Source organism: Triturus cristatus, chromosome 2_1 (genome assembly GCF_964204655.1).
Source record: "Triturus cristatus chromosome 2_1, aTriCri1.1, whole genome shotgun sequence".
Classification (NCBI taxonomy): Eukaryota; Metazoa; Chordata; class Amphibia; order Caudata; family Salamandridae; genus Triturus; species Triturus cristatus.
In genome coordinates this window covers 460,462,295-460,750,652 of record NC_140581.1, presented here as the reverse complement: position 1 = coordinate 460,750,652, position 288,358 = coordinate 460,462,295, and the positions used below count along the sequence as shown (strand labels likewise).

Genomic DNA, 288,358 nt, shown 5'->3' with positions numbered 1-288,358 from the left:
AAGCCTGGCAGCAAATGCCTTTTTGGCCTTGTGGGGTGCCTGTGGGAACCCTCCAAGAAGTCTAGGGGCTCAGGCTCAGCCTCCTTCCTTCTGTTTGCACGGGTCGCCCTGGAGAGGTGGTAGACCCCATGGCCGAGAATGGCCTGGGAGGTGGGCTGTGCAGCCCCCCTCCTTTTTAAAAAAAAAAAGAAAGACCCCAGGGGGAGGTGGTGTACCCGGGACCTGAGGGAGTCTGTGCAGCCCGCCTAGTTAATTTATTTATGGCCCCGGGGAGGTGGTGGGACCCGGGCTTGTGGTGGCCCCAGGGGCTCGGTAGGGTCCGAGCACCCATCTGCAATATTAAAATTAAGTTCAAGGGAGGTGGTGACCCCCGGGGCATAATTAAGCCGAAGGAGAGGGGCCCATGCACCCCCTCTTTTCTTAAAAAAAATCCTGCATCCTCCCGGGACATGGCCCTCCCGGGGGCTATAATGAAGATGAGCTCCAGAGACCACACTTTTTAAAAAACATTTTTGAGGGACTCAGCTAAATCCATGTCCAAAGATGACTGCCAACACTTCCTGGTTGAAGTGTTGGCAGCCAATCAGATTTCAGCACAGGGACTGTCGGCTCCTCAGAGGATCCGCATTCCTATATATTTGTTTTTTCATATCTCAAAAACTACTGAACGGATTTACACCAAACAAAAAGGGCTTCTTCCTGACCAAGAGCTATCTTTCTGCCAAATTTGGTGTGATTCAGTCTAGTGGTTCAGGCTGTAGTAGTGTCTCAAAATCTCTGTGGAAATGAACATTGGAAAAACACTTTTTTGAACCCCCCCCCCCCGCCATTTTTCTTGGCCCCTGCTTGATAGATCTTCCAGAAACATTCACTGGCACACTTTTGTTGGGGAAAATTTCATGACGATTCATCACCTGGCACCAAAGATATAGGCAAGTAAAAAAAATGCTTTTCCTATGGAAACATTGGTCCTCGCTATAACTATAACTATATATATATATATATCTATATATACATATATAGATATATATATATATATATATATATTCACTTAAAAAACCATAGGTTTCACACATGTTATAGTTAGCTGGACATTTCACTCGTAAAAAAACAATGAAATTCCCCCGTTATAGTTAGTGCCGGCAACTATAACTCACGCGACCGCAATTCTCTGCTGATGACGTCAGATATTACATCACTGATGACATATGTGTCTTTCTGAAAAATAAATAATAGGAATATATGTATAGCTAAAGATTATTGGAAGAAGACATGGGTAAATAAGTGTCTAAATACAGTGATGTAATATCTGACGTCATCAGCAGAGGATTGCGGTCGCGTGAGTTATAGTTGCCAGCACTAACTATAACGGGAGAATTTCATTGGATTTTTACGAGTGAAATGTCCAGCTAACTATAACATGTGTGAAACCTTTGGTTTTTTAAGTGAATATATATATATATATATATATATATATATATATATATATATATATATATATTCACTGAAAAAACCATAGGTTTCAGGGGTGTTATAGTTAGCTGGACTTTTCACTTGTATAAAACCATTGAAATTCCCCCGTTATAGTTAGTTCAGCTAACTATAACTCGCGCGCCCGCAATGCACTGCTGATGATGTCACATATTACATCACTCATGACATGGTCAGTGACATCACTCATGACATCACTGATGACATCTCAAATGACATCACTGATGACATCACTGATGACATCATCCAGGGAATGTGTGTTTTTCTGAAAATTAAATATGTTTTATATATGTATATCTCAAGGTCGATGGAAGAATAAATGGGTATATAAGTGTCTAAATGGATGATTTGTTTTTGAAAAATTGATTGTGTAATTGACTGATTAAGTGTATCATAGTGAATACATGGCTTAGTGAGTAATGTTTAAATATGTAAATATCTGTATCAGTCTCTCACTTTGTGTATAAGTGGCTGCATGGGTTGGTGAGTAGCTACATGGGTGTCTATATAGGTTATTAGTTGGTTTTTTGAGTATCAGTCTGAGTGTCTGCATGGTTCGGTGGGGGGTATTACGTAGTTCATAGGTGCATGAATGAGTGACTCACTGTTTGTATGTGTTGAACACAGCATGTGTGCAGGACTGTATGGGTGGATGAGTGTGTGTATGGGTGTGTTAGTGAGTGAATGACTGTCTCAATAGTGTCTTTATGAGTAACTACATATGTTTTAAACTAGTATATGTGTTTATTGGTGTATATATGTGAGTATATGTGAGAGTGAGAGATTGAAAGAGTTCCTGTATGAATAATTATGTGTTTCTATAAGTGATTGTTTAAAAGACTAAGTATGTGTAAGTTTCCGTAGAAGTAAGTGTGGTGGTGTGTGTATAACTGTATATGCAAGTAAATGTATGTTTGATTCTTTATTAGCATGAGTGACTATGTGTGTGAGTAACTCTATGGATGAGTGGCATTGTGTAACAGGATGTATAGGTGTATGAGTACATATGATGAGTGAGTACATGTATGAGTGACTGTATAGGACTGTTGGTGAATGAGTGGATGTGTATGTGGATCTTAGAATTACTGAAGAGGTTGTTGTAACTGGTATTGGTATGTCCATTGTTTTGAACATTTTAGTCTCTATTTTTGAATGTGTGTATCAAAGGTTATATTAGGGTGAGAGGAGGTCTGCCACTCTATCACAAGGATGATGTCATCAGTGATGTCATCAGTGATGTCATTTGAGATGTCATCAGTGATGTCATGAGTGATGTCACTGACCATGTCATGAGTGATGTAATATATGACGTCATCAGCAGTGCATTGCGGGCGCGCGAGTTATAGTTAGCTGAACTAACTATAACGGGGGAATTTCAATGGTTTTGTACAAGTGAAAAGTCCAGCTAACTATAACACCCCTGAAACCTATGGTTTTTTCAGTGAATTTCTGAGGTTTTTTAAATGCTAATTCCTAACTATAATGTGCCTGAAACCTATGGTTTTTTCTGTGAATTTCAAAGGTTTTTTAAATGCTAATTTCTAACTATGCCTACAGAGATAGGACATGTGAAGAAAGAAGAAAAAATGCACAGAAAGAAACAAAAGAAGTGCAGAAAGAAGCAACAGAAGTCTTCAAATACGAAGATAAGTGCAGGAAGAAGGATAACGTGCAGAAAGAACAAAAAGAAGAGCAGAAAGAAGCCTTGTTGCAAAATCATCCTGTACCCTCAACTTTTTCAGACGGATACTGGTGGTAACTGAGTCTGACTAACCAGTCCTAGAGCCAGTGCTATGTTAAAAGACACTTAGAATACAGTGAAAACACCTACACACACTAGGTAACATTATGCGTTGGGGTCCCCCTGTGATTAGCATGACCTCCTCTGTAAGCCCCTAGTATAAAATAGGGCATAGGGATTAAAACTACCTCTTAAAACAGGCCACAGGGCGTTTTTGCACACGTTAACTCAGGCCCCGTCCCCTCCCTTCACCACTGTGTAAACACGCCCTGTGTCCATTTTTAGTTGGGAGATTAAGTTCATTTGAATCATGAGGGTCCCTAGGGTCCAACTAGCCTACTAGGTACCTCCAGTAAGTGCCACAGAGCTGCGTTGCAGAGAGGTGTAAAAAGTGGCACGGCCTGGACCGCCTCCTTGCAATGCAGCTCAGTGGCGCTTACTGGAAGCATTTGGTGGGCTAGTTAGCCCCCAGGGGCCCTCAGTATTGAAGGGAAATTATATCCCCAATTTAAAACGTGCCATAGTGCGTGTTTGCACACGTCACCTCAGGCCCCGTCCCCTCCCTTCACCACTGTGTAAACGCGCCCTGTGGCTGTTCTAAGTTGAGAGATTAAGTCCCCTTGAATCCTAAGGGTCCCTAGGGTCAAACTAGACTACTAGGTACCTCCAGTAAGCAACACAGAGCTGCGTTGCAGAGAGGTGTAAAAAGGGGCTTGGCCTCAGAACACCTGTCTGCAGCGCAGCTCCCTGGCGCATACTGGAGATGCCTGTTGGGGGCGCGTTTGCAGAGTGCTGCACGGAGGGGGCATGGCCTCCGGCACGATGCCAGTCTTTTATTTATTTTAATTTTTTAAGAAGGGGGGCTGTGTGGTTCCCCTTCTTATTCTAATTTATTGGCCCTGATGACCCCATCCCCCAGGGCCTGTCTCCTAATTATATTTTTTTGACCCCAATCCCCAGGGCCGGCCACTGTTTTTTATTATTTTTAAAAAATATATATTTATAGACACACCTAGGACATGCTGGACAAACTGTGTGTACCTATCACCATGACGATTTGCGTGATATTCATTAAAAGGCGACTATGCATGCAATGAATCCACGTGGAATGTATTTACACCACTAGTGAAGCTCTGACATGTCTGATGCCCTACCGTGCCTAATCTCGGTAGACACCCTTGTCGTTTATTTATACAAACATGGGTAGCTATTGACGGGCACATTTAATACACATGCACACCAAGCCATTCAAAGGGGATTCGACAAAAATTCGACCAAAACTATGCAAGAAACCCCCCTCACGGTTAATAAAACACACATCCACTGCCGGATGTGTAATACTTTTTATTTTACTCTCTGGAAAGGGGACGAACATCACTTGAGAGTCACAGCGCGCTCCTGACAGAGCCCAATGCTGTGTTACACCTACCATTGCCTGCCGAGTGCCACATACCTCTGTGTTGTATTCCACTAGCTAGTGCATATGCTATGACACTCTCTAGCCCATGTGCACTGTAACACCACCCCGTGAATATGTCATGCCACACTTGTCTTCGCACGGGTTATATTGCCCCATCTAACGTGCCTTCCTCGATGCCTATGTTATAACGCACAGTGCTATGCCATACATATTACAATCTGGGATCCATATCTTTGTCACAGTGCATATGCAACGTTACACTCCCCAGCACATATTTTATATTACAACTTTAGAGACTAGTTAGGTTACACAACACTGCCCTGTGCATATTACACTCCAAGGCGCATATCGCATAGCACGCGCTAGTGCCTGTGCTATCTCGCGCTCTCCAATGAATCTGTCATTGCGCACAATGTATTGCATATTATATTCCACGCCCCGGTTCATCTTATATCACACTTTTTGGTGCATAGTTTATACCATATACTATATCTGGTTTTCATTTTCAATCGTGCTCTCAGGACTATGTTCTATATAACACTGTGTTCACCTACCCTTTTCACGGGCATTACATTTTGCGATAGGGGGTGGAGGGTCAGGGGGTGTTTCTGCCAAGTGAGCCCGGAGTCACAGTCACAAACGTCCTCTTCTTCCTGAATAAAAGTGAGATTATGCTGCATACTTGTTCATATTTTAAGTAGTTCGCACAGACACAATGTTTTAAAAACAATAAAGTTCCTAATACCCGCCTTCTCTGAACAGTTAGCTTGCTGCCCCATCCCCCTCCTCCCTATCCTCTGTTGTGTGAATCCATGGACTAGCCTCCTCCCTCCTGCCATGCATGGTCTGATGTGCTGCCACTGCCCTCAATTTAGTATGATGTACCAGTCCACTCCTCCCGCCCTCCATTGCCCAATTCTATGCCCCATCATTGACCTCCTGCTTAAACTCTGTGCTTAGCTTGCTGCCCCTATTCTCCTTCCCCCTGCCCTCCGATGTCTTTGTGCATGCCCCTGCTCCATCATTTTTGCCCACCATGTCCCATGGACCTGCCACTCCTATCTACTCTGAGTGTTCTGTTGAGCTGCCACTCCCCTCCCACCTGCCTAGCATTGTCAGATGACTGTAACCTGTCCCTGCCACCTCCACCCTGCCTGTCCACATGCCATGCCCCTATCCTCTTCCTCCTGTCCTACATGGTCCATTGTACTGCCACACCCTTCTGCACTCCCTGGTCTGTTGTGCTGCAACTGCTCCTCCTGCCTGCCCCGTGTGGTCTGTTGTGAGGTCCCTTCCCCTGAACTTTCTTGTCTGTGCACAGGTCCTGACCCTCCCTTCTATCCTCCATCGTCCTTTGTGCATGCCCCTGCACCCTCCTTCTTGCCCATCATAGCCATTGTGCTGCCACTAACCCTCTCACTTGCCATGCATGGTCTTCTGTGCTGCTATGGCCCCTCCCACCTTCCCTGTGTGGTCAGTTAGCTGCCCCTGACCCCCTCCCACCTTCCCTCCATGGTCTGTGTGTATGCCATCACAGTCTCACTGTTGCTCTGTTTTTTTCAGTGAATAAATATATATATATATATATTATATATATAAAAGTATTTCTTATTTTGCCAATAGCTTGACACAACTTCATGAATTTTTTTTTAAAAATCCCCTTTTTGGTTTAGCTGCAGTGTGAAAAGTTTCAGGGTGATCAAGCGGTGGCTGAGCAAAAAGCCACCGCTTGATCACCCTGAAACTTTTCACACTGCAGCTAAACCAAAAAGGAGATTTTTAAAAAAAACTTTGGCCTTAACTTATATATATAAGTTAAGGCCAAAGTTTCCATAAGAAAAGCGATTTTACCCCTTTTTGCTCAGCCACTGCTTGATCACCCTGAAACTTTTCACACTGCAGCTAAACCAAAAAGGGGATTTTTAAAAATTCATGAAGTTGTGTCAAGCTATTGGCAAAATAAGAAATACTTTTATATATATAATATATATATATATATATATACATATATATATATATATTTATTCACTGAAAAAAAACATAGGTTTCAGGGACGTTATAGTTAGCTGGACTTTTCACTCGTACAAAACCATTGAGATTCCCGCGTTATAGTTAGTTCAGCTAACTATAACTCGCGCGCCCGCAATGCACTGCTGATGACGTCACATATTACATCACTCATGACATGGTCAGTGACATCACTCATGACATCACTGATGACATTTCAAATGACATCACTGATGACATCACTGAAGACATCATCCAGCGAATGTGTGTTTTTCTGAAAATTACATATGTTTTAATTTATATATGTATATCTCAAGGTCGATTGAAGAATAAATGCGTATGTAAGTGTCTAAATGGATGATTTGTTTTTGAAAAATGTATTGTATAACTGACTGATTAAGTGTATCTTAGTGAATCCATGGCTTAGTGAGTAATGTTTAAATATGTAAATATCTGTATCAGTCTCTCACTTTGTGTATAAGTGGCTGCATGGGTTGGTGAGTAGCTACATGAGTGTCTATATAGGTTATTAGTTGGTTTTTTGAGTATCAGTATGAGTGTCTGAGTGTCTGTATTGTTTGGTGGGGGGTATTACATAGTGCATAGGTGCATGAATGAGTGACTCACTGTTTGGATGTGTTGAAGACAGCATGTGTGCAGGACTGTATGGGTGTATGAGTGTGTGCATGTGTGTGTTGATGAGTGAATGACTGTCTCAATAGTGTCTTTATGAGTAACTACATATGTTTTAAACTAGTATATGTGACTATTGGTGTATATAAGTGAGTATATGTGAGAGTGAGAGATTGAAAGAGTTCCTGTATGAATAAGTATGTGTTTCTATAAGTGATTGTTTAAAACACTAAGTATGTGTAAGTTTCTGTAGAAGTAAGTGTGGTGGTGTGTGTATAACTGTATATGCAAGTAAATGGATGTTTCATTCTTTATTAGCATGAGTGACTATGTGTGTGAGTAACTCTATGGATGAGTGGCGTTGTGTAACAGGATGTATAGGTGTATGAGTACATATGATGAGTGAGTACATGTATGAGTGACTGTATAGGACTGTTGGTGAATCAGTGGATGTGTATGTGGTTCTTAGAATTACTGAATAGGTTGTTGTAACTGATATTGGTATGTCCATTGTTTTGAAAATTTTAGTTTCTATTTTTGAATGTGTGTATCAAAGGTTATATTAGGGGGAGAGGAGGTCTGCCACTCTATCACAAGGATGATGTCATCAGTGATGTCATTTGAGATGTCATGAGTAATGTCATGAGTGATGTCACGAGTGATGTCACTGACCATGTCATGAGTGATGTAATATGTGACGTCATCAGCAGTGCATTGCGGGCGCGCGAGTTATAGTTAGCTGAACTAACTATAACGGGGGAATTTCAATGGTTTTGTACGAGTGAAAAGTCCAGCTAACTATAACGCCCCTGAAACCTATGGTTTTTTTCAGTGAATTTATAAGGTTTTTTAAATGCTAATTCCTAACTATTACGTGCCTGAAACCTATGGTTTTTTCAGTGAATTTCAAAGGTTTTTTAAATGCTAATTTCTAACTATGCCTACAGAGATAGGACGTGTGAAGAAAGAAGAAAAAACGCACAGAAAGAAAAAAAAGAAATGCAGAAAGAAGCAACAGAAGTCCTCAAAGACGAAGAAAAGTACAGGAAGAAGGATAACGTGCAGAAAGAACAAACAGAAGAGCAGAAAGAAGCCTTGTTGCAAAATCATCCTGTACCCTCAACTTTTTCAGACGGATACTGGTGGTAACTGAGTCTGACTAACCAGTCCTAGAGCCAGTGTTATGTTAAAAGACACTCAGAATACAGTGAAAACACCTACATACACTAGGGAACACTAGGCGTTGGGTCCCCCTGTGATCAGCATGACCTCCTCTGTAAGCCCCTAGTATATAATAGGGCAGGGGATTAAAACTACCTCTTAAAACGTGCCACAGGGCGTGTTTGCACACTTCACCTCAGGCCCCGTCCCCTCACTTCCCCACAGTGTAAACACGCCCTGTGGCCGTTTTAAGTTGGCTAGATTAAGTCCCCTTGAATCCTGAGAGTCCCTAGGGTCCAACTAGACCACTAGGTACCTCCAGTAAGCGCCACAGAGCTGCGTTACAGAGAGATGTAAAAAGGGGCATGGCCTAGACCACCTCTCTGCAACGCAGCGCAGTGGTGCTTACTGGAAGCACCTGGTGGGCTAGTTAGCCCCCAGGGTCCCTCAGAATTGAAGGGGATTTATTTCCCAACTTAAAATGCGCCACAGGGCTTGTTTGCACACGTTAACTCAGGCCCCGTCCCCTCCCTTCACCACTGTGTAAACACGCCCTGTGGCTTTTTTTAGTTGGGAGATTAAGTCCCCTTGAATCCTGAGGATCCCTAGGGGCAAAATAGCCCACTAGGTACGACCAGTAAGCGCCATTGCAGAGAGGTGTAAAAAGGGGCACGGCCTGCACCAACTCTCTGCAAAGCAGAGCAGTGGCGCTTACTGGAAGCACCTGGTGGGCTAGTTGGCCCCCAGGGTCCCTCAGGATTGAAAGGGAATTATTTCCCCAACTTAAAACGCGCCACAGGGCGTGTTTGCACACGTCACCTCAGGCCCCGTCCCCTCGCTTCACCACTGTGTAAACGCGCCCTGTGGCCGTTCTAAGTTGAGAGATTATGTCACATTGAATCCTAAGGGTCCCTAGGGTCAAACTAGCCCACTAGGTACCTCCAGTAAGCGCCACAGAGCTGCGTTGCATAGAGGTGTAAAAAGGGGCGTGGCCTCAGAACACCTTTCTGCAACGCAGCTCCCTGGCGCATACTGGAGAAAGCTGTTGGGCTAGTTGGCCCTCAGGACCCTCAGTATTGAAGGGGAATTAATTCCCCAACTTACAACTGGCCAGGGCGTGCGTTTGCAGAGTGCTGCAAGGAGGGGGCGTGGCCTCCGGCGCGATGCCGGTCTTTTATTTATTTTGCTTTTTTAAGAAGGAGTGCTAGGTGGCTTCCCTTCTTTTTCTAATTTATTGGCCCTGGGGACCCCATACCCCAGGGCCTGCAACCTAATTTTTTTTGTTGAAAAAAATAAATTTGGCCCTCCTAAGGCCTTAATCGGCCCCGGGGACCCCAACCCCCGGGTCATGGCCTTTTTTAAAAAAAATTCTTTAGGAGGGGGCTGCGTTGCCCCCCTCCTCAGGCCACTTATGGCCCCGGGGACCCCATCCCCCGGGGCCGGCCTTTGCTTTTTATTATTTTAAAAATATATTTATTTATAGAAAAACCTAGGACATGCTGGACAAACCGTATGTACCCATCACCATGACGATTTGCGTGATATTCATTAAAAGGTGACTATGCATAGAATGTATTTACACCGCTTGTGAAGCTCTGACGTGTCTGACGCCCTACCGTGCCTAATCCCGGCGCCCCCGCCGGTGGGTACTCTCCAAGTAGACACCCTTGTTGTTTATTTATACAAACATGGGTAGCTATTGACGGGCACATTTAATATACACGCACACCAAGCCATTCAAAGGGGATTCGACAAAAATTCGACCAAACTATGCAAGAAACCCCCCTCACGGTTAAAAAAACACACATCCACCGCCGGATGAGTAATACTTTTTATTTTACTCTCTGGAAAGGAGACGAACCTCGCTTGAGAGTCACAGCGTGCTCCTGGCTGAGCCCAATGCTGTGTTACACCCACCAGTGCCCGCCGAGTGCCTCACACCTCTGTGTTGTATTCCACCAGCTAGTGCGTATGCTATGACACTCTCTAGCCCATGTGCACTGTAACACCACCCCGTGAATATGTCATGCCACACTTGCCTTCGCACGGGTTATATTGCCCCATCTAACGTGCCTTCCTCGATGCCTATGTTATAACGCACAGCGCTATGACATACATATTACAATCTGGGATCCATATCTTTGTCACAGTGCATATGCAACGCTACACTCCCCAGCACATATTTTATATTACAACTTTAGAGACTAGTTAGGTTACACAACACTGCCCTGTGCATATTACACTCCAAGGCGCATATCGCATAGCACGCGCTAGTGCCTGTGCTATCTCGCGCTCTACAATGAATCTGTCATTGCGCACAATGTATTGCATATTATATTCCACGCCCCGGTTCATCTTATATCACACTTTTTGGTGCATAGTTTATACCATATACTATATCTGGTTTTCATTTTCAATCGTGCTCTGAGGACTATGTTCTATATAACACTTCGTCCACCTACCCTTTTCACGGGCATTACATTTTGCGATGGGGGTGGAGGGTCAGGGGGTGTTTCTGCCAAGTGAGCCCGGAGTCACAGTCACAAACGTCCTCTTGTACCTGAATAAAAGTGAGATTATGCTGCATACTTGTTCATATTTTAAGTAGTTCGCACAGACACACATTTTAAAAACCATAAAGTTCCTAATACCCACCTTCTCTGAACACTTAGCTTGCTGCTCCATCCACCTCCTCCCTATCCTCTGTTGTCTGAATCCATGGACTAGCCTCCTCCCTCCTGCCATGCATGGTCTGATGTGCTGCCACTGCCCTCAATTTAGTATGATGTACCAGTCCACTCCTCCCGCCCTCCATTGCCCAATTCTATGCCCCATCATTGACCTCCTGCTTAAACTCTGTGCTTAGCTTGCTGCCCCTATTCTCCTTCCCCCTGCCCTCCGATGTCTTTGTGCATGCCCCTGCTCCATCATTTTTGCCCACCATGTCCCATGGACCTGCCACTCCTATCTACTCTGAGTGTTCTGTTAAGCTGCCACTCCCCTCCCACCTGCCTAGCATTGTCAGATGACTGTAACCTGTCCCTGCCACCTCCACCCTGCCTGTCCACATGCCATGCCCCTATCCTCTTCCTCCTGTCCTACATGGTCCATTGTACTGCCACACCCTTCTGCCCTCCCTGGTCTGTTGTGCTGCAACTGCTCCTCCTGCCTGCCCCGTGTGGTCTGTTGTGAGGTCCCTTCCCCTGAACTTTCTTGTCTGTGCACAGGTCCTGACCCTCCCTTCTATCCTCCATCGTCCTTTGTGCATGCCCCTGCACCCTCCTTCTTGCCCATCATAGCCATTGTGCTGCCACTAACCCTCTCACTTGCCATGCATGGTCTTCTGTGCTGCTATGGCCCCTCCCACCTTCCCTGTGTGGTCAGCTAGCTGCCCCTGACCCCTTCCCACCTTCATGTTCTGTATGTATGCCATCATAGTCTCATTGTTGCTCTCCATGGTGTGTCTTGTTTCTAGTGCCCATCCTGCCTGACCTCCATGGTCATCTTGCTGCTCCTGCCCTGCCCCCTTGCCCCCAGCCCTCTGTTTCCATGTGCAGACCCCTATTCCCTCCCTCCTGGCTTGTCTGTTCCATTGTAATGCCCCTGATCCGTCCCTCCTTCCCTTTATGGTCTGTTATGCTGCAGCTTTCTCTCCTGTCTGTCCATTATGGTCAGCTAGCTACCATTGCCTCTTTCCCCTCTGTTCTCTGTTGTCCATGTGCATGGTCCTGTCCCCTCCCTATTGCTTTCTATGGATTATGCGATGTGTGGTGTATTGTGCTGCTGCAAACCCTGGTGCCTGCCCTGTAGGGTCAGTTTGGTGCACCTCTCCATGTCCCTCATGTCCTCTGTTATCCGAGTCCATGTCCCTACCCCAATTCCTCCTGCCTACCATGATCCAATGTACCATACTTGTGAACATTTTGAACTTGGTAAGAGGGAGATTTTGAAAAAAAACTGGGGTATTGATTTTTCCCCTTTGAGTTACATTGAAAAAGAGGAGATTGTAGATAGGAGACAGATCCTTTAAGCTTAAAAACATTGGACGTTTCCTGGCTGAAACGGGTCTGTTGGCATGTATGGTTGTACTATCACTGCCTCTTCCTTCTGCCCACAATGGTCTATTATATTGCCACAGCCTCTCTTGCCAGTCCTGGATTGGTGGTTTGTTGCCCCTGCCCCCCTTTCCACTGCCCTCCATAGTCTGTTGTGCTGCCACTGCCATTCCTGCCTGCCCAGTATGGTCAAATTGTTGCATCTGCACTCTCCTACCTGCCTTCAATTTTCAGAGTCCGTGCCCTAATTTTTCTTTCTGCAGCACTAATCATACTTTCTATGGCAAAATGAACCCCCTCATTTTGTTCCTTTTTAAATTAAATGTTTTAAGAGTTACCACTTTATTCCAACCAAGATGGCTTCAGGTGTGCCATGCGTTTGTCATAAGTAGGACTGTTAGCGCTCTAGTTGTTCTTTATAACACTCTGGGAAGCTGCAGTAGAACACAAAGGAATCAACTGACAGTCTCTGCCCTTGTTGGATGTACATGTTTTACTGAGAATGTCAGACTTCATTCTCACATGACTGAGAAAGATAATGTGAATTTACAGAAAATATGCTCTCAGTTTAGCTTATAGATCACTTTCCAAACCTCTGTGGGAAAAGCATGAGAAAATAGTTTTCTCTCAAACATGATTCATGATATCACAGCAGAAGGCTTTTTCACATGGTAAAATCACCTTAGAACACACCACGATTCCTAAAATGAGTATGGTACCATCAACAAATGATTTATAATGTAACTAAAGTCTTAAAACCTTCTATTAACTGCAATGCTTTTTAATGAGGTGCTATCATGTATATTGGTTCCAAGATGGCTGCCAACACTTCTTGGATGAAGTGCTGACAGCCAATCAGATCTCACGATGAGATGTGTGGTTAGGCTCCGCCCAGATATATATGTGATTTTACTTTGGATTTTCTCAGGAACTACTGAACGGATTTACACCATTTAAGCAAAAGGCACGAGTCTGGACTGAGGACTACCTCTTTGCCAAATTTGGTGTAATTCCGTTCAGCACTTTGGGCTGTAGCTGCGTCAACAGGTCCTATGGGAAAATGCATGGGGAAAACGTGTTTTGGGATCCCCCTTTTTTCTCGGCCCCCGCTTGACGAATCACCGTGAAATTTTCAGGATAGGAGCGGACCGGAGCTGGCCAAAAGTTTGGAAAAGTTCGCGAAGATTCATCAATCGACGCCAACGTTATTCCAAATAGAATGTTGCGGATTTCCTATGGAAAATAGGTCCTAACTATAACTATATTCACTTAAAAAACCATAGGTTTCACACATGTTATAGTTAGGTGGATATTTCATAGGCCTGGGCAAAAATTTTGTTCCGTTCGCGGAAATTGCGATAATTTGACATTTTCGCGTTCCGCGGTAAGCGCGAAAATGTCAAAATTTCCGCATTCCGAAGCTTAGCGATAATTTGGTTCTTACTCACGCTGTAAAATAATACATTCTCGCGCGCGCGCGATCGCCTTACCTGAATCCCTGCGTTCGCCGACAAGTTTTCTTGATCCGGTCGCGTTCTCCATGAGATGTTGTATTGTTTTTAGCCATTTGCGCTGTCTCACGACAGTTCCCGCCCGCAGTGACGTCATGCGTCACTCGATCACGTCTTTCTACTCGCGATCATGCACTGCGAGACAACTGAAAACAAGATGGCTGCGCCCGCGAGCAACCGCATGGGTAAGTTGGCGAGCCGCAACCATGCAGAAAATCTCGCGAACATGCGGGAAAAAAACTTCCGCATCTTCGCGATATTTTTAACATTTTCGCGATAATTTGCGAAAGTGGATTTCGCAAATTCCGCCCACCCCTAATATATGAACACAAACTCCGGTCTCGTTTCACAGATCGGAAGCTGACACAGGGGCTCGAACTCCATTCAAATTTAAAAGGCTTTCTTTATTCATATTTGGTAACGTGTTTCGCCTGCTTCCGCAGGCTTGTTCACACAACAAACGTCATTACATTGGCAACCACTTAAAAAACACAAGCTCCCGATCACATGGTCCATTATCATCATTACAATGGAAAACAGACTCCATTCCAGTACGTGATCAAAACAAATATTGCCAAACTTTCTTGTCAGATGTCTCAAAAATAATTATTAAATTCATTTCATGCCTCAACATGTTCTTGGTGAATTTATAAGTATATATATAGAGATTTTGTAACGTCCTATTTCCAAGATACTAAGAAGTCAGACACTTCCATAATCTCCTTCACAGTTCCCACTTGCATTTCTTTCATGCTAACATGATTTTCCCAAAAACTTGATTACTGGGCAAGTGCCCAATTCTAACAATTTCAGTACATTGTATCACAGGGCATCCTCCTGTCTTGAAGCAAAGTGGGACAATATGTCTTTTCATCCAAACAAGGTCGCTGGCGATTTAACAATCACCTTTTATCAGATCGCACCCTTATTTCAGAAGCGACTTCTTTCATTAATGAATTTTTTGTGCTTAATAATTCTTTAGATACCTCAATTCACAATAATTGGAATGCATTTAAAGCATCATTTAGAGCCTTCACTATTGTTTACTCTTCCAAGAAAAAAAGCTATTAAATGCTAAATATAAATAAACCCTACTACAAATTAAAACTTTGGAACATAAATATTTTTCGTCCAAATCCTTCTCATCATTACAAGAGTTAGTTAAAGCTAAAGCTACCCTGAACGAAATTGCCACTGTGGATGCTTGTAATATCCTTCTTAAGGTTAAATCAAAATTTCACGGAAGCCAAAACAAAGCAGGGAAAATGTTAGCAAATTATTTAAAAATTAAATCAGAACGTAAGAACATCGGCCCTATCCACTCTGAAACGACCAATAAACTCCTTTCATCTGATTCTGACATTATAGACACATTTCAATCGTATTACAATCTGTTACATACAGAAAATACTAATCACTCTGAAGGAGATTTTGTATCTTTCTTCCAAGATATTCCCAAACCTAAATCTCTCCCAGATATCTTCTCACCACTGGAGGAGGATATTTCTCTTCAGGAAATATCCAATGCTTTCAATTCCTTGAAAAAATCTAAGGCTCCGGGTCCTGATGGCTTTTCCGTTGAACTATTTTTAACCTTTTCTTCAATTTGTGCCCCTAAATTATTATAACTTTTTAATTAATTCCTATCCAATTCTAAGGCCTGTGGCTCTTTTTTAGAAGCTCTTATCATTGTCATCCCTAAACCAGACAAAGATTCCTCTTTTTGCAATTTTTTTTACCCCATATCACTAATCAATTATGATTGTAAAAGTTTTGCTAAGATTTTGGCATCCCGCTTGGAGAAAGTTATTCCTTTTCTTATTAACCCAGATCAGGTTGGTTTTTTCAAAGGACAATTGGCTTCTGATAATGCCAGTGGGCCCGATTCACAGAACTAACTTAAGACAAATTCCTAAACTTACTACCATTTTGGTATTCACAGAAGGCACTTACTCATTTTGGTATTCACAGAAGGCACTTACTCATTTCGGTATTCACAGAAGTTAGGAGTCCTAAGTTTAGGACTCCTAAATGCCTTCTGTGAATACCGAAAGTCTTAAAATTAGGATTTTTCTCAGTTTAGTAGTAGTATAGTTAGGACTCCTAACTTTAGGACTCCTAAATGCCTTCTGTGAATACCGAAAGTCTTAAAATTAGGATTTTTCTCAATTTAGTAGTCCTAAGTTTAGGACTCCTAACTTTAGGACTCCTAAAGGCCTTCTGTGAATACCGAAAGCCTTAAAATTAGGATTTTTCTCAGTTTAGTAGTTGTAAAGTTAGGAGTCCTAACCTTAGGACTCCTAAACTGAGGAAAATCCTAATTTTAAGGCTTTCGGTATTCACAGAAGGCATTTAGGAGTCCTAAAGTTAGGAGTCCTAAATTTAGGACTACTAAATTGAGAAAAATCCTAATTTTAAGACTTTCGGTATTCAAGGAAGGCATTTAGGAGTCCTAAAGTTAGGAGTCCTAACTATACTACTACTAAACTGAGAAAAAACCTAATTTTAAGACTTTCGGTATTCACAGAAGGCATTTAGGAGTCCTAAAGTTAGGAGTCCTAAACTTAGGACTACTAAATTGAGAAAAATCCTAATTTTAAGACTTTCGGTATTCACAGAAGGCATTTAGGAGCCCTAAAGTTAGGAGTCCTAACTATACTACTACTAAACTGAGAAAAAACATAATTTTAAGACTTTCGGTATTCACAGAAGGCATTTAGGAGTCCTAAAGTTAGGTGTCCTAACTATACTACTACTAAACTTAGGACTCCTAACTTCTGTGAATACCGAAATGAGTAAGTGCCTTCTGTGAATACCAAAATGAGTAAGTGCCTTCTGTGAATACCAAAATGGTAGTAAGTTTAGGATTTTGTCTTAAGTTAGTTCTGTGAATCGGGCCCAGAATGTTTTCCAATATTCTCACCCTTGGTGGAAAATATCCCTTTCCCTTAGCCGCCTTATCTTTGGATGCTGAAAAAGCTTTTGATCGAATAAGTTGGGAATTCATGATACACACTTTACAATGGTTTGGATTTGGTCCAAAGTTTATTTCATATGTCAAACTATTGTACACTGATCCCAAAGCATGTGTTCTTGTTAATGGTCTCTTCTCCCCATATGTTCGTCTGCAAAGAGGTACACTCCAGGGGTGCCCCCTTTCCCCATTACTTTTTCTGTTATGCTTAGAACTCTTCCTTGAACGTATTAGAAATAACCTCCATATTACTGGTTTTACACTGAAATCCCATCAAATTAAACTTTCTGCATATGCAGACGATATCCTTATCTATATGTCCAATTCTATTTCCTCACTACCCACTTTTTACCAGAAATTTCATCATTCTCTAAAGTCTCAGGTTATAAACTACATTTCTCCAAGACTGAGATCTTACCTTTAAACTCATTATGTTATTGACATATGTTTGATTCAACCAACTTTACATGGTGCTCTCAAAAAATTTAATATTTAGGAACATGGTTCTCCTCTAACAATCATGATACATTATCCCACAATTTTACTGCTCTAAAACTTAAAATTACCAATTTGTTGACCTCTTGGTCTCCTTTATTTTTTATCTTGGTGGGGCAGACTAGATACGATAAAATGATAATTGTTCCCCAGGTATTATTCACACTTTCAATGTTACCATTCAAAATCCCCAATTATTATTTTACACAGATTAATTCTATATGTACTAAATTTCTATGGCATAATAAGCGTGCACAAATTGCCCTATCCAAATTAATTTGTCCCAAAACCAAGGGCGGTGTTCGATTTCCTGATTATAAACTATATCATAATGCTTTTTTGATTCGTCAATTTTATGCTATGTCTAAAGATTATCAAGATTTTCCTAGCCCATCTTGGGTTTCTGTTAAATGTTCACTGCTAAATGATTTTTCTTTACAGGATGTTGTATCCATGACCAACCAATTGTACTTTTATCTCTAAATATCCAATTTTGAAATATTCTGAATACCTGTTACATACACTTTTCTTTAAGGATTTTGACAGCTATCGATCTTTCCTAGCCTCCTCAATATGGTTTAATAAATACATCAAATTTCGTTACAAGTCATTTTACTACAAATATTGGAAAGAAAAGGGCCTTTTTTATGTTAATCAATTGATAGTTAATAATTTGATTTTGCCCTTCCATCAATTACAAGAAAAATGTAATCTCCCTGCTTCATGTATTCAACAATATAACATTTTAGTTCCAGCACTCCAGAATTGTTTGCAAAACTTCATATCTCAACCAGTTCCAGTTTCATTCACACCTGATACACCCCTGAACCAAGTTTCTTCTGACACAATTCCAAGTGCTTCCTTTATATATAAAACTCTAGCTGTATCTACATGCACACGTAATAGATCTAATATTGAGCTAGACTGGGAACAGGATCTATCCCAAACATTGTCTATTCCTCATTGGGAAAAATTGTGGCGAAAACTTTTCAAGACATCCAAAGTTGTCAATATCACACAATCCCTATACTTTATTTATAATGGATTTGTGATAACTCCCCTCCTTCTTCATAAGTTCAATCAATCTGTCTCACCATCTTGTTGGTCTTACTGCTGAAGGATCTTTGATACACTTACTTTACTATTTTCCCAAGGTTCATGCTTTTTGGAAAGCTGTTTGGTCAAAATGTCTTTCAATTTTTTCTTATGGAGTTCAATTTAATATCCTCAATATATTTTTAGTTACTCTGTCTCCCGATTATGACCAAATTTCCTCCAAATCTATTTTATTTGATTTATTTATTGCTGTTGCTTTTAAGGTTATATTGACATGTTGGAAAAACAATTCTAAATTATCCTTTTTACTCTGGTGGAATTTAATATGTGATGAACATAGAATTGCTACGGTATCCCATGCTTCAATCCATTTTAAGATTAAATTTGATCTATTATGGCTACCGTTCACTACATTTCTATCAGTGCACCCATCTTCCCTATAACTTCCTCTTCCCTAAAAATAGACCTCTTCCACCCTTTTGTGCCAGTAAGATATTGTTGTCCCACCTACAAGTATTAACAATCCTGCTAACATTTCAGGTCCTCTTACACTCACTGTCCAGGAACTAGTATTGTCCCATCCCCCTTTTTCTATCAAAGAAGTTGAATATGCAATCAGTACCATCAGGCCCCAAAAAGCAGCTGGTCCTGATGGTATTCCAGGGGATTTATTGCGCTCAGACATCCCAAAATGGGGTAAACTAATCTATGTCTTACTCAACGCAATCAGTAGGGGTGCACCTATTCCCGCATCTTGGAAGGGGGCGGAGGTTGTGCCTGTCTTCAAGAAGGGGGCCAGGGACGTCCCATCCAATTATAGACCGATTAGTTTGCTCGATATATCCCAAAAGGTGGTGGGTAAAGTGCTGCTGGTTAGACTGCTCCAATGGATTAGTGAAAACAATATCCTTTCCGACCTCCAGGCTGGCTTTAGAGTGGGTACTGGCACAATTGAGCAAGCTTTTAGGCTGCTTTTAGTTTACTCCAAGGTGGTGGTTCTGGCCAAGGGCAGTCTCTATCTCGCATTCATAGACCTGAAGACTGCCTTTGACTTAGTACCCAGAGTGACCCTTTGGAGAGTTTTCACTGACATGGGGGTACCCCACTATATACTGGTGTTAATTATAAGGATGCACGAAAATACCTTTGCCCAGATTAGATGGGGTAGAGAGGGTGAAAAAACTGCTAGAATCCCGGTAGAGCGAGGTGTCCGTCAGGGCTGTGTGTTGGCTCCCACTCTCTTTCTCTTTACGTTAACGGAGTGGTTGAGCATTTATTGAAAGATCCTTCTGATGCACCATCCCTGGCGGGCAAAAGTATTCCCACCCTCCTCTTCGCGGATGATACGCTCTTACTCTCCAAATCACCAATGGGCCTCCAAAAACTGTTAAATAATTTTCAGTCTTTTTGCGCAGAACGGGGCCTGATAATTAATGTTGATAAAACGAAATACCTAGTAATGAACCCACCCAAGAAAATTGTGCGTCCCCCGAGGCTGAATGCCGTACCCTTGGAGAGGGTAGACGAGTTCGACTATCTTGGGATTCGTCTGTCACATAATATGCTATGGGCCCCTCATCTGTGCAAAATGCTGTTAGCCCATAAAAGGGTTGCAGGAGCTCTCCTGAGGGAGCAGCGCTTATGCGCATTTAGACCCATAGCCCCTGTTCTTGAAATATATACAGCAAGGGGAGTGAGCTCTGCACTTTACGGGGCCGAACTGTGGGGCTCGTGTAACTCTAACGAGTTGTTAAGATCAGAGAGAAAGTTCTGCAGGGCTATTATGTCACTCCCCCAGGGTACCCCCATGACCCCATTGATGCTTGACTTAGGTTGCCGGCCCATTGATGAGCTGGCGAAATTTCGACCATTATTACTATGGGCTCGGTTGTGGAGAGTCCCAGAATTAGCTAATTATGCTAAAGGCCTCTCCGAAGTAATGTCACTACCCGGATGGCATAAGATCAAATGGCTGAGAGCTATGAAAACCCTCCTTTGCAATCTGGGACTGAGTTCAGCATGGGAAAGCAGGTCTTCCCCACCAAAAGCGACACTTAAAATATTATATTGGAACTGGATTGCAGCTCAAAAGAACTCTAACTGTACACTGGGCAGACTCACGGAGGACTTCCTGAGCTATAAAGACTCGCCTTTCCGGGAATTATATCTGGACATTATAGAGAGACCATTTGATAGGACCCTTTATTTCAAATTTAGGACTGGGACTCTTCCACTCCATGCTTTTACATCTGGATGGAAACCCCCTGCACAGACGACAGATCTTTGCCCCTTTTGTACATCCAGGCGTGAGACTGTGGCACACTTTCTATTTGAATGCCAAATATACGTACACCCGAGGAGAAGATGGCTCAAACATTTGTGCCGTTCCTTAGGCACCAGACAGCATGCGGCGGCGTTACGTATTTTAAAGTCTGACTCTCGTTCATTGTACGCCTGTGCACTTTCAAAATTTTTATCTTGGGCATGGCGCATTAGAATCAATAGGCTTAAACTAACTGTTTAATCTGCCTCTTAAATTCTATTTATGAAACTGCTTTCTTTTATTGTATATATGGTTTTTAAGACTAAAAATGAACTGAAATTTTTTATTGTAATGCTTTTATGATAATTTTTTTATCGAAATAAAGCCTTTGATTGATTGATTGATTGATTGATATAACTTCCTCTTTTATATTTAGTATCTTCTTTTTCTTTTTTTCTTCTCTTTATCTCCTTCTCTTTCTATCTCTTTCTCTTTCCTGTTTCTCCCCCTCTTTCTTTTTAAAATTAAAATCCACTACTATAGTATACTCTCTCCTATTTTCACAAGTACACAGTATTTTAGTACAAAGTTCAGCTCTATAATTATTATGTTTTCTCTATTAGTAGTTTTAGGAGTGTTAATACAAGTACATGTACTCTTCTGCTTTCATATATTTATCTCACTCTTTATAGATTGTATTACTGTACAATTTGTGTTCATATTGTTCATCTGAATGAAATATTATATTTGTATTTCTATGTTCTTTATCTTAAATAAAAATTATTTAACAAAAAAAAAAGGAATGCCAAGGAGAGAGGATGTTTCTGATCGTGTCCTGCTTTGATTTACTGCTAATGCTCAGCCTAGTTTGCTATTATCATCTTTTCCACCTATAGCCACGCGCTGCTGACATGCAGAATTGGTTTGCGATGATTAAAAATCGGCACGGACACGCTAAAAAAAGTGGCCCACATTGCCTTTCCGCAAAACACTGTGTCGGCAAAATTTTATTTAAAAAGAAAAAGGGGGGTGGGTTTTGATAAAAAATGCACGGACTAGTTTACACTGGTGAAACACACATGAAAACAAGTGAGGCCACTTCTGCTCAGGCCCCTTGCCCCCGCTCAATATCCATATATTAATGGGCCGGCCCAGCGAGAGAAAGGGAGTGACACCTCTGCTATTGATAAAAGGGAGGTAATGGACGCCCATCTACCTCCAGAAAGGCCACTCAGGCACCCAATGGGCCGCTGGCGGCATCGAACAAAGCAGAAACCACCAAATCGGCCCCCGGCTGCTCAAAAAAGCAGCCCACAGCTGGAATTCGGATACCGGCCCCTCGCGCATTGCCCGAGTGCCCACATTACCAATCCGACGCTGCTGACAAGTGTTCTTTCTGTAATGCATCAAATTGCACGTACCAGCCAAATGGCAGCAGTTGTAGGAGACAAAGTGTAAGAAGTTAAAATAATGAGTTGAAGACAGTGGAAGAATATTGGTTAACTATGTTTGTGGCCTGTGTGGTTGACAAGAGGGCTCCTAATACTTTCATCTCAAAGACTTGTTGAAAAATGTTGTTTCCAAATGCCAATGCGAGGGTGTTTCTCTCCTTTCCTGTCATAATTCCTTCTCACATATTTACCTACTTATAAATTAAAAAGTTTGGCAACTTTATTTATGAAGAAGAACGTTGAAGACCTGGTAGGTTTTCTATATAAAATGCTAATATACTGTTGTTGATTTATGAGATCTTCTGCTTGAAAATATGAAGAAATTAAAATATCTAAATTTCAGCATGGACGTGCGTGTGCAAAGGCACTATTTCCCACTCCCTTTTATAAATAATTCTCGGGGGAGTCCTCCCTGTGAGCCACATTTATGGTTGGGCTCGCTTGTTTCACTCATTTCCGGTACTACACTCATCTGCAACGTTTACGCCGCAACACTTTCACATTTCACCAGCCGCCACTGGCTAGAAGTATTAGTAGTATCTTGCAAATTTACTAACAAAAGGAAGCAGCAGCAGGGCTTTACGATGCAGAGCTTTGGGGGTTGCAATTTTACACCTATTGCATGTGGCTGAGAACATCTTTGTAATAACTTCGCTGAGGCTGGGGCCAGGCACCCCCTAATGAATATATATAAAATCCTTGGAAGATGCAGCCCCTGGTGGCGGATGTGGTGGGAACACCTGGTTGTTTCATGTAAAGAATATTCTGAAAGAACTGCAGTTGGGTTTCCTATGGTCTGATCTGAACAGACCTAGTGGCTCGAGATATCACTGTCTGCACCCCACCTTTCCAATTAAAAGATAAGAAGGCATGGGTTTATTACACTTGTATCTTACCTGCTGCCACAATAATTTTCAGATCGATTCTGTTACAAAAACGAAGCTGGTTGGTGACCTGCCATAAGCACTTCAAGGGGGTTGGAACTTGCGCAGAATCACGGGAAGTTACAGAAAAACTCCATGAGATTCTGCAGAGTTCTGCTAACAAGTGCAAAATGTACATCAAACTGTTTGCGCAATGAAGAAAATGGAGAAACATTCTTTAAACACAGACCCCCAGTGTCTCAAAAATGTGCAAACCTATTCCCTTTGAAAAAACTGAAAAGGGTAATGCAAAATAGGACCCTACTGAAACTCCAAGCCACCCACAATCAAATAAAAAAAATAACGAAAAACTCCAAAAGGCAAACAAAATACAGGTGGATGCCCTCCATCAAATAACAAAAATCCAAAAGTTCATTGACTTACTTGATTTTTCAAGGAAAAATACTTACAATACAATGGGAAATATATGCAGTGGGGATTGCAGACAAAGAGTGTGATATTTTCCCTTCAAATCCAAATGAAAAGAGACCGAGGGACAACAAATCAGAGGGAGTGGTCTTCTAGATAGGAGGAGGAGGATGGAATCTCTGTGGCACTTCCTGTGTTTAGAGCTAACAAAATGACCTGAACAGTCCTTTCGGGTACAGTACCTACTAAAAAAACTACTTTGGCGCTGATTTTGCTGCTGTTCGAGTGAAAAATCTACTCGGGAAGCAGAACTCTGACCACTCTGACCACGGACTGGTCCCTTTATTTCGGTTTTTACACGGTATGCTTTATATGTTGGTGAGCACTATTTTCTTTCATGCTCTTCCCCTATTCCACCCACGGCATCGGAGCACCCACCCACCCACTTTGTTCTAAATTGTAATATATTTTATTCAAATCACAGCGTGATTAATTATTTAATATGCCGCACGGTCCGCATTCACTTTAGCGGCCCCACCTATTTAATTATTTAATTACCAGCGCGGGCCGCTTTCATTTTATCGGCCAAACTACAAATTTTGAAATCACTTTTTTTTTAAACTTTGGGTGAAAGCACCATACGCACTTTCACTATAATGGTGGCCACGCCCCCTTTGTTTAAACGCTGCTGACAGTAACCTGAATATGCGAGCAGCGTATAAAAAAGGGGCATGCCACCATTAGAGTGGTCTCGCATTTGCAAAAGTTTGGTCTCTTGGCATTAAAAACAACAATGCCTTTTATATATGTGTTCCTTTTAAAAACACATAAATAAAAGGCATTGACCAATAGTTTAAACACTCGCAAATGCAAGACCTATTGCATTGAAAATGCTTGTTATACTCCCGAAAGAGTGTCATTCAAAGTGAAACAGATAAGACAGTAAACTGCATTTAATCACACTGAAAACATGGAAACTAACATCACACACGAGCAATCTTAAAATTTGGAACTTATAACTCATGGCACGGTATGACAAGTCTTCTCATAAACGGACAGAAAGGTATCCTCGTACCAGTTCAGGTGAGGCAGTGCAGGGAGGAATTTGGGAAGAGGCTGGGCCAAAGTAATTAAGCAGCAGGCCTGGAAGGCAGTGCAGGCATGCGGGGAGCACATAGGCATGAGAGCACTGAGAAAAGCTGGGTACACTGCCTGTTTGCTCCAAGGCCTCGCCTTGCTCCGCTTCCTCCAAGCATGGCTCTTGATCAGTCTGCCTGTTGCCAGTCTGTGCATGCCTGCAGAAACAAACAACTCAGCAGCATCTGTACACTTCCCCGGCTCAAGTCCTGAAAAAAGAAGTGGGGAGGCAGGATGCAAGTGACATCGCGGCGTGTGACATCACGGCGCATGACATCACGGCACATGACATCACGGCGCATGACATCACACGTGGCATCACAGGAATTGACATCATAGAAAGTGGCATCACAAGCCCCGACTTTACAGGAAGTGGCATCAGATCTCCAAGCCCTCACATATATGTTTAGCAGGTCTATCAAGTGTACGTTTGAGCGCATTGCAAGGATAATAGCACAGTGAGCTATGGAAGATGATATGTGACTTCTACACCTTGCAATCCCCCAGTTTTATGTAACACATCCTGTACATTCATTTACAAACTTATATAATTTATTGTATATGTAATATGCACATGGTGATGGAAAGCGCTCTGACACCCTGCATTGGAACGAGTAGGGCTGTACAAGAATAAATAGTGAGACTTAAATTATTTCAATGCCTCCCCAAGGGAAGTAAGCTCTATATAAATGCAATGTGCTTTGTGTAAATACTGGAAAAGACCAACACATCTGATATTCTTACAGTACATGCATATCTACTAAACAGGGACTGAACAAAGTGAAAAGCTGCCTATCTTAAGTATGTGTGATGTGCTAACAAGGTGTGAGCCTTTATTTTCCCTTGCTTCATTTGCATCAGGTGTGAGTGAGGCTCCTGACTGCTACCAGCCAAAAGCCTCGAACAAAAGGAGGCCTGATGACCCCTCAAATCCGGCCTTTATTATGGGCCCAGCAGGAGTCTTAAATAAGAAAGCCCTCTCCCCACCTGCACATTGTTGACTGTTGCAGAAGGAAAGCAGAAAACGTGCAGGCGCCGCTGAAAGTGTCCCAGTGTTTGGAAATTCTGTTTATGAGGCTAACGGTCCTCAGAATTTGGGTCTTTAATCCAACATGGGCATGATCAGATGGAGCCGTTTCATGTTGCCTATGTAACTACCAATGGGAATCTTGGCTCCATTTACTGTGTTGTTGTCCGAAACTCATCAACGAACGACAGAGGCTTCTTCGCCCCATCTTAAGAGCCCAAGGCATCAGAACTTGCAAGGAGGCACAGATCGGTGCTTCTCGGAAACAAAAACATACCATCTTGCAAGAGTGGCAACATTTATTTTTCAGACTGGACAAGCTCTAGACGCTATAGAGCAAAAAAGGTCTGTCCTCAAGCTCTCAAAATCAGAGTTGATAAACGCGCCAACAAATGGCTTCCGCAAACACCAATGGGCAAAGTGCTCTGCCTGGAACCCAGCCGCATCAAAATTAAGTACCAGAATAGAAAGCTGAAAGGTACCTGCAACATAAGATTGACTGTTGGAATGTTTTTTTTTTAATTTCACAGGAGGCACCGGGAGGGGGGTGGAAAGGGTGGGTGGGGTTCTAATTTTAGCTTTTTACTGTAAGGATTTTAATTAATCGAACGGTTTAATAATAAATCAATCAATCAATCTTCCTATTGCTCTCCCCGGTCTCTGGCAGGCAAAAAAACAGCAGCGTTACAGGTTTGCAATCGTTAAATCACTTAGTACATCTTGCCCTATATGCATAAGGATGTTCGAAAAATATGGAAAGCTTGAAAGCATTCTTGTGATTGTGGTTATTCTTGTCCTTCTTTCAGAAGAGATCTTTACCTTTTGTCTCTTTTTTTGTATGCTCCTTGTTTCTACAATAACCTACTATTTTAAACCGTATTACAGGAACTGTATTATGACTGGTTAAATTACACTTTACAGAACACATCCCCGGTATATTTATACTGCTAAGCAAATAAACCTGAGAGCCAGCAATAGATATAAATTTCAGGCAAATCATGATTACAAGTCACAGTTAATTTATTAATTCCTCTCACTAGTACAGTGGCGTAGACCATATTTAGTCCCCAGATCTGCTTTGCACCGATGCCACAATAACATTTTATAAATCCATATATAGACACAGACATGAAGAAATGTTAACGACAGATATGGACACATATTACATGTACCTCCTCATTCTAGAACAACACTATAGAATCTAATTAGTTAACGTTACAAGCGCTTCAATTGCCAAGGTGTTAATTTTGCACCACCGGGGTTAACAGGAAAACAGAACCTTTTAATTCCAGGGGTACCGAATTATTGGAGATTCTGTGTTGAACCCTTAGAATTCCATGTGACGTGTGAAATTATTGGGAGGGGCGATCCGCAATTCCCTGTCATAGTCTTCTATTAATTTTATATTCTCTCTAGCGTTTTTCCTGAGACATTCCGACTGCTACCTGCAGCTAGAGTCCCATGGCCAATATCTATATTGGTCAGCGATGGTACCGATGGAGCTGGTCACTTGCATTCCAAGCCCTATGGGGATTCTGGGAAACTCAAAGGAAGGCCTAGCCTCTAAGTCTCTCTTTGCTGAGATACCACTATATTATGAAAGTGTTACATACATAAATAGGTATTGAAGACAGCTACAGCTAGAGACCTCTGGTACTCATTTCCCTGACTCTCAACAGCCCTTAGATTCTCTTTAGTCTACTGACTGGTCTTTGCTCTCACAAAATGGCTAGCCTGGAGTTTTGTGTCTGCATTTGCAATATGATAATATTACCTGTCGAAGTCCAGAGTGGCATGCATAATTATCAAGTACAAGAGAATTCCACTCCCTGAACAATTTATCGGCTTCTTTTGCTATACACAGTCTTGCAATAATTCCAGACTTGTAAAGCGCGACCTCTCACCCCTAGGGGTACCCAGGCACTGGGGGCCGTCAGAGAGATTAAGTGAGCTATTGCCCAGAGTCACATGATGTAGAGCTGAACAGCCGCCGGCGCTCCAACCATGAGCCCCACGTTCCAGAGTCAGCCAGTCTGGCCGATGCGCCACACCTCACCTCTGCCACAACTGAAGAGCTTCATATTTAAAACGATGACTATAAAAGGCCAAAGCTAATGTCAGTGCTCGCTCTGAATGGTGATTGAACAAGATAAAACTGTGCTACATTGATTAAAACCACTCTCTTTTTATATAGTGGAAAGCATTTTACATATTTAGTTTTGCCTTTATGCGTAAACACAGATATCGAAATGTTATCATCCAAAATTCTCTTTTAGTTCTGTATGTTAAGGTGGATAATACTTGAAATAGGCATGCTGTATCCTTAAAAATGTGTGAGACATTAAAGCATTTTAATGATAATTGGAGCGGCTTTTTAAGGCACATCTTCTATCCCATGTAATTGATTTATACAATAATGCCCAGAAATCTTTAGATTTCGTCTATTATGGAGACTCGTTCACATTTCTATCTGGTCGCCTCCACATGCGGGCACTCTATACGTGCATGTGCTATCACAGACCAGGCTTACAATACTTGAAATCCAGTGGAAGCCCTGGCACGAGGAGGACTGATGCAGTCCAGAGTTGGTCCAAGATGTCATCTCGTCCATAGCTGTGGATCCACCTGAAGCTAATGGGTCAGTCATACTGGGACAGCACAGTGATGCTTTCTGCACCCGAGGAATTCGAAACAAATTAGGATTATCACTGGCATGTGATTGTAATATATGGGTCGGTGAGGCAGGTTCTACCCGTGGTGGTCAGGAGTACATGTCAGTCTTTAATGGTCATGACAAGCTGGTATTTGGGGAACAATATTATGAATTTACTAAAAATGAAAAGCCTGGGGACAAAAAAGATTATTTTCAAAAACACAATTTTATTTGAGGGAATAGAGTTTCTTTTTCCAAATTAAATAAATGATATTTTGGGGAACAAAATATGTTTTATTTCAGAATGTGTCACCTGATGATTATAGTCAAAGCAATTGCTTTGCCATTAAACTTTAAAAACAAAGTTGAGTGATAGTGTATAATAAGTTGGGGTCTCTAATTGCTGATTTTATTTGCTTTGTGCCTCAGGGAACTTGCTGCTAATGCTGTTATTTAATGACTCTTGCGGAGGAAAATTATCAGCTGTATGTATTTTGAGCAATAGCCTTACTGTATGTGCCTGTGAATTCTGTCTCACCCGAGTGAGATCTCCTATCTTCTAACTGAGATCATGGGATCGGTGTAAATGTAATGTTCTCACCATGTTCACTTCAAGAAAACTTCTTAGTAACACCATATGACTGAAAATCTACTTGTCAAGAATGGAATGAAAAAAGGAATTGGTGTGGAGGGATGAAGTAAATAATTATGTTATATATATCATGATAATGCACATAAGACTATGTCGGATTGCATAGACAGTTTATTGTAATTTGCTCTAAAATGTACGGCCCTTCAGCAAATGTTTCGTGAAAATGCAATATAAGTAAGTATGAGTTTGATTCTGATTTTTCATGAAAGAAGGAGAAGATTGCTGTGGCGGGTAGTTTATGTCCAAATTATAGATTTTAAAATGTAATTCTGACAAAGATGGCTTCTCCAAGAAAAACATGTTCTGGGGCTATTGATAAAGCAAATCAAAATGCAATCACCAGATCTGTGCATTGACGCACCCTATAGAATGCGAAAGCTTTTCAAGAGCATCTGTGAACAGACAAAAAGAATAAACTGAATAACGAAATTAACTAACGCTCTCATAAATTGACTGAGGCGCACATTAATGAGAACACACACTGAACGTCTGCCTTTGTACCTGCTATAAATAACAGGTGTTACTTTTACCATGCTTACGTAGTTCTCATTTTACTGACCTCGGATGGATGGGAGACTGGGGTGGCCTGAAGGTCACATCACCTGTCTTCAGGTGAATGCTAACTCACTAAACCAACTGCCCGGATATTATACTCTGGGCGCTGCTAACAGCAACATCAAAGGTTCATTATATCAGCCGAAACAGATCAGATAACAGTTTATCATAACTCAGTGGCCCCCTTTAGATACCGCTACTAATGATAGAAGATGAGAAAAAGAATGAAAGAGAAAATATCATAGCATTATAGTTTAACTTTCTCAAAATATGTGTGTCATGCAAATTACTCTTGGGCAATGGCCTGAGTGAAGAGTGTACGGGTGCTATGTCCTTATATACAAAAGTTAAGACACATATCTGCTCAATGCTCATCCACATAAAAACTGTAATCAATGCTGGCCCTCCATTTCAATAGTCACACAGAGTACCTGCTCAATGTACTCTGTGGGGAGGGGGTGATGGTCTGCATGAAAAATAAGGTGTGCCTGGGGTTAATAAATCATGCAAGATGCCTGTCAAATGTATTGAGTAGTAATCTGCTTGATATTTGAAACCAAACCAGTCTCCTTCATGAAAGAATGACATGGAAAAACAAAAAATATGTGAAATGCACAAAAAATAATGCTCAATATTTATGTCCCATTATGTGTGTGTAAAAAATCTCTTGAGCCTACAATAAAGTTGATATTATTAAATGGGTAGACTAAACAAATTGAGCTGGGTCATCTGAGAAAAAATATAGGAACCTTAGAGACATGAAATGTAGTGGGAAACATAGATCAGAAAAAAGTGACTAAAATGTGGGAGCTTCATGCAAGTATACACAGTTGTCATGTGGTCACATTTAGGCAGGGCAGTAGCACCACCAGTTTACATGATCACATTTTAACTTGACATTTTTTCTTGAACGGTGATGATATTTGACACACTTTTGCCTGCGTGCTTGTACGGATATTGCTCCAAGAAATACCTTTGCTTACCATTGCACATCTTCATAGGCACATAATCAGAAGCCTTGAACATTCTGTAGGAAAGCTAAAGTTCACTGCTAAAAATCTTGTTGTTTAATATTGTTAGTTCGGCAACAGCTTTGTCAGGGTAGAATCAATAATGGCAGCCTGATTGAGACTTTGGCCTGGCAACATGGATGATGTTTAATATATATACAACATCACTCCTTTGTTTAGTTATTTTGCATTTTGCTGGCATTTCGAGGTGGGTCCATGCTGGAATTCCAGTCCAGCTTATTCCCGTTTACCTCCTGAGAGGGATGAAGCCCAGCTCTCCACCAAGACAGGCTTCCTGATGATGCTTGCCCACATCTAAAAGATACAGTGCATTCCTGTCCTTTTCCCCTGTGCTGGCGTACAATGGGCTGCCATGCGCCAAGGCAGGCATCCTTACGCCATGGTGCAAGGTTTTCTGCATTGTAGGCATGATTGTTTTGAGCAGAAAGGGACACCTTCCTGCACAAAAACAATCACAAGAGGTGTTTTCCTCTTTCTATGTGTGCTGCAGAATGCAGCCCACATAGAAAAAGGAAAGACTAGTGGAAATAAAGGTATTTCTTCTCCTTACACCTCCCTTACTCCTCCCCTGGGAAGGCATAGGAATCTGATGCATTCCCAGGTTTACGAAACCTTGTAAATCTGGGACTGCGTTAGGTTCCATGGATGTTGCGTGGGAACACTCACAGTAACACCCATGGAACTCCCCTTTCACACAGAGTAATGAGTGAAAGGGGGCCATATTTACAAGGCCATGAAACGCCACCCAAGGTGGCTTTACATGGCCTTGTAAATATGGAGAGGCACACTGCACCCCCGGTGCATCAAAATAAGTGATGCACCGGTGGTGCAATGGGCTTGTAAATAAGCCCCTGAGTGTCCCTAGTCAATTATATGAATTGCAACTCACAATGGAAAGGCATATGAAGCATACCATACATTTTCTCTTTTGGGAGGACTTGTGATTTGTCTAAGCCATCCTCTTGGCTGAAAAGGATTGGCCACCGGAGATTGTTATGGATTACCCGAAAGGGGAAAGGGTAATTTTATCTGCCTTCTCCAACCTCGTCCCCAATGCAGGTAAACATTCATACGCTAAGGAGTGGGCATTAGCGCAAGCTCCGGAGTTAATCCGCAACCATGGGGGTTAGGATGATGGATCCTCTTATCACATCATACCTTTGAGGTCCTCCCCACAACCACAAAGACAATACCCCATTAAACATGAGGCTGAAAAACAAGTTAGAGAAATACTCACACAACTTGAATACCAAGGTGTAATAGAAAGTTGCACCGCCCCCATGAATAACCCCTTGTTTGCAGTAATGAAACTAGATCATTCATATTGGTTAGTGTTAGATTACGTACACTTGAACACTGTTACACGCACATTCGCTGTACAAAACACACACAGCACGGCACTAATGAACAATTTAGTGTTAAAGAAATACAAAACCAATTTGGACATCTCTAATGGATTTTTCTGCCAAAATATTGCACCTAAAAGCAGGTACTTGACCGCATTTAGCACCCTAGGTTCTCAGAAGCAGTTCTGTTGATTGCCCCACAGGTATAAGAATAGTCCCTGGCTGTTTTCAGTCCAGGTAACGGAACTTTCACAAGATTTTGATGACCAGTCATTTTCCTATGTTGATAACATATACTTGACGGATGATGACCTTTCAACACACTTGAGTAGAGTAGATCGCATAGATTTGGGATTTGCTCACATGGGCTACAAATTTAATTTAAAAAAATCAAAAATTGTCTATCTCAGTGCCTTGCTCTTAAGGTACGATTTATTAAGTGAAGGCAGAAGCCTTGCAACACATTTCTTAGGGAAGAGCGCTCATCTCCAACCACCAAACACACTGAAAAAACTCCAATCAATATTGGGTTTCATAAATTTTTGGCAGAACTTACATTCCAGATTATGCAGAACGGGTAAAGCCGTTCTAGGACTTGATTCAGCCAGACTTTTCAAGTTCATATTGAACACCTGAACACACACAAATTATACGTTCACTACAAGCAGGGATGCCAGCTTCAAAACATTTACACACACGTGTGAACACAACAAACCTGGTGATCTGTTTAATTGCTGGTACATGAAGGTACACCTATGTCACATTCAACAAAGGAGACACAGTACCTATTGCATATAAATCGCCTTTATATACAAATGCAGAAATGCGTTTTGCACCAAACAAGAAATACTGATGGCTATACAGACTGCTGTAGTGAAAGAAGGATCAGTGGCTAAGGGAAAACAAATAATTGTTGTGACTTCCATCCCAGCCTTAGAGGCTGTGACTAAGGCCAGCGTTCCAAATGGGAACGTTTTACATCCAATGATGGATACAATGGCCAACTCACAGACTGCAACCCATGTAGATTACATGTTTGACTCTAGACTACAAACACAAACCTATCTGTAATATTAACATGAATATCCTCTGGCCAATGAAATCATGCCTCTAGACCAGTATGATAATATCATCCATACTGATGGTTCTGCTCAGCCTGCCATGGGAACAAAGCATCAATACTCTGCCATGTGCGCAGCAGTAAATGGTAGAATGCAGAATGGAGAATTCCACCCTCAGAAGACCTACACGCTGTCACTTGGTGATTGCACATTGCAGATGGCTGAACTGAAAGCTCGCATTCTGGCACTTGAGAATATGGATCCCAGATTCCCAACACTGATAGTGTGTGATTCGTATTATTGTGTCCAGTCTTACAATGAGTACTTACACTAGTGGAGCCAGAATTAATTCAGAGATTCCAAAGGGTACAGTATAAAGTGCAAACTGCTCTGGGTACAGATGGACAAACTAAAAACATGTTTGCCACATTGAGTCATCAGTGTGTAGGAAAACACGTTGTAGGGTATACCATGGCTGATGACGCAAAAAAAGCAACAGTGCAAATTGCTGCAGTTGCTGTATTTACTCATTCTAGTACAAGGATAGATGGAGACGTCATAACGGCTATCAACGCTGCACGACATGGCACCCACTTTCTGAAAGGCTTCCCAACTAAATACTCCTACCAGTTATGTGCGCAAAACACACCATTTGTTCAGATTCCTGGAGTCGGGGACAGAGTAATGCCAAATTCAGATAATAGGTTATGGTTAATCCTAGCAGCACACAAGGGTCTAGCATCTGCTCATACAGAGGTGGCAGCTACAATTTCACTATTACAGCCACACTACTGGTGGCCAGGCCTATACAAACAGACCAAGTGCTATGACCTTAAATGCAACATCTGCCAGCAGATGAAGGGTTCCACCATTCTGTGCCCACCACAGACACCTCTATTACGCTCAGACAAGCCTCTGGATTGTGTCTATTTGGACCACAGCGGACCCTTACAAACAGATGGGTCTTACAAATACTTCTTGGTGGCAGTGGATTCCTGCTCTTGATTCCTATGGGTATGGCCACAGTGATTGGCTGATGGCCCAACTATTATAAAAGACTTGCAAGTCTTCATCGGGACATATGCAGTGGCCACATTCTATTCGGGCCAGGGTCCAGCGTTCGCCTCCTAGGCTTACAGAGACACCAAAGGAAGATTGGGTGTGACTGTGCAGTATTCCTCACCCTATCATCCTGAGGGAAACGCGGTAGTGGAGACAGAGAACAGAGACTTAAAGCAGTCTTTAACAGCAAGGGTATTAGGTTCAGGTTGCAGTTGGGTTCACCACCTGTATGGGGCGCAGAGAGCCCTCAAAAATTAGCCTAGAAAATCCCTGAGTGGTCAAACTCCCTATGAGATTCTGTGTGGGGTTAAGATGTGGATTCCAGACTTTGGCAGCCCCAGTACAGTTGAGACAGAAACACTTTTTGAAATCAGTGAACTTTTGGATGTCTTACAGGAACTCAGCAACTTCCGGGAAGCTCAGAGCAACGTCCAGCAGAAACGTTCCACCACTGGTGAAGTGAAGGAAGCACCAGCATCTCTGGTTGGATTCCAAAGATCAATGATCTGGTCTGGGAGAACATCGTGGACAAGAAGGAATGCGGGCCATCCTACAGAGCGCCTGTACCTGTCCTGGCAGTTGAAGGTGCCAGAACTGTACTTTTACCTGCCATTGTTGGCAGCAAAACCAAGATATTTGTGTCAAGAGATCTCATCAAACCACATAATATGGCCAGTTATACATAGTAGGCCAAAAGGGTTCCTGGGTAGTTACCTGTCTCCTCTCACTACCGTACAGAAGGTGGAAGCTTTGACCAACGATGAAGCTTCTTCTCCCGGGCTGGGGACAGATAACACCAAAGTATCACGTATTTGTTACATCAACAAATTCCATACAATCATTGTGTATGGAAACACAGAATTAAATTCTGCAAACAAACAAAGATGGTGCTACCGCAACGTACCACCATTAGAGCCATCCACCACTTCTACGCAGCTTCACAAGCTACCAAACCATGTGCAAACAGCTTCTGGCTACTGTATTAACTTTGATGACATTTCTTCTGAGTCATCATACCCTGATCCACAACTACGTCCACAAAGGGGCTTACATTGGAATACATAGGACATAAAAGCAATGCGCATATAGAAGTCATTAAAGCTCTGTACATAGAAGAGGTATACAAGCATTGCACAGAGAATAAAACTGCACAATATAAAGATTGAACCAAGAGACTGGGTGACTTAATGAATGAGTGAGTGAAAAAATCAGCAACTGAGTGAGTAGATTTGGATTGAAGTACATTTTAACAACAGGGCTCAATGCTCATGCAAACAATGATGACGTCACTCACTAGCTTTTAATTACAGACAAATAAGTCAAGTTAAAATTTCTTTCTTCCATTCATGTATTTCTCTATTTATTTGTTCCTCGGCTATGAATTACCTTAAAACATGAAAAGAAAAGAGGTGTTTGCCAAAACAGAAACAAGTTGGTTTAATTAAAGGCAGCTGCCAGAGAGCATTGACAGAGTAGCGTCTGAAGAACTTCTCTCATTGTACAGAGGTTTTGTCAACCATTTCTACCTTCATGAGGTAAAATAAACTGATCTGGTTTCTTGGCCTAGTCATAAACAACAAGTACAACCATCTGATAAGGGGGACACAGGTGGCTCTTGACCTCTGGGAGAGCTGATGTGGGCCAGTGGGTTTGTGTCCAGATGTCCGGCATGGGGAGTGTGTGATCAATACATGTGGTGTGTATTCTGTGTTCTGATTGGCTGAGTGTGCCTCACCTTTTGGGCTTCTATCTTTGTAATATTTTGGGAATTATTTTTTTCACGAAACCAATCATAAATATGGATAAATACAGATAAAGTTGACAAAAAATAAATATGGATAAATACATACGGAAATGTCAAAAAAATAAATACCATAAAACCGGGAGCCCTAATCATGATCAGGGCTTTCCCTGGGTCTGCATTTGTCTTTGGGCTAAGTGAAACCCCACCTTTGACCTGTCAATCGGTAGGCTCTGGTTTGGGTTGCAGGGCCTGTCTGACCATGTATATCAGACTCAGGGTTGATGGCGAGGTCACCGTGGGTGAATCCTACAGCAATGATATGAGTTTGTTAAAATTTGTACAATTACCATGGCATTCATTGATATCAGTTTTTCCAACATCCTCAGTATTGTGCATACAGTTGTAACAGTGTACATTGATATTGTCTTGTTATGCGTGCATAGATTATGGCATACAATGACATTGTTTCTACTGGTATCGACATTATTATGCACATTTTATGGCTTACATCGACATTGCGTTTATTGGTTTTGCCGAGGTCAAGTCTGTATATATCATGGTTTGTAATGACATTGTAGTCACGGATATTAACATATTTAAAGGTGGTTTATGAAGAACTATAATCCGCAGAGCCACTTCATAAGGCACATTGGACTCAGTGTCCAATTTGCACAAGTAAGTGATCACTAAACAGAGACCTTTGCACATTTTTCCAACTGATGAACTTATTATTGTTAGCTAAAGATGCACACTTGTTCTTTCAGGCGTATTTACATGCAACATATTTTTGGGGGAGTGTGTCAAATAATAATTCACCCCAAGTGAGAAATGTCAGAAAGAAATGAAAAGAATATATACGCAAATGGTAAATTACTGCAGAAGTACTTGGAAGCAAGCCAATGAAAATTTATCTAGTCACAAGAAATGATTACAGGTGCATCTTAAAGTGTGACGGCACAGTGCTCATTTGTTCTGAATCAGCGAGAATGACAAAAAGATGACAAAGAATTGATAGTTTTGGCTGTAACAGGCAATTTTGTAAAGGTGTATTTGAATTTATATTTGCACTTACGGTTTATCCTAGTATAATATCTAATCCAAAACTCCATTCCAAATCTCCATTTCAGTCGACATTTTGACTCCAAGGATCAACTTTGAAAGGGGCTTCTTTAGAACTGCGGTCAAAAGACATTTGACTGTAGCTCCCTACAAGCAAAAAGTGGTTATGGTCAATAACATGGCAAACGTAATGCATTTGGTAGGACAATAACAGGACACATTACTTAACTACCTAGTCAAAGTGAGTACCTCTGAGGAAATGACAGGTGCATTTATGTTACCAAATATATTGAATGATAAAAAAAGAGATATACAACACACTTTATTCATGTAAGTGATCAAGGCAAAGGTCCGTAGAAATCAATGACCACTCTAAATGACTATTGTCAGTGGCGACTGTAAATAACTTTGAAAAAATAGTGACCTAGCTATGTAGCAAGTATCTCATGAGCGATGGCAAACCACAAATATGAGGAAACTTACCCAGGCATGGCTATAGCAGTGCAAATGTTACTGCTACAACATGGAGTAGTTTATCCATTAGATGTTCTGCATGTAAAAACTGATGCAGATCATTATATATAGAGTCCAGAGTTAAAAAGGTATGGAGAAGTAGCTGTCAAGAGATGTGTGTAAGTCATCAGCAGATATAACATTCTGTCTAGAGATGAAAGCAACAAACACTGGAGACACAGGTCTAAAATACAAAAAAAATCCATGATTGTGATCTGCTGATATGTACGTCAAAAAAAGGGCATTTTTTTTTAATGCTGCCACAACAGTTTTGTATTCATCATTATACACAGTGAAATATTTGGGAGAGACCGACATCTAAATGAGAAAGGCATTCGCAATGAACCACCTCCAAACAGGAATGTTTTGAGTTATGGTTTTGTACTGGTCTAGATATAATTGTGCTTAACGTCATCTATGAAAAGCGTCACCAGATCATCCTGTTCCCATTACTACATCCTTGACCTGGCAGAAAAAAAAATCTTTCTGGAATTTAAAGTAATTCTTGGTAAGTACAGTTTCAGTTAAAGAGAACATAATACCTTAGGATCCAGATGTACGACCGGTTTTTGCGGTCGCAAAGTGGTTTTGGTCCCTGACCACTGCCTGCCCTTAAAAAATGAAACTTGAAAGTTTAATTTTTCTTTTCTAAATGCTTCTCGTTTTCCTTTAAGGAAAAAGGGTTGCATTTGAAAAAAAAAATGCTTTATTTTAAAGCAGTCCCAGCAGGCCACCATCCCTGGGAGTGCTAGCCATTCCACAAATTGCGACTGCCTCATTAATATTCATGAGGCATGCAATTTGCGACCCAACTGGGAATCGCAAACAGTGTCTCAGACACTGTTGTACATAGCATTTTGCAACTCGCAAATTGCGACTACCAATTTGCGAGTTCCAAAATGCTATGGTCGTACATCTGGCCCTTAGTTTCTACCTGAACAGGGCAAGAGTGTGTACTAAGGACATTATTTATGACCTTTAATGCTGCATCCTACATTTGTATACAGCAATTGTATTTCTAGGGGGATCAACAATTCTTTTGAACTGTCGAAGGGGGGGGGGGTCAAGTTTATTAATAACATCCATACTATCGCTCACCTACGTTACAGTACAGGGGACAAAGCAATGAAGAAATCCATTAATTAATAAAATGGTTCTTAAATAGAAACATAGCCTGAAACAATTGTTTGTGTAGTTTAGGTAAAGTGCAGATTGTAGGGATCCCAGGGTCTTTTTCAGTCAGAAAAGCACACTCATTTTTACTCAAGAAGCCTGGCCCAAGTGCATCATCTATACGGTTGGTAATAAGGAGATACGTACAGGTGTAGGATCACCACAATTTGACAGTGTTCACTCACTGAAAGCTGTCTAAATGTTTGATGGTATTTACTACCCTGATATATCTTCCGGATGCTAATTCATTGCAGATTTATTGTGACACTAGTGTGTTGTTGAGCCTGCATGACCTGGTACACCAAACAATGTTACAATAAACAGGTGAAGTAGGAGGTGTGAAGACTGGTTCCTTCATCAGAGGAGCCAATAGGGGTGGGCAGTAGGTCCAGTAAACATCCGAAACAAAAAAGAGCTGCTGATGAAGGCGTAATTAAGGATCACAAAGATCGTGCTTTGCAGCTGGTAGTATGGGAAAGACACAGTTGGTGATTGGTTGTGAGGACTGGAAAATTATTAGTGCAGGGTATCTAAAAGGAGCTGCAATAAAAGGCAGACATCGTTATGCAATTTGTGTTCCTGCCTGGCATAGTGCCTGTACACATAGGAGCATTTAGAGCCCTTAACGCTGAATAGCTACTCTGCAAAGCAACCGAAACAGTCCCAGTCACCACAGATGGAGCAGAATTTTCAATGAACCCTTTCAGTACATTCAAGATACACTGCACATGAATTAGAACATATTAACTCTAGAATGAAGTCAACTATGGCACAATGCGAACATCACAAACACTTGCAGTAAATGTAGGAAATGAATGCCCAAATTGGTGCAAACATGCTGTGGCTTTTTAAGGACATTTATTCCCACCATAAAATAATGGTGAAACAAAACCCAACTTGGACAGTAACTCCAAAGTGTGGCAAGTGTGCATTTGTGCATGTGGAAATCTGCTATACAAGTGCTTGCAAACTTGTTTTCTCCACTGGGAAATCCCTTTTTCTGCATTCCGAATAATGATTAGGTTATTCCATTCTCATTTTAACCATGGGTAGGAGCTTTCGCATGCCAATGTCTGGAGAAAATCTCTAATTCTATACAAGCTGGAAATGTGTCTCTTAAATGTTTGTGAATGTCCTATTACTTACCGGTAATCTTCATTACTCCTGGTCCCGTTGTCCTCGTCCCATTCCTGAACAAAGTGGAGATGACCATCTCCGTGGCAGAAAAAAAGAACAGGAGCATGCTGGGGTACCCAACCCACTCCCTCCCACTGGGAGTACATAAGCGGCACCAGCACATCAGCACACCATGCATCTGGATCGGACAGATAGCAAGGACACACAGGATTTGCTGGATGGGCTGCTTTTTGCCCAGCTTAAGCAACATCTCAGCCTCCCTACACACCAGGCTAGACATGTTCTTGACCCCATTTGCACCAATTTTCCAATTCTAGAGGTGGGGACCAGTCCGGTTACTTGGTCGGATCATTACATAACCTATTTCTCTTGGGAAGTGGCTAGGGCTGAGCCCTCGGCATATCCAAGCTATAAATCACCTTTTGGGAAAATTTACCCGACTGTACTCAACACAGTGCTGGAAGCTTCTAAACCAAGACTGGTTGGAGAGCTCAACATTCAGGTGGCGAAGTTCTCTAGCTGGGTCTCATTGGCAGTGGCGATGGTGGCCCCTCCCCGTTCGAGTAGACTGGCTAGAGAATCACCGTCTCAACCCTGGTTTAACTCTATGCTGAAAGGCCTGATACAAGATTGTAAAATCCTTGAACGGATATGGTGGAGGGGTGGATATTGCTTAGCGGATAGGAGGAGGCTTAGAGATAAGCAGAAGTTCTACTATGCTTCGATTACGCAGGCTAAAGGGCAATTCTACTCAACCCGTATCGAATCTGCCAACAATAACGCTAGGGAAATCTATGCGATTGTCCAGAGTTTTATGTCTCCTGTGGCCCAAGCTAGTGTAATGCCCTCATCTCCCTCTTGGTGTGACACTCTTTCTCGATCTTTTAGAGATAAGATCCTAGGAATTCAAGCAACCTTTACTCCTCGGATAGCCCACGTAGAAGATGCTCTGGTAGGCCCTTTAGGAGGCACTGGATGCCTACTGTCTGAATTTAGGCCAGTCGCCCCTCAAGAATGTCTTAAAATTCTTAAGGGTTTAAAATCAGGCTCTCCATCTTACCCGTGTCCAGCCAGGACGTTGGCAGCGGTCGCTGAGGCTGTCAATGTAGAAGTGACCGCCATAATTAATCTTTCCCTGTAGGAAGCGGGTGTTCCCCTGTCATGGAAGGAGGTTAAGATTCGGCCTCTTCTTAAAAAGCAATCGTTAGACCCCCTTTGCCCAGGGAACTATCGGCCTATTTCTCTCCTCCCTGCATTAGCAAAGATATGTGTAAATGTTGTAAATAAACAGCTGACCGACTTTGTGGAGAAGGACGCTCTTTTGCATCCAGCACAGTCTGGGTTCCGGTCGTCACATAGCACTGAAACAGTGCTGGTCGAGGTGGCAGAGGCTATATGGGACTGCCTGGATGCGGCCGGAAGGGTGGCGCTCATCTTGCTTGACCTCTCGGCCGCATTCGATACGGTTCCTCATCCATTGCTTCTGTCTCGTCTGGCCAGGATTGGGCTGTCAGGTGCTGTGTGGTAATGGTTCCACTCTTTTTTGGAAGCTCGAAATGAGCAGATCTGGATGCCACCCATTTCCTCCTCCCCTCAGGGTGTTTCAACGGGTGTCCCGCAGGGGTCTGCCCTTAGCCCCCTTCCATTTAACATCTATATGACTCCTCTGATTTATTTAGCAGAGGAGTTGGGGGCTAAGGTGATGGCATATGCGGATGACACCCAGCTGCTCTTCACCTGGGAGAAAGGGGTGGGCTCTGAATCTCAGGCCCAACATTGCCTAGCCTCAGTCTTCAACTGGATGGCAGATGCACAGCTCAAATGCAACAAAAGGAAATCGGAGATTCTGCTATTTGGCACGTTTCCTCCGAATTTCCGAGAGCAGCTCTGGCCTCCTGACTACCCATCTCCGACCTCCTCCGGATAATCGGCAAAAAACCTTGGGGTCTGGTTTGATGAACAGCTTTCTTTTGTGGATCACATTAAGAAGCTGGCTGGTGGCTGCTTCGGCCTGCTCAAATCTTTTAGAAGCTTCTTTCCCCTTCTGCCAGCAGCAGCGAGACAAACAATTCCATGTGCACTGATTATGTCTCGGCTGGACTATGCCAATGCCCTCTTTTCTGGCATTCTGGGCTATCTATTGAAGAAGCTACAGGAACACCGCAGCCAGACTACTGTCGGGGCTGTCAGCCAGGGACAGTGTACAGAACCAGCTTCGTCTATATCACTGGCTACCAGTAGCAGCCAGAGTGAGATTTAAATTGCTGATTATGGCCCATCGTGCTCTCCATGGATGCAGGCCTCTTTACTTACAGAGGCGGGTGTCTTTTTATGCGCCTGCGTGCACCCTGCACTCCGCATCTCTATACCTTGCCCAAGTCCCACGCTTTAAGCGGCAGAGGATAGGGGGTGGCTCCTTTTCAGTGAAGGCAACTACTGCTTGGAATGCTCTTCCGCTGGCTCTGCGTACTATTCAGGATCCAGTGGCTTTAAAAAAAACTGAAAACTCATTTTTTTATCCGAAGTCTAATATGGCACCCCACTAGACTCGCGCCGGGACACTCTCGAGTAGCTGTGCGCGCAATACATTTATTTAACATAACATAACATAACATGCAGCCTGAAAATACCAAGCCAACATCTGGAAGGCCGGCAGCCAGGGAGTGAGGGAGGGGCGTAAGGAATGGGACCAAGACAACAGGACCAGGAGTCATGAAGATTACCGTTAAGTAATAAGATATTACCCCCAGGTCTCTCCTGTCCTCGTCCCATTCCTGAACAAAGTGGAGAATACCAAAGCAGACAACCCGGCCTTCCGGACTCCTACCAATGCCAGGGGCACCAGACCGAAAAACTGCACCCCGCAGCAGCAAAAGGAGCCCACAAGAAAGGAGAAAAATGCAGGCAGGAGTAAACAACCAACCACGCCCCCCAACCAAGCGGACATAGCCGAGACCCCAAAACCAGCAGGAGACGACCAGCAAAAAAACACAAGAACCCCCCAGGCAAGCCAGAAGGAGGCCCCACATACAGAGCCAAGCCCCAAGGGAACAACCAGAGGGGCCAAAACACAGCCCCACCACCCTGAATGACCAAAAGGAGCCCAGGAGAAGTGGAAGCGCCCCAACGGAACAACTGAGCCAGGAAGGGCAACCGACCAAGGAGAAACTGCCAAGGGCAAAGCCAACATCCCCAGGCACCACCAGACAGCCACCCAACCAGGGACCAAACAGGCCAACTCAGGCCAATGGCCAAGAGCAGAGGAGAACAGGCTGCACAGGGCGGCAGGGCCAAAGGCCCAGGAAGGAATACAGCAGAGGCAAGACAGAGAGTGAACTCCCCCCCAAAACAGGGAAGAAGGCGACCCACAGGCACAGGAACCCACAAAGGACCACACCAAAAAGCGAGGTGAAGGAAGATAAAACCGAAGAGGCACGTCAAAGCAAGAGAGCAAAGAAAGACGCGACCAACCACAGGACCTACACCAGGGGAAGCCACCAGCAGAGCCGCAAAGACCAAAAGGGGCAGAACCGGACAAGAAAACAGGCACCGACCCAGAGGAACAGCCAGGAAGTTAAGGGGGCAGGGAACCCAAGCAAGCCCCCCACCCAGCCGACAACAGCAGCAACAGGGAACCCGGAGGCACAGAAACACACAGAAGGCCCAGGCCACAGGGCAGGAACGACCAGCGGCCAACCCCAGCCGAGACACCGAAGAGCCGCAGGAACAAAAAGGCTCCCTCACCGGGAGAAGAACCTGGGGCAGAGGAACAGGCCAAGCGGCCAGGCCCGAGAAACACCCCCAAAGCAGGAGACACCGGGACACGAAACCCAGCAACCCGCCCAACGGAGGCCAGGGAGAGCAAAGAAGCACAACCCGAAGCAGACCCGGACATAACCAGGGCACAACCAAGAAAGACAACAACAGGGGCCGAACACAGAACCGGGGAATCCAAACCCCAGAACCGGCACCAACCAAGAGCCGAGCCACCCGCCAGGAGGACAAAGGAGGACACCAAGGAACCACCGAAGGCGAACCGCAAGAGGAGCTGCAGAAGGGCAAAACAGGAAAGACCTACAAGGAGGCCAACCATCCAACCCCGCAGGCAACCCACAAATGCCCAAGAAGCCAGCCGGAGAAACTGGCAGGCCAGCCAGCCAGGAGGCTCCCAACACGGCGCCACCAGGACTCGGAAGGAGAGGCAAAAAAAAAAACAACCAAGAAGGGGCACAGGAAAAGGCACAGCAGCCAACCACAGGCAGGCCACCCAGAGAAGCTGCAGGAAGACAGGGAGGGAGTCCAGCAGCCCACACAACGGCCCCAGCGCAAAAGTCAGCCGCAAAGGAGTGACACAGGAAAGGAAAGAAGACCACTCCAGGACCGAGAACACCAGGGCCAGAACCACCAGGCACCAAGAGTCCGAAAGAAAGCCAAAAGCCCAAGAGAAGGAGCGGCCAGGAAAGGACCCACGCAGGGACCAAAAGAGGACTCCAAAGCAACCAAGGGCCCCACAGAACAAAGCCCGACACATCCAAGCCGAGAGGCGCACCAGTGACCCACACGCACAAGTGAACGGGAGGCCAAACACAGGGACGGCAAGGGCAAACCCAACAGAGGCAGAACCCAGGTCCCAAAGCACACCGGAACAACCCAGGCATCAGAAACCGAAGGAGAGGAGCCCGGAGAAGCCAAAGGCACACCACCCACCACGGGTGCGGGACCAGGCTCAAACAAGAGGAGAACGAACACCCCAGAGCCAACAAGAGAGCAAGGGCCACAGACACCACAGGCTGAAAGCAGCCCGCACGGGAGCGAGAAAACAACACAGACCCAACGAAAGGTCCCCAAAGGGGAAAGGCCAGAGCCCCAGACCCGAGGCAAAGCCAACCACAACCCCAAGGCGGAAAGAGAGAAGCGGGAAGCCACAAAGCGGCCCACACACGAAGGGAGGCCGACACCCAACACCCACAAGGCAGGGAAAGTGCACAGCAGACAGGGTGGGGCACAAGAGCAGAGCACCCGAGGAACAAGAGCCACCCAAGGCAGAGGCCAAGGAAGACCAACAACACCCAGCCACCACAGGAGGCAAAGGGAGCAGCAGGCAAGAAGAAAAGCCCAAAGCGCACCAAGACACCAAGAGAAACACAAGAGGGGAGAAGGAAACCACAACCGGAAACCAAACCCCAGCAGGCAACACATCTCGGCAGCAGGCGAGACGCAAACCCAGCCAACTCCAGCCAGACCCCACCAGGGGCATAACCAGTACCGCCCCGGAGCCAACAGCCCAACAAGGCCAAGGGCCCACCAGGACAGGGGGAGGGTACAACAGCCCCCCACCCACCCACAGAAAACAAGGGGGATGACCCAGCGAACCCACAGAAGGGCAAGAAGAAACCAGACACCCCAAGCACGGGCCAAGCAAAAGCACCCAGAAGGATGCAATGAGCGCCCAACAGCGAAAACCGCCGACAGACACGCACCAGGCCAGAACCCACAGAAGGGAAGGAAACAACGGGCGGAAGGACAGTAGGCAGCCGAAGGAAGCCCAAGAAGAGCAAGGCACCAGGACCCGAAAAAAGGCAAAAACGCCCGATAAACAGCCAGGGATGACCAGAGCAGGCCACAGCAACAGGCAAACCCAGGCGAACCCCAAACCAGGCACCAACCAGGGCTGAACAGGGAGAACAGAAGCCGCAGGGCAGGACAGCTGGAGGCCCAGAGGACAGAGCAAAGAGGCCACAAGAAGAAGCCAACAATCCCCGGGATAGACCGCACCAAAGCAAGCCACGGCCCAGCAAGCAGACACCACACCAGGAACGAACCAGGGCCGACCCGCCGAACCACAGCGCGGGCAGCAGGAGGAACAGAAGCCACGGCCGCAGGCCAGCACAGCAGGAGAGCACAGCAATCAAGAAACCACCAGGTGGCACGCACCAGGGGACAGGCCAACAACATTCCCACAGAGACCGACTCCCAGCCCAGACACCAACCAGCAACAAGCGCCGAGCAAGCGAAAAGCCAGAAGGCCTGGGAACACACATGGAGGAAGCCCCCTGAAGGACCCGTCCCAGGCAGAAACCGCAAAAAAAGGCAGCGACACAGGGGAAACCACGGCACAAGACTGGACCCACAAGGAAGGCAGGGGAGCCGAAGTCGCAGGCTGCTGAAGATGCTGAAGGGCTGCGAGGACCCTGGGAGCAAGGGGCAGCAGAGGCAGAGAACCAGGCCGGAGACAACAAGGGCCCCAGACCTAGACAGCACTCGGACCCACGCCTCACGCAACCAGCAAAGCACAGAGGGCCAGTACGCAGGAAAAGGAGCCTGAAAAGAGAAGCCCCAACAGGAATCCACCAGCACCGGAAAAGACCTGAGGACAACAGGAACCAACAGCACCTGAAAGAAAGCAAGGAACCCACAAGGCAAGGCCACAGGGAGACCAGCCGTTACCAGCGCAATTTTGTAGAGCGCATGCATTGCATGTGTGAGGCCACGGGTTCAAACCCGGGCATCTCCCGGAGGCTCAGCCGCTTATCTTGGCATCCTGCCATCATCCCAAACATCGGAAGAGGGCATGTGGAAGACACACCACTCCAGGGCCACAAGCAGACCCCATGCAAAGCGCCATAACATCAGTGAGAAAAAAACTGAACCGCTACGTGGTACTCACCAACGGGGCAGGAAGAGTGCACCACAAGCCCACTGCCCCCCAGGCGCCTAGCAGGAAACCAGCGCCGAGCGGAGAAGCCAGCCGAAAACGGCCTCCGAAGCCACAGCAAGGATAAATTGGTTCATGCCATCACATGGCCCTCTAAGGAAAGACATGACCGATCAGTAACTGCCCTGTGGGGCCTTCCACCTGTGATAGGCCATTTTAAAGGTCAAAACTGCAATGTCTGTGACCTCACATGTAACACCAAAGTTTTTGTCACCCCAGACCGCACATACCCACTTAAACAATTTTCCAACTGTCGTACCAACAATGTTATTTATGCGATCCGCTGCCCCTGTAATTTACTCTACATAGGTCAGACTACACAAATGATTAAGCAGCGTATCTCACAACAGAAGAGCCGCATTAGGTGTAATGTCACTACCGCACCACTGGTAGCACACTATAGAGAATGCAACCACTCAGAGAATGACATGACATGGCAAGTCATAGACCGCCCACTACTACCCATCCGCGGTGGTAACCTTCAACTTCTACTCAACAAATGCGAATGTAGATGGATCATTCGCTGCAATTCTGTGTCACAGGGTCTGAATTCCCTTGATGAGTGGAACACAGTTATTATCTACTCATAGAAACTGCTTCCTTTTTTCAACTAGCCCAGCAATCCCGGCTCGTTATTACACTCTTCTATACATGATTACATTCCTTCTGTGTGCTGTCTCTCTCTCCCCCTGTTTCCCTCTCCCCCCCACCCCTCGCTCCTCCTCAGCAAACGTTATGCACCACTGGTACATTGTTACTCCTTTTTGTGCAATTTTTATTCCTATGTTTTAAACCAGTACGACATTGTAATTTGCTCCCTTCTATCTCCAAATCATGTACAATATTGCTGTTTTTCCATGTGAATACGTGTTGCACTTTCCCAAATTGTATTGTTTTATTCACTTTGATCTCTCCCATAATTGTACAATTCATAAGATGTATTGACAGGAGATCTTGTAATTCTAATGTCCTTTCTACTTTTCTTCCATCGGCCATCTTTCTAGGGCTGTTCATACCTTCCTCCATCCCCCCGGGGTACCGACTCCGCCATTACACTCTCTAGTTGTGGCTCCGTTCTCGTACTTGACCTGCCCACTCGACACGTGACACTGACTTCCCTTAGTTTAGCCGACTTTTCCACGCCACACGCCAGAGACACTTCACTCGTCTACTCGGCTTCTTGACACCAAACCCATCCCGGCTTTCCCTCCCCGGAAATCATTCACCGGATGTGATTCTCCATACCACGGACCTAACCCCTCCGGTAAGCTTAATTCTGCTCCTGCACTCGTCTAGCAGCGGTAACTCTTACCGCCCGATCACTGGCACTTCGCCTCTCTCCCACCCCCTTCCCGATACCTAAATGCAGGTATCTAACGGAGCCCATTTTTGTCTTTTCAGAGCGCTGTCAACAACGCTACTAACAACTGCCAATAATCCTCCTTTATTGGTAAGCACTCATCACCAGCACCTCGATTGTTTTTTCCCCCCGTTACTCGGGTACACAGATAACCCTTGCCCTCCTCCTTTTGAGCCGTTCCACAGTAATTCTTCTCCTGACGCACAGACGCCTCTGCTTCCCTATGATTGAGTCAGCGTGAAATTTCCTCCCTTCACGTCACCAGGTAACCCTTCTCCCACATTCTTGTATATAGCATTCACTCCTCCGGGTCTCACTATTTATTTTCCCTCCTTTTTCTTCTTATAGAAGTACCTATTGATTCATGTGTAACCTTAGTCCTGATGATGACCTCAAGTTAACGAGGTCGAAACGCCGTCGACTCTACAACGCCAATTGCGGCATTGAAACGGGTCATGCTCTAATCATGAAATAATGTTTGTAATGATTAACATTTTGTACATATTTTGTTTGACCCCCATTGTTCATTTTCCTGCGCCGCCTTACGTTGCTCCCTCACACTTATGTCACTGCGCAGTTTTACTCAACACTACAACCCCAGTGCTCACATGGTTGTTATGGTTACTGTAATTTAATTGTGCTATGTGCTTCTATCTACAAATAACAACCTTTACCCTCTCCTTGGTCTCCCTTGTTTTTTCCTGTTCGCTATGATTAATTCCAATTCCTAACGGTCCCTTTACATGATTGACCAGTTGAGACGTTGTCTTTTTGCTACTATACTTGCCCGGTCTCAACTGGAATAACGGGTTCACTCCTGTTTTTGTTTTCCCAGGGGAGTTAACATTAGCACAGCAACTTAATTTACAGTGAAACCAATTGGACTCCACAAGAACAACAAAGAGGATGGTGTCCAAATCATGAAGCTTTAATAGCAGATTAATCAAAGTTACAAACTTTAGACATTTAATACATTAATTTATCAAGTTATCTTGTATGGTACACTGTTTATTCAATTTGAAGCTATATATAGAGTAGATAGCACTGCAATTCATCACACGGTAAAGGATGCAGAACACAGTCAGTATCGGTTCCATAAAGGAGCTTCAGTATTCTAAATAAAGTACCAAGAATAGCAAGGGGAAATCTAAGCAGAAGGTGTCAGTTTTGAATGTACCAAATAAAAGGTCATGTGGAAAAGCAGAATGTTCAAGAGACAAGCTCAAGAACCAAAGGTAGGAGTATCAGAAGAGTTAGGGAATGGTCTTCCCACAGCTACATCAGGTCAAGATCTGCTAAGCTATTTCCAACACACAATTAAAAGACACATTGCATTCTCTTCAGAACAACTTCCCTCTGACTCCCCATCCTTGGAGCCAATCAGGTTTTGCCATCTTCTGGGAGCAGGTAGACTCCCTACATTAAAACACAACAAAACACCTCGCTCTGGAAAGAAAAGAAAGAGAAAAGTTTAGAACAGAATAAGCTGCTGGACTTGAATTAATGAGAGGTAAGGAACGGGTTCCCCTGCAGGGTGAACTCCTCACACTACGCTTTACAACAAGTGTATTTGTCTCTGGCATATCATTACACTTGTGAAACTACGGCCTGTTTTTATGACTGACCGATGGGCCATTAACCATAAGCCTTTGACTACATACATACTATGGCATTTGAGGCGTCCTGCACCCCTTCTCCCCGTGTTTCTAGGACGTATCTCGGTAATTGGGGCCACTGATTATGAGCCTGTGGTTAACCTACTCACCCATGAACCACATGACTGGGGCATATAAATACATGGACTGCATTTGAATAACACTGGGAAGTGGCTCTTTTTAACATTTGAGACAGAGAGGCTTGCACGCCCGTGATGCTGGATCCTGTTGTGGTTACATTCTCACTCTGCCCCCTGTGCCCTGTTACCTAATAATCATTCATTATTGCAATATTGCATGAACAAGTATTACATATAATGTGGGTTGCATCTTCAGCACTGGGCTACCAAATGTAAAGGGTTTGGATGTTTAGTCCAACAGGCCCCAGCCAGCGACCTCCAAGAGGAATCTGCACCTTAGCGCTTTTTATACCAGGGCCTTACATATTCTCATAACATCTTTATTACCTTGTGGCTACTTACCTTTCAACATGTATTTTGGTCTGAAATACCTGGATGTTTTAACCTTTTCTTCTTTTTGTTTGTTTCCTTTTACGCTCTCCTATAAAAGATGTGTAGGATAGAGAGTACCCTGAGCTCAATGCCAGGGCCTGAGTTGAGGCACCACGCCCGACGATCGCAGACAAGACTCACTCTAAGTTACAATATAGATGAGCCTAATTTTATATATGAAGTACTTATCTGTTCCTGTTGAATTGCACTCAACGATGTTTATAGGTTTTGCTTTATGGGTGTTAAGAATAGGGGCGCTACACTCTACTGTGTTTGTAGAAATGGTGGCTTTCTTCCACCATGGGCTGGTTTCAGAATTATAATCTAGCCACTATCCTGTACATATGTATTTACACATGTTTTCTTACAGGTAACCGCCAGTGGACCCCTCCCTTGGATTCTCAAAGGACCACTCAAGTGTTTTACATTACTACGCATAATGTATCATTTGTTTTGAGCACAGTTTGAAGCAGAAGCACTATCACTACAGGTCCTGATGAAGGCCGCAACACCTCATCCGAGGGTCATTTGCTGAAACATGCTGACCTATCTTGGTGACACACCCCAGCAGGTTTAATTTTTCCTGCAGTCTCTTGCTTTTTAAACCTGACCCAAGGATGCATGAATAAAGGTATTTTCGCTCCCTGGAGGCAGTTTTAAGTGTCACATTATTTCCTTTTTACGCTCTGCTTGCCTCACCACCCCGGGCTCCTCAAAGGGTATTTATCATACCTCTCAAAACATACATTGCGCTCCTCCCTCTCAGTGAGGGGTTTATATCCCACATCGTGACTAGGTATCATGGCGCATGGAGGTTCCTGATGATGAAGCATACCACCTATGGTGTGTGAGGAAAATTGTTATATACAAGGAATACTCCAGCTCAGCTAGGTTTTCTGTTCTAAACTTTTATCTTGCTGTTCTGTCTAGTCCCAGGTGTTTTGTTGTGTTTCATACTACTTTTTGGTGGAGTTAACTCCTGCTGGCCTCTAAACCTCCTATGGTCCTCCTCTTGTGATTTGGTTAGACTCCCTACATTCCCATCGTCAAAAGAAATGGTCACACAGATGCACGGCCTTGAAAATAGCAGAAGTCTGGTCCACCTGGTACAGACTTACACACTCTGTATTAATTTCTAAGTAACCGAGAGGATGTGGTCCGTCGGCTGCGCTGCCATCTCTGGTGCAGGAAACCAGGGTTCGAGCCTCGAGGTCGCGTCCACATCCTGTGATTCTGGGCAAATCACTTAATCTCCCCGTGCCTGAATGTGTAATGTAAATACGGTGCTCATGTACAGCGCTCCAGTACCTTCGGGTCGAGTTCGCGCTATATAAATATGCAACAAGAAAAGCAAACAATAAGCTATTCTCCTAAATCCACAACCAAAGGAAAGAAATGATTAAGGAGCACTACATTTCTGCTGCTCCAATTCTAAAGGGATTGTATGTAATTTGATTATTTTTCTAAAATGAGATAACTTTAAGATGGATTGGAAAAAGCATAAATTGTTACCCAGTTAAAAAATGTTGTCTATCACTCTAGCAAGCCGCCTTCTCTCTTGACAGTGATTACAGCAGAGCATTCACTTTAGGAGTGGCATACACCAATCTGTACCAGCTTTCCGATAAACAAAAACACAATTGCATTCACCTCAGCAATGCAATAAGGCAGACAGTCACACAGCGACAGAGAAAGACAGTAATTAATACTTGAAAATAAGGATGTTCTGAAGGCTGCGGCGGTGATTGATAATAAATGAAATAATTACCATGATGCTCGCAAGTGGGTACATCCAGTTCCCTCCGTCATTCTTTCCCCAGCGCTATAATGACAGTGAATCAATGTTTACATGTAGGGTCTGCAGTTCAGAGGAAACGAGGGTAGCAGGGAAATATGAAACATGAAATGAGGGGCACTCACAACAAGAAAGCGACAATCAACGAACCAGCGAGACAGCGACAATAACAACTGTTGCATTGACTTATTTGTGCCGCTCTCTGATGATTCCCTGACTGAAACAATTGAAACCCTCTATGTGCAGTACTTGCGGGCACCTGTACCTCAAATAGTTGATCAAATACCTCAGGACGCCTGCTGCTCAGAGCTGACGGTGGCATCACTAGGGGGAGGCCAGTGGGGCCCTGCGGCCCAGCTGCATTCCTTGTGCCTCGCGCCTCCTGGGACCTGCCCCTGTGTGTCCCATCACCACAGGCGTTCAATGTCCATCAACACAACCCCTTAAAAAGAAAGCAGGACTCTGGCTTTGCGCTGAGCCCGCAGGAGGTGAGTCTCTGTGGTTTCCTTCCATCACCCTCGCAGGGTGGGACTGGCTATTCGGACAGACAGGCAGTGGCAGATGAGACAGATTAAATGGGCAGGTATGTAGGCCCTGTTATGTTGCTGCACTCCAGGGCAGCAACATGCAGGTAAAGTGAGCACTGTCGTGTTACTGGTGAGCTAACGGGGATAACTAGGCCTATACCAACATGAGGGCCGGAGACTCGAGGCAGTGTGAATATGGCTATGCTGCTCGGTGGTCTCTCTCTGAAGCCACGCGCGAGGGCAGCCTCTTTTATTAACACTGTCCCACGGGGTGTGGAATGAACCAACTTTGCATCAGCCCAGGGGTCACAGCACTATACAACCCCAGCTGCACTGGCTTCTTCATTACGCCTGGTGGACGTCATCAAAAAGGGTAACATTACATTCCTCCCAAAAATACAAAAATAGCCAGTTTTGGGCGAAACTCTGGTTTCCGTATCAACTGGAGCAAATCGACAATCTATGTACTTCAAGCCCCCCCCTCCCTAGAGACTGCATGATACAGGTGGCGGCTGAGGGATTCCGGTACCTAGGCATCTATATCACTACCAATCCCAGGCTCAGATACCAGGAGAACTTGATCCCCCCCCTGCGGCGGCTACGCCGGGATGTTGAGGTCTGGAAGAAGCTCCCCCTATCCCTGCTTGGGAGGGCTGCACTGTTTAAGATGATGGTCTTGCCCCGCTTCTTATATGCTCTTCAGAATTATCCAGAGGTGGTACCACGGGCCTTCTTTCAAGAAGTCGAGACCCTACAGAGGGAACTGTTATGGGATGGCAGGCCGCGGATAGCACTTGGTAAGCTCACGCTCGGCTGGTATGACGGAGGCATCGCACTCCCGACATAAAAAAGTACTACTGGGCGGCACAATTGGCCGCTATTAATCAATGCCAATACGGGAGTGGGGATGACCCGGCGTACAGTATGGATAGGTGGTTACTGCCCGGTGGTGACTTCACACGAGCCCTTTACTCTAAACCAACTAGGTTCACGCTTACCGGGCCTACGAAGCACGCGGTGCAGCTGTGGCACATAGTCACCAAAGCGTTAGGATGGGCCAACAAGCTCACTATGGCCACCCCTCTCTGGGATGCTGAACAGCTGGGAACATTGGGGCACACAAAAGGCTTCGACAAGTGGGATCTAATAGGTATTTCGCACATCAGAGACCTCTGGGAGAGGGCGGGAGTGATTCCCTTCTCGACACTACAGCAGACATACGAACTGGCCGACTCGGAACGCTTCCGATATGCCTAGATTAAGCACTCACTGCAGGCTAATATCCCCGCTGGTACGGCATTGCCTGAGTCATCCCCGCTCGAGGACCGGCTGCTTGACGGGCACCTACCCGATAAATCTATATCGCTCACATACAAGAAGCTCATTAACAACACCCCTGATCCCCTCACCGCGCTACGGGAGAAATGGGTGCGAGATGGCTTCGAAATGGACGATGAGGACTGGCAGGTGGCAGTCTCGTCGCCAAGGGAAGTAGCCATATCCGCCGAACTCTGCTTAGTCCAACTAAAAATCCTGCACAGGGCATATCTCTCAGAGACACACTTACTGATGATGGGCAGAAGCGCTGATGGGCACTGTAGGAGGCGGTGTGGGATGGAAGGCGGATTCATGCACATTCTGTGGGAATGCCCGCTAATTCAATGTTACTGGGGGAAAGTCTTGAATTGCATGAGCGGGGTCTGGGGTATTCCACTGCGGCCCGAGGCCAAGAGATGCCTATTGAACGTCTGGGAGCCCACAGATCTAGATGTGAGGGGGAGACAGTGGGCCACATTAGGGCAGATGATTGCTAAACGTAACATAGCACAGGCATGGGGGGCCACCACAACACCCAAGCTGAAAAAGTGGAAGGAGGACATGGACTGGTGTATGTTGAGGGAGAAAACGGTCTATGTGGCGCGGGGATGCCCTCAAAAATGGATCGCATTGTGGACTAAATGGAATGAGTATCGAGGTGAACTATGTGAGCCCCCGATGGTCCCAGCACCCGAAGAGCATTGTATGATATAATTACCATTGCATGGACAGGTGTAAACTCACGGAGAAGCCAGGGAAATATGTGTCAGCCTCTAAGCCTTGTGTACCTTTGTGCCGTATGAAGCAATTATCTGTAAACATGACCGAGTTGTTTAATTTCAATAAACAGAATTTTCAAAAAACAAATACAAAAATAAACATAGGAGTATCTGTAACAACATGAAAACTGTAAAAACACAAATTGACCATTCGTAGGAAAGTCCCGAGCATCAGAAGAATCGCACATGGCCAACATACCTGGGATCAGGAATTTGCCTCTCACCGTGAACCCTACAGCTTATCAGATACTGTGATCTTTAGTCTGGTCGGGAGCGGGGGATTGCTGCGGAGGTTGTACCTGAGTCGAGAATCACGGCTAAGTTGGAGATCGCCCGCACTGTTGACAGGAGTCTCTCAGGAGCTAATGACTGCAGCAGGACTTTGGAAACTCAGATCCACACTCTCCGCTGATCCACTCTCCAGGTGTTCACCCCAGCCCAATCGTCGAGCCCATTGCTTCCAACAAGAGAGTCTTCCCCACTCGGAGCACTGCCTCGGCAGGGATGAAACTTTTTGAAAGCTGAAATGTTAGAGTTTTCTGGAGACATTTATCCTGGATGGTGGCACAAAAAAGGTCTTCTGTGAATAATGGTTAGTCACGTACCACATATATTCCTCAGCTTCATCAGTGTCGTCTTCCTCATCAGCAGTGGGTGCCTGAGGGTGCCTGGACAAATAGTCTGCTGTGTTGTTAGACCCAGGGCGGTAGTCTACTTGGCAGTTGTACTTTTGCAGCTGAAGCATCCACTTCTCTATTGTTGGGAGTGGCTTGGATGCAGTTCCCATGAATAGTGGAATCAATTGCTTATGATCGGTGGTGACCAGGAAAGGCTTCTGATACACATATAGGTGGAAATGGCAGCATCCCCAATGGATAGCAATGGCCTCTTTCTCCATTTGAGAATACATTTGTTCAGTGTTAGTCAGGGATCTAATAGCAAAGGCTACGGGGCCCAGTCATCCTCATCAGTGGATCTCGGCATCAGAATGGCCCCTAATCCTCGAGGGCCAGCATCCAAGGCTCTCATTGTGTTTTGCCTCATGTCAAAGTAATTCAATGTGGTGGAAGATGACAAGGCATCTTTTGTGGCTTGAAATGCAGCTCTAGCTCAGACCCCCATAACCATGGGAAAGATCCTTTGATTAACTTTCAGAGAGATTGCTTCAGAGTTGACCATGCCTAAGAAGCTGCGCATTTCTGTCACTGTGGCAGGCGCTGGTGCATCCTTGATGTCCTGCACCTTCTCTGGGTCTGGGGCAACTCCCTCCGATGAGAAGACGTAGCCATAAAAAGTAGTCTTTGCTGCAAGAACTCACACTTGTTGCGATGCAGGGTGAGACTAGAGTCCTGAAGTCGCTGCAATACCTTCCTTAACCATGAGTTATGCTCTGGCACGGACTTGGCATGAATTAAAATGCAATTGCTGACATGTACGGCTACAGGGAGGTCCACGATAAGCTCTTTAATTACATTTTGAAACACTTCAGCAGCACTGGCCTCTCCAAAACTCAAACGCTTGTAGCGCCCGAGTTCCACATGTGTTGAAAATGTTGTAATGTAACGGGACTCCTCAGCAAGAACCAGCAGGTGATACCCTGAGCAAAGATCTAGTTTGGAGAACCAGCAGGCTCCACTGAGCTTGCCAATTAAGTCATCAATTGGATTAAGGTGCCATTCTCTTTTTATGGCAACATTCAGTAGTTGCATGTCTACACATATTCTCACCTCTCCAGGTTGTTTGGGTTTCCCTGGACGACAATGGCGGTACCCATGAAGTAGTCCTTTTCACCTTCTTGATGATTACTGTGTCCTCCAGCTTATTTAGTTCCTTTTCCACAAGAGGGCTCAGATTGAAAGCAATGTGCCTGTGTCAGGCAGCTACCGGCTGCAATGACGGATCTATATGCAGATAGATTTCTTTGTCTCTCAGGCACCCAATACCTTCAAATACCTCTGGAAATTCATCCAGAATATAATTTATGGCTTCCTGATGTATCCCAAATGCAAATGTTATGATGCCCAGAGCCTCGGCTGCTCTGCATCCCAGAAGCATGCCATGACCTTCTATGGTAACATACATTTGGGCTTCTATTGATTGAGAATCGTATGTTATGGTTGTCCCGAATTTCCCTCGCATCACAAGAGGTTTCTCCTGACTGTCTGCAAAGACTTTGATCGTGGCTGGAAGTAGCTGTGGGGGTGACTTCATGGCTCCATAGGCTTCCGCCGCCATTACGTTGATCGTCGCACTTGTGCCTATCACCGCAGTGGATGGGTAGTCTCCAAGCCATATTTGGCATTGTGGTACGCGCCTTGTAGTTTGAGAAGCTGTGCCAATGGCAAAAAACGAGTGGACCGTGTGTTCCTCTCTCTCATCATCACCCATGTCACCTCTGGTGTCAAATTGACAGTGGTGCGCGACATTCTCCCTTTTCCCAAGCGGGAAACCTTCATGTAATGATTACGTTTTCTGCACTTCTTGCACGTTGCTGGACACTCAAAGATCGATGAGTGGGTCCACCACAGTATCCACATGTTCGGGTCCTCGTCTCCCTTCTCCTGCCTTGTTGTGCTGTAAGGGTCGGGGTTATTATGTTGACTGTTTCAGTTTTGATAGGTTTCTGTAATGCTGCTTCCATGTGCACAGCACGAGCTCTGGATAGTTCTTTGGTCCGGCCTAGTGTCAGGACGTCAGCTAGAGATTTGCCTGGGTCCTCCAAGGTCTTCTCACGTAGCTTAGCGGAGGCAAACGCTTGGATTATTTGCTCTCTTATTTCCTCATTCTCATCATTGAAACCACATGTACTGGCTAACTCCTTCAGATGCGCATAGAAGACATCAATGGATTATTCCGCCTGCTACTGTCTCACCTGCGCGAAATACACATTTTTCATAGTTCTGGTTTGCCATTGGTTCGAAATGCGCTGTTAAGGCTGCTATGAGGGTGAGGTGCATCTTCGGCGGCACTTCATTGATTGATTTGGATATTTTATAAATGAAGTAACATTGCCCGTTTCTGAGCATTATCCATCTTTGTTGCTCCAAAGAAGAGTATTACTCTCTCCACCGACTCTTTCCACTTAGGTGCCTGCGCTGATGGGGCACCTTCCACTATGAAAGATTCCACTGCCGGAATGTTTGCCATTATGGGTGTGGTGATGGTTAGACAGATGTGGTCTTTCTCCCTGTGTCTCACCTTGTTTTCTTTCTCCAGTTATCCTCAGCCTGGGTGCGGGGCTGTTGATAGATGAGTGTACTTTGTATGATGTTAGTCGATGTTATCAGTGCAGTACTCCTTTGAGAGCAAAATGTGCTATATTTGACCTAATCCCCTCTTCATGAATATTATATTTGACCATAAGGTTCCACTTGTGTCTATATTTTTTTTTTCAACTTGTGTAATACTGAGCATAAACGTCCTGCTCCCAACAGGGTTGACTTGCCCACCTGTAGATTTTCTTTTCTTTAGTCGTTCTCACCACCGAGGCCCAAGTACAGCTCGTCTCTTCTCTGACATTAACTTTGCTCTTTTTTGCAGTTTAGTTATCACGTTAAAAGGGTGCAACCCTGGCAATTTTAGAGCTGTTGCATACATGCATACATACCTACACACATATGGGTTCACCAGCATGCCCTATGTGACACCTCCCTCAAGTCCGTAATTTTTGAAGGACATAAGTTTGCATTGTAGCAATCATAGGTTTGTTTTTACCATTATTAACATCAGCTTATAAGTCAGAAAAGGGCCAATGAATAAAAAGCCAGGGCTCCCTAAAGGTGCTAGACATGTTATTGGTCACCTGGCGGTGGTGGACACTTATTCCTTCCCTGGCGCCGGTGGCTGCTTCTCGTGCTGATGTCTTGTGACTCAGTGAGCGGGCTGCGCTTCTACCTTCCTGCTGCACCTTGATGCCAAACAATATTGAATAGTTCCTCAGCATTTGAGATGGATATATAGACATTTGTTAGATAGAGCGAATGTTCACTTTCCAAGGAGCCCCTTGGAAAGGGGAGGACCCCGGGGATTTAGCCCACTTTGCAAATGCATTGAAAGGTCTCTGTCAAAGGGCTCAAGATAGAGAAAATACTGAGGGCGTGGGAATGAAAAAGTGAAAGAGAAAGGGGAAGGGACAGACAAGTGAAAGGTCGAGAGTTACGATAGAGAGAGTGAGGTGAGAAGATTTCACAGAAATTAAACAAATGGAGCTACATTGAAAAATTATATATGACTGCAAATAGAAAATACATTGATGTAGAGGAAAAGAACTAAAGGAGGAATGAAATAAAGAAGAGAAAGCAAATAGTGAAAGAGAGAAAGAGGAAGTAGTGGAATAATTAATAATTGGGAAGAAAAATAAAGGGGATAGGTAAATACATAGAAAAAATATGTACTAAAGATACATAACAAATGAACTGAAACAAGGAAAAGATAAACAGAAATTGTAGAAACATTCAGGCTGACTGCAATGGAGCGCAGGTCAGATACGGGGACCAAGTTAGGCCTGCTGAGCAAAGTACCTTAAATGCTGGATGTAGATCATTGCGAGAGTCTGCGACGAGAATGCGTTGTGCAGCGGTGGTTTTGATGCAGCTGCAAGGCAGAAATGCAATGTCCTGCATTGTCAGTGTGGATGCCGTCAATGAGGGCTTGCATTGTGAAGTCCTTCGTTGAGTATGTGTCGTGCAGTGGTGGTTCCTAGTAGATGCAGTACTGCGATGTGAGGTCCTGTGTACGGTATGAACCACGCAGCAGTGGTTCTGATGCAGAGCTGCAAGGAAATGTGTTGCGCTGTGTTGATTCTGCCCACAGGACCACAGCTGGGCTGGCAGAGCACCGTCAGGCATACTTCAAAGGGTCCAGGATAGGATGGCACTACTTGAGAGTTAGGACTCACAGCAAACAGAGTCCAGATATTCAGTTCAAGGTCGCTGGAGCTTTTTCTGTCCCGGGTGCTCTGATCATGAGTCCAGCCAACTAGCTCTTGGAGTCACTCTGGTGGTCCTGGATTCAAGATGAGGGTTCAGTCCTTCTTGTTCAAGCAGAATCGCAGCAGGCAGCAGGACAGCAGTGTAGCAGGGCATCAGAGTAGCAGTCCTTCTTGCAGCAAGCAACATAGCAGTCCTGAGTCTTCCACAGGTCCAGAGGTGTACTGAAGAGTTAGGTCTGAGGTTCTAATATTTATTCCTGGTGCCAGCTTTGACGTAGGAGAAGGTTCTGAATGTTTCCACCCCCAAGGTGTTCTAATTTCCCGCCTCCCTGCCAATTTCGCTGAACCTGTCTGGGGGAACCCCTTATGAGTGTGCTCAGGCAGAGACTTTCTGATGTGCAAGTGTGGTAGGTGATGGCTCCTCCCTCCTATCAAGCCAGAGATGGCCCATCCTGCCAACACCTATCCCCCTTTGGCTCACGATCTGTGAGCAATACACAAAGAACAACTGTCTGCTACACCTATTCATTTGACCCAGGATACAGACTGCTGGCACCAAATGGTTAGGACAGGAAAATGCCAACTTTCTAAAAGTAGCATTTGCAGAATTGTGACTTAAAATCTGACTTAACTTTTAAATAGTGTTTTAATTGCAATTCATTAGACACCAAACCCAACATTCCTTCTTGCTCCCAATTGCAAGTTAGCACTTATTAAATATAATAAAGTAAACCAATATTATCCTATAGTAGAGGCAGACCTTTCAGCAATGAATATGAATTTTAGATATGTAAAACTTAAAAGTACATGTCCAACATTTTATAAACACTGCACCCTGCCCTCTGTGCTCTTTAGGGCCTACCCTATTGGTGACAAGACCTGGCAAAAGGTTTCTTATGCCAGTTCGAAACAGCACTTTAAATCTGTACACACAGGCTGCTGCAATGGTAGGCCGGAGATATGTGAAAAAAGATGACCTAATTGGGTGGCACAATTAGTGCTGCAGGGCCACTAGTAGCATTTAATTTAGAAGCCCTGGAAACATGTAGTAGCACTTTACAAGAGACTTACAAGCAAAATCAATGGGCCAATTGAGTGTAAGCCAATTTTACTATGTTTAAAGGAAAGAACACAAGAACATTAGCACTGGTTAACAGGGGTAAAGTGTACAATCCTAAATCCTGCAAAAATGAGGTAAGCAAAAACAGGAGGATGAAAGGCAAACAGTTAGTGGAAACCACACCAAAGGTGTCAGGTCCAATGAAAAGGATAGCAAGGCTGAATAAGAGAAAGAAGAATGACAGGAACAGACTGAGAGGGTGGTCATGACAGTATGTCCAGGAGGCAGAACAAGGGAGATGAAAGTAGTATAAGGTGAATAATGAGGTAGGAGGTGTAACAGGAGGAGTGGAGGGATGGGAAGGGAAGGGAAAAAGCGTTTTATCTGTGAACAACTGTCATCCACCCCTCAAACATTTCTACAAATCCCACTATCAATGCAATCACTTGCTTGATTCTCTTTCTGACACCTGGATTGATTGATGATGTGGGCAATAGAATAAGCTATGTTGTCAAAGGCACTGTTGTGTGGTCATACCTCAAACCAAAGCCCCTCATATGTTTGTCAACTTCGCACAATTCTTGATTTTGAGAATATTTGACCCAGGGACATCACAGGTGAAGTTTGCCCCCTGAGGCTGAATATGCAATATCATGGAGAAGATTGGTTTCTGACTTCTGAAAATGTTGCCATATTTAATTATGCCAATTTATTTTCCATAAAATAGAAAGAAGTTCAAGGGGCACAGCTCAATAAGAGGAACAAGGAGAAAAACCTAGCTGAGCTCAAATGTTGAGCTCATCACAGGAGGAAGGCCACTCAAGTTATCAAATGGCCTGGTATAAAAAAAATCACCTCTTCACAGAGAATTCGCAATTTCTGTGCCACTGCCAATCAGCCTGTGGGAGAATAGCTGTGTGCATACACTTGACTCCCTTAGTCTAGTAAGCAGTCACGCATACACAAGGAGGTGATAGAGGCACTCTGTGACATAAGCTGATATATTTAATTATCCAATTGTCCAGTTAGAGATACATCTATGCAAAACAAAACTTTCATTTGGAAATAGACAAGTAGGTCAGTTATATTTACGTGGCACACAGAAGGCCATAGGGCATTAATGTCTTCTGGGGGTATGAATAGACAAAAGCACTTAAATGACCTTAAAACATCATTGGTGGCCCCTCAGCTGAATAATCACTGATCCCTAAGCTAACTAGACTTTTTGACACCATCTGCATCACAGGTAGGGTGTATGGCTCTATGCATAATACATAAACAAGGCAAAGCCAGAGATCAATGTGCAGCATATAGAGCACACTCACTCATCAACTCAGATTTAAAATATATATATCTGCAGGTACTTGCAAACAGACAGAAGGGTTGAATGCTTTTTCTGATTGACCCAGACTAGTCAAGGTTCATGAGGAGTCATCAGCCATTTGCATCAGAACCTAAGAGCACTAATCTGATAATTGACTTCTGGTGGGAGTGATGAGTAATCCCTTCAAACCTCCATTTAACAACAAACTTCCTAATGAGTAATTTATGAACTGTTCATGGGGTTGGGAAGAAAGAGAGAGATACAATGGGTGGCGTGGTCTTGGCTGGTGTCTAATGGAATCATTAGTTCTCCACAGAGGGCATAGGTAAATCAGACTTCTTGACTGCTCTTTTCAATAGGGCATGATAGCAAGCAATGCCACTGGGGTTGTGGGGAGGAATGTGGGATGTGGATGGGAAGGTGAGGGGAGACCTTAAACAACAAGAGTGAGAATGCTGAATTTGCCATTGTTAACACAAGCTCTTCTGCTGTCAACTGGATCATCAATTGAATGTTAATGAGAAAAACAGGCAGAGCTACTGTCGGTGTGCTAGACATCAAGATAATTATTATCCTTAACGTTGTCAACAGGGTCATTGTCGAAAGAGTCTTCTTGCTTTTAAATCATGTGACCATCAGCTATTCTGTCAATGACAGTGTGGTCAAGGTCTTCACTGGTGATAGAATGGTTGAAGTTGAGGCCGTCATTAGTGGCCTAGACGAAGACTTAGTCAATGATGGCATTTTCTTTGTTGGTGATGGTGGGCTTCAGGTTAACAAAAGTTTTGGAGAGACAACTGACAGGGTGTCAGCGAAGTCAGGTTATCATACTATTTTGGATGTCGGTTGCTCTGCAGGTCTCTTCAACACTTTTTCTATAAAGATCTTGTCTTGGTTTTCTCCTTGATAAGACCTCTTTGATGAACTCTAAATTTGGGAGTTCACTCTTCCTTTACTTTTGTGGCACCTGTGTGGACGTGTACACAGCACTGTGCACAAAATCATCACTTTTAGAGGAGGAAATCCTATTGTTTCCTGAGGATTCATCTTTCCTTATCACTCAGGGTCTTAGATGTAAACAATATGAACTCTGCAAGTTTGGGTCATCATTGCTGATCTTAGGGGCCGATTACAATGGCGGACAGACTGGATTCTGTCCGCCATTGTGGTGGTGACCGGGACCGTCCGCAATGCATGCGGCGGTCCTGCACACCCAATTAGGATGCGACTGTTCCCATGGCGGTCGCATTATGCACTTTAACATTGCGGCGGGTGCTGCTGACTACAGCACCCGCCGCGATGTTCAAAATGCATGTTGTGCATTTCACTGCACTATGTGGCAGGCACCACACGGTGCCTGCCACGTGGTGCAGTGAAAAGTACGGGGGTACCCATGTACCCCCTCAGTGCACAAACACCACCCCCAGACACAAGGGGGGCTCGCAATGGGCCCCCAAAGCCAATCTCCACCAGCCTTTCAATGGCGGTTTACCTGCCACGGAAAGGCTGGCTGAAGACACCATGCTAATTTGGCAGACAGTGCCTGCTATGCCACCATTTTATGGATGCAGACCGCTCCGCCAGGCAATCGGAACGATTGACTGTGGCGGTTCCATGGCGGACGGTCTTTACGTCCACCACGGTCGCAGCCTGGATCCCCTCGCCATCGTAGTGTGGTGGGAGGAAAATCGATGTCCGATGGCGGAAGGACCGCCACCACATGGCTGGCAGTTACAGTTCTCCCGCCATCGTAATGACCCCTTACTTGGGGTAGTTGTCTTCCCAGGCTTATGGCTTGGGCTTGGGTAGTTCTGGCATAAGCTGCAAAGTCACCTGTATTAGAGACACAGATACAGTTACCTCTACACTTACATCTAAATCAATCACAATTATGAGTTTTTCTAAAAATTCCCCATCCTGTATCATAACAGTTCATCCTTATTAACTCTGGAGAAACTAAGACAGTGTTCATGCTTCCTCTCTCCCTTAAGATTAGTATTTTGTGTTTTGCAGGCAGTTTTATTCAGTTCAGTTTTTTCTGTTTTATGGAGTTTTATATAGAGCGAACTGGACCCGAAGGAATTAGATTGCTTTACATGAGCACCAGTTGAGTTACAGACGGACACATTCATTTTTGTTAGGCACTGGGGGGCCGATTCACAGAACTAATCTGAGATAAAATCCTAAACTTACTACTTTTGGTATTCATAGAAGGCATTTTGTAGTAGTAAAATTAGGACTCTTAACTTTACTACTACTAAATGGCTTTTGTGAATACCGAAAGTCATAAAGTTAGGATTGTGTCTCAGTTTAGTTGTAGTAAAATTAGGAGTCCTAACAATGCTTATTGTGAATACCAAAAGTAGTAAATTTAGGATTTTATCTCAGATTAATTCTGGGAATCGGCCCCTGGGAGATTAAATGATTTGCCTAGAATCACAGGATGTTGAGCATCCCTGCCAAGACTCAAACCCAGTTCCCCAGCTCCGAGGTCACCACTCTAATCGTTAGGCCACATCTTCTTAAATACTTTTTATTTGCAATCTACCTGGCCATATATTAATGTCATATGCTTTCTTTCCATCAGGTTGTGGGACGTGTACCCTTTTCTGAAAATATTTGTGACACATTTGTATTCATTATATTCTGTCAAAACAGGAAAGGGAACCAAAATGTCACATGAAAATAAAAAATAAAAATCTTTATCTTCGTCGGGATACTAGTATCTTTCAAATAATAACACATATAATTTTTTATGTGAGCATTCATTATTTTAATGAAATCTATCCACCGCAAGTAAGTCAACAAATTCAACTGCATTTTTTGGTTTGTTTGCACAATATTTCCCTGCATGCACTTTCATGCTGGTAAGACGTATTGCATAATATAACAACTTACGAACATTTGTACTTCAGCTAAAACACCCGGCTGACTTTCCTTCTGGTACTATTACATCTTGTAAGCCAAGCAAAGCTACAACAGGCCAGCCAACTAGCACTTTTAAACTAGTTAACGATATTATTCTGTTGTACAGAGAAAGAAATGTGTGCACATTTATTTGTTGTGAACGTTTCAAAGGCCTACTGTGTTTGCAACAACAAATGATGCCTTATACATTTGTATTTTGTTCATTAGCTTTCTCGCTAATGCTAGGGTGATCACGAACCCCAAAAGCTCTACTTTGTGCACATGAAAAAGTAATTTCTCAAGTTTTGGCATATAAAGAATTTCTTCTCAGGACCAGAAGCACTTCTTTCACTTGAGAAACTGCATAGTCTTGAGAACAAATCAAAATATCATCAATATAGACAATAACAGAAATATCAAATCACACAAGCCTTCAGCCATAAAATTTTGAAATGCTGTGGGGGAGTTGCTGAGACCAAAGGACATGACCTGATATTCCTGCAAGCTAAACTCGAAGCAAAAAGCTGTTTTCCACTTGTCACCCCTAATTAGGTCATATGTCCTCCCCCACAAGTCTAACTTAGCAAACATGTCAGCGTTCTTCAACTGTTATAGTAGACTAGGGATCAACGGACACCACTTTTCCATGTGATTTTCTTCCATTCTCGATAATACATGTGAAAAAATCTCCAATATATTTGGGCACCAAAAAGAGTAGAGACAATGCAGGAGGCTTTGAGCACCGAATGAATCCTGTGGCCAAGTTTCTTCTAAGTACTCTTAGAAGATGGTTCTCGGGTTCAGTCAAGGCATAAATTCTGCTACAAGGGATCTGTGAACCAGGAATTAGGTCTATGTGAAAAATAAAAGACATACGTGGTGGCAAAATGCTAGCTTTAACCTTGTCAAATGGATCAGAAAGTTTGTGATATTCTTTGGGAAGCTGAGCCTCTGTACTGTCCTCAGCTAGGGTGTGTTGCTGGGGTTTTCAAAAGCTTACACTGTAGGTTATACATTTCTGAGTTCAATGTTAACTTTCTCAGTTGCCAATTTACAACTGGATGTGATGTCTTAACCACTGCATTCCTAGGACACCATTATAGTTATGTGAGTCAATTAAGGCTAATTCTATATTTTCTCTATGATCTTTTCCTATAATTATTGTTAAAGCTAGTGCGGTGGGTGTATTGGACCAGTGGTTGAATCCTTACCATCAATGGTTAATACTACCTCTGGAGTCTGTTTACGTAGTGGTGGGAGCCCTAAAGATTTGGCATAATTTAGGCCCAGGAAGTGTTGGTGGCTCCATAATCTATTAACATGAACTTTTGCCACTGAGATTTGCAGCATGACTACTGTCTTCGAGTGTCCTTGATGCGAGCTATGGGTGTGAGCTAGAAAATGGAAGGTCTCTTGCTTAAACTTACAGGAGATAGCACCCTCTCCCAACTGTGAGGTAACTAGTTTTCTGACTCAGTTGTCTCAGTTAAGGACACTGTGGGCTTCCCGGAAACAAATTTTGTCTTTGGTCTTGCTGAACAGTTCTTTGACAAAATGACCTGATTTGCTGCAGTAGAGACATACATTATTTTCTGCTTTTTCCTTTTCCCTTCATAGTGAGAGGTCCTTATACTCCCCTTTGCATAGGCTCCGGTCACGTTTCGGCTGCCTTTAGAGTTTCCATCGTTCAATCACAGTTTTTCATTAGTAATAGTTTGGGTCCGTTTCTTGTTCTTTCTCAGTTTCTTGCTTTAATCTATTATCTAACTTGACAATTAACTCAATTAACTCTGTACCTGTTTCCAGGGGGTCAACGTCCTGGGCCAGAAGGTCCTTCAGCCCATCCTTAAGTCCCAGGTAAGATTCATTCTTTCTTTCATTCTTTATTCTGCAATATGTGATCATAAAAGACAAAAACAATACAAAGCAGAGAAATGGTTCTAAAACAAATTACTCCATCAGCCTCAGCATAATTAATAAGATAGCTTCCCTAATAAGCTTAAAATATAATAGCTGATGCTCAACAAGATAAAACTACAACACATAAATACTTTAAACCAATTCACATATTTGCATATAAAGTGAATAGTGCATCTAAAAATATAAACTAATCAAGTACAGTCAATGTCTAAAACCAGAATAAGATCATTTTAAAACAAGCATGACAGTTTGTCCATAGTTTTCATAGCTAAAACAGCATCTTTAAGGAAAGAGTACACCACAACACAAATAATTGTGGTATCTAAGGATTGCAGTTTGTGCAAGGCCTGTTCGCAGCTTCGGTGCCCCAAGTGGTTTCAAATTGAGTCTCCGGGCATAACTAAAATAATTACAAAAAATCATGTAATGCATTAGTAATTGTAAGGAAATCCGGTCACAGGGACAAGCCCTGGACGGGCCTCCCAAGGCATTAGTTGGCATTCTAAAACTTATAAGTCACCATACCGAGCCTGATCTTAAACGAAAAAGAATGGACCCTTCCCTTGGTGTTAATTCGAGAGAAAGATTAAAAAACAGACTAGGGACTGGCAAGAATACAATAATAGGTCAAAACAGAGATCTTTATCAGCTCCTTTTGCATTCTTACCTCAACACAACATTCGAAAAAGAAACTTTTTATCCAAGACTCGTGTCCTTTCTGTAGACTGGTGGGAGACAGAAACAACGGAGACAACCCTAGCCTTTGAACGGTTGTGTCGATCAGTAGTGGCCAGTCTACTGCCAAAGTGGCGAGGTGAGCTGCAGGAGGAAGGGGGGGAGGCAGGGAATGGAGGGTTTGGGAACAAAACAAAACAAATAAAAAAACTTACCTGAGCTCCACCAACCCATGCGCCGCATCACCATCTTCCTTAATCTGGGCGCAGGCTCCCAGACTGCACTGCGGCCAGTCCTGATGCTACGGGAAAGCAGCGTCAGGCTTGGCCTGAGCGCTGGCAGCTTACGCTTCCAGGCAGACTGGGAGCCTGTGCCTGCTCTCTCGAGCCACTGCCAGGCAGCCGGGGCTGGAGAGAGCTTCACTGCACATGAGGGTTTGACCGGCCTGAGACAGCCAACCAGACCCTCGTGTGCTGTGAAGGGAGTGCACTACCACTCCCCCACCCGGCCCCAAGACTCATAAGAGTCCTGGGGGCTGGTCCAGGGGATTAAAAAAAAGAATAATAAAATGGGTTTAAAATCCGTTTTATAATCGTTTTATTTGAGGATGGTGGCGGGGGAGGCGCTCCTCCACTCTAATGGAAGGGCCGCCGCTGGTGTCGATGTATTTTAACCATGGTATAGAGCCCCAATTGTCCAGAAGGAGACAATCTAAAGTGATCTCTCTACAGAATGTTGCTTTGGGATATTTCTATATGCTGACCCAAAGAAGTAGAGGTGCCATTCAAACACAATCCATGATTAAATGTTGCCTAATCCATGTGTGTGGGATAAAACTGTAGACTGAGGGGGAAGCTGTAAAAACCTCCTACATATTTGATCTTCATCAGGATGAAGAAAAGAGCACTTGCAAGAGCCACATATCCCTGCCCCATACATTTCCTCAGGGACACATTCAGCATCATGCATTTTTAATGGGGATAAAATCGTCCCCTTTTCTAAGGACAGGTGGCTACTCCACACCTCCAGTGGAATTCAAAGAGTTTTTGCCACTCCGCGCTCCACTTTGAATGCAGGGTTTGGCAAATAAAACTCAGTGGACCACCGCCGGGGTGGAGTTTACCAGCACGTGCCATTTTTGTGAGCTGTCTGCCCTTGCCATAATGATTTGCTAAACATTACAGAGCAAAACTTTCCACATTGTCCTTCCCAAATTGGTGAGGAAAAGCAGTACTCAGTGTCAGTGGGCACCCAATGATGATGTCACCAGTACAAAGAATGCGGGGAGTTATAGTTCCAAATAGTTTATCCACTCTGGAATTGTGAGTGTGGCGTGTGTGTGGAGGCTTTATTGCTTGCAAAGTGTGAATGCATGGATAGTGCAGCACAACAGGAGTTGGACCTGCATACTATTGAGTCAGACATCAGAGTCCGCCATGAAAAGAGAATCAACCAGCCCACACAGTCTACTCTCTGATACTGGAGAAGTGCTGCGCCGCCTGCGGGAAGCATTCTATGCCTGAGGGTGCAGGGCTTTCAGGAGTTCGAGAGGCTGTAATCAGAGGTGAGCTCATATGTCAAATCTGTTTTAGTGATACTTTTGTTGTGAGTGACCATGCACAATTGTTAAAGGGGAGAACTGGGATATCACAGTGTCTTCGCACTTTAGAATTGGGTTGCCAGTCACTAAAATTGAATACTGTTGTATTCTGTATACTCATTGAACTCTGCGGAATTTGGCAGAGTTCTTCAGCAACTCTGCGGAATTGCACGAAGTGAAACTCCGGGAGCTCCACCATGACCTGCCCTTTTTCATTGTCCTAAAAAGATTTAAAATGGCTCCAACTGATCTACTGAGTTTAAGACTAGAACTGGCCAATTGTGGCCGCCATGAACATGATGAACTAAAAGTAACTCCCAAGTAAGTAAAATTCTTCACACTAGACAGGAACTGCCCCTTTATTGGCAATCTGCGGGTTTCAATTCTTTGTGGCCTGCAATCCATAATATGGGATTTACCATAATTGGCAACTAGATCTAAAATGTCCATAAACTGGACAGAGTGGTCCACCAGCACGCGTAAGGCTTTAGGGGTGCAAGCCAATAGCAACGCATAGTACGCATATAAAAGTGCGGGCACCTGAGTATCTGCCTCTCTAGGGGTGTATACCTGAAAAGAGGTCCGGTAAGGGCCTAGATCATTAATGTATTAGATGAACAACATAGGAGCCAAAATGCAGCCCTGGTGCACACCAAGCTTAAGGTTAAATTATGAGGACATGTCACCATTTGGGTTAAGGTGTACGTGGGCAACTAAGTCCGAATGCAGATTAAACAGAAAATTCACCAATTGCACTTTTCCCCATGTCCAGATGCTTTAACCACAATTTAGTTCTATTAACAGAGTCAAATGCTGTTGAGAGGTCCATAAAGGCCAAATAAAGAGGACAACGTTTGGCTAAGGTGTACTTATTTTTTATTAAACATAAACTCAGGCACTGTTCGATCCCCAAATTGGAGCATGGATAGGATGTTCTGCTCCTAGACCCAATTGGCCACGTCATTGTGAATGACCCTACCAATAATTTTAACTGTGCTGTCTGGTAAAGAAATGGGTCTATAGCACTTTGTAGAGATCCTGTCAACCTTTTTAAAAATGGGTAGCCTTATCTGCTTCTCCGAGAGTACTGTTAGAAGTACAGCTTGCCCACTACATCTACAATCTTAAAGAATGGAAGGAGGCCCTGTATAAGCAGGATTGGGAAATTTTGGAGTTAGCTGCGGTCGGCGGCAGCAGTAAACTCTTTTGGGATTCTGTTAACAGAATTAGATTAAGATCAGTCCTTTTAACTCCCTGCAGCAATGCAACATCTTGGGCTTTGATTGGGTGCACCATTTACCATTTAGATGAAGCAGAGGAGGCAACGGATTTCTTATGCTTCAAACTACGCAATGCCCCCCAGTTATAGTATCTTTGCTAGAAGTTGAATCTGCTGTTAAAGAGAGCATTGGTGGTAAGGCGCCATGCCCAGACGGGACCCCTATTGACTTAATAAAGAGCAATATTGATCTTTGGGGCCCCTTGATTGCTTATGTTTTTAACAACTCACTAAACTCGTCTATCCCCCAGTCATGGAAATTGGCCACGATAGTACCCATTTTTAAAAAGGGTTCCCCGCCCTGCACTGGTGGCAGGGGAAGCAGCCGCCAGGGTCTTCCTCGCAGACCTCCACGAAGGAGCGGCAGAAGTTGTGCCCGTACTCCATAGACACTGGGTCCCAGAAAAAGTCCATGCAGATGCAAAGTGACCTCATCCTTCAGGTCATTGAAGCCATTGGACGCCATTGTGACAAGGACAAGGCCACCCCTGCCTCAGAGACGGTGGCCCTGTCCAGTTTCTGCTTGGTGTTCTCAGAATCACTTTCAAACTCGCACTTTGTTTAAGTAGGGCTACAGACATTCTGCTCTAGCGAGATGCTAATGGGATAACAAGCGCAACTGAAAAAAAGATTGACCGTTGTTAAACCCCCGGCAAGCACTTAATGATAATGACTAAGACCGTATTGAACTAACCTTTGAGTGGGCGGCGGGGGAAAACTCTGCCATGCGGCAGCATCCGAGTTTTTTGGGCCTACTCTGCGCTTCCAGCGGAGCGCAGAGTTGACAAAGCTCTGCAAACACCACTGGCGGAGCTCAGTTTACCGCCCACCCCTAGTTGATATACTTGATTACCTAATGACAGATAAGCTTTTACCACCTACTATTAGGGGGCATGGCCGGCATTTGACCATTAACTATATCTTTATTACTAGGAATCAACCTTGCTTTTTTAAAGGGGAGGTTGTGCAGATGGAATGGGGGGATCATAATGTCCTTTCCATCTCTGGGGCTCTTCCTGTAAAGAAGGTTAGACAAGCAGATTTAACCAAGAATACTAGGGTCGCTGGGAAATTTTTAAGGCACCCGTGATAAGGCATAGAAAAGACTCTGTGACATATAAAACATCCATCATTAAATATCTTTGGTACATTTTTAAAATATCTGAAATAGCACATAGAAATTAAGAACAGTTTATAAATGCTCACCATTGTTTGGTGGGAAAAAAAACGTCAACCGAGGCTGGGATGATTCTTCTTACAAATAAAGACCCCAAGTCACAGAAATACAATCCAGCTTTTCACAAAAGTGTGTTAGAAAGCCTTGTCTGAAAAGAGACTTGAGTTCCTTAGGTCTGCGGAGGGACAGGTAGAGCCTGCAGCAGTGAATGCTCCTTCTAGCAGAATGAAGTAGGGCGGAGTGGAATTCCACTGAGTTTTTATGCAACCCCATGGAATTCCACGTAGTGAAACTTCACAAACTCTGCCCACCCTTAATATCAACACGGTCATGTGTGGCTAGGTATTTTGCTAACTGAAGTCCCCTTGCATCGTTGTTTTCCCCTAGGGATCTACCCTCAGAAGGCCACCCCCAACTATTTTAGTGTTAAAGTCCTGATACAAAATAAACGGTGGTTGGGCTGCGATCACATCCTTGGGAATTTTTAAACTAGATAGGAAGTTAACTGTGCAAAAAGTGTAAAAGAAGGATTAATAAAACCATTGTTATAAAACTTAATTATGTGAAAAGAAAAATGGGAGAATTTATCCTGGACCTTTAGTACTTGGAAAGCTGCGGACCTTGAGTCGATTGGGTTTACATCAACGCATTAAATAACCTGGACCCAGATTGCAATATTTCCTATATCTCTCCCCTGAGGGGAAGATAAATCTTCATAGGAATAACAAGCATAACCATCAAGAACAATGGGAATAGAAGCCCAGGTCTCCTGTAGGGCAATAATATCATATTTATTATTAAAGGTCTTCCAGTCTGGTTTATCTACTTTCCCTCTAAGCCCTGCGATGTTCAAACTCAAAATAGAATAGCTACGCACAGCCTTATGCCCAACAGCTTCTTCTATAGTGGGGTCAAGTAACTCCTCATTACAAAAAACAGTGGTTGAATTTACCCTAGGCAAAAGTCAATCAATATCTGCAAGGATATCAAATCTGTTTACTGTAGTGATGTGAAAAAGCGGAGTGACCCTTCATGTAGTGACTATTAGGCCATGAGAGGGAGCCCCAATTGGTATTGCGACAAGACTGGGGGCAGTTTGATGGGAAGAGGAAGGGTACCGGGATTGCTAATAATGCTTGATTGAGAGAAGGAAGGACCTATGAGGCCAGGTCTACTCAGAGAAGGAGCTGCTGTGGATTTATAAAAAACACAATGGTACCAAAGTGACATCACTCCTCGGATCAGTAAGCAGACAAGAGCCAAACAATAAATTATGCACTAGGAATAGAAATCTGAAATTCATGTTGATGCAGTCACTGCTAGGGTCACTCTGATCGGGACAAATCCAGGCACATCTACGAACCATTAGAATATCATTGACATTGGTCAACGGAAACCCTCTGTGTCGCTCTATCCAGGGTAGTGATTTATTATATAATTCCTCTTAGGTTTCTGATTGATTCCTATTTAAAGGAGGAACTCCAATGAGTACTGTCACATAAGGACAAGCAGCAGGTGGCAGATTAACAACAAATGTATTCGGCATGGGATCAAAACCTGTGAGGCCCTTTATCAGCTTAGAGGATGGGACAGGTGCACTGATGTGGCCTAAATTTGTCTGGCTGTCACTGGTGACAATAGTGAAAACAACAGATGGCCTGGTCTCCTGTCAAGTTAAGCTAACACTGTTCCAACCTAAAGAGTTGCAGACCAGCTCTCCACACATATGTATCTCCACAGTTGGCCCCACTTCATTGTGCAAACGAGCACCTCCTCCCTCTGTGTCTACTAAGTGATGAACAGAGTTAGTATATGCAGATAGTAGTGAGCCAGTGCAGGACTGGGTCGAAGTTAATTTAGATTCCTATGTGTCCAATTGTAGCAACAAAGGAGAGGGTTTGAGCTTAAGCCAAGACTTGACTTGACTTGTTCGAAGACCCCCTCCAGTAAAAGCGTAAAATGATCGCCACTTGGGTGCTGACTCTGCAATAGTCAAGTGTATAAAGATGTCTACAAATGAAAACAACACAACAAACACATTGAAGAATCTTAGACCTTTTCCCACTAAATATTGTCAAGGACCTTTTCTGGTCTATGTCAGGCACTACCCACCCCAAGCTGTACCTTTCCCAATCTATCCATCCTAATATTAATATCAGTGAATGCAATGTCAATGAACACCATGATATTTAGGTGCACAACAAAGGCAATACCAATAAATGCAATGGCAATGTACAACATAAACTATGCACGCATAATAATTTAAATAGCAGTGAAAGCAATATTATCTACGGTATGACAACTGTACGTATAATAATGAGAATGTCGTTAAACATGATTTCAATGACCACCATGTTGTATGTACACACAATAATGAACTCTTATTGTTGCTGTGGAATTCACCCAAGATGACTTCCCCTTCAACCCAGAGTCAGAGATATGTTTTCCGACAGGCCCTGCGACCCAAACCCAGGCCTACCGATTGATAGGTCACAGGTGGGGTTACACTCAACCCGAAGACAAAAGCACAATCAGGGAAAACCCTGATCGATCCCAAAGATAGGCAGTTACTCCACAAACAGGTCTGAGGAAACTGGCCCCAATAAAACTTGCTTGGCCAAAGGCACACCTTCCCAAAATACCACAAAGTTAGATACCATATGTAGTTAGTAGTGCTTAGCCAATCAGGACACAGCATGCACACTACACATTGTGATCACGCGTTCCCCATGCCGGACATCTGGACACATACACACTGGCCCTCACTAGCTCTCCCCGAGGTCGAGAGCCACCTGGGTCCCCCTTATCAGATGCTTGTATTCATGATTTATGACGAGGCTCAGACACACATGCTCTCTAAGAATGTGACATCGCTTTATTTTACCTCATGAACTGTATATATGATAGGCCAAAGCTTCTGTACCTTAAGACTGTCTTCAGACATGACTCTGTCAATGCTCTCCCTGGCGCTGTGTTTAATTAAACCAATTTGTTCTTGTTTTGCCAAACGCCTTTCGTCTTTTCATTTTTTCATGGTAAATTCATATCCGAAGAACACTTTCAGGCTTCTGGATATCATGCACTAAGGAAAAATGGCCTTTGGGCCTCTGAACCAGATAATTGAAGCCATTAGAACCTCAGTCTTCTTTCATCTGTCTGCCTGGTCTCTGTGGCCTTCACCATACATCCTCACTACACAAACTGTGTGAACTCATATTAAGAGGGACCATTTTGGACTGGAGCTCCTTGCACTCAGGGACAGCATCAGGGCATTTCATCCCTTTAAAATTAAAGAGACCAAGCTCCCTTGAGGCCCCATCTCAGAGACTAAAAGAGCTTGGAGCCTTCAGCTCTGTTTACAGACATGCTGTCAGCTTTCAGAATATTCTGTGTCCTCCACTGAGATGCTAAAACTGTGCATAGAGTTAATGTATATGTTATCATGTGTTTTATGTCTTTATTGCTTTAAAAATTATGTTATAGTTGGTCAGTGTTTTTTTTGCAAACTGAAATACTGCCATTGACATCTTGACCCAGCAATGGGCAGGAGGGACGCAAATATCAAGATGAAATGGGCTGCTCTTCAACTTCAGTCTGCCCTGCTTGTATTTTGCAATGAGACACATAATATTAATGCTCCCACCTTCCAGCCACCGCCCTTGAACATTGAAGCAGCCATCCCTCGGGGCTTTACTATGGCACTCCTATTTGTCAATACATTCTTGATCCCTTTCATGGGCATCATCAAAACCTTCATCCTCTCCAGCTACATCAATGGTGATCACAGCCAGGTCACCCTGACATTAGGACAGCTACAGAGCTAAATGCATAAATCATGGTGTCTTGACTACTCGCTGTATATTAATGGATGCCCTAACTCTAACTGAAACCCAGTGCTTCGAAAGGAAAACACCTTAACCCCAAGAAATGTCCACAACTTGGAGTGATCAAAAATAATGATCTTTCTAAAATACCTCAGGTAATCTTGTTAACTAAATTCTCCTTCTTACACCCGGAGGGTCTTGAGGTACATCTTCCCTTTCCTGGGTTTATTTTGCTGAGTCCAGCTGATCATTGTTCTGGCACTCTTTTGTCTAGACTATGCCAAACAAATACATATTGTGTCTTCCGCTTTTCTCCTACACCTATACAGCAAAAGCTAAAGAGGGTGAAATTTGTTGAAGGTGTATGGCGCTCAAAGATCTGTACACATAGATATTATTGTTCCCTACTCCTTTGCGGTGCTCCCATGCCCCTAATTCAGTGACCGAAGTCAACAATATTGTCAATTTTTTGATCCTCCAACACACACTAATATCATCATACAGAATCGTATTCATGTAGTAGAAATAAATAACATAATTTCAGAAATTCTTGTTATTCTTGTGTTCTTTTAATCTGTTCTTAGGACTCTGGTCTTTAGCCAACATGTGTTTCGTCGCCAAAGGTGTATGCCTGCGACGTCCTCAGGGTTGCTTCCTTTGTTGAGTTTAACTTTCTTTACGCCGGTCTTAATTCCATCCCGGTTTCCGAAAACTTTATATGTCAGGTATAAATCCCCGGATTCAGACAACATGAACTAGTGTTGTTTCCATTTCATTTAGGTCCGTATTTGTTACTCAGTAAGTATTGTTTTGTGTCTTCAAATGGTCCAAGCGAGTACACTCTGGTATTTTCACACCTATACAGCAGATCCAAAATGCTCTCACTAGATTCCTCATACATCCGCCAATTACTTTCTCTTGTGGGCAGACAGATATCCTATTAGGCCCAATGTGTTGTCGTGCTATTTATGGTGCAGATCAAAAACAGAACCAATTTTGACCGTTCTCAGATTTGGAAAGGACAGCATGGCTGGGACCTCTTTTTCGATACAGTCAGCAAAGCTCTGAAGCTCCCTTCAAAGTCAAATTATAAATCTTTTATATCGTCTGGAATTCCTTGTCAAGGTCGGAGGTGAGGATTATGCTATCCTTTCTTCATTTATTTGTCCAGCAGCCAATAAGACTTCAACAATAAACAAACTACATTTCCCAAAGGACAGTGGGAAAGGAAGAAAACTTTCAACCAATCATGTAACACAGTCCATATATTCCTTCATTAGTTTTCATGCCTATTTCGGCATTCAAATCAATCCTTGAAATGAAAAATAAGGAACTAAGGAAAGGTAGTATGATAATGTACGCAACATTAAGTCCAAATAGAACATTTGAATATCGCTGAATCTTTACATAAAAAGGAATCACATAAAATATGGTTTCAAAGAACAATTTGAAAACTATAACATTAAATATTACTTTGAAAAATACATCTAATCAAATACATATTCTAAATGTTTACTTACTGCTGAAGAATAAAAACCAAAACTTCAAATATTTCAGGTTTGGAAGATCAAAACCTTTGATAAGTTGGGGGTTAATCCTCACCTCCCAGTCCTTCATAGAATTACACTTTTCCATTTAGAGTTTATTTATTAACAATGAAGTAATATCTGAAAATGGTTTGAAATAGAACCTCTTAATAGTAGAATCAGAGGGCCAATCTGCTGCATTTAAGATATCTTCTAATCAAGTGCCCAAAGAAACAGCCATAGATGCTATAGCCCTCTCCACCGACAAAGCTGCGGCAAAGCTGCGGCAAAGCCACACAAGGACCGCCCGCCTTATTATGAGTTGAACTCATGTGAGTCGAATGGTCCTTCACCTTTCACATGGTGGTGCCTGGAAAACAGACACCGCAATGGGAACGGCAAAAAAGTTCCAGCAGAGCATGGACAATTATGTCCATGCCATGCTGGAACTTTGGGGTAATACAGACAGGGGTCACATGTTGTGCTCCCCAGAATGTATCTCTCTGGTGGGGTGGGGCCCTCCAGGGCCTCCTTTGTTCCTCCACCGACAGCCTTTTCATGGTGGGGCTCCTGCCATGAAATGGCTGGCTGTTGCGGAACTCAAATATGCTGAGCGGGACTGCCCCAGTTCCACTCAGCATGTTACATCGTGGCGCAGCTCCGCCACTGCCAGGGAACAACTGCTCCTTGGCACAGCTGGTGGTCCTCCACCGCAATTACTTTTGAAGTTGTATTTCAGCGGATGGACCACCGCCACTGTGAGTCTGGTGGTTTTATGACCGCCAGACTCGTAATCAGGCCTCAACTGTTTATAAGCAAAACCACATAAATTTGTGGTACTGACAACAACAAGTCCAACGCAACAATACTAGAGTACACCTCTCACCTATATTCACAGCACACAGTTTCTCCCTAATAGGTAATCCAATAAAATTACACTATGCCAACCATGGGTGCAAACCAGGTTTGCAGAAAAAAAGAAAAATTGCTTCAGAGCTCTTTGGGTCACACCAGTGGTAAATGAAAAATACAATGTGTCTGCTTCAAACGAAAAGTCTTTGGCCAGAACAACTTATCTGTGTGCCAGCAAAAAACGCATGTAACACGACGAAAAGCCTTTAATAATTACCACTTGGGTGGACAGTTATCAGTGGCGGCTACACCACTAGGCAGAGAAGCGTTGCCCCCCTGCTCTTTGAGCAGTGCAAAAAAATTAAAAGGAAATGATAATAAGACATTACCATTTTTTTTTCCTTGCGGGACTCAGAGCCATGTCAGGTCGAACGGGGCTGGACTGAGCTCTCCAGAGTGCGAAGTGGTTCGCCCTCTTGGGCCGGCCAACAGGCATGCTCACTTAGCATGTTCTCCACCTGGATGTGTTGCACAGCCCGGTGGAAAACATGCCCAGGCTCCGAGGCACTGCCTGATCAGCCAAACAGGCCGCTCAGACCAATCACGACGGTGCATGCTGGGAGGCTCTGGGAGTATGGGTGCTTGTGTTCCTGCTGCAGTGTCAAGTGAGGACGGAAGAGCGGTGGAGGCAGCCTAAGGTAAGTTTATTTAACTTCTTTTTCTTCCACCCTTCCTCACCACCCCCGTTCCGAGGCAGCCGCCACTGACACTTATCAGTGAAGATTAGTAGCAAGTACAAAGATGCTCAAGGATAGGTCTCAGGTGTTAAGCAAGGCAGCAAGTAGTTCAACCTTAGCACTCCCAAGGCCATTATCTTTTGTTTGTGAATTGTTTTATAGATTTTTTGCATATCTAAGAGACAAAATAAAAACACATATGCGTCTTTTCATCCTAATTTATTTGAGTGCTTCGCACTCCCCCCCCCCACATTTCATACTACCTACTATTCCTATCCACAGCCATACTTTAGTGGTAATACGAGTGGCACGGGCCTCAAGGGATGAGTATTCAGATACAGGCAGCATTTTCCTGTGTATAGTGTTGTAAACAGATTGTGTCAGTGAATCTGAAGCTAAAATGTTTCATGTTCTGTAAAGCGAGGGTAACGTTATTGGTGGAGCTGCTTTCTTCCACTGTCTGTCATACTTGTAGGCTGGTGCGCCCCCGAAATATCGGGATTGGAATGTTGCTGTCAAAAAACTATCATTACCAGAATATCGAGCCCAAAATATTATAAAAGAAGGGATTTTCTAGAATGTACTCCTCATTTATGTACATTGATGATAATATTATATATATCTTCCGGGTTCATCGATCTGGAGTTAAGAATAGTAAATCTATACTTCCTCGAGATGCACATACCTTTCGATAATTTGTCCCTCAATATTCTATCTATGATATTCCGATACCATGGGATTCTTCTGCTTCATATTCAACTGCACAATCATATAGGAAAGTGATTCTTAACCTGTGGTCCAGGTAACACTGGGGGTCTGCAAAGCCCACTCAGGGGGCCCGTGACTGCTTAGAAAAATGTATAAAAATAAAATATACAATTGAAAAATTGAAAATGTTCTGTAAATGTGAAGGAATTTGAAACTGGAGGCAGAAAATGAAGTTAGTGTCCTCAAATTGACACTTGGGAGCACCGCAAGTGCATCAAACAGAATATAGTATGGATGATGAGTGGCCTCAATAGAATGAAAAAAACGCTCCAACCTTTCTATTAGCACGCATTTGCAATGCATTCGGTCTCGCCTTTGGGACCTTATATGTATTTAGCTATGCAGCACATTAGCCTCGGTGATGAAACATCTATTGCTCTTTGACATGGAGGGAAGGTAAGCACCAAACTGTGTGACACACCAGGTATGGGAACACATGGAGAGAAATATTGCCTTTCAGCTGGAAATGGTATAGTCCAAAGCCCTGTTTTTAAAATGAAATCAGGACCTTTGGTGGTCATATCACTGAAAACACAAGATTTGAAAAAAATATTATTGTCTACGGGTGCTCGTGGGAGACAATTCCTATGGACTGGAATCTAGAGAATGCTAAAGTGATTCTGGTACTTTACTGACCTCTGCTGGTTGTTTTCTATCAAGAATGTTAAATAGAGGCAGGTGCCAGAAAAATAAAAAAGAGAACGTCCCTCAGCAGAAAGCAATTCTGGTATTTTACTGACCTCTACTGGTCATTTTCTATCAAGACAGTTAAATAGAGGCAAATGAACAAACAGAAAGCAATTCTGGTATTTTACGGACCTCTACTGGTCGCTTTCTATCAAGACAGTTAAATAGAGGCAGTTGAACAGAAAATAAAGTCCCTAAGCGGAAGCAGGTAAGTCCCTGGGGTGACAAAGTACATACACATATACTAAAGTATATACAAGAGGTCTCAAACGCTCAACCTAAAAATACTAATTTAATTTGCTTATGAATTAAATAAAATATTTAATCACTTGTGTATTTGTTTTATGTATGCTTATTTCTGTATTTTGTGTATTGGTTTGCTGTTCAAATAATTGAAAGTTCTTAGCCCAGGATCCCAGGCTTTCTGCAACGTCTAAGTGGGAGCCCCAGACTCTAAAAATGAAGTCAAAAGCTTACAAATTACTGATCTAGGCCATCTGCCCTTCCATCACTTCTGCTCAAGCAACTGCCATTCTGTTCTGCAAATAGGAAGCTTATTTGTTTGTGATTATACATAAATATTTTGAATTGTATGTCTCTCAATAATGTATGTGATTCTTCTCTTTATGTCCAGTGGTTAGTAGCTATTGATGATTTTATACTAAATAAGACTGATGCATATACCTCCATGGCCTCCATCAATTACCATCATTCAGAACTTTTTATATTTTTTAAGTCAGCATCTTCAAGCCCCTAGAAGCCTGGATCAGTTTTTTAAGTCAATGCGATCTATCATTGCTCTTTACTTGATCTTGAGATGCATGACCCAATGTCTTACCTGGAAACACCATGCAGTCCCGCTCTGAACTCTTTTTTGTAGGTCTCAGATGCTTTTATCTTTCTCATTTGATAAGTGTGATGTTTTGCAACACCTCCATTCACCCTCTCAATAATGAGCATGCCTGTTGGCCGGCCCATAAGAACTCTGTAGTCAGGTGTATGGATGGATGTGGTGAGGAAACAAAACATGCAGTGCCAGATATATATTCCTGGGACTGCCTTACTTGCTCAGACACATTATGGTTCTACTTGTCACAACCAGATCCATATGGTCCCATATCTTAGTTGATATAATTTGATATAATTCCACCACTGGGTAAAGTTCTACCTAATTATGTTTTTTATACTGCTGTGGGAGCCCCAAACCTCCTTTGAACTCAGGGGACAGCAGCACTCTTTTGACAATATGATTTTTCTTTCTCTTCATAAAAATTTATTTAATGTCTCTTGAATCCTGTCTAGGAATCTATTTATCTATATCATTATTGTTTTCATTTATTGATCCCAAAGCAACCTTGCATCTCTACTCAGGATGTTGTTGTTATACAAATACAATTGTGGTATATAGCTAGATGGATATAATGCATTACATAAACTGAAGTGGTGGTTGAGGTTTTGGTTAGTGAAGCTTTTTCTGATTAGACTACAGCAAGACACTGATAGTCAAGAAGACAGGTATATATGGTATGGTGATGTGGCAAATCTATTCACAGTGTTGGTACAATATACACCATTATTTATTCTTGTAATCCAATTGCAAGAGATGGCATTTTAGGATTGCTTTGAAATCTTTGAGTGAAGTTATTGCGTGAATATCCAGAATACTGAGCTTCAATGATGGAGGCCTGGAAGGTAGAAAGACTGGAACCTGGATGCCACATGGGGCAGTTTGAGTGTGACTAGCAGGTTCTGGTTCAAGAATTGTTCATATCTGTTGTGACTTACTGAATTAATATGCTAATGAGCTATTCCTAAGAGGTATCTTAGAGCGCTTAGTAAACAATTCTCAATGTTTTGAAGAGGGCTTTATTTTTAGATGAGATCCATTCAGTTTTTTCGAGTAAATGAGTGGTTGGTGTGTTCCTAGGTAGGTTGAACAATGTCCTTATGGCATAGTTAAGGACCTTGGCCAGTAGAAAACAGGAATACTGAGGCAGGCCAAAGATCAAGAACCAAGAGCCAAGAAGAAGTGAATTAACTAGTGACTTGGCAGTGGGGAACGGGAGACAGGTGTATTTTTCATATGTATGTTCCTGACAGCATGCAGCAAGGCCAATGATAAATACTTCCGTACATATCGAAGGGTGAAAGAGCAACCAGAGGTTTCTAGCAGAGAAAGTGATATTGTCAGGGGCAAACTGGTTATGAATAGGTGGGGAAGTGGATACAGAAGAGGAGGAAAGATAAATGAACTCTGCTTTGGAGAAGTAATTGTAATTGTAATTGTAATGGCATTTATATAGAAGTTTCACAAGAGATCTGAGGGTCATGCAGTTTCACATAGCAGTGAGGTAAACAGAAATACAATGATTTGATGAAGGCGGGGAGGGTGGGAAAAGATAAGAAAATGTGGTAGAAGTTAATTGAGGAGATGATATGCAAGGGATTTGTTGTTTAGAGAGAATAGGAATGGCCTAGAGCAGACCCTTGAGATCAGTGGTGATCTCTTTGCATTGGCACAGTCACAGTAGGGCCCGTAAACAGAGGAAAATTAGGTATTACATTCATCTGTGCAACTTTAGTCTTGCTGGTTCGATATAAAGTGATATACATATTTTTAACATTTTCATTCAACATGACGTCATTAACAGCAAAAAGAGAAGTGAAATGGCGAAGTTCATGTATATGTACTTTGCCCTTCTTCACTCTCATTAAATCAGGAGAACCCCTTTAGTTGTCCTCGCTGTACCCCCTCTGGGATTAGTTTTAAGATTTCCAATTTAGAAAGATTAATGTAAAGGCTGAGGCATTTTTGTTGTGTTTCAATTCCTTGATCTGTTCTAAGAGTGGTCAACTCAGATCTGTAATGTTTCTGTTGGACCTGGCCCTTCACTCTCATTAAATCAGGAGAACCCCTTTAGTTGTCCTCGCTGTACCCCCTCTGGGATTAGTTTTAAGATTTCCAATTTAGAAAGATTAATGTAAAGGCTGAGGCATTTTTGCTGTGTTTCAATTCCTTGATCAGTTCTATGAGTGGTCAACTCAGATCTGTAATGTTTCTGTTGGACCTGGCCCTTTTTGAAGGGTTATCCCAAACCTTTTTTTGCCTTCTCCCTCCTATTTTCTGACCTTCTTTTGTTAACTTTAGGACTATGGACACTTAACCACTACGAACCAGTGATAATGTGCATATGCTCTCTCCCTAAAATGTGATGGTATTTGGTTTCTCAATGATTGGCATATTTGATTTATTAGCAAGTCCCTGGTACAGTGCACCATGTGCGCCCAGGGCCTGTAAATACAATGCTACTAGTGGGCCAGCAGCACTGATTTTGCCACCAACCTGAGTGGCCCTGCAAACATGTCTCAGACCAGACCTGCCACTGCAATGTCTTTGTGCTCAGTCTAAATTTCCATGTCAACCTGGCAAGTGCACCCACTTGCCAGGCCCAAATCTTCCCTTTTATTACATGTAAGGCACCCCTAAGGTAGGCTCAAGGTAGCCCCATTGGCAGGGTGCAAGGTAGGACATGTACTGTTGTGTTTTATGTGTCCTGGTAGTTAAATTCTGCTAATTTCGTTTTTCACTACAGCAAGGCCTATCCCTCCCATGGGTTAGCATTGGAGCTGCCTTGTGACATCTTACAAGTGTATCTGACAATTGGGAGCTGATGGGAAATTGGAGGTTGGTGTCTCTGGACTCACAATTTCAAAAAACACATCTTTAAGTGAAGTTGACTTTTAAATTGCAAGTCTGAAAATGCAACTTTTAGAAAGTTGGCATTTTCTTACTTGAACCATTCTGTGCCTCAGCCTGCCTCTGAATACATGTCTGGGTTAAGATGACAGTTTGGCTGTTTGTGCATTTACTCTAGAATGTAACACCAAGGGAGCTGAGGTGCGCCCTGCATATCCTGATGGCCCATCCTGGGCTAAAGCGGTGGGACGAGTTGACACTGACATACCTGTGCCTGTCCTCACACAAAAGTCTCCAACCCATGTAGTTTGTCTGGGGCACAGCAGGGAAAGAAAGGATTCTGTGCAGAACAATGCCTTTCCTTTGAAGTTTGCCTACTTCAAAAGCTGAAATGGGTATACGTACTGGACCTCTGACACCATATACTCAGAACACTTCTGGGTAGAGGACATTCTGCCAGGAAGAAGAGCTGGATAGCTTTCAGGAGGGACTGCCACTTTGCTATTTGATTTGATGTGTTGGCCTGCTGCTTTGCTGCTTCTGTCTTGGGAATGAAAGGACTGGAATTTGCTTTCTAAATCCTGCTTTCAAGGTTCTCCAAGGGCTTGAGTTGAGCTTGCCTCCTGATAAGAAGTCCCAGGATCATCGAAGACTTAACCTCTTCTGGCTAATAGCACTTGAACTCTTCTGCTGAGGTTCTTGTATTGGCAAGTGGTGCCAAATGTTTTCCTGGCCCATTGGAGTCAAGTGGTTTGTGCGTTAACCCAAGAAAAGCAGCCCCAACGCCATCATCGGACCGCGCCTGCCCTGGAGCTGAGGGCAGCATTCGTGAAGTGCACGACGCACCGCCACGACTTGCACCGCTGCCCCGGTTGCCAATGACAGCAACTTATTGACTCCGATGTCGTCATCGAGGGCGCTGCCTGCACCGGAGTTGAGGGCACTTCTCTAGAAGAGCATGACTCACAGCCCTGATTTACACCGCAGCCCCGACTTCACCGACGGCAGTGTTCCAGCATCGATGCCACAGAGCTAAAGTCTCTGGGCCTGATCTTCAATGCCGCATCAACACCGCTCTACAGTAGGAACCGAGGTACCTCACCTGCCACCACAGCCTCACCTCCCCTGAAGCACTAAGGAACCGATGCATTAGCTCCTATGCCTGGCAGTAAGGAACCGACGTTGCACCGGCCTCCTCGACGTCCCACCTTTTCTGTGATTTGCATCATATTTGGTTTTTATGACACCTTCAAGGTACCGTACAGGGGCCTGTCTGACTTCGTAACCCACTGTCACAGTCATCAAGGTTGGACTGTCTTTGTGGAGTCGACCGTTACCAAAATTGCACTAGTTGGAGCAATTTTTGATTTCTGAAAGCTATACTTGATTCAATCTTTTAAACGTAATATCTTGATTTGTGTATGTTGGATTTTTGTCACTTTGGTGTTGTTTTAGTTAGATAAATCTTGGCTATTTTTCTAAACAGGTGTGGTGTCCTTTTGTAGTGTTGTCACTGTGTGTGTGTGTGTGTGTGTGTGTGTGTGTGTGTATGTGTGCGTGTGCGCGTGTGTGTGTGTGTGTGTGTGTGTGTGTGTGTGTGTGTGTGTGTGTGTGTGTGTGTGTGTGTGTGAGTGTGTGAGTGTGTGTGTGTGTGTGTGTGTGTGTGTGTGTGTGTGTGTGTGTGTGTGTGTGTGTGTGTGTGCGTGCACACCAATACTTTACACATTGCCTCTGGGGTAAGCCTGGCTGCTCTCTGCCAAGCTACCAAGAGAGGGAGCATGGGTTATCTTAGGTGTGTAACTTGGTTACCCTTACTAGAGTGATAGTTTTCTGCCTGGCTTCAGTGCCTACCTTAGCCAACCAGAACAGTCAATTCTAACAGTTTCCAGAAAACGTACCTAGTTGCTGTTGCTCCTTAGCAACTTGAAGTCATTGTTTTTTTACTTTCTGAATTTAGAGCACTACTGATAGCAGGCAGATGTGCCTTGAGCCTATTTCCAGTCGTTCTTTTCGTTTAATACTTGCAATCGGACAACATTTTTGTAAGCAATATTTAGGAGACAATACTTATGTCAGGCAATATTCTGACAATAATACTGTGGGGATCATACAAGGAGCGGGGGTAACTAGCCACACATAGTTTTGCAATCTTTCTTCCAGTCCTTCCTATAAAACGCTTCAGCTGACTCTATCAATTGTGTATTTTGAGCCCAGTGAGATTAGGACAACTGAAATAGCTTTCCTTTTGGCTTGTGTGAGTAGATGCTTCAATCAGCAAACATTGTCAAGAGTTTGCCTTCCATTCATAATTCCTGACTGATCAGGTTCTATCTGATTTGGTGGCAGATTCTCTAACCTTGTAGCTAAAAGTTTGGAAAAGATTTTTATATCCACGTTCATCAGTAGGTCTGTGCTAAGAAAGGATTAAACCGTTTCCATTTTAGATTTGCCGGACCTGCCCTATCACCGGGCGAGATTCGAATGATGTGATCCGTCTAGCGGATCACTCCAGAGACACAGAATTATTCAGCCAGTGACGGAACTCAAATCTTCGAGCTTCTCAGGAGATTCTAGAGTATTCTAGTGGAATGGTGTGAGGTAGTGAAAGCAATATTTCTCATTTTTACAGAAGAAATTGGCGAAAGTAAAGTCTTTTCCTGGCAAAACATTGTTTTCATGAATAGCAAAACAGAACAAAAAATATTGTTAAAATGTCTCATTTCCTCTCCCCATAGTGTAAGTTTGCCCGATTTACATCTTGACGAAGACATAAAGACGTTTTTCTCGGCCAAAGATCTACCATCTGTCCCCAGGCCTCAAATTACAACACACCTGAAGGTTATTGATATGACATGACAGAATCTCCACCTTCTCAAATAATCCGTAAGACTTTGCCACGTGATGATGGGGTGGCAAAACGAATCTTCCAGATCCACCATGTGCATGTGGTACCCAAGAATGGCAGTGTGGTGGTGGTAGGGCTATCCAGTTCGCAGCTGGTGGTAGCTCACCAAACTCCCCTTCCCAGGGCCCAGTACGTTTCTGAGGTTTTGCCTCCCCGGCCTGCCAGGCATTATAGCCAGCCCAGGAAAAACCTTAGATAGGGAAAATGGTCCCATGGCCCCATTATTCCTGCAACCGGGGGTCACCCTGCTAATGCCTGGGCTTATCCACCCTTCACTCACCTCCCAACAAAAGTGGTCCAACAATCACAATTACATGATTTATAATAAGCACAGCCTCCATGTTCAGTCATTTTCCAAGCTTCTTTCAAAGGCACTTAGGCCGGAACACACAGGATTGGAAGAGGCGGCATGTGTTGTTCCACAGCAGCATAGAAAATGTAAGAACGACACAGCTTTTCCTCTAATGCCGTGATCATAATCTCAAAAAGTGTGAGGATTTGTTGGATCACAAACACTCAGAAATACGGATTATTCTAGTGCTAGTACAAGTCGCTAGTCACAACAATGCACTCAATTGATCAGTGTAGAGTTACAGCAGACCTTTAGTTTAGGTGAAGTCTACTCTAGCAGATTCAATTGTGCATTATTTATTCCAAGAAGGTGAGCTGCAAAATATTCCACTCTGGATACTTGAACACACCAGTGTAAGTCTGACTGTACTGTGTGGAAAACTAGAAAACATGCAAAAACAAGCAGCACAAACCCCTTAATATGAAAAATAAAAAAACATCAACTACAAGACAAACACGATTTTGAGTATAACCAAGAAAAAAAAGTTCTCGGCAATCTGAGGTCAAAAACCTGACTAGAGAGTAAAACATATCTGTTGAAGGGAAGCTCAAGGGCACCAAGAGAAAAGAACATCTAGGTGAAAGATGTGGTGCATGAACAGAATGGATTAGGAAAAAGCAGATGCTTAGAAACAAGGAAGGGACACTAATGTGCATTTGCTTAAGTGAGAATCTGCAAGTTCAAATGTATTTACTAACTTTTTTCTTTGTTGTCCATGGGGACAATATTTTTCTTTGTTGTGAAACGTATTCCTCTAAAGCCATCAATTTTGGGGGCTGCCCCTTTCCTCTGCCAGCCTATGACTTTTTGGCAAAAGCAATACGTCATGACCCCATAGTCCCTTTCAATGAAAGGATTCCTCTAGATTGGGAGGATGATTGACTAGCATTTCTGGCAGCGTTAGCTCTGAGTCTTGGCGGAGCCAATGGAAGGCCCAGAGATCTCTCTGTCGGCAGCAAGTAAATAGGGCGGGCTTCCCACATGGGCTGAGTGAACCGCCCAACTTTAAATAAAACTCCTCAGGTCTAATTTGGAGGTTGGTGAGCGGGATAGTCTGTCACAAGCACGGCGGATGTCCCGACCACCTATTACACGGGCCTTTTAGCCATGGCACTTGTAGTACAGGACAAGACATCGGTCATGTTTTGCCGGAGTATCCGTCCACCAAACTCTAAATAAGACCTGAGGTCAGGACAATGCAACATGTGAGGAGGCTCTTTACAAAGATATATATTTACACACTTAGGGCCTAAGTCACAATAGTAAACTTGAACGTTTGTGCAAATTTACGCCTATGCAGTGTTCACAAAACTGCCTTTCAGTGGAAAGTTTTCCAGCGCGGAGACTCTGCAGCCAGGGTGGAGATCTCCGCACATATAAAAGGTAGGAGAGGCCTATGTTTTTATGTGCAGAGTGCTCCCCGATGGAGTCTCCCACTCGTAAACTTACTATGAAAAAGAAGTTTTGTGAATACTCAAAACGTTCCCAAATACGCATGCTTACCTTTGTGAATCAGGCCCTCGGTGGAGGAATGCCTTTCAACGTGTATTTGGTGGGGTCTTGAGGGACAGGAGCCCTGACTTGAGAGTGTATTCGTTTTCTGGAAGGAGGAGAATAACACTATTAGGACCAAGAAGGACACTCTCTGGTGATGACAATGAAACAGAGGGGACACAGGGGTTGCTTGTGAATGGACAGCAGGTTGTACTCAGCAGAGTGTAGTGTACGAGTGATGCTCTAGAGATGCAGCTAGGAACAGTGCGAGGCTTGCAAGCACAATTCTGTGTTAACACGCGCATTGCCACGGGAAGTTTTGTTTTGCCTTTTTCCTCATTCGGGTTTTCAGCTCTTGATATGATTGATTTCTATGTTTATAACTTGACTGTGTTCCTCATTTAAAAAGAATCTCTGAAATGAAAGTTCACAAGAAGAGACGCATGTCTATGGGCAGTCAGGAAATGGGTACTTATCAACAAGAACGGATTCTATGACATTGATAGAAAGGAATTACTTTATTCCTGGATATTGGGGTTCAGCCATTGACCACCATTTCGCTGGTAGACTGGAGATGCATATATATGTATATATATGCCTCTTTGCTAAAATCATGTTAGTTTTTAGATTACATACATAATGCTCATTTTGTTTTTGGTGTCTGCAATATATAAGTGAACATGGTAAGGAGGGCAGTTATATTTATTCTTCTGTCGGATATGCGTGGATTACATGTATTAGTCACTCATTTATTCGAGGGGCATGAGAGCTGTCAGTACTAAACTTGTATTCTTTCCTAGCGTGTTCAGTGTTAACGATGCTTTACTGCTGCGAGCCTGCACTCCGATAAGGCATGTTGTGTGCACTTCATTAGTCTCCTCTCTCTAGGCTTGCACAGCAGTGCACTTTAGCCTGATGCAGAAAACAATTTTACCAATAAAAATATGTTTTCATCTGAAAAAGGCTGCATGTGCGCTTGACAAGTAAGAGAGAAAGAAAGATAGAAAGAAAGGAAACAAAGAAACAAAGAAAGAAAGAAAAAGAAAGAAAGAGGAAGGCAAGAAAAACCTAGTGGGAGAAGGAGATAAACGAAGGCTAGAAAGAAAGAAAATTGGGAGACAAAAGGAAAAAAGAAAGATAAAAAATTAAAGCAGGAATGAAAGAAAGAAAGGGGAACTAAAGAAAGAAACAATGGAAGACAAAAGAAGGTAAGAAAGAAAAAGGGAAGCAATAAATAAGGAAAGAAAGAAGCACAGAGGGAAAGAAGGAGGAATGAAAGAAACAAATAAAGAAGCAACGAAAGAAGTGAGAAAGAGGAAGGTAAGATAGAAAGAAAAAAGAAAAGAAAGAAGGACAGAAAGAAGGAATGCCAGACAGAAAGAATCCTCATGAGCTTATATTCAGAGTTCTATCTGCTGGTATGGAATGAAAAATCAGCAGTCAGATAGGCCTCTTCAAAAGGAATTTATAACATCATTGGCAGGAGAAGAGATGTGCTCTCGTCTAGTAGAAAGCATCCTGCAATCATATCAGGCTCTACAAACAAAGGGAACTAAATTAACAATAAAGTAAAAACAAAAACAAAAACACTGGCACTGCATGGTACTACCTGTGTGCAGATTCGTTCTTTGTGAAAGGTCTAAAAGCAGTCACTCAAGGTGAAGTTATCGAGTGCCTGATGTACGCTGACCCATTGCCCAATGCTGTATGCTGTACTCGGCTGAAGCAAAATGTAAAAGACACAAGAACAGACCAATGGATGAAGAGAGGTGGCTGAAAGCCTCTTTATGTAAGCATATAAAACATATCATTTAAAAAAAAAATCAAAAGATCTTGGCTAAAGCCACACCTAAAAGATGCGCAACTGCAAGCAGGACTGTGTTTCCCCAATCTGTGTGTACAATTCCAAAATGGGGAAAAGACAATATATAAACAATATAACATCACATTGGTATTATTATATCTGGAAACCTGTGACTGACAGTTTTCCAAGTATGTTATTCGTAATCTTTGTGAAATGGAAAAAATAATGACGCTGCACCCATTCAGAAGGAGTAGTTCTACAAGTGCAGATTTATGCAATTTTTGGGTATTCATAAGAGCGTTTACATTTTTGTTTACCTTATTTCATTGTGTATATTTATTAGGCCTGGGTGGTAAATTCCATTCTGCTTGCAGAATTAGTGGAATTTGGGTAAATTGCCCAAAATTCTGCGTTCCGCGGCTTCGCGAATTCTTTGCTTGTTTGCGTTCTCAAAATGCGTGTTCACGAGATATTTCCCCCCGAGCACGCAAACAGCATTCGCAAACAGGAAAAAAGCATCGCAAACAAGCAATTCCGCGTGTTCGCGGAATTTCTGCGTGCTCACTGAGATTTTTTACTGTTTTGCGGAGCTTTACGTAACGCGGCTACGCAAATTCCGCCCACCCCTAATATTTATATAGTAACAGACCGGCCTCCGGTGGCCAATAGAGCACTTCGGAAAGTAATGGAAACACAGCTAGTTGTGCATGGCTATACAGCTTTACTCTGTGTGGTAGTGTGGTGTGAAAATCATTCAAAAGGATTTGAATTTGATGTGTACTGGCAGGGGGTTTGTGGGAGTGATGTAAGTGATATGAGTGAATTTTGTTTGGTTCATGGTTAGGCGGGCAATGAAAAACAGAGCAGCTTTAATGGAGCCTGGATAGCATCTTGGAGGCCTATCATCAGGCTACCATCCATGACTATGTGAGTCGTGGAAAAAGACAGGATGATAGAGTGGATATTGTTGGTGCTTCCATTCAAGAGACATGGCTGTTTTGAAATTCTTTTGTGTATGTTGCTTGAAAGAAAGGCCAAACTCTGTGCAGCGTGAAATCCAATGGATTTGCCATGTGAGCAAATGCAGGCAGAGAAAGGCGCATGAGCAAACGCTGGGATCTGTTGTTGTATGATCATCTATGGATGAATCAGCCTTGGTGGAGTTGAATTTCAGATAAACAGCAAATTCCTATATTTGAAGGAAGTTTAGGTAGGTTCACATCAGGGGCAATTGAGTTTCATGGAAATGGTAACTTGAGCTTCGGTTGTGCCTTTTGAACGTATTGATAAACAGACATGTCTTGTTGGGCAAGTAGGACCCCACCAAGTATCCCATGTACAGGTTGAACAGCATAAGGACAGAATGCAGCCATGTGAGAAAAACATGTCTGGGAAGGAAATGATTTAGACAATTTCATTATATTTATGTCTGCATGAGAGAATGTATGTAAACTAAGCCATGGTGGTGCCTGGGATGGGTATGGAGTGGGGTTCGGGTGAATCAGAAACAATATTCCAGAGATGACTTCATGTGTGTTCCAACTATCTTTCTTTACCATAATATGTTCTGTGATATGTATTTGTAGTGCACACATATCACCCATGCAGGATATCTGTAGAGACCTGAAAGAAAGGCATTGCTGGGAAAGCCTGGGTCAAGAGGGTGGATGAGAACAGCCAGGTTTTACGTTTTTCCTAAAATAGAGGACAGACTGGGCAGAGAGTATAGATTAGCAAATTGTGTTCGGAGACCATCGGGCATTGGACCAAAGAGTTGTGTCTTTCCCAAATAAGACTTTTTGGGTTTAGTTTCTATTTACTCTAAGACAGCTGCTGCTCATCCATTTGGAGACCATTGTCATGCAGAAATCTACTGAATGTAGTCAACGTAGGATATTATATTAAAGCGGAAGAATTTATGAATGTCTACTGGTGGGGCCATGTATATATATAAAAAGAGGTGGTGCTGGGTGAAGAATCTTGTGGAATGCCACACAAGATTCTGAGGAAGTCAGAGTTATAGGGATGGAGAAAGACATATTGAGCCCAGTCGGACAAGAAAGATTGTAACCACTGATGGGAAGTAGCTCCAATTTCTACTTCATGGTGGTGCCTGAGGAAAATGGGGTGTGACAGTGTTCTGAAAGCTGCCAACAGTACAGTAGGATCAGAGTGGTGGTAGCTTCTGGTCAACAATAAGACGAATGTGATCTGAGACAGTCTAGGAAGTCTGGGGATGGTTGAGGCTCAAAGTTGTCATAGATGAGCTTAATATTTTTCTGGGAGGAATTGGATAGGTCTGTGACAGGTCCAAAGATGGATCAATGGGTTGTGAGATAGCATTTGCCTGTGAGAATACCTTCAAATTGGTGAAGATTTATTTTGAGAAATTGATGCTTTCCTGAATGTGAAAAGCCAGGGAGAGGTGTCTTGTTTGATGCAAGTAATGGTGCTTGTTATGGAGGACTGATTTATAGGTGGGCGTGTCTTGATCGGCATGGATGCAGCTCCAATGGTGGCATTTAAGCTGCCTTAAAACCTTTTGATAACAGCTGCCATATGGGGTTCAACGAAGGCTCTAGTATGTTTTGAAGGGGCAAGGTTGCTGGCCGCATTAGTGAGCCAGAAGTCGAAGTTGGTAGTGGCACTATCCATGGCATTTGTCAGGCGGGGAGGGGGTTCTTTGGACAGCTCTCATTCCCAGCTATCTTTTTTTTATTCCAGGGCCGAGTGTTAATGCGAAGCAGGCACATTTGACTTGGGCAGAGAGGAGGGGATATGAAAAGCTATCAAATGGGGGTCAGACCAGGTCAGGGGGAGGAGAGTCTCCATCTTAATGAGAGCGAGGTGGTAAAAATTGGGTCAGACAAGTGTCCCATTAGGTGTGTGGCCCCCTCTTCTTGTTGAGATAGGGCAAAAGCTCCAAGGTCATCCATTACACTATTGAAATATATATTGGTGGTATTTCTAGATGAAATTTGAAGTTGCCTAGTGCGAAGTATTGGAAGCACAGAGAGCATGGTGAGAAACGTTCAATGAATTTGGAACAGAAATTCTTATTTGATCCAAGGGTTGGATATACAAGAAACCCTCCAATGGCAGAAAGACAATAGAACTGAGCATGAATGTGAGATATTTCTATTCAATTGTTGATGTCAGTAGTCCTGGTGATGTAGTTAAGAGAGGAGCAATAGATAAAGGTGATGCCAACCCCTGGTTCATAAGTTCTGTCCTCCTTGAGAATATTTACAACCTAGCAGGATTGCAATCACTATATCGAATGCTGAGATGGACTTAAGCCAGGTCTTTGTCAGAATGAGATGTCTGAGGCCAAGTATTGCTGAGGTCCCAGATTTCTATGGAATGTTTGGTTAAAGAGTGGACACTGGTGTAGGGGAAGTTCAAGTTGCCCATGGTCCCCTGTTGGGGTTGTGGGTGGTGGAAGGGCGATGTGTGAAGTAGAAGAACAGATCAGTGGAGCAAGGGGCACCATTGTGAGGCAGCTGAAAGCAGGGTAGGAGTTGCAGAAGAACTGCAATGGTGGCATTTGAAGGTGTCTTCCACTGTGAGGGGCGGGGCACAAATATACTTCGGGGAGTGTGGGCTAGGATTGAGCTTATGCCGGGTGGTGACAGAGTTGCTATATTTTAGGAATGCCTAATTTAAGCCGGTGGTTGCTGGTGAGGGCCACCAACACCTATTTTGGGGGGCCTGGACTTATTTTTCTGCATTAGATTATTACAAAGTGCAAGAGAAGGAAAATACACAGATCGAAAAGATGGAGGAAGAACACAATGGCAAAACTGTCTCAAAAGTAGAAAACAGGAACATGTAAGAGCAAGAAAAATGGGCAGGGAGTGTCTGGTAGAGGATTAAAGACTACCAGCCTTTGCATTCCATTTGCTAACTTTTATTTGCACTGGCAGCAGGCTTCTGAGCAGAGCTTTGAGTACTGGCACTTTTTCTTTCACAAATTAAGCACTGTGTCTTACCTTAGGGAAGTATGAAATAGAGCCAGGTTCTGGTGCTGTAACAGTGTGACATGACCCCACACATATTGCCTCCACTCTTTCAGAGCTGCTTTCCTGGAAAACAAATGTATTCTGTAAAAAGTGGAATTATTTTTATCCTGGGTCAGCCTCCCCTATTCCTGGGCAACATAGCGTAATTGAACTGTCGTTAGATGTCTTTGTTTAGTATTTAAGGTAATCCATTGTTTACAAGGTTATTGCATAACTAAGGAATGTAACCTAAGTGGCATGTAATTGCAGATTTTCAATCTCAGCAAATAGGTGGGTAGTTCTGTGGAAAGCAATCCAATACATTCTTGCTGTGGGCATGATTTTCATTTTCAGATCAGAAAGAAATAAGAATATTGTCAATGCAACCATTAATGAAATGTTGGAAGACTTTCAGGGCATCCAAAAAGCAAAAAAAGGCATTTCCCGTGAGTCATAAAGTCTAAAAAGCACCCGAAAGACTGTCTTCCCCTCATCTCCATTTTGAACTTTGTAACTTATGCTTTTCAGTCTTCACTTGTAGTAGGGGTAGAATGCTCCTGTTAGATTACTCCTTGTTTTGTATGACATAGTTGTAAAGCATGTACCAGGCTATATTTGGTGGCATTCTGAGCTTACTGAGTAAAGCATCAATAGAGTTCTACTCTGGGTAAAAAAAGGGCACCAGAACAGAAAGCTCCTCGTAAATCAAGCCTGGTGTAGACTTGTGCATCAGGCACCTATTCCAGCTACTTGGAGATGAGTGGTAGGAGATATTTTTTTTTAGTGACCCCAAAGTAAATAATACAGACGCACAGATATCCGTAGCTCTTAAATCCATACCCTTCATCCATATTTTTGCAGAATATGGTTATACTGATTCACAGGTGGAGTGGCCCAAGCTGCAGCCTCTCTCAGGTGGGAAACAATACAGTCCACCTGTGTCAGGTATCGTGCAGGGTGATTGACTTGCATAGGCTCAGCAGGTTGGATTGTATGTGGAAGGTCTGCTAGTAACATGGGTCCCCATAATCACATTCTGGTGCAACTAACTAACTATAGCCGCAGAAATGGTGCTTACAAGGAAGAGTGTCACGCAAAGGAAAAACCTAGGATGGTGCAATAACTAGCCGAGGTGGAAATAGATAAAATCACAAGGGTAAATGGACAAAAGAAGCTTGAATTTGATCACTTATAGGTGCCTAGGGGTCACATAATTTCCCCATGGCACAATTAGTTGCCCTGCGTCATTGTCGTACTTGGGCTATAGCCTTGAATTACATTTGCTCATGCTGCTTGGCTGTGAAAATGGGAGGATTTGCAACTCTCAGGCAAGGTCTTCGTGTTCCATGAATGCAGCAAGTGAACCAGATCCCCTCTTACTATCTAACTATAACATGGGATCTCAATGTTCTGTACATGGGACTAGATTGGATCACATATACTGGATTGACAAAGGGCATGGTCACAGCCACTGAACTATCTTACCTAATCACTGGAGCACTGACGTGCACCCACATTTACCTACCGGTGGTCTGGAAGAGGCGCGTACAGAGGGTGCGGTAGCATCGCCCACTGAGGCCCGGCAAAAGAGTTCACAATTTCCTAGAGAGAGGATGGCATATGCATTACTCATGCCTGTTCCTTGTATAAATCAATACATGGTAAATATGTACAAGCCGCACCCCAGATCCCTTTTTGCTAGATGCTTGTTGAAGTATGTGTGGTTAGACAAGCTGTGACTGTAGAGTTGCATCACTCTGTAATCACTGTGGAACCTTGGAATTGAGATACTCAAAGTCAGGACAATATTCTGGAGAACATTCTAGTTTTCGTGACCTCCATGAATGGAAGTCCTGCTTATGTTACACAAAAACTGTGAAATCTGTTTTGTGTGTAAACCTGTTTTCTCAGTCAGGTGCATAACCCTGATAGTCTTGCAGAACATGCACAGCCTTCTCAAGGGAAATTAATGTCTGGGAAAAATGAATGTATGGAAGATCCCACATCTGGGCATACCCGTCTCTGGCCTGGCAGCTTGTGCTGGACTCTTCCTATTGGAGGAGGACCAAGAATGATGTACATAAGGCAGATCCCAAAACAGTAGTATGAAACGCAGGTCTAAGGGATCGCCAGTGGCTGAAATGCATTGAAGCTTTCTTTCCATCACCTTGCCCTGGTGAAGAGGAGCACACCTGTAGGGCCATTCATATCAAATTGCAGAACTTGATCTGAAACTTCTTTCATAAGCATAAGTTCAATCATAAAAACTTCTATGAGTAATATGTTGCAAATAGGGAAATCAATAATTATATTTGCTTATTGATTTTTTTACTTACTTCAAAGTTGCCTTGAGTGAGGCAGTTTTTGGGTTAGACGAGTGTGGAGGAATGTAGAGATGAATTCAAGTTCTAAGAGGTCGCCTATTCTTGGAGCTGCTATGGAACTGGGGTGCTTGATTACCAATCAGACAATTAGCATATTGTGAATCACATGAGTTAGTTAAATGCACTACTTTCAAAAACAATTGTATTAAAAATGTATCATAATTTTTGTTGTTCCTATTTCTATAAAGAAAGAATACTAATTGTAGGAGTTCAAACTGAATTGCTGATCCCAGAGAAGGCTGGAACACATACCGTCTACAAGAATAGTTTCTGAGTCAGTTGATAACTTTGTCCCAACCTCGCAGTAATGAATGAATTACTAAAAGCAGGATGCACAGTTAAGAACGCTCTTCAAATCCTAATTCTTGAATATATGTATATCAGAGTGCTTTACAAGAATTACAGGAACTATAACTATAGATAAGGCTTTGCAAATGTTTCATGTGCGTCATTTACATCATTTACGGTATGCTTGGCAGACGTGGGAGAGAAAAGGCACACAACACAGGGCAGGAAGCAGGTAAACAAGGCTCATTTACAGGAGATCAATACAAGTGGGGAGCTTATATATGAATACAGTATATTGGGGGCTGGGGTATCTAGAGGGGGGTTGGGATCAAGGTCAGAGCGATCATGAGTCTGTTAGATGGAGTACTTGGTAGGTCTAGCAAGGTAGTTTAGGTGGATGAGTTTAGGAATTTATTGAGAATAGACAGTATTAAGTTTTCCTGAAGTGAAGGTAGGGTTGGTTGTCCTGCATTTCCTTAGGAAGGGCATTCCAAATTTTCAGGCGTTTCCCAAGAATGATCGAGTAAGGGATTTGGTTTTCTTGAATTTGGGAGGGATGAGGATATTGGTGTTGGAGCTTGGTAGAGGTCTTTTTAGTCCCGCTTTGCTGAGTTTGTTAGGAAGGTAGGTAGGATTTCCAGAATAGAGAGATTAGTGTGTCATGCAGGCTGTTTTGAATATACGTCTCGCTTCAATTGGTAACCAGTTGAGTTTATTGAGAGTGTGAGTGATGCGGCTGAATAGTCTCTCTACAGAGATCAGTCTAGCCGCTAGTGTGGACTTCATTGGCAGAAGGTGAGTTTCTGGGATGTCAGTAATCGTTGCGTTGCCGTAGGCCAGCTTGGATATGACAAGGGATTGGATTACGGCCTTCAAGTCTTCAGAGAGATAAATGGTTTGATATTTTTTATGTGTTTAAGGTGTATAAGGCACTTTTGCAGAGGCGTTGAAATGTTCTTTCATATTCAGGCTTTTGTCGAGAGTAATCTCAAGGGATATGACTGAGTTAGATGTACATAGTTTTCAGCTTAGTACAGTTAGACTGTCGAGCCAGTGGTGGATGCAGTAGGGATTGTTTTTCGGCTAGATGAGGAGGAGTTTGGTTTTTTGGGAGTTTCATTTTAGGTTGTTGTTGTTGAGCCAGATATGTATCAGGGAGAGAGCATTGTTTAGATGTTAGATGTCTTTGGGTGAAGCAATTTTTATATAGATTCCAGTGTCATCTGCATAGAGAAGGTAAGCAATTCTGACTTGTTTCAGGATCAGTGCAAGAGGCTCCATGTAGAGGTTGAAGAAGGTAGTGGATATGATTCATCCTTGTGGGGCTCCTTGGTTGACTTGTTTCTTTTGATTTGGTTAGATCTTTCATTTAGGTATAATGAGAATCATTGTAGGATGGTGTTGCTGTTGCCTGCCCATTACACAAGGGTGTTGAGAAGAGTGTTGTGGTTGATGGTATCAAAAGCTGCTGAGAGGTCCAGGAGGATGAGGAGACAGGCATCTCCCTCGTCGAGGGATCGGTGAAGGTCACCAGTGATGTTCAGGATTGCAGTCTCTATACTGTAGCCTTTCCTAAATTTCCTCATTGTGATTGTCTAATTGAGAGAGGACACATTGTTTGATGGTTTTAGCAAGTATAGGGGGGTTGGTTGTGGGTCTGTAGTTACTGAGGTCGTTGGGGTCGGCGTCTGGATTCTTGATGAGGTGGGCGATTTGGCCAAGTTTACGTGTGGCCGCCATGTAGCCGCTGGGTAAGGAGTACTTGATGAATTTTGTCCAGTTTGGAGCTATGTTCTGACTGAGTTTTTTGACAAGGGAGGAGGGGAGAGGCTCAAAGAGGTGATACATCAACTTTATGGATGATGTTATTTCCCTGGCTTCTTTTTCAGATATGGTTGCGAATTCAGACCAGTTTGCGTTATATTTTGGATGAAGGTGGTTGACTCTGTAGCTCTTGTATTCTGAGGTGTTGGTATTGTGGAGATTCACATCAGTTCGTGAGTGGGCATGTGGGGGGCCAATGTTGGATGCGGGTCTTTGGTGGTAGGAGAAGGGGGAGGGGTCTATTGAGAGATCAATGTTTGTTATCTTGTCTGCGAAGAATTTAGCGAACTCTTCACATTGTTTAGTGGAGGCATCTGTAGGATGTTGCAGAATGAGGAGGTTTGGCATTTGATGATCTTGAAGAGGTCTTTGGGATGGTTTCCAGAATGGTCTGGTTGGGCTCTGAAGAAGGTTCTGTAGATGTGCTTTTTATATTTTAGGTGCTCTGTTCGGAGGAGTGAGAGATGAGCTAGAGAGGCTTGATTTCTCCATTTTCTTGCCATCTTTCTGAGTTGTTGCCTCTCATTATTAAGGTCTGTGTTTAACCATGATCTGGAGGGGGCACGTCTTGTTTTTTGATTTTTTGCCGAGCGATGGTGTCAACAAGTTCAGTCATTTTGGTGTTGTATTAGGAAGTGGGTTCGTTGGTTGTTGACAATTCAGGTGGGGCAATGATTTGGGAGCTAATTAAGGATTCGAGCTCTGCTTGTTGGATTTGATGCATGTTTCTTGTCTAATGTTTCTGCAAGTGAGTTTGGGTGGGGAGCCGAGGCTGATTGATGTTAAGGTCCAAAAGAATAAAGTGTTGGTCGGACCAGTCCATGGGAAGGATGGAGTGGAGGGATATGGCATTGTGGTTGGAAATGATAGCTTCATGGGTCACACCTTTGTTGTGGGTTTGCTTTTTACAGTGTTAGGTGAGATCTTTTCATTCTAGAAGGAAGTCTAGCGCTTGTACAACAGAATCATTGGCATCATCGAGGTGTAAGTTTAGGTCTCCTAGGATGATGTCTGTGGAATCTTTCAAGGAGTTTAGAGTTAGGAGATCCATTATTTCGTCTAGCAATTGGCTTTTATCACCTGGAGGGTGATAGACAGTGTGGAGTTTCAAAGGGTTTGGGCATTTAGAGAGAATGGTAACTCCTAGGTTTCAAAGGTTGAATATTTGGTTGTGTATAAGGTGGAGGTCATTTTTGTGTATGATCACTAAACCTCCACTGGAGGGATCTTTACAGTCGCAGCGGATGATTAAGAAACTTGTTTGGGTGAGGAGTTCAGCACTGGTGAGTGGGAGGTGGGTTTGTGGTTAGGGGATAGGATGTTGATGAGGCTGGGGAAGAGACAGTCAAAGAAGAAAAGATTGTTTCATGTGGCTTGAAGGAGGATTTTCTGTTTTTGTTGATCGTTATGAACAGTTCACCAGCAAACGTTTGTAAAGGGGATATGGTGAGTTTGGATCCAAATGGGATGTTGGTGGCATTGGTTACGTGTAGGTTCTGTAAGGAAATTGGTTCTCCATTTGGCAGGTTTTATGGAGTAGAAAATTAGGTCGGTTATGATGCCTCCATGTGTTGCGTTGTGATAGATGTCTGTTATTAGTGTTTCTGGGTGTTCTTTGAGGAGCTTGTGTTTGAATTTTTTACTGACATGTTTGGAGAGATTTGGCAGAGGTTTAATACGGAAGGAGTTAGGACCATGACTTTCCAAGGGATGGGTGAGTGAGGCAATGTTAGGCTATAGGGAGAGTGATGGGTCTCAGGGAGGGGATTGGACTAGGGGATTTTGGGGCTGAGTTGAGGTTGGAGTCAAAGGTTAGGGATAATGAGAGCATATGTAAATCTGTTAGATCATGGCAATGCATGTGGAGATGGGGGGAATGTTGGGGACAGGTGGTGGCCACTTCTTGGGAAATTTAGAGTGTCAGAGGCGTGATGAGGGGAGGTGGACATGATGATCAAGTAGGATCTCTGTGTGCCGAAAAGTGAAGGTGGTATGCTGTTCTTTGCGGGTCCTTAGGGGACATCGTATCTAGGAGCAGAATTTAGTGGCCAGTCTGTGCATATAGTCAAGAGCAGACTGGGTCTCGTGCAATAGAGGTTCTAGTAGGTGGTTTAGAAGGGTTTCTGCAGCACGCTTTGCTGCATCATGGATTTTAGGGTTTGTCATACATATATAAAACAGTGATACGGTGCCAGCTGAAGTCAGTGGATGTCACATGACGTTTTGGGTAGTGGGGTAAACATATAAAGAGGAACAAAGCATCCAGTGGCTTCAGAAACAGAGTAAGTAAGATATAAATATAAACATAAACTATTAGACATCAATAAACACAGGGTCACTATTGTGCATGTGAAGTAGAATAGGAAAAAATCACAATATAGGCAAAAAATAACAGTATTGACATAAAATAGGAAAAAATAATAATAAAGGTAAGAGCCGGAGTACTTCAGCAGCTATTACCAGACAGTTTAGTGAGCATCAGTAGGTGGCTTAAGCTACTTTGCAGCAATGCACTCAGCATCTGTCTTACAGGTTCAAGGCACCAGGTGTCAGGGGGATGGATATGCTAGCAGTTGCCCAGGTGAGTCACAGAGGATCAAAATTATCTGATGAAGGCGAAGACGAGGGGAGTTTGTGCCAGCTCCTAAATGTCAACCCAGTTCAGGGACCTCAAGCCCACCCTGAATTGAGACCAACCCTGTGTTGTCAGAGTTATTCTGCCCCAGCACTCCTCGCATGGTAAGCAATAGAGCTTACTCCCTCGAGAACTGGCTTGATCTACTGGTGGGGTCCCCTCTTCAGGTACAGCTCAGTAAATGGTTAATTGGGCCTAGGTGAGCTCCTCAGCTTGAGCCCAGGGAGAGACGTGGGCAGGAATGTGGGAAGATCCTGACCTCTAGGGTCAGGGAGAAAAGGAGCCTGTATCCCACTGGCCGGGGTGGGTAGAGTCATCTTTGGGTGGCAAAGAGGGTAAGGGGCCTTCACTGGGGTAAAAGCGTGGAACAACCACTCAACTTACATGCCTCTCCCCATTTCCAGACCCTCCAAGGTCCATGCAAGGAACGCCCTACTGCTTGTTCTAAGATCACCCACTTCTATTCAGTTACTTAGTCATGGCCCACCTCTTCTCTGTGGATGCCTCGCTCAACAATGCTGATGGACATTCCTGGCCCAATAAGACTGTAACCAATCTGGGGTTGCATGTGTTTCCTTTTTGAGGAGGCTTTGTGGGTCTCACCTTGCAGTTTGGGATGTACTGTTCCTATGAGGAGAAGGGTCAGTACTGACTTCCATGAGGTAGGGCTTTGCATAGAGTTGCAAATTTGGCAAAACATAATGGGTTGAAATGCTACCCAGAGTGATTGGCAGTGGTTTAGACTATTTGCAAACACTCCTTCCATCACCTTTTGTGTGTTTACTGATTCTAAGAAGTATGCATGTATCATTGTTAGAAATCGGGTTTCTGGTTGGTTAGGGCATGTACCCAAGCCGGACAGAACCCATCACTCTAATAAGGGCAAGCGAGTTACACACCCAAGATAATCCCTACCTGCCCCCTTGGTAGCTTGGCAGAGCAGTCAGGCTTATCCCAGAGGCAATGTGTAAAGAGTTTGCGCACCACACTGGCACACCACTGAAACAATAAATGTACACCAAAAAAGAGACTCCACACAGCAGTATATAAAATTCTCACTTATAATGTGTTAGAACTGGTGGTCTCTAATTGGCACAGGTATGTACCTTTGTCCAAGTAGGGACACTTGCTTGTAGTCAGGGTAAGGGGGATATACACTCTAAATATCCCCTGCTCACCCCCTTGGTAGCTTGGTACGAGCAGACAGGTTTATCCCACAGGCAATGTGTGAAGTATTTGTTCTCAAAACACACAGTAATACAGTGATAACACCACCAATGGACACCACAGCGGTTTAGAAAAATAGTATATTTAGCTAAACTCAACAAGATCAAACCGACAAAAATCCAAAATACATATAGTAAAATAGCACTCAAAAACAGTTATTTCCAAAATTAAGCTTGTAGAAAACAAATAGCTCCACTTAGGGCTATTACGACGTTGTGACAGCAATAAATCCAAAGTATGGCACCGATCGCGAGATGCGCGGCATCGGCATGGAGTCACATGGACCCCTAAACAAACAGTACCTTTGGAAAACAAAGTCTATGATGATGCACAGTGTTGTGGAGGTGACGCGTTGGTGCCGAGGTCAAGGCCAACTCCCTAGCTGCCAAGGGGGAGTGAGGCATCATTTCCGCTAAGAGGCGATGTGTCAAATCCAGGATAGAGGAAGTGGGTTGCGTCGGGGGTAGGGTGTCATTTCCGGTGAGGCCATGCGAAGAGGTCGAGTTCATGGAATCACCCTTGGCAGTTATCATCGCTACGATAACAGGAGGCAGGCGCTGGCGATAACGGAGTCGGTGTGAGTGCTGGCGTTGGGAAGGCTAATAACTGCAGGCGTCAAAGGGCGGCAGAGCTGTGGTGCAGACCGGGTAGTGCATTGTGCACTTTACAAGCGTTGCCCCGGGATTCGGTGCAGGTCGAGGGTTCGCGGGGTGGCAGTTATGGAGTCGGAGATTGCTTTTCTTTCTTCTCTTACGTTTCTTCCAGCTCCCAACAACAGGCACAACCTTCAGAAGCCCGAAACTGGAACAAGCACCTCCTGGCAGATCAGAACTCTTTGCACTAGAGTTCAGAGAAGCTGGAGGTGAAGTCTTTGTCTCTCTGAGACTTCTAAACAGGAGCTCAGCACACACAGGCCTTTGGAGATTCTTCTTCAATCAGGTTTCTCAGTATGTGTCCTTTCCTTGGCAGAAACAGCAACTGCAGGCTAACCTGACATAGCACACAGCAAAAGGGGCAGTACTCCTCCTCACAGATCCCCAGCTCTTCTCCTTGGCAAAGGTTACTCTTGAATCCAGGAGTGATCTAAAGTCCTGGGATCAGGGCCCCAATATTTATACCACATTTTCCTTTGTTGTTTTGTGGCAGAAAGTCTCTTAGCTCAGTCCAAACCAGTTCTGTCCTCTCTGGTCCAGCTTCCTGGCAGAAGGTGGAGACAGCATTGTTCACAGGAGACAAGGCTATTCAGGTGCAAGTAAATCTCCTCTCACTGCTAGAAATGCAGCACAGTCTATTTAGCTCACCTCTGAGTCATCTGGGGAAGGCAGGACACACATCAACCCCCCCCAGTGGCTGTCTACAGTGAATGCACATCCCCAGCTCCTGTCACTCCAAAGACAGACAGTCAACACACTAGCAGAGGTGCATAGGATTGCTAAGCTAGAAAGTTTCCAGTTTGTAAAAGTGGCATTTTCAAACACGCAATTTAAATACCTTTACTAGTAGATGTGTTATTAAATTCTGGGTTTAGGGATCCCTAAACTCAATTTTTCTATCCTGTCGCAGTAGAAAGTTATACTTGTAAGATGTTACAAATAAACTCCCTTGTTATTATGTGGGACAGATAGCCTTTCAATAGTGAAAAAGGAATTGCACAGTATTGCACTATCAGGACATGTCACACACATCAGTACATGTCCTAACTTTTACATACACTGCCGTCTGCCCATGGGGGTACCTTGGGCCTACCTCAGGGGTGTCTTACATGTAAGAAAAGAGATGGTTGGGCCCTAGCAAGTGGGTGCACTTGCCATGTCGACATGGCAGTTCACAACTGCATGCGCAGACACTACAGTGGTAAGTCTGAGACACACTTACAGGGCTACTCATTTGGTGGCACAATCAGTCCTGCGGGTCCACTAGTAGCATTTGATTTACAGGCCCTGGCACAGATTCTTATAGCCAACAAAAACAGGTCAGAAAAAATAGGAAGAAGAAGCAAAATGTTTGCGGATAACCCTGCAAAAAGGGTCCTTTCCAGCATATTGTATATAAACACACGGACCACAATCACATAAATCACAATCAGTTTGCCAACTAGGCAACTGTCATAACAATAACCGTTAGACCATTCAGTAAACACTTGTAATTTGCCTATGTCAAAAAACCGACTTCTCGCACACACATAACAGACAGACCCTGCAAGAAGGAAACTTGTTATACTGTCTTCAAAAAGAAGCAAAAATGACATTTATCACAATCGTCAGGCAGGGCGTGCAGTAAAGGGGAAGGACCAGGATGGCCACATTTATAGGTCCCTTTTCTCCAATGACCTCCAAGCACAGTGTTCCTGTACTCTGATAACTTAGCAGTGTATCAGGCGCCAGCCCATTGACCAACGTGAGTGTGGCCAAACCGAAAGAAATGCCCCCGAGCGTATTCCAAAGAGGGTGGCGGAGGGACTCACGTGGCTCCCTCTCAGGTTACAGGGGACCACGAGCTGCTTCACAAGGCACCGCTCCTTTGTTGAATCATGGAGGTATGTTGCCCTGGTGCTGCTGGTGCTGCGGTGTGGGCAGAGGTAAGGCTCCTGCACACGGGAAGCGCCTCTGCTCCACCTTGCACTGGGGCTTCTTCTTGGCATTGCTGGTGCTGACGCCGCATCTTCTCTCAGATATTGAGGGATTTCTGCTGCATCCAGGGGTGCTGCTAAGCAACGTTGGGAACTCCGAGCTGCCGCACTGTTTGCTTTGGTCTCCTTTGAAGTGGCTCCGCTGATGAGCAGCCGTGCCTGTGATCAGAGATCTTCTCCTACCCCGGGCCTCAAGACACAGGGGTGGTAGTGCCACAGGCTCAGCACACAGCGGGCGGGGAAAACCTGCCCTGCACTTTGATCATGGAGGATGCTTTTTTAGCAAGTAAAGTACACGGAAACAGCCAGAAAGTAAAGCAGAAGGAAGTCCCCAAGAAGTGAAGCACACAGGAACTTCCATGAAGGAAAGCACAAAGAAGAATTGTATATCTTCGAGTTTTCCAAAAACAGGAAGCAAGCACACACAAGCACTTCGAGAGTCCCTAGCAGGGCAAAAAGAGTCAGTCCTTTTCCTCTACCATAGACAGAAGCAGCAACTGCAGGCCAACCCACCCCTCACACAGAAAAGGAAGCGCTCCTCACACAGCTCTTCAGCTCTTCTTCTTGGCAGGGTCCTCTTGTTTCCAGAAATGATCTAAAGTCCTGGGGTTTTAAGTTCAATACTTATACCCCATTTTGTCAAGGTTCTCTTTGCTTCAGAGTTCCTAAGCACAGTACAAACCAACTCTGTCCTCCCTGTTCCAGCTTGACCACAGGGGGGATGGGGGCAGAGACAGCATTGTGCAAAGGAGTCACAGCCTAGTCATGTGGTAGCAAAACTCTTCTCACCACTCTAAATGTAGACTAGTTCTATTCAGCCTAGTGATGAGTCACCCAGGCAAGGCAGGACACACCTCATCCCCCCCTTGTGACTGTTCTAGAGTGGTTGCACATTCCCAGCTCCTGTCACTCCAAAACCAGACATGAATGCACAAACATTCAGGGGCACACAGAATGGTAAAGCAACAAAATGCCCACTTTCTAAAAGTTACATTTTTAAACACACAATTTAAAAACCACCTTTACTAAAGATGTGTTATTAAATTCTGAGTTCAGAGAGCCTAAACTCAATTTCTCTCTCTTGTCGCAATTGAACGTTACACATGTAAAATGCAATAGTGTAGCCCCAATTATAGCCTATGGGACAGACAGCCTTTCAACAGTGAAAACTAAATACACAGTATTTTACTATGAGGACATGTAAAACACACCAAACGTGTCCTACCTTTCCCATCCACTGTACCCTGCCCTTGGGTATATACCTTGGGCCTACCTGAAGGGTGCCTTACATGTAAGAAAAGGGAAGGTTTGGGCCTGGCAAGTGGGTGCACTTGCAAGGTCAACATGGCAGTTTAAAACTGTGTGTGCAGACACTGCAGTAGCAGGTCTGTGTTACATTTACAGGGCTACTCATGTGGGTGGCACAACCAGTACTGCAAGGCCACTAGTAGCATTTTAATTTACAGGCCCTGGCATACTCTGTGCACTTTACTAGGGACTTACCGGTAAATTAAATATGCCAATCATGGATAATCAACCAGAATCACAAATTACACAGAGAGCATATACATTTTAGCACTTATCAGCAGTGCTAAAGTGCCTAGAGTCCTATAGCCAACACAAACAGAGTCAGAAAAAATAGGATGCAAAAGGCAAAAAGTTTGGGGATAAACTTGCAAAACTGGCCAGGTCTATCAATCACTCAAATACTTTCCTCTTGGTGCATCAAATGACAGCGTCTCTACCCGCAACTCTTAGAAAGATTAACAGCTCAGTGCTAGCTAGGGGGAAATGGTGGCTCACCAGTTCAGTCATCTGGTAGCTCCCTCTTAGCAAGAGTTCAGACTGTGCCCTAATGTATGCTTTAACAGGTATAAGCTACTGAATCAGAAGTAAAGAATGAATAGAGCCTGGGTGAACAGGCTGGCCTACACATGCAATGAGGGAAGGAGCAGGGCTTCGTGGACAATTGACTGTGAGAGTAACCCTGCGGTAGAAGCTATCTTGGGAGTGGAAGAAACACAGGAAGTCTGTGTTTTGCTCTCTTTCAACCTACATATATAGCCGTTGCAATCCATTGTAACTCAAGAATAAGTTGGCCTATCTTTATTACCTGTTCGGATTATTTATTTCTGTCAATATGTTATTTTCTGTTTCTGAAATGGCAGTGTAAGTTTGCAGGTGAAATTGAGAATGCCCTGCAGGCACAAACCTCCTCTCCCTTCTTCTTTACAGACCTAGAATAAACTTTTCGTCTTTTTGCATTCTTTTCTCTTTTAGCTTGCATGTACCTACCTGATTTGGCTGTGGACTTAAAAGTTAATCGTTTTTGAGACAGATGTTTGTCTTTTACAGAAACCTGCTAATGGTTTCGCTTTTAGTGAGTGTGCAAATAAGACAATTGACTTTCTACCCGTGCTAATGATGTGTGTTGTGCAGATGTTCGATGGTCTCCGTCCTGTGACGCGGTTTTGTGGTACCCTGTAGCAGAGCATCCTCCTCTTTGGTCCCGGTGCGGTGACAGGGCCCGTTAGTGCTGTACGACGGCACACACTGTCTAACAACGGATCTGTCAGTCCTCCAGTCTCCTCTCTCTGGGTCTGTGCAGCAGTATACATACTAGCAAAGCAGCAAAGAATTCTTTAAGTAAACCAAACACACGACAACTATACAAATGCCTGGTGCCGAGATTAAGTTGCGGTGTGTTGGACCCTCGTCACAGCCACGTAGTTTGTCGGTGAGATAAGGGTAACCCATGGTTACTGAGTTCATATCTGTGACAGGACAGCGCCTCGTGCCTCCCTCTGTCTTCCTCTATAAAAGGGGTCTGACAATGAATCCCCACAGGCTCCTCCCGGCTATCATCAGCACGGCAGGCACGAGGACAGAGACGCGGAGAGCGAGCGCGCGCTGCCATGGCCCCAGCTTCCAGGCTTCAGGTGCACTTGATGCTCATCATCCTCTCGGCCCTGCAGGGGGAGACCCGATACTTGGAGGTGAGCAGCGCAAAGGAGCTATTGGACACTTCACTTTTCAAAAAGTGCGCATGTCTTCCAGCTGCACGTGTTGTGTTTGTAAAGTATTTCGGCATTGCTTCTTTTTTACTTGCGCGTTCTAGCTAAGAGGTTAGTAGATTCATTGCAATAGGTGTTTGGGTTATATTGTACTGTTATACAAAGATCTCTTCTTGTCGCCTTATTCTTTTATTTCCCTTTCTCCTTTTTTCTTGCTGTATCGTCTTTCCTTTTCTGCTCCATTCTTTTCATTTAATGTATTTTTCTTCTTATTTGTATATATGACCGTCTTATAAAACACAAGGGGGCATATTCACAAGCCCCTTGCGCCACTTTTGCGTCATTTTAACATGGGGAAAATGACGCAAAAGTGGCGCAAGGGGCTTGTAAACCTGCCCCAAGGATCTTAGAATGCCTTTGCTGCATGTATACTTTATGTGATATGATGTTCTGTAGTTTATCAGAATTTACTGTAATATAAGATTCATATCGTTGGCTTTAAACCTGTTTTTTAAGTTAACTTTGCCATTTTATTACCATTTGTAGTCCGGGATATTTGTTGTGACTGTTTCAGAAATCCAACGACCATGTACCGGACGCCCAACGAAAAGGGCAGCTGCTGAACCAATTCACATAATGTCACGCCTCCTAAAGCGTATTCCTGTTTTGTTTGACAGGTCCGCGAGGCAGCAGAGGACGGCGAGTTTCTGCACATGAACCCTGACTTGAAAAGAGAGTTGTCAGTGGGGCAGCTCTACCGGCGGTCTCTCAGTAAGTACCATCCACGTGTTTGCTTAGGGGTGCTTGTGCTCGCGCCCTGCAGCTCTACTGCTTTTCTGTACTGAGTTGTGCAAACCTAATGTAAATTAGTAGTCTTTAGTGTGAAAAGGAGTCAAATAAACATTATTTCAGATTTCTCCATTTGCTACTGGCACCGGTGTGTTTAAATTCACCCAACAATTGCATGCACCTCTCCCCCACCACAATACCTAAAGCAACGGCAGTGTAATAATTATTTCAAACAGAAAGTCTGAAATGTCAAACCAGGATGTACACAGGTTAGTGACGCAGATTGAACTTGGTGTGTCGAATCAGCCGGTTGTCGTGTACTTTTCTAACGTAATCTAAAGTCAGTTTACCAAAGTCGGTATATTTTGAGGGTATATATTTTCAGTACTAATATTCTAACGTTTTTCCAGTGTCCAACGTTGGGACTATCCTTGTGGCAGTAGACAAGAGACTCCAGTAGTCACCCCCTCTTTCATCCCTGCACCTACCACTCTCCAGATCAGTGGTGGTGCTTCAATGCTCTGTGCTCCTAGCTCTGTGTTTTTTATTTGTAAATACAGTACACTGAATGCAGAGAGAGACAGAAACGCAGTGAGCTCTTTCACAGGCACCGATAACAATTTGTATTTTCGGACTGTCAACTTAAAATAATGAAGTCTTCGTTGTACCTGATGCCCCAAAAGTGTCTTAGAGCTCAGAGGTCACATAGCTGTGACCCCTGCACCTGCCACAAAGTGCCACTGTCTCACACATACGGTTTGGTGTCTATCGACAGGTGGCAGCGCTCAGAGCTCCATTCAGCACTGGGCCTTTGGACAGCCACGCGCCACTGCTAAAACGGTCATAGACATAAGCTGGGTGAGAATGGCAAAGCCACTGGTTTCTGGAGGGGAAAAGTCCACCCAAGGAGGTTCCTCAACTGTAGGTATAGAATAGAGGATGCAATCCTATTGGAGGATTCTACTCGGTGAGGTTTTCCCATCACCACCCAGCTTTAAATCAGCGCTTTGTGTATCAGGTGGAAAAACACAGTTTATCTATAACCACATCCAAGGATGTATACGATTACCCTAAATTTCTGCATTTATATGTATTTGCCACACTAGCTACATAACCCACTCACTGTTTACTTTGCATATTTCAGTAAAATATGATTCTAAATGAAACTGAGGAAAAGGGTTTTTTTCAAATGCTGCATACAGGGTGCAACACAGTGCCAGGAACTTTGCAAAAGTATCTGATTGCCTGGCAGCTAATTATGGCTGCATTTAAATAGTTAAGAGCTGAGATTTTTGCATCTAAGTTTTTAATATTTGCCAACAGATGGACTGGAAATCTAGGTTTTTGTCTATATCAGGGCACAACATCTTTAAATGGAATTCAAGCAGGGTGGTAGGATGTTTTTTTTTATCACGAAGATCTTTGTTTCCCTATTCGTGCGAGGTTTTCATCGCAGTCACTGCTCATGGCAATCAGTGTTTAAAAGACGGCCAAACATTTAATCACTTTTTTAGTGTGCAAGGTCTTGAACCTTAAAGTGCCTTCTAGGGGAACTTGCATATAATAGGTATGTAAGTAAAAATACTGTTCTGCATGGTTTCTCCCCAAAAGAAAGAAGTGTTTACAAGTAAACTATACTGCGAATCGGAAGTAACCCTGACCCTAGAGATCCTTTAAAAAAGATAACTGGTATGCACAGAACATAAGAAGTGCACCTTTTATTACACAAGAAGCTGTGCATGTAGATTAGGTGTGCCGATTGCACCGGTACATGTGGTTTACCCATGCTATCCTACTAAAGAAAGGTTTAATAATTTAAAAAATAATACTGTGCTTTAATCGTTATTTGTGGCGCTTGGCATTTGTAGTAGGATCTGCTGAAGATGTATAGCTTTTATTTTCAAGAATCCTACGTATTGCCTATGCGTTGTGGTCCTTTTATATCAATAGTTGTAACATGTCAAGAAAATAATGTCTCCAAATGAGTCGTTAGACATATCAGGAGCCGTTGTTTGCAGCATAATTTGCGTTTCCTTCTCCGCATAATTTACTTATTTCTGCAGCATGATTTGGCCCGCCACTGCCACATGAACCCAGCAGACCTGACTACACCCAGATTTCATAACTAACTTCCACACTAACCGTATGTTCTAAAGACATGGAATGAAGAGAAGTGGCCACTGGGTGATTTGTGCTTTGGTTGTGAGGCTCATATTTTAACAATAAGCAAAGTTCATTTTGACACCAGCTGCATGCTTCAGCAGCGTGGAAGGACACGGTGTACAAGTATTCAATGTAAAAGGGTACGAGGCTTGATGTGCGCTGTCCATTACTCCTTGGATCCGTTGAAGTTCACGATATGGAGTGATGTGTAATGCACCCTTTTCCTTCTCGCCTGTAGGATGCATTGACATGCTGAGCATGGAAGGGCAGTTCACCTTCACCGCCCAGCAGCCTGCGCTGCACTGTGCTGTCTTCTTCATTGGTGACCCAGAGGATCTCATTACCATTGAATTCGACTTTGTCAACATTGACTGTCATGGTGGGGACTTCCTGAAGGTAAGCTTTCCCACAGATTCCCCGTGTCTTTTTTAGAAGCTACACATTTCCTCTTGCATGACTCAATGGGTGATGGGGCATTGTGGTTCAATGGATTCTATTAAAAATGTAGAGCGAGAGACCTGAAGGATTAGGGTAGAGCAGTAGTGAGGTGTGTGATTTACACTGCTGCCCCTCCAATAGGAATGCAAGAGCTGGGTGATCATAAGGAATTTGCATATTCATTGGTCCTTCACTTGCAAGCGGCGATCTATCGAAGCTAGCCAACTCCGTTGCCACATTGCATCATTTGAAGTCTCCTGCGGGTACCCTAAGGGATCCTTCTCTTCAATTTCTGCAAATTCAAGGAAAGTGTGCACACTGTGAAGTGTGTGATCGCTCTGTGTGAAGATGTAAACATTGATTTAGCGAATCACCACTCATGTTGTAAAACAGAGTAATAGAGAATTTCTTAATAGAGCAGAAGGGAAGCCCCCAGGCATCTGGATCTGCCATAACTCCACCAGTGTGTGCTGTGTGGATTGACTAACCAAAGTTCCTTTGTGAATCAGAAAGAATCTGCCCATAGGTGTGGTTGGGGTGGAACATCTCAGCAATGTTTGGCCTCAGGTTTTAGTCGTCTCTAAGACGTCAAGAGTCAAGCTTTAGTACTCAGTGTTGGATGTGAGTGTCTCTGGCTCCAGCAGGGCCAGGAAAACAAGAGATGATTTTGTTCAAATGTATTAAGAGTGACCGATGCTCAGTAATGAATTACTAGGGGGACACCTTATAGGTGTTAAGAAAAATGAGTTTCCATTTTTATAATTACCTAGTTGGAGCTAGGTCCAGCTTTACACACACACACACACAATGTCAATATATCTTTTGGTAACTGGCACGGGGGCAGTTGGCTACAACAGTCATCTGCATTTCCCATGGCTTTATTCTTTTTGAGTAAAAGGAAAAGCACAACAAAAATGTATGACAGCACTCACTACATTTTTTGTTTTCGTTCGGTGAGACAAAGAATGTGTATTTCTGGTGCTTTTTGTGGGATGGAAAAGGTGGAGGGATCTCTTATAGAAGCGTGGCTAAAGAAGCATATCTAAGAATATTTTCCAAAGAGTATGGCCTATGTAATAAGGGTGTGACTTAGAACATGTGAGCTAAAGCCCATTGTATCACACAGAGTGCCACCTTACCAATATTTGTGTGCCTCTCTGAATTTTCTATAATTGCATTCCGACAATAAATAACCATATTCCTAAAATAAGCCAGACATGTTAGCTTTGCCAATACTTGTTAGAAGTTTCAGCTAAATGAGTGACAACAATGGGGAGGGGGGTGATCAGGGCCACTGATCAAGGAAGGAGGTTGCGTTGGACACAGGTTGACGGAGAGGCTTTTTACGAGGTATTTTTAAGGGAGGGCTCTCTTGCTGTACAGAGGTGCTTAGACCCGGAAATGGAAGGGATAGAATTAGTGAATGCTTTTAAAGACTTTGCCCAATTAGTTGACAGTCTGTTGAAAGTCCCAGTCCGAAAGGCTAATTTGGATACCCCAAGATGGTTTGACCATCAATGTTCACGTGCTCTAAGAGACCTAAAAAATGCCTTAAAAATGTCCCCCAGGGATAGGGAGAGGGTGACTTTATGTGGGAAAAACTATAAGATGGTGGTTAAGGGGCGTAAAAGTCAATTACAGATACAAGCCTGGGAAGATTTATCAGAGGCGGTGGCACTAAGGAATTCCACTGCCTTCTGGCGAATTATAAATAACCCATCCTTCCAAGAGGCTGATAAGCCAGGATTGAGCTGTAACATCTTACCAGAGCAATGGTGTGAGCACTTTCAGAGACTCTACAACCACACCTCGTGCACGAATAAGCTGTTGGAGGACCACTGGGAACAGGCCACACCCTCTTTAAGATTCTCATTGGGAGAGATAAAAACTGGAATTGGAGGCCTAACAAGGAATAAGGCCCCGGGTCCAGATGGGATTCCACCAGACCTTTTTATTAGTAAAGTAGATCTTTGGGCGCCAATTTTGGCTAGGGTCATAAATGCAACGGTGGACATAGTTATGCCAGTGTCCTGGACCACCGCTAAAATTGTTCCCATTTTTAAAAAAGGCAATAGGAACAGCCCGCAGTGTTATCGCCCGATTTCCCTCATCGATGTGTCAGCGAAGGTGTTAGGACGGGTGGTTCTAAATCGATTGATCGATTGGGCTGACGAACAACGGGTTATAAGTGATCTACAATTTGGTTTTAGACCTGGAAAATCTACTACCGATCAATGTCTCAATCTGTATCTGATCTCAGCCAAATACACATTGGTTAAGCAAGGAACGATTTATTTGGCATTCATGGACCTGACCGCGGCCTTCGATAGAGTTAATCGAGGGAAATTGTTGGCGATTATGGGCGGGCTGGGTGTGGAGGGATTATAAAATTTTAAAATCATTACATTCACACACCACGGCAGTGGTCCGATATAGTCAGGTGAGGAATATAACAGAACCCTTCCCGTGTTGCAGTGGGGTCAGACAGGGTTGCGTATTAGCTCCTTTTTTGTTCACACTATATATAAATGACCTGGACCGCGAGTTAAGCATGCTACAGGTGGATACCCCTAGGATAGGTACTCGGGGAATCCCGGTTCTGCTCTATGCAGAGGACGCAGTACTCTTAGCTCGTACCCCTAAAGGTTTGCAGGTTTTAATTGATGGGTTCGTGTCATTTATGGAGAATTTGGACTTATCGCCTAACCTGGCAAAGTCATATGTAATGGAGGTGGGGGAAAAAACAAGCAAACCCTATAAGTATACAATTGGATTGCATCAGCTAGGAAAGGTACAGTCCTTTTCATATCTGGGGATTTTATTTGATCATCGATTACATTTTAAATATCTAATTGAGGATAAGTGTCGGGTAATGACCAGCTGTACTGGATCCATAATGAGCTTTGCGCACAGGTTAGGTCGCTGGTCCCCTGAACAGATACTAAGATTATATAGTGCTATGTGTTGCGCTAAAGCTCTGTATGGAAGTGAGGTGTGGGGCTTTACCCAGGCTACACAGATGCAAATTGAAGAAAACATATATTTTAGGCATCTGTTAAAAGTACCTCAAAGCACGCCAGCCCACATCGTGCATGAAGAACTGGGTGCCCGATACATCAGCGACAGTATGGCAGTCAAACCTTTAGTCTGTTGGATAAAGATCTGGGCAAACGAGGAGGCGGCTTTTAGTAGGCAGGTTATAGAAGATTGCCTTTCCCTGGACCACGGGCTAAAAATTCCCTGGCTTAAATATGTGAAGGAGACTCTGGAAAAAATTGGTTCTGCAGACCTATTTGCCAACCCTTCTAAAGTGGGTATGAAAGATAAGGCTTTGGTTAAGGACCAGTTTTTTAAACATGCATTAACGCTCCGAGAAAACACAGAGCTGGCCAAGCAGTCGGTCAGGGAACACCTAGTAGTTAGGTCTCTCAGAGGCATTGAACCATACCTGTCTTGCATAAACAGTGCACACGACAGATTTTTAATGACTCGTTTCAGGTTGAATCTCTTGCATCATGTGTTGGCGGAACCAACAGGGTTCACAACTTCCATAGAAATTAAGGGGCCCCTGTGGCTACGATCATAGATCTCCTCAGGACACCCTTTATTTCATTTTATTATGCCCTTTTTTCTCTTACCCTAGGAGATTCTTCCTGAAGGGAATTCTAAAGAAAGCCAGATTTAAACAGGCACGGGTGGCACTGTTATTTTTAAAACTGGCCCCAGATACTCTTACACTGTTTTGTATTGTAAACTTTTTAAGGGCTGCATTTAGACTAAGGAACACAAGGGGTAATGGTAACCTGTAGCTTCTCTGTTATAATTACCTATTGTTTTATGAATGATCTTCATAATTAGAGATGAATTGGTTGGATATGCGACAAGGGTTTTTTTTTAACGTTCAGATGGAAATTGTATCACATGGTTTGGAAAAAGAGGGTATTTATTAATTTTTAACTTGTACCTGTAACCGGCGTTGATAAATTTGGTTGCTTTTATGGTATTTTTATATATCGAATAAAGTTCTATGAATGAGTGACAACAATGATTTTGTTTGAAATAATTAAAATTGAAAATATTAAAATCCAGAAAATGTGATGCTGTCAATTAAACATGACTCAGGTCTGTTGAAAGGGTAGTGCTCTTCGCCTCAGTCACTCCCATTCTCCCTTTCAAACTACTTCCCTCTACAGACTTTTACTATGTTAGACACTTACCCCTTTTTGTCCTCTCATATTTCTGAAATTCTCCATGTACATATCTCAAACGTCATCTCCTTCCTTCGCATCATTCTTTTCACTCCATCCTTCTATGTGTTAGTCCTTGTGTTAGCTCCACTTCACCATGGCACTCACTCTTCTCACCTTTGTACACAGCATTTTTATTTCTTTTGGGGCTGTCAATATTTAAACAGCTTTATATATCTCCTTCCCACACTTACATAAAATGCTAATAATAGCTTGGCTTTTTGTGAAAATCAGTGTGCGCTCTGCAGAGAGAGGCCAAAGGTTGGATGGGCACCTTTATATCAACCACAGCTCCAGAGCTCTGAATCGTGGCTCATCATCACAACTCACCCACCCCCTGAACTCACTCAGAATCCTACATATGGCTGTTCACTTCACAGGATGCACTACACAAGACTCATATGTTGCATGCAAAAACTACACAAACATAACATCTGGAAAAGGCAAATAAACATAGGGAATGCAAGATGAAGTAAAACTTGTGAAATGTAAACAGTGACTGCATTGCTAACGTGGATTATTTTCAGTGCTTTTAGAGTCAGGGTTGATATATCCATTGGTTTTTCCCTGTAAAGTTATGGGCTTGAATATAAGTTCCAGAAGGACCCCTTTCAAAGTCCGCTTTTATTTACTACTAGACCTGTTTCCTGGCAGGGCCCACCCCACCTAAAGCTCTTTGTAGGTCTATTTTTCATTATAACTCAATGGAGCAGGGTAATTCCCGGGTGCTATTTACATCATTCACCGACCCCCCACCAGCCACAGAGCAGATCTTGCAATAGAAACATTAACGGCTTCAGCTACCTTACTCCATACCTTCCTGCGAGAGGCAAATGACGCCCTCCTCTTACTGGCATAGCCCTGCTGCCAGCAGTTCCCCAGAAACCTCTCCAACAGGCGTGTATCCAGGACCCTTCTTCTTACTAATATTGAAATGTGTGACATGCTGCTTACAGGCTGGCATAGGCTGCAGTTGCATAACCTGAAATGCTCTATCATTCTGATTGAAAGCTGTGATTTGCAGACTAGATATCTCTAAAAGGTGAGCATTAACTTCAAGCTGACTTACTTTTAATTGCTCCTCTAACCTGCAAGTAACACACACACATATCTCTTTGTAAGGTGCTCAACCCCCTGGTTTCGGTAAAATGATCAACTCGCCAAAGCAATTTTTTGTGGAGTTTATGCCCTCATTATTGGGAAAGCAGTGTATGGATCAGTGCAGTATACAGAGGTCTCTAAATGTATATATGTATGCATGCATAGGGTATTTATACATTTATAAACTACAAAGAGTTCTGTTGGGTAACAATTCTTCAAAGGGTAATTTTGAAAGATGTTGAACTTTCAACATCAAAGGCAAAGGGTCAAAAATCCCTTAGTTCATACATACCACCTTGACGTAAAAACCAATTTGAAAAAACACATGAATTGAAAAACACAAACATGGCACAAGAACTTTTTCTGATTTGGTATAGTCACTATCATATATCATATACTTCATCTATCAAGGCAATTTATTTTACTTTCTCTTGTTTGTTGTATAAGCTGCCCATTGTACATTGAAAACATACAATAAATATGTTTTCAATTTATATGTTTTGTATATGTGTATATATTGATTATTTCATTTTCACTGTGTATCACAAAGTTCACTGAGTTATGTTTTTTGATTTATTGTGTGTTTTAAAGGTTTAAAAGTATGAAGATTTGACAAAGCTTTGTTGAAATCTGTCATACATTTTTTAGATAAATGTTCTGACCAATGGCAGGAAAGGGCGTCTATGGCCAACTGAGCATTCAGCTTTCTGTAAGCCATGGAAGCAGGGTTAGCAACTGTCAATTGTTTCCCTTTTTATCATATTGCTTGTCAATGCTTGTAAATGTTTTTAAGTAAGTGCAACAAACAAAAAAGATATTGACTTGAGTACGGGTGCATTGAGGTAAAACTACCCTAATAGTCAGGCGAATTTGGAAATTTTGCATTGGTGAAGCTCAGCAAACTTGTAAGACTTGCAAAGTTTCCTTATCCATGATCTGCACAATTGGGTTGTTCCACAGTCATATGATTTCCCACCCATGAAGGGCAAGGTCACATGTAATGGATGGAAAATGACATGGCTGGGAAATGGCTCCAAGTGTATTCTCAGTAAGGGGGTGCCACCGTGAGAAGCAGAAAATGTATGTTACCAGTGGTGTAGGATGTCACAGGATGAGGCAAGGGCAGGTTCAGTGGATGTTGCACGGGGTTGGGACACTCAAGTGGTATGGCTACTTAGTGGTACTTGTCTACAACCTGCCCTTCACAAAGCTCACAAACCTTAAAAATACAAAGGTGTAAGTCGCTCAACTTCGTATTTTGAGACCCCTCTGCTTGCATGAATATTGCAATCCCCTTTAATGGTGCTAGCCAGATTAGAGGGACACTGCAAGGATTCTGTATATGTCTCAATGCTGGGATACCTATGAATATGAAGGTGTATTGCAAGAAGTTGGTGGATGCCTCATTACTTGAAGACCAACGTACTATGAAGGTTATACTTAAAGTGTTCAGTGCAAGCTCTCTTGATAGTGTGCATGGTACAAGGCATGTCCTCTGAATTTCCCAGCACTAGGATATGAGTGCATGTTGTAGGTATTGATAGACATGCATTGTATCCCAGTAGATGGATAGGGGTGCCTATCGCAGGTCATGATACATGTGCTTCAATCAATCAATCAATCAGCCAGGATTCTTATACAGCGCGACTACTCACTCGTGAGGGTCTCAAGGTGCTGAGTTGTGGGGCAGGTGGATCTGCTGTTCAGTCGAAGAGTCAGGTCTTGAGGTTCTTCCTGAATTGCGGCAGTGATGGGGATTGCCTGGGGTGCAGCAGTAGGGAGTTCCAGTGAGGTAGGAGAGGATCTTCCTCTAGCCGTGGTCTTGCGGATCCATGGGATGGTGTCCAGGGCCAGTTGGGCAGAGCGGAGTTGTCTGATGGGAGTGTAGAAGGAGAGGCGGTGTTTGAGGTATACAGGTCCAGCGTTGTCGAGGGCTTTGTAGGCATGCTGAGGAGCGTGAAGGTGATTCTTTTGTTGATAGGTAGCCAGTGAAGGTCTCTCAGGTGTCCGGAGATGTGGCTGCGGCGTTGGATGTTCATGATGAGTCTGGCGGAGGCATTCAGGATGTTCTACAGATTCTTTTGGAGTTTCCGGGTGGTGCCGGCATAGAGTGCATTGCATTGTCGAGTCTGCTACTAACGAGCGCATGGGTGACCATTTTCCTGGACTCTTAGGGGATCCATTTGAAGATATTATGAAGCAGGTGGAGCGTGTGGAAGCAGGAGGACAAAACAGCTTTGATTTGGCGATTCATTAAGAGAGAGGAGTCCAGGATGATGCCGAGGTTTCATGCATGGTCCATGGATGTGGAGGAGATTTCCGAGTGCTGTGGGCCACCATTAGTCATCCCAGGTGGAGGGGTGGTGGGGGTGGATCCCAGGATGAGGACTTCAGTCTTGTCTGAGTAAGATTGAGGCAGCGGGCCCTCCTCCAGGTGGAGACTGCCTTAATCCCATTGTGGAAGTTGCTCTTGGCTGCTGTGGGTGCATCTGTGAGGGAGAGATTCAGCTGGGTGTTGCCAGCATATGAGACAAAGTTAAGTCCATGGCTTCTGACGATGGCTTCAAGCAGGGCCATGTAGATGTTGAAGAGGGTGGTGCTCAAGGAGGATATCTGATTCACTCCACAACGGATCTCTGTGGGTTCTGAGTTAAACAGTGGAAGTCTGACTCTCTGTGTTGGGCCGGTGAAGAAGGAAGGGATCCATTCTAGGGCTTTGTCGCGGATGCCGGCGTCATGGAAGCTTGTGCAGCGGGTGTGGTTGGAGATGGTGTCAAAGGTGGCTGAGAGGTCCAGGAGGATGAGGGCAGCAGTTTCACCTTGGTCGAATAGGGTGCAGATATTGTCTGTTGCAGCAAGGGGAGCGGTCTCTGTGCTGTGGTTGCTTCTGAAGCCTGACTGGGAGAGGACCAGGATGTGGTTCACTTCAATGAACTCGAAGAGTTGGGCATTGATGGCTTTGGCTGGGAAGGGGAGCAGAGAGATAGGTCTGTAGTTCTTGAGGTCCGTCGGGTCAGCAGAGGGTTTCTTCAGCAAGGGGCTGATCTCTGTGTGCTTCCAGTCTTCACGCAAGGAGGCGGACTCGATGGAGCAGTTGATGGTGCACCAGAGTTTGGGTGCGATGGAGGCACCAGCTAAGTTGAAGATGCTGTGAGGGCAGCGATCCAAAGGGGCTCTTGAGTGGATCCTCTTCATGACCCTGAGGGTTTCATCAGAGGAGAGGGTGGGCCAGTTGGGCAAGGTCTGCTGGTGTCTGAAGCCATTGAGTGTGGTAGTTGTGGGTGGGGTGGGTGGGTCTTGGGTTGCACTGATGTAGATCTCCTTGATTTTGCAGTGGAAGATGGTTGCAAGGGTGTCACGGAGGTCTTGAGTAGTGGGAATGTCTTCTGTCTCTGTGCTGGGTTTGGTGAATTCTTTGACCATGGCGAAGGGTTATTTGCTGTTGTGCGTGATGGCGTTGATGCGTTCCTGGTTGGCTGCTTTCTTTGTTGTTCTGATAACTGGCGAAGGCGGATTTGAAGGCTGAGTGGTCTGCTATGCTCTTGATGCTCCTCCATCTTTTCTCTAGCCATCTGCAGGTGGGACTGGACTCTTGGAGGGAGGGAGGGAGGGAGGGAGGGAGGGAGGGAGGAAAACAACTGGCTTTCTTGGGAGCTGCTTGCCTGAGGGAGTCATGAGGGGAGCCACTGTGTTGGCGCAGTCAGAGATCCAGTGGTGGAGGTTGCATGCTCAGGTGATGGCGTCCATGGATGTCAGTGGTTGGGTTTTGCTGAAGGAGGTGGTGAGCTGGTCTTAGGTGACCTTTTTCCAGCTTCTGCTTGGATCGCAGTGGACATGGTGGCATACAAGGGTTTGGTGAAGGAAAAGTGGACGCAGTGGTGGTCAGTCCAGTGTGGCTCGGGGGTGTAGCTGAGAGAGATGTTGTTGCTTGCGTAGAAGATGAGGTCGAGTATGTGTCCTGCTGAGTGGGTTGGCGTTGGGACTAGTTGTTTGAGTCCGATGGTGGGGAGGTTCCCCATTATGGATGAGGTGTTTTGGTCGTCGAGGTTGTCCATGTGGAAATTGAGGTCACCGAGGAGGATGTAGTCTGTTGAGGTGAGAGAGCGGTGACCGATTAAGTCAGTTATGGCTTTGCTAAAGGGGGGCGGGGTCCTGGAGATCGGTAGATGAGGATACCACACAGGTGGCAGTTGGGTTGGTTTTGATCTGGAAGTTGAGGTGCTCCATGTCGGGTGAGTGGTCGTCAGAGCTGGTTGTGTGGCGGAGTGTGTTTTTGTATACGATGGCAAGGCCTCCTTCTGGTCGGTTGCTGCTGTCCATGTGGATGATTTTGTAGCCGTTGGGGATGGCTGTTGCGATGTCCGGGGCTGAGGTGGGGTTCATCCAGTTTTCTGCAAAGAAGGTGACGATGGGGGAGATGGAGCCAAGCAGGTCCCAGAACTCCACTGCATGCCGTTTCAGGGAGCGGATGTTGAGTTGGAAGCTTCTGAGGTGGTCGGGTCCGGTTCTTGAGGGTCGTGCTTTTGGTGGGTCTGCTGTGCAGAGGCAAGCAAAGGTGCAACTGTGGCAGGTGAAGGGGCCTTGGTTGTTCTTTCTGACATGAGGTGGCAGGTGGTGGAACATCCGGTGTTCAGGGTGTGGAGGGTTCTAGAGTCATAGCAGTGGATGGTCCGGGAACAGGGGTCCATCACTCTGGGTGTGTCCAGGCACAGATGGGCTTGGCCGCGCCTTGTGTGCACCAGTGTTCGCCAGCAAGTAGTGTTCAGGAGGGCTGGAAAGCTGGGAGGCAGGAGGTGGGAAAACGGCATTGGAGGGGGCGGTCTGAGGGGGATTATCAAGTGTACAGAGAGGGAAAAAAGGCACAAAAGAGGAGAAATATGAGAAATTGAAAGAAAGCACTAATAGATAAGAAAAGGAAAAGAAAGATGAAAAGGAAGGTGTAAAAGGAGCTGAGGAGCAAAAAGGCTATAGCTACCAGGTGGAGCTGTGTGGCGCTGGAAGCAATCCACTGACAAGGTCAGTCAGATATTGAGTAAGATGTGCTTCATGATAGCTCTGAGATTGCCTCAGTTCTGGCACATTCACACATGGTGCAGAGGTGTATTGTATTGTTAGAGTGATGTGGCGTGGGGACACATCACATCTCTCAAATGTGCACTCTTGGGTCGATAGATTGGTTCTTGGACTCAGATATTAACAGAGTAGTGTCTGTGTGTGAGGGATCATCTGGGGTAAATAGTAATAAAGTCAAAGGTGTGTTTCCCAGCAAGGCAGCCAAAAACAAAGAGAGCAACTAGATCTGTTTGAATGGGTCAGTGTGAAAGAAGTGCATAGAACCTTGTGAGATGTTTAAACTGTGCTCTTCTCTTCTACTCCCTGAGAGGATGTTTACCTATTTATTTTATGATGAGCTAATTGAAGATTTACAGTCACCAAAAGTCAGATTCTCTTAGCAGTGATAAAGATGACAGGGGCAAAGCAGTTTATTCAAAGAGCTGCTGCCTTTTGGCAGGGTGAAGTGAGGTGTAAAACTAAAGTATAATACACTTTACAGCAGCCCTCTGTCTATAGTTTTCAACTCAGAAATGTTTCCTGAGTAAAATAAAGAACTACATGATATATAATAAATACAAAAAGAACATCATAACCTGACCTACTTTAAACATATTAGGACATTTGTATATATCTAAAACTAGAAAAAAATGAGTGCAATGTATAAACTTATATATATATATATGTGTGTGTGTGTGTGTGTGTGTGTGTGTGTGTATATATATTTTATTTGCAGGACCTTGATCAAGGGCTACCACATCTTTGTCCTGCAACACTTGTAATAGATTCAAGTATTTTTTCAATTTCCACAACCAATTATTTATGCTGAGCAAGTGATTGTTGTAAAAAATCAGTAACAATTACTATTGCATTATTCAATGATACAATGTGTTCAGCACGGGTTTAATATTAACAGTAACTATACATTTCGTTGTACCCACGGTTGTGTTCAAAGCCAACGTTAACTGATATGCCTCATCAGCGTGCTTTTTGGGATGTGTAGTTTCTGAGGTAGTAATCGTCATTGTTACGATGTATTCAGGTCGTGCATGCATATTCATGGCTGTAGTTCCCAAGTAATTAATTGGGAGTTGCAGATCATTAATGACAATGGCTTGCCGCATGCAAATTGCTCCTTCCGTTTTTTTCCACACAATTCTTCTGTGTGCATGCAGCGGGCCACTTGTATGCAGAAATTAAAAGAGTGCTTGACTCTAGTGCCTAATTGTACCAAAGACATGCATGCTATGTTGTTCTCTACCTCAATTTAACTGCATCCCCAGAGCAAACTCAATGCTGAGAATGCCGTAATGCCTGGCTCATCAAAGCGCAATGTAGATTTCTACAGCCGTGGGTACAACGAAATTTATAGTTACTGTTACAATTAAACTCACACAGAACACATTGTATCATTGAATAATGCAACAATAATTGGTAACTTTAAAAATATTTTTTTTTTACAATAATCACTTGCATGGCATAAAAAATTGGTTGTAGAAATCATAAAAACACTTGCTATTAAAAGTGTTGTAGGACAATGATTCGGTAGCCGGTGATCAAGGTCCTGGTGACTGACATGCGTCAGGTGTGTTTCACCTGTGCCGATTGTTTAAGAATGAATTAAACTTGCATGCTTTGTTGCTGAATTTGAGTGCAGTCCTTTATTCTTCCCGAGACTTTAGTAGGTTTTGTTTATATATATATATATTTCTAATATATTGCCACTAGGTAGTTATTTATTATTCCTTTATAAAGTTTTAAATAGCGTGAACATGACCAAGAGGGTATCAGATCGCTTTACAAGTGGTCAGGAAGGAAGAAACAGTAAAACAAATGAAAAACAAACTACAACGAAACAGGAACGGCATGTCCCAACAGGAGGCAGGAAGTCAAAACAGACACCAATTCACCCACTATATAGTAATATACATGATTGTAGGAAAGTGCCCCTTTTTGCATGGTTATCCCCTAATTTTTTGCCAGATACCAGATGCCAACTTGACCGAATATGAGCTGGGACCCTGCTAAACAGGCCCCAGCACCAGTGTTATTTTCTAAAACCGTACCTTTGTCTCTACAATTGCCACACCCCTGGCCACCTGTAAGTCCCTTGCAAAAAGTAGCACTGGCACCGAGGGCCCTGTGACAAGAGAGGGCCCCTGAAGGGCTGCAGCATGTATTATGCCACCCTCAAAGACCCCTCACCTTAACACTCACACACTGCCATTGTAGGCTGCATGTTTTGGTGGAGACTAAATTGATGAGTTGACATGGCACACATCCCTGTGTAAAGTAAGAAGGGTACGCTGTTCCCCAAGTGGATGGACAACTAGTGGGGAGGCCACAGGAGGGGAATCCTCCTTGTCGGAACTAGAGTCCTCACACACCCAGCAAGCTAGGTGTCATGCTTCATCATATGGACTCGCTCCTCGTCGGGTCGGCGGTGCAATACCCGACGCGCACTCATAATGGGGCTCTTTAGCGGAGATCTTCTGTTCCTGCCGTATCGTGCCATGGGTGTGAGAGGCCTAGGTGGAGGTGTAGATGTGACATGAGTGAGTGATATTAAAATAGGTTGGATAATCCAAAAAAGAATTTAATGGGATGGTTATCCACCTGTAGGAGAGTAGGATCTGCTTCACATGGGTACCCCCACTTTTTGCTGGTGTTTCACTGTTTTTTGACCTTAGTCTGGCTGTGGCCCTGCTAATCAGGACCCCAGCCTAGCTGCTTTCTCTCTGAAATGGTTTCCATGTACATTAGGTACATTTCTAATAGGATTCTGGAGTGCCTTATAAGCCCCTAGTTTATGGAATACTATGTACCTAGGGCATAGGTACCTGAAAGGCCTACCTGGGGCTGAAGCATGTATTATGCCACCCCTGGGAAGCACTTCAAAATGACACCACAGGTCTGCTACAGCAGCCTGGGTAAGGTGGTGCCTGCACCCCTTACTGTGGTATAGTCTACCTATGTCACTACCATTGCACACACTTGGAAAACCTATAAGTCACTCCTATGGCAGGCCTTAACAATCCTGAAGGCAGAGTGCTTGGTTTTTATGTGAGAGGGTGCCCCTGCATGAGCAGAGCCCCTCTGCAGCATTCGTAGTACATCCTCTGATGCTGTTTGTGGTGCAGCCTGACCATATACTCTTAGGCGCATTATACCTCCGCAGTAAATGCTAACTTTGGACTGGCTGCACGGAAACATGTCGTGTTTGGTGTCAAATGCTTTGGAACCCCCCCCCCGCCAGTTCTGGCGGCGGTGGTAGCATTCCACCCTTCTGGAGGGAGAGACATGTTCACACTGGTCTACCCGGTAAAGACTTTCTACAGCCCTGGCATTCCAAAATGGATGCCACTGCTAGAGACACGAGTCTGGCCTCCTGCTGCTGACCGAAACTCTGGCAGGGGAGGCCGGTACAATAGGTTTCCTGTCCCAGGGAGGTGTAACCACCTCCCCAGACAGGCAGATGTGTATTGGGGCTGGGCGGGAGCACTCTCTGGTGCTTTGAAGTCCTGCACTGGGGGCACACTTGGTGTCCCTGTTCATAGTCCAGTAAAAACCGGTTGCAGGGGCTACCTGCCCCTGCTCTGGTGCAACACTGGACAAAGGAAATGGGTTTAACCACCCCTCTTTCCAAACCCTCCCATAGGTGGGTCCCTTGAGTATGTCCAACCCCCAAACTTTGTATAAGTATGGGAACCCAGGCCTTGCAACTTTAGATTACCGTGGACGAAACTCTGCAACATATATCCTGGACCTTCGATGTTCTACTTTAACTAGAAGACTGAAGAAATCTCCCTTGGGGTCAAGGAGTGACTCCCCTGCTTGCCAGGCACCAAAGAAGCAACTGTCTGGTCTGTAATTCTGAAGCTCCTGCCGGACGCCGAAGTCTCTTCATCCCCAGAGGTAAATTTCCAGACTTCCCCAAGGCTACCCTGAGTCCACAGCAAAGCTGAGGCCTGTGGCTATCGTGGGTGATGTGGAACCGTGACCCCTGGACACCGTGATCTTTTGCTGCTCCATCATCTTCCTGGTCTTCCTCGAATTTGTGCTTTGGACTCCAAGTAGCCCCAGCCTTGAGCACCTCCTGCACTGAAGATTTCTAGTCTTCACTTCACGAGTGACCCGTGGACCAGTTTCCAGTGCGACCGCTCAAGGCTCCTTCGCGATCACTAGCCCGTTGGCTAGTAGGTCCCCACGAAGGCAACTCCTCTTTTGATTGGGCTTTCCTGGCTGCTCCAGACGTGCCCCAACTCACCCTTACTGGGTGAGTCTCCCAGATCTTGCTGGTCTGCTCCGACGTCCTTTTTCTATGTCCAAGTGACTTGCCGTTTCCAAGGCTTGTTGGGTCCAATCTGATCGCTGACACCGCAGCACTTGACAGACTTTGTGGGACAGCTCGAATCCAGCTCCTGGTCATCATCGACACCTCCTGGACCTCGTGGCGGAAGAATCAAGACACCCGTCAGCTCACCTGAAGCACCCGACATCTGTGGGCATTGGACTATCGTGCCCCTGGTCACTGGTAAGTGACCCAGACTCTGTCCCCTCTGCTTTCAGGTTCCTTCCATCCTCGATCCGGCCTTGGATTGCTTTGGACACTTATCCTCTTCACGGCAGCAGCATTCCTTGAGCAGCTTCCATTGGAATCAGTGACGCGACCCGACACCATTTGACACCTATGCACCCGGCTTTCCTGGGTGAGGTAACTCGAGTACTCTGGTGCTCCCATTGGCGTTGCCCCTAGACACCCCTAAGTCCAAAAGGGTTCGCTCGTAGACATCCTCTAAGTGTCCTTAAACTCTTAATTTCCAACCGCGACTTTCCCCATAGAAGTTAACGGCGATTCGCGGCTGTGTTCTCACACTGCACGCGTCCCCCGTGGGTCCCCTGTGTCACTACCTTGGGTGGTTCCTTGTGGTCCAAGCACTTCTACAGGCTCTAGGCCTTGTGTCTAGCTCAGTCGTGGTTCTTATACCACTTTATTGGCATATGGTTTGGTACGCCCCTAGGGCCCAAACGTGTATTTCTGCTTTCACTGTTGAATACTGACTTGTAACTGAAGTACTTCGAACTCCAGCTTCATAAAGAGACTAGAGGGGTGTGTTTTATTGTAAATACATACATTTTAAATATATACCTGGTGTGGTTGTCTTTTCATTTTATCATTCAAGAGATTATAGACTTGTAAAACAAGCTGCTTTACATTACTTCAAGACTTAGCCTGAAGGCTGCTCTCCGTAGCTACCACTAGGATAGCTTTCAATAAATGTTGTCTTTAACCTATCACTATAAGGGGGACTGATACAGGGTGCCCACTATAACTAGTGGACAGCATATATCAGGCCAACTTCTCACACCACCTTATTAAAAACTACAAAAGAGTGGCTGCTCGCTGGCTCAATGGTCCAGTGGAGCAATGCTCAGCTCTAAGAAGGTGGTCGACATGTTTCACGCAATGTGTTCAAATCTCTCGGACGCCTGATTACCCGGTTGGGACCTGCTTTAGCCTTACCCCACCATAGTGGGTCTTCTGGTGACGACAGTCACTACGCTTTATTCTATCCCTTACTGTGCAGGACACCATCAACGGAGGTGTCAAGAGCGAAGAAAACCTCATGAAACAAGCACTATCATCTAGTTAGGTGAGGCATCCCACTATGTACTTGATCCTTTTCAATTTTCGTTTTCAATCCTGTCATCCTTCCTTTTTAATTGTGTTTTTAACGATGAGTGCATTACAGTATCACAAATGCACTGACTTGATGGACACTTGTGTGGGGCTGTCAGGATGACTATACTTTCTCATATAGATCTAGTTTCCTTGTTTTTTGTCATCCCTATCTAGGTTACCACTAGATCTGGCGGGACCACGTGCTCCCACTAAAGAATAGTGGTAGGTAGGAACACCTCCACCTACCACCATGTGTAGATAGTTGTTGTATCTAGGTCCTGATGAAATGCAGAGTATCATTTTTGAACACATTGCGTGAAACATGTCGACCACCTTCTTAGAGCAGAGCATTGCTCCACTGGACCATTGAGCCAGCGAGCATCCACTCTTTTGTAGTTTTTAATAAAGTGGATAATAATCCCATTACATTCTTTTTTGGATTATCCAACTATTTTAAATATCACTCACTCACGTCACATCTATACCTCCACCTAGGGCCCTCACACCCACGGCACCATACGGCAGGAACAGAAGATCTCTGCTAAAGGGCCCCTTTATGAGTGCCCGTCGTGTATTGCACCGCCGACCAGACGAGGAGCGAGTCCATATGATGAAGCATGACACCTAGCTTGCTGGGTGTGTGAGGACTCTAGTTCCCGACAAGAAGGATTCCCCTCCTGTGGCCTCCCCACTAGTTGTCCATCCACTTGGGGAACAGCGTACCCTTCTTACTTTACATTTCCTGGGCTTGTACGCTGGACCCCGTTGAACAGCCCTATTAGTCCCCCTTTGTGTTTAAGACATATCCCTGTGTACCATGCCCGGCTACACTGCCTATGGCATGGGTACGTCACCCCTGTAGCAGGCCTTACAGCCCTAAGGCAGGGTGCACCGTACCACAGGTGAGGGCATTCCTGCATGAGCAATATGCCCCTACAGTGTCTGTGCCATTCACAGACATTGTAAGTGCGGTCAAGCCATTTTGAGTACATGGGCTGAAAGTCTGACATTACGAACTTCACAACTCCATGATGGCTTTACTGAAAATTGGGAAGTTTTGTACCAAACGTCTCAGCATAATAAACCCACACTGATGCCAGTGTAGGATTTATTATAAAATGCACTCAAAGGACATCTTAGATCCCCCTTATAAACGAACAACTTCTAGTGTATTGACTGGGTCCCTGCCAGCCAGCCACCACAGACAGGTTTCTGACCTCATGGGGTGAGAGCCTTTGTGCTCTCGGAGGTCAGTAACAAAGCCTACTCTTCGTGGAGGGGCTTCACCCCTTTCCCTGGCAGGAACAGCAACACTTGGTGGTGAGCCTTAAAGTCTCTCATCTTGTGATGTGCTGATTTGGGCAGCTCCAACTAGGAGAGAAGCCCACCCCACTGTCCAGGACCCACTTTTGTTGACAGGACAGGCAGGAAAATTAGTAATCAGAGTCGGAGTGTCTACCTCAGCCTGGCACACCCCTAGGGTCACCAGGAGCTGAGGTGAACCCCTCTCTTAGAGATTCTCCATCTTGAATTGGAGAATTAGGCCCAATGGGAATAGGGATGTACCCCTCTCCCCAAAGGGATGAGGTACCCAGAGGGTGTAGTCACCCTAGGGGACAGTAGCCATTGGCTAAAGCCCCCCTACCTCAGTAACGCCCTTACATTTAGTATTTAAGGGCTTCCCTGAACCTTGCTCCTCAAATTCGACGGACCAAAGAAGAAGATGGACGAAGACCGCTGTCCGACCAGGAACTGAACCGCTGCAGAAAGAACTCAGCAAGAACCCAGTCGCCTGTAGCTGGCTCGACAACTGGACATGCGGTCCTTCCACAAACTCTGCTAGGCCTCCAAGAAAGCCCAGAGACCTTCCAGCCTTCAAACAATCTCCAAAAACCTCCCTTTGGGCTAGAGGCGCTACTCCCCAGCGTCTGCTGCAACAGAGACCATAGTAGTTAAGGACCAACACTAATGTTGATGTGAGTCACTACTAAAAAAGAACCACCGGACTGCAGAGGTGGAGGACCAATACTTGTGTTAACGCGACTCTGCCCTACCATAAGAAAGCACAGCAACTGGATGGCCTCCACGACTTAGAGGGATCCTCTCGACCCAACGACCCAAGCTGATCCCAGCTCCGTTCCTGAGAGCCTGTACCCTCCTCCAAGTGGCCATGTTGACCTCTTATTGCCCCACTTGCCAGACCGCGGCCTCTCCGAGATGGCACAACCTCGACGGATCTCCTCCGTCCTCTCCATCCTTACGACCGCAACTGCAACTGCTGGGCTGGTCGTGCCTCCATTCGATCTACAGTGACTCGCTGACAACGACCCTGACAGTCCCGGCATTGCCGGCCTACTAAGTCCCATTCACCCCCATCGTTCTCTGCTGACCGCAAGAGCAAACATCATTGCCGGTATTGCCCGCCGCGGAGTAGATACTGAACTCTCCACCTGGCAGCCCCAGTGCCACTGGCGGTGCAGTGTCCAGCTCAAAATGACCCTTTCCCAATGTTGGACTATCCCTCGAACACTGACGACGTAAGTCGTGTACTTACCCGCTGATGCATTTCTCTGGTTTCCTTCCCTATGACTGCATTGCACTCTATTGATTACCTGCCACTGTATATCTTGTACCAGTACTGAATGTTACTGCTTCGAATTGACAAAACCAAAGTATTTCCAAGACCACAAAGTATTCCTATTAGCCTTTTGAAACGATTGCCTGCCTATACCTGAGTTCAACTTGGTTCCTAAAATAAAAGTAAAATATTTGTCTGGAGTTAGTCATTGAGTGTGTGTCCCTGTCTTGTATTGGTGTGCACAACAAATGCATTCACACTACCCTGTGATAAACCTAGCTGCTCAGCCCAGCTACCACTCAATTGAGAGTAAGGTATTATCTACTTTAACCTCTGCCATACCTTTGGGCACCCACTGGACTCTGTGCACACTGTACCGCTTTCTGGTATATTATATACCGAGCTGGCTTCCTACATTGATCTTAGAAAGTCCACTACTTTATAAGGGTATGGCAAATGTGGCCTAGTGTGGCCAGCTAATAGAGAGCATTAAAAAGCAAGTTAATTAGTAGCAGTTTGACTTCCTTTAAAAAAGATACGGTTGAGGGGATCAGTCTGATTTCAGGGTAAGGGAGTTTTAGATCCGCTGGGCAATATCCGAGAAGGCTTGATTACAAGTTTTAATTTTATATCATTTCTGTGGTTTCAGCAGTAAGGTGCTCATGCTTTCTAGAAGATCTACAGCCACTGTATAAGTCAAGATTTTGAGCAAGGTATCTCTGGGTCTTGAAGTGAAGGGCTGAATGGGTCATGCAGGCAATTTTTAACTCAATCCTTGCCTCATATGGGAGCTAATTTAGAGCCTGTAGATCAGCGGTGATGTGGTCGTATCTTTTAGATCCTGTGATGAGCCTTGCGGCAGAGTTGGGAGATGCCCCTAGAGGAGAGTTGATCTAGGTAGTCCACAGAGGGTTGCACTTCCATAGTCTAGTCTGTAAATCGCTAGTGTTTGAACACCTGATTTGAAGTCGACGAGGGGGAGGAAGGGTTTTATTTTCTTTAGGATGTTCATTTGGAAGTTGGCTCCTTTAGTGGCCATACGGATGTGCTCCTGCATATTCAAGCTCTTGTCAAGGGTTATTCCTAGAGATCTCATGGAATAAATAATGTGTGGAAGGCAATTAAGAGCCAATAGTTGCTTTATCCTGTCACCAATCTCAGAGGACTGTTTGGGTGGGGCGATTATGAGAAATTCAGTTTTTGGAGCATTTAGTTTGAGATGGTTGTGTGTTTTGAACCGTTTCCCTTCGAGATGTCAGCAGTGATCTCATAAATGATGTCACACATGATTTATGCAATATGTGAGGTCATAAGCAGCGCATGGCGGGCGCAAGTTATAGTTAGCTCTGTTAGCTCTGCTAACTATAGCTGGTGAATTTCTGTGTTTTTTTTAGTTCAAAACATTAATGTCGTCACTGAAAAATTCACCTAACTATAACGCTAATTTAACCCTTTAACTTTTAAGTTAATATTGGCACAGCATTTGATTGGAAAAGGAAGAGATGGAAGGATATGAGAAGAAGGGGAAATGTGAAAATGTGATTAGCAGAAGGCTACCGATCAGGAACCACCATTGATTGGGTGAGGGAATGTACAGCAAGTTTAATGTGATAATGATATGGTCATAGTGATTTCAATCAGGTTTTGGTTGCTGTAGATAAAGAAAAGTTCCACGAATGACAGACATTCAAGGATTTCGCTGCATCTTGTATCTTGGGTTAACCCCACTTTTGCTGGCAAAGAATAGATTTGGAGGTAATAGCAATGGGAGGTTGCACAGAAGCTCTGTTTGCATTAATTGATAAAGCTTACTGTAGATGCACCTACACATGATCATGTAGCCTACAGTAGCGGTGGTGTGTTTACAGAGTGGCGGTGTGGGTGGTACAGTGGGGACGAACGAGGCCATTTAAAAAAAAAACACTTACCTGCATCTTAGCCACATTGTGCCCCTCTCTTCTTCAGGCACAGGGTCTCAGAGTGCACTGCGGCCACACCTGACGCTGCTTTCATGCTGCGGAAAGCAGTGTAAGGATTGGCGTGAGCTCCGATGATTTGCACTCCCAGTTAGACTGAGAACCTGTGCCTGCTCTCTCCAACCTGGCCATGCAGCTGGGATTGGAGAGAGCTTCAGTGCACATGACGGTTTAGCTGGCCTGAGAGCGTCATGCGCATTGAATAACAGTGCCCAACACTCCTTCTCCAGCCTGTCATCACCATGGCCCTGCCCCCAACCAAAAAAAGAAAATGATAATAAACAAGGGGTTATTATCGGTTTATTTTTCATTTTTTCAGCTGCTGGCAGATGGGAAGTGTGCTATCAGGTGAGAATGTTTCACTGCCAATGGTGATTTCAAAGGTTTGGACCACTGAGGACAGAAACGACTGTAGGATGCAGTCTGTCATTTTCTTTTTGATCAAAAATATTTTGCTAACCTCATACATGTGATATATATGGTATTTAGGGCATACTATACCTTACAGGGTATATTACCATTTTTGATTGACGCTTTAAATTGGAGATGAAGCCAGGTATTTCTGTAGAAAATCTATTTTTATTACTGAGAATAGTATAAATTGTAGAACCAATAATTGGAAATCCTACATTTATCCTGAATTTTGGCAAACAAGTGGATTTGAACCAATGGAATTGTATTTATATCATGCATACTGCTTCTGATGAGGCATTGAAACGATTTATGGCGGGTAACATGATAATCAATAACCCAAAGTTAGCGGATAAACTAGCGATTATTGTTGTATATTGTTGGTCATTGCGCTAGTCCTGTGCTCTGAGGAAAATGAAGCATTTCATCCAGTTTCTAGGGGTGGATTAAGTTTTTAGGACTTAGGTGTTACTATTAGATTGAGGGGAGGTTAGATATTGTGAGATTGCAAGCAGAGGTTACACAGGAAGATTTGTGATTTATGAGAGTGGGATGAGTAGATCGCTAGAAAATGTTAGTTACTGCAGGAATGGTTACTCTGAAAGTGTATGATTTTTAAGGCGAGGTCTGGTTAAATTACCAGAGTATAGTAAAGACTAAGGTAGGCAGGCATCTGAGAGAATATGATACACTCAGAGGCCTAAGGCAGACAGAGTTTGAAGGGTAAAGAGAGTCCCATCCATAGAAGCTATGAAGAGAAAGGGGGCGGTGCATCAGGTTGGATTTATTGTTTAGGTAAGAGGAAATCCAATTGAGAGTGATGCTATTTAGGCTAAATCCTTTCAGTCTAAGAAGTAATGTGTCATGGGTACTATGTCAAAAGCTGCTGAAAGGTCCAGAAGTAGTAATGCAACCATGACATTGTTGTCGACTATGTTTATAATGTCATCCCAAATTGCTATTAAGGAAGATTTGGTCCCTCTTCCAGACAGGAATCCTGTTTGCCAGTCTGAGAGTAAGTTGTTTCCTTCTATGAATTCTGAGACCTGTTGAAAGGCTGCTCTATCCATGAGTTTGATAAGTAAAGATACATTAGAGACTGGTCTATAGCTGTTGGGGTGGGTCTTGAGGGTCCAAGTTATTAAGTAGTGATTGTGTGTATGCCTTTTTCAATATCTATGGGAACGTTCCTGTTTTTAAGAAGTTATTGATAATATGTCTTTAATGGTATGGATTCAGATGTTGAATAAAGGATCTTATTGAAAATGTTCAGAGCGCTTGGTATCAGACAGGCAACCACCTGGGCTGCTAGCATTTAGTCATTCTTCAAATTCTAACATTGTAATGTCATTGTAGGCTGATATGATGGAGATGGAGATTATTTATCTGCTGTGATTGATTTTTGCTGCACAATAGAGGAGCAGTTGTTTCTCTTGGTTGTTGGATACAAATCCATTGTGTCTGCTTGGTTTGCATAATGTATTGTTAACTCATTTCAGAAGTCTTGTGAAAGATAGTCCTGCTTGAGTAGTTGATTTTTTGGCCTTCTTTATGAATGGTTTGTACATTCTTTTGTGTTTGTGCTGGCACATTTTGTTTTAAGGTTCTTGTACTTGGGCCATCTCTGTTAAAGTCTTGAGATTTGTTGTTCTATATTTTTCATCGACCTCGTGGTGCTGGGCAGGCCTCTGAATAAAGTTTGGCTTGGTAGGCCTCTGTATCATGATCGTCTGCAGGGTCGACTGTATAGTTCACTCAAAAGTCATCTCCCCCTCTAGGTGCTGGGTTCAATATAGGATCTAGTGGCTCATACAAACTCCTGGAATCAGAGAAGGTGTAATATGACTGTCTGGGCAACGAAGTGATGGTGGTTGAGGGGGTGTGTGAGGATTTGGGGGTGATGAAGTTGTAAAGTGCTGTGGAGTAGGAGGGTGAGGTGGTGGGCTTGTTCCCCTGTCCCTTCACTGGGTGGATAGGTCTGGGTACTTCTTAAGCCAGCTCCTGCTCAAAGGTGTGCCTGTGCTTCTTAAGTATGTGTGAGTTTGCATCTGGAGGTTCACCTGGTGAGGGTCTTGCAAGTGTCTAGGTGGGTAAAAATAATCCTCGGTTCGGCATTGGGGTCCTCAGGCACATGTATGAGGATCAGGTCCTCTGTAATTTTTGACCATGTAGAAGTTGGTTTCAGTGTTAGTCTGGCACCCTTTTTAGGTGCAGCTTTAAGAATCAAGTTGGCTCCGAGGGATGGTACTCGACACCACAGGGTGGAGACTGAGTTGACTGGCGAGGTGTCAGGATGATTTTGGGTGGCGACCTGATAGGAGTCAATGCCTGGTCTCACGATGAACCAGCACCTAGCATTGAAGCTGGATTGAAAGTTCATTGCTGTTTATGGCTTGGCTAAGCGCTTGATGACCGACTCTTTCTGGAGTGCTGCACTGCCTCAATCGGAGCATGGCTTTTGGAACAAGGCTTTGTACCTTGGCTTTTGAGCATTGGTGCCAATGCTGCAGTCATGTGTGTGGTCCTGGTCTGTGAGCCAGAAGGTTTCAGAGCCATTCCATAGACCTCATCCAAGACCATCCAGTGCAAATCTTGCTTGCGTAAAATGATTGTTATTGTTCTATAGCGATGTATAGGACAAGCTACTGAGAAGTTTATTTAATTTTTTTATCCACTTGAAACATTACTTGGGCACTGTCAAATACAGATGTAGGGCTTGTAGTCATGCTATATACTTAGAGGATGAGGAGGGGTGCTTGGGGGAGGCTGACTTGATCTCTTTCTATCTATACCATCATCGCACCCGAACTACAATGCACCATCAACACCACATTCGAGACCGGCACCTTCCCTGATGACTGGAAACATGCAGAAGTCAGACTCCTGCTCAAGAAACCCTCAGCAGACCCTACAGACCTCAAGAACTACCGGCAAATCTTGATCCTCCCCGTCGTGGCGAAAGTCGCTGAGAAAACTGTCAATGCAGAACTAACAAGGTTCATCAAAGACAACGCCGTCCTCGACCCTTCTCAATCCGGATTACGCAGCAACCACAGCACGAGACCGCCCTACTCGCCACCACAGACGACATCTGCACCCTCTTCGACCAAGGCCACACCACAGTCCTGATTCTACTCAACCTGTCAGCAGCATTCGACACCGTCTCACACCGCCCACTTGCAGCCAGACTACATGATTCCGGCATACGAGGAACCGTCTTCAACCCGATCTGATCGTTCCTCAACATCAGAAGCCAAAGGGTCAGACTCCTACCCTTCCTCTCCGAACCCACGAAAATCAACTGCGGAGTCCCACAAGGATCATCGCTCAGCCCAACCCTCTTCAACATCTACATGGCCCCCCTCGCCACCATCGTCCAACAGCATAGTCTCAGCATAGTATCCTACTCCGACGACACCCAGCTCATCCTCTCCCACACAAAGGACCCCACCACCACCAGACTCAACTTCCAGAAAGGAATGCAATACATCGCAGCCTGGATGAGCAACAGTTTTCTTAAGCTTAACTCAGAGAAGACTGAAGTCCTTGTCCTCGGAACCACCCCATCAGCATGGAACATTACCTGGTGGTCCACCGCCCTCTGCAGCCCTCCGACCCCCACAGACCACACCAGAAACCTCAGCTTCCTACTCGACTCCTCTGTCTCCATGAACCGACAGGTCAATGATTTCACCTCCAGCTGTTTCAACAAGCTCCGCATCCTCCATAAGACTTTTAAATGGACCCCTCCCTCCCCGAGTCAAGGAAGACAGTCACCCATGCACTCATCACCAGCAGGCTGGACTACGAAAACGCTGGCATAAACAAGTCCCTACTCTGCAAGCTCCAGACGATACAGAACACCCCCACCAGACTCATCCTCCGCATACCCCGACACGGGCACACCAATACCTACAGAAGCTCCACTGGCTCCCCATCGAGAAGAGAGTCACTTTCAAGATACTCACCCACGCCTACAAATGCCTACACAACACCGGACCCCAATACCTCAACTTAAGATTCACCCTCCACGTACCCTATAGAAACATCCGATCCGCCAACCTCGTCCTCGCCGAAACCCCACACATCCAAAGAGCCAAAGCAGGGGGAATATCCTTCTCCTACATCGTGGCCAAGACCTGAAACGAGCTCCCAATCGACATTCGGCACACCCCCTCCCTGAACACCTTCAGGAAGGTCCTCAAGACCTGGCAGAACGGAACTGCTGACCCCCCCAGCGCCTTGAGACCCTCACGGGTGACTAGCGCGCTTACAATTCCCTGATTGATTGATTAATTTGGAACCCTGGTGGTTCATAACGATCATCTTATCTTTTTGAACCCTGATCTGTGAGAAAGACAATTTAGTAATTAGCACAGTTTGCAAGCCTCACACCTCAATCAATGTAATCAGCCTACATTTTAAATAGAATGATGAATGAATTTTCTTCCAGACCATGGAAATATTTTATTGCATCCATCTAGTCAAAAAAGTGTGTAGGAAGGTAACTTGGTATCTACAATCTGCAGTTTATAATTTAGGATCGTGTCATTTTCATGGCTTCTACTTTACTCCACCACATAATTATTTTGGTGAACATCTCTGTATCCTATCATTAATTTTTCGAACATTAGCTTTAAATTGAGCTCGATGATTTCCTCAAGATCTGTGGCAATATTAATACAAGTGTATCAGGACTGCCAAGAGGAAGGGGGAGCAGCACTATCTAGTTCCTGGAGAATGAGAGAATGTGGGGGAGGTGAAACTGTTAGCTTTGTTGTATCAGTGGGGAAGTCGTAGAGAGCCATGACAACTGATATAAATGTGGTGCTTACTTTGTATTAGCATTTTAATTTTATTTTTATTTTATGAGGGAGCTGAAAATGTACACATAAACCCTGCTAAATCTGTTCTTACTTGCCAGCTGTCTCCTTTCAGCAAGACAGTTCTGACTCTCAGACCTATGTGTTGCAAATGTGTACCTGTGAGTGTGGGTTGTGCTGTTGGGGTATATCTTTGCGAACTTTCATGATTTTCTTTCTGTTTAGTGTGAGTGAAAGTGTAGCAGGTCTGTGGTGCCTGCTTATTTGTGAGCCTTATGTCTCCAGATTGCTGGGCTACATGATTGCTAATAGATTGATGCATCACATTTGTTACATTTATTTATTGCACTAGATGTTGTTGTTTTAAAATGTGTTGCATTAACATGAATTAAGTTGTATCCAAGTAAGTTATTGCCTTAAAATATTAATCGTCTGACCCTGATGCGTGAGGCACGTGCACGCACAGTAGAAGCGAATGCACGCTGCAGAGAGGTACACAGATCCATTCTGATTGAATCTGTATCGCTATATACCCATTATCAATGAACAAACCAAATGGCTGACATACAAAAAGAAATGTATACTGTGTATGTCTGTATTGTTAATGAAAACCCTGTCACGTGAGCAAAAGGCACAGATAAGGGGTTGTGAGAACTGTCATCTGGTAATGCTATAAGCCTAGGACTATGCTGTAACAGTCTCCTCTGAAAGAATGATTATATGTTGCTTGTGCTCATGTTTGATTAATCTGAGGTGAATTCAGGCATGCTGATGCTCCTTGTATTTGGGTGGTATCATAGTGTGGGGAGTAGAAATCACTGTAACTGTGCCTTTGCCGCCAGGTTGCTCTGAAACACTTCCCTAGAAGTTCTTGGTTTAGACGTGTGGCAAAATGTGACACTGAAGCAGGGAGAGTGCAAAGAGCTGGATCATTCGGGAGTTTGCTACATTTAAGGGACATACTGGTTCCAGTCCTCATCTCCTTGTTTGTGCTGTGTGAGAAGGGGGATGGATGTTGTGCTACTTGATGGTGTAAGTGGTTGCTCATGTGTCTGTGTATCAGTGGTGGCCAGTAAGGTATGGGGGTGGTGGGGCAGGGGGAGCGATTTTGAATAAAAAAAATCACTTAGCTGATCTGGCCATCCCTACATCTCTCCCAGGTCGAGTGAGTCTCTTCCTGGGACTGGGAAGTACCCAGGCTCCCCACAGACAATGCCAAAACCAAAGGAAATGATGGACGGAGTGTTGAACATTGCAAGCACTCACCCCCAGTCAACTGATCTGGGTTTAATCCATCACCGTTCTTTAGCCCACTCTGCCACCCCAGTTCAGACATGGCCATATGCAAATCAGTCTGGCCCTGTGCCTCATGGGAACAGTCCAGCCCGAACTGCCAAGCCATGTCTTCCCTGGACCGGAAACAAGCTTCCTAGGACCGGTTTCTGGCATTTCAGCCGTCTTCAGCCAGGCTTGCTTGAATCCAGTGGCACAGTGAGCAAGTGACTCACGTCTGAGCATACCCTGCCTACTTATGGCAAACAAAGCAAAAACCAAAGGAAATGATGGACGGAGTGTTGAACATTGCAAGCACTCACCGCCAGTCAACTGATCTGGGTTTAATCCATCACCGTTCTTTAGCCCACTCTGCCACCCCAGTTCAGACATGGCCATATGCAAATCAGTCTGGCCCTGTGCCTCATGGGAACAGTCCAGCCCGAACTGCCAATCCATGTCTTCCCTGGACCGGAAACAAGCTTCCTAGGACCGGTTTCTGGCATTTCAGCCGTCTTCAGCCAGGCTTGCTTGAATCCATTGGCAAAGTGAGCAAGGGACTCACGTCTGAGCATACCCTGCCAACTTATGGTGAACAAAGCAAAAACCAAAGGAAATAAGACAATCACAACACTGCAATGCAATGCAGCGTTGTGATTTGTAAGCACTCAGGCTCCCCATAGCCAATCACAGCGCTGCAATGCAGCGTTGTGACTGGTCTGGGTGACATTTTTCTGTGCTCAGCCAGGAAATGGGTGCCTGGGCATGTTCTTCATGCAGGCAGTAATGCAGCCTATATGGAGAACATGCAAAGTGCACATGAATATTTGTCCAGCCCGAAAGGGGCGGTCAAACATTCATGCGCACTTTACAGAGTGCACAACCACTCCTCCTCCCCGACCTCAGGGGAGCCAAGCCCCGCCCCACTCTAGCCGTACCATATGAAAAATAAAATCATAATAATGTCATTATTTATAAATTAATTTTTTTATTTGCACTGCTCCGTGAGCAGTGGGGTGATGCTCCTCGGCCTTAGTCAAGGAGCTGCCACTGCTGGGTACATCGATGTAGGATCTGTAGAGGCATTGGTGTATATGCTGTTAGTTGGTAGAGGTTGGAGAGTGGGACCAGGTTTGGGCATAGCAGGTGTGGTGGAATATATTGTGCACACAGGAAATGTGTGCCTGGGATGTGGCTTGAAAGGTATTATCGATGCAATGTGCCATTACAGGAAGTATGTTGATGTTGATAGGAGTTTATGGGTAGAGAGATGTACGAGTATGGAATAATTGTAAGATAGAATGTTTGTGGTGGAGGATAAATATATGCAAATTAGTGTTGTTGGTTGGCGCAGATGTTTTTATTTCTGGTGCATTTGTCCACCAGAAGTGCATTGTGTGTTGCTATCCTCCATTGAAACACTAACATACCAAACCAATTTGATGTGGTATGTTATGATTGGGACTTGACTTTGTGTCAGTGTGATGTAATGGTTTCTGTTTAAAATGGCCCTTTTTGAAGGGTCATTACCAGACGTTTTTCCTTTCTCCCCCCCTTTTTGCTGAATTCTTTTTTGCTGGCTGTCGGCTTTTTTTTTTTTTTTTTTTTTGAAAACCTTTATTGACAGTTCAAGAAGAACAAGTATGGGCCTACAACCCCCCAGGGCCGGCCGCTAAGCAATCAGAGCAAGAACGACAAGTATAAACACAGGCAGCACTTCGGGGAGCAAAATCGTACTGCTTATACTGTGGACAGCGTAAGTAGGGCACCAGGAGAAAGAGGTTTTCATTTTATGATGAAACAAGGCAGAAGGATCAGGTGACAAGCAATTTTAAAACAACGATCACGGATATGCAGAGTAATGAACGTAGGCGATTTACAGCAATCTATTCGGTCAATGGCGCAAATACAAGAACATCAGGATGAAGAAAAACATAGTCTACAGCTGCGCCCGCAGTCCCCCGCCAGAACTCCCCAAGAACACCCCGAAAGGTGTGAACACATGGAACGGCAACAAGGCATAGCAAAAGGAGGTGTATCACGCTGATCCCAGAAAAAGAAAGACAAAAAGAATCAGAGAAGAAAAAGGAGGCCATGGAAAAAGATGAAGGAATACAGAGTCCCCTCCCCCAACCCCCCACCCTGCACCTCTGCAGATGAGTACGGCCCCCCCCCCAGCAGTGTGCCTGTCGCCCTGGAACCAGACCCGAAATGTAGGAGAATAGGGAAAAAGAAGTAGGAAAGGACCCCCACCAGACGGGGGGGTTGAGAAAGCATTTATAAACTGGAGGAGGGCCTTCATAACAGACCCCCGGCTTCTCCCTCCCGCACGGTAAGGTTCCCCTAAAGTGAACAAGGAACAGCACAAAAACAATCTTCTCAAACCACAATGGGGAGCATTATGCACCTAGTGTGCCAGTAGCCATGTCAGGAGAGCACACCACCCCAAGCCCGCCCGTCCACTAGGCGACCACCCCCGAGGGGCCAGCCTCATCCCTGACCACTCTGTGGAATGCTGCCCATGCCAACCCCTCGACCCAGCACCATACCCAATGTTCCTAGGCAGAGGAATGTCCAACAATGACAGAGAAGCGACGCACACAGGTGGGGTGGAAGTCTCTGAGCATCAACACAGTCCGCCGCGTGAGGAAACAGGCTTCCCAGTGCTGCCCTAGGGTCTGCACTGCACGCAAGGCTCAGGAAGGCAGAAGCAGCCAAAACAGACATTAGTTGCTGGAGTTGTCTCTGGGTCGCAGGAGGGCATGCACGGGATGAGGCCACCACATCCCACTCAGGTCCAACGCCTCCGGGACAGATCAGGCCCTCAGAAGGTCGAACACACTGTAGCATCCTGGCCGGGGCGTCCAGTCGTGTACTAACCTCAGGGGGGGCCGCCACAGCGTCTTCCTGCGCGCAGTGTGGGTAGACTCTGTGTTCGGGCGGACAGGCGGGCCGCCACTGCCCCAACTCCGACGCCACACCATCGAGCTTACTCCCCAAGATCACGAAACCATGAACCAAGGAGGAGTGAAGAGCACCAAGAGCCTCGAGGAGGTCGCCGTACCCCAGCTCAGCTCTCCGTGATCTCGCCGCCACACTCCCAAGAATCGTACGCTCACAGGCCCGCTGCGGCCCAGCGGACAGGATGGTAGGCTTCATCGACCCAAGATGGCTGCCGAGTATGCCCGACCCTCACCGGGGCCGGGACCCCGGGACAAGCGTCGCGATGTCCACGTCGCGGGTGATCGGGTTCCGGGGGCAGGCAAAAAACTATCCGTGGTCACGGGCAACAGTCATCCCCACCACGGACCAGCTCCCGTAGAAATCCGGGGGCGGCCCGCAATGATCGGGGCAGGATACGGACGGCGGCCGGGCAGCTCACCAGCAAGGCAGGGGCAGTCACCGGAGGATCTAAGATTTGCACCCCCGGTCATGCACTCGGTCAGCTACACTGGGCAGTAGAAGTGACCACGCCGAAAGGTAGGCCGAGTTTAACACCGCTTCGGGGGGCCGACTCCACCCAGTCACCACCGGCCGCTGTTGTCGCACTGCCACCCGGCCACGGCGCCCACTCGATGTCCCGGCTCTAGGGCCGCACAGGCCGCAAAGTTCAGATGCAGTTTTCTCCGGCGATAGCACGGCTAGAAACCTCGGAGTCACACAGTCGGGAGCCCCTCTCCTTCAGAAACACGACCACGTAGCACAAGTTGAGGATCTCAGGCAGGATATCCGTGCGGGGTGCGGAGGTTCACGGAGCCGGGAGTCTACGCTGCCGTCCCGGTCGCCATCTTGGCTCCTCCCTGGCTGTAGGCTTTTGAGCACTTTATCACTGCTAACCTGTGCTAAAGTGCATGTGCTCTAAACACTAAACACGGTAACATTGGCTTATCCATAATTGCCATATTAAATGTACTTATAAGTCCTTAGTAAAGTACACTACATGTGCCCTGTATATTTAATGCTACAGGTGGGCCTGCAGCACTGATTGTACCACCCACTTCAGTAGCCATTTAAACATGGCTCAGGCCTGCCACTGCAGAGCCTGTGTGTGCAGTTTAAACTGCCATTTTGACATGACTAGTTACACTATTTGCCAGGTCCAAATCGTCCTTTTTATTACATATAAGTCACCCCAAGGAATGCCTTAGACAGCCCTATGGGCAGGGTGCAGTGTATTTAAAAAGTAGACAAGTACTTTTAAGTTTTGCATGTCCTGGTTAGTAAAATACTTTAAAATTCGTTTTTCACTACTGCAAGGACCATCTCTGCCATAGGTTAACACTGGGATGCCTTATAACATTTTATAAGTGTAGTTTCCCATTGAGACAAGATCGAAATATCTAATTTGGTATCTCTGGACTCAACAATTTATAAACACACCTTATGGTGAAGTTGGTTTTTAAATTGCAGTTCTGAAAATGCCTCTTTAACCCAGATCTTTTGACTGGGGAGAATGTTTGCATTGTCAGCATTCCGTCCATCATTTGTTTGCTGTAACACTTTTTGCCCTAAGTGGAATGGGTATGCCCAGACGTGGGTCCTTTGCTCACTGCACGACTGGATTCAAGCTAGCCTGGCTGAAGAAGGGTGACATACCCTAAAACCGGTCCCAAGATGCTGGTTTCCGGTCCAGGGAGGACCTGGCCTGGCAGTTCGGTCTGGACTATCCCCATGGGGCACAGGGTCAAGACTGATTTGCATATGGCTGAGTCCAAACTGGGGTGGCATAGTGGGCAACAGAATGATGGATTTAACCCAGATGTTTTGACTGGGGGAGAATGTTTGCATTGTCAGCATTCCGTCCATCATTTGTTTGCTGTAACACTTTTCGCCCTAAGTGGGATGGGAAATCCCAGACGTGGGTCCCTTGCTCACTGTGCCACTGGATTCAAGCTAGCCTGGCTGAAGAAGGGTGACATACCCTGAAACCGGTCCCAGGATGCTTGTTTCCGGTCTACGGAGGACCTGGCCTGGCAGTTTGGTCTGGACTGTTCCCATGGGGCACAGGGTCAAGACTGATTTGCATATGGCTGGGTCCAAACTGGGGTGGCGTAGTGGGTAAAAGAACGATGGATTTAACCCAGATTTTTTCACTTGGGGAGAATGTTTGCATTGTCAGCATTCCGTCCATCATTTGTTTGCTGTAACACTTTTCACCCTAAGTGGGATGGGTATGCCCAGAGGTGGGTCCCTTGCTCACTGCACCACTGGATTCAAGCTAGCCTGGCTGAAGAAGGGTGACATACCCTGAAACCGGTCCCAGGATGCTTGTTTCCAGTCCAGGGAGGACCTCGTCTGGCAGTTCGATCTGGACTGTTCCTATGGGGCACAGGGTCAAGACTGATTTGCATATCCCTGGGTCCAAACTGGGATGGCGTAGTGGGCAAAAGAATGATGGATTTAACCCAGATCTTTTGACTGGGGGAGAATGTTTGCATTGTCAACATTCCATCCATCATTTGTTTGCTGTAACACTTTTCGCCCTAAGTGGCATGGGTATGCCCAGTCGTGGCTCCCTTGCTCACTGCGCCACTGGATTCAAGCTAGCCTGGCTGAAGAAGGGTGACATACTCTGAAACCGCTCCCAGGAACCTTGTTTCCGGTCCAGGGAAGACCTGGCCTGGCAGTTCGGTCTTGACTGTTCCCTTGGGACACTGGGTCAAGACTGATTTGCATATGGCTGGGTCCAAACTGGGGTGGCGTAGTGGGCAAAAGAATGATGGATCTAACCCAGATCTTTTGACTGGGGGAGAATGTTTTCATTGTCAGCATTCCGTCCATCATTTGTTTGCTGTAACTCTTTTATAAAGTTGGCATTTTTTAAAACCATTTGGTGCCTTCTGCCTGTCTCTGGAATACACGTCTGTGGTGGTTGACAGTTGGCTTCCTGCATTCCCTCTAGACAGCCACACACAAAGGCAGAGTAGGTGTGATTGAGCAGCCATCTGCATGTTGATGGGTCATCCTGAAGAAGGATGAGAGGGCAGCTGACACCTGCACCTGACTAGGACTGTGCCTATCCCCACAAAAAGTGTTGCATACCCCTCTGTAGTGAGTCTGGGGCCAGGGTAGGAAAGGCAGGGCCTTGTGCACTCCAAAGTGTCTCTTTGAAGTCTCCCTACTTCAAATGTCAAATTGGGTATAAGTACTGGACCTCTGACATCATAAATTAAGGAACACTGCTGAAACTAAGGACATTCTGCCAGGATGATGAGCTTCTGTGCTGTAGGAGGGACTGACACTTTGCTAACTCCTTTGCTGTGTTGGCCTGCTGCCTGCTGATTGCTGTGCTCTAGGAGGGACTGCCACATTGCTGCCCGCTTTTCTGTGTTGGCCTGCTACCTGCTGCTTCTTGCTTGGGAGTGAGAAGGACTGGACCTACTCTCTACATCCTTAAACCCAAGTTTCTCAAAGAGCTTTCTGGCCTGCCTCATGTTTTGATGTCTCAGGGCCATCAAAGACTTCCATCATCTTTGATTCAGCTGCTGGACTCTGCCAACTGTGAGTACTGTGCTGCCACAAGGTGCCAATCCAGCCCTGGGCCTTGAAAGTGGGTTCTGCAGCAATTTTCTACAACAATTGACACTGTGACGACTGGCGCCGATCGGAACCGACGCAACGCCGATTCAAGATCATCCCTGCATGGCCTGATGAAAATGCTGGACCTGGTTGTGAGACTCGACGATGATACAGCACCTGCATCAAAAGCGGTTCAACACAGGACCTATCTGCGAGGCTCGACGACGACAAATCTCCTTGAATTGAAAAGGGTTCAACAGCAACACAGAACCCGACTGCGATGCTTGACACCAATGCATCTACCCACGGCATAGATTGGAGTCCCTGGATTGAGTCTTTGACGCCGACACTTGCTCCGTACAAGGTAGTTTTTCAACATTCCAAGCGGGGGTCCGGTAGCTGGCCTGCCCTTGTTGTGAATTTCTTGTATGGGCCATTTTCATTTTCCTTATGTTAGCCTAATTATGCACGTTGTAGCCCTTTTTGTTTTGCACACATTACTAAATATTAAGCTTGCTTTTGTGTCATATTGTATCTTCATACAGAACCAGAACATGTTTTCGCATTTTATACTTTTCATGGGATTTAGTCTGAACAGCCTAGGAAAGGTCAAACAACACTGCACCGTGTTATCCTCTCTAGTAAGGCACTAGCATCTAGACATAATAAAAGTATGCAGCTGCTGTTTTGAATAAACGTATCTTGTCATATAACCGAGGACAGGGGTTCTGAAAACCCACACAGAGCAAAGGTCCTGAGACAAGAGTGATGTGTCAGCTGAGATGTAGAACATCCACCTATGTATGCTAAGGTACGGGATCCGCCGCTAAACCCAGAGATCTATATTTTACAACCACTTAGCTTCAGTAGTGGGGGAGGATTTAGGCAGATCTGTCAGATAACATGACAGGGCTTTTTTTGTATATGGTTTATTAACCATGCTGATGACATTATTGACATGTAGTTTTTTTTTCTAATTGTGGCACAATTGTCCCATTTTAGAGCACGATAGTTTGAATAAACGTTGTAAACTTTTTTTGTGTCGCTTTACTATTTTATTGTGGACAAGTACGAGTGAGAGAGCCAAAGGGTGTGTCCTGTTACTGCGTTCCTTGAAAGTGCTGGGAGTGTTGTGTTCTGGGGTGTCAAGTCACTTGTCTCTGGAAAGGTTAGGAGAGCAAGTGCATGCACTACAACTAGTTGGACTCGGACTCATAGACACTGATGTGGTATGGTGACTCAGTCTCCTACATACTGATGTACTATGGTCCCAAGCATGGTTCTGTTCCTGAGCAGAATCCCTGCAACACCCTCCAATGCAGTAAGCCTGAACTTTGTATTTACCCAGGCCCAGCACGACCTCAAGTAACCCCTAAACACTATTGGCTTTTAAGCACTCCAATGCCGTTTATTCTTTAAAAATTCACATCTCAAGTTCTACTTGTTGAATTTTGTCAATTTGGTTTTGTTTTACTCAGATAAATATTCTCTTTTCTAAACTGATGTGGAGTCTTTTTGTGATGTTTTCACTGTGTTACTGTAATTAAAGTGTTGCACAAATACTTTACACATTTCCTCTTAAGTTAAGCCTGACTTCTCTTGTCTAAGGTACCAGAGGATGAACACAGGTTAATTTAGGGTTGTTTATCTGACTTACTCTGACTAGGATTGTGATCCCTACTTGGACAGGGTGCATACCTCTACCACCTAGATACCCAATTTCTAAAAGTGTCCATTCTAATCATGAGATGTATTGCTGTGTGATAGGGTGTTATGTGAAGTGCTGTCAAGTCTTGTTCAATGTGGCAATGTTCAGTGGTATGCTGTTATGCAGTTACCAATGTTCTGTGGCATGTTATAGTATTGTTCCTGTCCAAGGTAGAGCCATAACACAGAGCCCTGCAGTCCCTGGAGTACAGGATGGCTCTCACCCCTTCAGGGGGCTCCCAACTCTTCAGAGAGCCCCTATTCAGCTCAGTGCCAATGAATATCTCTCAGAGGTCCCTCATCACATTTTTCAGGTAGATCCCAACAATTTGAGTTATGCCACTGGTCCAAGGTCCCGGTTGGACAAAAGAACTACTGGCATTTACCCAGGCTCAAAGTCCTTTGAAAACTTTAAGGAAGAATGTTGAAGGTCAGGTAGCTCAGTCCCCAGATCGCTTGCTAATTATATCCTGATGTGCATAAGTGATAGGGGTAAACATGTCCCAATCATGCCATGTTCAAGCCAATGGGATGAGTGCAGCTGCAGTGAAATACTAATAACACCATAACGTATCCCTCCAAAGCAGAGCTACCCTAACAGTAATTCCCTTGTTGGAGCCATCCAAATGACAGCTTTTTCAAGTGAAGAAATTTGTGATAGGTCCAGCCAGATTAGGGCTACAAGTGTGAGAAACTGTGTTAAATCCTGCAAACAATCACTCAGATGAAATACCATGCAGGTTCACCCCTATGAGAAGTTCCCAGAAGGGAAACCCCTTGCTAGGTCAACCCAGATGAGTGCAACCCTGATGTGAGCTCATTCCATGTCCACCCAAAAGTGAGCAACCTAGATGAGAAATGTTTTACTAGATCCACACAAATTTGAAAAATGTAGCGAAGGTCCCCCTATATGAGGATTATCTAGCAGGCAACCTTTGTTGAGTCTACCGAGATGTGTGCTGCAAAAAAAAAGAAAGTTTGTGTTGGCTCCACCCTAGAGTAAATGACCCAGATGAGGAAAATCGAGATAAGTCCAGTCTTAATGGGGATGTCCAGAGTGGAAGCTTATGATAGGTCTATACAAATGATTATTACTTAAACAAGTAATCTCTTTTAACAGCCACTGACATAAGAGCAGTCCAAAAACGAAATCCCACAAGTGAGGTGCAACCAAATGAAGTACGTGGGAGGCTTTATCTTACTGAGATCATGACCCCTTTTTGGTTCCTCTCTGGAAATGAATGTAAGGTAGTGGATATTGACACCGACAGATGAGTATGTGGATGCTATCCTTGACGCCACTTAGAAACGCGACGAGCGAACTGTCTTTCCCCAACGTAACTTATCGCTACTTCATTCCTGTGATATTCTTCCTCTACAATTGCATAAAGATCCACATCTAACTCATGATACTGGTGAAGTGTGCCTTTCTCCTGAAACTCCGTTGGCAATGTGACTTGGGCTCAAGCATCACCACAAAACCATTTGTCAAAACGTATGAATCCTTTTGCAACACTCTAAGATCTATCTATCTGTTTCGTGTTACCCATTATCGACAAGTGGTCTACATATCACGTAAGCCTAGCATCTCTTGCAGAATTGTCCATCTATGTTCATCCATACCTAATGTACAATTTCTGCACTTCTTTCAATCTGATATTTTTGTGGCTCTTCCTGAAGAAGGCATTCCTTACGCGGAAACACGCGTAGAGAAAACTACAAACATCTACAAAATCTCAGCCTCATGTGGTTCTTACCACTTGAATATATATCTTGTTTTTGATATTGTTTGGTCATATGTCTCATGGTTGTGTCTATATTGACTATTTCAGTGTATATATTGCTGTATTGTATATAATGTTATTTATGCTTCATCATGGCTGTTTACGTCAGAATTTTAAAATTTATATAAATAAAATTGTATATTTTTAACTGACTTTTGTAGTACACTGAGCTTATGTAGAAACTATACCCTCATGTATAGGACTTCATTCTCATATGGTCCCGAGTTGCTTAGGAATGTTATTTCAGTCAGGTAGTGGATATTATTTGGACCTTTGCACCATAATTAGGTCTACCGGCACTGGCTACCCAAATCCTCGCAAAAGATACCTGTCAGTTGGGAACGTTGAAATGGAACTCTAGTGAAAGAAGAACTATCACCCCAACAGCCCTGGTAGGTAGAGCTCATGCATCATGAGCAGCAGCCCTAGGTAGATATGGATTATTCTATCAAGATTGTGTGAGAGGCTGCATGTACAGCGCAATCAAGAATTATACATAAAGATGCTACAAAAGAAGCAAAATATACTGTTTATCAAGCTGGTAGCATGCGGGATGCTAACTGTGAGAAGTGTAGTGGCAGGAGATGTATTAGCTTCCAGTCACTGTATTGTGGTCATTTAAAGGTGCTCAGCTGTTTAGGCACAGGTCACCACAGGTAATTTTCCAGTAGGTGGAATGGTGGAAGTTCAGGTGTCCTGGATCTAGGAAGTCTAGGCCTAAGTAAGGCCAAGCGCTGGGGCTGCCACAAAGATGAGCCCTGTGTGTCAGGCACACTTAATCTGAGGATAATATACGGGACACAAGGTAAAGGCCTGCCCCTCCCGCCAATCAGAAGCTACGTTTCTGTAACTGCTGGTGAAACTGGCCTACCTGCCCACTTGATGGCCACTTGAGTCATTTGACCCAATTGTCCACTTAGGTCCCAGAAACAACTAAGGCCCCAATTACGAGTTTCACCGTATTGGTGTGGATTTGTAGCATGATATATTTGCATGCGATGTACCATTACTGTGCAGTAAACCCGCCCAGTACTGTGGAATTACAGTACCCCATTGAATGGGAATTACTGTGCAGGGATGGTTTTCGACTGTGAATCTTTATGGAATTCGGCATTCCATGGTATACATGCCTGCATACATTTACCACCTGCTTTAAGCAGTAGGTAAATATATGCACCGGGTGGGAAGTGAGGGAGGAGGGTGGGGAAGTCAGAGAAGGAAGGAAATCGGGCAGAACAAAATTAACGCCTGAAAGCATGGGCGAATTTTGTTCAGCCTGACTCATAATAGGCCCCTAAAAGTAGTGTGAAAGCAGGGATGGAAGAGGAAATGAACCACTGGGTAAAATAGGAAACCATAAAAATAATGTAAATTCCGTCCCGATCCGGACAAGTATAAGGGGAGATTAAGATATAGAAAGATATTCAAGCATTCATTAGCCTGAGAAAGAGTCAACATATGTAGGCATGACTCTGACCAGTACCGTGCAGGTTGCACAGTTTTCTGTGTCATGTGCTGTTTGATCCATCCACACACAGCTTATCTCAGGCTCTTATGATACAAGAGACTTGAATTATTTGGTAGGTTTGATTTGCATGATATCCCTTTCTTTATTGTGGTACACAATGTAAAAAAAGTAACTAAGACCGTATTTCTCAGGTATTATTATCGCTATGCTCAATGACACTAATGTTAGTGACAATAGAAGGGGGAGCAGCTGAAATGGCCCCTCTGCAATTCAACATTCTGCACCTTATTAAACCATTAACCATAACCACTTGCCCTTGGTTCACCTTCTTGCTGAAATGCACGGCGACAAATGAATGATTGCGCCCGCTTTGCGTGCCTCACCCCTTAAATTCCGGGCGACTCCACTCGGACAGAGTTGTTTTGTGATACCTCTGTTAAGGTCCGAGTACTGGTAGACCAGGGCATGTTGCATTCAGTGCATTATAAGAGATTGTCTCAGCACGGGCATGTTATGGCATGATGCAAGCCATGGCTGAGGTGCACTGTGACAGCGGTGGATGTCTCTATGAGTACTTGTTCCAGTACTGATAGAGCGCCTGATGAATGTTGGGTTTGAGGAGCACTGTAAAAGGTCAGTGCGTATCACAGTGCTGAGGTACTGGCGCATGAAGCGAATCCGGAACGAGGATCATTGTGAGAGCTCGGTAGATGTCTCCCGAGTGGACCATTGCCCCCCTCGCCCGTCTTTCTCGTCCCGGTCCTTGAGGTACGAGCACTGCCTCTGTGCACACGGGATTCCCCAGCGTCATAAACACCCTTTCCCTTTGTGCCCCAATTGGAGAACTTCCTTCTTTGCTTTGGTTTCTCGCTTGCTCAAGAGTTGTTCTCTGAAGAGACCCGTTGTTCACACCCCTGTCCCTGTCCCTTCCGGGGATCTCCCTTTGGATTCGAACATGTTGCAAGAACCCCCTTTTGAACCGCGGGAGACAATTTCTGTACGTTTTTTGGCACTCAAAGTCTTCTTTTCAGCACCAATAACGTGAGGAAAAAGAATAGGGGAAATTAGGGCCCCGTTATGTCATGACCCTTTACTTTGGGTTTTTTCCAGACAAAGTAGTGTTAGGGCCTGATCCATCCTCTATACCCAGGTGATGTTGTCTTTCCACTGCTTACAGGACATAGTGTTCCTTCTTTTTTTGCTTCTCTTCCCTCGGAGCAAGAGAGCCTCCTCCATTCTCTAGACCTTCAAAGGGCTCTCTCTATCCAGAGAGAACTAGTTGTATTAGGAAAGTTGATTTTCTTTTTGTTACCTTTGGACTGGTAAATACAGACCATCGCTCAACGACTGCCTCTTTCAGTCAGGTACACTGTCTCAGTTATTGGGCAGTGCTCAATCGCCAGCTCCTCTGCATGGTACAAGCCACAATAGAGAGCATTGCTGTAAACAAAGGGGCTTATTTACAAGCCCCTTGCGCCACTTTTGCGTCACTTTTAACTTGGAAAAGTGACGCAAAAGTGGTGCAAGGGGCTTGTAAATCTGCCCCAAAGTATTTACACTGTAAAGTGATAACTTTTTGAGTACTTAGACGTGCATAACTGTGCCATAATTTTAATTCCAACATACTACTAATTTCAAGTACACAATAAAAATAGTGCTGGTTGTGACACTGCATTTTGCACATATATATTAGTCAATATGAGTGCTGTGCCTGCTTACATTGTGGAGTTTACTTTAAGCATAAATGCCACCAAGGTGTTAGTTTTCTTTTTAGGACAGCAGCCACCCGACATCTGCCTCTTCCATTTATGCTCCCTGTTCACCTGCTGCCACACCATGACCTATATTTATGAAGCCTTTATTTTGTCCTTGCGTAATGCTAGGTGACACAAGGACAACGCAAAGGCTTCAGTAATATTTACAAAGTCATGCAAGGCTTGGTTTGTGTGGCATTGTGTGGTTTTGTAAAGAAATGTAATGCAAGACAGCTACTTGTGCTGCATTGCGTTACTTGTCAACTTGGAAGGCATTCCATGTATGGAGCATGGACGTTCCCATGCATTTGCCTATGGATTTTGGCGCATTCCCAGATTTTCAAGGACTTGTACACTCTGGGAATACATCAAAATGCTGCGCCTTCCTAGTGAGGCGCAACGGGGACAAATATCTTTATTTCTCCCTATTATTTTCTCTTTCCATGTGAGCGGCATTCTGTGGCACACATAGAAACAGAAACCCCCCTCTAATGATTGTTTTTGTGCAGGATGGTGTTCCTTCCTGCGCAAAAACAGTCCTGCCTGTAGCGCGGGCACCCGTACACTATGGTGCAAGGGTGCCTGCCTTAGCTTTAGGCTGCACACTGCGACTGCGCAGGGACAGAGCAGAAATGCTCCATATCTTTGTAAATATGGGGCATTTCTGCTCTCTCCTCTTCAAGCAACAGCGCAGTAACTTTGCTTGCTGCTCTGCGTTGCATGAAAGTTTAGTAAATGCAGCGCCTGTGTTTTGAGCAGGGTGGGCACTAGTGTTTATTAAGACATCTCCGATGACCTCTTGTCCCACTTCCTGTCATTAAGATTCGTCCCTGTGAATCAGGGGTGTAGTGAAGTAGATTCTGAAAACAGGCTCTTTCAACATTGACAGGCCCATGTGAGCTCTACACACATGTTTTACACTATGCACTACTAAATAAATGCGCAATAATATTTGATGTTTGTCCCCTTAAGGTGTTCGATGGCTGGATACTCAAAGGGGAGAAATTCCCCAGCTCCCTGGACCATCCCCTCTCCACCTCGGAGCGCTACACGGATTTCTGCGAAGACATGGACAGAAAGAGAATTCACAGGTCGTCGCAAAATGTGGCCATGATTTTCTTCAGAGTCCATGAACCAGGGAACGGATTCACAATAACCGTCGGGAAAACGACGAATCTCTTCCGTAAGTCCGCCATCTTGTTTGCAGCAGCCCCGCTAGGATTAGAGAATTAATATCCCCGATCAAGGGGCATGGCGCTGCTATCACATTGATTTAATGCATTTCGTGTCAGAGCAAAAATGTGTATCGATTTTGCCCTAAAAGCTTCAGTCGTTTAGTAGATTTTAAAAAGTATGATTCATCCATAAACATGTGGCAGTCCATTTTATTTTTAATTAGGAGGTTCCAGGAGGTGATTCCTATCACACAAAAGCGCCTATGATGAAGTGTGGATGTCATGTTTAATATGAGGGGTCGAGTCACCACTCACATTGACACATATATACAGTTAATTCAGATATTATTAAATCTGGTCTGTTACTCCCCACTATTCCTGGAGCTTGAACGTCTTCAGAGACCCCCATGCACCATGGACATCAACTCTGCGGATGAGGGAATATTTGCTAGGATCTGCTATCAACTAAATGAGAAATGAAATGCCGGCTTTAAAGAAACGGAGGGCATACACAACACATGTTCGTAGCAGCACATTTCATTTGCCAAGGCTAATTTGTTTCCTTTGAACCGCAAAAAACTGGGTTCTATCCCTGGCTTTATCACTAACCAACAAGCATTGGCAAAGCAAATAGGTCTCGCTTATGCAAGATCTATTGGCTTTGCCAATATGTTTTAGCAATGTTGTACACCAGAGTGGCTGCTGTTCATCATGGCTAAAAGTTAGTGGGGTATAGGAAAGTGGCGTGGAGTGTCGTAAAGTGGAGTGGAGGGCTATTGCGTGTCATGGAATAGCATACAGTGTTGTGGCGCGTCATGGAGGAAGTAGAGTGTCGTAGAGTGGAATGGCGTTACGTTGAGTGGTGTAGAGTGGAGTACAGTGTCAGAGTTGAGTAGGGTATCGTAGAGTGTAGTGGCATAGAGTGTAGTGGAGTTGTATAGAGTGTAGTGGAGTGGTATAGAGCAGAGTGGAGTGGCATAGAGTGTAGTGGAGTGGTATAGAGTGGAGTGGCGTAGAGGGTGTTGCATAGAGTGGAGTAGAGTGTTGTAGAGTAGCGTATAGTGGAGTGGATTGTCATATACTAGAGTGGAGTACAGTATCAGACCCACTTCCAGGCTGCTCTCCTTTATGTTAAAAATATATTTTTTATATTAAACTGATGCTTGTGTTTGGTACATGGTCCTTTTTTCAGTCCCAGCGTGTGCTCAGTGCTCATGTGTTCACCAAATCAGTTGAGAGTGAGGGGTGGGGGCGATCATACCATGGCATCCAAGAAAGATCCTTAAGGAGTGGACGGTGATAGGAATCAGCACGAGACCCCAGTTGGGACTACAGTTGTTCCCTAGTGCCCACGTAACTGGAATCCCAGGCCAGGCTGTGAAAGGGGTTTACTTAAGAGTGTGATAGTTCTGAAACTGCTAAAGATGGTTCATAGTCTCAAAGCCACCACACTTCAAAAGCCCTCATCAATGGACCACTGAACTGAGATTTTTCAATCTGACACTCTTTTGTGATCTGTATTTCAAACCCTGCTGAATGCAGTCAACGTTTCCAATGGTGGACCTACTAACAGAGCCACGGTGAGTCTAGAAGGGTACACAAAGGTGCCCACAAGGTGGAGCTTTAAATTTAAACATCTTTGCAACCTTTGCGCAGATTGACAAGCAGTTACATGACACTATATCTAAGCCAATAGTATCACTACATAGTCAATGTCAGTGTATAATTACCTCAGATCTACTGACCTAGACTTATCCTGCAATGTAGTGGTCAGCTCAACGTAGTGGATGCACTATTTTTATCATGTGATCTACCATATTTGGCCTCCTGGTGGTATACTTTACAAACATTTACCATGGGCTTATCTAAGTTAGCCTCACCTAGAAAATGCAACCACACATTCTCAAGCCACAAAGATGGGCCGAATAAGCTAAAGTTTCTGTTGAGGGCTAGCAGGGGCCCACAGTAGGTGTCAAGTGCCAGGGACTGCTTGGAGTGATCTGGAGTTTGCGCAGGTTTTGATGACGAGATGGTAGCTGAGATCCTAAGAGCACCATCACTCCTAGCAGAAGATGGCAGCGCACCATCGGGCAGTGGCAATGATGACTGGAGGTCGCTTCAAAACCTGCACAAACTCCAGATCAAAACAGCCTTACATGGAACGATCATGACGGAATATCTCAGAGCTAATATCGCCCCCAATGGCCTTTTGATAACTTTGGCCCCAAGGATATTCTTGGAAGATCTGACATTCCGGCGTGAATGGTCAAGAATATCCTGGAAGTGTACACGTGATTGGCTGATACTGATCATTAATACAGCAAAGCGCCTCTCTGACGAATTACTGGTCCAGATCAACCTGTCGGAGAACAGACTAAAGACAGGCATTTCAATCACAACATTCAAATCGAAACTTTCCGAGATAAATCTGGAAATGAATGAACACAAAGAATATCTCACAAAACAAAAAATCAATCAGCTACAAAAGGATGTCAAGAGGTTCGACAAAGAAAAGATCTACCCATATACAAAAGACGACTATGTCTTCCCAAGTATGGACACCTCAACAGAAGAGACGGGCAGCAATTATTCAGGCAGCTCTGGCTCTTCGAGCAATGAATCCAACTATGATAATAGAAATCAGAAACCAAGAGGAGGATACAGACACCAGCATCCACCACCACCACTGTTTCACGGCTTCCCCGCACATCCGTTCTCTACACCAATGTATCAAGGACCATGGATGGGTCCCCAACCCGTATGGAATGGTCCCATGGGACAGAACCAGATACAGAGCTACCAACAATACCAGAACCCTCCCCCCCTTTTTTCAACAGAGGGAGGGGCAGAGGCAGAGGCAAAAGAAGAGGAGGCAACAAGTCCGTCCATTGGCAGGACCCGGAACCAATGATCTTGCGAAGCAAGACAACAAGACCCTAGTGGTGAACCTATCCTCGAGACCCATCACTGACGGTGAAAATAGCCTTCTGGAAAAAGGCTTAGGGTTTGTACCAACACCTAAGGAAGACGATTTTATCTTACATCAAGAACTTCATCAATTCTTTCGCAAGGTGCGCCTTAAAGCATTTTTTCAAGACAAACCAGAGATTACACCTGTCGGCTCAGGTCTCAAGAATAAATCCAGATTTACCCCCACTGCAGCAATGACCCTGCATGAGGTACTAACTTTTGAACAGGCTGTTTTGAAAGAGGTAGAGAATATAACCGTTACCCGCCCCTTCAACAATCTTTCCAAAAAAGACAGGCTTCTTCTGAAAAATCTGACAGAGGACAAAACCATCGTTCTGAAGCCAGCGGACAAAGGAGGTGCAATAGTCATTCAGGATAAGGTCGTCTATGATGAAGAATGCCTACGACAACTTTCCAACACCAGGTACTACGAACCAATTGAAGAAGACCCAACCACACGTCTCTCCACCAAGATACAGCACCTGACTGTGGAAGCGGAGGCAGAAGGCTGGATAACGAAGGACGAGGCTTCATTCCTTATGAACAAGTACCCCCGTACTCCGTACTTCAATTGTCTACCAAAAATCCACAAAGGGGTCACCCCTCCACCTGGAAGGCCCATTGTCTCTGGGATCGATTCCCTGTTAGAACCGCTCAGTAAGTTCTGCGATGTATTCCTACGCCCCTTGGTAACTAAGACCCCTACTTATCTGAGAGACACAACAGAAGTTCTGAACCTTATTGAACAATTTGAAACACCAGAATCGATTACCCTCCTAGTCACCTTAGACGTTGAGGCTTTATACACGAACATTCCTCAAGATGCGACACTCCTAGTCTTGGACAAGGTGCTCCGTAACGTGGACCCATGGCCATCCGAGACACCTATCACTTTCATCTGTGACTGTGCTACCATAGCATTGAAAGAGAATTACTTTGCCTTTGAAGAACAACTTTACCATCAGGTCCAGGGGACCAGCATGGGGAGCACCTTTGCGCCGAGTCTGGCCTGTTTGTATATGGTGGACTTTGAAGAAGAACACATCCTCACAGACGCCAACCCTTACAAGACCAACATTCTACTATGGCGAAGGTACATCGACGATATCATCATCTTCTGGAAAGGGGACGAAGAGTTGTGTCGAACCTTTTTCACATGGATTAACACTCTTAACCCTTTCCTCAATTTTGTTGGCACGATGTCATCGGAGTCCATCCCTTTCCTAGACCTCCTTATATCTTTGAAAGACAGGTCTCTTATGACCACTAACTACAAAAAACCGACTGACAGGAACAGTCTCCTCCTGTTCAATAGCCACCATCCTAAATCTTTGAGGAACAATTTACCAGTGGGTCAGTTTCTACGGTTACGACGTAACTACAATACCATCACAGAATATGAAAAAGAGGCGGACACCCTAACAAAAAACCTGATTCAAAGGGAGTACCCTAAGAAAATCGTAAACCAAGCCCGAAAACGAGCCAGGAACAATCAAAGAGGAGCACTACTTGAAATAAAAGATAAACCGACCACAGATGTCCTGACCTGTGTCACATCTTACACACCCAATTCCAATAAGATTCAAAAAATCATCAAGAAGAATTGGAAGATCCTGGAAACTGGACAGTTCCAACCAGGTCCTCAACCACTCTTTTCTTTCAAAAGAACCCAGAATCTCAGGGACATGCTCGTGCACACACGTCCCAAGAAAACCATTCAGACACAACCCACATTATGGAACCTACCTCCAGTGGTCGGACATTATCCATGTGGCTCATGTGCAGCATGCCCCCAGACAAGTACCACTAAGGAACTAGACCTGGGACTTTCTAGGTTCTGGAAACAGACACGGCACACGAACTGCAACACCAAGAACTGCGTGTACTTAATTACCTGTCCCTGTAGCCTACAGTACATTGGCATGACCACCAGACCAGTGAAGGTCCGAATAGGGGAGCATAAAAGTACAATCCGTCGCAGACGCGCAGCCACCAGACTACAAAGTCACTTTCTGGACAAGAACCATCCTCCAGAAAGTTTACATTGGACAATAATCGAATCCAACTCCCAGTGGTCATCAACCACATTATTCAGACAAGAACAATGATGGGTGTTCAAACTTAGTAGCAACAAAAAAGGACTGAACGAAGATATACCCTGGGTAGACCTATCACACTAAAACCCTGACACCAGGGACAGTTGTATTAAGATGCTTGCTACAACCCATACATCCCATCGTTATACACTCTCTTGAGAACCCTTAATCAGTCTATCAGTCATAGTCCCCTGTACAATACACCATTAACACCTAATCCTCAAGACAGAACCAGGAAGTATACCAGAACACCTGCTGAGGGATCTGGTTGCTTTGTTGTCAGTTTGACCATCTCATTGTCACACTACACCAATCATTTAGACCTCCATCGATCCCGACCCTATTGCCATGTCTGATCGATTTTCATAGTGGGGAATACACTCATGTGGGTCGTGGTATCTATGACATCGACACTTTTCCACATGTAGTTCATCCAGGTGACATATCTCCCCTTCATCGCTCCAAGATGGCCGCCCCCTTTTCTCCTGTACTCCGCCCAGCATCATATTCATATACAGAACACAGGGTGTATCCCTAAACCCTACATAGACTTACAATACTGGTTCCCTACCAAACAGGGTACAGAGACACTGATTATTTATGGTCTCGGCAATTTAACTGGGGCTTGATTATTATCTTGACCAAACAGAGTACCAATATTGATACCATTCGGAGACTCGCGTTCCCATTCCAACATGGCCGCCACTTCTCGGATAGTCACTGACGAGCCCCCTTCACGCTACGTGATGACGTCACGGCCACAACCTTCCGCCGCGTTGATTCCCGTATTTAGGGAGGTCCGCTTCCCGACCAGATATGCTACCGGCAGTACCGCTGGACGGGTAGGTTTCCGGTTCCGTGAGGCCATATCAGAAGTAAGTAACTCTCTGTCTGTATTAAGGATGCTGTGCTGGTTCCTGGCAAATCCGCTGGGTTCTCCTGATGTAATTTAGTCCTTTGTCTTGTTTGTTTTTCTCAGCTTCACATCGCGGTACTTCCGACGGAGCCCTTCTCAGACCATGGGAGGGTAGGCGGGATTTTGTGTCTCCCAGTATATTATTTCTTCAAATGTACATGCACAACCGCCACATCCAACTCTGGGTCCGGTGTAATTTCGCTCCCGACCCCACACGAGTACTTTCAGTTGTACCTGAGCAAGTTCCATGTTCTCCAGGCATGTCTCGTCCTTAGCGAATCCACACAGGGTCGAGATTTTAACCAGCGTCACTTCCTTCTCCCACCTTTTTAATCACAAAACCTGTGGCCACCGATTATCAGAATATGGCACCGGGTGGTAGAGGTGTACCACCCATACATTACACCATCACCATTCGGCGTCACAATGTTAACCCATGATGCAGCGTAGTTCACTCTGTGCACCTCCGTCACAGCAGGACTTTGTAGGTACTGCCGCTCGTCATTACCCAGGTAGAACTCACTCCACAGTATGTTCTTTTTACAATGCATGTCACATCGAAGACGCACTGACGCTTCACCAGTCTCATGCATCTGACACTTGGGCACAACCCGTGCACTTGTGACTTCGAGCTCACTTTCTACAGGAACATATGTAATTAATATGTCACTGGGCTCTGAACACCTTTGTTTTTCTTTTTTCTCTTTTTCCCCCCCCCCCCCCTTTTTGTCTCCTTTTTAGGCTGTGAACTAGGACATTAGTATAAGAACGGGTCCTTATAATTATTATCGTTATATACCGTAATCAGGTTTTTCTAGGGATACAGTGTGTCTTTTCCTGATCCCTGGTTTCTTGCACCAACTGGTCCTGATGAAGCGCTTAGGATCCTTTAGGGACCAATCTGTAGCGCGAAACATGTCGACCCCCTTTTAAAACCACACCTTATCACACTAACACTCGGGTTGAGAGAAGTGGGAACTTATTTGGTTTTGTTTCCCCTCTCACAACGGCACAAATGTGCATCTCCATCCCCGTTGACTTTTATTTTGAAGCAGGGGTCCTACGAATAAAATTTACAGGGCCCTCTGTTCCATTTTAACTCACATTCACTGACACTTCCTTCCCACATACCCGCACTCACCACTGTGGCAAACTCCTAAAAGATCTCCGCCAGAGAGCCCCTTGGGGCCCGTGAGGGACTGCAGCGCCACCCCCACGAGGAGCAACCTTGCCCGATGATGATGCTATACACTCGAAAGGGTGTGTGAGGGCACCACGTACCAAACTAAGGAGTACCTTCCTCTTTCTTTGCACACTCACCTATCCCAGGAGACTACCCCTCTTCTCTATAACACCACGTAATTAGTGGCTGTGTTTCCCTTTACCCATAGGAACTGATACCATCCATTGTAATTATAAGTAATAATTTTGGGAGCATTGGCTCAGGACCTTTTCTGATTAGCTCCTAGTCCCCCCTCTCCATTTTTTGATTCACCAATTTATGTAGCCATCCACACAAAGCCCCTCCCTGCCTGGGCATTCCATTCCTGTGGTACCCGCAGCTTCACCAGCCCTTCCTGTGGTTCCCAGAGCAGTTCACAGCACCCTCAGGACCTAGACATCTCATGCCATGAACCCTATCTTCTGGAGGAGCTGCGATGACACCCTAAAGTAGTAAACCACCATCTCTATTACCACTGACTAGTGTCACTTAAACTGAGTGCACTATAAACACACTATGCAATAACTTGTAACAATCTTTATCATTGTGTAATATTGCACCCACCACCCTGCTCCTTGCCAATTCGTGTTTTCTGTGGTCGTGCTTATAATCCCACTGTCATCTGTAAACTATTTTGGTGGGGTCAATTAACTTTTAGAACATTTGCCGGAATTCTTACTAGAGTTTCCAGACGTGGTTTCCTATTAATAAAACAATCTTGACATGAATCAAGAAAGCCATATGTTCCAAATAATCTTACTACTTACCTCAGGGTGGCCACCCTATATTTCCCTAGATTTTAAAAGCTCCCAGCCTGGAATGGTGCAATTTACTTCCCCTGCTGAGACCATTTCTGCCTCATCAAGCAATAAACCTCCATTGTTTTCAGAATCAGCTTGTTTGTGAGGAATCGCCTCCACTTTCTGTCGTGAACATAAAACAGGGCAGTAGTGTGAATAATTCAGTTCTTCCCTTGCTCTCGGTTACACATCCCCTTCGCGGCTGCACCGCGTTCTTTGTCAGTCTAATTGCTGGCACTATACAATGACATGCTCTGACACCGTGACAGAACAATTCCCTCCACTCACCTCACTCTGAGCCAACCAGATGCTCATGCCTCCGATAAAAAACAGAAATTCACTCCTGTTCTTCAGAACGCTTTTTTTGGTCAATTAACTAAATCACTCAAGCCGACCAAAACGGTTTCACAGATAATCGGAACAACACCCAAACAATAGTCATATCTTTACCTGTGACATGAATGTTAAAGACATGTTAAGGCTTAATTGCTTCAGCAAGATGTAGGTCGTAGATAGCGTCCCACGAACCCCTTTATTTTTGATAATGAAGTGATTGATTGTGGAGGTGGACATTATAAACAGTGCGAACACAGTTGCACTGACAGTAATCAACAGTGATTTATGCTTGAATACGCCCACTCACAGACACATCCCTGCCACACACACACATGCACACACCCAAAGCTACAAACGCAACTACTGTCACACATCATCCCTGCGTCACCAAAGCACAACTGCTTCCCCACACTACTACTGTCACACATCCCTGCCTCACAAAGCACGACTGCCACCCACAAATAGCACGGCTGCCATACACACCAGCACTGCAACACATATAGCAAGCACCACATGCAGCCTTACAAGAAAAGCATATACACATAAAATAGCTCATATCTGTTGGCTTTGCCAATTTCATTTAATGCCTGCCAAGATTCTGTGTGTTGGTCTCCCGTGATAAGGCAACATCTAGTATTTTTACACATTGGTGTCATTGTAACACTACCAACATACACACCAAAGTCACTTGTTCTGTTCACCACCCTTCAAACAAACCCAATAGTTGGTGTCCTGCTCCCACAAAATACATCACGTCGTACCTGGCATCAGGGCCGGCTTTAGCACTGGTGGCGCCCTGTGCGACAGTGTTTGTTGGCGCCCCCCATGACCACCTCCGCCACGGATTCCCTCACTACCACCATTTGACAGTGCTCCTCAAGTCTCCATAACCACTGTCCCTTAGATTCATTTAGTTTTATAGCGCCACTCATACCAGTTTAAGTTGTCAGAACACTTTACTTCACACATGCATGGCACAGAGATAATCAATTATCGGTGTGTAAATCAGTATATAGGAAATGTTACATAAGACAGAGGCCTACAAGGAGTAGGAGTCACATTTCATCCATACTGCTAGGAGTATAGTTTAAGAGTCCTTAGACTAGAAAAGTACAAATTCTGAATTTTTAAATGTAACTGCATTGCTAGGGGTTTTCTTTAATAATAAGAACTGATTTCTACCCAAATTAACCCCTTTTGCAATATTAGGACAACGAACGACTGGGCAAAAAATACACAGCTCTAATATTTTCCTTGCAGTTTGCATGCAGCTCTTTGATGGCAGTTAATAGCTCCACGCTATTTTTACTTTTAAACTGCAATTAACAAAAGGATCTCTGACAAAAGTGGTAAACCACTGACCAATTTATATTATATGCACTTTGTGATATGAATGGAACACGCTCTTTGCAGCAGGCATGTTAACCCTCTGCGCTATGATGAGTCAAAACTTTTACTAGACAAAGCTCCGGTCTCTCTCCAGGATAAACATTACCCCCTCATGGGTCCTCTTCGTCCCAGTTCTTACAACGTGAGGCAGTCTTGCCACCACCGAGCCAATCAAAACGCTAGAACCCAAAAGCTAAAGATCACATAAACCCCTCTCACACACCGCCATGCCTGTTTTTTTCTTGCTCCGACGGCGGTCGGAACGCTGGTGCTCCGTGTACTGTTGCTGTTTCCGTTTTTGCTGCGGGATGTTTTGCGGTGCCGTGAGTTTTTAAAAATCCAATTTGTTAAAGGTCTTTTTCTTATGCATATACATGTGTTATTTTCTGACTTTGATGTCTCTACACGGCCGCTACGGTGCTCCGGTCTGCCGGGCTCCTGCTCCTGGGTCAGGACGCTTCCGCTTATGTGCTGGGCTGGGGCGGGGAGCTCTCCTGATGTCCTGGCCCCGGGTCGTTCCGGCGCTGAAGGTTGCTAGCAGCATCCGGCCCCGCGGCCATGTTGAGTGATTTATGGCTGTGGGTGGAGACTGCAAGGCTGCCCTTTTTGTTGGTTTTCAAGTCTCACACACAAGAGACTTGGTTGATTGGGGGCAGTATTTATGGGAGTTGCTGGGCACCTCCTTTTTGTATGTTGGGAGTTTCCTGTGGGGTTTACTCCTTTTTTGCTCACCTTGAGTGATGGGGTTCCTTCTCCGGTGCCTGTAAAGGCAGTTTCAAAGTAGCATAATGTCCAGGACCTGCAAGAGGATGAAGTTTTGCAGATTTCTAGGGCTGACTTGCAGGAGTTGATTAATTCTGCTGTCCAGTCTGCGCTGCCAGAGCCTGCGGCGAAGAAGTCTAAGGATGATGAGGAGGACAAGGACAATTCCCCTAAGGGAAAGTGCGTCCAAGGCAAGGTTTTTTCCGATATGCTGATCCATATTCTGGAGGTGCTTGGTTTTGACCCTAAATCATTATCTGATGAGGGGTTTTACTCCCAGAATAGTTCCTCTGTGATGGATGACCTTCACTTCCATGATGTCCTGAAGGATATACTGACTAAGGAAGGTTGATAAGCAGGGTATTCCTCGTTTTCAGGGGAAGTGGTATCACCTGGCGGACTTTGACACCCAGTTTCCTCCGGTTCCCAAAGTCAATTCTCTTTTGTCCTCTATGGATTATGCTTCATCTTCTTCTTTTTCATCGGAGGAGGCTTCCCTGACGGACCCGGTGGAGCGGAAGGTGAAGTCTAAGGTTTGCTGTCCAGGGGATGCATTTCCAGTTTCAGGTTTTGCTGTTCGGCCTCTCCACTGCTCCCAGGACTTTTACCAAGGAATTGGCTCCTGCTGTGGGGGTTTTGCAGCATCGGGGTTTCTCCGTGTTTCCCTATATTGATAATTGGTTAATCTCTGCTTCCTCTTTTCCTAAGGCTCTTCTGGCGGTGGAGGCTATGTTGCCCTGTTCCAGGATATGGGGTTCAAGTTAAATCTGGCCAAGTCTCATCTGCATCCTGTTCAGAGACTTCAGTTCATCGGTGGTCTGTTCGACATATCTCTGGGGACGGTGTTTCTCCCTCCTGTTCGGATCCTTTCCCTGCAGCCTCTGTTGCGGGATCTGTTGAGTCGTCCCTCTGCCCCGGCTCGTGTTTGGTTGCGGGTCCAGGGGTTGATGGCTGCCACCACTGCTGTGGTTCCTTGGACTTGCCTGCATCTCAAGCCCACGGTGACTCATCTGTTGGCTCTGTGGGACTCCTCCTGGGCGGATTACGAGACTCCAGTTCCTATCTCTCCTGCTCTGGTTCAGGACTTAGCCTGGTGGCTTTACACTCCCAATCTAGAGAAGGGGTTGCGGTTTTGTCTTCTGATTCCCCTTTTGTTGACCACAGATGCCAGTCTTTGGGTTTGGGGGGCTACATTGGGGTCCTTGGAGGCCAAGGGTCAGTGGTCTCGGAGGGACAGTGCCCGCTCCTCGACCTGGCGGGAGTCCGCGGCCATCTGGGAGGCTGTGCAGTTCTTTCAGGTTCATCTCCACGGGACGAATCTGTTGGTTCGTACCGACAATCAGGTGGCTCGTTGTTACTTGAACCGTCAGGGGGGGACCAAGTCCGTGTCTCTGAATCTGCTGGCCTCCATGATTTGTGCTTGGGCGGAATCTCACCTGTTGGCCTTGAGGGCTGTGTACATTCTGGGGCAGTTACATTTTCATGCGGACGCTTTGTGCGGCAACCTTCCATCCTCTGTTCTTTACCATCTATCTCTTCCACTGTTCCAGGCCCTTTGTCTTTGGTCCAGGACTCCCTGGATAGATCTGTTTGCCTCACCTCACAATTCTCTTCTCCCCAGGTGTTGTTCAGAGGTGATGTGTCCTCAGGCTTGGGCGGTGGATTCTCTTTTGATTTCCTGGGCTTTGGGACTTCTGTGTGCCTTCCCTCTTATTCCCCTCCTCCCAAGGGTGCTGCAGAAGATTCGGGGGGAGAAGTTGTGGGTCCTGTTGATTGCTCCCTTCTGGCCTTGCAGCCTTTGGTTACCTCTCCTGTTACGGCTGGCGGGGGGCGGTTTGTCCGGCTTCCTTTGGTTCCAGCTCCTCTTCAGTTTCCGCTTCTGTTCTGCCTTGTCTTCATCGTTTGCAGCTGACGGCGTGGCTTTTGAACAGTTGACATTGGAGTCTTTGGGCTGTTCTTCTGTGGTGGCTCGTGACATCCAGTTGTGTGTCGGCCTTCGACCCTTAAATGCTATGGTCGTCATTGGGGCTCTTTTGTCTCTTGGTGTTCTTCGCATGGTGTGGATCCTGTGCTTGGTAATCTTGCTTCTGTGCTGGATTTTCTCCGGGATGGGTTTTTGAAGGCCCTTTCTCCTTCCACTTTGTCTGCTCAATGGGCGACGGTTCGTGCTTGTCGGGGTCCTGGGGCTTCCTTGGAGATTGTTGCCCCTTTGGTGAGTCTGCTTCTTCGGGGCTTTAGACATTGTCGTCCGTCTCTCCTGTAATCGTGCCTTCCTGGGATATGCCTACTGTTTTGCGGGGTCCGCAGTTGCCCCCTTTTGAGCCCTTGTTGGAGGCGGACTTGTTGTGGTTGTCTGCTAAGGTGGCTTTTTTGCTGGCCATCACCTCCGCCAGGGGCGTAACAAAGGCCCCCGCAGTCCCCGCGGTGCGGAGGGGCCCCTAACTCCTGTTCAGTATTGCTACCAGCCAATGGTCCTGGCAAGGGTGGATCCGGCCTGGGAGGACAATGAGAGACCCTGCAACTTGTGGTACCTGCTGAGACACAGTGCTTGTGTGGTCTCTTGTGGAAAAAAAGGGACAAACTGGAAACTTGAAGGGAAAAAGGTAAACGGCCACAGAACGTCAGAGCTGCAAGAGGATCAGAGCACTCATCCTTCCAGTATCACACCCTGAGGTGTGTTATTGTACCCTGGTCGTATGTTATTGTTATTGAACCCTGGCACGTTATTGTACCCTAGTCATATGCACGGTATTGTGCATGATATCCTGCCAAAAATATTGTGCACGGTATCATACCCAGAAAATCAGCAGCCAAATAATGTGCAGGTTCAGGGGCATATTACAGCGCCTGTGGAGTGGGGGCCCACTCAGCGCCCCCCATTCACGCCAAGGTCAGTGAATATTTGTGAGATGGGAGACTCAGAGGTTCTTCATCACATTGCGCAGGGGGCCCAATCATTTTACATTACACCCCTGGGATATAACACTTGTGTAATATGGGGCTGTCAAGACATACTACCCTGATAATATGCAGGATAACCTGTCCAGACAACGTGCAGGATGTTGATGATTGTTAGACCTGGCACCTTGGCGTGAGTCTCCCTTCCTCTTTTTGTCGCTGTGCCTCATGTGTTTTATGGTGTTGGCCGCTCAGCGCGCTGTGCCACTGCCAACCAGTGTCGCGGTGCGAGTGCTCCCTTTGTAAATTGTATATGTTGGTTGGATTCCATGATTGGATTGTTTGATTTACTATCAGACCCCAGTAAAGTGCGCCAGGAGCGCCAGGGCATGTAAAGGCAAACACCGCTGGTGGGCTTGCAGCACGGGTTGTGCCACCCACAGAAGCGGCCGGTAAAATACGTCTAAGGTCTGCCATCGCAGAACCTGCGTGCAGTCTGGTACTGGCATGCTGACTGGCAAGTTCCCACACTTGCCGGTCCCTGGAACCTTCCCTTAGCTGCATGTTAGTCACCCCTCTGGTAGGCCCACGGGCAGGGTGCGTTGTGAGCCTAAGGTAGGACAAGCCTAGATGCGTGGCATGTCCTTGTAGTGAATTACCGCCATCTTGTTGTTCACTACTGCAAGGCTACCCTGTTCTCATAGGCCAGTATGGGCGGCCTGGATTATTACACCCTATGATCCTAACCGACCCAGGGAACATGGTAGAAGATCGAGGTTAGTATGCCTGAACTCGGAATAATAAGGTACAACTTTTCCCAAGGTTTATTGTAATATTCCGGGTTTGCAAATGCCGCTTTTAGAAAGCTGGCCTTTGCTTGTCTAAACATTTCAGCCCGCCTCTGCGTGATGTGTATCTGATGTCTGGCTGGTGTGAGTGACAGGGCTGGGGGAACCCAGATGGGCAGGGCTAGGTAGCCTGGTGGTGAATAGGACGATTGACAGGTAGATGGGTGGGAGGAGTGCTCCTAGGCTCTGAATAGGACAGTGCTCTGCCACCTCAATGCCGGCTCCGCCCCCTGTGGAGCGTCTGATGACTCTGCCCTGCACTCTGAAAGAAGAAGCCTGCACCGCGTAAACAAAGTGCTCAGAAACCGGACTGGACTAGGCAAGGGCCCCCCTGGCCTGGGAGAACAAAAGATTTGCTGTATAAATGTAGGAGCCCTGCTCCTGAGAAACTAGATCCGCTTTTGACCAAGAAGAATCTCTGCCTGAGGAGGAGGCACCGGGAAAGCTGTAGGAGGAAGACTGTCCCTATCCTGGGGCATTGACCTACAGTGGTGACCTTGCTGCCAAAGGGGAGAAGAGAAACTGTTGCTGAAGACTTTGCTTTATTTTTACTTTCAAGACTTGTGCTTTTCCAAAACGATCTCCAAGGGCTTGGAACGGAGCTTGCCCCCTGAACTGAGCCCCAGGACCATTGGGCTCTACCTGATCTTCACTCGCCTGCCGCTGGACTGTGGTGTCTTTTCCCTCGCCGGAGCTGTGACCCTCGTGCCCCAGTCCCTCCCTGAGCCGTGACCAGGACTGCTTAGCCGCCCCCGCCTTGGGAAGAGCCTCGCTCGATCTGAGTCGCTCCCCCTACGCTGTGCTGGGCTGCCCCTGTCACCTCGCTCGCCGGAGGCTCGCTGTGCACCTTCACCCTCCCGCCGGAATCGGCGTTGTGAGCATCTCCAAGCCTCGGACGGCCCGGACGTATCTGCGTGCCCGGCTGCCCCGCTTTGTTCACCCGCCACCTGCAACACCCCGCTCTTGTAGTGAGCCTGAAGATCAGACCCCCATCGTGAAGTGTGGGAGCCCCGGACGCCGCCTCGCCCTTCTGTCGAAGAGCCGCTGAAATCCCGCACCCGCCTTCGCGTCAAGAAACAAGGTACTGTACTTACGAACTCGACCGCGAGCTCGCATCGGATCCAGGGTCCGCAACGTTCTGATTTCCCTGTCATCTGCCGTGAGCCCCGGACGCCGCCTCAGCACGAAGTGCGCTGAGGCCTACAGTTACCCTGTGCCCGCCTAAAGAACTTTCCATAACAAAGAGAACTTTACCGTATTTCCAAGAGTTGTGGCCCCATCAGTTCAACGTTACTGGGCCTTGTATTTGAATCTGCTGAATCTACATAAAAGCTTATTTTTATATACTTCCTGATTGGTGTCCGTTTGTGGTGCATGCAAGGGGTTTACTGTATGTATTATTGCATTTGCTTAACCGTGTACGCCTGAGACTTAGCCTAGACTGCTCGCGCCACGCACCTAGAGGGTGAGCAGGGGTTATTCTGGGGAGTCATCCTTCGCCCTGACAAGAAGTAAAGGGTCCCTGCTTGTTGTGGGTTCACACCTGCGTCAACCAGAGCCCCCTCATTTCTAACAATGATTGATTTCGTTATTTGTTTGTCTGTGGGTGCCTAACTCTGCTAAAAGTCATAATTCTTACAAACATCAGTGCGTTGGTGCAGATGTACCCTGGTGAAGTGGAGCCTCAGGGGCTTTGACCACCTTACAGAGTGAGCTTATGTTCAATGTCCACCGGAAGCCAATTCAATATTTGGACCCAAGAAGGCAAAGCTGTATTCCGTCGTCCACTGAAGTTTGATTCTAGTGGTTCTCAGAAGCACGTGGCTTTTTAATCTAAGCACCTATGCTGGTCAATGCTATAACAATTACTCATGCAGAGAGATTTGGCATTTATATTTATGCATTTAAACACCAAACATGTCAGCTTGGATGTGCATTGGCTCCTGGTAGCCAATAAAGACATCAGAGTCTAGTCCCATGGTTATCAAAGGTGCCCAGTTTAGCACGACCCCAACTGGCATCTTGTATAAAATTGTAATTGTGCAATGTTTTTGGTTATGGCATTAGCAGCATCCAGGTTGGCGTTTGTAAGTGATCCTACACTTATTGTATGATGTTAAGGGTCCAAAAAGAGTAGTATATGCTCCCGATTATGTTCAGCATATTGTACTCAGATAATATGCAAAGTATTTTACCAAGAAAATGTGCGGTGCAGGGTACATCGTTAAGTTTTAAACTGCATACTGCAACAATGTGCCAGCTATGGTACCTTGATAGTGCGCAGAGCAGCGTTCTTGCTACTCAAATAAGCCACTGGTTATTGAACCCAGGTAATGTTGAGTATTGTACCAGGGTGGTGTGCATGTTATTATACTCATATTATGTGCAAAGTATTCTACCTTCATAGCGTCCGGGTACCAGATAATTCGACTCAGTGAATATTGTACCCATATATATCCTACCCAGATAATCTGCAGCCCAATGCAGGCTCCTTATCTGCAGGAGGTCGTGCCAGTTAATGTTAGCGGCATTGGAAGGAGTGAATAATGTTAGGATTTGAAATTATTTATTTTATTAGTTTAAAAAGCAATTGCAACAAAACATGAAGATGGAATAATTGCTTGTTAACAAATCAGTATATTACTAACTTCTTAAGACATTTGTTAAAGCATTATTTAAATAATGTAAAGAGTCAATGATAAAACGTTAGTTTCTAAAGCTCTGAATTTCATGGTGCAACTAATGAGTGTTTGAGTCCGACCTTCAAAGCACAACTTGGTGGCTTCTTTTATTGTTCTAATGCTGCTACACAGTGCCTAATTTTTAAACCAATAAGTGCTGGGGCTCTCGTCGGGAGGCCAATGCAGCTTGCACCACACATTGCCCCTGCCAGTTGGAAATGACAGTACAAACACAGCTACTAACCATCACACACAGCTGTTGTGCTAATACCTAAATTAGCCAGACAGCGCCACCATGTGACAGACTGTCATAAGCCTCGGCGATGGCAATTATGTACTGGTGCTGAACACCGGAAAACACCGGCTCAAATTAAGCACTGCTGCTACGACAAAAATCAGTCTTAAATATTTCTTTCACAGGTCAAGTAATTTAGGGAACAGCGAAAGTAAATGTTCGGTTGTTTCTGCTTGAGGTTGACAGACAGAGCATTTGCTTTTTGCCAGAGTAATTTCGGGATCATTCTAACTGAGAAGAGAAATATAAAGGAGTCTGAACCTTAAAAAGGACTTTACTGTAGAATCCAAGTAAAATTGTCTTGTCTTGGTGTAAGAATGTTGTAGATACTAGGTTTTATTTTCTATTTTGATGATTGTTTTAAGTTCCCCATGAAGTGTCTGATTTGTATAGTCTTTCCTATTAGCTAGTCACATTCCGCCCTTATTTCAGAGAGAACAGAAATTGCTGGTAGCTGGTTATCTATCAGCATTGTTGTTAATTGTTGATTAACCAAATAATGTTTTTCCCCAGTCACTTTATACATTTACTTTTCTATAAGATCTTTTAATTTTTCTCTACTGAAGGGAAACAGTTGTAAAAATAGTTAGTAAAACTAATATTATTGATGTCAATTACTAATGAGAGACGTAGATTCTTAGGCCTATATTACGAGTTCGGCGGTCCAATGGACCGCTGAACCCATGCTGGTGGTCCACCCGCTGCATTAGGACTGTTGCGGTTGGACCGCCACAGGACCGCTGCTGCTGCCAGGGATCCTTGATCCCTGGCGGTGGCTCAGCAGTCTGAGGCCCCTAGTATGCTGGTGGGGCCGCAGCGGTAAAACTATTCATATTAGATGTTTCCTCACTGTTACACTTTTCATGGTAGTGCGACCATCATGAAAATTGTGGTGGTGAGGAAACAAATGGGGCTCTACAGGGCACCCTGTTTCTTTTGCGCCTTGGGGTGCATGCAGGGGGGGCACATGTCCTGCAGGAACTGCCTTTGAGCACAGAACTCCAGATTAATCCGCAGTGGGGGCCCCTCCTTGTACCTTGCAGGGGGGCCCCCTCAACTTTTGTTACGCCACTGACCTCCGCTCTTCAGTTGGGTGAGTTGGGCGCCTTGCTCATTTCTTTCCCTTATTTGCAGTGATCCGGCTTTTCTGCCTAAGGTCTCTTCCAAGTTCTATTTGCAGCAAGAGGTAATATTTCCTGATTTGCCTGTGGAGGGGGATTCCCTTGTTCCTTCTTCTTTGGATGTTCGGGGGTCTCTTCAGATGTACCTCCAGCGTTCGCTGCAGTTTCGGCTTTCTCCTGTCCTGTTTGTCTCATGTGGGGGTGTGTCTAAGGGGAAGAAGGTTTCCACTCTAAGATCAGTCGATGGGTGCGTTTGGCAGTCTGCCAATCCTAATAGTCTGTGAGTCTGCCTCCTCCGTCTCAGGTGCAGGGTCGTTTGACACATTCTGTGTCCACTTCCTGGGCTGAGGCGGCGGGGGTCTATATCCAGATTTGTAGAGCAGCCACCTGCCAGTCCCATCACATGTTTGTCCGGCATTATCGACTTGATGTTTTACATGCCTCTGTTGACAGTTTTGCTGTTGGTGTTTTGAACGCTGCTGGTCGTTGATCATTTCTTTGATTAAAGATTTGTATTTTTTGCATGGATCCCTGGTGTCCTGCGTTTTTTCTTTCTGGTTCTCTGCGTGAGAGTTCCTCACGTTGTGAGGACTAGGACGAGGAGGACCCATGAGGGGGTAATGTCTTGTTACTTACCGGTAATCTTCATTGCCCCGATTAGGGTCCTCCTCATCCTAGTCTCTTCCCTCCCTCCTGCTGTGTTTGTGCCTGGGACTTGTTGATAACAGGTATGGCGGTAGGTGGGAGGGGTTTATGTGACCTTTAGCTTTTGGGTTCTAGAGGTTTTGATTGGCTGGGTGGAGGCAAGACTGCCTCACGTTGTAAGGACTGGGACGAGGAGGACCCTAATCGGGGTAATGAAGATTACTGGTAAGTAACAAGACATTAACCACCGGAGTTGTCATTTTTATTGATGCCTGCAAATTGCTGGGATAATGTGCGCGGCATCAGGTGCTTTTAAAACGATGAACATGGCACCCATACCCCATGTCAGCATCCGGTGCGGTGGCACCGATCGCACCACCCTAGAGCTGGCCGGCATTCAGACCCTAACATATACACATACACCAAGTACCTGGTAACATAGCATTCTCAGCCCTCAAATGCGCACACCCACTGCAGATTTATTACCTGAGCCCATATATGTACACACACATGGCATCATTTTGTACCCTCAACCCTTAAAAAATAGTCTACACCTAGCCTGCTGTCATTCCTTATTCCTCCAAGCAACTGCCATACCAGGCTTTTTGCACTTCCACCTGTACATGCAAACATGAGCTTCTATACCACAAACCTTAAAACAAAACCTGAGTGCTGTTCTTCCGGCCCAACCTTAAAAACACAGTCAGTTATCCACTTAGTGTTCCTGGGTCCCAACACTCTCTAAAAGGCTATAGCTGCTTGTCTGCCATTTCCCACACTTCTCAACTATTTGACTCTCTGCTGCTCACACCACTATACACAAATGTGGCATCTTGTGGCACCCGCGCATCCAAAAAGGAGGCCTGGCATCCTGTTTGCCACATCTGAACACACACTTTAGTCCTGGCTCCCTCTCGCTCACCACCACTAAACACACACCACACATTGACCTCCCTCCAAATATTAAACCCTCATCCAGAATCCCAAAAAACCATTCTCTAGCATCCTCTCACTCTCCCAGCAAATACACTCTTGCACCTTAATAACCAGAACACCTCCTTCGACTCTCAAACACATATCTCATCTGTGAATTTCTGCCTCCTGCAGCTTTACAAATACACATACCTTTCCTTGCAGCAAGTTAATATCCCACCCCCAAACACACTCCCAAATACCTGGATTTCTGCCTCTTCAATCACATGCCATACTTGGCATTTTCTCTCCCTCTGTCCCTTCTTATGAAGCAACTCAAAGGAGAGGCATGCAGGAGGAAGGGATGTAAAGGAGTTTGTGTCTCTCAAGGTAGGTGATAAAGCATATATTGGGATAGTGTCAGATGGTCACAGGAGTATGGGTACTTCCAGAGGCCTAACAAGTGAGACATAGGTGCAAGCAATGAAAATGGGCCTTAATAGTAAAATACAGCCATAATTTGGGTGTAATGGGCCCCTAAAGACCATGGGCAGTGGCAGGGTCTGCTGATGCCTCGCCACCTACTCTCCCCCACGGGGGGCACTTAGGCTAAGAATTTTAACTTTTAGATCTTCTTGTGTGTTAGCATTCTAAATACTTTCATTCACACTTACTTGGGTATTTTTAAAGCTTTTTCCGTGCCTCCTGCTTCGGTCCGCCGCGGCTCCATTGCCGATTGTGTGGAGGGCAGAGGGCACGCTTACATCGTTTCTGGCGCAGGACTTCCAGGCAGGCAGCACTCTAGTAGTTTTTTTTTCTGTTTGCCTATTTAAATCTATGCCGGTGCAGACGTGCAGCGGACGCGCTCAGCAGGCACGCCACTGGCACACAGAAGGCGCACCTAAGGCAAGCCCGTCTGCGCCTGTCCCCGTCCGTCCGTGGCCTGGGGCCAGAAACCCTGGTCTTTCCCAACCAGCCCCTAAAGTTTATACTTCACTGGCCCTCCACAATTTAAGGCCCAAACTCAATGCCTTATGCCAGACTTTTTCTCCAGAGGCACATCAATTATTTTGCACAGGTTGTCAGTTCAAATGGATGACCTTTCCTTCTAAGGCGATGCCAATCTCTCCTAACCAGGAGGCAGCTTTCCAGCCTAGGGCTCAGGATCCAGCTTTCTCTCCCCCACTTAAAATGCTCAGGTGTTTAAATCTAAATTGTCGCTCCCTCCCAAAAAATCTGACTAATTTATTTAATTTCCTTTGTGATATGGACTCTGATATAATCTTCTTAACCGAAACGTTGCTTCATGATGGCTCCTCATCCGATATAATTTCTGCTGTCCCTGTTAACTTTGTTCTTATGTGGATAAATAGTCCACACCGAATAGGTGGAGGCATTGCCATTCTTTATAAAAAGGAGTACAAATGTTATATTAAAGACCTACAAATCCCTAATTGCGAGGCTCTTAATTTTTCTCTTCTTGTCTCGCCTAAATTCACCCTTTCAGGGGCCCTCATCGCGCCCCACACCGTCGCCTCCACGGACTACATGCTCATCGGAGACCTCAACTTCCACCTTGACAACCTCAGCGACCCCAACTCTGCCACCCTCCTGGACAACCTTGCCAACCTCGGACTGAAACAACTCATCGCCACCCCCACCCACAAGGCAGGACACACCCTCGACCTCATCTTTGCAGGAGATAACAACATCCACTTCAGCCACACCACGCAATCCCCCTGGATGGACCACTACTGCGTACACTTCCACGCCAACAAACCCACCGCCCCAAAACCTGCACCCCACCCTCTGTGAAGGAACTGGAGCAAGGTTACCGGGGAGCACCTTAACTCCACCCTCAACAGCGATGCCCCCCACTTCGACCAATGCCATAGAACTTCACGGATGGATCACCAACTGCGCAGACAAGCTCGCCTCCCTCCGCAGCCCTGACAGACAGTGCCCCAGGAAGGCCACCTGGTTCACCGCCGACCTCCATGAATCCAGATGCACCTGCAGATGTCTCGAGAAGAACTGGAGAAACAGCAAAACATTGTAAGATCGCACCACTTACAAGAACGCCATGACAGAATACCACCAACTCATCAGATCTACCAAAAGGGCCTTCATCCAAAACAAAATCCGCGCCAAAGCCAGCAACTCCAAGGAACTCTTCAGCATCATTCATAAATTCATCAAGCCCCCCAGCGAAGCCACGGACATCACACCCTCACAGGACCTCTGCAACAAACCCGGCACCTACTTCCACTAAACAGACTCCGGACACCGAACCCACTCTTCCCCCAGCAACAACAACCAGCCTCCCATCCACTTCTGGACCCCAGTCACCACCGAAGACACCGCATCGACTATGAAAGGTGTCCACTCAGGCGCCCCAACAGACCCCTGCCCTCCGCACATCTTCCACAGAGCCACCGCCTCCATTGCACCTGAACTACGACACTCCATCATTGCCACCTTCAAAGCTGGCACCTTCCCCGATGACTAGAAATGCGTAGAAGTCAAGCCCCTCCTGAAGAAACCCTCAGCAGATCCAATGGACCTGAAGAACTACCGACCCATCGCTCTCCTCCCTTTAGTGGGCAAAGTCACTGAGAAGATCGTCAACATCCAACTAACGAAATTCGTTGAAGAAAACTCCATCCTCGAGTCCTCCCAATCAGATTTCTGCAGCAACCACAGCACCGAAACCGCCCTTCTCGCCACCAAAGATGACATCCGCACCCTCCTCGACCAAGGCCACACCACGGCCCGGATCCTACTTGACCTCTCTGCAGCCTTCGACACCCGCACTCTCACCACCAGACTCCACGACGCCGGCATTCAGGGAACCGCTCTCAACTGGATCTGCTCCTTCCTCACCGGCAGAACCCAAAGAGTCAGACTTCCACTCTTCCTCTCCAAACACACAGACATCAACTGCTGAGTACCCCAGGGATCGTCACTCAGCCCCACACTCTTCAACATCCACATGGCCCCCCTCGCCGCCATCATCAGACAGCCTGGACTCAGCATAGTATCCTACGCCGATGACACCCAGCTCCTCCTCTTTCTCACTAAGGACCCCCTCACCACCAGACTCAGCTTCCAGGAAGGAATGAAGGACTTCACATCCTGGATGAGCAGCAGCTGCCTGAAGCTTAGCTCGGAGAAGACAGAAGTCCTCATCCTTGAACCCAGCCCCTCTGCATGGGACAACACCTGGTGGCCCACCGCCCTCGGCAACCTGCCCACCCCCACAGACTACGCCCGGAGCCTCAGCATCATACTTGACTCCTCCCTCACCATGACCCAACAGATCAACGCCGTCGCCTCCACCTGTTTTTAACACCCTATGCTTCCTTTGCAAGACATTCAAATAGATACCCCGTATAAAAAAAAAACATCACCCACGCACTCATTGCCAAGAGATTGGACTTCAAAAATACCCTCTACGCCGAGATCAACATATCTCTACACTGCAAGCTCCAGACCATACTGAACACCGCAGCCAGACTCATCCTCGGCATACCCCTACACGAACACATCAGCCAACACCTGCGGGACCTCCACTGGCTCCCCGTCGAGAAGATGGTAACCTTCAAGATACTCATTCATGCCTACAGATGCCTCCACAACACCTGACTCCAATATCTCAACAAAAGAATCTCCCTCCATGTTCCCAAGAGAAGCCTTTGTTCCGCCGACCTCGACCTCGCCAAAACCTCACGCATCCGCAGAGCCAGTACAGGTGTAAGAGCCTTCTCCTACCTCATGGCAAAGACCTGGAACAAGCTCCCAATCAACATCAGATATGCTCCCACTCTGCACATCTTCAGGAAGACCCTCAAGACCTGGCTCTTCGACTGACCGGAGCTGCATACCCTCCCCCTCCCCCCCCCTAGTGCCTTGAAACCCTTACGGGTGAGTAGCACACTTCACAATTCCCTGATTGATTGATTATATTCAGATGCATGCCATGTACATCACTGAGTGGGTGTCTTTTACACTACAGTCAGGCAACTTGCTACATATGAAACACTCTTCATCAATTTAACTAGCAAGAAAAAGGCTTATTATGCATTTAGGTAAGATAAACAGTGAATCTACTTACCCCCACATAAGGTAATACTGCCTGAGAAGAATGGGGGCTGCAAGACACTGAAACAGAAAATTGTTAGTGCTCAAACGAACAATAGGACCAAAATTCAGGAACAATCAATACCAGCACGAGTGGGCGAAATGCCCCGACGTGTAGAAAAGGCAGGACGCATGGATTCAGCCTCACCGGGAAGTATATGCTTCTCTCATCCCCCCCAAGCAGCCTGCAGCTCTCCATCTCTGCTGTACCATTGGATCCATGCATTTGGGTCCTTATATATATTTTGCCATGCAGCATATTATCCTGAGTGCTACATTTTCTGCTACTTTAGGTGCCACTGGTGAACGGCCACACACACCAAAGGATGGGCTTTCATACTATTTAATGAAAATATGATAAAGTCTCTTTAAAATTTAAAAACATGTATTTTTTGCTTATTGGAAAGTTGAGATATTTTCTGAGTTTCATTTTAGTATGGTAATGCTCATACTTGTTTCAGGCAGCCTCTGTGCACACCCGTACTCAAAGAGGTTTTTTTAAATGTTTTTGATGTGGAAAGCTGGTGCTAGGCGTGGAGTGCACTCCCCCATACCTAATACATGTTTTTAATATAGAGGGAAGTGAAACTGGCTGATGACACTCTAAGGTGCGGTGCATCTGTGTGCAAAGTTATTCCAGGATGTTAGACTTGTACTACAGAGGTTGCCTTCTGATCAGATCCATACCGTAATGGGTGAACGGGTTACTGAGTAGGACAGTGAGCATGTCACTGGCCATAGTTGTGTTCACATTCCTAATAGTTGAGCTGCCAAAACAAAAGTAATATTTACAAGATCCTGGAATGTTTGGCTGGAGCAGAAGATGTGCAATCATGTCCCCTGTGCTTACTGGAGGAAATGAACTCCAGTGCGCTCCTGGGAAACGTGTGGGAGAATATTATTGAGCCACTAGAATTATGCCGATTGTCTCTGTGCCAGCGAGGGCTGTGGCGATCAGAAGTTCGTCAGTCCAGTCTACCACTGGATGCAGCGGGTGACCTCCTGTGCAGGTGTATTTTAGTATAAAGACCACTTTTTCTATTCAGCTGTAAAACAGTCCAGGAGAATACTTGCGTTAAATTGTTATGTGTTTACCCTTATTTAAAGCATGACATACCTGAGTAAATTATTTTTCTGAATGTATAGATACATATATGTACATGTATATATTTATGTATGTATGCTTATTTATAGGAGATAAAGGCTGTAGAATCGGTTGTTGCTACCAATACCGCAAAAACAATTAAACATATTAGTGGCATGTTTTTTTGAGCCAGTTATTGTCACACCGCATCTGACAGGCAGCGCATTTGGCCGCCCCTAATGAAACTCTAAGGGAAATGCTGTCATTTTTCCTATAAAGGGAAAGTAACCTCATTTCGACACCGGCCCCTTTAACAACCCGTTCCTTGGGCAAAAAGAGAGAAGGAAAAGGCGCCTGCCATCCCTCACTCAGCAGCCTCCCACTCCCCGCTCGACACTCCATGAGTTTACCTCTAGAGGTCATTAGGCAAGATTTATGACTGGACAATAAAAGCATGTGACTACAAGCTGTACCCCATTTGGGCACCTACCTAGGAGAAAAAGCAACAACATCTCCCAGTCATTTCCATAATTCATCATACATTTTGTAAGGGTGCTATAGACACACAAAACGACCCATGAATCAAACACATATATAAACAAGCATTTGCAATGCAATAGGTCTCGCAGTTACGCAAGTTTAAGCTATTGGCATAGTAAATGACAATGCCTTTTATTTAGGTTTTCAAAACGAAAACAAAAATATACGGCATTGTTATTTGCAATAGCTCAAGCTGGCGTAACTGTGAGACCTATTGCATTGCAAATGCTGTTTTTTTAATAGGTGTTGTTGCATATTTATATAGCGCGAACTCGACCAGAAGATATTTGAGTGCTTTACATGAGCACCATATTTACATTACACATTCAGGCGCGGGGAGATTAAGTGATTTGCCCAGAATCAGGATGTGGACGCGACCTGGAGGCTCGAACCCTGGTTTCTAGCACCAAACCGACAGACCACATCGTCTCCCTATGAGATGCTTAATTTGCCATGTTACACTCCTGTGGTTCCAGACCCTTTTATTCCACTCTGATTGCAGTTCTCGATGTATCTTACTAGGTCTCCCACCATACTTCTTTAGGACAGCTAATCAATGCGGTTTCTCCCTCCAGATGTATTGTAACAGGAGTGCATGGTATACTGTTGTTAATCACTTTGCCTTTTTATATGAAAAGAGTTACGCTCACAGTAAAAAAAAAAAAGGCATAGAACAATGCACGTCTCCAAAGACGCCACATCTTCAGTAAGCTCCCTGAAATAACCTTTTTAGATAGTTTTTGGAGCACAAGCGGTTACCAGTGTCATCTTTCATACTGCTAAGCAACTGCCATTTTCCAATAGAAACCTCTAGTGCGAATCGGGAATCGCTCCAAAAGCAATAGGGAAGCGGGTAGTTTACTGCAGTTTGTTGCAGAAACCACCACTGCTGTTGCAGTGAATCAGCATGAACGAAAGGGACTGTATACAGGCACGCACACAGAAAAAGCAAACGCTCATGTGAGTCGCATGCTGTATACAAGTTTATAAGTGATCAAGAAAGAGGTGGCGTTCCTGCACACAGTTAGTGCCACACGCTCATTACTGGGGCCAGTTTAGCTTGTTTCTTTGTACATTACAGTAAAGTACGCTATAAATCGCTGCCCAGGAGCTATGTTTGGAGGGCTGCTAGGATTGTTACTGTGAATGACATGTGCTGCTAGGGCAGGGAGGGGGAGAACATGGAGGCTGCAGCATTGGCAGAGAGACTCTGTCAGAGAGTAGAGGAGAGTATAGAGGCAAGGAGGGGGCAGACAAATGGCAGAGGAAAGGATAAAGATGGGGTGCACAGAAGAGAGAGAGAGAGAGAGAGAGAGAGAATGAGAGAGAGAGAATGAGAGAGAGAGAGAGAGAGAGAGAGAGAGAGAGAGAGAGAGAGAATGGAAAATTGAGAAAATGAGAAGGGGCGGAGAGGTACAGATAGGAAAGGATAGGGCAGGTAAAGGAGAAATCATGGGGGTAGAGTGAGTGAAGACAGCAAGAGATTAACAATAGACCTAGGTACAGAAAGAGAGTGGGGTAGGATGAACCTGTGGGGGAGGTGCACGGAAAGATACATGGGAACCTGAATGCTCTGAATACCAACAAAAAGCAAAGGGTGGGGAGGGTGACTGACGGTGCGAATGGAGTTAGGAAGAGGAAAGGGCGAGAGAAAAACGCTACGCTTAGGTGATGAGCTTGAAGGAAAAGAAAGGCTAGGGAAGGATTGTTGAAAAGAAGTATGATGACATTCAAGGGAATCATACCATGCGTTCAGGGGGGTGAATGAATGGGGCCCAGTATGCCTGCAGTGTGTCTCTTGTGGACTCGCCTGTAATGTCTTTCCCGCTGCCTGCGCCCAATTACACATTGAACCAACCGACAGTACAGCATCTTCCAACACAAGCTGCCCATATTGCAATGCAGCCTTTTTTCCACAAAGAAATATCAGAAGCAGTAACTTGTACAAACAAGCTACATGAGGGAGGATGGGTGGGGGGGACAAAGAACGGACAACGGGAGGAGGATGTTAAACAGAACAGACCACTGAAGGAGGGCGGATGGTGGTAAAGAGAACGGAAAGTGGGAGGAGGGTGGTAAACAGAATGGACAGCGGGAGGAGGGCGTAGGGTTGGCCAAAAAGAATGGATAAAGTGAGGAGAGTGGAGGGTTGGTAAAACAGAACAGACAGTGGGCAGAGGGTGAATGGTTGGCAAAAGGGTAAGAGAGAGAACCTGCAGACTCACACACTTAATAAGTGTGCATCACAAAAGTATAACTGGGGGGGGGGGGGGTGGGGGAGTGGCAGGCACTCACCAGACAGATGCAACGAGCGGTCAAGGATAAATGAAAGCTCCAGGTCTGTTCCAGCTGGAATCGAGTGGGATGCTGGCAACAAGGGCTGGAGGGCTAATAAATTAATAAATTAAACTGGAGTTGGTGCGCCTGCGAATTGGGGAAAGTAGCACATACCATATGAACCGTGCCAGATAATTAACTAGTTACGTGTTCTCCGAGGCGGTGTGTGGTGTGTGTGTGTGGGGGGAGGGGGGGGGGAGGGGGGAGGGAGGGGGGGGGGGCTGAAGTGAGGAGCAATGTCCCCAAGTGTAGTGTTTTCGCATCATGAGAAGAAAGCATTTGTTGAACCACTCGTATTACCAGTGTCACTGATGGCTTGTTAGGTGCAGGGAGGGGGGCATTAAGAGGGGCAGCCGCTGAGAAGCTGCCAGAAATCGGAACTCCTAAAAGGGCCGATAAGTGAAACGTACGAAAGACTACTATACAAGATCTATGGAAATTACTGTGCATGCACAATTATACGGCAAACTGTTCACGTATAAATGTGTATGTCTGTGTACTCGTATGTTATAACGTTTAATACGTCACTTATTACAGTTGGGGTTATCTAGTTGCATAAATAATTTTTTTTAGATATTTATTTATAACGGGCGCGCCAAAGATTTGCTCTAGCTTGGCGGTAAAACAGTCAGAAATTCAACGAATGGAAGGCCAATAGAAAAGCTACTTTTTGACACGCGCGAGCACACTTTTTTTAACACACACAAACTTGTTTTATTTTTAACACACACGAACGTGTTTTTTGTATAACACACACTTAACCTGTCGCTGCACAGCTCACATGAACAGTAAAACCTAATGTTAGATACGATTCGGATGAGTACTATAGATATATTCATTAGTGGTAAAATAATATAACACAATGGGTAGAGTTTAATTAAATATCGCGGGAATAAAAGCACAGCACTTCAAACATTTACGCAATATAGATGGATGAAAACACAATTTACAATGAGTAATATTAGACGCACACTGGTGCATATATAGTCATAATTTAGCTAAAATAACATTTAAAGCATCCCTTTCTCTAACCTTCTAACAAAAAGTATACCAAATAGAATGTGTACAGCCGTGCATGTCAGAGTAGGTACTGTCCGAACAAGGTGTTTTTGAGGTCGTGTGTGTGTGTGGCTGCGTGTGATTGTGTTTGTGTGTGTGTATGGTTGTATTTTTGTGTGAGGTTGTGTCTATGTGGTTGTGCGTGGGTGTGTGGTCGGGTTGTGTGTTCACAAGTGTGTGCAGTTGCTCAGTTGTTTGACTCCTGTTTTTTGCTTCGTCCATGACCTCAGCTCTCCTTTCACAGCCCCTGTACATGGATCCTTGTTTTATGTACAAATACCGCCAGGAAGATGCAGAGACGTGTGCGAGGTATGTGTGTGCACAGCGCAGAGGGAGTGACGATAGGACTCCAGCAGGGGGGTGGGGTGTTGATAAGATGACCTTGCAACAGATAATTTATCTGTTCGACATGATAGAGTCAGAAAAGGGCAGCGCAGCCCTTTTGAATCTGTGGTTACACAAGATCCCTGTTCCCAAACAAAAAATAATAATAACCTCACAAGGTATCTGCTAAGATCTGCAATGATCACAGGTAGGAAAATGGCTCGCATTTTTTCATCTCGCGTTTTGAAACATTAGCATTTCGAAATGGTTCATTAACTGATATTCATATATCTAATCTTTAACAAAGACCCTGCTCTCCCACTCTAACGCTAGCTTCAAATAGCAGAGTGTCAATGTCCATTTGCATATTCTCTGGATGCTCAGCTGTAAATTACCTGTCCTGCTTTCCTTACAGGGCGAGTATGTATTTGACTTTTTTAATGTACTGCGGCCGCGAGTTGTGTGCGTGCTCGCGTGAAAGTGATCCACAGCAGAAGTGAAAGTGATCGCGCTCCAGATGGTGCCTCAGGACTCCCTGAAGAGGGCACGCAACTACAACAGAGAAAGTATGTTCACCCCGAGGAACGAGCCCTAAAAATGAAACATTCCACCACGGATGGTAAAATTAGACAAATTGTCAACACCCAATGGGATCTTTTAAACATCAACAGAGATGAGAATAGGCTCACTAGACCATTAATTGCCTTCAGGAGAAATAACAACTAACGGAACCTGTTAGTGAGAGCCAAAAGAGCAGAAAAGAGTAACTTTTGCCAAAAGCCAATCACAGGTGGTGATCCCATAAAAGGTAATCACAAATGCGGCACAGGCTAGATTTCCACCAATGTGATCGTGTCTGACACCATCAGGATTAACAACAAAAAATAATCATACCTCAGGAAGGCAGACAGGGTTGCTATCCATAAACGAGGGTAAAGAGAATGTCTCCGTGAGCCTTGTACTGCCTCGGGCATGTTTACTGCGTGAACCCATGGGAATGCAAAGCCATTAATCAAGCAGGATGGCTCTGTCTCCCTTCACGCCCAGGGAGGAGGGAGATGCGAGCAGAGCATCAAAGGGCTGGGTGAGAAGGGAGGGGGGAATGCAAGGGTCAAAGTAGCAAAGTGAAAGTAATGGAGCAGAGCATCAAAGGGCTGGGTGAGTAGGGAGGGGGGAATGCAATGAGCAGAGGAGCAGCTGTGCACGTGCATGTGATCTCGTGCACTCAAGGTTTAGGCCAGCCAAAAGACTGGGTAGCACTTTGAAAATCCCACATATAAAATGTCTCTTCGAGCCTTTGGCTCACGAGACCTAAAAATGAACTCTTATATTTTGTAAAAATTCTTTTGTGGCCACTATTCTTTTGGCCAGGACAACCCTATACACAATTATTGACACCCCAGATCGGTGAGTGAGCCTTAAAGGGAGCCAGTAGGCATGCATTGCAGCTGTTACGGCTACTGGTACAATGGCGTGGATCTGAGAGTGGGACGGGAAACCTCCAACCAATTTGGTGTCACTGATAGGGCAAGAAATTACCTGCCTAGCAATGCCACTTCTGCAGCTGCGGTGAAATCCAGGTACACTCTTCTCCAGCTCCACCTGACCCCCTGCCCTGTAGTGCTGCTGCTGTGGCCACCTCTCCCACCGGTGACTCTGAGAGCGGTGTGTACGACCCACCTGGTGAGCTCCATCGGTAGTTCGTCCCACTCCAGAAGCAGTTATAACAGCAGTATGACCCACATCAGCAGCAGAAGGGATGTCCACCTCCATCCCAGAAGAGGAGCCTAGCTTCTTCTGGGACGGAGGAGGATACGGGGGCTGGCGGCAAGCACGTCAGAGTCCAGCCTCAGCAGCGACAATAAGGCACCACGCAAACACATAAACGACTCGGCTCTCATAACAAGCTACACCTTAGTGCTGAAAAGGGGTACCGAAAATAACAAACCAAACATCTTTTAACACGAGCAGGAAATAAAAGAAGTTGTCCCCTTAGAAACATATCAACACCTACAGCGTAAGGAAACTGTAGTTGGCCGGTGCTCCGGAGCAAAAAACAGAAGTGATGTACTGGGAGCACCAAACAATGAGAAGCCAGCAAAGAAAAGCGACGCACGAGTGAACCAATGGCAAGTGACAGGCGGGATTACACTCCGAATACTGATTACAGCAGGTCTTGCAGGCAGCACATGCGCACTGCCTAGGCTCAACCCAAAAAATAATGGCCTCTGGTGCATCACAATGCCTGGACTGTACAGCATATTCCGCATGTCAAGATGTAAAGCAAATCCAAAGGAGATAATGGACGGAGTGTTGAACAATGCAAGCACTCACCCCCAGTCAACTGATCTGGGTTTAATCCATCATCATTCTTTAGCTCACTCCGCCACCCCAGTTCAGACATGGCCATATGCAAATCAGTCTGACCCTGTGCCTCATGGGAACAGTCCAGCCCAAACTGCCAAGCCATGTCTTCCCTGTACGGGAATCAAGCATCCTGGGACCGGTTTCTGGCTATTCAGCCGTCATCAGCCAGGCTAGCTTGAATCCAGTGGCAAAGTGAGCAAGGGACCCACGTCTGGGTATACCCTGCCAACTTAGGGCAAACAAAGCAAAACCAAAGGGGATGATGGACGGAGTGTTGAACAATGCAAACACTCACCCCCAGTCAACTGATCTGGGTTCAATCCATCATCATTCTTTAGCTCACTCCGCCACCCCAGTTCAGACATGGCCATATGAAAATCAGTCTGACCCTGTGCCTAATGGGAACAGTCCAGCCCTCACTCACCAACCTAGTTGGTGACATGCTTCATCATAGGGGTCCCACCCGAATAGCCGAGTGCTATCCGGCTATTCGGGTGGGACCCCTATGATGAAGCATGTCACCAACTTGGTTGGTGAGTGAGGGGTCTTCTTAAAAAGGGAGAATTCTCTCCTTTTTTGTGCACCTCTCCCTATGTCATGGAGACATTGTTGGGTCTTCAGGGTATACTCCTTCAACTGTTTGAAATGTTTTACCATAAGGAGACCAGGAGTATTTCCTTCAAATCCCTTTCTCTCTCCTTTGTTGTTTGAGAGTGTGTAATAGTCATATAGTGAGAGCACAGGAGCCAGGGTCCTCCTCGTAAAAAAATGTTAAAAACAATTAATTTTAAAAGGGATGTTAATGTCAGAGGGCCGTATTCACAAAAATAAGCTTACACTTTTGTGTAAGTTTATGTTTTCTTTGGAATTCACAACTACAAGTTAATAGTAAATTTTGACTGAGGAAACTCCACAGTCATGCAGAGAACTCCACAGATAAAAGGATACATCAGAGAATTCCGCACATGAAAAGACAGGCCTGTCTAATCTTTTTATATGCGGAGTTCTCCGCTCCGAATGTGGAGTTTCCACAGTCGTAAACTTACTATTAACTCATAATTTGTGAATACCTAACAAAACATAAATGTACAAATGTACAAAAAAGTGTAAGTTTACCTTTGTGAATCAGGCCCAATTTGTTTGTACACAATTTATTTTAGGTAGTGTACATCTACAAAATGTCCTGGACTGATACCACTGCTGAGTAACAACCCCTGAAGTAAATATCTAAAGCCAGCTTGTAGGAAGGTGGATATCTGACTATGGTTACCCCCAATTTTTTGCCTAGTGTCTAGCTGGTTTTTCGACTTAGTTGGCCTGAGATCCTGCCATTCAGGGTCTCAGCCTGTCTGCTCTCTCTTTAAAATGGACTCCATGTACCCTAGGTGCATAACCCATTGGAATTGCATCACCCTGTGAGCCCCTGTACCAGTGTACACTAGGTACCCAGGGCATTGGTGTATCTAAGGCCTACCAGGGGCTGAAGCATGTATTGTGCCACCCCTGGCCTGGCCTAACAATTTGACACAACTGGCTAATCACTCAGCTGGGGTAAGTTGGTGTAACCACCTCTTACTTAGGTGTAGTATACCTATACCTAACCTTAAATGGGACACATGTTAACCCATAAGTCACTCCTATGGCAGGCCTTAACAATCCTGAAGGCAGAGTGCTTGGCTCCATGTGAGATGGTGCTCTGGCATGAGCTGAGCCTGTCTGCAGTGGTCGGAACAACTTCCTTCTACCGTTTCCAGATATCGCCATACCATATACTCGAGTCGAGTAAGGTGTCATACAAATTGGAATACTAACCCCTCGCCAATTCTGGCGACGGGGTTAGCATTCCACCCTTCTAGAGGGACACGACATGTACAGTACCTGAAACCCGGGTAAAATCAGACATAGCCTCAGCTCCACAAAATGGATGCTGCCACCACAGACACAATTCTGCCCTCCTGCTGCTGGGAGTCCTTCCAGCTTGGGAGACGTGGACAAAGGGTTTCCTGCCAGGGGAGGTGCGTGCACCACCCCAGACAGGATTTCGTGTATTGGTCAGGTAGGGCTTGAATGGAATCAGACATGCCTGAGGCTCACAAGGAGCCTCGGTGCATATGCCAGTTCAAACCGGTCCTGGGGAACACCAGCCCCGGACCTGGGGTGAGCTGGACAAAGGATTGGGGGTGTAACCACCCCCCTTCCTGGTCCCACCCTTAGGGAGGGACCTAGCAGGTAGTCCGGCCCCTAGAATCCGCTTAAAGGTAGGAGCTGTGTCCTAAGACTTCAGACATCCTGGAATCAACTTACTACAAAGAAGAAGACGGGAACTTCGATGCTCTGCCGCACAGAGGACAGAAGGAAATCTCCCCTATGGTCAGGGAGTGACCATCTTGCTAACGCAAGCACCAACCAGCTACTCAACGTCTGCTTTGCCGCCGCCTCCTGCTGGAGCCCAAGCCCAGAGCCCAACAAGACCTGGACCTCCATACCTCTCACCGCCCGATCCACAGTCCCTGAGAAGAAGGAACCCGTGGAGGCACCGAGACACGTGGAGCCAGCCATCTTGAAAGACCCACGACAAGCTGCAAGCGCGACAACAGAGGCTCCCTCCAAGTTGTGCTTTGGGTCCTGAGAAGCCCAACATCCGAGCAGCATCTGCACCAAAGGTGAGCCCTCCAGCATCTCCACGATCTGCGTGGGGCCCCTCTGCACTTTGCATCTCGACGCGCCTGCCCGGTCCCTGGCCCGTTGGCTAGTGGCCATTTTGGCGACGAACCTTGAAAACTACGACGCTGGTCTGGTTGCTCCAGACTGGCCCCTGCTGCCCTCCAAAGGAGCAGCCCCTCTGACCTTGCTGGTCAGAACAATCAGCTTTCTTCACTTTCCACGACTCCTGCCTTTGCCAAGGCTTGTTTGCTTCCTTCGAGTCGCCGACAGCGAGGGCCTGCGTTGGACAGCTCGTGAACCGACTCCTGGATGTCGTTGACCTTCAGGGACCACGTGGCTGCGGAGACAAGCTACACCTTATCACCTGTTTGCACCCGACATCGCCTGGTACCTACCTGGTGCCACGCCGGTCACTGGCTAGTGACTGTGAACACTGTCCCCTCTGCTTTCAGCTCTTCTACATCTCCGATCCACCCTTGGATCCACCGCATCACTTCTGGACCGACCGCCTGCAGCATCTTTGTCATCAGGCTCCATTGAACAGATAGACGAAATCCGACGCACTTCGAGACCTATGCACCTGCTTCCTGTGGGTGAGGTAAAGCTGGCACTCTGGTGCCCAAGTATAGAGAAACATCTCTAGTGTCTGTGTTTTAAGTTTTAAGTTCGTAGTCCATCCAGAAGACCCTTCTAGCAGTAACTTTTGAACTTTTACGCACCTATTGAAAACGTATGGGAGCCCGCGTGTAACTTTCCTCACTGCACACGCGACCCGTGGACCTCCTGGTCACTAACTAACGTTAGCTCCTTGTAGGCCCAGCGATTCTAGAGGCCCTAGGCCTTTTCCCTTTCCTGTTCGTGGTACTTATACCACTATTTTAGTATATGGTTTGAGTGGCCACCAGGGCCCATCCATATAAAGTGCAACTTCTGTATATTGTAATACTTTCTTGTTTAACAATTTGTGCTCCTGTGCTCATAAAGAGTCTAGGGGACACTTTGAGTAATAAATACATATATATTTTTAATATATATCTGTGTGGTGTCCTTTCATTGGTATAAAAGGGGGTTACATATGGTAAAACAGCCTACTTAACACGCTTTAACGAGTTTAGTCTCAAAGACTGCTTAGCCTACGCTACCACTAGGGCAGCTAGTCTGAAAAGGTTGACTTACAACCACACCTTAAGGGTTGCTTGGCATGGTACAAGGTGGTCACTTTAACTAGTGAACATCATATACCAGGCCAACTTCTCACACAGCTGAACCACAGTAGCCAATAGCTGAAATGGACTGTCGAAATCCGCCTTTCTGGATATGAACATATGTAATGTTGTGTGTATGTTGTGTGTTCTGTGTTGTGTGGTATGTGATGACATTAGCTCTCTGCAGATAGCTTAAGCTGTCTGCAAGCAAGACCTCAAAAGCAATTTCACAAACAAAACAAAAGAAAACACCGCTCAGTTCGATAAACATGTCTCAATGTTTCATCAATTAAATTAATTGATGCGATGGCAAATCTATATATTTTATGAGTAACAGTTACATTCAACCAAGGACTGACAACAGTGATGAAAGATATGACAGCCAGTGGTGGAGTTCATTCACAATCTCTGTTTTACACAAGCTTTGTGAGACAACTGAAGCTGTCTCTGCCAGACCTAAATAGAAAGCATACAAAGAAAATGAGCATGAGAGATGATGCGCTGCACATTATCGTAATATGAAATTAACAAACTGTTTTCTCCTTGTCAAGCTTGCAATGTGATCTCCCAGACGCCCAGCGGAAGATTCACAATGGTGATCCCTCATCAGCACAGAAACTGCAGTTTCTCCATAATATACCCTGTGGTGATCAAAATCTCTGACGTGACTCTTGGTCACTTGAGTGACCTGCAGCTAAAGGTTAGTTCACCATTTCGTTACTGATTTGCAACCATATTCGCTTAATTTATTAATGCATTACAGCAAATATGCAACCACCGTTCTTTATATAAATTAGCAGGTAATACAAAACAAATATTCCACCCAGGTTACTGCCTTGAACTGATATGCCTATCCAATCGGTCAGTGAGGTCCCATGGAAGGCTGTAAGGCTTAGAAGTGCACATATGGTATTCCAGCAGGATGAGGCTGGAATCACAAAGGGCGCAAAACATCTCATGGGTGCAAATCTACGCAGTGGCGTAGCAAGACCATTTGTCGCCTGTGGTGGTCCCTGCGTTTACTTCCCACAACGGCCACAGGTAAGAGCAGCGGGGTGTTCGCCACCCCCAAAACTTGTGGCGCTCGGGGAGGATCACCCCCGGCCCTCATCTTGCTACATCACTGAGTATATGGCTTTCTGTGCTTCTAACACTGTTTTCCTTGACTGCTTCAGGAAATGTTGGATTAATTTGGAGGGCGTAGTTGTAGTTAGATGGTGTACAAATATGTGTGTTTTGATTTTTTTTCCTCGCTGATAACATATTTTCAATATGTTAACAAAGATCTTTTGTCAAACTTTTATTGATGAAAAATGAATCTATATTATGTGGATTCTGTATATAAAATTGGTTAGCATCAAGTCTGCTCTGACAGACCCCATAAAGCCATTACTGCGGGAGCTCTACTTGCTATAGGTTAGCATCAGGTCTTTAACTCATGTGGAATTTCAGCGGCATAAGCTAATCAAGTACCCACACACAAGTACATTTGATCAAAGACAGGCCTGCCTCTACTGCTCAAGAAAATTATCCACTCCCTCTCTTGGAAAACATGAGTTGAATGTGCTCCAGCTATCGCTATAATTTAGCAAAAATACATATTGGTCTCTGGTAACCCTGCTTCTACTGTCTCAGACTTTTAGATCATGATCTACTCAGTCGCTTGAAAAGTGGAATTTCACTGAGCAAGAGCCAAATAAGATGTTCACACTAACATTTGTGGACACAGGTAGCCCTGCTGCTGCCAACACACCAATGTATCAATTTCGCACAGACCCGATTATAAGATTTGGCTCCGCTTTGCTGGCTAAGTAATTTTCTTACCAATATTCTCTGCCTCGCTGCTCCTTACCATTCCAGACTACGTCTGTCACACAAAGCTATACATCTCCCCTACCAACTCAATGCTGCCATCTCTGAAATATCTCAATCACACAACAATCACTGACACTATATTCACCGTTCTATATTTGGAGCCCAAAGAAGAAAAGAAAAGCTCTAGTAGTAGCCATGGCCCTCAACCAGACAAAAATATCAAGTGTTAAAAAGACAACAACAGAAAACAGAATGTGCAAATGAGAGCGATTTTCCTCCGTACCCCTCTCCATATCCTTTACCCTGTACGCTGTCTATCCTCTGAGCACGAGACCACCATACTCCCTCAACCTTCCCACTGAACATACTACCTCCACACTCTCCTGACTCTTTTCATATTATGTACACACTTTCCAACCTCCCTCTCCCTTTTAACCTCCTCTAACATGTACTAATTACCCCATCTCCTATTGGATTCTTCCAATCTACTCAACACTGCAGTCACATTCTAAAAGGCATACGCCTAACTACAAAAGCTCCATGCACCTTCCTATTGACCCCTATCCTAGAATAATTGTCCTCCTTTCGACACTTTCACTCACACTCCAAATATGCGATTTACCATGTTTCACACAAATAGCCCTTCTATCGTCCACCTCAACAGCATCTTAATCCTCTTATCTACCCCATCCTCCACTTTTAACTGTACAACCCTTTCCATCTCATGCCTGAATCCTCCTACATCCCATCTCCTCTTACCTTTGCACACTAATGGAATACTCTATACTGCCTCTTATGTCCTGGACCCTCCTTCTTCACCACACATCCCCACTTCCCCTTAAAATAGCTCCTAAGAATGTTTGGATCCAATCTGATCATTTCCTTATTTTTAAATTCTCTGTGTGATCCCACTGCTAAACTTACTCTCTCACCAATCTCACAAACTCCCTGCTTCCTCTCCTGCATTCTCCTAAATGCCAGTTCATGGAGCACAAATTGTCTCATCAAGGATCTCACATAAGATTCCAACCCTGAAACAGTAGTGGCTCCAGTGGCATAGCTAGATGTTGTGTTGCCCGCGGCGGTCACTGCATTTGCCGCCCGGCAGCCCGATGAATGGGGGGGGTGCTGGTGTTTCCCGTGACGGCAGCCATGCAACTACATTTAAGCGCGGGTGAGGCCACTGCCCCAAAACTCATTTCCTCCGATTCTAGGCTGGGTGGCTCCTCATCAAGGGCTTCTGCGGAGAGCATCATGTGCAGCACCACTTTCTGTCCTGTGCCTCTGCTGCTAAAGATTTAATTGAGCAGTGTTCATAAATACTCAAGTTTGTCACATTTTCATGAACACTGCCAGTGGACAGGCCAGCGCTCTCGGTCCCATCTTTAAGCTCATGATGACAGGAGAAGGAGGGGGGTGATGGGGTGGAGGCACAATACAGCTACAGTATGTTGTTTAAAAACACAGCTCTCAGTAAGCGGGTATTCTGGATTGCATATGTCTGAGGGGCGGAACTCAACTACAATCCCCTCACACAGGCACAATCCATTTTATATAGCAGTCAAACTGTACCTGTCTAAGGCAGCATGATATATCTGCCAAAATGTGGATATTAGGTCACATATTAGTGCATTATTTAGGCCAATGAAAAGTCACACAGAGCAGCAGGGGCAGGATCCCCAGCACTGTTCCAGCATCATATTGGGCTATGCTTCAAATCCTATCAAGAGGCGGGGCGAGGGAGTGTTGTGGGTCTTCCCTTTTCAAACCTGGCTTTGTAGCTCTGTCAGGCTCCTCGTTGGGAACCAAAGCTTCCTGGTTTTAATTCCCAGTGTCAGATTCCTGCTCTGCTGCTGCCATGGAGCCCTTAAGTTGCCAGCTAAGGAAGCAAGATTAAAACAAATTTGTTTCTCTGTGTATGTGTTTGTGAGTGTGTTTGTGAGCAATTGATAGTGATTGAGATTGAGTGAGACTGTGTGTGTGAGTGTGTGTGTGTGTGTGTGTGTGTGTGTGTGCGCCTGTGCGTGTGTGTGTGTGTGTGAGAGAGTCTGTTTAAGAGTGTCAATGAGAATGAAAGTGAGAATATGAGTGTCTGCATAAGTGAAAGTGAGTTCTAGGGAGTTGGAGAAGGAGTGTGAGTGTGTTATAAGGAGTGAGTGACTGGAGATTGTGAGAGGGTGTGGAAGTGAGTTAGGAGTGTAGTTATCAATGGTGCAGCAGGTACAGTCGCACCTAGGTTGTGAAAGGGTGTGTGAAAGGGTAAGTGTGTGTAAATGTGTTTGTCAGTGAGAGTGAGAACCGTTGAGTATGAGTATGTTTGTGTGTGAGTAACAGTTAGTGGGAATGAGTGTGACTAAGTTACAGTGACTAAGGGGTAGAGAGTGAATACAAGAGGTTGCTAGTATTATTGAGAGTAAGTAAGAGAATGTTTGCTGTGCGTGTTTTATGATTGTGAGTTTGCCACTGGCCAAGGCGCACTTAACCCCTTGCATGCCCGCCCCTTTCCCCGCCCAGTGCCACGCCTTCCATTAGCGGGCGGAGTTCAGCTCGTCATGGGCACAGCGCCACCGCAGCCCATGACGAGTCCAGCTCGTCATGGGCACTGAAGGGGTTAATATAATTCTGGGCTATTTGAGATAATTCATGGCATAAAGCCTATGACAAAATGCAGGACCAGACATACTAGAAGTAATTCTTGGCATGGGGCACCTAAGGAAAAATAGTGGACTCACATGTTGAAGGAAAGTCTTGGCATGGGGGCACCCATGGCAAAATGCTGGTGCTGGCACAGTTGAGGTAATTCTTGGCATGATGGAGGGCACACGAGGCAAAATACAAACTCTCAAATGCTGATTTGGGGAAGCAAATCATGGTAAAATGCTGGCGCTTAAACGCAGGAGGTAATTTTTGAGGTAATTTTTTACATATGGGCTACCGATGGTATATAGACAATATCAATTGCAAAATTCTGATACTGCAATATTGTATATAATTCTTGGCATAAGGGGTACCCATAACAATGCCACAAATGCTCGTAATGTTGCCTCAGACCGCCTATGCAACCTATTGTGTGACCTTCTCTTTCAGCTATTCTCCCTTTTTGGGTGTACCCTGGATGACTCCTGAGAAGAGGAGAGCGAGAGCTCTTACTTAAAACAGAGATCCTATTTTGTTGGTTTTGGGAAGAAATTGCATGCATGGCTCAGATAAACCTCATCTAAAAGTCTCAAGATCCAACTATATCACAAAGTGATAAAGATGGGCATAGGCGAACGTCGAAAAATCTTAGCATTAGTGCACATAAGACTCAAAAGTTGCCCCAACGATTAGAGCATTTCCTTAGATAGTGCCATGCTTTAAACCCCTGAATTGGTAGCAGTTTTGAATCTTGAAGAGTTACTCACCTTGCTGCCTTTGTACATCTGGATCTCCAAATTTACCGGGTTAAGCAAACAAGGCTTGCTTCAGGAGGCGGTAGAGGGTTTGAAATTCAGATTCTCTGGAGTAAGTGCACTCAGTAAACCCAACGTCCAGTCCGAGCTCTTTATCTAAACAGGCTTTACAGGTCTTTGATTTATTGATTCAAACTAAAGACAGTTAACATATAGGGAAACATAGAAAACATAAGATCCCAGCAAATGTTGGCACCATTATAATGTTTAAATGGTGGTGAGGCACTACACTATAATAGCATGAGACCCTTTGCCAATATTACTATAGGGGAAAGAGTTCAGGTGTTCTCTGCAAACCCCTGTGCCTTTCCAGTTTTCAAGGTCTCCGTTTACAAGTAACCAGCCACAGGGGAATATGTACCAGAGGGAATACACAAAAGGATCAATTTGTCAACAATATGTTTCACTTCAAATGTATTACTAGTTAAAGGTGCATGGCAGGGTAATGAATAAGTATGATCCCAAGGGTCTCAGTGTAGTAGAAAAAGACGCCAAAACTCCAGAAACTGAAAACCCCAGCAGCCAAATTGGTTTAAGAAGAAAAAAATGAAAGCTTGAAGTTTCCTTTTTTAAGAGTAGGCACTGATCTGTGGGACCACTGCCAGCTCTTAAAAAATATTAATTACATTCTTAAAGGGGAAGGGGTCCTTTTAGGACCCCCTACCCTTTGGGAATAGGTTACTACCAGTTTTAAACTGGTGGTAAAGTATTAATGTTTTACAACCGTAATTCAGTCCAAAACAGTAATACATACCATATTGATTCGGTATTTGGAAGGGACGCCCTAGACAAGCCCCTTCCAAATTCCAAATTGAACATTCAAAATGTGATTGAGTAACAGGTTAATCAATCACATTTTACATTTTGTACATTTGAAAAAGCATTTTTCGGCTGCTAACGGCCCAATTATGCAAATCGGGACGTTTGCAACCATAAAAATGCTTTGTACATGTGTCCCTAAATAAGAGATAATGTGACACATCACAAAAAAAGTAAGCACTTGAAAAGGTAATTCAGACAAGTTATTGGCTAAAGCTTTGGGCAGACTAGTGTCATAAATGGTTGAAAGCAAGAAGCATTTGTATTTTACCACCTTCGAGGGTGGTAAATAGCTGTTTGTCACTGGAACTTTAAAGTATTTGGATTCTTTTGACTTGAAATATAGCAGCATATGTTGACATATCTTAAGTAATTACTGAGCACAAAAACACATCCAGCATAATAAAATAACGTGATATAAAGCAAAATAACAACATAACATAAAAAACATAACATGGTACAAAACAACATAATAGTCAAAACACAACACAGCCAAACAACTACAGAGCAACAAAACAAGAACAGTGCAATAAAGTTAAAAAAACATAACAGCACAAAAAAGCAACTGAACAAATTACTGCCACAACAAATTACATATGTAGAAATGTTCTTGCCACCTCCACAAGTCTACTTTCATAATACCGTGGAAAAAGGTGTTTGCACCAAACACTGCCTTAACTTACTACCAAGGACATTTAATAGTGCCAGTCAAAAATTAGTTGTGATCCAGCCTACAGGGTGTTCTGAAGACTGATGATTGATGCATACTTTGACAGAGTTAAAATTTTTCACTGGCGTTCCTAAGAGTGTAATGCACTCTGGTTAATTTGAAAAAAAAATAAGTGCCGGGGCTCTCGTCAGGAGGCAGCTTCCCCCAGCCCATTTCTCCTGTCAGTGCCACCTAAAACAGAAGCCATGAACCACTAAAAGTGGGGAAAGGATGTGGTATAATGGCCAGAGCGGAAGCCCAGTGGAGACCTGCAATAACGAATGCAAAACCCAGCACAATCAGAGGTGTGCGGACGGAGGTACTGATAAGCACTTAAAAATACACTTGGCCATTCTTAGGGGGTGCTTGGGAGGTCTACCGCAACTGTGTCGGTCCACTCTGGGGAGCCGGGGTGGAGTCTGACGTGCAACATTGCAGCAGTAGGTACACCTACGGTCACTGATTTTATCCACAGTCCCCTAGTTGAAAGTTAAGAGTGGAGGATCAGCTTGAGTTACACTAGTGTCAGCCACTGTCCGGTGGGGTATGGTGCGGTAAGGGGATTTATGTGCCTAATGGTCCGATTAGGAGAATCCCAAAGGGGTCGTAATTAATAAGCAGTTTCTGTGGTAGAGGCGGCGGCAGAGGAAGGGGACGAAGTCTCCAATACGGGACCCAGAACAGACTATCTGTTGCCAATAACCATAAAAAGAAGCAAGTGGCGGGTACTGGTCTTGGTGCACACAGGAGAAGTGTATGCATCTAGACATATGCACAGTAAAGGGGGAAAATGCCACTGAGTAAATCAGGCAGAGCTATTGTAGCCCGGAAAGCAAAGAAGCTTAAAATTCAGCAGGGAAATGTCGATCAAGGTCAGCCCAAAGACCCCTTAGTAGGTGGCCTTGAAAGAACAACTACAGAGGGCCCAAACAATGCAATAACCTTAGAAACTGAGGCATACAACGTGTCACCCCTGGTAAAATCCATAAAAGACTTTGTGGGAAAACATTTTTAAAGTCAGATCATTAAGAAAGGAGGACAGGAATGTATCCTCCTCTTTTCAAAAGCACAATACATTAACAATACATTCCTTCCCCCACTGGACATGGTCGAAATACAGGACCTAACGGAGCCTGGTGGGCAACAACTAGAGCCCAGGCTGTCATCCTCACCTTATCTGATGAAAGAGTTAATGGGGGGGCTAATTTGAAGATGATCTACGGATGAGTAGGGCCACAGTGACACTGATGGCTCAGGGATATTCAGCCTCGCGTGGTTCGGGGTCATCATCATCATTAAAAGCTCCAAGTACTGTGATTACAAATCATGGAGCCGACCCTAATGGGTCTCCACCATGCCCACCGAATATCACTCAGCAAGATCACCCCCCAAATCTGTTTTATGATCTGGACCTAGATGCAAGCTCTCCTTCCACTACGCTGGATGTAATGGTCTTGATGCAGAAAACATTGCAGGTCATCTTTAAGGCCATAGTCCTAACTACTGATGCGTTGAAATCCTATAAATCTTTTTCACACACTATGGCCTTCAGAATTACAGCAAACAAATAGCTGCAAGCTGAGGTTGATAAGACTTGTGGAATATGTGGGGGAAATGAATGAATATGAGGGAAGAGTGGTGTAACTGTAGTAGCAGCCGCTACAGATGCATTAAAACCTTCTGAAGTATCACCTTCGGTTTATATATCTAGTTAAAACAAGCATTTGCAATGCAGAAGGTCTCACATTTACGTGAGTTTGAGCTATTGGCATTGTAAATGACAATGCCTTTTATTTTAGTTTTGGTTTTTAAAACAAATAAATAAAAAGCATTGTCATTTACAATACCAATAGCTCAAACTCTCGTGAATGCAAGACCTATTGCATTGAAAATGCTTGTTTTCTCAGTTAGTGCTTTATTTCCACATAGTACAGCTCGAAAACAACGAGCTGGGTTTACCTCTTTTTGTTTCGGAGAACTATTGGGTTAAGTGAATTTGCTGTAGGCAATGCAGAGCATAAAACAGGCGCTCTGCGCCATGAGTCCTTCGTAATACAGCACATGAAGTGCAGGCGAACAACAGTAGTAATTACAGGCAGTGTAGGCATTACTCCCCATGCACATCCGGTACGTCAGCTATTTTAGCCCTCCTCTGCTCTGTACCAATGTTTAGTGACTGCAAGCATATCGGTAATGAATCTCAGACACAAGCACTGACTCGAATTTGTTCTGTTTTAATCTGGCCCCTTTTGAAAGACGGTGTGGTTAGTAATCTAACGGGAACATCTCACGGTTTTAAGCATTTCTGTGGTGGTTCAGTAAGGGACAGTCTCTTCACAATCCTCTACCTCTGTACTCTGCCCTTCCTGGTCTGCAGAGGAACTACTGCCAACATGGGGTTGCACTAGCTGAGGCCTCGCGCCTATCACTGCCCGGCCAGAGACTATATCGGCCAGTTGTTGGTGACGACTTTGAACAATGGAAGCCGGGGGCTTAATAAGTCTTCACCTCACCTCCACGTATTCATCCTGACACAAGCAAAATGGAAGAACGAGCAAAGCTAGCAGGTGACAGGTAGCGAAATTCCTTTGCGCCATGTTGTGTGGAAATCAAAAAATTCTATAGCCAGAAAGTCGCTTTGTGGAGGCACCCTATGCTCTTGTCAGATGTGTGCGCTAGCAGCAATGGCGCCCAATAAGCTGCTAGAAGGTTTTATATGGTGGGGTTTCGAAAAAAGAACTACAAATAGGCCAAATTGACCAAATCCCTTGTCCAAAATAAATCAAAACTTCCTGAGACGAAGCAGGGCTTATTCATCACACTACAGCCGCAAGCAAAATTGATTAGTATGTTTGGTATGGCAGGCATATTTCACAGACTACCATGGTTCCTACATGAGGATATTTAAAAAAATAACACTTTTGTTGAGCTGTTTATATTTAACTGTGGAAAGTGTTGATGGGAATGGGGAACACATGCCCAGTGGATTGCCATTCTTGATTAGACATGGAAATGTCATGCTTCATCATAAAACTAGCACTGGCAAAGCCAAAATGTCAGACATTCACTGCCAGCTTTTTGCGCTGCCAAGGCTTGTTCTGCTCTTTTACCAAAAAACAAGCTCAATCCTCCATAAAACAAAACCCAAACCCAAATTAAATCCTACTAAAAAGAAGCCCAAATGACGATCGAAAGCAAAAATTGCTTAACGCCTAAAAAATATAACCGCGAAGAGGGAGGCATGGCAAAAAAGTACCCCCAATAAAACTGTGGAATTAGGAGGAGGTGGGAGGGAGGAAAACTATATTTAAATGTAATCAGCTATGGTGCCGAAACTACATACCGGCAAACAGAAACAGAGCAGGAAACAAAGAAATAAAGTAGTCCCCCAGAGAATAGACAAAGAACTGTAGCGTGACGAGGCTGTATTTAGTCCCTGCTTCATGGGAGGAACGGAAGAGAGAGAGGAGGGACAAAGAGGAAGAACTGACCACTGGCAAGCAAGGATTTGTTAGGGACACTGAAACAAACAAATCAAAAGCTGGGGGATGGCTTTAACCCAACCAAAGAAATTACAATAGGTATCGAATGCTCAACCTAAAAATGGGATACACACGCTTCCCTTCTGCCATAAAAGGGGAAAAAATCAGAGAATGGAGTGAAAAGGACGGTTATCAGGTAAATGTTTTAGGGAAAACAAAAAAATTCTTAAGAAGCACAAAAAACAGATTAGGATAGAAGAGGATGCTACCAACGATGAGAGGAAAAGTAGGAAATCTATAAAGGCACATTGAGCGTCCATCAGTAACCTGGCCGAATGTGTATGTACCGGGAGAAAGGTAGAGGGTACTCTAGTAAAAGAGCCTATTAAAAAACCCTGGTGGTTCTCCTGTGATAGCAGGATGGCAGTGTTAAGAGAGGTGTACGATAGGCAAACAGGGAAACAGCATAAAGTTAGAAATCGCAATGACAAGGGGACCAAGTAGGAATAGCTCCAGAGAAAACGAACCTGGTCCAAGTACCCATAAAGCATTAGACAACAGGGAGATTATCCAGAGGGAAGGGGATTGCATGTTTGATTGAAAAGAGGTTGTGAGACACACTGCTGTTATAAGGAAGGTAGAACCACAAGGAAAGGTAGCAAACAACCTATGGATATTAATGGAATCCGATTCTGGAAACAAAAATGGAAAAAGGCATAGGAAGCTTATCCCCTTAAATAGGTCCAAATTACTCCTTTTATTTTCTAACTATACCATTCTCCGTTTCATATCATCTGATGATCTGAAACAAATAGGCTTGTGAGGAACAAAAGTAGAAAAGTTGTAACAAAAAACGTTGTTATCCTCTGTCTTGGTTAAAAACATCTTGTTGAATGCTGAGAAAGAGTTGATGAATCAAGGAGTAAAAATAATATCAGGTATGGAGCGTGAACCCAATGATAGTCCCAGGCTGGGCTTTTGGCACTGCCACAGGGGACTACAACGTGACCACATAAGACCACATAAGATTAGACACTGCCAGTGCCCAAAATAGGCCTAGGAATATTTTAAAAGAAAATTAAGGTGGCCTCAGAATTACCCTCAGGGGGTGGGTGGCATGGAGAGCCATTATCAAGTAGGCCAAATTATCTTATCAGCCTAAGATGCGAAGAGGAAGATAAAGGGCCCCGGAGTGATCTGACTGATGTAGACTAAGTGGGAAGTGGGGGGTGGGGGTTTAACACACAGCATCACATTGTTTCGTGGAATAAACATGGGTTGAGAAATGTAATAAGACAAAAAAATGTTAACAAATAATAGATCAAAATGAAATATTGTGCTTCCAAGAAACATGGCTGTACTTGGAGCACCCACAAATAGATGGCTTTCTGCAAGTTTAACAGGGGCCATTAATAACCATGTGGGGCACCCCTCTGGAGCAATGTTAACACTAATTTCCACTAAAACCGCCCTGAAGGTGTGGGAAATCACCACTAGAAGCAATGGGAGCAATGGGAGATTTAAAATCATAAACTAATCCCGTTCCCGACTGATCAAAGGTATGCAGAACGGCTGTCTGTATTGAACATAAACGCTGCCTACTTCCCAGAAAATGTTGTAACATCAAGAGGTATATCTTTGCTATAAAAATCCATGTTAAAATGGTTCTGATGAATTTATTTCGTCAAACCAGTCTTAAGGAAATTTTCTTCTAAAGTGACGTTTACCAGGTTGAGGATACCCAGCTGCTGAATGCCATTCTCGAAGAAACATTTGTTTGTCCATGTTTGATTTGCGTTTTCTGACTTTTAAGGAATGTCCTCAATCTTTCAAGGCTCTCATCTCTGCCTTCCCTGCCCCTTGTAATACTCTCCCTCCTCTAATCCCTCTCTCACCTTACTCCTGCTTTTTTGAAACCCCTTATTCCTCCTCCCAGTATACTCCTACTTCCCTTCCTGTTTTACTCCCTTTTTAAATAAAACGCTTGCTAACACTGTACTTCCTTTTTCAAACCCCGTCCCCCCCTGCTTTACTCGCTTCTTTACAGACCACTTACTGCCACTCCAGTTTTACTCCTTTTTTTTTCAAACCATTACTCCCCCTACTACTTTACTCTGTTTTTTTGTACAGACTCCTTACTCCCAGTCCTGCTTTACAGCCTTTTTGTTCAAAACCATAACTCCCGCTCTGCCATACTCCCATTTCCTTTCTACAAACCCCTTACTCCCAACTGTGCTTTATTCCATTTATTTTTCAAAACTTACTTTCTTCCTGCTCTAATCCCCTTCCCGCTTTACTCCCCTTGCCCTTTTCAAACCCCTATTCCCCATCCTCTGTACTCACTTTTTTCAAACCTCTTACATGCTCTTTCCACTTTACTCACTTTTTTAACAAACCACCCACTCTCCCTCCTGCTTTACTTGCTTTTTTTACGAAAACGCCTACTTCTCTGCCACTTAAATTCCTTTTTTATAAAAACCACTTTTTTCCCCTCCCCCTTTCCTGATCCATGCCTTTCAAAATTTTCCAAAGTCCTTGCTCCCCCGCCCGCTGTACTCTTAAGAAAAAACACACAAACTCTCCCTCTCGCTTTGCTCCCAGGTATTTTTACAATCTGCTTAAACCAAAACCCACTTCACTCCTTTTTTTTTAACGCAAATAAATTACTCTTCCTCTACGCTCCCCCGGTCCTGTATACCCACTCCTATTGCCTACTTACCTTTTTGACACGCTGTCCTCGTCTTTCTCTACATTGACCTTTTCCATAAAAATATTATATTTTCGTGCAAAAGGTATTTTGAGATTATTACCTAAAATGTAATTTCGTCAGCCTGTTTTAGGAGGCTGACTTTCTTCAGTATAGGATTTGGTAAAATGACATATGACGGTACTGTGTGGCTCAGGTCATTTTCCATATCTACTCTAGATTTTTGCAACCATTTACTCTAGATTTTTGCAACCACTTCAAATGCTTCTGTATTTGATGTTTGCCCAAGGCAGAAGGTGAGTCTAGGGTCTGAATCCACTTCTGGTCCTAGATGCAATAATGACAACCAAGAAGCAGTACAGCCCCTCATTCTAGGGATTGCTTCTTCTAGACTTTGTTTTAAGGTTAATGAATTCCTCATTTTGCCAAATGACAGAACAAAGCTAGGCTTTAAAACTTAGCAATAACTTTTAATTAAAAAAACAACCAATATTCCCAAACACTTGTGCTGTTAGACTAGGCGCCCCAAAATAGCTTATTACCCATTCCTTAATATTTGGATTGACCCAAACTGGCCCAAAGGACAACAATGTAATCCTCTTCTTCCTCGTCTTCTGCTTGAATTCTGATCTTGTCACTTAATACAATTCGTAGCAACACTATCTGAGTTATTTGTCACTAGTATCATATGTTATGTTAATATTACTGAAAGCACGAGTTTCTCTCCTCGAACTTTTGGTGGTCTCCTCGTTATTAAGAAAGCTTTGATGTCTGGATTGGATTACTATGTAAGACTGGTCATACACAGATGTGGACATCTGAAAACCATCCAGTTGCAGTTCTTGTATGTCCTTGTAGAGCAGGGGCTGACGAGGTGAACCGAGATGCTCAAATAAATACATTTTTACACCAATCTTTGTCCAAACAGACACATTTCTTTTCCCCATATTTGACAATTTAAAGCTAAATGCCTTCTGATTTTTTACATGGAAATCTAAAATATGATTTATCATGATTATGAACAGATTTGTCATTTATATGGACGTATATTCGAGCGTCCATCTCTCATAGTCACCTTCCTTTATTGCTTTAAATATTTGCATCACCGTGGCCCATTGGTACAGCATCCTGAAAATAGTCACAAGTATTATGCCAATGATAACACTGTTTGAGTAGGTGGTTTTGGAGGCAAGGGTAAGATGTGCATACCATCAGCGTATAATAATGTGTATTCCATAGTACCATAAATTGAAGAAGAGAAACATGTAGCGATAGTACTGTATTAAATAGGCAAAATAAAATAGAGCCAAGAGTCAGCATCCCTTTTAGTTTCTGTAAAACTCCCGGTTGGAGGGTCTCACATAAATTCGAGTACTTAGTACCCCTTTTAGCTTTAGCACTAAACTGTCAGGGTAGTGAGACAGAGCAGTCCAAGACTTACTCAGGAGAGGTTGTGGGGCTAAGACTCAGAACTCAGCAACTCAGAAAACAACACTTAATAACTTGCTGTGCAGAAAGTGCTTTTATTTATGAAAAGGAAAAGTATGTTATTACACATACTATAAAATACTACTTACAAATTACGTGGTAGGTGACAACTCCTTTTGTGACAACCTCTAAAGGGTCTCACAACCAACAAGGCAACATGACAAAGAAAGGTCGCACAAGGCAGGTAAACCCCTAAATGTACTGTGCTTGAGACACCTCTAACTGCACCCCAGAAAGCCCTGAAGCATAAAAACACAATCCCCCACCTATGTTCCTAACAGAATGTGACGGTGAATAAATTAAAAGTCATGCCTACTGGATTTGTTTGACTGTCTGTACAGTAGTTAAAGGCAAAATAATACTGAAACACAATGCAAATCAATATTCAAAACCTTTGATGATGATACCGCATTTCAATAGCATCAGACAATACATTCAGTAATATAGTGGCATCCATGTATATGTCAATTAAGTTTTCAATTGTCAAAATAATGTAGTGCAAATCTTTCTTCAACCTACATTAAGTCTGTAAAGCAACCATAGGACCTAGTAACAAAGGTCCATGCACCACAGAGGTATCTGGGGTGCCCCTTTCCTTCGAGGATATTCAGTGTCATCAGCCACCAATTCAGCAGGTAAATATTTCCTTTCATTTTCTTTTGTGTTTGAGACACACCTAATGGTGTGGTTCTTATATATGTACTATCAGGTGAGGCACCGCACGCTTTTTTTTGTAGGGACGCATAGGAGACCAAGTCATTGCGGCCTGGCATGCTCACACTTTACGCATTGCCAGTAGGGGACCGGCTCCTAGTTCCTTCTGTCTCCTGCGGTCAGCGTGGTTGGTTGTGTACTGCACAGAACCCTCAGATATTGTATCAGAGAGCAGGGTGCGGCACACGGCAATGCCCTCAGGGGACTGGCCCAGATACCCATGAGGCTTGAGTGCTCAGTTCTAATGAAGGTCAGGGTTCTTCCCTAGGGCACTGGTCCTCCAGAGGGTATACATTGATGGAATGAGGGGGAGCGATACACATTCCACGTCGCAGGATAATGCTCTGGGGAATTAGGCTTCCTCAGGAGTTAATTGAATGTTTCGCCTGAGACCAGATAACAGTGACAGTGCTCCCTAGCTTCAAGGAATCACTGCTCCCCCCTCAAGAGCTGCAGAAGGAAAAAGTAGATTTCTCTGGCCCTGTTAGACTAATTTAGATGAAGGGTGTTGCATTTTGCTCCTGGTTTTATGCAAACATGTGTTAATGGACAGGGGAAGAAAGACCCTTTGCAATGGTTTTCAAGTATTTTTCTTATTGTCATATATGGGGTTCAAACTCGTACCAAATGAGGTGCAATCTTTGCCAAGACAGTATTAACATGGATAAACATATATTGAGATAATACTATCTCATAATATGCTGCATTAAGCTGCATAATTTGCCTTTTATTGCAGCATTATTTAGAAAACCCTGCAGCACAATTTGGTCCTCCCCTGTCGCATAATTCCAGTGGCTCTGACCATACCAATTTATTGATGATCCCATCTTCAATGTGTCACTTGTGCAAGGAGACTGAGCTGAGATAGACGTTCTCCTCACATGTTCACAAGTGTGTGCAATCCGTATTCACGTGTAACCAGCCTTGGCCCTATCACCACAGCTAAGCAGGAGTGAGCCTTATTATAAGATACCAGACACCAATCCATTTTAAAGAAGCTTACAGGGAGTGAGACTCAATAAGTGAGACTCACTCACAGTACAGGTACAAAAAGCATGAGGTCCAAAATCAAAAAATCCAGCAGCGAATCAAGCGGGTCAGAGCGGATCTATGGAGTGAGGGCAAGAAACACAGATAGTACCAAAACATTGATTTCTTATGTTTACTCCCAAAAACATGTTTTTTTGATTTGATGAAAATCTGTTCCTCCGTTATTGAGAAATTAGTGCGTAAAGAGATTCTCAGGTTGGGCTGGAAGGGATTAAGAAGCTAAGTATATATTTGACAGTAGAATTGAATACTGAAGTGCGAACTCCACAGTCAGGGAATGCGACGAGGCCAAATGGACTACCTGTGGAATTATACAAATTCCTGACAGATACATTTGGGGAACTTCTCCTGAATATGTTTTAAATTGCGAAAAAAAGGGATCTCTTGTGTAGGACCAAAGAACAGCGGACATAGTTGTTATTCCTAAGGAGGGCAAACCGGCAAATGAATGGGGGTCTTACAGGCCCATCTAGCTAATCCACTTTGAGGGTAAGCTCTTGGCCAAGGCTTTGGCACTTTAATTGTGGATGGTAATTGCATCCGTGGTTCACTGGATCAATCCAGATTTATGCCACACAGAGGGACACATCTGAATCTGATGCGACTGTACGGCGTCTTGCATGTGACTGGGGCCTCCTTTGCTGAGATGGTGCTCGACAGCGTGGAATGGCATTATTTATTCATCACACTTGAGTGGGTTGGTTTCAGCCCCAATTTTATCAGCTGGGTCAGGCTCCTATATGCAGGTGCTCTGGCGCACATCTGCTTAAATAATTCAGTGTCCCAAGTCTTTGCCCGCCAGATAGGCATGAGTAAAGGTTATCCTTTGTCCCCCATGCTTTTTACTCGGGCGCTCAAGCCCCTGGAGGCTTGGGTTTGCCAAGACCTCCTCATATGGGGTATTCAAGTTAATCAGGAATTAGATGAAAAAAACTCCTTTACGCAGATGATGTTCTGTTTGTATGTCACAAAACTGCTGTTCTTGATTGACCGAATCCTATAAATCTTTCACATATTCGGGGATCACTCTGGCTACCGGATCAATTGGGAGAAGTCTTTGCTGTACCCACTGGTGGAAGAGACTCCACATTTGTCTTCGAGATGCAGGGTCCCTGTAAAGGGGCATGGCTTTAGATATTTGGGTTTATATGTTACGTTGAAAGCTCAAACCTTCTTTGATAGGAACCTCCTCATGTAACTAGACCAATTCCGCAGGAATGTCAAACACTGGCGAATACTCCCGCTCTTCCTAATGGGTTAGGCTGCCTTATTTAAAATGATGACTCTCCCCTCCCCCCCTCCTATACATCCTGCAGAATTCGCCCTTTAGGATCCCACCAGGCTTTAAACGAAAAGAAAATTGCGGAATACGTCACCTATTGTGGGACAGAGGCACGTCCATCATTGCTCTTCATAAGTTGCAAAGGGGAGTGTATGAGGGGGGCTTGGTGGTACCAGACATTCTAAAATAATATTCGCTGCCCAGTTAGTATCAGTGAATGACCGGGTGTTTACAGACTGTGGGGAACCTGCCTAGGGAGTGGACAGCATGGCTACGGGTACAAGGGCTACCCCCCTATCTTATACAGAAGACAACTTGAGCATGCCCTACCTGCCAATACTCAGATGGTGGTCCGGGTGTGGAGAAAGGCCACCAGGTATTTAGGCTGCAAGAGAGAACTGATGGAAAAGACCCCACTCTGGGACAGTGATCTCTTAATATAAAGTGGGGAGTCTGGAGGGATTCACGAAATGGGGGTTGATTGGCTTGGCACAGCTGGGAGATGTGTGGAGAGGTCAGGTGCTACATCGAATGGGGCATGCTATTACTCCTCTCTGTCAACAGGGGTGTGGGCAGGAGGGGACCTTTTCCATCTGCTGTGGGGTTGCCCTATGATTCAAGTTACTGGGAAGAAATAACACAAATAATGGCCGAGGTTACGGGGCAGGAGGTCCCTTTGGAGGCTAAGTGGCACCTGCTTAACATTTTGGGTGAAGTGGTCTGGCCTCGCTATCTTACAATATGGCGTGCTCAAGCGTCTACTGTGGCTAAGTGCAATAGTGCGCGATGGTGGAGGGCTGTCCCCTCCCCTCCCCCTCCCCCCAGTATAGCTGATTGGGAGGCAGACCTTGACTGGTGTCAACAGGCAGAGCACACAGTGTATCCCAGCAGTGGTTGTCCACGAAAATGGGAAAAGGTTTGCGGGTATGGCAACGGTACTGGGGTCTCTGACCTGCAAGGGAGTGAAGAATACTGCAGATGTAGCATTGTAGTGAATTAGTTATGGTTTCTGGGGAAATTATCAACTGCCTGTCAGGACATGACGTACTATGCTATCCATCTCTCTATGCTGATACCGTACTTTGTGACTCAATGATCTTTGCCATGGTGAAATATCATTGCAATACTGTACTGTTGCTTGAGCACTTGTTAATAAAAAAGAGTTAAAAAAACAAAAAAAAGTTAGGTATATTTGGATAGCTGGCCCCGTGGGACTCCAGCGCTGCTGGATTGTTTAAAAAAGGGGCCTTCTAATTGGCCGAGGGAGAGTTTTCTCCCATTGGCCAGTATGGTACCACAGAACTGGTCCCAGTCCCACAGTACGGACCGATCTGATTGGCTGACTCAACAATGAAGAAAATGTTGCAGTCTCCATTACAGGTCCCAGTGTCTTGAAATTGTTTGATAATAGAGCGTAAGGGGCAGGGTGTGGGCAGCCTGACCCCAGGCACTTCTTGGGGGACACTTTCAGCCACTGGTAACTACTCTGAGAATGTATCCTGAAGTGGCAGCCCCTCTCTTTAATGAGGTCTCTAACTAGTGCTGTTGCTTTTCCCAAATCATTTGTTTCAGTCCGTTTTACTTCACTCTAGTGATCTTTGCTTCGAAATCCTTGTGTTTGTTCTTTGTGCTTAGCACAATCTTGGATCCAAACGTTTTCAGGAAGAAATCTTTTACTGACATGTTGAATTCTACTCATTTGCATTCCTCGTAGTGAGGCCCTCATTAAGCCTAAGAACAAATGACTCCTTCTTTACAAGTGATTGTAAGCTCAGTCGTCAATCCGGTTTCCCTCTGAAACTTATCTCTGATGTTAGCATAACAGATGATATTCTGAATTCAATAGCTGGAGTCACTAATACTCAATTTAGTTGTGCTCGACTTATCATCCTTGGTTAGATAAAGAAAGGTAGATCTTATATTTACTTATTTCAGAACCGCAAAGCTAGCAGCAGTAAGTTTACGCACTGAACTATCTTGCCGGCTAATAGTGACGGTATCACACTCTGCGGTTTCACAAGGGTTCCTTGAACTAGCCTCACCACAGGGGTTTCCCTCTTCAGGTTTCTGGAAGAACCTGATGGTTGAAAGTAGGGTAATACAAGTATACCTCAGCAAACTCAGAAATCAAGCATGCCAAGTAAACGCTAACACCATTGTTAAAAATAAATAAATAAATAAATAAATAAATAAAATAAATTGTCATCACATCAAGGTAAAATGTATACGTGGAGGAGACTCTCGGGGAAATGATTTTCAGTGGAAGTTACTGAGCCAGATGTGTCCATAAAAAAGGTGGACACAGGGCAGATTTGTACCCAGAATAAAATACAATGTATTGGAAATGTACCACAAGCCCACCCTGATATCTCCTGAATCTGGATTTGCAAAAGAGCATTAATGTGATGGTATGATACGGAACGGTGCATTTCTGAATTAACCCTATTGAACGGGAGATTACCGTGCAGGATCCATTTTCCAGTTGTAAAACCACTCTGAATTCGCTATTCAATGGGGTTTTACTGCATCCATTTATCACCTGCTCTAAGCAGGTCGTAAATATATGCACAGGCCTGTGGGTGGCGTGGGTGTGGGGGGAGTAAAGGAGAAAAGGGGACACTGTTTTCTTCTTTTATAGAAAAACATTGCAGAATGAGGCTTGGTAGTGTCAGGCAAAATGGATCCGGCTCCCCCACACTTGTTAGGAAAACCTTACAAATCGTAATCAGACGGAGGGAAATTAACACTTACAAATATACTTTAATTTTGCACTACTTAGCTTGAAATCAGGGCCCGACACCCCACTCTGGGGGGTGTTCAGCCTGTCCATTCAGGCGTTTACTCAATTTCAGAATACATTATAAGAAAGTATACATTTTCCTCAAGCTTGAAAGTCACTCTGCTGTTCTTCATCAGCCCCTTTTCAAATGAGTTCCCCATCTGTCAGTCACTGGAGGATGCTGCTTCTTCTGGCTTCAAAGCGCCTTGTAGCCAGAAGATTGGCTCAGGTGAGGTTTCTTTACTCCTCCGCTCGAAGGCTAACTCGCCTAGTGTAGTTAAACACATTTGGTGGAACCAAGGCTGCGTGTTGTGCAGCTTGGTAGTGCCTAGTAATATTTACTACCCAGTGTACCTCTAAAAGCTGCTGCTGTGTCAATAAAGGTAGGTGTGCAAGTCACAAATGCAGCCCTCCAGAAGGAGTATCTGAGGCTCCCCTTGTCTCGATGGTGCCATGACAGTGTTGGACATGTCTTTGGGTCTACTGCAGACTACCAAACTGACGTTAGAATAATCGAATGCTTCTGTCTGATGTCTCAGCTCCCCTCATTCCACCGTCACACCCAAAGGATGTTACTGGTTTGTTGTACTGCTGTGTGAGGAGCAAACTGGCCATTGCTCCGATGGCGTCCCCTCCTACCCGTCCTCTTTAATTGTCCGCATGTCAAAAATTTGGGAGGAGTCGAAGAAAGGCAAGGGAGGCAAAATTTAGGAGAATTATGAAAAGGAAAGAAAAAAACGGACATAATGCGGACATGGGTGCCGGCAGCCTTCAGAAACAGTGTTTAAAAAAAAGTTTATTTGGACCCAGTCGAAGGAGACCGTGGCACACTTCTCTTGCACCCCTCTGGATGTCGGCACCCTGGCGTGGGACCAGCTCGCACAAAGCTTCTGCGACCCAGTGCGTGTCTGCAGCATTCATATCCAACGGAGGTGGGCGGGGGCGCCTTGGTGGGCAGTCAGTTCAGCAGGGCTGTATGCTACTGTGCATGAGTGGTGTGATAGTAGTGTTGCCCGTGCCTACGATTTCGAGACATCTTGTTTCCAAGAGTTAAAGATGCCACAAAGTCTCTTTCCCAATTTTCGGGTTTCATTTGAGCGAGACAAATGTCTGCAGTGAGGAGACCTCTTATATTCAAGCCTTGATGGCCACAAACGAAAACCTACATTGTTACTAACTCTTCGAAGTATTCATCAGGTTTACTTTAAAAGTTTGCACTGAAAATGAAACGTTGAAGTTAGTTTTAAGCTACAGTGTTGACAATGTATATACTTCAGTCAAGTGCTAATGGGGTATTTAGATAAAGGCGCCTTGGTCATCTGACTTGTTTAATGGGATGGCAATGCTGGTGCTTGGTAGGCAGAGCAGAGATGGGCACCATTGTAATTCACTCCATTCGACTTCCATTTATCTTAAAGCCCAAGACGCAGGCAGACCTGCTCTATAGCACTGAAGATCTCTAGGTTTGATGCTAAAGGCCTCTCATTCTCTGCATCCCTGATGCACTTTGCCTCCCCCCCCCCCAGCGCCTTGAGACCCTACGGGTGAGTAGTGCGCTATACAAATTCCATGATTGATTGATTGATTGATTGCCTTGAACTTCAAAGGGTTCAGAGTCAAGCTCCATCTCTGGTTTGATTGTAGGATGCTTGGCATGGATCCAAGGAAAAGGTTTTATCAACACATTAAAAACTCTGAAGATCATGAGAACAAGTTCCAAGGCAATCTATGCTTCATCAGGCCAACATTTCTCCATCTTTGTGCATTTTTTCAGAAATGTTGAATATAGAAAAATAATCAAATATTAAAAGCCCGCACTAGTGAAGACGAGATAACAAGTGGTTTTTAGGTCTGGCAGCTTTAGTTAGAACTCGAGTAATAAAGGAAACAAGCATTGACATAGCCAATAGGTATCACCTTTGGGACCTTATAAGTGTTTAGCCATGCAACAGTTGCATACCTAAATACTTATAAGGTCCCAAAAGCGAGACCTATTGGCTATGCCAATGCTTGTTTCTGTTTATTACTGCTCTGTAGTAATGGCGGCACCCGTGCTTTAGCTTAAACATCTTAAGCTAAAGTCAGATGCCGAGATTGCTTCAAAAGTAAAGAATTGTCTATTTCTTTACTTTTGAAGCAATCTCAGCACCCAACTTTAGCCTAAGATGTTTAAGCTAAAGCACGGGTGCCACCATTACTACATAGAAGTAATAAACAGAATGGCTCACAGAGAACATCAAAATGGCTATGCAGCCGCGAAAGTGAAAGTAAACGCGATCAAGCGCGGCGCGTGCACCCGCGCACATGCACTGTAGCTCTAGGCTGGCCATGGTAGCACTTTTTGGAGCCCTGACAAAAAAAAAATCTCGCCAGAACAGCGCATGCGCTGGGTCAGGCGAGACCTAAAAATAATACAATGAGAGGGGTTAGGTTCAGACCCCTTCATCTCTTACTTTATTGGCAGTGTCAATCACATTTTGGATAAGCCCAGAGGCATGTATCCATTGAGTGGGGCAAGAAGGCTGCCCCCTTCAGCCATTGGTTTGCTAGCACTGTCATTCACATTTTAGATCAATCCTCAGTACACCCTTGGATGTGTGAACAGGCAGTCATCATGAGTGTGGGCATTGTGCATCTTTACATCACAATATATATCGAGAAGGACGAGCATCGGCATGCACGGAAACTCACCTTCATTTTTAGCGTAGTATCTGCCACTGCACAGAAGCTGAGAGGGCTGGCTGCCACTGGGGGCGCCACCGACTCCAGCCTTGCCTTCTTAATATAAACAAAGAGGCGTGGGCTGCGTGAGCCGTAGGAGCTGTCCTCACCCTGTACTCAGCTCCACAAGTCTGAGCAGTAGAACATGTCATCAGCGCGTACTCGGCGTGCTGCAGCCAGAAGAGCTGATGGTGGGATCGAAGCATGTGCTGTCATTCATTCCCTAGCAGGTGTGCATGACCTTCTCACCACTGGGGTTGTCCTGCACGACTTGCACCTGCAAGACCTAGGAATGCCTGTGCATGTAGAATCTGGGATCTGAGCAGTGTGGCACTCTCTAAGGGGTGAGCGTTGGTGGTGGGCAGTCGGTTCAGCACTGTGGTAGCTGAAGGCCATTCCTGATCGGTAGTGTGCTACTGTGCATGAGTGGTGAAGTCTCTCGTCAAACAAATTATGATCCAGTCATGGGCTGACCAGTTTAGCTTTTGAAGATAAAATTGAATATTTGCATAATTTTTAACGTCAAAGTGTGGGAATGTCCAACCTCGAGCCTTCAAACAGAGAGGTGTAGCTTTTTTATACTTATATTTATACATAGAATCCTTCCCCGCCCCCATGAATTAAAAAAATGTGAATTAAGTTCCGGAAAGTAACATTTCGACAAAAAGCATGGAATACAGCGCAGCAAAAAAAAAAACTGTGGTAGTGGGGCGATCTTTAGAAGATTTAGGCCCACGTTTAGGGTTTGGCAGGTGGCCCATCATGCATCAGGATAGCAGAAGTAATAACTAGCACTGCCCTGGCAGACTACTGCCCATCATATCTTCTTGCCGGCAGAGATATCTAGGCCTTCAGAGGCGCCAATGCAATGGCAGCTCCTCTGAAGGCGCACTCTCCGCCTCTGAACTAAACTCTACTCTACACTACTACACTCCAAGCCACACCACTCTGCAGCACTCTACTCTATGCCATTGCACTCTATGCCACTCCATCCTACACCACTATACTCTGCACCACTCTAAGGCACTGCACTCTATGCCACTGTACACCACTGCAAGTCTAGAATGTATTAGGGAAATGTGGTGCAGCAAATTTAACTATGTAAGCTTGAATCTAGTGTGCCGGAAAACCGTTTTGGCATATCCCAATACTCTATGCCACTGCACCTCAGGGAGATCCCTCCTAACCTGTCACCCACTTGTCTTCAAGTGCCTGTAGTGTCATATCTGTCATACTTTAACACTGTTAATGTTAATAAAACTTGATAAAACACAGCAAATCATACCAGAGGTATATCTCGGTGCTGAGCCAACATAGAACTAGGACCAGAGACTAGAACTGCCATGTTTTCAAAATTTTCCTGAACTTTGTGAAATCAGCACAGCATGAAAGATGGAGAGGCAGGTGGGTCCAGGCAGTAAGGGCTGTGAAGAAGAATGCTCTGCCTCTGTATCTAGTGCCAACAGGTGGAATATTCAGGAGCTCCTTGTTGCTAGATCTTAAAATACGAGAAGCCGATAGCAGTGCAGTTTATCCTTTAGATAGTGAGGGGCATTACCCACCAAGGATTTGTGGGTGGCACAACAGATCTTAAACAAGATACGCTTTTGGACAGGAATCCAGTGAAGATCTCTCAGAATGGGAGCTGACGGAGAGCCTAGCGGGAGGTATATTTTGCACCACCTGGAGTTTAGACTGTAGGGTGTCATTGACTGCCATTAACAGCACATTGCTGTAATCCAGGTGGCTTATAATCAAGTCCTGAACCAGCGTTTATCTGGCAGAGGAAGGTAGCCAAGGGAAAACCCTCCTCATAAGTCTCATCATCACAAAACAAGAGCTATAAATTGCAACAATGTGATTCTTCATGGAAAGTTCCTAGTCCAGTTTTACGCTGAGATTTTTTACGGCGTAACAAGGCACAGGAACTGACCCCAGCTCTGCAGGCCCCCTGTCAAGAGTCCAAAGGAACTGAGCTTTTCCGAACAGTAAGACTTCAGTTTTTTCACTGTTCACCTGGAGACAGTTGGTAGTCATCCAGGCCACAATTTTTCACAGACAGTCTTAAAAGTGATGTTTTGCCTCGTCAGTGTCCTGCTCCATCGAAATGATCAGCTTGGGGTCCTCAATTTAAGAGATTACATCAAAGACATAGGATTTAACAATAAGGGTCAGGGGGACCACACAGTTGTTAAACAAAGGCAGGCTCAAAGATGAACCCTGAGACACCCCCTTGTTGATGAAAATAGTACTTACACTGCAGCATACTGTTGTGTAACTACCTTTTTGCCCCACTCCAATTTAAAGCATTGTGTATATTACAACATGCATTGTTCGGGCCCGCTACAGTTTCCTCACTGCATGCAACACTGCATTAAACATAAGGAACTACCCAGCTGCTATTGGGTAGGTATCTCCTAAGTTGCCAAATGTATGTTATATGTCTCTGATATGCAGATCATTTAATGTTCGCATATTTGCTTCCTTAACCATGATGAAAGCTTAAAATGTCTGTAAGCAATTGGAGCGATCCTGGAGGCGTGCTTATGATTTCGAAGCTAAAAATAAATACTGTGATGCAATTAAGACATATCACAGGTTGATCCGGAAAGCTAGAGCCGAATACATTGCTGCTAAAATTTTGGAGAATAATAATCCCCCTAAAATGATTTTCTCCCTTCTTAGAAAGATGCAACACTCTAATGTGAAAGTGGATCCCCCAGTCTCCTCCAACGCTCAGTGCGACAAACTTGCTGATTACTTTGTGCGTAAGGTGGAGACTATTTATAACAACCTTCCAACTGCCAGTTCCCATTTAGTGAGGGTTAACACTGATCAAATAGCCGAGGTTGAGGACAGGTTAGTCACTCCTGAACTAACGTTGTGCACTTTCCATCCACTTACGCTCTCTGCAACGGAATCACTCTGTCGTAATATAAAATCAGGCTCCCCAGTCGATCCTACAAGACCAGACCAACTTCGTCTAGTCTACAAGTCAGTTCTACCAGCGGTCATGGAACTGATTAATTTATGTCTCTCCTCTGCATCATTGCCTGTAACATGGCAACATGCAAAAATTATTCCTCTTCTAAAGAAACCATCTCTAGAGCCCTCGGACCCGGGTAATTTTCGTCCGATCTCCCAACTTCCTTTTTTAGCCAAAGCTACTGAATCCTATGTAAATACTGTCTTGGCTGAATTTGTTGAGCAGAACAAAATCCTTGACCCCTCACAAAACGGCTTTCGCCCCCGCCACAACACCGAGTCAGCACTGTTGGCTGTGATTGAGGATATCCGTGGCAGCCTAGACGTTGGGAACACGGCGGCCTTGATTCTGTTGGATTTAAGTGCCGCTTTTGACACTGTTTCCCATGACATCCTCTTAGGTAGGCTGCTTGATATCGGGGTCAGGGGGCTGCCCTTGAGCTGGTTGCGTTCTTTTTTGGAAAGCAGAACTTTTCGAGTTGCTGTACCACCATACTACTCGCAGGTGCTTGCCATTAAGCACGGGGTTCCCCAGGGTTTGATATTGAGCCCTGCACTGTTTAACATCTATGTTCAACCCCTGGCAGTAGTTGCTAAAAGTAGAGTGTTGGTATCTTATGCCGATGACACCCAGCTAGTCATTGCCTTTTCAAAAAATTTAAAAACAACCTTGTTAAATTTAAAGAGGATCTGTTGGCAATCTCAGACAGGATGACAGCCAATTGCTTGCAGCTTAATGCTGCCAAGTCGGAAATTCTTGTGCTGAGGAAAGATAGTGCTCTCTGGTCAGAACAGTGGTGGCCGGATAAACTCAAACCAGCACCACTGCCTAAAGAGGCGGTTAAGAATCTGGGCTTCTGGATAGATAGGGATCTTTCTTTTGATACCCAATCTAAAGTTCTCGCTGGGGTTTGTTTTGGACTCGTGAGGGGGCTGAAACCCCTGCTTGGATATTTTGAACCAAAAATCCACCAAACTATTCTCCAGGCCACAATCTTATCCAGGTTGGACTACGGCAACTCCCTTTATCTGGGCGCCAATAAATCGTGTATTTTACGCCTCCAACAAATTCAGAAGGCCGCGGCCCGGGCCTACTGGCACTGCCCAAGTTCTGCTCGGTATCTAATCTTTTACCAAAGTTGCATTGGCTGTCTATAGCCAAAATAATTCAGTTTAAGTCCTTGTGTGTAGTCCATAAAAATTCTGACACAACAAGGCCCTCTGATCTTAAAGAACCTGTTAGTCCAGTACACTCCGAATCGGCCCCTTTACTCTGCCAACTCGGGATTGGCCTGTACCCCCTGTTTTCAAAGAGCCAGAGCTGGTGGGCGTTCTTTTAAGGTCCAGGCGGCCCACCTCTGGAATTCCCTCCTGATCTCTATCAGAGGACTCCAGAATCATTTGATCTTTCGTAAGGCTTTAAAGACCTGGCTCTTCCCGGCGTAACTGGTCTGGGTTGGTTGAAGCAGTTCTTTGCACCTGTACTTTAGGAAGCGCTGGGACGCCCCGTTGCTGGGGCAGCTATGCGCTGTATAAATCCGTAAATAATAATAATAAATAATAAGCATCACTTCTGGAGACAAGGTTTTTTTTGCAAAGTTTGGTTCCAGCAGATTCTGCATCAGTTTCGGCGTCCTACTGACATCTAAATGTTTTGCGAGCACATATGTTTTCATCCAGTTGCCCCTTATCTTATTGTACATGTATATGATTTCTTGATTGTCAGCCTAAGCCCACCACTTCACTATCCACTGCAGCTGCATTGATAGGTAGTGTAGCTCTAGGTTTGGGGCCCAAGACTTGCCTCCTGGATTGTGAGTTGACGCTTGTCTAGTATTATCTTGTAATGTGGTGTACACACCACATCCATTACTACTGCAACTATGACCTTAAAGAAGCATCTCAGTAAGCTAACGAGAATGGTGCTAAACAAATAAAGGAATCTCAACAGTGCCTTCATCTTAGAGATGGTTGTTCCACCCATTATTAAAAGAGGCAACATTTTTCCAAAGGTCTTCCAAGTATTTCCTTCTCTTGTACACCTGCATTACATTTCTGCCATTAGGACGCAGTCCATGCAACAGACTTGCACTACCAGATGCCTAAAGGTCTCCGAAGTTCATCTCTATATTAGTTGGCATCAATAGTGAAAAACCGACATACCAATGTCACTGTACTCTGGATATTGTAATTAATTAATACATTTATTAACTTATAAAAATGTTTTGGAATGGACCAACTTGTTGCAAATCCACTTGGTAATGGTGATAGTCATGAACATGGTTCCATACTCATAGTCCACTCCCTTCCCAAATTCTATACACTTAAGGCCTAATTTATGAGAGGGTTGCATCATGGTTGCACCACGAAACATGGTACATGTGTGACGCAAACCTCTAAGTCAGATGTTTTAAGCCAGGTAAGGCCACTTTGTGATGAATACAGGCCCCAGCTAGGCCCGCAGGACACAAGGGTTCGCTCTCCTGTAACGGAATCTATAAGGAAGTTGGCACGGAAACTGCAAAGTACAAACACAGCATTTATTAACCCTTAAGGGTGGTCCTACAATCCACACAACACTCTTCAGTATTGCATGGAGTAGCACAAAGAACATTCGTACACAGTCCCCTTTTATACACAACAGAGGGGCTCATAAGTGGGTGGATACAACATGAGGCCGAAGAACATTACCATTTATGGTCATTCTCAATACTGAATCAATACATGGGCGGAGCCAACACACTCCTTGAGCCCGCGAAAACACATGGTCAAGCAAGGCTAATTATAACAGATGTGGTCAAGTCTGGGCATGCGCCAGATGGACAGGAGAGAGCTATTTATAAACTGTTACTAGGCAGATTACAAGAGCAACTAACACAGAGGTCGGACTCTCCTCGTGGTGAACACATGGCAGCATGTCAATACAAAATGGAGTCCGGACTTCGGTCAACATAACGAAGAAAACATGATCTAAAGGGAAAGCATTAATGTCTTTAGTAAATGCTTAATCACATTCTGTTTCAATTTACAACAGACGACCCTTTCAGCATTTACTGAAGACATCCGGTTTCCAAAAATCATCATATATGTCAATTATCATCATTCCTTTAACCTCTTTAGCTAGACGCTTCTGATGAGCAACATCGGCAATAGCTTTCTTATCCGGAATGCAGAATGAAATGCATACGGAACAGAACAATGGTCCACATTGAACACACATACAGAAGAAGAACAGAATTGCTATAATAATACAGAAACCAGTTAAGACCTTCCATCCCCAGGCAGTAACCAACGCCCAAAACCATCCAGAAAAGGACCAAGTGCCGTTTTCTGTGTGGATTTCAGCTGCTATTTTATGCAGCTTGTTAATGGCGTTATAAACGGATGGCGTATGATCAGGGATGAACACACAGCAGCTACTTCCAATAATTTTACAGGCTCCACCTCGATCAGCTAGCATTACATCTAATACCATACGATTCTGTAATGCAACAATCCTAGTTATTTGTAACTCTTCCGTAAGATTCCCAAGAGCAGCAGCAGTCTGATTGGTCACAGCTTCTACCACTCTTGTTAATCTTCGGATCTTCCTACTATTCAAAGCGGCTCCAACAAAGAAAAACAGTCCTAAGTTAAAATCAATATACTGTTGCAAGCTGGTATCGGTTTGATCCACATCATCAATTGATAGAGTACGTTTATACCTATTTACAGTCACATTATTCAACAATTTCAAATCCTTATGATATGACGCGGGTGCTAGAAATACAGGAGGTAATAGGAATGATACATAGCATACCCCAGACCACCCAGCCGGCAAACGGTAATAACCTTTATTTCCACATACAAAGTAAGTATTATGGGACGCTAGGAAGGTACTGTTGTTCAACCCGTCAATATTCAGTACAGTTATGCAATCACTGACACCAACAGGGATAAAACCCACACTCTGGACACACAGGTCCGCTTGAGCTTGTGCCACTTGGATCACGAATTTGTCCTTCCCCACAGTGTCTCTGGTGTTCGTGAAGATATAGGGAATGGATTCATTGTCCGGTCGGTACTCTTCCCATTCCCAAATTGTCCCATTCGCTTGTGGATACCCATTCTTGTCTTGATGGCATTCTCTATTTAGTCTAAAAAGCAATCGACCCACTGTCGGTTTCCGAGTGGCAAAAAGCAAAGTGTACCATGCTCTACAAGAGCCATTATGAGAGAAAGGGAGTGGTATGAATGGCGTACCTCCTTTCTTCTGATGAGCCGGCATCATCCCACATATCCAACAGTTCGTAGCGTTCGTAGCAACGTGGGTATGATGCAGCATCTGGATGAAAGTGTTGTTCAAGTAAGATTGTCGATGCTTCAACTCTTGATACGGTAATGTATAAAAGTAGTGCTCCTCAGGCACCGGAGTTGTCAACACAAGTGTTTTCCGAGCAGGAGTTACCTCCTCCACAAACCATGTGGTTATCCCAACAATAGCTACTGTTAGCATGAACCCCAACGCACAAAGGATTTTCTTCTTCTCCATGTCAAAAGAAACAATACCCTGATATCTTCCTGAAACTAAAAAGGTCTGTCAGAACTCTTCCCCTTGGGCAGCGGTTGATTTCTTCACCAGCGGGCCAAGACGGGTGTCACTACACTAATGCAGGGCTGATCCCCCCCCCTTGCCTCATCGGCTCTCCGTTTCACTAACCCAAGGGCCGTTCTGACAGTATGTCCCGGCACTGGAAACCTTACTTCCTTGGTCGAAGGTGATATCGCCTTCCTCCAGAAGTCGTGTGGTCCGGAAAGAGCTCCTCAGTGTCTCGTGGCTCAGCAGCACGGCCTGTCTCTGCTGCTAGGATTTCTCGTTGATCGGTCAGCACGGCAGACTCCACCAATCCGGGCGGTACCTTTCGACAGTGCAAGGAATGGATCCAATTCTTTCGGTTCGAGACTCGCACAGCCGTCCTCGTTGCAAGGAGGACTTGTTCAGGTCCTACCCACCTCGGCTCCAAACTGTTCGTTCTGTCGAAGACTTTCACCATAACATGATCTCCAGGCCGGAGACCATGTCCTTCGCCGGTAGACCGATCAGGGAGCGCCTCTCGAACCTGTTGATGAATAGAAACCAAGTTATCCGTTAACTGTGCCAGATAATCGCTCATCATTACACAAGGTACATCATACACAGCCTTAGGCCTTGGTAGACCCCAAATGTTCATTGGGCGTCCGAATACTATTTCGTACGGCGTAAGGCCGGTTCGAGAGTGTGGCACTGACCTAATTGACAATAACGCCAGTGGCAGGGCGTCTGGCCAAGTCAAAGACGTTGAAGCTTGGATTTTGGCTATCTTAAGCTTCAGTGTACCATTATACTTCTCGACTAGTCCGGCAGACTGGGGGTGAAACACGGCATGAAACTTCTGAGTGATGCCTAGGCCCTTCAAGACATACTTTATAACATCCGCTACAAAGTGAGGGCCATTATCACTCCACAGAAGTCTACAGACGCCGTATCGAGGGAAAAACTCTTTTAGCAGTAGCTTCGCCGTGGTCATTGCAGTATTGTCTTTCGTAGGGTACGCCTCAACCCATTTGCTGAAAGCGCAAACCACTACTAGAACATACTTCAAATTGTTACAGCGCTCAAGCTGGATGTAATCTATCTGCAGAACCTCAAAGGGTGCAGTAGGTGTCGCAAATCCTCCTGCTGGAGTTCGAGTGCCTTTCCCTGGGTTATACTTCAGACAGATCATACAGGTCTGCACCACCCTCTTTGCCGTGCTAGCAATCTCTGGATGCTCCCAGACTTGGGTAAGCAATTTCACAATTGCGGAAGCTCCAACATGTGCTAGCCCATGTGCCATCTGAACCATAGGTTGTACGAAAGCCGTGGGTAACTTCCATCTATCCATCTGTTTATTTCTCCAACAACCCTCATCATCCAACTCTCCCTCGCTAGCCCATTTCTCCCGCTCTTTATCAGAAGCGGTCCTTTGCATTTCTCGCACTTCCTCCTTCGCATCACGCCATCTCTCCACCTGTGATTTTACTACATACATGGCAGTAGCGCCGGGCTGCATCGCAGTCTCCCGTGCTACTCGATCCGCTAACGCATTCCCTTCTCCAACTTTATCAACCACTTTCCTATGGGCGCTACACTTAACGATAGCAATTTTCTTTGGGTATGTCAATGCAGTTAAAAGATTATGAACTAACTCTCCATGCATTATCTGTACTCCATGTGACGTTAAAAAACCTCTCTCCTTCCAGAGTAGGCCGAAGTCATGTGCTACTCCGAAGGCATAGCGGCTATCTGTATAAACATTCACACACAGTCCTGTACTGAGCTCACATGCTCGTGTTAATGCTATCAGTTCCGCTGCTTGAGCTGATTTCTGTGGTATGCGTGCTGTCTCCACTATCGTGTGTAATGTGGTAATTGCATACGCTGCTGAAGTTGTACCATCTGGTAGCTTCAGGCATGATCCGTCTACCCACAACTCTCCATCTACATCTGAAAAGGGCGTATCCTGGAGATCAATACGACCCTTTGTTTGTTCCTCAGTCACAAGAATACAATCATGCGCTTTCTGCGCCTCAGGCTGGGTCTCGGGGTATGGCAACAATGTGGCCGGGTTTAACGTTACGCACCTTTTCAACGTAATATGAGGAGCCAAAAGCGTCAACTCATATCCCGTTAAGCGGGCACTGGTCAAATGCTGCGTCTTTGTTTGATTGAGCAGGGCATCCACAGCATGGGGAACTAACACCAACAATTTATGGGACAACACAATTCCTTCACTTTGGCGTATTGACACAGCTGTCGCCGCTACCGAGCGAAAACACCCTGGTAATGCTCGGGCGACAGGATCAAGCACAGCCGAAAAGTATGCACAAGGGCGCTGCTTGTCGCCGTGCATCTGCACTAAAACTGATAATGCACATCCATCTTTCTCATGCACATACAACGAAAAGGGTTTTGCATAATCAGGGGTCCCTAACACTGGTGCTGAACAAAGGGCCTGTCGCAGTTGCTGAAAAGCAGCATCACACTCATCTGACCAAGGGATTGGGATAGGCGTGTCTTTTGTCAAAAGAGCTAGTAATGGCTTAGCTATGTGTGAAAACCCCAATATCCACTGTCTACAAAAAGAAACAAGGCCCAAAAATGCACGCACATCCTTCTGCGTGGATGGTCTCGGTGTGTCCAAAATTACTTGGATACGATCTGGTGTGAGTGCACGCCCCTCCTTAGACAAAAGGTGACCTAAATAAGTCACCTTTGGTCTACAGAATTGCAATTTCTTCCTAGATACTTTATGATTGTGGGATGCTAAAAAGGAAAGTAGGGATAACGTGCTCGTCTCACACAACTCCAGGGTGTCAGCCGCCAACAAGATGTCATCGACATATTGAATGAGGGCGACCCCCTCGAGTAAAACAAAGGAATCCAACTGTCGTTTCAAAGCCTGACTGTAAATACTAGGGCTTTCTGTGTAGCCTTGGGGAATTCTACAAAAACGATAAGATCTATTATTTAATGTGAACCCAAAAAGAAATCGGCTATCAGGATGAATGGGAATGGAAAAGAAGGCATTCTTCAAATCAATCACTGAAAACATGGTCGCCGTAGGCGGGACCAAGGTAAGCAACGTCGTGATATCGGAAACCACCGGGTACTGAGGTATCACGATCTTGTTCACCTCCCTCAAATCAATTATGAACCGATAGACCTTTGCATCCGTGTCCTTTTTCAGAATAGGGAGAATCGGACTGTTACAGATATTATAGGGAACTTCTTCCACTACCCCTACTGCGATCAAGTCTTGCACAATCTGTATGAGAGCCTCCTCGCCCTCCTGGGAAATACGATACTGCGGGAGGCGTGGTAACACCGCCCCCTCCTGGACACTAATGTGGACCGGAGGAATCACCATTTGTCCCACATCTGTGTCCGAAGTCGCCCATAAAGCTCGGGGGAGGGTAGCCAACAACGCATCCTCTGATATCGTACACATCCGCCCAGACCGGGGGTAGTTGTCATTTAAGATCACCCTCACACCCTCAGGGGAGCAGCGGATTGTAGCCCTAAAGTACTTTAACATATCAAGGCCCATAATGTTATCCGGTGTGTACGGAGCAAGCAGAAACGGACAGGGCGCAGAAAAAGAATCAACCTTAAATGTAAGGGGCTGTGAAAGAGGGCTTCGGGAGAGTGTACCGTCAAACCCTACCGATGTAACCACTGAGCCGGATGGGGGAGCCCCCGGAACCAAGTACCTAGACAATGCACTACGTGTCGCTCCTGTATCTACTAGGAACTGATCAGTAGAACCTAAAACCTCAGCCGATACATAAGGACCCATCTGATCGACCGGCACCTCAACTGATTCAGACCCCCATCCAACGCATTCCTATGCATGCTGCGAATCGTGATATCCCGATCGATCGATGTCCGACACATGATACTGGTGCTGGCGATCGAACACATTTGAGCTATCTCGGTGCTGCCCAGCAGTATCGAAACGGGCATTATCATTAGAATTCCCTCTAAAGTTCGAGGAACCCCCTCTACCTCTCGGGCCACCCGGAGTATGCCCCTGACGTGAAGCACGCAACACTGGGCAATCCCTGGCCCAATGGCCCAATTGCTTACAATACGCACACTGGTTCCTATTCAAATCAGATCGGCCCGAAGGGGGACCATAAGATCCGCCCCTTCCTCTATTATTACCCCGTCGGGGCGGGCCATATACTTGTGCTAACATCACCTTAGTCTTGAGGTCTTTCGATTTCTTCTCTTCCTGGCCCTTCGCCTCGTGCTCCTGACGCTCATAATACTGAGCGATAGTCAGAAGGGCCGTCGGCGTCGCGGAGGACCAGGAACTCTCGCTCGCTTTTAACCGGGCCGCAACTGCCGGTAGCAGATTAGCCACATATTTGTCCGCGAAAAGGTGGCGGCCCGTGTCGTCAGTAAGCGACTGGCCACTAAAATCATGAAACGTTTCCTCAAAGCGCGTGAAGAAATCTGCAACTGACTCGTCAACTTTCTGTTTACATGCAGCTAACATATTCCAGTCAATCTTTTTAGGGGGGATAATCGTCTTTAACTTAGTCACAATAGCAGCAGGGAGATCTAAAATATTCTGGGGTGGTTTCTGTGCGGGCTTCCGTTCCCTATCCTCATCCTCAAGGTCAGACCACCGGGCCTTGAAGGCAACCGCATCATCTACCTTTCGGACAGAGCGCCACGTATCCGGCGGTAGGATAAGGCCAAAGAACAGGTCTATATCCGCTAAGGTCATAATGCAAGAATTCAAGGCCCCCTCGACTTCTTCATAGAAGGCCGCTGGATTCTTGCGGGGGTCAGGCAATGCATTCTTTAACGCCATAACATCGGCCCTATGCCATGGAGTATAAACCCAATTATATACGAAATATCCCCTTGCATCGGCGGAGTTAATATCCGAGCTAGTCCCTGCTCCCTTAGGAGGAACATACAAAGGCGCCGCCTCTCGCATTGGTTTAGCATGCACTATGTCATCCTTATCTGACTGGGAGGCGGATGGGTGGCCCCCTGCTGCAGACGAATCCGACTGCTTCTCCTCCTCCGTTTGTTGGCGTGCTTTCTCTCTAAGGGCCAGCACCTCGTCCCGCAAAGCGAACAGCCGCCGAGCCGCCTCAGGAGCCTTAGGGGGAGAAAAAACACCATTACGTAATGCTCCGGCATCCGAAGACACTTCGTCAGGCTCAAGGACACTAGAATATTTTCGGAAAGCAGCAATTACTTCATCCGCGAAATGAGACAGAAAATACACCCTCTCTCTATCTTGCCACGACCCCCAAGTATGGAACAACTCCTCCTTAGACATCTTGCCCTTAAGTGCACGGAGGGAAAGTTTCCGAAGCTCAGCCATATGCTCGGCCGATAACATGGACCGTGTGTCTACCTTACCCGAAGCCGGGCCAGAATCTTGCGGCCGCGGAGCGGATGCGCCAACATAAGGGGGCGGAGAGCGATCTAGTAAATAAAAATCATCATCAGGATTATTAAGGACAGGATAAAGTGGCTGACGAACAACATATTGACCCGAGACCTGTAGCCTACGCTCTTTCTCTTGTCTGTCCGTTTGCTCTTTGTCCTCCCGACGCTTCGCTTCCTGCGCTCGCACATGATCATTCTTCCGTTGCTCTTTATCAAACAGCGCTTTCTCACGTTTCTCTCGCTCACGCACCTCCTTCACCCACAACCGCACACATTCAAACGTATCCTGACGAGCACGTCGCTTACACATACACTGTTCCACATACTCAATCTTACGTATATCAAACGATCCATACAAAGGCCATCGCAACTCAGGATCCTTCTTCGTGTATTTCCTCCATAGTGTGCTGTACATTATGGAAGAAAGACCATGCTTCACATACATATCCCTATTAGGAGTCCCCTCTGGGGGAGCTGGAGCAGATTCCTCGAGGTCCAACCGGTTACCAAAACAGCAGCACCACTTACGGAGTGCGCTAAAAGCAGGCATGCTAGGAATAATGCAAAATATGCAATATTATAAGGAAAAATGGCACTTAATCGTTGCGCCGTTCAAAGTTTACACAGCTCCGGAGAAATCTCTCCACATTACCTGCCTATATGTGTTGCAACGCATATATTTTCACAAAGACAAATTCAAAATATGACTAGTCATCATCAATCAAACTCAAATAGCCAACCCAGGCTTCAAAAACTCGGAGCAAGTACCGTACAACGGTTCTTACCAATCAAGAGTCCAGGTTCCAACTGCCAAGCTCCACAATCGCCCAAACGGCTCTCACGGCAGGACCGACAGAAGAGGTCTCAGTCGATGACCGGCGCCACCCAGACGGTCAGCTCGGAAGGGAAGGAAGAAAAACCTCGGGATGCCAGGGCTAAGACGCCGCTGGCAGTGATCACGTCCCCGGCCAAACTCCTCACCTTCGTCGCGACCAGTCCTTCGAGCATCCGAGTCGCCGATGAGCCCCACGTGACGGGCGCCAATTGATGAATACAGGCCCCAGCTAGGCCCGCAGGACACAAGGGTTCGCTCTCCTGTAACGGAATCTATAAGGAAGTCGGCACGGAAACTGCAAAGTACAAACACAGCATTTATTAACCCTTAAGGGTGGTCCTACAATCCACACAACACTCTTCAGTATTGCATGGAGTAGCACAAAGAACATTCGTACACAGTCCCCTTTTATACACAACAGAGGGGCTCATAAGTGGGTGGATACAACATGAGGCCGAAGAACATTACCATTTATGGTCATTCTCAATACTGAATCAATACATGGGCGGAGCCAACACACTCCTTGAGCCCGCGAAAACACATGGTCAAGCAAGGCTAATTATAACAGATGTGGTCAAGTCTGGGCATGCGCCAGATGGACAGGAGAGAGCTATTTATAAACTGTTACTAGGCAGATTACAAGAGCAACTAACACAGAGGTCGGACTCTCCTCGTGGTGAACACATGGCAGCATGTCAATACAAAATGGAGTCCGGACTTCGGTCAACATAACGAAGAAAACATGATCTAAAGGGAAAGCATTAATGTCTTTAGTAAATGCTTAATCACATTCTGTTTCAATTTACAACATTTGTGTGGCTCTGAGTGGCTTCAAAAATCTGGTGTAATGCAACTAACACTGCTTTCCGTTACTCTGTTCTGGGTAGGCGCTTTATGGGCATTGCGTGGGTGTTCCCACGCAACTCCCATGGATTTTGACGCATCCCCAGATTTACAAGAACTTGCAAACCCGGGGTTGCACCAAAAAATTACACCTTTCCAGAGGAGGCGTAACGTGGAGAAATATTTATTTTTCACCTACTTTCTTCCTCTTTCTATGTGTGCTGCATTCTGCATTTTTTGTGACTGGTAGATGGGGACTAGGGGCCTGGGCATGTTCCCACCAGGCTGTGTAATGCAGACTGGTGGGGAACATGCCAAGTGTGCATAACTGCTTGGCCGGGCCCAGATGGTCAGCCAAGAACCATGTGCACTTAGTGTGCACAAATGACTCCTCCCCCTTTGCCTCCAGCCCCGCCCCACCCTAACCCAGACCCCTAACCTACAAAAAATAAAATGATAATAACTACGTTATTATTATTATATTTATTTTCCCTGCTCAGACAGCAGTGGGCCGACGCTCCTCCACCTTAGCGGAGGAGCCGCCCCTTACAGGGGCCATTGTTTGAAACAACTCCATATTTCATGACCCATTTTCTGCCAAAGAGTACGCATCTTTAGATGAGTCTCAAATGTATGGCATACCCTTTGCTTCCTTCGGAGAGGAACATGTTCACGAAACACAATGACACCAATATGTAGGTATTTTTAATTTATTTATACCATGATTACCATAAAGAAGGGCTAGTCTACATTGTATGCTGCTGCCCTACTATGCACTTTGTACAGACAGTTGTTACTCACGCACTTCAAGAAATGGGCATAAGATCTTGCAAAGAAGCATTAATGTGCTGCTTTAACTCCACGGACAATTTTTTATTGCCAGATTTATAAAGTTGGGCCTTGCTAAATTGAAACTGGAAAAACTAAGGTAAAAAGGTGCAACTTTTAAATGTTGAAACAATAGAAGTAACTAATCAAGTATGCACTTGACAATGTCCGTAGTGTGTTTTAAAATTCAGAAATGTTTTTATTCCAAATAATGAAATTATTTTTTGCAGTTTTGGTCGGATCATACAATTAGTCCTATACTTTAGTTTCTACTTAAAGTAAAAAATGAATTTGCACTTTACTCATTTATTGCATGTTTCATTAAAGATTTTTGTGTAGCGATCTAAATTAATTATACAATAAATATATATAAATATTTATACCATGCATGTAGGGTCTCATCCAATTTAGGTTCCGCAGAGCTGCCTAACCAGAAACAGTGAATTTGGCAGCTGTCCCACCCATTCTATTTAAAGTACATACATGGGCATAGAGGGCCCGATTCACAGAACTAACTTAAGACAAAATCCTAAACTTACTACCATTTTGGTATTCACAGAAGGCACTTACTCATGTTGGTATTCACAGAAGGCACTTACTCATTTCGGTATTCACAGAAGTTAGGAGTCCTAACTTTAGGACTCCTAAATGCCTTCTGTGAATACCGAAAGTCTTAAAATTAGGATTTTTCTCAATTTAGTAGTCCTAAATTTAGGACTCCTAACTTTAGGACTCCTAAATGCCTTCTGTGAATACCGAAAGCCTTAAAATTAGGATTTTTCTCAGTTTAGGAGTCCTAAGGTTAGGACTCTTAACTTTACAACTACTAAACTGAGAAAAATCCAAATTTTAAGGCTTTCGGTATTCACAGAAGGCATTTAGGAGTCCTAAAGTTAGGAGTCCTAACTATACTACTACTAAACTGAGAAAAATCCTAATTTTAAGACTTTCGGTATTCACAGAAGGCATTTAGGAGTCCTAAAGTTAGGAGTCCTAAATTTAGGACTACTAAATTGGAAAAATCCTAATTTTAAGACTTTCGGTATTCACAGAAGGCATTTAGGAGTCCTAAAGTTAGGAGTCCTAACTATACTACTACTAAACTGAGAAAAATCCTAATTTTAAGACTTTCGGTATTCACAGAAGGCATTTAGGAGTCCTAAAGTTAGGACTCCTAACTTCTGTGAATACCGAAATGAGTAAGTGCCTTCTGTGAATACCAAAATGAGTAAGTGCCTTCTGTGAATACCAAAATGGTAGTAAGTTTAGGATTTTGTCTTAAGTTAGTTCTGTGAATCGGGCCCAGAGTGTCATACAGGTGTGCGCTCTTAATAGGGAGGGTCGCACACCTAGATTTTAGCAGATGTCCTCCATACAGCACACCATACATGGAGATGGACTTTCCTTTGCATGGTTGGCTGCCCGAAGACCTCGCAAAACACGAGTAGTCATCCACTTGGATCTCTTGGGTTTTGAAAAGTAGAAACTTTCTCCCAACAAGGATGGGATGAAACTGAGGCGCCATAAGTTTTTGAATTCATATGATACTTCCTCTCCCTCATACTCACAGATTCCACTTCCCTCTTAGGGGAGCAGCAGTATAGTGTACAAGGGTCAAGAGAAAACCATTGGTAACTACAATGTCTGGGGGCTCCATCTTACTCATAGCAGTAGGATGTGTGATTTGTGCTTGGCAGCAGTTTCTGACTCCATTTTTAGAACCTACTTGTAAAAACACTGGGAAATAAAATGTAAAAACTGCATATCTCTGTGAATCAGGTACTGTAGTGGATTATGCACAAGTAATTTATCACAGAGCCTGGCTCACGCCCAGACCACTGTGATAACACTACCTTTTGTTTAACACGCTTATCGTGCACTGGCTACACTGCACATCATGCATTGCACATGCATTCTTTGCCAACTTCCACTCGCAAACCCTGTAACTCTGCATTCTGGGACATAATTCAATGCCATAAATATACCCAAAAGATTTGGCATATATAAAGCAGCATAGCTAGCAATCTAGCTTCGAACAACGTATGATGCATTAGGTACCTTCACAGGCTCCATGTATTCCTCAATGGTCCGCATTATGAGAGGACTCGTATCTACAGGAGTTGCCAAGCCTAGCTGGTACCTCCAGCCCAGTTACCGACATCATGAGTTCCCAGACCTGAAATTCTTGAAAACATACAAGTGTCGGAAATACCAGACCTGTTCCTGCGTGTTGTTTTCCGATTCCTGCTTTTACCAAGTGGAACTAGTTCATGGTAAAGCGCTGCTTCTACCAGGTGCATTCCCACACAGTATAACTAGGAATCGTGGGATTGAATCTCCGAAGCGTCTGAAACTCAGAATCATGAGAATGAGGGTAATATAGTGTAACTTCATTAACTGAACATGTTTCTTCAGGGTTAAATTGCTTATTTCCTATCGTTTTTCTACTCAGAAATACCCACCAGTAGGATGCAACGGAGTTGGTGACTTTGTGGAGCTTCTAGGTGGTGCAGGACTGGATCCCTCAAAGATGTTTCCCCTGGCTGACTTGTGTTACTCGTTTCATGGACCTGGTGAGTACATTTTTGAGTTTGCTGTTTTTCAGGAGTCTCCTATGTCATCCTCGTCAGAACCTACAAGTAGTGTCTTTCCATTTTATTGTCATTATTATGATTGATCACGGTTTTTGGATCCATGGAATTTTGTACATGAGGACATAATTAGTGACTTTAAAAAAGATTATCCCACAATTGAACCAATGTCCCCAATCTGAAAGTTAGACTTCACCTCAAATTGAGATTAGGATAAATTTGTGCCTCTAGAGCGTTCTTTTAAACTAAAATATACAAGGCAATTAGATAGATAGATAGATAGATAGATAGATAGATAGATAGATAGATAGATAGATAGATAGATAGATAGATAGATAGATAGATAGATAGATAGATAGATAGATAGATAGATAGATAGATAGATAGATAGATACTTAGATACATACATACATACCCTTCCTTCTTCATCTCTTTCCTTTTCTCTTCTTCTTCATTCTTTCTTATATTTTCCTCCACAGCTGTGCGGTTATGTCTAGTTGTCAGTGAGTAATATTCTTATTGTGATAGTAAATATAGATAGCTCTTTATTTTCCACATTTCGCTTACTGTGATGTAACATTGTCGTACAGTTATAACATCTTCTTTGAAAAATCAAACAAATATATTAAAGGAAAGATATGTTCATCAGTCCATGGTCTAAAGATCTATGAAAACAGCATGTTTGTCTAACGAGCATGCTCTCCAAGTTCCCACAGGTATATGGGGCAAATTAGCTAGAATTTCAAGGAGCTAGGATATACCCCAGCGAAAGTGAATGTACCCTTTATTTAGAGAAGCATTGGCAAAGTCAATAGGTCTCTTCTATACAAGTGATATTGGCTTTGTTAATGTGGTTTAGCCATTTTGTACACCAGTGTGTCTGCTGTTCAGTATTGTTAAAAGTTAGTGGGGTAGTGGCGTACAGTGGAGTTGTGTAGAGTGAAGTGATATAGAGTGTTGTTGTGTAGAGTGGAGTAGAGTAGAGTAGAGTGGGAAATAGTGGCGAAGACTGGAGTAGAGTGGGAGAGTGTAGTAGAGTGGCGAAGAATAGGGTGAAGTGTCGAGGCGTGGAGTGTCATGGAATAGAGTGTTCTGGAATAGAGTGGAGTGGCGTAGAATGGAGGGGCATAGTGTGGAATAAAGTATCGTAGAGTGGAGTGTCGAAGAGTGGCGTAGAGTGTTGTGAAGTGGCATAGAGGGGAGTAGAGTCATGGCATAGAGTAAATTAGAGTCATGGAGTCATGGAGTAGGGTCATAGAGTAGAGTGGGTGGCCTAGAGTTAAATGGCATAGTGTGGAGTGGGGTATCGTGGCATAGAGTTGAGTAGAGTGTCGTGGAGTTTAGCAGAGTGGAGTAGAGTGTCATAGAATATCAAAGTAGAGTGCCGTAGAGATGAGTGGCATAGAGTGGAGAGGAGTAAAGTGGAGTGTCATAGAATGGAGGGGCATATTGTGGAGAGGTTTTGAGTGGAATAAAGTGTCATAGAGTGGAGTAAAGTTGAGTGGTGTACAGTGGAGTTCCGTATAGTGGAGTGGTGTGGCGTAGAGTGGAGTAAAGCATCAGAGTGTAGTGGAGAGACACAGATTGAAGTAAAGTGGCATTGAGTATCATAGATTGGAGTGTCATGGATTGAAATGTTGTGGAGTGGCATGTCGTAGAGTGGAGTGGTATGGAGTATCATAGAGTGGAGTGTCATAGAGTGGAAAAGAGTCACATAGTGGGAAGTGGCTTAGAGTGGAGTGGAGTGTGGTGGAGTGGAGTGTTGTAGAGTGTTGTAGAGTGGACTGGTGTAGAGTGGAGTGGCATAGTGCATTCTGTGGTAGCACACTACCATTACAGACAACAGATTTTCCTTGGAAATGGCAATTACATTTTTACATACCATTTTTCTGATAAAACTATACAACTCACAAATTATATTGTGTGGAAATGGCATCACCCTAGTGTACTGATTTGTTTTGATCAGTATTAAAATATTTGTTCCCACCACACATCCGAATTACAAAAAAATGTGCTTCATTTGTGCTTTTGTAATTCTGGTATCTTCTGAAATATCAGCACATTTAATTTGGAGACATTTACATTTTGTTGTGTGCTAGAAAAAAACCTTTTGTTTCCCAGTACCTAACAAGATTGTCACATAAATCCTCTCACTTTGAAGTCAGAGAAAGAAAATTAAACATCAATCTCCCTGGGAAGAAAGAGCCTGACATTTGACCTCTGTCGTTGAACACACAGCAAATGTGATAAGATTAGAACAAAATTTAAAGGCCTTTTACTGAAAGCGAGGACTCATGGAAGAATGCAAGGAGCTCAGGTAAACAAGGTTTGCTCCACAGGAGCCACAAAGACATGCTGGACAGCCTAAAACAAGTATCCCCAGCAAATAGAAAGCCAGAAAATGCAAGTTACAAGCCGCAAAGCTAATAGTAAGCAATGGGTAGAATACATTCCCAGGGAAGCTTTCAGAATGCGTTTGGGCTGATCGGATTGGTGGAGGGCATGCAGAGCATGTGTGAGGAGCAAGGAACAAGGGAGTAGAGAGCAGAGTCCCTGCTGAAATCGATCAGAAGTGGGCAGGATCCACACCATCTGCACTCCGTACCGCCATACGTCCACCCCTGCTCCAGCCCAGGCAAGTGCAGCATTGTCACTGGTACCGATATCGGTTAGAGGAAGGGTGGTTCAGCTCGGAGGGTGTGGGCTGAGACTGCAGTGGACGTGGCACAGTCACGGACAGTGGCGGACACCTAGCTCCTGCCTAGCCCGAGTCCTACCCATTAGGAAAAAAAAGAGAAAAAATCGAGCAAAAAGCCTGGAGCGCGTACACAAGCGCTGCGGCTGTAGCTAGCCGCGGCCGAGAGTGTGCTCGAGGGGCCTCACGGAAGCTGCCTGGCTAGGTGGCAGGTGCCGCTTGAGGGCTTCCTCACTGTGCCCCACTCGCCATATGCTCTCCATCTTTTATTCCATCTTGCTTTTAGACGGACCGGAGTCAAACGACAGCAGGACCATAGCAGCCCAAAGCTCAAAGCAGCCTAGAAGGTTTGGGCCTGGCAAGAAGGTTAACTTTACGAGGTCGCCATGGCAGTTTAAAACTGCACACACAGGCTCTGCAGTGGCAGACCGGAGACATGTTTAAAGAGCTACTTAAGTGGGTGACTCAATCAGTGCTGCAGGCTCACTAGTAGCATTTAATTTACAGGCCCTGGGCACACGTAGTGCACTTTACCAGACACTTGAAAGTAAATTAAATATGGCAATTGTGGATAAGCCAATTTTACCAAGTTTTAATCATAGTGCACATGCACTTTAACACTAGTTAGCCGTGTTAATGTGTCCAGATTACTAAAGCTAGTAAAAACGAAGTCAGCAAAACAGGAGGTGAGGAGGCAAAATGTTAGGGAAACCACGCCAAGGATGCCAGATTTAACACTGTTGCTAGCCACACTTTAGGTTCTTACTAATGTGACCCACAGCATTTCAAGCCTATGAAGTCCATATTACCAGTACAGTCTATGAAGGTGTATCTGTCACAGATTGAATAATGTTTGTTACTGTGTGGAGGCCATTAACGTGAGTACAATAATGCTGTCTATGATCTGTGTCTATTAATGTTTGTTACATTAGAGAATAAACAACATTGAAATTCAGCATGTTAGCAATGCATATGGGTATAAAAACAGACTAACTAACACTACTCTTCTGGATGCATACAATTAAGATATTGAGGCTTGAGCGTGGATAAAACTCCGCTCTGGTACCTTCAATGTATACAATATTTAAACATAGTGTTAAGCATTTATAAGTGTGGAGCTGATAGACAAGTAACAAGCTATATTTATTTTAATTGATTCATACTGATGGCAGAAGTGAAAGTGAAAGTGCAAATGACGCAATAAAAAATGTCAGCCACTTGCTTCTGGCACATTTGTACAGCAGGCAACTAATCGAAACATGCTCAATGGCTTCCACCCGATCCAAGCACACAGTACAGAATGTTTTGCCAGGGCTCACCCCATTCTATTGCCATGTGTAGGTGTTCAGTGCCAGGATACCAACTCTATACTTAATAAAGAGTGCTCTGGCCCAGTACGGGTTAACCTTATCAAGATATGCTTCAAACTTCGGGTAGGGTTTCGTAATCAAAAACCTACCAGTGAGGTTATCGCTGTCTGAAACCCATAAATATTCAGCATTTATAAACCCCTAAACATGTTTCTTCAGGAGAGCTTTTGATGAGCAGTTGATAAAAGAAGGGTTGGTCCACATGACTTCCAAGCCCAAAATTTAAAGCCATTTTTTAACATGCAACAGCCAGGGGACAGTCAAATTCCTATCAAGTTGCACCAGCTCCTGGAGGCCTGGTCAAAAGCTAACCAGTTTCATTGTAGGCTAGATCCTGGTCTAGTAGACCAAGGATCTCAGTACTGCCAAATCACCAATCCAGTTTAGAGCCAGATCAAAGTATAAAGGAATGAGTGGGGTAGAGAAAAAATGTACCTTGCAAAATGATTTTCTCTAGCAATAAGAGAATCTAAAGAGGCCATGCCCCAGGCTTCCGTCTCATATAATGCTGCCCTGTACACTTCTATAGCACGAGAGACGGCCATCTGGGAAGAAACCCTGTACATCCTTTCAACTGCAGCTGTTATATAGAAAATAGTGGCCTTGCTCTTCCCAGTATGGGCGGACCACACAAAAGACCTGCTGATTCTAACTCCCAGGTCATCGAAGTGGTCACCTCATCGAGAAGCATGCCCAGAGTGACAGGTTCTTGTGGAACGATCTATGTGGTCATGTGGTCATGAATTTTGTTATCTGAACATTAATCACAAGCCACCTTAAATTACAGAAATCTTGGAATTTGTTTAATAGATTTTCGATTCCGACTGGGGTTCTTGAGATGATCAAGGTATCGTCGACAACCCAGGGATAGTGACGCCATCGAGTTTGGGGACATCATTGGTACAGTCTTTTCAATGGTTAAATACATCATTGATATACAGAGAAAAGAGCATCTGCACAAGGACGCATCCCTGCCTAACCCCTTGCATAACACTTATCCTCTCAGTTAGTGACCCATCCTTGCCTCACTGTACTTGAACATAGTTATTCTCGTGGAGCCACTATAGAATCCCTACCAGGTGTAACAGTGCCCCCATGAACCTAAGAGAGACCCAGAGGCAAGAAATGGAATCAAATGCAGCTCTAAGGTCGATGAAGGCGACATAAAGATGATACTTCTGGATCTTTATATATTTCCATAAAATTAGCATAAATCTAAAGACTTGGTCAGCTGTTCCATCCCTGAGACTAAACCCAGCCTGAAAAGGAGATAAAATGTCTTTATCAAAAACCCAGTCTTGCAGTTTAGCCAAAACATGATGACAAAATACCTTTTGGAGGAAGTTGATTAAACTAATGGACCTATAGTTACTATGGGTCAGATCTAGCTCCCTTCTTAAAAAATGGTTCAATTACATTCCCCCTCCAAGAATCAGGACTAGGAGTGCCTGACATAATGGCGTTCAACAGGATATTTATGTATGGGGCCCATATATCAATCTATGAACAATATGAATCACCAGGGATAGGATCCACACCTGGGGCTTTCCCAGGTTTCAGAGATGCTATTGCGTCCCTCGTGTCGGTCAGGGAAAAAAGTACAGAGCAGGTGGCAGGGAATTGCTGCCAACCACAGACCAATGCTGCTGGGCAGTTGATCTGGTGGGGTGGAGGGGGTGGGGTGTTTGGTGAAGAGTAGAACTTGGCAAAGTGTTGAAACCTTACCTGCTGTTGAATGTTGTGTACAGTCGTAGTGCTGCCAGTCAAACTGCCATGGGCAATTATGTGTCAAAAACTCAAAGTGAGGAACTATCGTTTCTTTTGGAAGCCTCCAACAGGTCCTGCCAGTTCTGGTCTTCCCAACCCTTTTTGCTTGCTTCAAACACCTCTTTATAATGCAGTCTCGCCTCTCGTATCAACACAGGGCTTAGAGATCTTGAGGCTGTTATCAATTGAGCTTTAGCTTGTCTACTGTCCATAGTAAACCAGGAGGCCGATTCCATGGCAGCTGTTTTCAAATTGCCTGAACCCCCCTGTGTCTGAAATGGACAACTGAAGAAGTCGAACCACTGTTCATGAATTGTGGAAATAGGGATAGCATGCATAGCGCAGTCCATATGTGGTGAATAAGTAGAGGCAAAGAGATCATAGTTTAAGGCAAGCTGTGCTGGACAAGAGGGAACTTTGGACCACTCTAAGACCCTCCTCAAGTTCCCAACAGTAACATCCACATAGTCTCTATGCCGAGTAGTGAAATCAGACAACCTCGTTTTAAGCATTAGATGCAGAGGGTTGGGATCACTCTCTATTGTTTCAAGTATTAGAAAGTCCTCCAGCCATCCCCATAGATTGACAAAACATATAAATCAAAATTTACTTTATTCGATTTCATGACAGAAGAAATCATAAAAGTGCATAGCAGCAATCATGAATATACACATGGGAAAAAACCGATAATCACATACAAAAATATATCACTATAAGAGAGAACAATTAATCACAGAAATTCATAAATAATTTACCATGGTCTAAGTTTAAAAATACAATCTAAAAAGTTTATAAAAGGTTTTAAAATGTAATAAAAATTACAGAAATTACATTGTAGCCCGGGACCCAATAATCGCCTTCAAATAAATTATAACAGCCAGGGTAGTTGCCGGTGTTTCCAACATCTGTAATCCTAAAAATGCTACCCTGCAATATCTAATATTCCAACTTTTAAGAATCGGTCTAAGGTACATCTGCCTGGGTATGGAAAAATATTTACAGAATAAAGTGCAGTGCATTGTTGATTGTAATGAAACATCGTCACAGGGGCATACAGATATATCAGGTGACCAGACATTTACCACCGGAAATAAAACCATTCTAAAAAAGGAGCTAAATCGAAAACGAGCCAAAAGCATACGGCTAAAACTCTCCTGTACTGACAGCAAATATTGTTGAGTTCCCAAACCACTCAAGATAAGATGATGTGCCATTACAGTGTGTTTTACTCTCTCTTTAGACCATCTTTGATCTTCGAGGAATTTCAGGCAGTATGCTTTCAAATCTTTCCTAGAAATATCCTCCAAGCTACTTGGGTCCGTAAAATATGCAGGGTGCCCAATGGCGTTGGTTATCGTTTTTATATAATTAAACCACACCATATCTTTAGCTCTCTCCAATTTAAGGCAGTCCAAGATTACCTCTCTATTGAAGCCTGTCTCATCTGTGACCCACACCTTATGCCACAGTAATAGCGGAGCTATCTTAATGGTATCCGATATATAAGGAAGTCCCAGTTCCTGATGGCAACTATAGGTGGCAGAAGAAATAGGGACTCCCAAAAGATAGCGGATAAAACCATTTTCACAAGTTTGTATAATATCTGGTTCTTCGATGCCCCATAAAAAGGCCCCATACAGCCCGGTAGAAACGGATTTGCCCTTATAGACTTCCAAGAGTTCTTGTACAGGTATTCCTGCTATTTTTTTAGCAAAATTTATAACTGCCCCCACTGCTCTGCTAAAATTCAATATTCTAGCCTTAATAGCCGATTTCCACGTTCCCTTTTTGTCAAAAGTGATGCCTAAATAACAAAAGGTACCGGTATTTTCTACCTTTCTATTGTCAATAAAAATATTACATGTTGTACCTCTACTTTTGCCACAGCCCATGGTAAATGTCTTTGTTATATTTACTCTTAGGCCCCTCTCTTTCATATAAATGACAAAACTATTAACCGCCCTTTGAAGGCCTAATTGGGTCCTTGACATAATCACCGCATCATCTGCGTAGAGTAAAACAGGGACGGGGGTGCCCCCAATGATCGGGCAGTCATTTTGATCTCTAATGAGGTGATGGCCCAAACTATTAATATAAAGTGTGAAAAGAAAAGGAGCCAATATACACCCCTGTCTGACACCCTTTTCAATTGGGAATTTTGCTGAGCATTCCCCCTTATTCCCATAACGCACCCTCGCCCCTGCATTTCTGTACATTTCCTTTATTAACAGTATTAAAACCCGGTCCACCTTACGATCTTCTAATGTTTTCCACAACATGCCATGGTCAACTCCATCGAAGGCTGAACTCAAATCTACAAAGGTAAGAAAAAGTTTCCCCCTTTTTGCCTTAGTGTATTTATCTATAATCAGGGCTAGGTTCAATCCCTGCTCCATAGTTCCCATGCCTGGACGAAAATCATATTGTAGGTTTGTTAAAAATCCTGCCTCACTCGCCCAGGTTTGGAGTCTATCAAGGATTATTCTCCTGGCAATTTTCAACAGAGCATCCAGGAGGGATATAGGCCGATAGCAGCTAGGTTCGATCCTGTTCCCCTTTTGAAAGATGGGTACCACTATCGCATCTGTCCACATAGGGATAAGTTTAAAAGCGGAACTACTATTTAATACCCTCGTTAACAATGGTGCCCAGAGGTCAATATTTGATCTGTAGACATCCACTGGTACCCCATCCGGGCCAGGTGCCTTTCCTGCCGCACTCTCCCTGGTGGCCTTTATCACCTCCTCCAGGGTAAAATTCAAATCAAGAGGAAAAACACCCTGATCATCAACTGCTTGCCTATCCAAAACAGCTCCCGTAGATTTATAGAGATCCCCAAAGAATACCACCCACCTTTCACCCGTAATGGCCACATCTATAACATCTTTTACTCTATCCTGATAGAAAGGAGCATTTACAGCTTTCCAAAAGCTAGTGTTGTCCCTCCTTACACAAGCCTGATGTACATTTTCCCTGGCTTCTTTCTTGAACTGGATTTTACGCTTTTTTCGGGCTAAGTGGTAGGCAGTCCCTGCCTTTTTAATGTCCTCCTTACATTTTGGTATTACATGCAGGACCCTTTTAAGATGTGTATGGGCTCTAGAACAATCACTATCAAACCAACCCTTTACTTTCGGTCTCCCACAATTAATTTCCCTCCTCAGGAGTCTATGGGCTTCCTCTGATATCTTTAAAAAGGCAGAGTAGACATCAGGAGCAGCACTCCCCTGTGTGAGGCATATTTCCCATTCAGGCTGAGTTTTAGTAATAAGACTATGCAGAAAAGCTTCAGGTTCTACACTATCCCATTTTAGGGAATAACCATTTGTGGTCGCCAATCGCACCCCGTATTCACAGGATGCCTGGCTCTTACTTTTTATATGATTTCTCCGAGCAGACAGCTTTAGGCTAATTGGATAGTGATCACTCATGGAGATTTCCTCTGTTGTACACCCCTGGATACTGGAAGCATATCGTTTGGAAAGTACAACAAAATCAATAGTAGAAGTACAACCTCTCCCATTGAAAGTTGGATAAAAGGGTGTGGAGTTCGTTCAAAGCTCATTGGCAAAACCTAGGTCAAATTGATATAAAATATCATTAAACATCTCCCCGCTTTTGTTATGCATAAAATGCGAGGAATTATCCTCTTTGTCTTCCCCTAGGCCGCAAATGCCCTGTTCACTGTTCACAGAAAGAGAGCAATTAAAATCCCCTACCCACAATAAAGGCATATCACCTATCATGGTTTCCTCTATAGTTTTTAAAATGTTACTTAATTTCCTAAAGACAGTCTCTTTTCGGTCTGTTGGGACATTGTTATAAAAGTTCACTATGACCACCTCCTTATTCCACTTTAACTTCAAGTTTAAAATCTGAAAAAACTCAGAGCAATGCTGAATCCTAACATTAGATACCCCAGCCTCCACTGAAATGTAAATACACAACCCCCCCTTATTACGTCCATGATTAGTAATAGTTGCTGGGGTATGGAATGTACTAAAGCCCTGAATATGAATATCCCTCTCCAGCCATGTCTCTTGAAAGCATAGTATATCGTACTTTTCCACAAATAGTATCCATTCAGGATCATGTACTTTAGTTGCTAAGCCTGCGATATTCCAGCTCAAGATATTACAGGAGCTTACTTCCTCCATCTCTATCTCTTTTTTCTTATCCATTGTTCTTTGAGATGTCCTTAGCTGACCAATGTTAACTATCTTATCGGTAATGCCTAGATGATGGTCAGTATAGACATCATCACACTGGCTACTATCAATCGCCGGTGGTGTCCCTTTAATATCTAGACTGGTGCCAATATTCGGATCCCTGGTACCCCTGTCAGCCTTCCGCCATATTGGGATCACACAGTTCACATGTGTTTTCTTCCCCTCAGGGATATTAAACTGTCAATCCTGATCATGCAACCGTGACAAAGGTTTGAAACGATTGGGGTGTAGCCAATTTGTGGCTATAGGTTGTACATCACAAGAATCTCTGGTTACTCTCCTCCCAGAGGGGGCATTGGCAGGGAAACTCATTTCACTATTTGTTCCTGTCTTGGCTAATGGATAGAAGGATCCTAGTGGTAATATGACAATATCCGAATGATCCTGGCGGTTATTCCCTGCCCTGTACAGAATCTCCCTTATTAATCTAGGGTCACTGAAAGTCAAAACTATGCAATCCCCCTTAAGTTCTTTTCTTCCTTTCCCCACCCATGGTACACGTCTGGCCATTTTAAAGTGCTTGAATAGAGGATCATACAGGCCAGTCCGATTACCCAGCCAATGTAACGATTTATTACGAAGCTCCCTCCATGTTTCCTGGGCTGGGTGCATCAATTCTGGGACATTAGCTAGGATGACCACGTAAGGGACAGCTACCGGAGGTAAATCAAGGCAGAACTGCCCTCTCATAAAATGATCTCGAGTCGTACGTGTGTCTATGTTATTATCAGTAGTTTCCCTCTGTCCCCTGACACTCTTGCCTCGTTCTCCCTCTCGTTCTCCCTCTCCTCCCATGCTTTGGGCTGGGAATATACTATTAAGATCTCTAGGCACACCTACCATGCTGGTTAGATTAGCAGGAGTATTTATAATGCAATCCTGCAGGCCCCCTGTGTTGTGTTGTAGCACCTCTGTACACTTTCCTATAGGACCTCGTGTAGTGGTTTCAATGGCAGCTACTCTATCAGATAATGCTCCCATAGCGCCTGAGAAATGTGTTTAGAGAGTGGCCATGATATTCTGTAAACTTTCCATTATCCTTTTCTGACCCTCCAATATCGCCGTGATAGAGTTGTTAACCACGTTAGGTTGAGTTTTTATTATATTAGCTTTCTGAGCCGATTTTTTCTTGGTGTTTTTTCTCTTTTTACCACCCTTGTCAATATGTCCAATATCCAAATCTAAGTCTGCTACCTCGGTTGGCTGACATCCCTCCGAGCGTGTAGATATCTTGCTACGCTTTGAGGGTGGGCATGAATCCTCACCCATCCCGCTATGATCACTTAGGGTTATTTGGTCATCCACAGTCATAATACAGCCATTATGCAAGCTCCTGCAAATACACTCCTTTGGTTTAACTTTGGGACAAATAATATTCCCTTTCTCCACGGCAGCTGCATCGTCCCCCTCATTAGTTAATGTTTCTTCCACCATATGAATTTGTTCTTCAATTTCTCCCATGGCCCCTGTGAGATAAGTCAGAAGTGATTGCTGGCCAGCCCTCTTTTGCTTCAATATTGCACTACTCCCTTTCCGTTTCGACATTGTGAAAGGGTTATGAACACAGTACTCACACTGCCAGAACGGTCTTTAAGCGCTACTCCCAATCGTCACTTCTCAAGGGGGGGGCCCAGCCCAGCCTCTTCCGGCCACTGACGGCCAAGGACGGGACCGCCCGGGATGCCCCTCGTTAATTTATGTGCCGGCTGGCGCGCTGCTGGTACGTGTTTCCTTACGCGACCACAAGTGCCCCCTGGGAGGTGTAGTTTTTCTGCTGGTGGCAGGGTCCGCTCGCCCGTGGGTGCAGTCACTCCCCGCTCCCAACTGAAGGTCCAGACAGGTCTGGGCAGGACAGCGTTTCCAGAAAACAAATTGCAGGCAAAAGGAAAGTCCGGGCGTTTTGTTCAATATTTTCGAAGCGTCTATGGGCTCTGTCATGCCACGCTGCTTCACCCTGCTCTCCTAGTTGCCAGCAGCTATTTGCCCAGTTTTGCAGTGAGGATGCTTCTCCTGCTGTCTGCGTCATGCTCTACTAGGCCCTTGCATCAAGCAACCCCCAATCCATATTGGATACACATGCACGATAGCAAACGCGGTTCTAAACACGCCACTCCCTGCTGACTAGTTAGACCGCCGCTGCCTTCAATCGCGGTGCAATTCGCCTCCCATCTTCGTTCTGGGCCGGGGCCGCAGTGTCTCCCCGCACCTCCGATAAGGCCAGTCAGGACCGCTCAGGCCGTTCAGCTGCACACAAGTTTCTCCTCGAATCTCTAGTCCAAGCAGCGGGTAGGTTATTCGCCGCAGCTTACTCACCGGACCTCGTCCAACCGGTATTAGCAAAAGCCGCCAGGGCCGAGGCTGATCTCCAACACGGCGAGTGTTGCTCAACGCCTAGCTCCATGTACGTGCACGGCAGATCGCAATTAGGCCTCAGTCTGTCTCACCGCAACTCCGTTTTTTCCCAAGTTCTGCTCGACGGGAGTCAGGTTCGCGGCTTGTAGGCAGCTGTGGCAACCTTGCGAGTCAGCACATCCTCCGGTATCGCGGCAAAGGGGCAGCTGATCCAAAGGAGGCGGAGCAAGTCAATTTCCCATATAAACATTAAAAGAAAGAGTCAAGGTTGTAACAACAATGTCTGAGGCCATTAATGTTCAGTACTGTATAGGTTCATTTATCAGGGGTCGTTAATGCTGGTCCCTGTGTTCGGCTGTTAATTCTCCCTCATGTTGGAGTCACTTAATGCATATTTACTGCCTGGGGTCATTGGGCACATACTGCTTTAGGCCACAGAGTCATATAATTACTAAGGTAAATGATGCATGGACCTGCTAGAACCCTGACGCATACCGTGTCTGCCATCTCTGAAGTAAATTATTGCCTGGGTGATTGATACATGTTGCAATAAATGGACACTGAGACACTTAACAGTCTTGGACATTGATGCTCCTTCCTGTCTCTATATTGTGGGGCTTATTTACAAGCCTCTTGCGCTGCTACGTCACGTTGCGTGACGCACTGGCGAGGCAACCTGATGCCCGATAATTACAAGGAAACGTAAAGCTACCCTGTGTGGCTTTACGTGTACTTGTAAATATTGCCCCTTCTCACGCAACACTTTGTGTGTAAGGGGCGTGACATTGGTGTTGCTGTGGGTGTTCCCACGCAGCACCCATGTATTCTGATGCATTTACAGATTTATGAGAAATCGTAAACCTGGAAATGCGTCAGAAGGCTGCACCACCCCAGGGGTGGCGTAGCGAGGCGCAACGAGGAGAAATGTTTACATTTCTCCTCGTTTGTTTCCTCTTTCAATGCGTGCTGCATTCTACAGCACACATGGAAAGAGTAAATCACCACAAATGATTGCTTTTTTGCAGGAAGGTTTCCCTTCCTGCACAAAAACAATCTCCCCATAAGGCAGGCATCCTTGCACCATGTTGGAAAAGCACAGGGATGTGACATATTGTTGGAAATATGTCACTTCCCTGTGCTCTGAAAGTGACTCAGTGCGGCGCAGCCCAAATGGCATGTGAGTCACTTTCATTGTAAATATGGCCCTGCATGCCCTGCCCCTATCTTGAGCACATTTGCTGAAAGGAAGCCCCACAGACTCAGAAAAGAGAAGGACTGGTGCAAGTAAACATATAGAAAATGTATAACCGAGTGTAAATGATTCAGCAATTCTCTCCTCATCACCCAGAGTAGAAAATGATTTGCCAGTGATGAGGTTTTGGAGCAATGGTTGGTTAGGAAAATCCATGTTTTATATGCCATTATTTCGAAAAGTTCATCTATACATACTACAAAAATGTGTGTATGTTAGCAATAAAAAAAATATATAAATGCCAATGGTGCTTTGAGTGCAAATAATCGCCTATAGTCAGAATTGAGTGATTTAAAAAAAACTGAATATGTCAGATTTGGAAATATGCTTCTTGTCATCTGATACAGCTGTCTTCTCTCTGTTAGCTCGAATGAAGATTGGGTGCGACAATGCCGTAGTGCGGATGGTATCCAGTGGCAAATTTATTAACCGGGTGACGTTTGAGTACAATCAGCTTAATCGCCGAGATGACCTGGAGGAAAATGAGCAAGGAAATAGCGTGGAAGAGGTCTGCTTCCCCAAAGACTGAGCGGGGGGCGTTACCACACATGTTAACACTTTTCACAAAATGGCGTTTCTGTGGAACCGTCCCCTTTCAGCCTTGTCGACGTCACTCACATCATTTGTAGAAGCACTTTAGAGCCTCAAGTAGTGTCAACTCCCAACATTATTCCAAATCAAACCATCATTTTACATGCATTGCAGTTTTGTTTGAAGTCTGATTTATGTTGATAAATAAGTCTGGCTGTCTTATAAATACTTCAGGTAAAACAGAAATAAAGAGAGTGCATTCGACAGAGGACAATATTTTTTAATACATTCATGTATACGACCGAGGAGTACACAAGACAAGCTTAGCACTGAAATTCAATGAATGCAATCTTTTTATAGCGGCCGAAAAATAAAAGATAAAATGGCTGGTGGCTGCAAATGGATTTTATAATACAGAAAAAAAACATTGTCAATGTAAAATATGTTGTGTTTATAATATTAATGCATTGTTATTTATGTATTATTACTTGTTTATAATAAAGATATATTGCATGAACACATTTTCTTTACAGAAGTACAAGCATAAATAAATATATACCAAGCGAAGGCAGAGAAGTGTCCTACATGATTCTTTTCATCTAACCTGCAGGCGCAGAAGTAGACAAGTAGAAAATGACAACATAACCACAATAGTGTACTGCCATATAGTGCTTGCTGAAACAGCTTTTGTTCTTTGTGGAGAACTATAATGATACTCAGTTTATTAACTTTGGAAAGAGGAAGGGTCAAATCAACCCTGCTTGAATTCAAACCTACGAGCTGCAGTTCACACTGATAGAGAGGGGATAGGAGGGGTGTGGGGTGGGGGGGGTGGAGGGGGGTTTAAGCTGTTGAGCTTCAGCTGATTCCTTGCCCTCAATGGCGCTTCAAACATTGCAAAGCTCTAATTGTCATTATTGGCCCTCAGCAGACTCTTCACATTTCTGTGATGACTCTGCAGCATTGGTTGACATATTCCTGTTCTCTTGGACTACCTTAGTCAGCACCCACGCGCCTTGCACGGGAAGTTGGCTCTTAGAGTGACTCATTGGAAAAGCTAGTTCTTGCAAGGCAATGAAGGCAACAGTCCCAAACACATTTTGAGTTCAGCACACATGTCACCAATTAGGCGGTCCCCCTAAAATGGCCCAAGCTAGTTTTAGAATTGGGGAAACAAGCAATAACTCAGAGTTTACCTCTCACTTCTAAAGAATAATTCTATCTTTTCCGTTTTCTAGAATGAGATACCCCTCCCTTTAAGAGAGGTTAGTGTCCCCCCCCCCCCAAGGACAACAGAAGGTGATGTCCTTGATGTCTGTTCAGGCATTCATTCCCCTACCAATCTCAGTGCAGCATACCATGGATGACGATTTCAGTAGCACCAAAACTAATACGTTGGGCCCAATTCACAAATATTGTGTTGTGAGTTATTCCTGCAGTACTCCTGGCATACAGATTTATTCCAGGAGTATTCATGGCTTCCCTCAGGAATTCAGAGCATATCACAGCAAATTGTTTGACAATCAGCCGGATTTTAGAAGTTTTGCATGACCAAACCTCAGATAAGGTCAAAATGGAGGATCACAGAAAGCATAAATGTTCTGGACTTCCAACAGTATTAAAGCAGACGCACTACCTAAAGCCAGTTATTTAAGAGAATCTATCTCTAATAGGAATTCCCTGAGGGATTCACTAAGGAATAGTGAACCACGTAATAATGTTTCTGAGTCTTGGCAATATCTGTAATTGAAAGTAAAACTACTCTCTGGTGCATGTGCTCGTAAATTCAACATGAGGAAATAAGTAACTTGCACCTGTCCTAGGCAACTGGCCAATAGGACAATCAGGAGTGCCTGAAGGGCTGGTCTGACAGGTCAGTATATGGGCCTATTTTGGCTGTTTTTGGCCGTTTTGATGGGCTGGTAGTTGCTGTTGATTTCTATAATATGAACACAAATTGTGCCTGCAGCAAGCACTAATGCATGCAGTCTCCCACACCTTGCAAAACAGCTAAACTGTAGTCTTTGCAAGTTTAAAACAGCCCCAATTGGTGACTGTTGAACACTTTTTTTGCTATCAACATTCGCTGAAGAATGCCCCTTTTTTTTTATGCCCCGGGCCTATTTTCTGTCCCAGTCCATCAAGAGTAAGAACTGCCATGGCCACCCGCCCCCTTGCACAATGGTTAGCTAACGCCTACTTGAGCACCAGTGATCACAATGACATGCTGGCATACTGAGTAGTGCTCTCTAGTGATGACACCGACACAGGTACTTCGTGTTGACAGACTTTATTCCTGTCAGCACCAAAGTGGCAGCAAAAGGAGCGTGTACCACCATCGGCAGCCAAACTCCAACTGTCGCTGGTTGAACGACGCAGCATCAATATTCTAAACGGTTTGAACAATGGGGCCGGACGCAACCGAGCCAAAAGAACAGAGCCCCTTCTTCCCAAGGACAAAACAATAGCACAAAACAGTTAATGAAAGCAAGGAATAAAATAGCAGAATGTAGAGATGCATATCAGGAGAAAGTAACTATATCATGTGAGTACATAATCAGCCAAATAGCAAGGCGGTCTGTGCGACTGGCAAGGGCGGGAAGACTCAGACCCTGAACGAGGGGAAGAACTATGGGAAAGCAAATTGGGCGCAAACATAGAGCTACCCCCAGAGCCATCCTCACAACTCCCAGCCAAGTTGTTGCCCCTGAGGTCAACATCACTCATAAGCCAGAAGTCCTTTGCACTATTGTCAGAACTACTGCCGAGGTTACCAGCTGTTTTGGCTCCCCAGTCACTTCCTTTGTGATACAATGCAACCTTGCGCTTGTTCCACTTGTTGCGATTATCAAGCTTGCTTTACTCTAAAGGGCCCTCAGAACTTTGACAGCCCCTTACCAGGTCTTCGTGTTTGATTTTGACCCAGTCACCAGTGCATACAACCTTAGCATCGGGATTACCCCAAAGACTTTAAGCAGCTGTGGACTTTGGGGTAATAAGCCAAGTGGGTAACAGCTTGGTGCCAGGCTTCCTTCCACGCATTTTCTCAAAAGGAGAAATATTGGTCACACTATGCGCAGTAGTGCGATGCGCCCAAACCATCTCATCCACCATTTCTCGGACACTCTTCCCGTTCTGGATGGCCATGGAGATAGTGCCCTTAACCAAGCGATTAGCACGTTCCACCATGCCATTGGCCTGAGGGTTGTAAAGGGCCGTGCGTTGATGAATCATGCCGCACTTGTCAAGAAAATCCCTAATTTCGTGCGAAACGAGTTGAGTGCCATTATCCGTGCTGAGGATGCGGGGAAGACCCTCCTCTTGAAACACAACTTTAAGTTGCTCAATGGTCTTGCACGTCATGACATCAGACATAAAGCATACAATCAGCCATTTGGAGTGAACATCAACCATAACTAATGCATTTCTCAACCTCTCTTCCACACCATGCAAGGGCCCAATGAAGTCTAAACAAACAGTACTCCAGGGCAGACAAGGATCCTCAATGTGCCCAAAAGAGGCCTGTTCACCCGTCTTGAGCCTTTTCTAACTCTCCAAGCACACCTCACAATTTACAATCCAAGAGGTAATCTGCTCATCCATGCATGGCCACCAGAAATTCTCCCGCACTCGCTTCATGGTCATGATTTGCCCGAGATGTCCCTCATGGACAAGCCCGATAATCTTAGGCCTTAATCCACATGGAGGTATGAATTTATCATTTCTTATCAAGACTTTTGCCTCACTAAGACTCATTTCATCCAAGATCTTAATGAATGGTCTTACAGAGGGGGTCACAGTGCTTTCTCGTCTACCACCCGAGACCAACATGCATTCAACATCCTTAAGGGTAGAGTCATGGTCCATTTGGGAAAAAGGGGGTGGTGATGGACAGAGTCTCTGAATGATGCAGAATACTCTTACCAAGTCAAGAGATCATGGTTTTAATCCATCACCATTTTTTAGCTCACTGCACCATCCCAGCTCAGAACCTGGCTACATGCAAATTAGTCTGTACCTGTCCCAGTGCATGATGGGAACAGGGCAAACCAAACTACCAAGCCAATTCTTATACTGGGAAGGAAACAAGCTTCCGGGGACCAGTTTCTGGCATCACAGCCTTCGTCGGCCCGGCTTGCCTGAATCCTGATGGTGCAATGAGCAAGGGACTCACGTCTGAGCATACCCTCCCACACTGAGTGTGGATAAAATCGATATGGGAAAAAGGGGGTGGTGATGGACAGAGTCTCTGAATGATGCAGAATACTCTTACCAAGTCAAGAGATCATGGTTTTAATCCATCACCATTTTTTAGCTCACTGCACCATCCCAGCTCAGAACCTGGCTACATGCAAATTAGTCTGTACCTGTCCCAGTGCATGATGGGAACAGGGCAAACCAAACTACCAAGCCAATTCTTATACTGGGAAGGAAACAAGCTTCCGGGGACCAGTTTCTGGCATCACAGCCTTCGTCGGCCCGGCTTGCCTGAATCCTGATGGTGCAATGAGCAAGGGACTCACGTCTGAGCATACCCTCCCACACTGAGTGTGGATAAAATCGATTTGGGAAAAAGGGGGTGGTGATGGACAGAGTCTCTGAATGATGCAGAATACTCTTACCAAGTCAAGAGATCATGGTTTTAATCCATCACCATTTTTTAGCTCACTGCACCATCCCAGCTCAGATCCTGGCTACATGCAAATTAGTCTGTACCTGTCCCAGTGCATGATGGGAACAGGGCAAACCAAACTACCAAGCCAATTCTTATACTGGGAAGGAAACAAGCTTCCGGGGACCAGTTTCTGGCATCACAGCCTTCGTTGGCCCGGCTTGCCTGAATCCTGATGGTGCAATGAGCAAGGGACTCACGTATGAGCATACCCTCCCACACTGAGTGTGGATAAAATCGATTTGGGAAAAAGGGGGTGGTGATGGACAGAGTCTCTGAATGATGCAGAATACTCTTACCAAGTCAAGAGATCATGGTTTTAATCCATCACCATTTTTTAGCTCACTGCACCATCCCAGCTCAGAACCTGGCTACATGCAAATTAGTCTGTACCTGTCCCAGTGCATGATGGGAACAGGGCAAACCAAACTACCAAGCCAATTCTTATACTGGGAAGGAAACAAGCTTCCGGGGACCAGTTTCTGGCATCACAGCCTTCGTCGGCCCGGCTTGCCTGAATCCTGATGGTGCAATGAGCAAGGGACTCACGTATGAGCATACCCTCCCACACTGAGTGTGGATAAAATCGATTTGGGAAAAAGGGGGTGGTGATGGACAGAGTCTCTGAATGATGCAGAATACTCTTACCAAGTCAAGAGATCATGGTTTTAATCCATCACCATTTTTTAGCTCACTGCACCATCCCAGCTCAGAACCTGGCTACATGCAAATTAGTCTGTACCTGTCCCAGTGCATGATGGGAACAGGGCAAACCAAACTACCAAGCCAATTCTTATACTGGGAAGGAAACAAGCTTCCGGGGACCAGTTTCTGGCATCACAGCCTTCGTCGGCCCGGCTTGCCTGAATCCTGATGGTGCAATGAGCAAGGGACTCACGTCTGAGCATACCCTCCCACACTGAGTGTGGATAAAATCGATTTGGGAAAAAGGGGGTGGTGATGGACAGAGTCTCTGAATGATGCAGAATACTCTTACCAAGTCAAGAGATCATGGTTTTAATCCATCACCATTTTTTAGCTCACTGCACCATCCCAGCTCAGAACCTGGCTACATGCAAATTAGTCTGTACCTGTCCCAGTGCATGATGGGAACAGGGCAAACCAAACTACCAAGCCAATTCTTATACTGGGAAGGAAACAAGCTTCCGGGGACCAGTTTCTGGCATCACAGCCTTCGTCGGCCCGGCTTGCCTGAATCCTGATGGTGCAATGAGCAAGGGACTCACGTCTGAGCATACCCTCCCACACTGAGTGTGGATAAATTCGATTTGGGAAAAAGGGGGTGGTGATGGACAGAGTCTCTGAATGATGCAGAATACTCTTACCAAGTCAAGAGATCATGGTTTTAATCCATCACCATTTTTTAGCTCACTGCACCATCCCAGCTCAGAACCTGGCTACATGCAAATTAGTCTGTACCTGTCCCAGTGCATGATGGGAACAGGGCAAACCAAACTACCAAGCCAATTCTTATACTGGGAAGGAAACAAGCTTCCGGGGACCAGTTTCTGGCATCACAGCCTTCGTCGGCCCGGCTTGCCTGAATCCTGATGGTGCAATGAGCAAGGGACTCACGTCTGAGCATACCCTCCCACACTGAGTGAGGATTCAGGCAAGCCGGGCCGACGAAGGCTGTGATGCCAGAAACCGGTCCCCGGAAGCTTGTTTCCTTCCCAGTATAAGAATTGGCTTGGTAGTTTGGTTTGCCCTGTTCCCATCATGCACTGGGACAGGTACAGACTAATTTGCATGTAGCCTGGTTCTGAGCTGGGATGGTGCAGTGAGCTAAAAAACGGTGATGGATTAAAACCATGATCTCTTGACTTGGTAAGAGTATTCTGCATCATTCAGAAACTCTGTCCATCACCACCCCCTTTTTCCCAAATCGATTTTATCCACACTCAGTGTGGGAGGGTATGCTCAGACGTGAGTCCCTTGCTCATTGCACCTTCAGGATTCAGGCAAGCCGGGCCGACGAAGGCTGTGATGCCAGAAACCGGTCCCCGGAAGCTTGTTTCCTTCCCAGTATAAGAATTGGCTTGGTAGTTTGGTTTGCCCTGTTCCCATCATGCACTGGGACAGGTACAGACTAATTTGCATGTAGCCTGGTTCTGAGCTGGGATGGTGCAGTGAGCTAAAAAACGGTGATGGATTAAAACCATGATCTCTTGACTTGGTAAGAGTATTCTGCATCATTCAGAAACTCTGTCCATCACCACCCCCTTTTTCCCAAATCGATTTTATCCACACTCAGTGTGGGAGGGTATGCTCAGACATGAGTCCCTTGCTCATTGCACCTTCAGGATTCAGGCAAGCCGGGCCGACGAAGGCTGTGATGCCAGAAACCGGTCCCCGGAAGCTTGTTTCCTTCCCAGTATAAGAATTGGCTTGGTAGTTTGGTTTGCCCTGTTCCCATCATGCACTGGGACAGGTACAGACTAATTTGCATGTAGCCTGGTTCTGAGCTGGGATGGTGCAGTGAGCTAAAAAACGGTGATGGATTAAAACCATGATCTCTTGATTTGGTAAGAGTATTCTGCATCATTCAGAAACTCTGTCCATCACCACCCCCTTTTTCCCAAATCGATTTTATCCACACTCAGTGTGGGAGGGTATGCTCAGACGTGAGTCCCTTGCTCATTGCACCTTCAGGATTCAGGCAAGCCGGGCCGACGAAGGCTGTGATGCCAGAAACCGGTCCCCGGAAGCTTGTTTCCTTCCCAGTATAAGAATTGGCTTGGTAGTTTGGTTTGCCCTGTTCCCATCATGCACTGGGACAGGTACAGACTAATTTGCATGTAGCCTGGTTCTGAGCTGGGATGGTGCAGTGAGCTAAAAAACGGTGATGGATTAAAACCATGATCTCTTGACTTGGTAAGAGTATTCTGCATCATTCAGAAACTCTGTCCATCACCACCCCCTTTTTCCCAAATCGATTTTATCCACACTCAGTGTGGGAGGGTATGCTCAGACGTGAGTCCCTTGCTCATTGCACCTTCAGGATTCAGGCAAGCCGGGCCGACGAAGGCTGTGATGCCAGAAACCGGTCCCCGGAAGCTTGTTTCCTTCCCAGTATAAGAATTGGCTTGGTAGTTTGGTTTGCCCTGTTCCCATCATGCACTGGGACAGGTACAGACTAATTTGCATGTAGCCTGGTTCTGAGCTGGGATGGTGCAGTGAGCTAAAAAACGGTGATGGATTAAAACCATGATCTCTTGACTTGGTAAGAGTATTCTGCATCATTCAGAAACTCTGTCCATCACCACCCCCTTTTTCCCAAATCGATTTTATCCACACTCAGTGTGGGAGGGTATGCTCAGACGTGAGTCCCTTGCTCATTGCACCTTCAGGATTCAGGCAAGCCGGGCCGACGAAGGCTGTGATGCCAGAAACCGGTCCCCGGAAGCTTGTTTCCTTCCCAGTATAAGAATTGGCTTGGTAGTTTGGTTTGCCCTGTTCCCATCATGCACTGGGACAGGTACAGACTAATTTGCATGTAGCCTGGTTCTGAGCTGGGATGGTGCAGTGAGCTAAAAAACGGTGATGGATTAAAACCATGATCTCTTGACTTGGTAAGAGTATTCTGCATCATTCAGAAACTCTGTCCATCACCACCCCCTTTTTCCCAAATCGATTTTATCCACACTCAGTGTGGGAGGGTATGCTCAGACGTGAGTCCATTGCTCATTGCACCTTCAGGATTCAGGCAAGCCGGGCCGACGAAGGCTGTGATGCCAGAAACCGGTCCCCGGAAGCTTGTTTCCTTCCCAGTATAAGAATTGGCTTGGTAGTTTGGTTTGCCCTGTTCCCATCATGCACTGGGACAGGTACAGACTAATTTGCATGTAGCCTGGTTCTGAGCTGGGATGGTGCAGTGAGCTAAAAAACGGTGATGGATTAAAACCATGATCTCTTGACTTGGTAAGAGTATTCTGCATCATTCAGAAACTCTGTCCATCACCACCCCCTTTTTCCCAAATCGATTTTATCCACACTCAGTGTGGGAGGGTATGCTCAGACGTGAGTCCCTTGCTCATTGCACCTTCAGGATTCAGGCAAGCCGGGCCGACGAAGGCTGTGATGCCAGAAACCGGTCCCCGGAAGCTTGTTTCCTTCCCAGTATAAGAATTGGCTTGGTAGTTTGGTTTGCCCTGTTCCCATCATGCACTGGGACAGGTACAGACTAATTTGCATGTAGCCTGGTTCTGAGCTGGGATGGTGCAGTGAGCTAAAAAACGGTGATGGATTAAAACCATGATCTCTTGACTTGGTAAGAGTATTCTGCATCATTCAGAAACTCTGTCCATCACCACCCCCTTTTTCCCAAATAGAGTCATGGTCCATACACATGAACCACTCATCTGCCGTAAAGGCCCCACCCATGCACTCTTCCATATCACACAAGGATGCTACAACTCCGTCCTGTCCCCCACTTGAACTTTCACTCTGACCACACTTGCCCCTCAGAGACAAGCGAGACAAGCAGTCAGCTTGTGCATTTTTTTTGCAGTCTCGAACGTGAGACACCCAGTAATCTGGCTGAGCCCTTATTGCGCCACCTGGGCTTAATACATTAACCAAGGACTTGTGGTATGTGCGAATGCAGAATTCAAGGCCCTGCAAGAAGGTCCTGAAATGTTCGACAGACCAAGCAGTTGCCAGTGCCTCACGCTTGATGACCGAACAGTTACACTCACACTCGGACAATGAGCGCAAAGCAAACGCCACCGTTCTCTCACACCCAGCATGGACTTGGGACAAGACAGCTCAAAGTCCACAAGCACTGGTGTCTACATTAAGAAAAGTAGAAAGTTGGGTGTCAAAGAGTGCCAGGACACCAGCTTCACAAATGTCCTTCCTAATACGGTCAAAAGTACACTGTTGAAATTTGCCCCAGGCAAAGGAACACCCCTTCCTTAACAGCAATCTCAGGGCCTCAGTTGAGTGGCAAAACAGTTCAAAAACTGCGTAATACTCTATTAAGTCCATGAATAACCGTAATTGGTCCTTCTCAAGGGGGAATAGGAGCATCATGGATGGCTTCAATCAGGTCGAATTTGGGGCAAACACCCTGCCCAGAGATGGTATGGCTAAGGTACTCAATCTCCTCCACCAAAAACCTGCACTTGTCTTTCCTCAGGGTAAGACCAGCCTCCCTCAATCTGCCCAAGACTTCTCTCAAATGTTTGTTGTGCATCTGAATAGACTCCCCAAACACAAGAATATCATCCTGAAAATACTTTACATGTTCCAGACCCCTCAGCACCTCAGACATGACTCGCTGAAAAACACAGGCAGCAGAAGACATAGCAAAAGGCAGCCATTTAAATCTAAAGGTGCCCTCCATGGTGATAAACATTGAGAGGTCTTTGGACTCATCATGTAACTTAATTTGGTGATAACCACTTTTTAAATCAAGTTTTGAAAAGTACTTACCGCCCTTAAGCATAAGTAACATCTCATTGATGTTTGGAAGGTGAAAAATGTTGGTGACAACATTCTGGTTCAAACTGCGAAGGTCCACACAGAATCTGAACATGCCATCACTCTTCTTAGTGATGGCCACCGGAGAGACCAACTCACTCGCCTCAACAGGTTCTATGACCCCATCTTTGAGCATGTCAAAGATTTTTTTTTTACTTCATCCCTCACAATGACAGGGACCCTCCTCAACTTATGCTTGATGGGGATGGTACCTTCCTTTAAGATGATCTTATGAGTATACCTCTTCAACTCGCCAAGCCCCCTTCCAAAATCATCATCCATCTCTCTCAAAACTTCTTTGGTGGATGCGTCAGCCAAGCACAAGACTTGACCCTCAGCATGGGGATTGATGATGATGTGAAGGTCAAATTGATGCCCCCATCCCAAGATAGGAGGCCCAACCTCCGCAACATAAACTTCACCCACCACTTGTCTTGACTTAGAAACAATAGGAGTGGTAAAGAAACCAAGTGCATCAATGGACTCGCCCTGGTGCCCCCTTGGATTGACGTCTCTAGGCAGGAGGGTAATCTGCGGCCACTCTTTCTTCCACATCCACTTCGGTACGATGGTGTATAGAGAACCACAGTCCACCATCAGTTCTATTTTTTTCCCCAAGATTCCGAAGATAGCCTTGGTTGCCGCTTTTTCCCTTCTTCACCGCTGCTGGGAAGGACCATTAACACCCGTTCTTCTCCGTCCCCGTCTGTACTCGAGTCCTCAGCGACTGCAACTCTGGACCTGCCTGAAGCTTTGCACATCCGGGCATGGTGTCCCCTGTGTCCACACTTCCTGCAGTCTTGTTTGGTCACAAAACACCACTTGGAATCACTTGTATGGAATGAACTGCCACACCTAAAGCAGACCCTGAACTTTGCACCTCTCTGGAGCCTTGGATTAGGCTTGTCAGCTGTAATCTTCTTTGCAAAATCCTTTTTCCCCACAGCAGTCACTTCATCCATTGCTCTGTCTTTCTTGCTCATGGCGAGCATGCACTGCTCGGACTCCGCATCCACTTTTGCAATATAGATGTTATGTTATGGTATGTTATATGACTTTTATATAGTGCAAATCACCTTCAGGTCTCTAAGCGCTTCTAGAGAAGAGTGAGCAAGTCACTGGGGCAGAAATAGAATAACAGCGGCGGTGGCAGAAGATTACGCTGTTGTTAACACCTCTCTAAATAGGAAAGTTTTTAAACGCTTCCTAAAGATGAGCAGAGCCGGTTCCCTGCGTAGGTACTCCGGCAGATCATTCCAGATCTGCGTGAGAAAAACAGAGAACGCTCTACCCCCTTTGGATTTAGAGATGTACCTGGGGGAGCTAACCTGCAGGCCTCAGAAGATCGCAGAGTCCAACCAGGAACATATTTCTCCAAGCGATCTTTTATATACTTGGGTGCCTGACCGTAGATTGCCTTGTGGGCAATACATAGACCCTTGAACTGCGCTCTCTGTTTGATAGGGAGCCAATGTAGTTTATGTAACAGAGGGGTAGCGCGTGTCTTTCTAGGAAGTATAAAAATAAGCCTGGCCGCATCGTTCTGCACCACCTGCAATCTCCCAATAAGCTTCTGGGGGAGGCCAATGTAAAGGGCATTCCCGTAATCCAGCCTGGAGATGACAGTGGTGGAGACAATTGACTGTAGTGAAGATGTTGACAAGAGAGGAGCAAGTTCCCGTAGCTGCCTGAGTAAGCCAGTACAGGTTCCCACTAGCGTGGTAACCTGGCAAGACATAGATAGTTCAGAGTCAATTTTCAGCCCCAGGCTTTTTACAACCGGGACTGGTACTGGGACTACACCTAGTTCCAGAGGCCAGAAGAGATCACACCAGGGGCTATTACTTTTTGGAATGACGAGCAATTCGGTCTTATCCGGATTTATTTTCAATGAATTGGCCGTCATCCAGTTCACAGTGAACCTGAGCAACTTTTTGGCCGACTCCTGGGCCTGGTGGGAGTTGTTAAGCCGGATAAGAAGTTGAGTATCATCGGCGTAATTAAAGACCTGATGGCATCCTTCAAAGTTAGATTATTTTCAGGCCAAAGTCGTTCTTGCACCTTCTTGCTATGGCACTGAACAATCAACTGATCTCAAATGAGTTCATCTGCCATTTGACCATATTTGTGTAAAGCTGAAGCAAGCTCATCCATGGACTCGTCGTCCTTTTGCGGTCTGGTATAGAACCTGTACCGTGACAACACAATGTTCTCATCCTTATCAAATCTCTTTTCAAGACTTAGCATGGCTTCCATGAACACATCTTCAGCAGGTTGATTGTTGCTCCCGGGCATGGTAAGTACTTGATAATGCGGTGTGCCTCTTTACCGATCGTTCCCAGCAGGAGTGTTTTTTTCCTTTCAGCTGAAAACTCAAGACCATCCAGAGTAACAATGTAATTCTCAAAAAGATCAATCCACCCCTCCCACGGCATGGATGGTTGACCTGGCTGTGCAAGGAATGACTGTGGAATTACAATGGATGAGACTGCCATGCTGAAAAGATACGTTCACTCTCAGTAGCTTAGGTTAAAAAAAAAATTACACCAAGAGGAATTCAAAATACGTTATTTTCTGTGCCAAAATGAAGTTGACTGACCAAATCCGATATGGACACACAGCTGCTCTGACTTTTACCAAATTTGTCATGAAGAATACGTGTAGTACTAACTGCAGCAAGCAGGAGGCTCACACTACATAACAAGCTTTTCCTCAAACCAGACACATGTCTGCCCCTAAGACTTCAAGAACAGCAGAGGATGCGGTGAGGAGCTGCTGTGGGATGCACACGAAAGCACAAGTGAGAATTGTTTATACGATGTGCAAGCAGCACACAGGCATGCGAGGACCTTAGTGGACATTTTTCCTCAAGCTCTTCTTGTGCTTAAAGATCACAAGCGCTCTTCACAGCTGCACCCCAAAGAATAGTGCGCGCGTCTTCTCCACAGACACTCAAGGCGCGATTGACACGCCCTCCCTCATAAATCTCGCTCCGACTCCCCTCCGCACCTCACCTCAGATTTGTTGTGGTGAACACTCGGCACGCTCACTCGACTCATGCACTCCTGACATTCCCCTGTTGACGATCAGCACTCTACCATAAGTGCTCGTTCTGCTGCGTGTCAGATGCAGCACTTCTTTGCGGCGATCAGAGCAGGGGCGGTGGGTGAGATTTTAAAGTGGTGGGGCGCAAACGAATTAGCATACAGCACCGTAGCGAGCGAGCGCAGCGAGCGTGCCTGAACCCCAAAAGGGGGGTTTGGGAGGGTTACCCCCCCCAAGAAAATTTTGAAAAAAAAAAAGAAAAATCGTGCATTTTCAAGCAAATTTGAGAAAGCAGGAAGGTTAATAAAGCAATTGTGAAAGTGCAGTTATTACATTACTAGATGGCATAACATAGGTAGCTGCTTATTCAGTATTACCACAGAGCTTCATACATTCTGTCCTATTATGCTCAGGTGCTGAATTCAGACTATAAGACTCATGGAAATCTCAGCTCTAAGAGTAGAAGAAGTTGCACAGCAGTGTAATGGTTGCCAGGCTCGTTCCGCAGGAGCGTCAGGAACTTGAAGAAAAGTCCACAGTCTTCCCCTACGGCCTTCCGACTCTATTAGACTCTAGAGTAACGAATGGCACGCAAGGGGAAAACAGGGAAACAAAACAAGGAAAGGCGGGGGAAGAAAAACAGTCTTACAACATACTGAATATTAGACTCTAGAGTAACGAATGGCAAGCAAGGGGAAAACAGGGAAACAAAACAAGGAAAGGCGGGGGAAGAAAAACAGTCTTACAATATACTGAATATAAAAGAGGCAGCGCAATGCGCTGTTACCGTGATTCTGGTTGAGCTGAACTTTGTACACACACTTCACATAGGTCCACGCAAGTACCCCAAATATAAATGGTATAAAGCAGTGTTTCCCAAACTGTGGTCCGCGGACCCCCAGGGGTCCGTGACACATTCCCAGGGGGTCCTCAGGCAGTAATTTTAAAAGCACAAAAAAGTTCCTTGTAGAATCAGCAGTTTTCCAGCAACAATAAAAGTGTCAAGATTACGTCGGTGATTAATGTACCTGCTGGAGAGAGATGAGAGTTGTGTCAAGTGGCAGCTTTGACTTATCTAATGTAGCACAGAGGGTTAATATGCCTACTGCAAAGAACGTGTACCATGCATTTTGAAAAACATTTTTTATGTGCCTAGGTTAGTGGGTTACTGCTTTAGTCACAGATTCTTTTGTTACTGTGCAGTTCATAAGTGACAATAGTAATCTAGCACAGTGACCTATAAACTGTCATCAAAGAGCTGCTTGCAAGCTGCATGATACAAGTTAGAAACATATGTTTGTTTCAAGTCTTTCATTATCCTAATCCTGCTAAAAAGGTTTATTTGGGTGGCAATACATTTTTATTGTTAAAGTCAATGCTAACCACTGTTATGTTCTGAATCCTGAGTTTGTGCTTCTCCAGACCAAGCACTCTTTAAAAATGCCTACCAGTATGAATAACATGTGAATCCTACACCCTGTAGTCGCATTTGCCTTATGTAACATTTTCTATACACTGATTTACACGTAGGAATCATTGTCTCCATGGGGCAGATTTGCAAGGAAATTGACTGTGTGTGTCGCAAGCCATTTGGCTGCGCCGCACTGAGTCACTTTCGAAGCACAGGGATGCGACATATTTACAACAATATGTTGCATCTCTGTGCTTCCCCTGTGCTGGCGCACAAACTGCTGCCATGCACCTGCACAGGCACATTTGCACCATGGTGCAAGGATGCCTGTGTCATGGGGAGATTGTTTACATGCAGGAAGGGTTACTTCCTGCACATAAAGAATCAGAAATGGCGTTTTTCAACTTCTAAGTGTGCTGCATTAGCACACATAGAACTTGCAAAACGTCATTGTTTTACTGATTGTTTATGTGCAGGAAGGGACACCTTCCTGTACATAAACAATCACCAGAGGTAATATCCTGTTTCTATGCGTGCTGCAGAATGCAACATGCATAGAAAGAGGAGAAATTAATACATTTCTCCAAGTTGCCCCTCCCTACGCCTCCCCTGGGGTGGCGTAGCATTCAGACACATTTCCAGATTTACGATTCCTCGTAAATCTGGAAATGTGTCTGGTTCCATTTATTTATTTATTTAAGAAGCTTATAAAGCGCGCAGCTACCCCCGAGGGGGTGTCCCGGCGCTGTAGACCTAAATGCTTAGAAGAGAGAAGCTTAATAAGAGGAGAACAACCAGGTTTTCAAGTTGCTGCGAAAGAGGGATTCTGAAGGGAGAAACCTAAGCTCAAGTGGTAGGTTGTTCCAAAGTTTAGCCGTCATGACGGTAAAAGATCTACCGCCCATTCTGGAGCGACGGAAACGAGGAACCGTCAAAAGGCGAAGGTCATTAGACCGCAGAGCTCTAGCTGATTGAGAAAGCACAAGTCTCTTTCTCAAATAACCTGGGCCTGATCCATTAAGGGCGCGGAAGGCAAACATCAGCATCTTGAACTGAATACGACGAGAAATGGGGAGCCAATGCAACTGCTTGCGGTACGACGCAACCGACTGACGATAGGGGATATTGCCAATAAGTCTTGCCGCCGCATTCTGAACGATCTGAAGACGTCCAATTAGGTACAGAGGAGCTCTGGCATAAAGGCTATTGGCATAATCCAGATGTGAAGTGATCAGGGCATGAATAACAGTTCTACGAGCATCCAAAGGCAGATATGGGAGGATCTTCCTAATCATGCGCAGCTTCCCAAAACATGCTGCCATGACCTTATTAATTTGAGCCTTACAGGAGAGATCCTTGTCAAATTGAAAGCCCAGGTTGCGAGCTGTTAGAGCAGGTACAGGAGGGGGGTTGAGCACAGATGGCCACCACAGAGTGGCAGGAGGGATGGATTTCTGATTAAAAAATAAGACCTCAGTCTTATCGGTGTTGAGTCTGAGATGGTTGGCAGACATCCAAGAGCATATGTTGCTCAAACACTTGCGAAATCTGGCGAAGCTGGAATCTGAGTGATCACTGAAGGAGAACATAAGCTGAGTATCGTCAGCGTAGGAGATCACCCTAATACCCCAAGACTCCACTATCTCGGCCAGAGGTGCAAGATACACGTTAAAAAATAGGGGACTGAGTGAGGAGCCCTGAGGCACCCCACATAAAAGGGATTTACTCTCTGATACAAACGGGTTAAGAAGGACTTTCTGGGTGCGTCCGGTAAGAAAGGAGGTAATCCAAGCTAAAGCAGAGCCTCCCAGTCCAAACTGCATTAGACGATCCAGTAAGATTTCATGAGAGACTGTATCAAATGCGGCGGATAGGTCGAGGAGGACCAGCATGGCCTCCTCTCCCCTATCCACACACTCACGGATCGTTTCAGAGACCTCTAAAAGAGCAGTCTCCGTACTAAAGCCAGTTCTGAAACCTGATTGTGAATCATGCAGTAAAGAGTTGGTTACTAAGTACTCTGCCAATTGTAGCTGCACAGCCTTTTCCAGAACCTTCGCAGGCTTGGGTAGAAGGGAGATGGGTCAATAGTTACAAAATTGCATAGGATCCACATCCATTTTCTTCAGAATGGGAACTAATAAAGCCTCCTTCCAAGCAGAAGGAAACTGGCCCGAGCGCAGTGAGGTATTCCAAATGGAAAGGAAAGGACCAATCAACAGAGGGGCCAAATTACTCATAATTTTGGCAGGAACAGGATCAAGAGAAGAACCCGACTTACACTGAATGAGCAACTTAAATGCAGTCTCAGTGGTAAGTTCTTTAAAATGGGTTATGCGTGGGAACACCCACAGCAACACTCATGGAACGTCCCTTTCACGTAAAGTGCTGTGTGCAATTGGGCCATATTTACAAGACCAGGAAAAGTCACGCAGGGTTGCTTTTCCTGCCTTGGAAATATGGGGCACTAAAATGCGTCACCGGTGCATCACTTTTTGTGACGCACCTGTGGCGCAAGGGGCTTGTAAATCTGCCCCTATATGTGTGTGATTTAAGGTGCTCTGACATCCTTCAATGGTATGAGAGATGTTATAAAACAAATTAAATACATGTGACAGAGGGGCTATGGAGAGATGAGAGGCACTGTTGGAGGAGGATAATATGGGAATCATTGAAGAACCCCAACAAAGATTGTCATATCCTGGTGCATAGTAAGGTCATCATTTACTACTCTTTAAAAGCTGATACAATTCAATATATAATGATAAATTTGTTGTAGACTGCACCATTGTTTCCTAAATTGTCTTGGGGGGAGAGCCTCCCAAAGCCCCCTTTGTAGTGGTCAGGCGCACTCACTGCACTAGGTGTGCACTGTATGGGGACTGGTCTGAAAACATTTGCCAGGGCTGCTTTGGGTTTCCAGTCTGGCCCTGGCAGGAGTCTCATACTGCGAAATAAAACCAACCATTTAAAAGTTAGTCATGGAGATGCAGCGCTAACCCTCCTGTTTTTTGCAAATTCTTTCAATATAAAATACTAAAATCCTTAGTAATTCGAGTATCCGTTTTGTGTGCACACGTGTGTTTATTGTTTTCGAATTACTGTTTTAATGTTTGAAATTTAAGTCATACAAATTGCTTGGGGGTCCCCGGCTTCCAGTGGTGACTCAATTGGGGTCCTCAGGAGTAAACAGTTTGGGAACCACTGGTATAAAGGTTTTCGCAATTTGCCAAGGGGAAAGGTTTGATAGGCAACACAAGCAACGAATCGTTCACCCTGCGGGAGACAGGTCCGGCCAGTGAACAAAGGTGAGCAAATCTGTGTAGTCTCCAAATAGAACAAACACTACAAAACTTTTAAAAACAGAGATAACAATGCATTTCTTACCTCAATCAGAATTTTTTGTATTCAAACAAGTAGCAGCATTCACTTTTTGTAGATGAAATCCGCACGTCTCTCTTTCAGTGTAGCAAACTTGTCAATTACTTTCATGTTGAAGTCCGGTATCTTTTGGACTAGCTTGCTCTCTACAGATAGCATCGCCAAAGCATTTAGTCTTTCCTCTAGCATGGTGTTCCTGAGGAATGTCTTTATGCGCTTTAAGGCTGAAAAACATCGTTCAGCTTCTACTGTTGTCATTGGAGTCGTAATCACAATTTTTAGTAAAGTCACTGTCTCTGTAAGTGAGTTTTCCATATGCAGTTTATGAATTAAACTCAGCAAAGTCAAGGCGCTTGTGGCCTTCCGGTACACAGGCATTCCGTAGAGTACAGTTAACTCAGTTCTCAGCTGCTCTTTTTTGAGCATAGGATACGCTTCCACAGCCTGATTCAGAGCACGCTCAGGGAAGGATTCATCATATTGTGCAAACTCTTTACTTTGCAATAAAGTCGCACTCACCAAATGTTTTGTGAACGAAAAGCGTTCTTTCGCCTGCACAATTACAATGTCACATATCTCCTTTCCAATTCGAACCAGAGAGGTGATGTTTTGTCTGCGGTTTGCAAAAACAGAATGCTGCGGCAGTTTGCTCTCTAAATCTTCAACCCCATCTCTCACTTTCATAATCTGTTGTACAAATGCAGATGTATTGGCTTTCACAGAGACAGTATCTAGGTCTTTTCTTTGCAACTGATCGTATAACACATCAACAGGAATCATTATGTCATGAAATAAAAACAGTAAGAACTGAAACTCTTTGTCTTGTAGTGTTCTAATAAAGCCATGGGCTTCATTCTGACTTGTGTGATCAAAGTCTGCTCTGGATGCTATGGCGACAAAACATTTCTCAAGGACCTCCCTCCGTTCAAAGATTAAGTTGACTGTACGAATGTGAAAGTTCCAACGAGTTGAGGATCCCCTTGGTACGCTTTTGTCCACAATCTCATGAAGGGCTTCTGTTCTTTTGGGGGAACGTGTGAAGAATGCTGCTATGCCTCCGATATCCTGAAAGAAGACTCGTGTCTCTCTGATCTTTGATACCGCCTGTTGCATAATAAGATTGAGTTGGTGGGCGAAACAGTGCACAAAATGAGCATTAGGGTACACATCTCGAATTCTCTTCTGAACTCCACTAAGGCTCCCACTCATTACGGATGCACCGTCATAGCTTTGTGCGATAAGCTTTTGTTTTTGAGGCAGGTCCGGGAAAATTAAGTCCAGTTGACACAGTATTGCTTCAGTGATGGTTGCTGCACTAGAGTCACTTAAATGCGTGAAGCCATAAAATCTTTCCACAATGTTTCTGTCACTGTCAAGGTACCGAAACACTAACACGGACTGTGTTTGAGTGGACACATCAGTGGTGTCATCAGCCTGAATAGCCACAAAGTCTGTGTTTCGCAACTCTTGCACAATATGGCTTCTTATAATTTCGAGCATACAGTCAAGGAGTTCATTTTGTATTGTATTAGAGGTGCCCTTAAAGACTGTAGCATGTGCTAAATGTCTTTCCAAATCCTGGTCTATGGTTGACATTAAATCCACTAGGCCTCGGAAGATCCCGGGTTTTGAGGAAGTTTCTGATTCGTCATGGCCTCGCAATGCCAGTTCGAAAGCACCACAGAAACGAATGCAATCAATGATCTTGGATAGATTTTGTCTGTTCTTATCAACAGCTTCATTGTGTTTTTGAATGGATTTGCGATACGCATCATTTATCTGCTGCTCAATTGGTGCGTCTTCCCCCAACATTCCCAGTCTTGTCAGGTTTTCCAGATGATTTCTTGTGAGCGCATGCTTCTTTATTTTTTCAGCGATGTGCTTCAGGTCGACCATTCCTTGCCGTGTCCAAGAAAAGTCACCGCCAAACAGCAAGCAGGGGAAGCAGAACAGAGAATTTCTTATAGGGCACCCTGTAAGCCAATCAGCTTTTGTGTACCAGGCATTTGAGAATGTACGTTTTGACATTTTTCCTCTGTCCTGGTTAGTTTGCTGTAGGTTTATTTCAGGCTGATGAGGTCCCAATTGTTTTAACTGTAGTTTTTGTTCAAGTGGCCGTGACTGGAATGACTTTGTAATCAGCTCTTGTACTGTATTCATGATGGGGTGTTGCTGGCCTTACCAATATATATATATATATATATATATTAAAGAAACCTGCCAATAATCAAAGTACAACGTATAAGGTGCAGTGCAATAATATGAAATTTCAGTATAAATACATTATACATATATCTTGTGCATTATCCTAATACATCTCAAATGACTGCTAAAAATAGAGCCGTACTGCCTCCTGCCTCTCTGTGCCATAGTGGTTGCTGGAGGCACTGAAAGACACTGCTTGAGGGCCTTGAGAGTGACCACAGACATAGCTCTAACTACGATGTAAAAAAATATATAGCATCAGTTTCCTTACCTTTAACACTGGTGTTTGCTGGGTTGTAGCCGGGGTCGGGTGAGAGAGCAGCAAAGGAGGTTGGGGTCCTCTTGTTGTTTGCTGGAAAATTGCCCCAAAATGCGGTAATGTTTCAGGTTGTCAGGTGCTGAAAATGAAAAGATAACAATTTATTTTTGAAACAGTGGGTAATGAAACAAAGACTGTGGGGAAAAAACACAGAGCAGTCATTTTTCACTTCACAAACAGTGCAGAAGAAACCAAACCAGACTGCTACATACAGTTCTAAGTGTAAAATGTAATTACGCATATAAACACATTGGGTAACAATATACTGACACACACACCTCAATGCACAGCAGTTCAGCCACTTGCAAAGCAGTGGGCACACATAAGAGAACAATGCACAACTATGTGTACATGCTGTACATAAAGACATTTCAGGAAACCAAAAATACACACTTTTCACAACAATTCAAAGAGCAGAATATAAAAAGTAACAGTCAAACACACAACGAACAACACGGTACACCGCTTACAATACACAGCAATACAATCACAACACATTCAAAACACGCATATAACTTGCACACAAAACACGTATAGTTGACAGTAGGCTCCAGTGAATGGACATGCATGCACTGCACACAGAGCGCACTCTAGCTCGCAGACATACAAGATGGAACCGAATCATTGTGTGTGAGCCGCAATGCATGGATTATTTTTGGGGGCACCCGGGTACCGATAAGGGTGCATGCTTGCTTGGTGTGTTTCCTGGGTGCATCCGGAAGTGCAAGTGGAGGTCAGAGTGCACAGGAGAGCCTTCAGACGATGCTTTGACCACGAGGGTGTTGGATTTTGTCATAGGTTTGTTGGATAGTGGAGGGGTGACGCGCGTAAGTGTGGTAGGAGAGAGAGGTGGACTGCGCTGGGTCATCACAGCATAGCGTGAGTGCGCCAGGAGTCACGGGGGCGCATGTGTTTGTAGTGTCAAAGAGCGCTGCGCGTGTAAATTACGCAGACCTGTGTTGACACTACCAGACTTTGCCTGTCCCACCACCTCTGGGCAGGAAAACCGAATGAATAATGCATAGTGCACATCAGTGTACCCATATGCACTGCAGCCTTCATTACTAGCTCATGCTACCCGTACTTTATTTTCAGTTTTATATAGCACGAACTCGACCCGAAGGTATACGAGCGCTTTACGTGAGCACCAGTTGCGAATGGAACCTGGTTCCCCAGCTTCTAATCAGCCCATACACTCATTTAATTTAGCCACTTTGCTCCCCGATAGGCTCAGTTGTACAGCGTGATCTGTCTTCAGCATAGACCAGCACCCAGTTACAACATACCCTCCCACGAGGCAGCCGCGCTGATCCAATGCAACCTATCATTGTACGTCCCACAGACACACAACACTTTCTTCACGGACCACTATAAGAAACTGTCCAATATGCCCAAGATAACAGGTCGCTGTAAAGAGCTCCTGTTCTTCGTAGCCTCTTGCTTCCAGACTGTAATTCACAGACATGACGCAGAGCGCGTGAAATATGTAAACTAATTCACTGGGAGAACATAATTACCATGAATTATGAGATTTGAATTTGCAGCTATAAATGGGAAACGTGCTCTTGTGTGTCACGTTGCAAATTATGTTTTTGTTACGGTGATATTGTGTTATGTTTTATGTAAGCTTTTTCGAGGCACCAAATATGCTACTAAAGCGCCTCAGTCCGAGGGGGGACTTTAATCTGAGATGGGTTGCAGCGAGTTTCGCCAAGTTAGTCCACAGATATAGCGCCTAGAGGACGGCAGATTTGCAGTGTGTGCTATAACTAGTATCTGATCAGTTGAGCTTCATGCTCTCAAATCGATGCCTTTCGTAGTTGCTGAAAGTGAAAAAGCAGAACAAGGAATCGGCCTGAACACTGCTGGTCAGTTTTGTTAGGTGGCGTCGCCCGGGCTCTGTCAGGGTGGAACTAACATCGCCTGACCCCCGTGGGCGACGGAATAAGCCTCCTATTCGTTTACTGCACCTCCTGCTTCCCACTCTTACAGTTTTATTTACTGCTTGTGCATTCTGGGGCTTGTAGTCTTACCAGACTCTTCTCATGGACTATCGCTTCAGAAAAACATGTTAGTTCAGGATAGGAAAGTCGTGCCCTCGTCGGGTAATGCCAGATAGCGAATATCTTTTCTCACGGCACAGGTCTCCCCAAAAATTAGTAAGCGTACTAATCAACAGAGGCAGTATTCAAGAGACATCATGGCACAATATCATGGCGTGTGATGTCACAGCACGTTACATCACGGTGGGCGCATGACACTGCATGTGGCATCACTAAGTAACATCTCAGGAAGTGGCATCATAACTCATGATCTCACAGGAAGTGACTTACTTACCTTCGCTTGCTGGCAGAATCGAAGGACTTCAATCCACGAGGCGAGTCACGACTCAGGCGAGGAGCGAGTGAACCCGACCGTTACCAGGCTGTAACCAGGCAGAACCGGATCCCAACAGCGCCGCGCGCCGCAAATGGCCAATCACTGCATGACTACATTAAGTCAGAGACAGTGATTGGCCATTGTGCAGGGCGGCTGAACCACCCACGCTCGGCATCCAATATGGATTGCCCCTGCTGTGCTGCGCGGTGACCGGCCAATCCTGGCGCTGCATGCAGCGCCGGGATTGGCTTGTAGGGCACACCGACTGCTCGCCCTGTCGCCCTTTTGCTGCCAGGCCGGGGTGCCGCCAGCATAACCCCCCCACCCCCTACTAGCTACGCCCTGGGGACTTTATTGCGCATGCTCGGGCAAGTTGCTGCCCGAAGCATACATGCGGGAACCGGGAAGGAAAACAACTACCGCCCCCCTGCGCACTCCCGAGTCCCGAATCAGTCGGGTGATGCCCGGGTAAATATCGCATATTTTGCCGTACATTTATTTTTATTTTGACATGATTTATCATGATTTATTTTAATTATTTTGGCAGCCGCGGGTCCAGCAGGGCTGGTGGGGCTACGCCCCTACGCCCCAATGGACGCACCGCGGCTGGATCAGAGCTCGTCTGTAAACGCTCTAAAACTGATTGTCAGGGGACCCCTTTCTCTGAAGCTCTTCTTAGTGAGCCTCGACAAGGCAGCCTCTCTCAGCCATCTTCCACACTCACTTGTTGCCCGGGTGTCACTAAATATGGCTGGCGGTCATCTCCAAGAAATGTAGTGATGACACCGACACAGGTACTTCGTGTTGACAGACTTTATTCCTGTCCGCACCACAGCGGCAGCAAAAGGAGCGTGTGCCACCAGCGCCAGCCAAACTCCACCGGTCGCTGGTGGAACGACGCAGCATCAACATTCTAAACGGTTTAAACAATGGGGCCAGACGCAGCAAAGCCGAATGAAAGAACAAAGCCCATCACAACATGCTCTCATATATTTGAGCAACCCCGCGGTAGTAAAGCACATTGTCATATTAGCAGTGCACTGGAATACTCGAGTAACACCCTCATTAGTGGCTGTGACATCAATCTGTCTTGGAAGCATACAGAAATATGATCCCAACACTCAAATCAAATCAAATCTTGCTTAATTCGATTCAGAAATATCAAATCATAAAAGCACAATGCATTTAAAACAGATAGAATACAATAAAATAAAGTATTTTACGAATATTAAGAACAGCAATGCATGATACAATGAAATGACAATCAAGGCGTGCTAAAAGTTTAAATACAATTGCTATGAGGCATTACCATGCATGCTCATTCTGAAGAAAACTACCCCTTTCAAAAATTTAACAATGTGATCAATAAAAATCATTTCATCAAGAAGTAGCAATTTTATAAAAGCGGGTCGACATTGTCTCAAATCTAGCCGTTTCAAGATGGGCAAAATCCATTTCTTTCTGATAAGAGTATAAAAATTACAGAAAAAGAGAATATGAATTGTTGACTGGGCCGATGTATCATCGCACGAACATGGACACAAGGTACGGACGGGACCAGTCATTTATCTCAGGAAAGGTCACCGTAATGTGAAAGTTGCGCAAACGAAGGCGCGTCAACAGCATCCTATCGTAGTTGCCTAATGTAGACAGGCTCGCAGGGTTGACATAAAACTCAGGATGACCAAGGTCATTCATGAAGTTTTTAATAAATGTGAGCCATGGAATGCGGGATGCCCGCTGCAGATTTTGACAGTCCTTAATTACGTCCCGATTGAGCCCCGTGGCGGTGCTGGTCCAGACCTTATGCCAGAGTAAAACTGGCTGAATTTTAATAAGATCTGATAAATACGATAGGCCCAGCTCAGCATGACATATGTATGTAGCTGTGCAGTTCGGGACGGCTAAAAGGTAATTTAAGAACCTGTCCTCAGCCAACTGTAAGGGCTCAGTGTTTACATAACCCCATATGCCTGCGCCATACATGGCTACAGGAATACATTTAACTTTATAGATGGTCAACAAGTCAGCAATAGGGTGCTTGCCAAGTTTCCTGGAGAAGTTAATTAGGCCTTCTATAGCTTTCGCAAACAATAATTTTCTTGTGTTCATGGCTATGCTCCATGTACCCCGCTTATCAAACACAATGCCAAGATAAGAAAAATAATTGACAAACTCGAGTTTTCTGTCGTCTATGAAGATGTCTCGACACAACCGACGGTTTACTGCATTTCAGAACAAAAGTTTTGGTAATGTTAACTTTAAGATGGAGCCTAGAAATAAAAGATACAAAACTCGAAACAGTTTTTTGCAGGCCCAGCGGGGTTCTGGATGAAAGAACGGCATCATCTACATCAACACTCTGTAAATATAATAGTATCACTTCTGAAATTCGGATGGCACTTTATTTTGTGGCACAGAAAGTTTGGGCTGTTGATTGGCCACTCAGGAACCATGATAGGCGTTACGTTCTGGACAGTAATTAAAACTATTGCTATTTTTCGGGCATTTGATTTTCAGTGGGAATTTCTTCCATTAGGCCTCACCTTCTTCGGAAGGCATTGTATGTTTTTTTAAGGCCTGTGTGTACCTTGCTGCTGCCTGAAAATCTGCTATTGGACACTGTGGCAGATTCTGATGTGCTGGAGGTTTAAATTAATACCTATGGGTTTGCAGCCAAAATGTCTAAGAAACTGTGCTGTGATTTTCAATTCTTGACACCATTTTTCCCAACCTTTTCTTGTAGGAACCCGCACTATCTTAATGGACCCATGGGCTGAAATTGGTTCATACTCTGTGTGTTGTTGCACAGAGGTCCTGCTTGAATCAGTAACTTCTAATCAGGCAAGTAAATAGGATACAGCCCCCATGGCACAGCAGTTGCCAATAATACAATACATAAATATATTATCCAACCAAAGTTGTGGTCTGGTACCACAAGGTAATACATTGTAATACAAATATGGCATGTGGCCTCTAGGTGGCTCCTAACATTTGAAAATTGGCATATCTGAAAACCTTTATTAGAATATTAATTTGACAACTTTTGGTGAAAAATGAGTGTACTTGCCCAGAGATTTAGGTTCAAACTACAGTAACCTGTGTCCTCAAAGGCGTCCTGGTAAAGTCTTTAGTAGGCATGTATAGTTATTGTCAAAAAATGTTGTGCTCTGTCCATGTTGCATCTTTCAGCTTTTTTCACTTTGCAAAACATCTCCTTAAATGTTGAGAAAAATATTTGGTTGGATAGGTGTCCTCTTGTCTGTGATTTGGACATTTGCAGAGCAAAGAGGTGTTTTTCTCCGGGTTCAATCGAATACTAAAGGGCATATCAACAAGGGCTTTATCTCTGCTTTTTTGGCTTTAAAAGCCAAAAAGGCAGAGATAAAAGTAGCGCCCTATCAGCAACAGGGTGCTAACACGCAAATTCGCATGTTAGCACCCTTTTACTCTACGCTTCCCCTTGCATCTCTAATGAGATGCAAAGGGGGCGTTCCAGAGTAAAATAATAGGAGAAATGTCGCTAAGCGACATTTCTCCTATTATCAAGAATATCGCTAACCCTGTTACCAATAAAAAAAGCAGCGCTAACCGCGGTTAACGCTGCATTTTTACGTCTGGTATTTTCTGACTTAGCCATGATATCCTATGTAAGGTGGATATCATGGCTAAGTATGTCTATCCCTATCAGCAAGATATCGCCAAACCTTGTGGGATTATCGCTGTATTTCCAGCGATAATCTCACAATTGGCAGCTTGCGCTCTGAATTTTATCGCTTTGGAGATAAGCGTTGCTGATAGCACGCTATCTCCGCGATAAAATTCAGAGTTGGCCAGCGATAATTATCCTCACGCTAAGAGCGCTGAGCAATAATTATCGCCGGCCCTTGCTGATATGCCCCTAAATTAATTCAGGAAAATGTGCTTAAAGGTAGGCTCATTGGCCTTTCTCCATAGAACAGAACTGCTCTCTATGGGGCAGATTTACAAGCCCCTTGTGCCACTTTTGCGTCACTTTTCCCATGTTAAAAGTGATGCAAAAGTGGCGCAAGGGGCTTGTAAATCTGCCCCTATGACTGTAAGAAAGTGAAGCGTCTAGCTATTTTATATCCACTTGTATGTTTTAGGGCCATAGGTCATGCGGTGATCGCGGAGACTAGGACAAGCTGGAATATGCACAAGGTGGGATCATGGTCACACTGAGGGATTGTTCATATAAACCCCTCGATAATGAAAGGCGAGACTGGCTTCAGCAGCAGCCTAGCGGTGTCCGCTGCTCTGATGTAAGCATAGGGTATGGCTCGCTGTGAAAACCTCACTGTATTAATACAGACAGGAGAGCATTGAACATAATATCCTGTGGAAAGTTAGCGCACCTAAGGAAGATAAAGTACTGCTGCAAAGAGGAGGGAGTGCACTGAGTTCATAGGCATGTGCAAGAAGGAACTCCCAACTACAAAGCTAATATCTGTGTAGGAGGCAGTTGAGAAAGGACCTTATATGAATGCTGCTACACATTTATATTCAATGACACATATATGCACTGCGTGAAAATGTACATATATCCAGGATAAACATTGTGTACACAGCTACATGTTTGGCTGCCTTGCACCATAGTGTAACCGTGTGTGCTTTCTAACAAGGATACATTCTGTACTGGAAGGTTATCCTTCCAGTACAAAAACGATGCTTTAATACTGTTCCCACTTTATATGTGTGCTGTACAGTGCTGCACACATGTACATTTGGAAAAATTTAGTTTTCCAACTGTTGAACTGTTATGCCTGCCTCGCAGAGGCACATGTTTTTGCACATGTTTTTGCTGCAAAAATCACTGTATACCAATGCTAGCAGATAAGGATTTCTGTCAAAACCCTTGAGTGGTTGTTTGAAAATACACATGTACCACTCATGGAATGCCCCCTTGAAGCAAAATAGCACATAGTTGGGTGGGTTGTTGCCTGACATAGTTTAAAGTGTATCAGACCCATAACCCCCTCAAACAAAAACAGCACCGATCTGTAAAGTAAATGGTATGAAATGATGACATAAATGACAGGTCATTCGATGTTTACCCATATCTACATCTATGCACATCTGTCAGCTTACAGCTGCACTAATATAACTGTTGGACTTGGCCCATTCTGCAGGGTCATCTCCAAACTTTTTGCCTTCACCCTTCCCATTTTTGCTGAATTCTTTTTGTTGGCCTTAGGACTGCACACTTTACCATTGCTAACCGGTGCTAAAGTGCTTGTGTTCTCTGATTAATACATGGTAGCATTGGCTTATACCCAACTGACATATTCAATTTGCTCATACGTCCCTAGTAAAGTGGCACTACATGTGCCAGGGCCTGTAAATTGAATGCTACTAGTGGGTTTCCAGCACTGGAACCCACTTAAGAAGCCCTTTAAAACTTGCTTCAGGCCTTCCATTGCAGCCTGTGTGTGCAATTTTAAACTGCCATTTTGACCTGGCAAAGTAAACCTTTTGCCAGGCCCAAACCATCCTTTTTAGGTCTTGCCTAGCGTTGCAGCGCATGCGTTGCTCACTTTGCGAGGCATGCAGTATACACTATAGTGTGGAAGCTTCGTTTAAGCTCCGCCCACTCTCCGCCCATCTTTTGGATTGGCTTAGATCCTAAATGCCGCCTTCTGATTGGTTTTTAGCTTGTCAGTCCCTCCTCCTAACGGCCATGTTGTGATTTGTATCCTTCCCTGGTTATTGGCCCCTTTACTACAACACTATTTTCTTCCCTGTGTCCCCCCCGTCCCTTACCACAGTCCGTAACTTCTCGCCCCCCCCCCCCTCACCCCTCCACTTCCGTTTGAGCCTTCTTGGATGCCCACCCTCCCATTTCCAATGCAGGAGGTCTCACATAAATACAAGTCCTTTTGCATTTTAAATGCTTGTTTGTCATGGGATTGGCTGGGTGATCGCACTCTTTTTTTTTGTCTCGCGATCTGCTGATTTTTTGTCCATCTGTTCGGGCATCTGTGCCAGTATCCAGTAGGCTTAAAGGGCTAAGCCTGGTGATATAGCTATCTCTACTTTTTTTTTTACGCACTTCGTGCACCAGCAAACTGGATAAATTAAAAGATGCAGTCTCTTTTGAAGGTTACGATGAGCAGGTTCAATTTCCGGGACCTACCTACCTAAAGAGCGTCATTAGCACAGTAGCAGCGCTGAAGGGGCGAGATGGCGCTAGCGAAGGGGCCTGTGTTGTGAGGGGCTCTCACAGTGGGGGCGTGTCCTGGTGTTAGGGACGGGTCGCTCTTGCCACAGCAGTCCGGCCCGTAACCCCCTCTGCACCGGGAACCACTCTAAGAAAGGCCACAGAGCATTGACGGAGCCTAATGGAGCCCTCGGCCTCAGATGGCAATGGAGCCGTGCCTCCCGCTGCTGCTGGGGAACTGCGGCATGCTGCTGCACACTGGCGGTGAGTCCGGTTTAATGCCTGGGGAATGGGGTGCTATGTTTAGACGTGAGGGCGCAAGAGGGAGATGTCTGTGGAAGCTGCTGCAGAAGGCCCTTCCCGCGCCCGTGGTGTCACCTTACAGCACTAACAGGAACTTTTGGGCGAGTTCAAAGCTGAAGAGAGCCCTTCACTCTTTGTGCTTCCCGAGGCCACAGCCTTTGTCCCGTGGCTCTCTGGCATCTTCCTGGCTGCAGGCGCTGTTCAAAGCATGGTGTATCTTGAACTGATTACTATGGCCCTCCAACTGCAGGCACACTGAACCCTGTCACGATATTACCTACCTTTACGGTCTATTACAGCACCTTTAACGTGAAGTTGGAATTGCCTCGCACCAACAGCTCATGCACAGACTGATCGAAAAGTGCATGTACAAAATGCACATGTACGGACTGCTAAAGGGCCATGTACTCTGTCTTAAGCTTGCGAGATGAAGTCCCTATGCCCCTCCCTTCTCTTACCCCCACTCACGTGCTTAGTCTCCCTCCAAGCCGCAACCCGCCCCCGATATTGAAGTACCTTCTTTGCGGTATTCTGGGAGATATATCATTCGCCCAGGTTCACAGGATGTTCAGCCACAGCGAGATTCAAACTTCACTACCCTGCTCCAAAGTCGGCAGGTCCGAGCCTCGGACCCCCCTGCTATTACTTGCCATTACTGCTATTGTCTTGCATAACAACCTTTCATTCCTGAGCCCCACTTACTACTTGCACCACTCCTAAAATGGGCCTCCTGCATCCCCTCTCGCTGCTTCCATTCTGACACTCAGTGCGTCACCCCAGGCCAAAGGCGTTGTTAGTGGTAGTTTGATGACATTAACCTATGTGCCCAGGATCACCGTATGTTGACCCGCTCTCCCGTCGACCGCTCTGCCCATAGGGCCACATCCCTTCCCCCTTTGGTCTCTGCTACTGCCTACGGTGGTCCAGCGATCTCCATTGACTACTCGCAAACCTACGCTGAGCATCCAGCATCCCGAGAAACCATCCTCCCTCATTGGCATTACCCCTACCCCCAAGCCTTTCTCCCCCAACCGTATTAAGTAACAACCATTAACCCACCCCCCCATATCCAAATTAGTGCCCCCGTTGCTATCAACGGGCATTTTACCGCTCATTATCCTCATCCTCTGCTCCACCTTATATCCTGCGCGTCGCTGCATCTTAGTGGCCTAAGCCCCCCGTACTCTATCCCTCGCCTATGAATGGCACTTGAATCCCCGCTGTGCCATTCCCACTACTCTGCCCATTTGTAACCACCTTCAAATCAGCCCACCCCAAGAACAACAATTCAGCCCTACAATTATCACACATTGTCCACCCCGCTCCAAAGTCTGCTGCTTTGAGCACAAAGCCCTGCCCTGTCCCCCTTGGTGCTTGATATTGCCAACAGTTGACTCCCGTAATAACCTTGTGCTCTTGAGCTCCATTTACTAATTCGCCACTCCTAAACCGAGAATCCTGCAGCCCGAGCAACCGTCCTCCTTCACAAGCTTTATCCCTGCACCCAAGCCGTTGTACCCAGACGTCCCTACACCCCACCTGTTGTCCATTGCACATTACTGTAGTCCACCTATTATCTCACCGATTGTAACATGTTAGTGGCCTGAGCCCTGCAACGCTCCATCGCCTCTGAATGGTGCTTGAATCCCCGCTGTGCCATCTCCAGGTATTTGTGTGTACCAGCTGTGCAGTGATAATGCCAATCCTACCACACTTTAAAGCCACCCGATCGTGCCCAGTCTCTATAACACCTCCCACCATCACACATCATGCACCTATTCTCGAGCTCATTTTTCCACTCCTGCTGGCATATGAACTTCGAGTGGGGCAATGCAGTCCTCCATGCGCGCCGCTGCTTGGCCCACAGGTGGTACCTGGGCTGAGCCTCAGGTGCAGCCCCAACCTGCTGCCCAGCGGAATTGTAGATCACTCTTCACCCAACTGTACCCACTCTCCACCTATGTTTATATGCTGTTACTTATGCCTCTCTAGCCTTACGAGACTGCATCATCATCCACGTGTGGCCTTACTGGCTCCCGCCCCGAGGGTCCCCTCTCCTTTTCAGAAGGTGACCGTCCACTCTGCAAAACCTGCACAAACTACCTTCGGCCTCCCCCGCATTTCTCCCTGTATTGCGCCCTTCCATCCTTCCCCCGGCAAGTTCTCTTGAGCGCCACCGAGGGCACCGCAGGTTTTGGCAACAAATTGAAACTTATCTAACTGGCCTGGGAAGGATGAAAGGCAGAGGGTATCAAGACTGAGCCTCGCACTGCTTTCCAAGGACACCTGCGGCTCCTTGAATGCTCTCGTTATGCGAGTTGCAGCCCGACTCCACGTCGAGGGCGGAGGACTGACAACCTTCCGGTCTGTCCCATCTTGTGCCTGAGTGAGGCGATGAACCCCCCCACCCATCTGATGGCACTGTGATGCACGCTGCCCCCCCCAACACCCCCAGCCAAATTCCTTGCTTAAATTTATGGCTGGGCTGAACCTAGTGTCCTAATCTCCTGCCCAGCAAGTTCCCTGCCTACTCTCCCTTTACCCCTGCCCTTTCCCGCCCGGATTCTGCTCCCGGAGGGTGGCCTCTGTAGAAAGTGAGCAGTCCAGTAGTTGGGTGGGCGGAGCTACGGGGCCAAAGGGAAGAGGAGGAGACACAGCAGGAAGAGGGCAGTTAGAGTAGGGACGGGGACCGAGCAAGAGGCACTAAATAAAGCTCGTGATAAAAGTATATAGTGTCTGTCATTATTGGGTCAAGACACTACAACTGGCGACGAGGGTGGGATGGTGTAGCCCACCACCCACCGAACCTCAGGAAGAAGCGTCCCGTCCCCTGTAGCGTGAAGGATGAAAACGCTGTCGAGACACACGTGTCTGAAGTAAGCCCACTGCCCAGATCAAGAGGCCAGTGGTGATTGCACCTGCTCCGTGAGTTGCTAGTCGCGTAGAGCCCCGAGGAGAAGTGTCAGCGAATGCTGAGGGTGTTTGAAGCAGAACGCCGGTTCGCGCCAAACTGCGACTCACCCCTGATGCGTGCAAGTCGGCACGCGAGTGACGAGGAGAAATCGGGAGCCCACCCTGATCCTGCCCTTGTGGGAAAATTTATGTTGGGAGCACAGTGCGATGTCTGAAGACACGCATTCAGGAACATCAACGTGCTCTTATCAATAATGACACACGTTATCCCATGACTGACCATTATAACACAGCACATATGGGAGACAAGTCCTTCTTATTCTGTGGGATTGACCATATTCCCCTGAACAAACGGGGTGGCAATCAGGACCTGACTTTGAGACAAACAGAATCTAAATGGATATGTAGATTACGGTCTGTAGATAAAGGACACAACTCCGACCACGATTTCCATTATTTCTTAACATAGTATATCTTGCCCAGGTCCGGTGATGCTAGTAACAGATTTTATAGTACCTTCCTGCTCGAAATAGGAGACCCATTTGGGGTAGGTTATTACTGATGGTTTCACAGCATATTGCCTTACACAACTGGTGCTCGGGCCACTATAAATTCTCTAGGGATGCGTTTTGGGTTGAATATCATATGTGGCTTCATACCACAGTGCCCCTTACATCCACGGTTTTGGCCACAATGACATATAGGAACATTTTTAAGAAATATACAATGTACTTATATTTCAGTGTCACCACGGATATCATTCTCCCATATGGTATAAATTCCCTGCTTATGTGGCCATTTACACCGTTGTTATCCTGCTGTGTAACTTCTCAGGTTGTATGGTCCAAAGAACTCTTTTCTAAGCATTCAGTCCTTTTACCGCATCCACAGTGACACGAGGTGCTGTTTTCAGCCATGTGTGCATTCGTTTTTTATAAATGAAATATTTTTATATTCTTTTCCATTTCCCCCCATTAGATATCATAGATGGTTCCCACGGGTCCGTATTGCACTTTTGTTTTTGTGCTGTGTGTTTTTTGACAAGATTGCTTGCGTTGTCACTTTAAGTGTAGCCTTGCCTCGCAATATATATCCTTAATACCGTGCTCGTTTTTGTTACTTCCTCTGAAATAAAGTAAGTTTGTAGAGTTTGCATTGCAATTTACTACATCGACTTTTCACAAATGTTCAAAATACGGTAGGGGGTATTTTCCCTATCGACTGTTTTCAAACTTAAACATGAGTCCTTTTTCGATTGCTATTTTTTGACCCCAGGGTTCCCATGGAGATCGGAGATGCGGCCGAGTGATTCACGTTGATCCACGTCCCAATGGTGGGATTGACGTACACCAGCACCCTCACTTCCGCCTTGCGTTTAAATAATGGCGCATTTGCTCATTTGGTGGACGTGATTATACACCCGTTGGAGTGTTGAGGAAGGAGCGCGGACGGTCGCAGGCTCGCGGTAAGTGGATTCTCGGTGTTATCGTCTTGATTGAGTCTGCTTCATAGATACGGCATTTACCGGCACACTAATATAACTTTGCCTGTTTGACTCCACTGTGCAGCTGAGTCTCGCTTTAAATGACATTTACTCATTTATGTACATCGGATGCCCTGAATTACTATTATCTATAGGTTATATGAAAGGCGGGCTCCAGCCCTGTTGTCCATTTAGGGCTACATCTATATACGGACCACACATATCGTTTAGATTTTTTGATTTAGTTCGCATTTTTGATGTAGTGCACATTGGCACACTAATATGGTTTTGCCCTCTTTGACTTTACCGCGTAGCCGAACTCAGTTTTGAATTGATATTCATTTACTCTTGTAAATGGATGCCCCGAGTCACCAGGAATTTTATTTTGCATGAGAGGCGGGTTCTAGTATTGTTGTCTTTTTGGGCTATATATTGGTATCTTTTACCATGCCAGCAAGGATAAGTGCATTGGTTGGACTAATTACGCTTACACTGAAAGAATGCTTTCGCAATTTCAATCTAGGTAGTACACATTATTGTTGTTTGTGTACTCACGCGTCCGTTTTGGGCCATCCCCTTCCCAATGAGGCTTAGTAGTTGTATAGTCCCTTGAATTTTCCTACATCCCACGTATTGGGATTTGCTACTCACGGAATGTCATTTTCTGTCTTGTTTTCTGCTTAATAGAATCTATTGTGGTGCCCTTATCAAGGAGGCATTCGCCTGTACACAAGACACACCAGATATTATGATTGCATCTGGAAATACCATGTCCACGCTATAGGCTCTTTATTTAGAGACGGACCACCCACGAAACAAATAGTGGATATACTGTGGGATTGAGACACATTCTCGAGTACGGTATGTGTTCCTGTATCTTTACGTCTGTCATGCTTTGGATTTTACCCACATGGTTGCTATTTAGTATATGCATTATTAGCTTGTCCGTATTTTAAGACGAATAGCGAGTTAATACAATTTTAAGTAAACTTATGTATTTACAAAATACTAGATCTCACTGATTCACGAGATTCTTCATATGTATTTTTAATTCCTATTTTTCGTTTTCTTTTGTTTTATGAAAAATATACACAATGATTTATCTTTGGAAAGTCCGCATTTATATGATTATGATGGAGAACCAGTGGCAGACTGCGCTCAATATTTGTTGGGATTGCATAGGGTGAATAGTCTCTTTTGATACATAGGCAGGTTTTAATTTTAATCTTTGTTAGTATTTAAACAGTTTTTCTTTGATATTCATGTTGTGTACACACATTTCACTAGCCTGAGTTGCTTTTTGTTATGTTGTTTGCACATATGGGTGCATTTATACCTGTGTGCTATGATGCACGATGCAAGCAAAGGGGTTTGGATTTACAGTCCAGTGTATAATTCAAACATTTGTCATATTGTGATGCTTTATTGTTACATGTAATTGTGCTTATATGGATTGTGTCATTTTTTCTTGTTGTTGGTCCTGTGTTTGTTTATATTTCTTATATATGTTTTTCTATACTCCTTTCAGCCCTGACGAAGTTCAATTTTTTGAACAAAACGCGTTGGCTGAGACGTTCTTCATTCATATGGTTGGAAAACTACAATAAAGACTTTTTCTATGAACAAAATTGACCACTTGGTGTGACTGCAATTGAATAGTTGGTGGTGCACTGCTCCAATTATTTTTCTATTTTTCTATCTGCTTGGCAGTCTGTATCCATTAACGGCGGATACAGGAGCATTTTGATGCACACCTATTAGAATTACACTGTTATTTATAATACATGGGAACACAATAAAGAAGTGCAACATTTGGAGTCCGCCGTTAGCTCTTGTCATTTTAGCTTAGGAGGAGATTATTAAGAAAGAGACACAATTTGGATGAGATTGAGGAAATGACCCGGGTTTACGATCAAGCGGAGGAACACGCCAAGAGCATGGAGACTGGGCGCACTGAAAGGAGAGAGCAGGCATGCCGAGTGCAGGCCAGCAGTAGTCGCAGACGCTCGAGAGAGCGACAGCACAGATCCCGACCGTCCTATCGCCATCAATACACAGAGCGAAAGGTGTCACGAGTCAGGCCGGAGAGACAAGAAACAAGATCGCTCAAGAAAATGTTATCGGTGCGGGTATGACTTTCCGCACATAGATGCCTGTCCGGCCATGGGTCAGAAATGTCGGAAAGGTGGACGGACGAATCATTTTGAAGCGATGTGTGGAGACTATCGCAGGGAAAGAAGGAATGAAAGGACAAGGCCATCTCGCCCTGACACCAGACGGCACCATGTGAAAGCCGTACAAGATCAACCGAAGTCGTCCTCTGGCTCTTCACACTCTAGCAGAGAATCAAGGAGGTCCCAATGGTCGAGAAGGTCGCCGTCTAGGGATTCCCGATCAGGGTCGCGTGAATCAGAATACACTATTGAATACGCTAGTATGGTAGGAGATCCTGACCAACTCAAGAAATACCCGAGGCTAAATATAAGCGTGGGGAATCACGCAACGAAATTTGTTCTGGACAGTGGAGCATCACTAAATTATATCCCTGTGACGGAATACAAGAAAATGAAGCCACAGCCGCCTTTGAGTCCAGCGTATGTCAGGGTATTTACCTGGATGTCGAAGAAGCCCCTTCCCTGTCTAGGAAAATTCCCAACGACACTCAGGCACCAAACCACGTCTGTGCCGGCATTCATACACGTAATTGAGGGTCCGGAGGCTGATTGTCTTCTCAGCTTACCCACTGCGGAGCGCCTTCGTCTAGTTGAGATTCTATACAGGGTTAGTGATGACCCGGACATTATACACAAATTCCCCAAGCTATTCACCGGGCTGGGAAAGATGAACAGATGCCAAATTCGACTTCACATTAATGAACAGATAAGGCCTGTAGCACAACATCCCAGGCGAGTGCCTTTCCACCTTCAGCAAGCAGTGGAGGATGAACTTCAAGAACTATTAGCAACCGACATCATTGAACGGACCGACGGTCCCACACCATGGGTGTCGCCTGTAGTCATCGCGCCGAAGAAAGGCACCCCCGGAAAGGTGCGTCTATGCGTTGACATGCAGCTCCCTAACACTGCCATCGAAAGGGAACGTCACCCCGGGCCCCATCTGAGTGACATGATCTCTGCATTAAATGGTGCCAGGGTATTTTTGAAACTTGACTTGAACAAGGGATACCACCAGCTGGAGTTGCATGAAAAATCGAGGTACATAACAACATTCGCAACTCACTTGGGGCTGTTTCGGTACAACCGGTTAAGTTTTGGTATTTCCTCGGCTGCGGAGATCTTTCAAGAGGCCATCCGCCAGACTATACACCATATACCCAACACGTTGAACTACAGTGATGATATTCTCGTGTATGGGTCAAACGTTCAGGAACATGATAAGGCTCTGGATCGGGTATGTCATGCCCTCTTGGAAGCCAATCTGATTCTAAACAAAGACAAGTGTGAATTCCATCAATCCACTCTCAAATTTTTTGGACATGTGTTCTCTGGAGCCGGGATGAAGCCTGACCCTGAAAAAGTGATGGCGCTCAATGACACTAAGAGTCCCCAAGATGTCAGTGACATTCGATCGTTTCTGGGCATGGCCAGCTATTGCGCCAGATACATAAAGGACTATGCCACGATTAGTCACCCTCTCAGAACACTCACGAAGCAGGGACAGCCTTTTGTCTGGACCCCTCAGTGCGAGCGGGCGTTCCAAGACATCAAACTTGCGGTTGAGTCTGCCGACAACCTAGCTTATTTCAGCCCCAAGAGGAAGACGGAGATAACTGTAGATGCTAGCCCAGTGGGCCTGGGTGCAATTTTGGCTCAGTATGACAATGACATTGATCAGCGGCACATTGTGGCTTACGCCAGTCGCAGTTTGTCGGACACGGAGAAGGCGTATTCTCAACTAGAAAAAGAAATTCTGGCAGTTGTATGGGCCTGCGAACATTTCCATGTCTTTATCTATGGCAAACATTTTACCATGGTGACCGATCATCAGGCGCTTGTCACCATCTTTGGAAACCCCAGGTCAAAGATGCCCCCTCGGATTGAGCGGTGGGGTTTGCGTCTACAGGAATATACATACACGATACTGCACAAGCCGGGAAAATCAGCAAATCCGTCTGACTACATGTCACGACACCCTCAATCATCACCGGCATCACGATCATCGATCGCCGAGGAATACATCCACTTCGTGGTGGACCAAGCTCAACCACCAGCAGTTCCCCTGGAAGCCATTCAAGAGGCCACTGCGCAAGACGCCATCCTGCAGAAAGTATTACGCCGACTGCAGACTAATCGGTGGAGACATGACAGTGAAGAGGAAGGGAGTGATCCCACAATCAGACAAGAAATGCAAGCATTCCGACATGTGAGTGATGAACTCTCTGCTACCTCGGAAGGTCTCTTGCTGAGGGACCAACGGATTGTCATTCCGACGCAATTACGTCAGGGCATCATCAACCTCGCCCATGAAGGCCACCGGGGAGTGGTCGCGACAAAAAGAGCCCTCAGAGAGCGGGTGTGGTTTTCCGCTTTTAGATCAAATGGTGGAACTCACCCTCAAAGACTGCCCCCAATGTCAACTAGTCAGTCAAGGAGATCCTCCAGCTCCTCTGCAAATGACAAAACTGCCCAGTGGAGTGTGGCAAGAACTTGCCATGGACTTTTATGGACCTCTTCAATCGGGAAAATATGTCCTGGCAATAATGGATGAATATTCAAGATTTCCACTAGCCCAATTCGTATCATCCACCAGTGCATCAAGCACCATTGCGGTGTTAGACGAAGTGTTTGCGGCATGGGGTCTTCCCAAGGAACTCAAGACAGATAATGGCCCTCCTTTTAATGGACACGGATTTGGTGAATTCGCAAAGCATTTGAATTTCAAGCACCGCAAAGTCACGCCCTTGTGGCCGCAGGCCAACGGGACTATTGAAAGGTTCATGGCCACTTTAAAGAAGACTTTTCAACAGGCTACAGTCGAGAAAAGGGATCTTCAAGTGGCTCTCAATGAAGTCCTAAGGGCATATAGAACAACACCGCATGCCACCACAGGAAAGTGCCCTGCCACACTAATGCTTGGGCGACCAATCAGGACCCGGATACCTACCTGGGAAGGCGCCCTGAGAGCGGTGTCACCCGCCCGTGATCATCAGGAAGTAATGACAGCTGTGTGTATTGGAAAAGACAAAATGAAGTCATATGCGGATGCTAGAAGGAGAGCAAAATCACCATCCATACATGAAGGGGACTGTGTCATAGTCAAACAGAAACAGCAAAGGAAAACGAACTGTAAATTCAGAGCTGAGCCTTTGAGGATTACTCAGCAAAAGGGTACCATGATGACCGCAGAGTCTGAAAGCAGACAAATCACCAGGAATGTGTTGCACTTTCAAAAATGTACTCCAGTCATGAGAGAGTCACTCCAGAAGATGATGAGACGACCAGAGAGTGAAGGGAGAGAAAGGCCTGAACCGGCAATCGCGGTCCAGCGACATGATACTCACGTAGAGCCTGAGTCTGAAGCCGGAAGCGTATCCCTCCGACCTCGACGAGACATTCAAAGGCCAAGACGACTAATTGAAGAACTATGAACAAGTTAGTTATCTTGTTTTGTTAACAAAGGGGGAGATGTAGAAAGTGAGCAGTCTAGTAGTTGGGTGGGCGGAGCTACGGGGCCAAAGGGAAGAGGAGGAGACACAGCAGGAAGAGGGCAGTTAGAGTAGGGACTGGGACCGAGCAAGAGGCACTAAATAAAGCTTGTGATAAAAGTATATAGTGTCTGTCATTATTGGGTCAAGACACTACAGCCTCCACTAAGGCCCCCGGTCCAGCCACATCCCTGCCCCTTTGGGATGGGGGACTGAACCAAGGGGCAAAGCATGGTGTATCTTGAACTGATTTCTATGGCCCCCCGACTGCACGCACACTGAACCCTGTCATGATGTGATCGACCTTTACAGTCTATTACAGCACCTTTAACGTGAAGTTGGAATTGCCTCGCACCAACAGCGCATGCACAGACTGATCGAAAAGTGCATGTACAAAATGCACGTGTACGGACTGCTAAAGGTCAAAAGTGGAGGAGTGGAGTGACCCAAACCTACATGACGCACTACACAAGACTGTATAAGTCTATATCCTTGATTTAATATTCTTCTGAATAATTCAAACATCAAAATCCGTAAATACTTTTACATGTGCCAACTTGTTAAAACATATTATAGTCAAAACATATAATGGTCATTGTGAGTACAAACATCTGCTTTGCAAAAATTCTGAGAGTATGAAGAATCATAAACATATTCGATCCATGAGAATTTATGACTCTAAAAGCAACATAAATGATATTCTCTTTGTTACAATGAAAGTTCCCAATGCATTTCGGGTTAACGAAACCCTTCTTCAGGGGATACGCATTGTAGAGGAGAAGTCAATTTTCAACCTGGTCCACCATTCTGAGAGCTACAACGAAACAGAAAGTCTAATTGACTAGGTATAAGAAAATACAACATTCTAAGAATAGGATTTGCACTCGTGGAAACACTCCTGAAAGCAAGCTATGAAGAAGTGCATTATTTTTAAAGAAGGAGATAGTAGAGAAAAAGCTCTAATTGTGGGAAAGTCGCCCAAATGTGCCAAGAGTATGCGCGTGTAAAAACGCGATTAAAGCCAATGGCGGGTGTGGTGAAGAAACGAGAAAAAGTGCTACTTGAAACTGGTGTACTGAGTGATCCAGTGCACAAAATATAGTGTCCCTGAGTAATATACTTACAGCGAGGTCTATAATGGGTAAGTGTCACTAAAGAATACGTCGCTTTCACAAGACATGACACATGACAGCACACCTAACAGTTTGTTAACCACATTAAATTTAATAGAGAATCTGAAAAACTTTGCCACACTGGTGTGCAGGCTCAACCTTTATCTTATTTCTCATACGGACTGCTAAAAACCATGTACTAAAGTATAGAGTGCAAGCCACAACTGAGAGTCTTCATTTTACAGGCCATGCATGTGCGTGCAGGTACTACAATGTGCACATATATAGACATGTTCAGATGGCTAACGCTCCTTATTTATAAGCGCAGGGTGTCACTTTTCTATGTGTAATGCTTGGACTGACTGGGCTATTGTGTCTGCTTGCGGTAGTTCAGATATACGCATACACTTATTGCCCATGTTCCGTTTCTCTGTACCAATTGCTCATGCTTTGCGTGTGTAAACAAATGGTTGGTCCAATGCACAAGTATGGACTACAGTAACAGTTTGTATATGTACAGCTTGCTAATTCATCTTACATATGCACAGATAACTTTATCTCTGCTTATACACTCCTAGGCTCAGTCTGCATATGTGCGAACTACTTATACTTTGTGCAAATCCATAGATTGCGTGGCTGTGCACAAACGTAGATCTCGTGGGCAGATATTTTGTGAAGGCTTCTCCTGTGTCTTGTGTACCTGCTACCCCTACAGTTAACTCATCTTCAATTGCGTGCAAATGTACTCTCTGTGTTCACATGCTGCTAGAGCTGATTCTGAGGGTCTTAAAATACAGCCTGCTTGTTCGTATCAAGTCTGTGTACACACAGGTTATATATACAGTGTATACGTGCAGATATTTCTTTTGCAGTATACATGTGCCTCTGCAGTCCGTTCCTTGATAGATTGCCCCTCAAGTGCTGTCATTTAGAGTGTATGTTTCATCTGTATATGGGTACAGATCGACCATCTTTGTGCTCCTATACAGATTGTCCTTGCTGTGTTCATATAACCGGCTCTACATGCCGGTCTGTGCCTGCAAAATCTGCACTCCTTACACTATGAATGGATTATACCGTGATGCTGCACCTTGCTGGGCACCAGCTGTAGCATTGGAGGCTCTCCCAATGCTTTGTGCAACTCTCTGTAGTGTCCGTGTCACGGTCTAGGCACTGGACGAGGCGCTGGAAATGGCCTGTCTGCGCGTGAAACAGTCCCACACAGTGTTGCCGGTGTGAGTACGTGTTGGTGTACTTTAGGTATGTTCTTAGAGAGGTTACATTCTTTTTTCAATGGTTGAACCACTTGCATATCATGCGGTGTATACCAGAACACTGAGATAACCAGCCCACGTCCTCTGAAAATGCATGCCTTTTCTCTGTTTATGTTTTTTATTGAGTGTAAATTGTGCCTTCTTTTTGTCATCACTGTTATGTATCTGCTCCTCCTTCTGATTTTGCAAAGGTCTTTTATAAATATATTTTTACACAGTCTGTGTCCCCGCTGTTGTGCACTTGCATTCCTTTTCGTCTACCAGCTGTACGTGTGCCGATCTATTTGTAGGCATTGTTTTTTTTTTCCTGCCACATCGGGATGCTTGTTGACTTTTACAAATTATTAATGCCTCTGCATCTCTATTGTCTCTTTCAAGCATGTTCCGATACTGTCTATTTGTTTTCTTTCTCCTCCTATGTTTCCCTGTTCTCTTTTTCATTGTCTCTTATTGTCTGGTTTCACTGTCCCCCTTCCATTACTGTTCCTTTTCATACTTCCATTTTCTGTACCTAGACGTTCTACCCCCTAAACAACCACACTGGCAGAAAGCATAATTAGGAAACTTTTCACTCCTTTTCTGTTCATTGCTCCCAGCAGAATTGTAGTTAAGACTTCCTGCCTCTGGTCATTCAGCTACTTAGATAAAATGATGGCCATCCGGGACCTATACAAGATCCCAGCACAGATGTCAAGGCCAGGGTTGCACAGGACTGGGTTTTGCACCAAGATCCTTGCAGGTACAACTTCTATATAGTCAATGGGACTACTGACAATGACCAAGAATTAATAATTCTCTAAGTAGTGTGACCTAGACCTGCCAATGAGATTGACCGGTAAGCTAGTTCTTTGGTCTACATTCCTGTCTCCATTTGCAGCTGTGACCACGATCCCTTACAGCCACAGCTTCTAGTGAATCTGTGTGCAGGCCTCAGTTACCATACTTAACCACAGACTTTGGTTCTAACACATGCCTTTGGCCCCCCTAGACCCCTTACAACTTTGGTTATGTTCATCATTTCGCCACCCCTGCGTGCGGCAGAGGCAAGAATGTATTCCTGACTCGCACTACATGACCCAGTGTGTAGTAATTTTATAGCTATTCAATCCCTAGTGACACACGACCTAGGATAATATGTTGCATGGCTAAACACTTATAAGGTCCCAAAGGCGAGACTGATTGCATTGCAAATGCTTGTTAATACATATGAGGCACTACTGGAGTAGACCCTGGACAACCCAGAGGACAAGGGTGCACTGTGTTTAAAAGGCAGAATATGTACTTTTAAGTTTTACATGTCATGGTAGTGAAAAAAAACTCTTTTCTCACGACTGCAAGGCCTGCCTCTCCCATGGGAAACATTGGAATTACCTTATTAAGTGTAATTTTGAAATGGGAAGAGGTAACCAGTTCATGTTTGGTGTCTCTGGAATTGCAATTTAAAATCCTGACTTATGATGCAGTCGGATTTTAAATTGCCATTTTGACACCATAAGATAGTTGATTGAAAAGCACATTCCAAAGAAGGACTAGGCACTTCTTAACAAATACATATTTATTCTCTAGTAAAAATAACATTAACATCGTCGTGATCATACCAAATGATGCTGCTCTCCATACTGCATGTGACAACACATGATGAGTTATGTGTTTCACGTGGTTTCAAATAAAATATTACAGAGCTCTTACCTCAGCTGTCTTCATGCCTCCCTCCGGAAGAAGTGATTCTCCCAGGTGCACGCGCCATTGAAGCCTCTCCCTTGCTGTAATGGCGCTCTTGGCTATTTTTAGCCGGATATACAGATGCTCACAGATAAATTAGTGAAGTCAGTGGCTTTCACGTCATACTCTCCATTCCCAGCAGTCTTCATTAGGAAGAGTTACTGCAACGTTCACACCGTGTAAAAATTAACAATAAAATCAAGAAACCAAGTGCAAATATGTTTTTTTCAGCTCCTTAATATCTTTCAGATAACCGCGCCCTTTTGTAATCCTATCTCTGAAATATTTATGTGTTAACAGTCCCTGGAGAAGTAAGCACGCATTTCAGCATCCCCAGAAAGAGATGGGTGAAGTGATACAAAAAGGGTTCTAAGAGCAAAACAATGGAAATGACTCAAAAATATTCAGGGAAGCAGATCCCTTCTTACAGTGTCTAATTAGCTGTAATTTTCTCCTTTATGGCTGCAGCACCGTTCTGACGTTGTCATCAACTCTCCAGTGAGACATAAGTTGCTGCTCGTTTTTCCTCCCTTTAATCACACTAATCATAAAATCTGTTTCCATGAGCTACTTTTAATTGGCAGATGTTCCCATGTGCCTGCACAAAAACACAGCCCTTAAAGTCCTGCATGTCCTCTGCTGTTGTCTCTTGGAAAAAGCCAACACTGAAACTAAGCGGTAGCCCAAATAAGAAAATAAAACGAAAATTACTCTCAGTAAGGGAGCATATACAGTGTCGTTTATATAGTTATAAGTGCATTTTATTTACTTATGTATTTATATTTGTCCATGATTCATATAGCACCAAACCTCTTCACCAGCAGCACCTGTGAGCTGTATTGCATACAGATACAGCGGGAGGGTCATTGCTGCGCACTGTACCACGGCAACTGCCCTGCATTCGACGTGTTTTATGCACTCCTTAACTTCTCCTTAAGGTACATTTTATTTTCATATTTTTACTGCCGCCCTCTCTCTACAGTTCTCTCCTGTTCGGGCACGAGGGACAGACTGCAAAATGGGAAGTTGTGTCATGGAATCATTCTGCATCAGAGAAGCAAAGACGGGGTTGGCTCTGTGGGACCACC

The 288,358-nt window shown here is 44.9% G+C and overlaps 2 protein-coding genes across 2 annotated transcripts; one reads left to right on the top strand and one right to left on the bottom strand.

Moving 5' to 3' along the window:
- Positions 1-107,727: 107,727 nt before the first annotated feature.
- On the top strand, positions 107,728-244,266 carry CRHBP (corticotropin releasing hormone binding protein). The gene is made up of 7 exons (XM_085640742.1): positions 107,728-107,862; positions 108,558-108,651; positions 111,071-111,228; positions 152,618-152,828; positions 188,983-189,131; positions 229,369-229,489; positions 243,538-244,266. Exons 1-7 carry the CDS (start codon positions 107,782-107,784, stop codon positions 243,699-243,701), a joined length of 978 nt encoding a protein of 325 aa, XP_085496868.1. The 5' UTR covers positions 107,728-107,781; the 3' UTR covers positions 243,702-244,266.
- Positions 244,267-257,632: 13,366 nt separating this feature from the next.
- On the bottom strand, positions 257,633-262,899 carry LOC146865472 (zinc finger MYM-type protein 1-like). Its single transcript, XM_085640741.1, has 2 exons — positions 261,724-262,899; positions 257,633-257,956 (listed from the first exon to the last, which is right to left on the bottom strand). The coding sequence occupies exon 1, from the start codon at positions 262,828-262,830 to the stop codon at positions 261,763-261,765; it is 1,068 nt and encodes a 355-aa protein (XP_085496867.1). The 5' UTR covers positions 262,831-262,899; the 3' UTR covers positions 257,633-257,956; positions 261,724-261,762.
- Positions 262,900-288,358: the final 25,459 nt, after the last annotated feature.

What these genes read in the sequence shown, in the direction of transcription:
- LOC146865472 (XM_085640741.1), bottom strand. Translation starts at nt 262,830, where the DNA reads ATGCAACAGGCGGTATCAAAGATCAGAGAGACACGAGTCTTCTTTCAG.
- CRHBP (XM_085640742.1), top strand. Translation starts at nt 107,782, where the DNA reads ATGGCCCCAGCTTCCAGGCTTCAGGTGCACTTGATGCTCATCATCCTC. An exon ending in GAAAACGACGAATCTCTTCC is followed by an intron (nt 152,829 to 188,982) that starts GTAAGTCCGCCA and finishes CTCCTTGTCAAG; the next exon opens with CTTGCAATGTGATCTCCCAG. An exon ending in TGAGTGACCTGCAGCTAAAG is followed by an intron (nt 189,132 to 229,368) that starts GTTAGTTCACCA and finishes TTTTCTACTCAG; the next exon opens with AAATACCCACCAGTAGGATG.